This window comes from Sarcophilus harrisii, chromosome 3 (assembly GCF_902635505.1).
Source record: "Sarcophilus harrisii chromosome 3, mSarHar1.11, whole genome shotgun sequence".
Lineage (NCBI taxonomy): Eukaryota > Metazoa > Chordata > Mammalia > Dasyuromorphia > Dasyuridae > Sarcophilus > Sarcophilus harrisii.
In genome coordinates this window covers 363,873,564-364,096,024 of record NC_045428.1, presented here as the reverse complement: position 1 = coordinate 364,096,024, position 222,461 = coordinate 363,873,564, and the positions used below count along the sequence as shown (strand labels likewise).

Here is a 222,461-nt window from a genome sequence, read left to right as displayed (position 1 = left end):
CTAATTAACCTAAGAAATTTTCTATCTTACAGTTTAGAGAAGCAATTCTTAGGATGTCATGGATCTGGTCACTAGAGTAATTCAGATATTAATAGATAATTGGTTTTTTATGGGGGGATGGAGTTATTCTATCAATGTTCAACTATCAACTCATATATTTTAGGAACTATTCTCTTATCTTCTTTCAAGAGTTGAATGACTTAAGACTTTCCCTTATATGATCAGTGAATGTCCACTCTCTATTTTATATGCCTAAGTTTCCATGCTTTTCAAACAATGAACTCCTGATATTTGGATGAAACTCCCACTTCAAATAGCATTAATGATTCCATGCTGCCCACAGTAAAAAAATCCAGATTTCTTACCCTGGTATTTAAGGCCCTTCACAAACTGATTCCAAGCTATTTCCAAACTTTCCAAACTTATCACAAAATGAGAGACAAACTTATGTAAGTAAGTGTCCACTTGGGCCCAAACAGACCCATAGCTCCTATGGGTCTATAAACCCAAAGGGTTTATAATTATAATAAGTATTTTCCATGTCCCTTTTGTTTGTTATTCATAAATAGATGAGGAAGTTCTAGTCCTATGCCTTTTATTCCCAGCAACCAACAATATTCTCCAAAGATAACAAAGCACATCTATGGAAGCAGAGCAAATGCCAACAGATGCCATTAGGATTAAGAATACATTTTGTTTTGTTTTTAAAACCCTTTACAATCTGGCCCTGACCAACTTTTCCAGTTTTGTTACCCATGATTCTCCTTCCCACACTCTGAAGTCCATCCAGATTGCCATTCTTGATGTTCCTCACATGATGATCTCTGTGCTTTTGCACAAGCTGGCCTCCACGTCTAGAAGACTCCTCACCTCTTTCTTAAAATCCTTTCCTTCCTTCCTTCCAAAAATCAACCCAAGCACGACTTTCTGCATGATAATAATAATACAAGGTGTCCCCCAAATATTTGGGGACACTTTGTATTTGCACTCTCTGACCCCACAGGGTTGTTAGGAAGATCAAATGAGATGTTTGTAGAACACTGTATAAACTAAGACCAAGGAAATTCTGTGACTCGCTTGCAGTCATGCAGTCCTGGGATATCATAAAAGGGCAATGGATTTTTAAGTTTAAAATCCTGACTCCATCATCGAAACCTTTGCATTCTGTTATGGAAAATCAGGATAATACAGGTAGTACAATAGTGCCTGCCTCACAGATATGTTAGGAGGATCAAATAAATAAAGGAGGAAAAATATGAAAATGAGGGGGCTGCAACAGCTAAGGAAACTTGCAGTTCCATATCTATCTAATTGTACATATATCTATGCAGCTGTATACATGCATGATCACAGCATATGATTTAATGTTACAATATATGATTAATCTCATAGTTTGATTATATAGATATATATGAAGACAAAGATATATACATAGATGGGTATATTTGAAAATATGCATATATAATCATATAGTATATTCTATATGTGGTCATGCATATACATATATAATTATATTGCAAATGATTATATATGTGATTATATATGTATATAGGTAACATATATAATCGTATTACCATGTGTATAATTACATATGTAGTTATAAATAGGTACACATGTATAATTATATTGCTATTATATATATTATTGTTTTATATATATAGTTATACTCATACACATTGTATATGTATACAATAACCCTATATAAAAATGCATATATAAAGTTATACATATGCAGATATATATTTATAAATATATAGCTATGCAAGGACATGTAAAATATATATGTCTGAATATGAATATTTGCATATATGCATATTTTATATCTATATACACATAGTATTTCAAGGAACCTTACATAGAGATTAGTTGCCACGTAGAACTTTCCCCTTTCCCAAACCAAACTGCCCACTGCTTGTAATCCTAGCAGGCCTCAGAGGACTCTGTGGAATCAGTTTTGTGGTGAACCCTGTCCCACTACTTTTCTGCAAAGTCCCCTATCCTTTTTGCTTTTTTCAGGAACATTACCCCTTCCCTCCCCATTCCAATCTAGAGCTTTTGCTCTGTGTTAAATCTCATTCTCACACCAGTGCTGGGCTCCTCTACTTCTACTCTGTCTCCTGCAGGGCAGACTCAGCTGCTTACAGCAATGGTCATCAACTGTAGCTCTTCTGATAAGGGAGAAGACCACCAGATCATAGCATCTTCCTTGTTTTGCTACCCATCCTATCAATATATGCTAGGGTCCCTAGGTCCTCCAAAACTGCCAGGCCCTTCATGCACCTTTCAGCTGAACCTTCCTATTGGAGTTTTCTCTTTTACCTGGAAGGTAAGCTCCCCCAAGAGCAGGCAGTTTCTTACTTTTCCATTTCTTCAATGTTTGGCACATAATGAAAACTGAATAACTATTTTTTTTCATTAGTTCATTCATTATACTGGGAGGTACTTTGAACCCAGAACTTACATTACTAAATCAATTAATCTTTCCAATATGCCATTATTGCTTTTTCCCATTGATAGGTAAGTAATTAAGGGGTCACAACATCTAGCTAACCTGCTTATATAATTAATGCTTTCTACAATTTGAAAATACTTTGGATTACATTGATTTTGAATTTACCTAATGCATATTATAGTGGTAGAGTGGACAGAGTACTGGGCCTAAAGACTAATTTTTCTGTGTTTAGATCCAGACCCTGGGCAAGTCACTTAACCTTGTTTTCCTCAGTTTCTTCATTATAAATTGGAGAAGGAAATACAGTGGACCAATATTCTATTCACTGTGCCATTTAGCTGTCCCAAACATTTCATTTTTGCCTTAATATTCCCAAAGCCTAGCATAGAAGAGTCACTTAATAAATGCTGATTTAATTGAACTGAATTGACTTTTGAACACTTCTCACTCATAATAATACTCCGATTTTGCTCATTCAACATTACTTTTCATCCAGTTTCTCTATATTTCTATTTTGGTGAATCATTCGGCTTTCCCCAGGGCTTCTAGTTCCCTTTAACCAGTTTGAAAACAGTGGATCCTAACCTGAGGTTTTATAGGAAAGGAAGAAAATTTCAAGGCCAAATGAAAGAGTCATCTGATTTGGCAGCTTGGGAAGTGGGAGAAGCTATGGCGTCATTCATCTTCAAGACTGGGATTCGTTTGTGCTCTGACCCACTCTGTGAGAGACACCCTACCAATTTACAGGAAATTAAAAGCGCCAGACGCATTCGCACCAGGAGGGGCAGCGGGACCCACAGAGCTGAGTCAGTATATTATTCATGAGGCACCATTTGATTTTCTCTATTCCATACCCTGAACCACTGAGACAAAAGCAGCTACTAGGAAGTTGATCTGAAGTTATGTTGCATCTTATTTTAACAACTCCTAAAATGTCACAAAACCCCCAAATTCAGCTGTGGTGCTGTTGGCTGCCTCCCACACAGTACTCTTCATTATCCCCATGGTCTATAGGAATTCAGTGGCTCAGCCAACTGATTTCTGCTTAAAGAACAACTCAGGGGTGAGTCAGGTTTGGGGGAAGAGAGCCCTTCCCTCTAGGTCTTGGCAAGTGATTTCTTCAGCTTTGGTGACATCTGGTGAAGGATCTGAGTCTTTTTATGCCCCAGTGATGGGCAAAGGCCAAAAACAATGAAAATAAGGGTAGGATGGGGAGATTTAGATCTGAGAGGGACCCTAATAATAGGTAATATTTATAGAATGTTTTATGATTTACAAAGCACTTTATGTATATTATATCATTGAATATTCACAATCACCCTAGAAAATAGGTTCTATTATTGAACAAATGAGGAAACTGAGGCTGAGAGAGATTGAATGATTTCTCTTTAGTCTCACAAGAAGAGTAAGAGGCAAGTTTTGCACTCAAGTCCTCCTGACTCCTGTTGGTGAGTTCCTTCTAGAACCGCTATTTGGTGGTTGGCCAGTCATCATTCCCGTCCTTCTGCTTTTCTGGACTAAACACTGTGCCCCCAGACTCCACCACACTCCATTTCTCTTTTCCAACTCCCTTTTTGTGTTGTCTTTCCCTCAAAGGAAATAATTCTTTCTCTTTGCTGATGTTAGGGACCTCAGTTCTTTGCAAAGTGTATGGGACATTTGTTGTTCAATTGAAAACCCCATGGTTTGTTTGTTTGTTTGTTTTTTACAAAGATACTGGAGTGGTTTGCCATTTCCTTCTCCAGCCTATTTTACAAATGAGGAAACTGAGGCAAACAGGAGTGAGTAATTTATTTAGGGTCACACTGCTGAGTAAGAGTCTGAGGTTGGATGTGAACTTGGATTTTCTTAACTGCTCTATCTACTGCCTCCCTGCTGCCAAATAGAACACAGTCAGCTCCATGCTTATGACTTCACCTTGCCTCCTTGACTCCAAGGCCAGCATTCTGCAATGGGGCACCTAGATAACTGCCTGAACAGTCACGGGCCTTAGAGATCATTTACTCCTGAGCAGTTAGATGGGGCAGTGGATAGAGCGCTGGTCTTGAAATCAGGAGAACGTGAGTTCAAATTCAGGCTCAGATACTTCCTGTGTGACCCCACGAAAGTCACTTAGCCCCAATTGGCTTGGCAAAAAAAAATATCATTCATTAGGGACAGCTAGTTGGTGCAGTGGATACAGCACTAGTCCTGAAGTCAGGAGAACCTGGGTTCTAATCTGGTCTTAGACACTTAATACTTCCTGTGAGCCTAGGCAAGTCACTTAACCCCAACTATTTTATCAAAAAAGGAAAAAAAAGAAAAGAAAAGAAATTATTTAATCCAATCTGAATCTCCTTGAGGGGTAGGTGTTAAGCGATTTTGCCTGAAGTCACACTAAATGACACAGTTAAGATTCAATAGCAGGTTTCCTGACTCCATATATGATATTTTGTTGAGTTTTCCCTTTCCATCACACTATCATAAGCAACAAGTGAATCAGTAAGTCAGAAACATATACAACTTATGGCCCAGAACTTGACCTGGGTTCATTCTTGGAAGAAGATGGGAGGGATATCATTTTCCAGTGTACTATGGGACTTTCTCACAGATGACTCCTTTTTGGATCACTCACTCATTTTAGAATATAGTTTATATCGAGAGACTTACATGAACTGATGCTGAGTGAAATGAGCAGAACCAGGAGATCATTATACACAGCAACAAAAAGATTATATGATGATCAACTCTGATGGATGTGGCCCTCTTCAGCAATGAGATGATACATACCACTTTCAATTATTCATTGAAGAAGAGAGCTATCTACACCCAGAGAAAGAACTGTGGGAACTGAGTGTGGGCCACAACATAGCATTTCCACTCTTTGTGTTATTGTTTCTTGCATTTTATTCTGCTTCACTTTTTCTCTTGTGTGGCACAATAATGGATTTCTACCATGTTTAACATATATTGGACTACCTGTCATCTGGGGGGGGCCTTGGGGGAAGGGGGGAAAATTGGAACACAGAGTTTTGCAAGGGCTAATGTTGAAGAATTGTCCATGCGTGTGCTTTGAAAAATAAAAAGCTTTAATAGAAAAAGAATATATTTTATATCTAGAATTCTATAGAAAAGGGAGCTCTTAGCCCCCATGCAAAAATTCAATTAACAACATATCAAATAATATTTTCCCCCCAAAAAAAGAAAATATAAAACATGAAAGATTTGTACCCCATTTTCACAGAAACATATTTAGTCCTTCAGATTTATAGTTCTATCTTTCAGGCCATTAGAGAACTCAATCAGTTTCCCCTGGTTTAGTGTGGGCCAGAAGGACAAATTCTGAGTTTGTTCCTCTGCATATAGTATTCATTCATATCCCACACAATGCCAACAAAATCTCAAATGTACTGCACTCCTTCCAACAAAACTCCAACAAAGAAACCTCCTCCTTTAACTTGTTCTCTTAGGCTAGACTCCTCTTAGTCACAACCACTATATGGAGCATCCATCCATTATATTCAGAAATCTACTGTGTAGGGTTCTGTGGTAAAACTTGTGGTGATTGTTCTTGATTCTCAAAGAGAACCAAAATGACATTACTATGTGGGAATCAAGTTATGTGTGTCTGACTGTGGCTGACCAGAAGAGTTCAGAGTATTCTGCCACAGATGAGGGACAAATAGTCCTTATGAACATTTGGGGTACATCTCACCCCAGATGAGTATTTGTGCATCTCACATTCCTTTAGAGCCACTTTAGTTGGGTTTTACACACAAAGCTCTGCACCTTCTCTGATGAGGGCACGCCATCTGGGTGGTCCTGTGCCAGTGTCTCCCATGTCACACAATCAATTTTAAAGTTCTTAAGAGAGACCTTGAGAGTGTTTTTTCTGACCACCATGTGAGCACTTGCCCTGTACGAGTTCTCCCTAAAGTAGTCTTTTAGTCAAGTATGTGTTTAGCATTTGAACTATGTGGCCAGCCCAACAGAAATGTGCTCTGTGCAGTAAAGTTTGAGTTCTTGGCAGTTTAATTTGAGAAAGAACCTCAGTGTGAAGGAAGTGATATAGTCAGACCTATGTTTTAGAAATAGTTCTTTCATAGAAGATGGTCTGGAGTGGGGAAAGGCTTGAGGCAAGGAGGAAAATAAGGAGGCTATTGTGATATCCCAAGTGAGAGGTGATGAGGACTTGAATTAGGGTAGAACAGAGAGAGAACTGTTTTGAGGAATGTTAAGGTTGAGTTATGGTTAGATATATGGGTTGAGTGTGAGAAAGAGAGTAGAAATTTTAAACTATGAAATTAAGTGACTGAGAGGGTAAAGGTTCCTTCCATAGAAAGAGGAAAGTTGAAAAGAAGGTGACAAGAATGAGTTCTACTTTAGATATGTTGACTTGACAATGTCCATAGCCTTTGGGTAGCAACTATTCAAAAATTAATGATGTGTGACTAGGGCTCAGGACAAAGATTAGAGATGGATATATAGCTTTGGAAGTTGCCTCCTAAGAGATAATAATTGAACTTCTCCTTTACTGCTAATTATTTAAATTTAAGTGTGGGACTTTATATTTATCCCTAATGAATTACATCTGCTTAGATTCAATAATAACAATCGTTTACTAAGACTCTACTCTGTGCCAAGGCAACAGATATAAATAAAATGAATGACACAATCCCTACTTACAAAAAAAAAAAAAGTTCTAATGTAGAAGACAAGAAACACATATATAAGTATATGCAGAATATTAAAAGATAAGAATAAATACATATAAAGTAGTTAAATAGGAACCGTTAGGGGGCAAAGAGAATAGAGCATCAGTCCTGGAGTAGGAGTATCTAAATTCAAATTTGTCTTCACGCACTTACTAGTTGTATGACCTTGGGCTATATAACCTTGTAGAATCCTGATTGGCTCCAAAAAATAAAATAGTTAAATACAAAGTAGTTTGAAAGAAAGGGTACTGATGTTTGGAAAGATCAAGAAAGACTTCATAGAGAAGATGGTTCTTGAGCTGTCTTGAAGGAAAAGTCTATGAGGGAGAGGTATGGAAGAAGTGTATCCCAGATAAGGGGATGACTAAGACAAATGTGTGGAAATGGAATAAGAGGCACAATGTGTGAGAAACCAGGGAAAAATCAGACTGACTTGATCATAGACTAAAAGTTAGGGAGAAATGATCTTTAAAGCTAGAAAGGTGTTAGGGGCAAATTGTAGAAGATTTTAAAAGCTAAACCAAAGGATTTGTGTGTTATCCTAGAAGAAACAAGGAACTAGTTGACTGAGGAGGAGAGTGACATGGCCAGATCATTGTTTAAGTAAAAAGCATCCTAGCTGCTGTGTTAAACTTGAAGCAAGGGAAGACAATTAGGAGACTGTTAACAGTGATCTAGGAGAGAGGGGACTGAATTATGGGAGTAGAGAGAAGAAGTTGGCTACAGAAGGTCAGATGGAGATAGCAAAGACAAGATTTGACAACTGATTATGTATGTAGAATAAAGAAGAATGAAGACGAGAATAATGCCAAAATTGCTAAATTGGATAGAAAGAAAGAATAGTGAGTAACTGGAAAGAATAAGTCTAGAGGAGGGGAGGAAAGCTCATCAGTTGTAGATGGGCTGAATTTAGGCTATCTCCAGGGCATGCAGATTAAAATTTCTAATAAACACCAGAAGATTAAAGTTTGAAACTCAAGAGAGATACTGGGCTCCAATATATAGATTTGTAAATCATTTAATGCATAAACATGATAATTGAGGCAGCTAAATTGCATAGCAGATAGAATGAATACACTGGAAGATCTGTAATTCAAATCCTGCCACAGACATTATTTGTGTGACTGAACAAGTCACTTAACTTCTTTCCTCAGCTTCGGTACAGAATTATTTTACATAGATATACATATATGTGTGTGTTTATATACACATTTTCTATAAAATCTAGATAATAGCATCTACATTAGAGATGATATGAAAATCAAATGAGATAACATGAAAAGATTTTTTTTGAGTGGACAGATGAATAAATGTAACTAATAACAATTTTTGTAAAAAAATTTTTTTTTTATTTTTTAGTGATCTGCAACCTTTATATGAGCTAAAGCATAGCTCAAAACATTTATTTACTCAGGATGTCTCGGTAAGAAGGATGATGTTCAGAAGGAGGGAAATGGTTACTTCCATTGTAATTTCTTTTGTCAGTTCACATCTAGAATATTAATTCGGTTCTAGGCAATGAATTTACAAGTCATATTAATGAATTCTAAAGCACTAAGAGGAACTAGGTGCTGTAATGGATAGATGCCAGCCTGGAATCAGGAAAACCTGAGTTCAAATCTGACCTCAGACTCTTACTTACTGTGTGACTCATATAACCTTGTTTATCTCAGCTTCCTCAAAAGTAAAATAAATTGGAGGAAATGGCAAATCGTTCCGGTATCTTTGCCCGCAAAACTCAAAATAGAGTTAGACCCAAAGAGTTGGACCCAACTAAACAACAGCAACAACAAATTAAGTGTTTTATAAATGTTATGTACTGTTAAATTTACATGAGTGATAATGAGATTAACAAGAGAGAGTAAAGAGAGAAGAGAAGCTGTCCTCAAGTTAAAATTAATAATCTGAAATAAAAAGAAAACTGAAAACAAAATTACAGTCATCTATGATTTAATTAGCAAAGTTAGCATTTGCATATCAGACCAGGTCATCTGATTCCTCAAGAGTGATTTACAGAGCTGAGTTTTGTAATAGAAAAAAGAATTTAAAAAAATACAAAAATTTATTTTGAGCATAATTCAATTGGACAACACAGGTCACCTGACTAGTTAACTTCTCTCAGAATTTCTTAATCCTACCCCAGAGTCCTTACTTTGCCGGTGGTACCTTTTGTAACCAGAAAGTGTACTGAGAAGGAGGTTCTTGTAATCAATAGTTAGCAGTCACACACATCCCTATCTTCCTTAGGAACTACCATTACTGAAATAACTTAAGACACTAGTTCAAAGGGGGGAGGGGGGAGGGAAAGGAGCTTACTTACCCACTAAGATTAGAAAAAGGAACTTAACTTCTGACTGATCTTTTTCTAGCTGCCATAAAAGAGAATCCAACTTTTGGCCAACCCCCTTTCTATATAAACTAAAAGGGGGAAGTTAGCCTTTAAAAAGAGTAATCCTATGATCATTTTCTTATGTCTTATTCTAATTAATCTTCTATTAAATGATAAAATCTTCTCCATTTATCTATTCACTAAAATCTATAAGGTAACCTAGGCTTAAGTAACTATTTATGTTAGTCTGGTTTAGTTGTTAAGGTTAACTTTTCCTAAAGAAGGGAGTTTAATTCTATAATCAAAGTAATCAATACTAATTGATTTCCTTTTTATTAGAATAGAACCATGGGGTACATTCACAATTAGAATATATAATTTAAATAAATGAATCATCAAAGGAGGCTGAGAAGGAGCAGTCAAGACTCACAGTGTTGTCAGATGTCAAAATCTTTTCCATTTTAATTCTGCCATTCAACCTACATACTTTCTCCCTGCTTTTTGCCAAATGCACTTTAAATAAACATGTCTGCTAAGAATTGCTGGTAAAAAGGTAACCAGATTAGGGCTCAAGATAAAACTCTGAAGAATATCACTAGAGATTTTCCCTCTAGAACATGGCTCAATTAATCCATGGGCTTTGGTTTGACTTGACTAACAAATTTTGATTCCCTCCTAAAATTACAATCTTCCAACCAACCTTCAACTTGAATGACAAGAAATAATTCAATTCAATGAAACATTTATTAAATGTTTACTATGTGTCAGTCACTGATCTCAGGGAGCATGTTATCTAGTGGGAACTACAGAATTTAAACAGATCGGTAAGTGCAAGATAAATTGGCACTTTTACCCTGAGCCTGGGCTCTATGTGCCATAGAAAACAGGCATATGCAGATTACAATGCACTTTACCCAATGGGATGGAGAATCACTTTCATTGAATAGATTTCTCAGAGGGAACAATTAAGTAAATGGACAAGGTTTGCTTCTGCTTGACTACAATGAGAAGAAAAATTACCTAATTGGAAGGGAATAAATGTTTTTTTTAGTCAGAAGACATTGTGTCAAATGCCCTGCTAAAACCTAGGTACAGTATGTCTACAACATTTCCCTGACTTAGCACTTTAGTGACCTGACAAAAAAGAAAGGTAGGGTTAATCTGCTGTAGCCTGCCCTTGATGAAATCAAGCTGGCTTTTAGAGATTGCTGCACACTTCTTTAAATGCCCCAAAACCTTCTACAATGTTTCATCATATGTTTGGAATTTTGCTGGGAGCACAGCTCATCTGCTGAAGGAGAGTGGGATGAATATGAAGTTGAAGAAAGGAGATTTTGAACCGCTGCATCAAGGAGTATAATTGGGAATACATTAAAAATGGACAAAAGAATTACCATGAATAATTGAGGAAGGAAGGAAGGGAGAGAGGAAGGAAGGAAGGAACGAAGGAAGGAAGGAACGAAGGAACGAAAGGAAAGAGAGAGTCAGGGAGGGAGGGAGAGAAAGGGAGAGGAAGGGAGAAAGGAAAGGAGGGAAGGATGGAGAGAGAGAGTAAAAGAAGGAAGGAAGGAGGGAGGAAGGAAGGGAGAGGGGAAGGAAGGAGAGGAAGGAAGAAGGAAATAAGAGAAGGAGGGAAGGAGGAAGGGAAGAAGGGAAGGATAGAAGAAGAGAAGGAGAGAAAAAGGAAGGGAAGGAGGAAGGGAAAGAGGAAGGAAGGAGGATAGGAGATGAAGGAAGGAGGATAGGAGGTAAAAGTAGGAGGAGAGGGAGGGAGAAAGAAGGAGAGGAAGGAGGGATGGGGGAGGGGAGGAAGAAAGGAGGGAGAAAAGGAAGAAAAGCAGGAGGGAGGAAGGGAAGGGGAGAGAGAAGAGGGAAGGAGGGAGAGAGAGAAGAGGAAGGGAGGGAGAGAGGAAAGGAGGGAGACAAGAAGGAAGAAAAGGAAGAAAGGAAGAAGGAAGGAAGACAGGGAGGGAGGAAGGAGGGGAGGAAATCAAGAGAGAAGGAGAGGAGAAAGGAAAGAGGAATTGGGAAATGGAAGAAGGGAAAGAAGATGGGAAAGTGGGAAGGAAGGAAGGAAGGAAGGAAGGAAGGAAGGAAGGCAAGAGAGAGGAAAGAAGGAGGGAAGGAAGGCAAGAGGGAGGAAGGAGGAAAGAAGGGAGAGAAAAAAGGAAGGAGGGAAGAAAAGAAGATGGGAAGGAAGAGATGGAAGAAGGAGGAAAGAAGGGAGGGAAGAAAGGAAGGGCCAGAGGAAGGAAGGAGGGAGGGAAGAAAAGGAGAGAAGGAGAGATGAAGGTGAAGCCTATGGATTCCTCAGAACAATGTTGCATAGAATTACAAAGCAGACCAAAACTATTGAAATATAATTATAAAAATAGATTTTTAAACCCAAGTTTATGGACCCTTACTTCCTTAGAGTAGGTAAAACCCCACCTATCCCTTTTAATAACTAAACCTTGGTACCTTCTTCATGGTCAGTATTTGTAGTGGTCTGCCCTTTTATTTCTTTATTCTCCTCTTACCCCTCATACCAGCTTGAGATCCAATTATTAAATTTTCATTGTGAGTACTTACATTCAGAAATCAGCAATCAGGCCTTGATCGATTGTTTGGCTGATTTCTAGCCTTAGGAAAGTAATGTACAAAAATTTAATTATATAAATTAAAATTGGAAGTGTATCATGTGTGCACTTTTTAAATTTAGAGAATCAATTCACCAACACATTACTGTCTACATCCCACCAATGTCCTTCATCTCCTTTTTCTATGATGATGGAAGGATCTTCAGAGGTATTGATTTAAGATTCCTGTCCTAAACAAGCTCCAAGAGTTCTTGATTTAAATCTTTCCCTCTATCTTTGTCCCTCCCTCCTCTCCTTCCTTCCTTCCTTTCTCCCTTTCTCCCTCCTTCTTTTCCTCCCTCCTTCCCTTCCTTTCTCCCTTTCTCCCTCCTTCTTTTCCTCCCTCCCTCCCTTCCTTTCTCCTTTTCTCCCTCCTTCTTTTCCTCCCTCCCTCCCTCCCTTTCTTCCTTTTTTCCTCCCTTCCTCCCTCCCTCTCTCCCTTCCTTCCTTCCTTCTTTCCTTCATTTAACAAACATTCCTTAAGCATCACTGTCTGTGGAGGGAGAGTTGGTGTGAGATTTTTCTGCTGCAAATGAGAGCGCACTAGATGCAGTCTCTGAAGCTGAGATGCAACAAAGTATGGATCAATTTCTCTTCTGCTTGTGCTAATTAACAACCAGAAAACAGCTGCTCCCCCAGCCAGCCCCACACTAGCCATGCGTGGAACCATCAGTTTCCGCACATGAAGAAGTGTGGAACATTGACTAAGGTCATTTACCTCCGCAATATACCTTCTATGAATCTACCGTGAAGTTGACACACACGTTGGCAGAGCGAGCTCAGGACTGGGAGATTCCCGAGGAAAATGTAGCAGAGGAAAGGTGTGACACTGACTACCAGACTGCGGAGCCCTTGTGCCATCTCCTTTGTGCGCCTGAGAAATCCGAATAGAGTCGGGCGCCATACCAGGAGACTGGATGGCTTCCCCTTGAATTGCCTTGGGGAGAGTCAGAAGGTTCCTGGCAGGAAGGTCCCAGACGCTGAGGTCCTCCTCGAATTGAAGTGCCAAGCATTCATACCGGCTCGGAGGGGCTGGACATGTTCAAATGCCCATGTGCACTTGCACGAGAGTGCTCACTCAGGGCAGAGGCTCGCCTGGAGGGCTACAAGGGCACCCTCGAGGTCTCTCTGAAGGACTGGGAGACCTTGCAAGGCAGCACAGAATCCCCCAGGACGGTGTGCCCTCCACAGAAGGGGCTGTGCTCCATCAGCAAGCAGAATTGAAGGAGTTCAAAATAACGTGAGACAAGCAAATTTAGAGAACCCACTGGAAATGTGCACGCGGACTATTTTATACCTTAACTGTTCATTCCAGGTTGGTGTCAGTCTGATCAGCCACAGCCAGATTCTAACACAGTGATGTCATTTGGGTCCTTTTCGAGAATAAAGAACATCAACTAACGGTCTATATGCCAGACAGTGTTTAGAGGAAGGAAATACAAAGGGGAAAAAACAAAAAAAAACAAAAAAAAAAAACTAGTTCCTTCCTTCAAAGAGCTTATATTCCACTGGGGAGAAACATCACATACACAGAAAAAAGCAGTTATAGAAAATGTAATAAAACAATAAAATAAGTAGAATAAAGTATACATAGTAAAAATAAGATATATGCAAAGTAAAAACAAACTACTTTGAGGAGGGGAGCAGGGAAAGAAGGCAAAAGCAATAGCTCTCTGTTAAGTTGACAAGAACATTACAGGAACCTCAGAGCCCATTTAGTGCAACCCAAACCTGACCAAGAAGCCCCATTATGACATAGTAGACAAAGGTAACTTCAACTGCATTTTGCCAAGAACAAAGAGGTAGACCGGGTGTCTTGGGCAGAACATTGGTCAGAGAACCTGGAGACCTGAATTCTAGTGCTGCTCTGATATCGACTAATGATATTAACCATGGGTAACATATAGGATTTAGAGCTAGAGCCATCTTCTAGTCCACTCTCCTGGCTTCCTCTGTCAAGCTGTGGGATCTTCTGCAAGTCACCCAACTTTTTGATTTCTCTTTTCTAGAGCTGTTTCCTAATAGATCTGTTTCCTGATAGAGCCAACTACATAGCCTCTGAATTCTAGTTCTAGCTTGACAATATTCCTTATTTTGCAAATTAGGAAAATGAGGCCCAGAAAGATTGTCATTTATTTACCCCAAGTCACAAAGGTAGCTCTAATCATTGTTTCTGTGATTCCAAACTCCATAATCTTTCTACTACACCATAGCAGCCTCCAAATATCTGTGGCCTCAGTTTCCTTAGCATGTCAGTGGAAATAATGCTAAGAATTTAATTTTCAAGATCAGAGCTAATGGAAAATTTAATTTTTAAATACAGGACTCTTTGGAGAAGCATAAGGATGTAATCAAAAAAGGGATATCAGAAGGGACTTTATAAGGTTTGTCTGTTTACCTTCCTACATGGGAGGATGACACCTGTAACTCATTAGAACTTTCTCATTATTATGGCAGTTATATAGACAGAGAACACAGGTATGAGTTGAATATTATGGGATATCTTTTTTTTAAATGATGAAGTTAAGGGGTGAGAGAACAGTGTACTGGGAGAAAGGGAGAGAAGTACAAATTGTCATAAAAAGAGGCAAGGAAAAGCTTTTACAATGGAGGGGAAGAAAGGGAGGAGAAGATGAGTGAAACTTACTCATCAGAATTGGCTCAAAGAAGAAATTTTATATATATATATATGTATGTATGTATATATATACATATATATTTAATAGGATTATTTATTTATATATTATATAATTATATAATATAATATGTCATATATTATATTATATAAATATGTATATTTAATATATATTTAATAGATAGAAATCTATTTTATCCCACAGGAAAATAGGAGGGGAATGGGATATGGGAAGGGGCCAGAGGGTGATAAAAGTGAGGGCATATTGGGGAAGGAGTGGTCAGAACCAAAACACTTTTAAGGAGCAATAGGGTGAAAAGAGAGAGAGAGAGAATAAATAGGAGGAAATACAGTTAGCAATAGTAATTGTCATCAAAGCAAGTTTCTCTAATAATATCTCATTTCTCAAACATAGAGGGAACTGAGTCAAATGTATAAAAAATAATAGCCATGCCCCAAGTGATAAATGATCAGAAGATTTGAAATGTGCCCAGACGGTTATAAATTCATTGGTATCCTTTGACCCAACAACACCACTATTAGGCATGAATAGCAAAAATAAGTTGAGGAGGGGAAGGAAAATATGTACAAAAAATATTCATAGCAGCTTCTTCTCAGGGCAAAAAAAAAATGGAAATTGAGGGGATGTCCATCAATTTGAGAATAGCTCAATAAACTGTGATATGTATTTGTGAGAGAATATTATTGTTCTGAGCTAAGGAGAATGCTCTCAGGAAAAACCCAACACCTGGAAAGTCCTCCATGAAGTCAAGCAAATAAAATGTACTGTATACAAAGTAATAGCAATGTTCTGGAATGACCAGCTGTAAATGACTTTGTTATTCTCAGTAGTATAATCATCCAGGACTCTTCTGAAGGACTTATGATAAAAAATCCTATCTGTATCCAGAGAAGGAAATGATTGTATCTGAATACAGATTGAAACATTTTTTTCTTTCTCTCTCTCTTTTTTAACTTAATTTTTCTTGAAGTTTTTTTTTTTAATTTTCATTAGGGTTGGAGAGCTATGTTTTCTTTCACAACTTGACTTTTATGGAAATGTTTTGCATAATTTCACATGTGGTTTCTTAATTGTGAATGGAAATAAGGAAGAGAACCTAGAACTCTAGAATTTTAAAACAAATGTAAAAAAAAAGTTTTGTTTCAAATGTAACTGGGGAAAATATTAAATAAATAAACTTAAATTTTTAAAAGAATTTAATTTTCAAAAGAAAGAAACAAATTACATCGGATTTGAAATTAAAGGGACTAGGTTTGAACTCTCTACCATTCAAGGAAATTAGGGAAATTACTGAACATCTTTGGGATTTAGTTTCCTCATGTATAAAATGAGAGATTTAAACTAGATAGATCACCTCTAATTTTCCTTCCAGTTTCCTTCCAGCTCTTATGAGCTATAAAAAAGGAATATATTTTAACAACTAAATAATAATAACATACATATGATATTTTGACAAAGCACTTTCCTTACAAAAACTCTGTGGAATAGATCATACATGTATTTTCTTTTTACAGGAGAGGAATCTGGAGTTAAGAGGGAAGGGTAAAAATGATTTACCTAGAATAACAACAACAACAATGGTCATAACAATAGCTAACATTTATAAAGTCCTCTGTGATTTATAAAATGCTTTACACATGTGATAGAGATACTGCCCTATGAAGTACTGCCTTAAAGCACATATAAACATTCCCTGCTTAGTTCCACTTGACCATATGGTAACTTTGGTCTACTTCCAGCCATGTTAGTCTCAGACTTACAATAGAAGATGATGAAGAGTTTCCCCAATTAGTTTCTGACTAGAACTCAGTGGATATATCAAAGCTATAAGCTACCCTTCCATGGCCCTTCTTTCGGCTACATATGGACCATTTTACGTTTGATCCCAAAAACTGAGGGGGGAAGATGGTTTCTTTAAGTCCCCTGTATCCACTATCTGGCCCTGAATACTCTTTGTGAGGGTGGCTGAAGATTCCAAGAAAAAAGTGTCTAGACAATCTCATGAGTTTCTTGGTCTAGAGGACTGCGTAATGACTGAATCATCCCCTGGCAACAGCAGTCGACAGCAAGGGAACCTTTGACATTAGTGAGTTTGTCCACCATTAGGAAAGGGGCTATGTCCAATTCATTTTGTCAATATAATTACTCAAACAATGCAAAGCTGAGATGAAAGGTAAAGTACCTAATTAACAGTAATGTAAAACTGCTTCATGTTGTAGTGAGAATTACTGTCAGTCTCCCAACCAACTTTACCAGTAATTATAAGTTATTATTCAATTGTGTTTCAATTGTTATCGTAATATATGCCATGATTCTTTTTATACTTAGTGTAACATTTTGTAAGATGAATTACCTCTCCCATACTTATTTATATTATACATTAAGTTCTTCTTTTCCTACTAATCCTAAAGTTGATACAAAAGATAGCACTATCCCCAGGATTCCAGGTTGGGGGTTCAATGAGTCACTGAGTGAAAAAATGGGGATCCTAATTCCCCTAAACAGGAGCCACACTTTCCTAGAATATATCTATTCTAAAAACTGCATGTCTGAGTACAGAATATAGAATGAGCTCCTGGGAGCTTAGCCAAGTAATTGCTCTATTGATAGACATATATTATCTCATTTAATTCATAATCACTGAAGTTATTAAGTATTAGAGCCCTGACTTGACCTCCTGCCCCCAGTTCCAATTTCCTTTCCAATATACAATAATGAGAAGCTATCTACTATCTCTTCTATAATACCCTACAGGTGCTTTTCCATAGAAATAATTAAAGACAGTATAAATTACTTGTTTTTTTACTTCTCCATGTTGCTTTTGGCTTACAGCTCTGCTTTAGGGTGTGGTTTGAGTGTTATGTTCTTGATGCTATTTCCAGAAAAAATCCCATCCCTTTTAGATATCAGATAAAGCAAATTAGACCATTGCCTCTACAGGTCAGAATCTTTTGGAAGAACAGGAAATGTAAATTTCATGGTGAGGGGAGGGGGAAGGTATATGAGCAAACAGAAAATGTTATATCCAAACTTTAGCAACCCATCAGATTAGACCTCTCCAAAGAGAAGCTGGACAGTCATTGGCGAGATTATATAGCGCTTTGGCAAGACAGGGAACATAGGAATTGAGCCTGCTACACTCTCATAATTGACTTGGTCTTTGCTGGGCTTGGTCTGGGGAAGTTGTCCCTACCTGTTTTGCTTTAATGATGATGGATAAAGCACCTGGACTAGTTCCAGGAGATTCAAATCTAATTTCAGGCTTCATCACAGACTCATCATGGGACTGACTTAGCTTTTCTGAGGCTCTATCTCCCCATCTATAAGTAAAAGGATAGGAGAATAAGAAGATACTGAGCTGCATTGGAGAAGGAATGGAAGGTTGGTTTTTGGTGAGCTTCTCAGATCAATTACAATTGAAATGTTTTTAAGTCAAAATGCTTGTCCCACCCTAGTCTGATGCCGTCATATGTTATTTCCTGGTCAGGAAGAGTTAGTCAGATTCTCCTAAATATTTATTAAGCATTTAATATGTGTCGAGCTCTGTGGTAAGCACTTGGTCAGAAGATCTTGGTCAGGAAGAGATAATTGATATCCTAGACTTCTTCTTGATGGTTTTTCTTTAAAAACTCATGTTTTGCCAAATAAAGGGACTTCACTTTCCTGATTTGGGGAACTAGATGCAAATTTCAAGATTTCATCACCTACTAAAGCCCTGTGGAAGTTATTTCCTTTTTACAAATGAGAAAACGGAGATTTAAAGAGATAAATCAACTTAGCCAAAGTTACAGATCTAGTATGAGAAAATAAAATACAAACTACAATGCTTGACATTTTAGGTGCTTAATAATTGTTTATTCAATTGAATGAGGCTATAATAAGGACTTGAATACCCAGAAATCTCATTCACAAGCTACTCTTTTAACTGATTTCCTCCCTCTAACCCTATCCCCACTGTTAAAGAGCCTTCCTCTTTGCTTTATCAAACTGAACAGCATGATTTGTGACTATCATTTTCTAATCTGCTTATGAAGATTCTAGTAATTCCCACTGTAAATCAGAATGACAACTCTTTTTAAAACCAATCAAATATTCATTAAGAGAGAAGCTTGCTACATTTTCCTGATTGAACCTCTGATTTTGAAGTAAGGGAAGGAGATAAGATAGAGCCCTCTAAAGTAGAAGGAAGAAGAAATGATGGAGAGGAAGAGAAAGAAAAAGGAGAAGAAAGAAGGGAAGGGAAGTTAGGAGAGAAAAGAAAAGAAATTTTAGAGCAATTGGAATTATTTATTCAGGAGAAGAGATGACTAAGGATTTGAAAGCCAGTCATTCTGATCTCCAGAAAGAACAAGACCAGAAGCCCTTTTGATTATAATGGACCTTAAAGAGGTAATAAATTGAAAATCTGAAGCAGCAGGGTTGTCTCTCAGTGGAAAAGATATCCAGAGAAGGTTGGGCAATTTCCTTGTCTGGATCTTTTTATCATAGTAAAGATTAGCATCTTCCTGGGATGGTTTAAATATTGTAATGGGTTTAAAGTCATGAATAGGATTCAGGCCCATGAATCCTGTGAAAGAGGGTCACTTTTATTTATCTTCCTAATTTTCTGGCACCAAACACAATATTTTATGCACAGTGGATATTTAATAAACATTTGTTGACTTCTATAAACACCATTATATTTATTGCCTCCATTTTATGGATGAGAAAACTGAGACATAGAAAAATTAAATGGTTTGTTAGTAAGTAATAAAGTTGATATCATATCTTTTGACTCTAGAACCAGTCTCCTTTCCACTATACCATACTTTTTCCAGGTTTTTTCTGAGATGGTGATTCCCTTTAATTCTTGTCCCTTTAATTCCCTTTAAGTCTTGTCTCATCATTTCCTTGCTCCAAAACCTTCAGTCAGGTTCCTTGGAATTCATTAACAAGAGATAGAGTTAAGTTGAATACAAATTCTTTCCTGCTGTCCTAGCTTCTAAATCTGACCATGTTCTTCCTGGCAAATTCATTTGGAAAATAATTGTAAAAGTCCAGATGCACATGACACAGATGATACTCTCCAGAAGAGAAAAGGTTCAGAAAGATTGATGAGCAAGGCTCTCACCCCAGAAATCAGTTTGAGCCAGGGTTTTTTTTTCCAACATTAAAAAATGTGAATTATACAAATCCAAAAACTAAATCTAGTTCAGTCCTTATTTTAGTCTTTTGGACAGAGAATGAAAATCCCTATCAGATGCATGAACTGAATTAAATTGGGTAGACAAAGCTAAGGTTTAGGAGACAAAAACCAAGTCCATAATGGGCCAACTCTGTCTCTCTCTTCTCTTCTTCTTTTCTTCTTCTTCTTTTCTTCTCTTCTTTTTCTTCTTATTCTCTCTTCTTCTTCCTCCTTCCTTTTTCCTCTTCCTCTTCTTCTTCCTGTTCTTTCTCATCTCTCTCTTACACCCATTGTTCTTTTGTTTCCTTTCCTCTCCATTGTTGACCCCTGAGTTAAAACAAGGTTGATTCCATCACACTGAAAACCTAGGCACCCCCAGCCCACAACAGAATCTGCACATATAATTGAGATTTAGGAACATTCTTCAATGATCACATTACTTTATCCATTTAAATCCCACCAAAATAAAAATTTCCCCCATAGATTCCTCCGGAAAACTCATTCCCCCCAAGAAACCTATTGTGAGGATTTCTGACTACCACTCCTTCCCCAGACCATTAGAACTATTTTAGCATTTGTATATAACATTGCAGATATTGTAATATTCCCATTGTGGTGGGGGGGAAGGGGAGTAATTACAGTAAAGCCTTATTAGAGTTAGAGAATGGAAATATCTGGAGTTCCCACCATCTCCAAAAATTTATAAATTCACTCAAAGAATCACAGAAGGTTAGAGCCTAAAAAGATCTAAAATCATCAATCTTCCCCCTTCAACTCCCATTTTATAGATGAGAAAAATGAGACCCAGAAAAATGAAATGACTTGCTAGTAATAGTGCTGAGTCAATACCATGTTTTTGATCCCAAAATTAGCTTCCTTTCTACTATCCCATACTTCTTTCAGACATTTTTCTGAGATGGTAGTTTCCTTTAATCGTTACCAAACCCATCAATCACTTGTTCCAAAACCTTCAGTCAAAGCCAGGAAAAGACACTAGTGTGTTTTAGACAAAGTTGGCAGTTCTGTGGTAGATAATTTCTCCTTCCCAACTGTCAACTAGAGCCTTCATACATGTGACTTCACTTACTACAAAATAAGTGTCATTATATCTACTTCAAAACCTCATCACCTTTTATCTGACTTGGTTTTCTATCTGGTTTCCCTGCCTCCAGTCTCTCCCCTTCTACATGGCTATCAACATAATTTTCTTAAGGCTCATATCTTGAACTTGCAAAGCTTCTTCTAATGTAACCTGGAATTAAATTATTACTTTTGGCTTCCATGGAGAAACTTAACTAAGGTGAGTCAACTAGTGTCTTATCTCAGGACACCAACATGTAGAAGGTACAAAAGCTTATAACAATAATAAAATGTTTTAAATTGTCATATCTTTATACTAGCCACATAAGCATTACTTCAGAAGGGCATAAACAAATGAATTTAATAGTTGATAAGAATAACCAAAGTTCCCTATTACATATCATATCATATCATCATGATACTCATGACTTGTTTCTTAAAGCCAATTTATTTCAATTAGATAAATATTTAATGAGCACCTTATATGTGCAGGGCACTGTACTAGATCCCATGAAAACAAGGACACAAATAAACAATAGGTGCCACACTCAAGGAGCTCACATTCTATTATATTCACTGGATAAATACAAGATCACTTGAGAAAGGAGAGAGTGATAACAACTAGAGTGAGAAGGGAAATAGGAAGTAGTACATCAGAGCTGAGCCTTGAAAAAAGCTAAGGAGTCTAATATGGAGTGCATTCCAGTTTGGAGAACCACCTAGGAAAAGGCAGGAAATGAAATGTCAAATTCAGGGAACAGTCAATAAGACAGTTTGACTAGAATGTAGAGTATATAAGGAGTAGGCAGCTAGGTGGCACAATGGATAGTGCTGAATCTGAATTCAGGAAGACTCATGTTCATGATTTCTAACCTGGCTTCCAATTAGACTCTGTGTGTGTGTGTGTGTGTGTGTGTGTGTGTGTGTGTGTGTGAGAGAGAGAGAGAGAGAGAGAGAGAGAGAGAGAGAGAAAGAGAAAGAGAGAGACAGACAGACAGACAGACACCCTGGGCAAGTCATTTAACCCAGTTTGTCTCAGTTTCTTCATCTGAAAAATGAGCTGAGAGGGAAATGGTAAAACACTCTAGTATCTCTGCCAAGACATCCCCAAATGGGAACATGAAGAGTCAGTCATGACTGAAACGATTGAAAAACAACAGCAAAATTCAAGTAAAATTTTCAGAAAAGTAGGGTGGAATGCCTGGTTAAGAAGTTTGCATTTAATTTTAGAAATACAAGGCAACCATTGAATTTTTGAATAAGAGAGTAGCATGGCCAGATGTGTGATTTAAGGATCTATTTCTGGCAACAGTGAAGAAAATGAATTAGGAAGAGGAGAGATAGGAAGGAAGGAGACTAGTTAGATAAATAATCCAGGAGAGAAATGTTGAGGTCCTGAGCAGGGTGGCAGGAAATGAAAGTAAAGAGGTAGGATTAGGAAGAGGACCCATGATTTCTTTGATATAGGAAATTCCTTTTGCCAAAGCAGGTCAGTACCTTTTTTGAAATTTGTAGAATTAGAAAGTTAACCTAGAGGACTTGAGAGATTAAGTGACTTGGTCTGGGTCCCACAAATATTAAGTCAGAGACGGGACTTGAACCAAATTCTTCTTACTAGCTCTTAATTCAGCTCTCTACCCACTAGGCTAAACTACTTCTCAAGTAAAGAGAAGGGAAAGATGAACTCCATGTAATGGGACACTAAATGGTATCCATTAAGTGGTTGGCAGTGTGGGACAAGAGTTCAAAAGAGAAATTTGAATCAGAGGTATACATTTGGAATCAGTAACTATAATAAACTAGTGGTTAAAATCAGTTCCAATAGAGCAGTAATGAACCCGCTACCAGCTACACCCAGTTTAAGAACCCTGGAAGATGACTATGAACCACTACATAGAATTCCCAATCCTTATATTTTTGTCCGCCTGCATTTTTGATTTCCTTCACAGGCTAATAGTACACTCTTTCAAAGTCCAATTCTTTTTGTACAGCAAAGTAACTGTTTGGACATGTATACTTACATTGTATTTAATTTATACTTTAACATATTTAACATGTATTGGTCAACCTGCCATCTGGGGAAGGGGATGGGGGGAAGGAGGGGAAAAATTGGAACAAAAGGTTTGACAATTGTCAATACTGTAAAATTACCCATGCATATAACTTGTAAATAAAAAGCTATAATTAAAAAAAATAAACTAGTGGTTAAAAGCTCTAAGTTGATAAATAGGAGTGTTAGGTTCTCAAAGAGTAATTTTTTCTCTCTTAACTCTACCTTTTTTTTTGGGGGGGGGTGTACCATATTGTTGATTTAGGTCGTGATTAGCATGGATTTATCCAATCAGAATTTGCTCTAAACTCCCACCTCCCAGAACCACCACATCTTACCAGACTTTATTAGATTGTACAGGGACCTTGATATAATAGAATTGGTTCCCCACAGGAGCAGACTGGCAAATTTGGATACTGCACATTGTGTTTCCCTATTTACAGGGAATCAATAAAAGTAATAAACAATACATAATTAAACATCTACCATGTGGCCATGGGACCACAGCTTTTCATATACCCAGGCTACTTGCAAATAGTACATGGGTCATGCTAATCCCAGGAGGCCTAGAAAGGGCAGAGTTAAGTTTGTTTAGTATAGACTGGTGGTCTGGAATGTAGCAATGTCTAGAGCAGAAGATCTTAACCTAAGGTTTGCAAATTTCAGAGTTTTTTTAATCTTTTGATTACTGTATTTTAGTTAGTCAAGTATTTATTAACCATATATGTGCATAGATAGATAGATATACTGTGCTAAGCAACAGTAACATGAAGAAAGACAAGAGACAGTTTATGTGCACGAGGAGATCGCAAGCAAACAAGAATGTACCAACAAGTCTAATATAGGATAAATCAGAAATAATTAAGAAGCAAGGTGCTGGAATGAGAGTGATTGGGAAAGATTTCCTATAGCAGGTAGGATTTTAGGTAATCCTAGAAGGAAGCCATGAAAGTCAAAAAGTTTTTCTTTGAAGTCCTGTGTTTTATTTTGTATATTAAAAACATGATTTTGAGAAGGAACCCATCGACTTTACCAGGCAGCCAAAAGAGTCCATGAACCCCAAAAGATAAAGAAACACCATCCTAAAAGAAAATCTTCAGTGTGTTGAGGAGAGATCCCTTATGGAAGATTTGTGGGAGGACATGGGCAAGAATCCCACTGGATGAGAAGCTATGGATGGATTGTCAAGTACATTAATGGAAAGAATTGATGGGATTATAGATTCGCTGAAATATCCAAATTAGGAACTTTCAACCTTAGCCCCCATTTTTGCTTTTTCTTCCACCAGGCTTTTTTCCCCCTTATATTAGAGATCATCTAATCCATCCTCTTCATTCTATAGACAAAAGAAACTAAGACCCAGGGAAGCTACATGATTTAACCCCTCTGATTAATTTAGTTAACCTATGGTCACAAAGTTGAGTCATGACTGTCAGAACCCATATATTTTGATTCCTAGTCATTGGACCACAGCATACAACCTTTCCCTGTTTTATGTCTTGGTTATTGTCACATTTGGGTCTTTTTTTTGTCTTTTTCATTCCTGAGTAAGCTGTCAACATTTGAGTTTGGAGCTTTTCCAGGTTGGAGCCTTCAAGTCCCCCATCAGCAGAAGCCTGTGAGTTATAGTGAGAAATCTGCAAATCTGACACCTGCCACTTTCCATTGAGCTTTGGGTGGGAAATGTCCCCGGCCTTATCCATTTTTAATGTCAGAGTCAGCCTGGCGGAAGAGATCACCTCCAGGTAAAGTCATTCGGAACAAGAGCTGTGTCTACTCAGCCCATGTGTCTGAAGCTCCTGTACCAGGGCACAATGCCGTGTGAGAATTGAAATTTCCAGCGCTGATGAGATTTGAGCCTTCGGACCAAGGTCAGACTACTTCTACCCGACAAGCCAGGCACCCTCCCACGGTGCGCAGCAAGTAGGAAGTCCAAGCAGGACAGCAGAAGTACAACGATGAAAGGCAGAATTTCTAGGGAGTCTGGCCCCCTGCTGCTCCTTCACTCCATCCCTTATGTACCCTACACACACAAATGCTTTATATACTGCTGGGGTGAAGTCCCATGAGGGATTTTAGAGACAGAAAAAATATTATTCTTTACAAAATTCAGTTTAGTCACAGCTTCATTGCACCAGAGAGCTTTAATCATTATGCTGGTGACCTGTTTTTCTTCATCTTTACAAGGAATGTGGAATGAGAGGAAATGGATGCCATTTGGTCAACAACACTGAGTCCCCATTGTGTGCACAAGCTTATATTGGAAACTGTGGATAAATAAGGGAAGAGAGGATATAGTCTCTATAAAGCCTTTTTTGTGAAACATAGTTTAATAGAGGCAAGTGTGTGCTGGTAAATATTTAACTGTCTGGGGGAAGGGAGCAATATATATACTGACACATTTTAGACTTTAATTTGCATAATTAACATGTCTTGATTGCTTTCTTAAGCCTAGACAGTCAGCTAACTAAATGGTCAATCAGTCCTTGATTTGTTGCACCTATGGTTTCCTAGGTGTAAATCTTCCAGGATAGTCCTGACTAGAAAAGAAGAAATAGACTGAAATAAAAAACACTTGAGAATCTTGCCTGAAGACTGGATGGTGTAATGAGGAGGTAGAGGACCCTGTGACAAAGTAGGCAGTGTAGAGCAGCACAATTTAGTGGGGTTAGGTTTAGAGAAGTAAGACCTCAACCTTACTTACCAAGGACTATTACCTGTGTGACTGTGGGCCAGTCATTTGACTTCTCTGATAAAATAAGGGGATTGGCACAGATAATCATCAAGCTTCCTTCTAGCTCTATGTCTTTGGATAAATGCCCAGTGAAGAACACAGGATGTCTACATCTTTTCAAACTAATTATGAAAAATGGAACTATAGACATAAGTGTGAAAGAGGTTACTGGAATAAAAAGGATTTATAAGGGTATGTCTGATTGGAAAATAGATTGGAAAGAAATAATTTAAGGATCACCAATCTACCTGAATGTCATGAACAAGAAAAGAGCCTAGGCATAATATTTTTTAAAATTATTTTAAAAGTTAAATTGGAGTGATGTTGTAAATAGCTTTATATGCTAAGTAAAGAATTTTTTATTTGATCCTGGAAGAAATGGGGAGCCTATAGAGTTTATTGAGTAGAAGAGTGACATGATCAAAATGCAATCATGTACTTCAAGAATATCACTTTGTAAGTGGTCAAAGGATATGAATAATTTTCAGACAAAGAAATTAAAGCCATTTCTCGTCATATGAAAAGTGCTCTAAATCACTATTGATTAGAAAAATGCAAATTAAGACAATTCTGAGGTACTACTTCATATCTCTTAGATTGGCTAAAGTGACAGGAAAAGATAATGATAAATGTTGGAGAAATGAGGGAAAACTGAGACACTGATGTTTTATTGGGAGAACTATGAAATGAGCCAACCATTCTGGAGAACAATTTGGAACTATGCCCAAAGGGCTATAAAATTGTGCATACCCTTTGATCCAGTATTGTCTCTGTTGGGTCTGCATCCCAAAGATAACATTAAAAAAAAAAAAAGGAAAAGAACTCACATATGCAAAAATGTTTATAGCAGTCCTTTTTGTAGTGGAAAGGAACTGGAAAATGAGTGGATGTCTATCAGCTGAAGAATGGCTGAATAAGTTATGGTATATGAATGTAATGAAATAGCATTGTTCTATAAGAAATGATGAGCAGGCTAATTTCAGAAAAACTTGGACTTACAATAAACTGATGCTAAGTGAAGTAAGCAGAACCAAAAGAACATTGTACACAGTAACAACAAGATAATGAGATGATCAACTGTGATGCACTTGATTCTTTTCAATATTGAGGTGATTCAAGGCCATTCCAATAGATTTGGGATGGAAAGTGCCATCCACATACAGACTATACAGACTAAATGTGGATCAAAACATTGTATTTTCACTTTTTTTGTTTTGATGTTGTTTGGTTGGTTGGTTCCCGCCCCCCCCTTTCTTGTGTTTTTTCCTTTTGATCTGATTTTTTCTTACACAGCATGATGAATATGGAAATATGTTTAGAAGAATTGCTCGTTTAGCTTATTGCTTGATGTCTTGGAGAGGAAAAAGAGGGAAAAAAAGTGGAACTCAAGGTTTTTCAAAGGCAAATGTTGAAAACTATCTTTACATGTATTTGGAAAAATAAAATATTAAAAGGAAAAGAATATCACTTTGGCAGCTGTTTGGAGAATGAATTGGAGAGAGGAGAGATTTGAGACAAGGAAAACAATTAGGAAAATATTGTAATAGTTTAGGCAAGATGTGATAAGAATTGAAACTAGAGCAGTGGAGTTGCATAGTAAAAGAAGGAAATGGATTTGAGAGAGTAGTGTATAGGCAAAATATATAAAATTTGGCAATTTATTGCCCATGTAGAGTGAAGGAAATGAGAATGATTTTGAGATTGTGAATCTGTGTGACTGGAATGTTCATCGGTCAAACTATTGAGAGTATATAGAATGGTAAAATCCTCAGCAAAAATGAGGAAATGTGAAAAGGAGAGTTGGAGGGAGAGATGATAAAGTCAGATTTTTATATCTTAAGTTTGATATGCATGTGGGACATTTGGTTTGAAATGTCCAAAAATCACTTGGTAATGTAGAACTAGACCTCCCCAGATTAACATTTCCTGTTGTGACAAAATTCTTAGACTGGTAGAATGTCATAGCTATTGTAAAGGCAAAACAGCAGAACATTGGAGTATGAAGACGCAGATTCAAATTCCAACCCAGACACTTACTGAGAGTCTCTCCATTGGCTATTTCACAAGGTTATTGTGTAGAAATCTATTTTGAAAACCTTATATTACTATGTATTTGTGATTGCTATTTAAAGTTTAATGGCTCATTTGAAAAAGTTGCTAATGCTATGTTTGTAGATAAAATGGAAAGATATGAGCTAGATACTGGGGATTAGCCTATGGGAGCCAGCTCAAATGGGCCCTCAAAATTCAATTATTAATGGATTCAGAGTTCAAACTGAAGTAGTTTTTTTTTTGCTTTTTTTTCAACATGGCTAATATGCAAATATATTTTTCATGATTTCATATGTGTGATTGATATTATATTGCTTGCCTTCTCATATTGCTTGCCTTCTCAATGGGTGGGGACGACCTGAAGGGAAGGAAAGTATTTGGAACTCAATTCTTTATAAAATGCATGTTAAAAATAAATAATTGATAATATTGTAAAAACATTTTTTTAAAGTTCTTTTTTTTATAGTAACTTTTTATTGACAGAACCCATGCCAGGGTAATTTTTTTACAACATTATCCCTTGCACTCATTTCTGTTCCAATTTTTCCCCTCTCTCCCTCCACTCCCTCCCCTAGATGGCAAGCAGTCCTATATATGTTGAACATGTTGTAGTATATCCTAGATACAATGTATGTGTACAGATCCAAACAGTTTTCTTGTTGCACAGGGAGAATTGGATTCAGAAGGTAAAAATAACCCAGGAAGAAAAACAAAAATGCCAACAGTTTACATTCATTTCCCAGTGTTTTTTCTTTGGGTGTAGCTGCTTCTGTCCATCATTGATCAATTGAAACTGAGTTAGGTCTCTTTGTCAAAGAAATCTACTTCCATCAGAATACATCTTCATACAGTATCATTGTTGACGTATATAATGATCTCTTGGTTCTGCTCATTTCACTCAGCATCAGTTCATGTAAGTCTCTCCAAGCCTCTCTGTATTCATCCTGTATTCATTTCTTACAAAACAATAATATTCCATAACATTCATATGCCACAATTTACCCAACCATTCTCCAATTGATGGGCATCCATTCATTTTCCAGTTTCTAGCCACTACAAACAGGGCTGCCACAAACATTTTGGCACATACTGGTCCCTTTCCCTTCTTTAGTATCTCCTTGGGGTATAAGCCCAGTAGAAACACTGCTGGATCAAAGGGTATGTACAGCTTGATAACTTTTGGGGCATAATTCCAAACTGTTTTCCAGAATGGTTGGATTCGTTCACAACTCCACCAACAATGTATCAGTGTACCAGTTTTCCCGCATCCCCTCCAACAATCATCATTATTTTTTCCTGTCATCTTAGCCAATCTGACAGGTATGTAGTGGTATCTCAGAGTTGTCTTAATTTGCATTTCTCTGATTAATAATGATTTGGAACACTCTTTCATATGAGTGGTAATAGTTTCAATTTCATCATCTGAAAATTGTCTGTTCATATCCTTTGACCATTTGTCAATTGGAGAATGGCTTGCTTTCTTATATATTAGAGTCAGTTCTCTATATATTTTGGAAATGAGGCCTTTATCAGAACCTTTAATTGTGAAGATGTTTTCCCAGTTTGTTGCTTCCCTTCTAATCTTGTTTGCATTAGTTTTGGTTGTACAGAAGCTTTTTAATTTGATGTAATCAAAATTTTCTATTTTGTGATCAATAATGGTCTCTAGTTCGTCTTTAGTCACAAATTTCTTCCTCCTCCACAAGTCTGAAAGATAAACTATCCTATGTTCCTCCAATTTATTTATAGTCTCGTTCTTTATGTCTAAATCATGGACCCATTTTGATCTTATCTTGTAGTATACGGTGTTAAGTATGGGTCCATGTAAAAATATTTTTAAAAAGTTAAATGTGCAGCTTTGCTCCCAGCAATCAGGTCAAAGCAAGGATCAAGGACATTGGGAGGCAAATGCATATAAATTCTGATCTGAGTATTTCACTGGTAGTTTGGAAGTTGGAAATCAGCAAATGCTAGTTTTGAAAATGGTTAATCCTTGGTTCATAAAATTCATCTTTTACAATTCACTGTAAACTTGAAGAAGGGACTCCAAGTTTTTGTCCTTGACCCTATTCAGTTTAACATCTTCATCACTGCTTTAGATAAAGACTAGATGGCATGCTTGTCAAATAATATGAAACCTAAGAAGCACAGATGTCATTGGATGAGAGAATCTGGATTCCCCAAAAATCTTGACAAGGTAGAATAATGGGTCAATTAATAAGATGAAACTTAATAAGGGCTGATGTAAATTTTTACGCTTGGATTTTTTAAAAATCCCAACAATTTCTTAAATTCGAGATGGGGGAGATATGATAAATAGTAGTACCTTTCAAAAAGAACTTGGGGTTTAATGGATTCAAAATCAATTGACAGTATGAAAAGCCAAAGAATCTAATACTGTCAGAGACTTCATTAAGAATGAGGAAGATTGGGGCAGCTAATGGCACAGTAGATAAGAGTACTGGTACTGGAGTCAGGAAGTCCTGAGTTCAAACTTATCTCAGACATTTACTAACTCTTCAACCCTGAAGAGGTCATTTAACTCCAATTGCCTTAACAAAAATAAAAGAAAAACGAAGATTGCTATGAAATTGCAGTGTCTGACTTTGATCCCACTTAGAAGCTATTAGAATATACCATCCTTCCTTCTTTGTAGAGATGGGGGGAGTGGAACATTGCCTAGACTATCAGACCGAATATTAGATAGTTTTGTGAACTGTTTGGCTACTTGTTTGTTGTTTTAGTTGATATAACAGATGCCTTTCTGAGAAAGGGAAAAAAGAGATCTGGGAAAAGTGGATGACATAAAAATAAAGAAAATAATGATTAAAATGAGAAAGCTAATAGTTTCATTTTGCCCTGCCTTATACAGGCTCCATCTAACATATCTGAGGAAAGATAAAGACATATTAGAGACTGTATATAACAGGCAACCAGGATATTGAGAGAGTTGGGAGGAAGAGAATATACAATAGAAGAATCTAGTAAAGTAGAGGATATTTTACTTAGAAAAGAGAAGGCTTGGATAGGAGACATGATGGATATTATCAAGTATTCGAAGGGCTATTGTACAGAAGAGAGATTAGTCTATTTGTTTCCAGATATGATCAATGTCTGATCAATAGTGGGGGGAGGTTTGCAGGGAGAGAGATTTAGTTTTGAGGCAAAAAAAATTTCCTAATAGAGCTATCTAAAAATTATTAGAATGGGTTGCCTTAAGACTTAGGGAGGTCCCTGTCACTGGGTGTCTCCAAGCAAAGGCAGGAGGACCACTAGTTATGGAAAGTATTTTTGTTCATATACAAATTGGACTAAGTGGCCACTAAAATATCTTCCTACCAGTGAGATTCTGTGAGTGAAAGAAGATAGTCCAGCAAAGATGAGGTAACATTAACAAGGTTTTTCTTTTTTGGAGTTTCTGCTATGCTTTATGAAATAAATGGTTTGGACTCATGATATTCAAGGACTAAAGTTATGTGGCTCTGAGATTCTGTGCTCAGCAGTGCTACATGATCAGAAGGAGAATCAAAAGGTGTTGTAATGCAGTTGTTGGCTTGTACAATGAACAGAACAATGGGCTGGGAGTCAAGAAGACTCATCTTCTGGAGTTCAAATCCGTTTCAGATACTAGCTGGGTAACCCTGAGCAAGTCACTGTTTGCCTCAATTGTCATATCTATAAAATGAGCTGGAGAAGGAAATAATGAATCACTCTAGCATCTCTGCCAAGAAAACCCAAATGGGGTCATAGAGAGTGAGACATGACTGAATAGCAAAAACAGAATGGAGTGAGCATTAGTCAGAAGTCCAGTCCTGTGTTCAAAATTAACCTTTCCGTTATATGTAACTTGTGTGTCTTAGCCGAAATGTCTCTGGGCTTAATGTCCTAAATAACTTAATGTCTCTGGGCCTCAGTTTCCCCATCTGCAAAATGAGAAGGATGAACTGGATGATTTCCAAGGTCCCTTCAAGTCCTAAATCCTTTGAGTCTCTGAAATGTAATACCCCATTCCTGCCTTTGAGAACTTTACAGCCTAGCTCAAATGACAACTTGTCTACTTGAAACAATTTAAAAAGAGTAAATCATGTTGTACAAACTGGAAGTGAATCCAGATTGGTCTCTCTGGCACATCGTGAAGCTAATTGCCCACTAATTTACAAGTTGGATTAGTAGATATCTGAGTTTCTGAATCTATTATGACAAAAGGACTGCAATGGGTTTCAAAACAGAGCTGGGAAAATTTGAGATTAAGTTTTTCTCTTCTCTTCCTACATCCCTAGGAATTAGGATAAACCTGAGACACAATTACCTTTTTTTTCTGCCCAGTCATTTTCCCTTAAGAAATGGTCCATTGGAAGGAAGCAGAAGAATAAGATTTGCCTGTTCCCAGTGCTCTTAATGGACTCACTTCACAGACCCAGTGGTTTGGGTTTTTTTTATATAAACTGTCAGAAACTTTACAGTGAAATAATATTCCAGGGAGTTCTGAAATAGATGGAAATAAAAGCAAAAAGATGTTATTCTCTCCTAACTAGTGCCACCCATTGAGATTGCTCCTTATTTATTGATGGGTCGCTTGGAGGCCAACAGCCAGTCCTAGTACTAGCTTCATGAATATTTCTCTGAGCTTGATAAAGATGCTCTCTTTCTACTTCCCCACCAATACAGTAGAACTTCCAGAAAAATATCCTCATTTCAAAGGTTCTAATGGTTTAAAATATTTGTGAGCTCATATTTTATTTAAGTAGAAATTTGTGATTCTGTGACCAGTAGCTCAGCATGATTCTGATGATACTCTTTGAAGCAAAATTACCAATGTTAACAATCCACAAACTTGAATTCCTACCAAGTTGGGGATCAGTAGAGGCAACTGACCACTGTGCTGAGGTACACAGAACGTCTACTTGAGTTGGTTAGAAGAACTCATGGAGTATCTTTGGCCTTGAGTTTTTCAAAGTATCATCAGTGTGACTTGGGTTTGTGCAGTCTTGTCTGGTGTGGTAGTTGACTAGAAAACCCTAGATAATCTGTTAAATAAACCCTAAATAATCTCTTAAATGTTACTCCATAAAATCATAGCTCTAGAACTGAAATGAGCCTTATTTTAAAGATGAGTAATCTGAGGCCCAGGGAAGTTAAATGATTTTCCTGAAATCATAGAGGAAATGAGCATCAGAGACAAAATTTGAGCCCAGATTCCAGAATCAGTGCTCTTTCTGCTGTATTTTCATCAGTTTGATGCCATTAAATAATACTACAGAGTCACAGAATCTCAGAGTTGGAGTGGACCATTGCCACTATCTATATAGTATAACTGATGATTGACTAAGAATCCCTTCTACACTATTTCCCAGAAGTGGACATCCAGATTCTTCCTGAAGATTTCAATCTTCCTAGGATATTGGAGCAGATGACTCCTAAAGTCTCTTCCAACTTGAAGTCTATAATCTTATGGCTTCCCTTGACAGTCTAGTCCACTTTTTGACAACTCCAATTGTTAGGAAGTTTATTTTTCATTTCCTGACAAAATCTGCCTTTTGGCAACTTTCACTCTTTGCATCTAATTCTGCCTTCTGGGACCAAGAACAACTTGATCACCACTAACACAAGACAATTTCAGATGCTTGAAGACAGCTATCATGTTCTAAGTGTTTTCTTGTTTATTTTAAACATCCCTTGTTCCTCCAGTGATATTTATATGATACAGCAGGAAGGTCTTTCACTATCTTTGTCACCCTCTTTTGGACATGTTCTCACTTATTAATGTCCTTCTTAAAATATGGTATGAAGACTTAAGATGATCCTCTAGGTCTTTACTGAGTAGTAATTTGTACTACTCAGTAATTTGTACTTGTAATTTGTACTTATTTGTGTTTATTTGTGTTTATTTATTTGTATATATATGTATATTGTATTTATAGTAATTTGTATTTATTAATTATATAATAAATGCTTGTTTCCTCCTACTGCTCTTCTTTCCTTCTTTTTCCTTCCTTCATTCTTTCCTTTTTTCTTTTCTTTCCTGCCTTATCCCTCTATGTACTTGTAAAGTTGATTTTTAAATTCATATTTAGTACTTTATCTTTACTATTTTCATTTTATTCTATTCTATTCATTGGTTTAGCTTTCTGAGATTTATTGAATTTTTTTTTGGCTGAGACAATATTGGGGTTAAATGATTTGTGACACAACTGGGAAGTAATAAGTGTCTGAGGTCACATTTGAACTCGGGTCTTCCTGACTTCAGGAGTAATGCTCTATCCACTAACATCCACTATCCTAAGAAATTATCTTAAAAAAAAAAAAAGAAATATAGCCTGTATACTCCAAGATATCTTGTGGAATTAATCTAGGTGGTCTGTCAATACTATGGAATTATATGAGAAATTTATCATGCAATATACTAGTATATACATGCAATTTTGCTGGCATCTAGCAACAACTAAGTGCAAAATGCAGGTTGGTATCCCCTTAAAGGAGATGATGAAAAGGCTGTGGGAAAGCTGACATACTTTCCAGGTTATCAGCTAGAATGAAGTGTTCCTTCAAAGAATGGAAGAAATGCTGCATAGTGGGGAGAAAAAGAAAACAAATAAGAGTCAGAAAGGAATTCCAATTTATGTCAGGAAGTTGGACGGTAGAAGAATTTTACATAGAGCAAGAAGAGAAAAAGGGAAAAAAACATTGAATACATCGATTCAAGTAATAGACTTGTTCCTTAGAGCCTCTGAAAAAGATAACTTCTTCTACTCTAGGAATCATTGGTTCATATGCTTGGAAAAAGATGGAGCCTTAGAAATCATTTAATTCAGCCCTCTTATTTTACAGATGATGAAACTAAGAAAAAAGGGGAGGTGAGAGGATAGCAGCTGGGGTGTCTGAATTTTAGTGTGTTCCCATGGGTACCATCAGAAGGGAGGTCATTCAAAGGAAGAAGAGATGAGAAGTAGTGGATGAAGGGTACCAAGGTATCTTTTTGTTGCCCTCCCATAAATAAGAGAGATGTTTGCTGTCTTTCCAGGATATGTATCCAGGAAGACAAGGGAAGTTTCAGAGGAAGATGATGAAATGAAGAAGGTTCTTGAAATCAAGTCATAAAAGAATCAGTTAAAGGGACTGTGGTCGTTTAGCCTAGAAAAGAGAAGACTTAGAGGGAACACAATTGGGATCTCCAAGTGTTGAAAGTCTGTTATGAGAATGAAATGAGATATTTGTAGAGTACTTTTTAAAGTGCTTGGCATATAATTGGAATATAGATAAATGTTTGTTTCCTTCCTTCTTCATGCTCCTAAATTGCATGTCTTGTTGACCCAGGTAGAATACAGATTTCTTGCTCATTCCTGTATTAGTCTGAAACTTTCAATCTAATGTATGGATGTCCTATGATTTTCCATCTAACCTGTGACCCAGAGCACATCACCCCACTACTCAAAGATTCAGGATTCACAAAGCTTAGAACTAGACCTGGAGGCTTGATTCGAAAGGATTGGTTTCTTTCTTTTGTTCAGCTCTCTCCCAAAAAAATTCCTAAATATATAAATGATTTGACTTGTATCTTGATTTCTTTGCATGTGGATAACCAGGTCCTCAACTCCAACACAAGCACTCTGCTGTACTCTATGGCTCTACTCTATGGATATGGGAGAGCCTTTATTTCATATACCACAATAAATGAATAAGATAAAAAAGGACTCTGAAGTGTTAATAAATATAAAAACAGTAATGCAGTTAATAATCCATAAGACATCCCCTTAGAAAGGAAAAGCAAAGACCCTTTGGGGATGCTAAAAGTGTAAGTAGGTGGCCAGGAAGTGGGGATCCAGAAACTTTCCTCTTGGTCTCACCATAAGGTTCTTTTGCAAGGTACCATTTTCCCTTGAGTGAAGAGTAGGAGAGAAAAGGAGAAATCTCCTTTCCTTTAAGCTCTATTCTCATCCAGCAGTCCAAGAGAGAGATAAGAACAAAAAAAGGCTGAGCTCATTTGGGGCATGTTTTAGAAAAGATAGTTCTTCAGACAAGAATCCATTTCCCCTGACTCATTCATTAGGCAACTTGGAAGCAATATTAGTTAACATGGATGATTTAGAAAAGGACAAGGATATATGTGAAACTTCACGTAGGAAGGTACATACCCTTCAGATAAAGATCAATGCCCTGTAATCTCATCAAGTTGATTGAGGGCTTCCCTGCTCACTCACACACACAATGCCCTCCCATCCCTTTATATTAATCTACAAATTTGTCCATCTTACATGTCACGGGCTGCGATAGTCTAGAAAACTTCTTTTTTGTCACCTGGTCTTTCTGGCTGCTATCCCACCACCTTTCCTGCCTTCTTTCTCTGTTAACATCCTATATCTGGAGTTTTCCTTACTAAAATTTCTAGTTTCCCAGCTACCTGTCTACTGTGATAGCAGCGGTGAGAAATTGATCCAATGTTTCTGCTAGAAATTCTCTGCCTCTGTATAAGGCACATCCTTTCCGACATCTGGGAACAATCCTTCCATATATGACTGACTCTGACCTACAAATACTGAACTGGGGAGAAGCAGTGAGATCCTGGTATGACAAGTTGTCAAGTCTGAAGGATGGTTCTCATTGGATCATCAAATCCCTTCATCTTTTCTCTGAGTCTGAAAGTCACCTCACCATGGGCCTGGATCCCATTTGTGCTCCCCACTCCAGCTTTTCAAGGTATCTTTGTCCTGCTAGTGAATGAATTCTACCCTGAAATCACTACTCTTTCTTTCTCAAGCCTTTGGATGTCTCTTATTAAGGCAAAAGTCTTTTTCTTGCAAGTTAAAATGCTCTCATAAAAGAAGCCTGCTGTTTTGTGTTAACTATTAGCCAAATTCTTCTGAAGTCCCTTTAAGCAACAGCAAGGAATTGAAATATAGCTACAGAAGGCTTATATTGGCTCCCTGGTTAGACTTTAAGTTCTTTGAGGGCAGGGATTGTATTTTTTTTTCTCTTTCTGTATCCCAGTACTTAACAATCACACCTGATACATTGTAGGTACTTAATAAAATTTTTTATGGATTATAACTGGACCTGGCATAGTACCTTGTTCATAATAAAAGTGCATTGAATCGATAACATCAGCTCTCCTGCACCTAGTTTAATAAATTTTAAAACCTTTTTGTTCCAATCTACACTACAAAGCAGGATGATGTTTGTATTATTAATCTGACTCTACAGATGAAGACTCAGAAATCAAATGGTTGACCTAAGGACATATGACCAGTAAGTTCTAGACTTGAAGTAGATCTTCTTAGTCTGGGTCCAGTGATCCACTACAACTTGCTGCCAGAAGAAACAAATGAGCCAAAAGGTGGACCATCAGTGTCTGGGATCTACTGGTTTAGCTCCATTCCTAATTCACTCTCACATTGGGCATTTATTAGCCACCGGCTCAGGGAAAAGCTCAAGACTCAGGCGTGGGGTTCTATCCCATTGGGATCATCTCCCCTCCAGTCCCCATCCCCAAAAGCTCCATGTAACCTCATTCACACTACCTCATCATCGGCCAACAGCAGCCTCAAGGGACCTCCTGCTCCTGTGCCATTAGCAACCACACTTTTTTTTTGACACTAGTCATTTCCCAGCAAGTTTTCACTCCTGGAAAATGTCACCCACACTCTGACCCTATTTATAATAGCCCTTTGCACTTACGTAGCCTAGTAAATGCCAGGGTCTCCATTAATTAATTTATCAATAAAGAAATTTCACAGCAGCCTTAGAAGCAGCCCGGCCACTTGTTTCAAGCAGTTAACTGAAATGTGAGCATCACCAAGCATATTAGGACTCCAACATAGGAGACAAAGAGTCTCAGAAAACATAATTTGTGTTTTAAAATGAGGACATGACCACAGACATAAATGTGTGGATTGTAAATTCTTGGAAGGCGAGAATTATCATGTATTTTTCTTTCTCATCCAGTGCTTAGTAGACTTCCCTTCCTTTCCAATTCTCTTCCCAAAAGCTCTTCAGGAATTGTGGCATTGGTTCCTTAAAGAGTCTAATCCTGGCTGGTCCCTCAGTACATGTGTCTTGGACAGACATTGAAGATGGCCAATAAACCAAACCTAGAGAATTAAAATGGAATGGCAGAGCAGCTGGACTGCATTTTGGAAACTTCATCATGCTTTTAATGATCTCAAGTTTATCTCTAAAAGAAAGGAACATAGTATTAATAGCAATATTCTTCTGGTGGAGAGCTAGAAATCATGGAATACCCAAAGAACCAAAATTGCAATTCAACCAAAGGTCAATGGATAGATGCATCATTGGTATGAATAGCCTGAAATATAACAAAGAGGAAGAATTATGCAACACAATTTGTAAAACTTATTGTCAAGGAGATGCATACCTCCAGAAGAGGGGGTCAATTATGTAGAGGGACCAAGGGATAACAATGACATGGACTACTCATATACTCCTTTGGTATTCATATAACATGGAGAGATCCATAGGAAAGCTCCCAACATTTTGGCTAAACTTTTTGTGAACGATTTATAGAACGTAGAAAATAGTTGTCTATTGACGACTGAGACTGGAAATGCAAAGATAAAATCACAGATTCTTTGAACTTTCAAAGTGTGGATCTGATTTGTTAGTGATTTATGTCTCTACTTCAGTTTTTAGAACTCATTTCTAGATATTTTGTACTATACAATATTATCTGAATATACCTTAGATTTAATAATAAGAATATTGAAATATTTGTATAAATGAAAAACAATTTTAACCAATTAAAGAAAGAACTGGTGATCTCAGATGTGTGTGTGTGTGTATGTGTGTGTGTGTGTGTATGTGTGTGTGTGTGTGTATAATCCTGGACCATATCTTCCCATAGATTTTTCATGGATAATGCACACAATTTTTAAAAATTCTTCCTCCAGGCAAGAGAATCTTTATTTTTTGTGTGTGTTTTGGGGATCCTTTTGGCAGTCTGGTGAAGCCTATGGAATCCTTCTCAGAATAATTTTTTCAAATTAATAATAAGGAAAAATTCAAATACAATTAATAGTAGATGGAAATGATAACATTTAATTAGATTAATGAAAATAAAAATGTTTTCCTATTCAAGTTCATAGATTGACCCCCTAAATTCTAAACTCCTAAAATCCCTGGGGGGCTGAGGATCAAGACTATAAATTTTTGCTTTAGGTCTTTTAACAATCCACGGGGAAAATTACTCATATGTATAAAAACACTTATAACAAAGAACTAGAAACAAAGAGGGTACTTATTAATTGGGGAATGACTAAATAAATAAGTGTTTAAATGTAATGAAATATTATTGCACAATAAGAAATAACAAATGGGAGAATTAGAGAATTAGAGAAATCAGTGAATACTTTCAGAGTGATGCAGAGTAAAGTGAACAGAATCAAGAGAAACATTTATACAATAATATTTTTAAAAACAGCATTGAAAGTCAAGAACTGATCAATGCAATAACCACCTACAATTTCTGAGGTCTGATGATGAAGCATGCTACCTACCTTTTGACAGATAGGTGATGGATTTAAGGTGCAGAATGAGCCATCATTTTGGAACATAGAAAATGTGCAAATATGTTTTGCTTGACTGTACTTATTAATTACAAAAGATTTTTTAATCTCTTTTTTAAGTAGTGAATCAGATTTTGAGAGAAACAGGATTTTTAATAGTGATCTTTTCTTTTTTACATAATAATAGCTTTTTATTTTTCAAAATATATGCAAGGATAGTTTTCAACTTTGTGTTCTAAATTTTTCTCTTTCCCTTCCCCACATCCTCCTCTAGACAGCAAGTAATCCAATGTAGATTAAACATGTGCAATTCTTTTAAACATATTTCCAGTAGTGATATTTTCAAAAGACAAAAAGAAAAAAAAGGGGAAAGGTTTTTAAACACCCCAAAAAGAAACGCAGAAAACACAAACAAGTAGGACAGTTTTGAAAGCAACATGTTGAATTTATTATGTGCCTTTTAAAAAGCAAGTTGTGTGGACAAGAGATTTGTAGTTTCATATTTTAAAAAATAGTAATTGCCCACTGACCAGAATAACTTTTAAATTATTTATTTATTTTCTCTTATTTTTCCTTCATAATAGGCTCATTTTCTTTTTAAACATACATTTATTTCTTGGTTAATATCTTTTGTACTATTTCTTGAATAGAAGTCATTCCTGGTAATATGCTGCAACTCAAGTATGTCCACTAAATATCTTTCTCTTATCCTTTGGGATTACCTGCTAATTCTTCTGATATTGTTCTCCATGATTCTCAACCATATTGTGTTAACTTAAAACTGCAGGTGTTAAACATGGGTTTCTCTGTGGAAAAGAGCAGTTTGGAATCCTTGAAAATGTCACATAATTTCCCAAATGTAAGCCAGTCCCATTTCTTTCTCCTATTCAGTTGGATCCCAGTTCATTATCCATCTGTGCTGTCTGTCCATGACATCTACATTTAGGGATGAACTCAATGAGCTTCTATCTCATTCTATATTTTAGTCTGAATAATAAACACTTTTCACCAATTTGGTTCATTTTAATTTTTGAGGGCCTTCATTTTTCTCTCCAATATCATTGAGAAAGACATCACTGAATATTCTAAGACATAGTATAATTAGCACAACATTATTTATAAATGGGAGCATCTGAAGAACCTAATCATTGATCAATTAATCAATCAACTAACAAACATCCACAAATGCCTGCTATGTGCCAGACAGTAAATATCAAGATCTGGGGATACAAAGAAAGACAAAAACTCCCTGTTTTCTAGTGAAACAGAGACACAAGATGTAAGTAATTAGATAATTAGATATATACTAAATAGATAGAGGAAGACAATCTTAGAAGAGAAGGTTCTATCATCCAGAAGGAGCCAGGAAGGGTCTCCAAGAAGGTTGGTTTTGAGCAGAATTAGAAGAAAGTCAAGGAAACAAAAAGTAGAGTGGAAGCGGAAAGGGCATTCTAGGTATAGGGGACATTCAAATAAATACAGTGTTGTGTATGAGGAACAGCAAATAGTTGGATCAGAGTGTATAGACAGGATGTAAATGTAAAAATGTAAAAAGAATGGAAATGACTAATTTGGAAATGTTTTATAATCTATATCAGATTGATTGCTATCTCAAGGAACAGAGAGAAGAGGGGAGAATATTATTTGGATCCCAAAATTTTATAAAAGCCTAAATATTTTTAAAAAATTACATGTAGTTGGGAGGAAGCTTTTTTAAGTTGTTTTTTTTTTAAGAACTGGAAATGTAGGAAGGAACCAAGTTAAATGCCAAACAAAGGATTTTATATTTGGTGTCAGAAAGAAAAAGGATTTAAATCTGTGATTTAAGAAAATAATTTTGGCAGCTGAGTGCAGGATGGATTAAAATGAAGAGAGATATGAGAGGGGAGTCAATTTGAAGACTGTTGCACAGGTCTAGCTAAGTAATAATGCTAAACCAACTAGATCCATCTAAACTAACATGGTGACTTAAAATCTTTGTTCCATTTGAAACTGTCCAAGATATTTTGCAGGAAGTGTCAAACCTCTTCTACAAGTATATGTGAGCCCATTTGTACCTCACTTGATATTAATAATTAGAGGATCTACCAAATTGTGGCTCAAAATTGTGACTATCAAAGAATCTTGTACAAGACAAATAAATATATTCCTGGGACAGACCTTTTGGGAAGTCTTCAAATTTGCATTTTAAACTACCAAGTCAAACAGTTATATTTACAATCAATAAACAAACAAGGAGCTCTGTACTTTTCAGTCAATTATGTGACTATGAAGATGTGAATTTGATATTAACTCACCTTTCCATAATGCTTTAAACTTTCGAAGTATCTTCATAGAATTCCTCTGAAGGGGCCAATGTAAGTATTACTCTCCTGATTGAAGATGAAGGTCAGACAGAGGACATGATTTACTCAGTCACACAGTAATTGCTGGAGCTTGGATTTGAACACAGGTGTCTTTAGTATGAGAAATTAAGTGATGCAGTGGACAGTGTCAGACCTGGAGGTCAGGAAAATTCACCTTCATGAGCTCAAATCTGGTCTCAGACATTTTCTAGCTGTGTGACCCTGGGCAAATCACTTAACCCTGTTTGCCTTAGTTTCCTCATCTGTAAAATGATCTGGAGAGGGAAACTATTCCTATATATATGTCAAGAAAACCCCAAATGGAGTCAGAAAGAGTTAGACATGATTGAAAAGCCACAGAAAACGCATACATCTTAAAGATTTTAAAACTTAACAATTAATTAATTCTATTTAATTAATAGTAAAATAATATCTCTAATTCTAAAATAATTAAATATAAATAAAAATTATAATTTTATACTGTTCGGAGAATGGAGAAATCAACTATGGAATCCCCAACTTTAGAAAGGATGCAAAAGCAAAAAGAATTGTCAGTTCCCCTTAGAATTGTGTTATCTAAGTTCAAAGAGTTCAGTTATTTCATCCTTTCCTTACAAAGTCTGTTTCTAATCCTTTAGATTTATGTATTTACATATAGGGTGTAAAATGCACCATATAATATTAGACCCCTTTGATTTTTGTTTAGTTTTGTGGAACATCTTCTCTTTGTTTTTTTTCCCATATTTTATTTTAACAGATGGTTCTTTGGGAAGGAACAAGGTAATAAATCTAGTAGGAAATGTGAGTATTGTAAAAACAAAGAAAATCAATAAAAATATTTTGAAAAATAAATATTTCTAAAATGGCTGTAGGAAAAGCAGAGCATCCTGAAATCAATATATTGTAAATGCCAGAAGCTGTGTATCCAGAATTTTATGGGTGATGATGTTGATGATGATGATGATAACTCAAAAAATCACAAGTCCTTAATAATATTACATTTAATTTATATTGATATAGTTTTTCTTCTTACATGAGGTTTAACTAACGATGGGGATCAGTATACCTTTTTCCTGAGGTGCACTGATAAATGTTTAACAAGTGACTGAAAAAAGATACTTTTAAGTTTAATCTATTTCTTTTTCCCTTTTGTTCTGACTTTTCTTTCACAACATGACTGTCATGGAAGTATGTTTAAAATGATTGTACATATATAACCTACCTAATTAGATTTCTTACTGTTTTAGAGAGGGGGAGATAAGGAAGAGTGGGAGAAAAAAATTTGAATTAAAAATCTTACCAAAATGAATGTTGAAAACTATCTTTACATGTAATTGGAAAAACCAAAATGCTATTAAGTGAAAAAATAAATTTAATTTACTTTATTGACATTTTCTCTATCATTTCTTTAAATCTGGACAATCAACAAAATAACAAGTCAAGTTCTGAATTGTAGCATTTGCTAATTTCTGAATTGTAAATGCTCATACTGAAAATTTAACAATCACCTTTCTTCACTCCATTCATGCTGGTTTCAAAACATTCCTTGAGTGGTCATGAATTGATTGTACGGGTATTCAACATAGAACTGCCTTCACAAGTCTGTTTAAAATTTTAGAGAAAGTTCTTCTGGATAATGTGATTCTACACCCTTCTTTGATATGACCTTCACACTCATTTTAATGTTCAATGATCTTCTCTCTCAGAAAATGTCTACATGTCTAACTTCATAGGATATCAATACAGGGAATGACTTTAGAAAAAATTTAGGTCATACCTTTCATTTTAGAGATTTATTTTCACTGAATTAAAGCAAGAAGTCCAGAGGAATTTCACAGTTCCCTCAATCCCTCTTGATAAATCTCAAACCTTCAAACAACCAGATTGCTTGAAGAGACAACTTTTATTTGGAGAAAACTGAATCAAACTCTTCAATATTATCAGGCTAACACCCATTGACAAAAGTCAGACAGATTTGAGGCTGGAAAGTCAGACTGGGCCCCATACCAGTAGTTTTGACTGTGAGAAAAAATCAGAGGCCCCACTCCAAGTGCTATCTTGCAAGCATAAGGAGTGTGAAAATCCGCCAAGCCCTTCTATAGCAATCCCAATGATCTCATGTATTTTCATTTCCAGGAGGTGTTGAATATCACCCCCAAGGAAAGAATCTTGCTCAGCTCATTGGGTCAAACCTTGGGATCTCTTTTAACCCTTTAGAAGGTTGGTCCCATTTCATGCAGCTCCAAAATGACTCCAGTTCAAAGACCTGAAATGAATGCAGGCTTGGTAGTAGACTGGGGATATTTAATATAAAAATAGTCCCTTGTGAGTTCAGACCTGACTGTGGTTATCCACCTCTGCTCCCTTAAAATGATACTGAGCTGTCTATCTTCTCACTAATGTGATTACACTTGTGAAACTCTGTGGGGTATTTATAGGATTAAATATCAGCTTGCCATCTTGGTAATTGCAGTAAACAGCATATAATGGTGGTGGTTCTGCCCTCCTACATGAAGCCAGGAGAGAATTCCAGAAGGAAACTTGCCTTAACAAGGAAAACAAGGGAAGGGAGAAGAGAGAAGATGGAAAGTTTGAGTTGTAGACAGGAAGTTTCAGCATCTCTGACCCTTGGTTTCCTCATCTAAATGATTTCCAGAGCGGCTTTCAATTCTAAATCCTGTGATTTTTAAACTTCAAAAAGAGAAGTTTTTTTTTTTCTTTTTAAAGGGAGCTTTGTGAGTGGGTGATAATTTATTCTGGGTATGGTTCATCTGGGGAAAGCCTCAGAGACAGGAGGCAGAAGCCTACAAAAGTCAGCTTGACTGGGCCCAGCAGAGGATAAGGATGAACAGGTAAATGTGGACAAGTAGGATGGGGACAGGTGGAATGATTATTCTCTTCCCCGTCCTGCTTCTGTTTTAGATTTCAAAATCCTGCCTCTCTCTGTGTCTTGTCTTGGAACTTTTCTCAGCATCCGGGGATTCTTTACTCTGGAGTATTCCACCATTCTTTTTTATTTTAAAGCTCAGACCATAGAACCATAGTAGGGGTTCCATTGACTTACAAGGAAGTCTTTTTGGTGCCTCGGTAAATAACCTTCCTTTGAGCCAAGTCCAAAATTTCCCTCTGAATGCTAGACTCTCGAAGACAGTACTCCTGCGGCTCTGAAATAGGTAGCTCTACCTCCACAAACTTTGTTGTCTATTGTGTGGACGCTCCTCTACCTCTTCCTTTCGTATTAACATAATAACATAATTGCATCAGAGCATACAAGACACTTGAGATATAAGCACCAATTATCTCATTGAACTCTCTGAGAGAGGGGTATTGTGGTTTTTTGGTTTTTTGTTTGTGTGTTTCATGAGAACTGTGATTTTCTTAATATGTGGAAATAGTGGTTGAGGATTTTAATCAGCTTTTTCTCCATAACTTTCACTTTAAGAAATTGCCTGGATTGTGCCAAATTCCCTTGGAACTTAGTCTGCTTAAACTGGCATTACAATTATAATAAACTCTGCCCCAAGAAATTGCCTGGGTTACTGAGACTTAAAATGACTTTCTCAAGTTCAGTACATTAGAGATGGGATTTGAACTCAGATCTTCCTGGCCCCAGTGTGAATTCCTTATCTACCTACACTATTCTATAAACCACACTGTGATCTCTAGTTTACAGGAGAGGAACCTGGACAGGGATGGGGATGGAGGTGGAGATGAGGATGGGAGAAAGGTTCAGTTACTTATACCAGGTTACAGAGCTTGATCAGCTTGCATTTTCGTGTCTGTGCCCAGAATTCTACCCAGTACCCAATGTAGCCTCTTCCATGGGACTACATAGACATGCTCCCCCCGCCATCCTCCAGCTTCACTCACATGCACTTTGCATTTAAATTTTTCTCTGAATTACATGTAAAAAAAATGTTTAACATTCTCTTTTTCAAAGTTTGAATTCCTTTTGATAATCTCTCCCTCTCTCTCTCCCCTCCTCCCTCCTTGAGAAGGCAAGCAATTTGATTTAGATTATACATGTGCAGTCATGCAAAACATTTTCATAAAGACATGCACTTTGGCTGGTGTTAAGGACAAATGGTTTATGAAATTTACTTCTATATGAGTTTTTTCTAGAGTTTCTTCCCCTCCAGTTTTTGGCCTCCTTCTCTTTCCCTGCTCTGTGATTAAGTGGGGAGGGTGGAAAAGCAGCAGATTTTAATGAGGGGGCCCAGGTGCAAAAATGCTCTAAGATTCTGAGTTGATGGAGACCACCCAGGCTCAAAGCCTCTAAATTTCCACATGGTTCTTACTTACTACATCCCAGACTCCTCCTCCCACCATTAGCATATCTCTACTCCCAGGAGTCATCTCTACTCTAAGCAGGGATCATCATTTGTTTGGGATTAGAGCAAACTGCACAATGCAGAGAATATTTTGTCTAATGAGCCAAATGGCAGTCATTCTTTTTCCCACTCATCTCAAGGAGGAGCTAGCTATGTATCCCTCTTGATTCCTTTTGGAAGCAGTTTAAAAGAGACAAATGTATAATTGTCTATAGTTGATTTTTTAAGGGAGGGGGAAAGGGAAGAATTATGGAATAAAAGCATATCTCTGAACTTGTTCTACTGTAGAAGAGAGATTTGGATCAGGTTTCTTGATTGGGTATTCAGACCATGAAAAGGGAAATCTAGATAGGATATAGAATCTCCTTCTCTAGAAATTTTTTTTAAAAACCAACAAATTCTCATTAGCCTGAGATATTTTCATGCAGTTTTGACTGGTGACATGGGGTGAGAATAGAAAGTATTATTATAATTTAGTATTAATAGAAACCTTTCAGGTCATCTAGTTCAAACTATTCTCCAAGACCAGTGATTGATTTCTACAGCATCTCTGATCAGGGACTATCTAGATTCTGGTCATTATTTCTACTGAAGTGTTTCTTTTTCTCACAATGTGTTATTCAGTTTTGTCCAACTCTCGATGACCACATGACCATACAGCATATTGGGTCTTCTTGGCAAAGATACAGGAATGGTTGCCATTTCCTTTTTCAGCTCATTTTACAGATGAGGAAACTAAGGCAAACAGAGTTAAGTGACTCACCCAGAGTCCCACAGCTAGCAAATCTGAGGTCAGATTTTAATTCAGGTCTTTTTGACTCCAGACCCAGTACTCCATCCACTGAGTGACCCAGTCAAAATTTTAATTAGCTCTAATTGTTAAATGAACTTTGTTAAGGCCTGGGAATCAATGATTCTCAAGCAGCCAAGAAGGAGCCCACTGGCAACTGATAGCTTAAAGTTTACTGTGATCATCAGGAAAGGTTTAATGTAGGTGGATGAGGAAATTCAATCTAAGATACTTTCAGAAACTCAGAGGGATAAATTTGGCATCAGTAACCAAATAGGCTTCATAATTACACTTTAAAGAAATCTTGTGGGCTTCATTTGCTATAGTTCAGATCTCATTAGACCTACACATTCATTGAGATGACAGCCAAGCATACTAAATGTGTCCCTAGAGCCAGGGACAAGTTTGTCAGTGCGTGGGTCCCAGGAGCAACAGACAGAGAATGATGAAAAGACTCAATGTGCATTTGCATTGAGGAAAACCAGAAGCAACTTCCTAACTCTTCACTTTAAAAATCCTTCTATAAGCTCATTCATCTTTCTCCTGCTCCCTAAATGATTTGGACTAAACATCCCTGAAAATTATGCATGAGCCCTCTTGTCACATTATAATGTCACCCAACATGTATTCCAATTGGGTAAGAATTCCTGGGAGTGGGTAGGAAGAAGGAGAAGACTTAAAAAGGATTTAGGAGAATCTTACAAGGGTTGGAAAGACAAGGTTGTGATAGTTGATAATTACAGCCAAGAACGATACTGAGAAACAGCAAGAAATGGCAGTCCCATTTAGATCACACTAAGGACTTGGATGTAGTAGATTGTAAGAGCCAAGTTGGCATGGAAGAAATGATGGGGATGGCAAAGATCTAGAGAGCAATTCTGAAAAATATGGACCTTGGTGAGTTATTCAAAAGCTCAACCTCCCAACTTGTTAACATCTCCAGCTGCTGACTCAAGAATGAAAGGAAAGTAAGCAATCATGGAGGGCTACCAGACTGGTCTCTACCATCAGGGCTTTGGGTGAGAACTGATGATGTGTCTTTCTCCAAGTCCATCAGGAAAACAGAAGGATTGATCAGGAACTGTTTGGAACCAGATTCAGTTCTTTGTTATCCAGTGGAAAGAGAAGTGCATTTGGAGTTGGAGATTATTCAATATATAAGTGAGTCACCTATACCACTTCAAGCAAGTCACTTCTTTCTGGATTTAGGTTTCCTAATCTGTCAGATGAAGTTGATTTATAGATGGCTTCTTAAGTTCATTACAGTTCTAAATCTACAATCCATTTCCCAGGTGGCATGTGATATATGTGATGGATGATTTATTGTACCCCTATTCTTTCCAATCAGTTTGATGGGCTTCCGTAGTGGTGATGATTATAAATGCTTCATATTAGGCCTTGGAGCTGCAAACTGCAGATTGTAAGTTCACTAATTTAATCATAGGAAGGTAACTAGAAGCTCTCTACCCTTGCTTTTTCCTTATGACCAAGCCCAGCATCATGGAGGAGACTCAATTACATGGAAACACCCCCACACACACTATTTTGGGTGCTCCTCCATCCTTGTCATTCTTTCACTGCCCAACATGGAGAGATGACCATGAGCAAGTAACCAATGAGTGAGCTTTGTTGCTGGTCCTTTCCACCAGCCTGTCAGTCCATGGAGATGTTTTGACCCCATGAGCCCACTCCCCAGCTTTGGTAGGATTTCCTAGAAGGTCAAGATAGATTGTTAAGGTCTGCTCTCTAGCCTGTTTGTTGACCTATGGGATTCTTGTATCTTATGTAGACACCCCTGGAAGGGCAAGGGCAGGGTCTATCCACCAAGCAAACTGTACTTTGGGCCTGCTCCACCTGTATGTCTGGGTTTCAAGCACCATAAAACTAAAGCCCTGGAGGAAGGTCTGAGGTCCACTTCCTTAGAGGTCATGGATCCTTTTAAAAAGTGCCACAGGGTCAGAGTCCTGTCTCATGACTCTGCAGATTGCATAATTTTGAAAATCCCTAGAAGCAGCTAGATTCAGTGGATAGTCAGGAAGATTTAAATTCAAATCTGATACTTATTATCTGTGTGATTCTGGGTAAGTCATTTGACCTCAGTTTGTCTTACTCCACTGAAGAAGTAAATGAGAAATCACTCCAGTATCTTTGACAAGAAAACCCCATAGAAGTCATGAAGAGTTGGATACCTTTATTTTTTTAATTGAAGCTTTTTATTTTCAAAACATATGCAAGGATAATTTTTCAACATTAACCTTTGCAAAACTTTGTGTTCCAATTTTACCCCCTTTCCCTCCACCCCCTTCCCTAGATGGCAAGTAATCCAATATATGTTAAAGATGATAAAAATATATATAAATCAAATATATGTATACATATTTATACAATTATCTTGCTGCACAAGAAAAATCACATCAAAAAAAATAAGAAAACGAAATTCAAGCAAACAACAAGAAAAGAAATGAAAATGCTATGTTGTGATTCACACTTAGTTCCCATGGTCCTCTCTCTGCGTGTAGATGACTTTCATCATCACAAGATCATTGGAACTGGCCTGAATCATCTAATTGTTGAGAAGAGCCACGGAGTTGGGTACCTTTAAACAACTAAGCAATATAGTAGATAGAACCTAGAACTTGGGAATTTAAATCCTGGCTCAGACATGTAGTAGCTATATAGTCTCTTAATCCTCTGTCTGCCTCAGTTTCCTCATCTTTAAAATGGGGGTAATAATGGCACCTACTTCACAAGGTTGTTAGAAGGGCAAATGAGATAATATATGTAAAGCACTTTGTAAATTTAAAAGTTATCTATATAAATATCAGCAAGGATTATTATTTCAGTTAGTGATATAGCTAGCATTTATATAGTCAGCTTTAAGGTATACTAGGCATTTTACAAATAGTACCTCATTTAATCCCACAACAACCCTATGAGGTAAGTAGTTCTGTCATTCCCATTTTGCAGGTGAGGAAATAGAAGCAAGATTAAGTGGTTTACGAGGGTCATACAGTTAGTAAATAGCTGAGAGAAAATTTAAATGCAGATTTCTGAATCCAGGTCCAATGTTCTATCTATTGCACCACTTGTCTTCTGAATTTTATGTCATGTGAGTCAGTCTTGAATCATTTGATGGGGTCTCAGAGCTATGCATTTGCATAGATGCTGACCCAGAATAGTGGATTGAACCTGGAATATAGTGAGGAATCCTATCATACATGGGAATCTGTTGGGGAGGGAAGAGATGAATTCTGATTCATATTTGAGCCAGAATATATTTAAATCCACAGCTCTAAGACTCCCTATAACTCTGGGGTGCTTTGATACATCTCAGGTTGGCCTTGCTGTTTTAGGTCACTATCTTTTTCAGTACATATTTCCACATCTCCACCCAGTGACTTGGCCAAATGACATTTCAAGTCAGAATAAAAAAAAAAAATAGCTAATTTAAACAAAATGCAGGGTAAATGACAAAAAAAACTGAAATATTTTTATAAACTTTTCCCATTTAAACACTCTTCCCAACAAATAAAGAGAAAACCATATCAGTTTAAACTAAAGGCACAGGTATTCAAGATCAACCTCTTTAGTATTCCCAAATTAGACATTTTTTTTTTGGTTTCAGGGTTGCAGCTACTGAGAACTGACTTCTTGGGAACTGCAGATGTCTAAAGTAGGTCTCTCACAATACAAATTCTCTCTGTGTTACTGCCATTTCTGTGGCACCAGCTTGGCGTTCAGACCTCCATCTGTAACCTTAACCTGGTAAATACGGCTACCACTTATTCCTGTCTCTTGTGATTTTTGTTTAACAACTCTCATTTCTTTAACTTCCATCTAATTCTTTTGGCCTTTTTTGTTGTTGTTAAACTGACAACCTGGAAGTGCTCCCATCTACTCAGTGTACACATTCTGTGATATCACCAACACGGTAGAACTTAGAACTCATACAGAGACATCTGGAAGATTTAACCCAGAGAATTTTCCCTGTCTCAGCCTTAAGTATTTCTGGAATGTAGAGTCCATATGTTCATATGCCTCCACTATATTTTATAGATAATCCGCTCAATGTGCCAGAAGAGTTCCTCTTCTGTTTAGTATTATATGTGTGGGGTGTGTGTGTGTGTGTGTGTGTGTACGCGTGTGGTATATATAAAACAGAAAGATGACAGACTAAATACACAGAATAAAATACATAACTAATATAGGAATTTGTTTTACTTGACTATGCATATTTATTACAAGAGTTTTCTTTTTTTTTTTCCTCTTTCTTTTTTCAGGGTAGGGGAAATATATATATACTTTATAATTGAAAAAAAATTTAATTAAAAGAAGAAAATATTTCATGGAAGCCCTCTATTATCCCTACAATACCTTCTTATCCAGTCATATATATCTTTGATAATGTCACTTTTGTCATTTCTCACATTGAAATTATTAAGGGTAATGTGATTTCTGTCATATATCTTTCTGGTCATCTGCAATTCTGAATCTTTGGAGATTACAATGTTCCCTGACTTGTAGTCAGAGGTTATCAGTAGGAGATTTGAAAGATGGGCTTTTGCAATTATAAGCAGTTAGGAGTCACTGAAAACTCTATCCTAGCCATATCTCATTCTTTTCCAGTCCGCATTCAGAACATCCTTTCCTATGCCCTAGCTCTTTATTCTGAAGTCTTACTCTAATGCTGAATTCTCACATTTGGGATATCCTCTGTCTTTGCAGCCTTTCCTTCTGATTGAGTGTTTCTTCCCAGAATTTCTGTTTAGGGAGGACACCCAAACCATGTATATCTTATTCCTCTTCTACTAGGTGACATCTAGACAGCACAATGGGTAGAGCACCAGGCTTAGTATCAGGAAGACCGTAATTCGAATCCACCCTCAGACACTGAATGTGTGAGCCTGGATAAGTTACTTTGCCTCAGTTTCATTACCTGGAAAATGGACTGTGAGGATCAAGTGAAATAATATTTGTAAAAACTCCTTAGTACAATGCCTAGCACTTAGTAGGGGCTATAAAAATGCTTATTCCCTTTCCATCTGAGAGTTCCCTATATTAAAGAAATCAAAGATTCATTTCCTATTTCCCTATCATGTGTTACATTTATTTATATATTTATCATATCTTCTTACTAGTCTGTTACCTCCATCAAAGTAAATGTAATGTCTTATTTAAACTTTGTATCTCTTAGCACCTAGCACAATTCTCAGTACCCAGTGTGTACATAATAAGTGTTATGGAAAAAAGAATGGAAAAGAAAAGGAAAGATGAAGGAAGAAAGGACAGATGGAAGAAAGGGAGGGTAGAAGAGAAAGAGGGAAGGAAGAAGGAAAGAAAGAAGGAAGTAAAGGAGAGAAGTAGTAAATATTCAAATAAATCATAAACATGTGTAAGCTCCACTATTGTTATTATTCATGTTCAAATATCTCTTTTTAATTACCTATTTATACATGGCACAATACTTATTGGAAAATGAATTTTAGGAATGGAGATTGGTTCTTTTCATTGGTTGAATGAAATCAATCAATAAGCATTTATTAAATCAGGAATTGTGCTAAATGCTAAAACTTCCAGAGTCATGTTCTGTAGTGCAGTGGATGGAGCTCACAGCTGGGATCAGAAAGACCTAAGTTCAAAACCAGCCTCAGATACTTATTAGCTTTGTGTTCCTTGGGCCCTTTCTGCTTCAGTTTTTTCATCTATAAAATGGGAAATGATTAGCACTTACCTCCTAGGATTGTTATGAGGATGAAATGACATAATATTTGTAAAGTGCTTAGCACAATGCCTGGCATACAAGAAGCACTTAATGCTTCTTTCCTTCTATACTTCCTTCTTCCCTTCTTTTTTTTTCTGAAACAATTGGGGTTAAGTGACTTGTCCAGGGTCACACAGTCAAGAAGTGTTAAGTGTCTGAGACCAGATTTGAATTCAAGTCTTCCTGACTTCATGGCTGGTGCTCTATCCATTGCACCACCTAGCTGCCTCCTCCCTTCCTTTTTTTTCCTTCCTTCTTTCCTTTCTTCCTGTGTGTGGACTGCAGTATAGCTAATCCAGGGTTGATGCTGCATTAATATCAAGCACATGAATTTAAGGGCTATAGAAAAAGAAATGAAAAGATCAGAGGGAAGGTGTCATGTGCTTTTATGAACAGGTCAGTCAAATACCCATGGCAATAATGTATGGGAAAGCTTACCTAGAAAATCATAATGAAAGTGGCTGCATTAACACCAAACACTATAATAAAGTTGCAATCCATTTATTTCCACTATTCAACATTTCATAGCTATCCATATCTGGGAAAGCTTTCTCCTCTGTGACATTAAATGAAAAAATAAATGGAAAAAGTCAGTTCTGAATCATATGGGCAGTTCTGCAACACATGAAATATTTAAGCTTTGGTGCACCTGTCTGTGGCTACCCCTACCTAATCAGTGTCTATGTAGTACCTGCCCATTCATTTTTATTTCTGCCCTAATTTTTATATTGTATATATCTACCAGTCATAACACCTTCTCTGCTTTGATACTAGCAGACTCTGAGTGATGGAGCAGCAGATGGAGAATTGGAGAGATGCCAGGCTCTGAGAATAACAGCAAACCAACTTAGCTCTAGCTCCCTGCCTCCCCCATTCCTTGTCTCAGCCCATCAGAAGGTCAGGTCAGTTCTGGGCCAACCTAAGCAGAGCTAGAATTGAGGGTGCCTTCAAAGAAGATATTAAACAGTCCTGCAGAGGACACATTAATGCTCTAGACTTTTGGGTTACTATGACAGCCAGGAATGTCTAATCCAAACTGCGGGACCCTGAGAGGAATTTTGTAATTTAGTTTAGCGAATAAGTGGGTCCAAATGGTTCTGTCTTCATGTCTAACACCTGCCTTATTGGGAAAGATTTTTCATAAATCCATGAAAGGTTTGATAATATCATGATAAAGTCATGATTAGCCACTTTTAATCATGCTAAACTGTTCTTGGAAGAATTTAGGTTAGATAGAAAGAAGACAGGAAAACTAGAAAACTTAAGAGTGAATAATTAGGACTCAAGGATGCTGGGGCTGAAAAGCATCATCTAGTTCAGGGTTTTGCAACCTGGGGTCCCTGAATGTTGGTGTTTTTATTTTTAATTGTTAAAAGTTCAGGGGCAGCTAGGTGGTGCAGTAGATAGAGCACCAGTCCTGAAGTCAGGATGACCTGAGTTCAAATATGTTCTCAGATATTTAACACTTCCTAGCTGTGTGACACTGGGCAAGTCATTTAACCCCAATTGCCTCAGCAAAAAAAATAAATAAAATAAAAAATTGTTAAAAGTTCACAACAAAACTACAAATGACTTCTTTTGTAATCTTATATTATTTATTTTATGCATTTAAAAATGTTATTCTGAGGAAGAATTTCTTAGGCTTCTCCAAAATGCCTGAGTCCATGATGCAAAAAAAAAAATCCAATCTCACTTTACAAGTAAGGAAACTGAGGCTCAGAGAAGATCAGCATCTGGCCCTATATCACACAAGGGAATTTGTAGATTTCTCTTTCGAGAAAGAGTGAAAAAGATGGCATAGTTATAGGAAAAGTCCTGCCTGAAAGTGAGAGTAGGAGTTTGTTGCCAAGTGAATAGGTTTGACTAACATCAGGGATGGGGAGTCTGATCATTTCTGTAGTGGCCGTCTGGATGGTCTGCTCAGGTGGTTAGAGCAAAATACCAAAAGCACAGATGATAATAATATCTTACTTTTATATCGTTCTTTATAGTTACAAAGTATTTTACATGCATCATCTCTTTTGACTCTGCACTAAGTACTATAAGTATTATGTCTTTTTTGCTCAAACCCACAGAGGTAGTTACTTCTGAGGCTGAATTTGAACTCAAATCCTTCAGATTCCAGGTCCAGTGCTCTAACCACATCATCACAGAACTACCCATAAAAGTATTTTATAAATATTATCTCTTTGATTCTCACAACAACTCTGGGAAGTAAGTAATATTATTTTCATTTTACAGATGAGGAAATTAAAGCAGACAGAGCCAGGGCCACATGGTTAATAAATATCTAAGGTGGGGTTTGAATTCAGAGCTTCCTGATTTGAAGTCCAGTGCCTACCCACTATCCCACACTAGCTCTCTCAACTCCCTTTTTTGATAAGTGAGGAAATTATAGCCCAGACAGTCTCTTGCATAAGGGACACTAGAACTGGAGTAAGTGGAAGAAGCTGGGTTTGAATTCCAGACCTAACACTCTACACTATACCATGCTACAACAGCTTACAAATCAAATTCACTTACAAATCAACTCATTTCCCATGGCAGAAAATTATCTCTGCTCACCAACAATAGTGTTTACCTCTCATCAGCCAGCCATCTTTCCACTAGACTAGCCAAGAGGCTGAATGTCTTTCTGTAAACCCCTTATCTTTAGGGAAAACTACAACTCAAAACTCAGGTTCTAGCTAACAAGTCTATTACATTATCTTCATATGTGAATAAGAGAAGTTATTCTGACACTCAGATGTTTGGATGGGTACGTATGTATGTAAGAGTGGGGATGGGGTGAGCGTGTTCACATAACCCTCCACATCTATCTGAAATTTTATGGGTTGTGCCTTCTAAGAGGTGCAATAGTGGCCTGGGAATCACTGTTTGATTGTGCTAAGTCACTTCACTTTTCTGTGAACCTATTTTTGAAAAATCTCCAATTCCCCGCCCAGTCCAGAGGGACAAGTTAGATAGCATCTATAAAGAGCTTTTCAGAGGAAAGTGCTATATAAACAGAAGATGTAATTATATCTATTTTGTGGGCAGGGAATATAATTATACTACCTGGCCAGAGTAGGCTCTTTCAGGCTCTACCATTTTCCTCTCCCTTTATGTGTTCTTTTAAAAGTTGAAGTACATTGGAGTTTTCCCCAGGCTGAAGGGAGAAAAGTGGAGAGGATGGGTGGAGTTGGGTAAAGAAATAGAGATGAGTTGAAGCTAAGGCAGGAGTCCAAGAGGCTGTGCCCTGGGGATGCCCAGGGAGAAGTTCTGCATGAGTTCTGCTGAGGCTGGTCAACTGATTGGGCAGGGTCCCTGATGACTTCATCCTGGCATCGGGACTAGACTCTGGCCTCATATTTGATTGACTTAGTGACACTGAGCAATTCACTTAATCACCCTGGGCTTCCACTGCTCTCTCTCCAGCTCTGGAAGAGTATCTTTACCCTTAATCATACTGTTCCCATTGGTCCTGCCCCTGGCCCAAGTTTGGGACCAGTCAGGAACAGATGGCACTAATGAAAATTCTTTCCAGTGAGAGAAAGTGATATTATCATTATCTTTTTCTCTCTTTCTCTTTTTACACACGCACACACACACACACACACACACACACACTTATACACTATGGCATATATGATATACTAACATAATCAAGAGAACACTGAATTTGGAATCAGGACCTGGGTATGAATACTGGTTCTGCTACTTATTATCTGTGTGATCTTGGGCAAGTCACTTAATTAGAAGTGAATATTATGGCAGAAGCTGTTTATTTAAAATTATAAATGTAGTAATAGTCATGATGATGATGATAATAATAATGACAACTCCCAGATAATCTTCCTCAGTTTCCTTATCTGCAAAATGAGGGGTTTAATGACCTTTAAAATTTTAACTCATTTTAAAACTATGACACTATAACATTTGCACCTTACTCTTGAAGACTCACAAAATACTTTCCTCACAATAATCCTTTGAGGTAAGTAGTTCAAATATGATCCACATTTTTCAGGTGAAAAAACTGAGATTTAAAGTTTAAGTAGAGCCACAGCCAGAATCAAACCCAGGTTTCTGATATAGCAAGCCCAAAGCACTCTCCTCTATATTATATAGTCTATTTAGCCAACACAAGTGAGGGGTGAAGGAAGAATCCTATTATAAACAAATAGAAATTGGTGATCAGAGATATAGGTCTGGAATTGGAATGCCAGGTAGCCATCTGAAGGGTAAGCCCAAATGACTGTCAGAATTGCTGATCGTTGTTGCTGCATAAGCCTGAGGCAGTGTCCTTGTATTAAAACCAAAAGCAGAATTCAGTCCAAGAGGTCTAAAAGGAGCCAGAAGTATAAGAATCAATGATTTGATTAGTAGGTAAGCAATAGATTACTGAGTATAGAGTAGAAAAATCCAAGTTTGTCATAGTCACTAGTTTAAGAGTGTGCACATGCTCCAGCTTCCCCCGAACTGATTTAGTTTCCAAATCCCTGTGCCATGAACACTCATTCACTTCTATGGAATTTCTTCCACATACAGAGGAAGAAGGATAGGGGATGCTCAGATGCAGGGTAGTGAGAAGCTTCTCAAATGAATCTCAGAGGAAGGAGAAAGATGGACATTCCTGTTTCACTATACAAATACGAGAGTGCCCACAGGACATGGAGTGTTGCAAATTATCTAATCCCAATTCTCTTGGGAGCTGGACCTTCTGACTGCCCCAAAACATATCCCTTTTACTTGCCTCCTGAATTTTGATAATCAAATCAAACCTCTGATCCTGGATCCCCCAAATCTTCAACCACCCTTTCTCATTTGCCCCTTTGCCTAGCAATTCATATGTTTGGAAACTAACCTGCGGTTCTCTCTGACGCCAGTGACTCAGGCCTCTCCTCTTTCCTTCACCTTGCTTTGAAAAACTCCAGTCTGAGGCAAGAGGGAGCTCAATCCCAAACTTCTGACTCATTCCATTTAGGCCCAGAAATTGTTTTACAATCATCCTTTGAACTCAGAAGGCACAAAACAACATATTCTGTGATGTCAGAGAAGAGAAAAGTCTCCATTTATCCCAATCTTGTGTTCCATATTTCTTAAATCCTTTAGAGAGCCTACCTCACTCTGGGCTTATGACCATCACCCAATAAACACCTGGTGATGAACTGATTCTCCATTCCATCCAAAACCCAGGAAAAAAATAAGATTCCTGAAGCAGTTCAGACAAATCTCAATAGGAGTATCCAAGGACCCAACCCATAACCTCTGTCCTTCCTTCCTTTTCCTCCCAGAAAAGTATAAATCCATATTGATTCTTCCACATGGAATCCAAATGCCCATTGCTTTTTGGGAGAGTTTTCCTTAATCAGGCTGCTTCCAGAAACCTTGCTCCCCTATTGAGCAATCTTGGAAAGTAGTTGAGAACCCCGAAATGCCAACCCACAGAAAATATGCTTCCCACGGAATATCAGTGGCACCATGAGGATTGGACAGATGGCCCCTGTTGTGGTCCGTGTGGTGACCTAGTGTCCCTGAGCCCCAGTGCCAGAGAACAAGAGCCAGCTCCTTCTGTTGCCTTTTTGTAATTTGTCTTTTCCATCAGGCTGCATGCTTCCTTTTCTGATTCTTGACACCTGAGGGAGGGAGAGATCTTTATCACAGCAGGTCCTCCATCTGTGATGATCTGCCCTCCTCCCTCTCTGCTCAGTAGCCCTCAAGTGGTGGGCACCACAGCTGGCTGGAAGTAGAACTAATAGTGAGCTCCCATCTGGAGTGTTTATTTGTTTGGTTTTTTCTTTCCAGCTGAATGCGAATAAATGAAAAGTACAAGGGAACCCACACTGGCTAGGGAGAGCAAACAAGCTTTCCTCAGCTGGGAAGAGCTGATTTTGAGAGCACTTTCCAGTTCTTGACCACAGATTTCTGTTTCAATAGGGGAAAACATATGGTACCATCTGAAGGCTGGAAAACGTACCTGTCGTGATGAGGAAGAAGAGGTTGAAGATGCGATTTCTTTCCCTGATCCATTCTCAGGATGGGACTACTTCAGAGGAAGGATAGATATCACCCTGGTGGTCTGTGCGGTTGTGCGATATTTCCATAACACTGGAGGAAGGAGACCAAATATACTGATAGACAGATATGTTGGGAAAAGTCCAAGACTGAAGGGGCAGCGAGGTGGTGTAGTACATGGCTTACTGACCCTAGAATCAGAAAGAACTGAGTTCAAAAAATCCAATCTCAGATACTTGATTCGTATTAGCTGTGTGACCCTGATCAAGTCACCTAACCCCTATTGCCTTACCAAAAAAAAAACCAAAAAGAAAAGAAAGAGAAAGGAAGGCAGAAAGGAAGGCAGGAAGGCAGGCAGGAAGAAAGAAAGAAAGAAAAAAAGAAAAGGAAGGAAGGAAGGGAGGGAGGGAGGGAGGAAGAGAGGGAAGGAGGGAGGGAGGAAGAGAGGGAGGAAGAAAGGAAGGAAGGGAGGAAGGGAGGGAGGAAGGAAGGAAGGAAGGGAGGAAGGAAGGAAGGGAGGGAGGGAAAAAAAAAAAGGCAAGGCAAGGAAAGGAAAGGCCTAATTTGAGAGTCAGAACTCTTGGGTGTTAGGGCCAGTTCTACCACTGAGCAGCTCAGTGATTTAAGCCTCCATGTCTTCATTCCTCTCTGGGCTATACTCCTGATTCTCCTGGACTTTCTCTACAATGCTTCAGAATTCCCCTTCTCTGTTCTGTGCTCTCAAACCTCACATTAACCCTGAATTACTTCTCTTTTTTTTTCTCTCAATAGTATTTTATTTTTCCAAATATATGTAAAGATAGTTTTCAACATTCATTTTTGTAAGATTTTGGGTTCCAAATTTTTTCACCCTCCCTCCCTTACTTGCCCCCCAAGAAAACAAGCAATCTGATATAGATTATACATGTACAATACTTTTAAACATATTTCCATATTTTTCATGTTGTGCAAGAAAAATTAAACCAAAAGTGAAAAAAGCATCAAAAAAAGCAAACAAGCAATCAAACAAAAAAGGTGAAAATACTTTGATCCGCATTTAGTCTCCATAATTCCCTCTCTGGATATGGATGGTATTTTCCATCCCAAGTTTATTGGAATTGTCTTGGATCATTATATTGCTAAGAAGAGACAGATCTCTCATAGCTAATCATCATATAATCTTGCTGTTACTGTCTACAATGTTCTCCTGCTTCTACTCACTTCACTCAGCATCTGAACTATTTCTCAAATTTGAACAAAGCACCCATTTCTTCAGCTTCTTGCTCTGACTGGCTGATCCTATCCAAAACCTCCAATTTAATAAGGAGGATACTTAGGGGAGCCTCAGCCAGTCTTCATTTCTCTCCAGACTCTCCTGCTTCTCTCAGACTTTCTGTACCCATACTATTGCGCCATATACCTTCATTCCTCTCTGTCTCCCCCCACACATCTTTTTACAATTTTCTTTTCTGTACCATCTTCCTCTGTTAGAATGTAAGTTCCTTGAAGGCAGGGAATGTCTTTCTGTTTCCATTTATATCTGCCAATGCTTACCAACACTGCTGGCATATTTTAAGTGTTTGATAAATGCTTGTTGACCTGACTTCAAGCAACTCCATTTCTCTGGGTCCATTTCCTCCTTTGGAAAGTGTGTGGGATTGACCTCAATGACTTCTAAGTTCCTTTCCATATTTAACATGTCATTTTTCCAAAAGCTGCCTTCATTCTGTTCCCAATTCTGCTCTCCCCCCGCCCCATCTCTTCTTCCCCCTCCATCTCCAGAGATGACAGCACGGTGTCATTAATTGATGGAAGTTTTACCCTGGAGAGCTTCCTCAAGTAGCCTGAAACCACAGAAATTTGTTTTGCCTCTTGGGAGATAAGAGTAGTCTGAGTTTGTACAATCGTTCAGTGCTGAATTACCACCACCAGAGGGGCTATTGGGCATGCCCAGTGGCCTATGGTTTAAGTTTTTCAAAGAAAAGAGTAGCAAAAGGGACTTAAGCCCCCTTCCACTCTGCCATGAGTGCTGGCAAACATAAGGATATGCCCAGCCAGCTTTGCTGAGATTAGACAAATTGAGGACCTAAATAAATCAAGCAACTGACTCACAATAATTAGGACCAAAATCAACATATTATTTCTATTTCCTCGTTTTTTGTAGGAATTTAAGTCTTGGAGATAAATACAAATATGCTGGCTAAAGATAAATTCTGAATAAGAAGAGGTAGGGAATTCTGTTTATCCACTTATTTGTTTTTGATGCTCCAAATTTTTTCACTCTCTCTTTCTTACCTCCCCCCTCCCCAAGGTAACAAGTAAATTGATATAGATAATACATGTACAATACTTTTAAACATATTTCCGTATTTGTCATGTTGTGCAAGAAAAAATCAGACAAAAAGGGGGGAAAAAACAAGAAAAACAAACGAAGAAAGATGAAAATGCTATGCTTCAATCTACATTCCGTCTCCATAGTTCTTTCTCTGGATACAGATGACATTTTCCATCCCAAATTTATTGGAATTGTCTTAGATCACTGCATTGCTGAAAAGACTTACGTCTTTCATAGTTGATCATCACATAATCCTGCTGTTTCTGTGTACAATGTTCTCTTGACTCTTCTGATTCTTAGTTAAGTCATTTCCTCATTCTGAATCTTTTTTCTGCCATGAAAAGAAGCCATAGGGTTCCCAAAGAGGTGGTAAGTAAGAATTAATTCAATCCCAGACTCAATATGGCTGTTCTTCTGATGTTACCCTTTGTACAAGATAATACTCCAGGGCAGGACTCAGAAAACATGTCCTCTGATAGGAAATTTTAAAGGAAGGAAGTGGACTCCAGAGCCCGGAGATTTCCATTATATCATCAAGCTTAAATAAACCTTCTCTATTCTTCAAATTATGAGTTCTGTTTTTATTTTGGTTTGGGTTTTTTCTCTTCAATTTTCAACAAATATTGGTTGAGTATTTAAGTTGAGCAGAGCACAATACTGGAGGAGATTCAAATTTAGAGAGCTCAAGGAGCTATAAAATCCATAAATACTTTTTGACCAAGCAATACCACTAAGTCTGTATCCCAAAGAGATTGAAAAAAAAAAAGAAAAGAATGTATGTATACAAAAATATTTATAGCAACTCTTTTAGTGGTGAGAAAGTTTAGAAATTGAGGGAGTATCCATCAATTGAGGAATGGCTGAACAAGTTGTATATGCTGGTGATGAAATACTATTGTACTATAAAAAATGACAAGCAGGATGCTTCCAGAAAAACCTGGAAAGACTTACATGAACTGATGGGTAGTGAAATGGGCAGAACCAGGAGAACATTGTATACTATAACAGCAATATTGTGTATCATCAATGTATTGTAGCTGTGAATGACATAGCTATTATCAGTAATACAATGATCCAAGACAATTCTGAAGGACTTATGATGAAAAACGATATTCTTATCCAGAGAAAAAGCTGATGGAGTCTAAATTCGTATTGAAATAAACTTTTTCTTTACTTTCTTTATTTTTCTTTGGGGAGTGTTGTCTGTATTTTAGTTCATAATGTACCTAAAAAAGAAATAGGTTTTGCATGACTGCACATATATAACCTCTATCAAATTGCTTGCTTTCTCAATGAGGGAGGAGGAGAAAGAGGAAGAGAGAAACATTTTTAAATGAGTATTAAAAGTTATTTTTACATAAAATTTGGAAAGAATCAGATTTTATATTTTTTTAAGTAGCAGCCACTTCCTAGGGTTGTTGTGAAAATCAAATGAGATAATATTTGTAAATTACTTAGCAAAGTACTTGACATATAGTAGGCACTTCTAAAATACTCATTTCATTCCTTCCTTCCTTCTTTCCTTCATTCCCCTATGGAACTTACAGGCTGATAGGATAATAAAACATATGTGCAGATTACTATAATATGCCATAATACAAGATTTGAGAGCTGTAAAACATGTTATGTGAAGTCTAAATAATAAGGGGGTTTAATGACTAAGGGAATAAACAGTGTTCAAAAGGGAAATTGGACTTTAAAGAATGTGTAGCAATATGGTAGATGAAAAAGAAGCAAAGTGGGTATTCCAAGTAGAGGAAACCATGTGAGCAAAGGCAGGAAGCAAGAGAGTAAAAAGCCTGTTCAGGACATAGAAAGTGGCCCAGTTTGGCTGGAGTATAAAGTACTTCATAAATGAATGAATGAAGCATTCATTAAGTACTTTCTAAATGCAAAACACCGTGCTAATTGAAGAGGATACTAATAGACAAGTCAATAGAAAGGTCCCTAATCTCAAGAAGTTTACAAGCTATTAGGGGAGAGGGGGCAGGCAGAATATGCATGGAAGGTTTCAGCTATAAGTCAGATTGAATGGTCCCCTGGTGCCTTAAGTATAGCAACAAAGCAAATGATAATACTTCTTTAATGATTTTAACTGACAAAATCACATCAGTTTCCAATGTTGAGCCGTTTGACATTAGGCTGGAAGCAAAGACTCTTGGTTTCATGGTCCTGGACTGTCTCCATCAGAGTCAGAGGGAGTGACCAGGACGAATAAGTCCTGGCTTGACCTGTGTATGGTACATACTGCCTCCTGTCTATCCCAGGGTGCCTTCTGCTTTAGCTAGGCAGACTTGCCTGTCCTGCCAGTCGCAGTTGGTGGAGATGGCAGCTCCTCTGCGTGGAAGCCATCTCCTCAAGTAATGGTAAGGAGTCCTGGGAATGAAGGAGACCAGTATGACAATCATTATCCCTATTTTAAAGCTGAGGAAACTGAGACAGAAGTTAAGGCTGGAAATACAAACAATTGAGAGTAAGTAGGCTGGCACTAGAATGTGGTAACCTTCAAATTCTAAGAGAGATAACACAGTACAGTGGCAAGAGATTAAACTGCAAGTCGGGGGAGATCTGAGTTCAAATTTTACCTTAGGATTACTATCTCTGTGACCCCGGGCAAATGTCATCTGGATCTCATTTTTTTATCTGTAAAATGAAGGGTTGGATTCAATCATTTCTAAGGTTTCTTTCTGCAATAAATCTATGATATGATGATTCAGGTAAAAAAAATCTGATATTTACTCCATAAATACTAAGGAGCCGTTGAAGAATTTTGAACAATAAGTAACCAGACCAATCCCTGTTTAAGAGAAATTATCCTGACAGTGGTGTGAAGGATACAGGAGCAGTGTGTGCATTGCACTGGGAAATGAGGGCAGACATTGACCTAATCTGCCTCTGAACCTTGATGCAGACTGACAGGCTCAGAACTCCCTGGGTCCCAGCAGAGATCCAACTACCCTTTATCCCTTGTGCTGCAAAGTGGTGCCTTAGATTATCAGCCTGTTCCGCTCACACCCAGTGACTTAATTGAGTTAAGTGACTTATCAGAGGAGGGAACTATCCCTTCAAGGGGACAGCTGTCTTCTTGAAAGTGTTGACCATCACCCCTACAATGTTCCATGCCTTTGTGAAAGGCTTTCCCACACACTGGAGTAGAAGGAGTAGAAGAAAGAAGATTAAATAGAATAGAAGGAGCAGAAGGTAAGGAAGAGCAGAAGACAGAAGAAGAGGAACAAGAAAGGCAAAGGCAAAAAGGAGAGGGAAAAAAGGAACAAGCATTTACTAAGTATCTACTGGGTGAAAGACACTGTGCTAAGTGTTTTATAAAATTCATTTTATTTGATCCTCACAACAATTCTGGGGCTAGTTGCTATAATTATTCTTATTTTACAGTTGAGGAAATTGAGGCAGACAGGTTAATCAACTTGTCTAGATTCCCACATCTATTTAAGATTGGATTTGAACTCAGGTCCTCAACTCCAGAACCAGTGTTCTAACCACCAAGCCACCTAAGAGGAGAAAAAAATGAAGAAGAAAAAAAGGAAGAAGGGAACAAGGAGAAAGATAATCATTTGTCTCAAAGGTACTTAAGCATTATTTTATATTGTAGTGACTTGGTCTTTTTCGTAACTCCCCATAGAATGTAAGCTCCATGAAGGAGTTTAGTCTTATCTGAACTCTGTATTTCCTCCAGAGCTAACATGGTGTTCTGCACATAGAAGGTACCTAATAATTATTTGTTAAATTGATTTGAATGGAATTCTGTAGCAGCCACCAACACGCCAACACTTTGAAAGATGCAAAATAAAACGGAGGTCTGGCTGAGAACCTGAAAGCCAGATGGAGAATTTCCTGTCCAGCCATAAATATAATAAAGCCATGGTAAAGGAGCCAAGTTCTGAAACATCCTTTCAGAACAGAACCAAGCATATAAATACAGCTTTGTTTTTCATTTTAAAAAATAGAATCAAAATGGATGTTCCTTCAAACAGTTCTCATCTGGAGCAAATGGGAGGTAGGAAAGGAATGGTGAAACTGGACCACAGGAAGATTAAACAGAGTCACAAAAGTAAAAGTCATTCTATGAGAGAATTGGACCCATGACAGAGATCATCTCTGCCCACAGACCCACACACTTCCCACTGTGCTACCTTGCTTTTTTGTTTGCTGAGATTGATGGAAGGTTCTGGGTGACAAGGAAAAAGGGTTGTTCTAATTATCATCATATCTCTTACTACTCTTACTCTGTCTCCTTCTAAGCCTCCTCTTTTTCTGACAATCTAACAGCAGGCATTTCCTAAGGCCCAGTCTTCAGCGCTTTTTTTCTTTCTCTATGCTTTCTGATCTGTTTTCATGGTTTTGTTACTTCTGTATAAATCAGCATTAGGAATTTTTAATGATCACTTGAACTCTATACCTGTTGCTCCAATGGCTATCCATGATTGGGGGTCCCATAATCACTTTAAACTCAACATGTTCAAAATCAAACTCATCATCTTTCCCTTCATGATCCCTTCTGGGGGTTTTCTTGACAAAGATACTAAAATGGTTTGCCATTTCCTTCTCCAGCTCATTTTACAGATGAGGAAACTGAGGCAGAGTTAAGTGACTTACACAAAATCACATAGCTAGTCTGAAGTTGAATTTAAACCAGGTTCTCCTGACTCCAGACCCCACACTCTACCCTACTACACTATAAACCTGTCCCAATGACACTTCAGAAATCAGCAAATGCTACAATTCATTGATTTGTTGATTACCCAGAAAGTGGCAGAGAAAATGTTAATAATGCAGATTAAATGTAAAAAGTGCATCATTATAAGAGAATCAATGTTAAATATCTGCCATCAGATCTCTCTTATTCTGTCTAAATCTTACCCATATCCTAAAACCTAATTCAAACCCTGTCTCCTTCATAAAACCATCTCAAGGCTTCTTCAGTGAAGATTTTGTGGTTTTCAGTGGCTCACCGTGTTTTTATGTATTTATTTAAAACTTAAATACAAAATAAAAAAAACAACAAAATAGAAAAAAGACAGAATTCACAACATTTTTAAGGGTGAGGACATGGCCAAAAAAAATTGAAACATAAAAATATCCTTCAACATAAAAAAACTTTTCTTAGATCTTCCACATGATCATAAATGTACTATCCATTGATTAAGAAAATATCTGACAAAAACTACTATGAATTCAGGAATGCCTATAAATGAATGGATACGTTTACTACATCAGCACTATATACATCTGAAAAACAATCATGCATATACATGCAAGACATTATTTATTTTCACTAAATAAGATCTTGGATTATTTTTACTGACTCACCCTGCATATTTTGCTGAAGTGAAAAAGCTAGCCAGCCTTGGAGACTGGCAAATCTGGATATTGGCTAAGGGAGTTTAAGCAAATCATTTCTCCTCTCAAGACCTGAAGGCAAATCTCTAGAGTAGTGTTTCTTAGCTTTTATTTTCTTCTTTCTTTCTTTCCTCTTTCTTTCTTCTCTTTCTTTCTTTCTTTCTTCCTTCCTTCCTTCCTTCCTTCCTTCCTTCCTTCCTTCCTTCCTTCCTTTCTTTTTTTTTTTTGCATCTTGGACTCCTTTGGCAATGAAGCCAGTGTTCTCCTCAGAATAATATTTTTAAATGCATAAAATAAGACACATGAGATTTCAAAGGAAATCAATGAATGCAATATAAAGATGTTTTTGTTTCCCTTCTAAATTCATAGATTATCTGAAATCTATCCATGAACTCTCAAGGAATCCTGAGGTTAACAACCTTTGCTCTAGCATTTTTAAGTTGAAGAAATGTTGCTGATCTGCACTGGTCACCTGGAGTTCCCAAAATTAATGAAATCAAGCCTCAAACAAATAAATAAAATAATTAAAATGACAAAGTTTGGTGCATACATATATGGTTGAGTCCTTCAGGACAATCCTAAAGTTTCTCAGAGATCTTCCTTTTATTAAAGTTCTCTTTTTTAAAAAAATCACTAACTTCCAAATGGAGATAGCTAGATAGTGATGTAGAGTACCAGCCTGGAGTCAAGAGGATACATCTTTATAAGTTCAAATCTGGCCTTAGACACTTACTGTGTGACCGTGGGCAAGTCATTTGACCCTTTTTGCCTCAGTTCCCTCCTCTGTAAAATGAGCTGGAGAAGGAAATGGTAAATAATCCCAGTATCTTTGTCAAGAAAACTTCAAATGGGGTCACGAGAAGTCAAATTAAATGAAACAACTGAACAATAGCTTCCAAATGATTTCTCTTCCTTGACTTCCCCATAATAGAATTCATCCTTTAAACCATAAATACAAACAAGCAAAACATCAACATGTTGGTCATATCTAAAAATTATATGCCTAATTCTGTACCTAAAGTCTACCACCTCTCTGACAAGAAGTATAAAGCTTATTTTACCATCATTTCCTCAGTTCTCTGAAGTCACTTAATTACCAAGCACTTAAATACTTTCTATGTTTGTAATTGATCAGCACATGAACTGAACTGATAATACCTCATTGATAAGAATTCTAGAATTTTTCAAAGTTGTTTTGCTTTGACATTTTTAAAGTTCATCTTGTAAAGTATTCTGTTTCTGTTTGCTTCATTCTTTATCAGTTCCTGCAAGTCTTTCTCAGTTTTTCTGAATTCTTCATAGTCATCATTCCTCATGGCACAATAATATTCGATTACTTTCACATGTCACAAGTTGTTCAGTCATTAGCCAATTGAAAATTCACTTTTCTTCCAGTTTTTTGCTTTCATATCCACATTTGCAATTTCCTAAAAACAGATATCCACCCAAATGTTTCCCTAACACCTCAAATTCAATATATTCCAAATTTAGCTTATTTTTTTTTCTCTCTAAACCTGTACTTCCTCTGATCCAACTATCTTCATCTATGGGATCTCTGCTAAAATGTTCTTCCATATCAGAATATTTGATGCTATCATCTTTAGACTTTTTCCTTTTTTCTACTTTTCATATCCGATTAGTTACTAAAATCCTATCCATTCCAAGTCTTTAAGATTATCCCTTGAGGTTTTCCCATTACCACTGTCATACTGCCCTCGTATTGACCTTCATTACAGCCCATATGGACTGTGGCAATAGCTTCCTAACAAGTTTTTCCACTTCCACTTTTTTCTCCTCCATCCATCCTTTATACTGGCATAAAATTATCTTTTTTATATATTACATGCCTCAGTTCATAAATCACAAGTGGTTCTCTATTATGTATTGAATAATCTTTAAATGTCTTTGTCTGGCATTTAATTACCTCTATAATTAGGTTCTTCTCTAACTTTGCAGCCATATCTCATGTCCCATTCACACATTCTGTCCTCTAGTTTCCCACATTTCTCTAACTAAATATAGCATTTTTCATATCCCAAAGCTTTCTGCATTTTACACCTCCATACCTTGGCTCATGTTGTTTTCTATACCTGGAATGACCTTCCATCTCCCCCTTTTCTCCTTTAAGAAAATTTGTTTAGCTTTGTTTTAGTCTTTTATAATCTTTCCCCCAACCTATTTTCTGAGACAGGGGGAAATCATGTTCACCTACAACAAGGACTCCATGAACTGACTGGCCATCTTTCTTTTAGGGTCCCCAAAACAAGGTTAGAATTTTACTGTGATCTGTTTCATTCATCCTTTTCAGTTCTAGGCACAGGTGGTGGCATCCTCAGATCCTAGAATTGAACTGTGGTGACCCTGGATTCAGGATTCCAAGCCAGCAAGGAAGTTCTGAGAAGCTAGTGATCTAGGGACTTGAGAGCTTTGGAATTGGAATTTAGTGAGACTATGCTAGAAAGGAAGTGAGTTAAACTGTGAATCTAATCCCATTATCCTCCCCAAAGACTGAAGTAATGGAAATAGGAATTATATCTACCAGGTGTGTGAGGGAAGAGAATATTTGTATGTTTGTTCTTGTTGCCCCTTTGAAGTAAATATTCCTTTTTTATTAGCTAATCCCACTTTAAGTGGCTAAATGGAACTCAGGTCCAGTGGAACTCAGGCTAGAAACAGTAGCAGAGTCTACCAAAAAATACAAGAAGTTGAAATATAGCATATCTGGCTTTCAGGTCGTAGGGTTCTGTATAGTCACAGTTATATACTTAACATTCTTGATAAGGAAAGAGTCAATATGTTACCTAAATATCCTAAGTCTCTTAGCAATTAGTAGTGCTTTGCATACCAGAGGCACTTAACAAACATACGTTGAATCTTTGTAGCCGATGTTGAGATTTTTCCTTTCCCCCTTCATCTCTTCCCAAAATGAATCGTCAAAAGTATATTGGTAAAAAAAAAATAAAAATAATTTTTAAAAGTATTGGTTTCCAGAGGGGGAAAGGACACATTTTTAAGTTTAGTCTGAATTATTTTTTTTTAATTTAATAGCCTTTTATTTACAGGATATATGCATAGGTAACTTTACAGCATTAACAATTGCCAAACCTCTTGTTCCAATTTTTCACCTCTTACCCCCCACCCCCTCCCCCAGATGACAGGATGACCAGTAGATGTTAAATACATTAAAATATAAATTAGATACACAATAAGTATACATGACCAAAACGTTATTTTGCTGTACAAAAAGAATCAGTTAGTCTGCATTATTACTATTTTCTCCATTTTCTTAAGTCTAGACAATCAAAACAATAATAAATCAAGCCCTGTTTCTTAAGATGTAAATGCTCACAGTGAAAATTTAACTGTGGTTGTTAGATGCCTGATTTAAGGTCACTCCAACACTCCAACAACCTCTGTGACAGAAACTTGGAGAAAACCCAATTTTCCCCAATTACCCACCAAGACAAGGATTTTTAGCCTAAGATCCCCAAACTTGGTTTTGGTTTTGATTTAACTTTTTTCTGGTATTTTGTTAACTGTATTTCAATATAATTGGTTTCCTTTGTCATTCTATATATTTTACTTTACATGTTTAAAAAGATTATTCTGTCAAGGGCTCTACAGACTTCACCACTCTGCCAAAGAGATCCAAGACCCAAATTTGAATAATTCTACCCGGTAGCCAGTATAGTGCTAATGCTAATTAGGGAAATATGGGGAGAAAGTGTTGCTTTGACAAATGAGTTCTTCCTGAACAAGTGAGGAACATTCCTCTGAAGTGTGGAGGGATAAATAGATGTCAAGGTTGTATCATTTGTCTAAATATGAAATTGGAACCACAACACCCTTGAAATTTGAGCACAGGAGAGCCCTGTTTCCACAGCAAGCTCTGATGGAACCAAATAGGACAGGATCCTCAGTCCCTAGATTGTTACTTCATGACTCCAACTATAAATTAATAAGAACTGGCTTTCCAGTCAGTGAAAATTATGCATGCCCTCCCCACCCTGTGGTGGCAATAAGAGAAACAGATTTGTCTTCATGGAGAATGCTGGTTTTGCCTAAAAGCAGTTACCCCAAATCAACCTGGCCCAGATGAGAAAACTTGTTCAGCCAGGAACCAGTGTTTGGGTTTTACTGAACCAGAGAATTTTGGAATTGGAAAGGGCCTGAGATGATTTAGCAGAAGCCTTTTTATTTTACAGTTTAGAAAACTGGGGCTCAGAGAAAGGACATTTACTGTAACAACTTCATAGCACAGTGACGGGCCTGGAGCCAGGAAGACCTGACATTCTAGCAGTATATATCTGGGTAGCTCACTAAACTCTCTGTTTGCCTCAGTTTCTTCATCTGTTAAATGGAGATAATACCTCCCAGGGTGGTTGTGAGGATCATATGAGATAATAATGGTAAAGTGTTTAGCACAGTGCGGGGCACATAGTAAGTACTAGATAAATGTTAATTACTATTAGGAATTATTTCCCCACCCTAAAGAAAACTACAATTAAAAAAAAGACTACAATTAAGCAAGGACATATATGTGTGTGTGTGCATATATACACACACACAGATATCTATAAACATATATCTATATACACATATATACTCATATACATATAAGACCATATTACACTATACTTTGTTTCCTATGTGTTGCAAACAGTAAACATCTAATAAGTGCATATTGGATTGAATTGAATTGAAACCCCAATTTCCTGAATACTGCCAGTCCAGGCTTGGAACAGGCTACCATGATACCTCCCCAAGACAGTTACTGATTTGCTTGGAAACTTTATTTTAGGGTCCCTCAACTATAAAATGAGGATTAGATAAGACAATCTCTGAACTCTCTTTGAAATTCAAAATGCTGCCATTTCTAGTATACTATAAAATTCCATAACAATAAACAAATTCATTATGGACAATTTCTATTCACACAAATAATATCACCAAACAGAGAATGACAAAATAATGAAATTTTGAATTAGGCTGAATGCAGCTCATTTTTAATTTTTTAAAGTTTAAATGAATTCAGGTCTATGTATAATTAAATTATTTCTGTAATTCAAGTTGATTAAGCCTAAAGTACAAAATATAAGCATGCTCTGTCTTTTTTTTTTTTTTTAAATTTAATAGCCTTTTATTTACAGGATATATACATGGGTAACTTTACAGCATTAACAATTGCCAAACCCCTTGTTCCAATTTTCACCTCTTACCCCCACCCTCCCTAAATGGCAGGATGACCAGTAGATGTTAAATATATTAAAATATAACTTAGATACACAATAAGTATACATGACCAAAACATTATTTTGCTGTACAAAAAGAATCAGACTCTGAATTATTGTACAATTAGCTTGTGAAGGAAATCAAAGATGCAGGTGTGCATAAATATAGGGATTAGAATTCAATGTAATGGTTTTAGTCATCTCCCAGAGTTCTTTTTCTGGGTATAGCTAGTTCAGTTCATTACTGCTCCATTAGAAATGATTTGGTTGATCTCGTTGCTGAGGATGGCCTGATCCATCAGAACTGGTCATCATCTAGTATTGTTGTTGAAGTATATAATGATCTCCTGGTCCTGCTCATTTCACTCAGCATCAGTTCATGTAAGTCTCTCCAGGCCTTTCTGAAATCATCCTGTTGGTCATTTCTTACAGAACAGTAATATTCCATAATTTTCATATACCACAATTTATTCAGCCATTCTCCAACTGATGGACATCCATTCAGTTTCCAGTTTCTAGCCACTACAAAAAGGGCTGCCACAAACATTCGTGCACATACAGGTCCCTTTCCCTTCTTTATAATCTCTTTGGGATATAATCCCAGTAGTAACACTGCTGGATCAAAGGGTATGCACAGTTTGATAACTTTTTGAGCATAGTTCCAAACTACTCTCCAAAATGGTTGGATTCGTTCACAACTCCACCAACAATGAATCAATGTCCCAGTTTTCCACATCCCCTCCAACAATCATCATTATTTTTCCTGTCATCTTAGCCAATCTGACAGGTGTGTAGTGGTATCTTAGAGTTGTCTTAATTTGCATTTCTCTGATTAATAATGACTTGGAGCATCTTTTCATATGACTAGAAATAGTTTCAATTTCTTCATCTGAGAATTGTCTGTTCATATCCTTTGACCATTTTTCAAATAGAGAAGCATGCTCTGTCTTAGAAGTCTTATACAAGGCCAAATGATTGTATAAAGGGATTTTTTTGGTAGGATTTCAAAGAACACAGTAAGATTAATATTTGCCAAAACCCAGATTATCTCATCCTGAGTGGAGCTGAGTATGGTCACGTTTATTCTGGCTAGAAAGAAATGGTGACTGTACCGATGAGAATTACTACCTAGTGAACAATTTGGTTGCTCAAAACCTCCCCAAAATAACCATTTCCCAATTTAAATTATATTGCCACTCTGGCAGCTGTGGATTTATTCCCTATATGAAGTTGGAGAGTAAATAGTGGCAGCAACTGTGGGTAGAGCTATAACCAGGAATTCTTGAGCCCAAGGCAAGTACCACAAATCAGGCTCAGAGCAAGTGGCTAAAAGATTGAAGGCAAACTCCTTTAGCTGATGAGTTGTTTATTCTTTGCATCCACATCTACAATACCTTGTGGTACTTGGAATATAACAAATGCTTAATTAATTCCTGTTGATTGGCTTAAAGTCTGTTCTTAATTAGGAGAAGAGGTTATATACTCTGAGGTAAGAGAACAGAGAAATCCCTCTCCTCCAAGGATTCTGGTTCAAGACTGCTTCTGGGGAGACCTTGTAATACAGGGTGGGGTGGGGAGAGGGAGTGCTCACCCCGGAATGCCCTCCGATAGCTTTCTATTTTAGCTTTTCCTTTTAAAAAAAAAATTGTTTCTCATTTTAGCAATTATCCTTGCCAATTTCTAAATTATTTAACAATTGTTAAATAAACAATTAAAAATTGTTTCTATAATGCTCTGCCCCCTCTAACTTCAACACCCTATAAATTTGACAAACTTTCCCTCATTATGGCTCTGATTCCATTGGGCTGTCAGTGGCCCAGCAGAATAAAGGTTCAGCACAAAGTTTTGGAGAGAGTTTGAAGGGCGTGTTGCAACTGCACCTGGGTGTGAGTTTGGCTGGGTAAGTACTACAATTTACAGCTGATGGACTTACTTTTGGGCTGGTAGGAAATCTTTGGTTTAAAGAGATGCCTTTGGGAGCTATATCATCAAACTTTTTCCTAAACTCCCCTTCAAAAACATTCAAGATTTTCAAGGTAGGGGCTTAAGTCTGTTTATGGCATGACACAAAACAAAGATGAGATCACCTTCCAGGTCCCCCATAATCTCAGATTTTCTTCCATGAGGAAGTTCTAGAACTCAACTCCTAAAACTTTCTAATGGTTTCTAGATTTCATCATATCTATTCTCTAGACTGGGTCTCCTTCCCACTCAGTGTGTGGCAAAGGTATTTAATACTCTTCTTCCCCCAGCACAATCTCAGATCTTTCTTTAAGGCTTTAATTAACACCTCTATATAGAAAACTCCTAAATCTATATTTTTAAACCCAACCTCTCCCCTGGGATCTAATCTTCAAGTGCCAGCTCAATCAATTAATCAATAGGCATTTATTAAATTGCCTACTATTTACCAAGCACTGTTTTAGGCACTTGGGATACAAAAAGAAGCAAAAGATATTTCCTGCTCTTAAGGATTTTACAATCTAAAGGAATTAGATTGACTGTCACCTAACTTCTCAAGGACAGTGAAAATGTGACGTCAAAATTCAATGTCTAATGAAATACTCATGATCTTTGAAAACTGACCCCTCCTCCTAGTCTCTCAGTTCAGTTAGCCAAATCAGTTTTTAAAATGGCATTTTATTTTCCCCAATTCATATAAAAACAGCTTTTAACATTCATTGTTTATTTAGTTTTGAGTTCCAAATTCTATCTTCCCATCTTTATGAGACGATAAGCAATCTGATATGTTATACATGTGCAATCCTGTAAAACATTTTCATATTAACTATATTGTGCAAGAAGACTTGAACCAAAAAAAGAAAAGGAAAGGAAAATAAATTTTAAAAAAATATGCTTTAATCTGTATGCAGACAATACCTGTTCTTTCTCTAGATGTGGGTAGCATTTTTCATCATGAATCCTATGGGACTGTCTTAAACCATTGTTTGCTGAGAATAACCAAATCATAGTTCTTCATCATAAAATATTACTGTTACTACATATATACAACGTTCTCTTGGTTCTATTAACTTCACTTTGCATCATTTCATGTAAGATAAATATACACATACACAGAGATATTCTAATCTTCAAATTGTTACTATCTTAGAGAAAAGGGAGGAGAAAGAGGGAGGAAGAAGGAAATTTTGACATTCAAATTTTCTTTAAAAAATAAATGTAGGAAATTGTCTTTATATGTAATTGGAAAAAAATACTATTTGAAAGAAAAAAAAGTGTTCATTTTTTAATCTTCTCTCACCCTCATATCCAATTAGATATTTATAGTAAGAGATGATCCCTCCCCAATCTCTCATTCCTTGATTTCTATTTATATACCTCATTCTAATGAGTTTTAGAGTTACTTAGTGTATGTTTACATTCAGAGATATACACAATGCAAAAACACTGATCCTTAAGATCAATCTGTGTTATATATTTTGAGAGAGGGGTGAGATTTTTATACTACACAAAACATATTGCAAAAATCAAGGATTTTGTTGTTGACAGAAATGCATAATAAAAACAAAAATGATGTATCTTATTGCTTCACTTAAATTTATTTCTATGCCAATGAAAGATCTTGTTTCACCTTATAGCTCCTATCACACATAATTTCCATGGTGCTTTTAAGCAAAATCTCTGCTATGGGTTTTGAGAACACAGAATCCAAATAAGGAATTCAAAAGAATTTGCAAGTAATTAGTTTTATCCCAAGTCCGATAATTGCCTAAGATCAGGGACCGCAATTCAGCACCAGAAAAAGGAAGCAAAAAGAATGAATAAAATCTTGATCTATAGGATTCTGTCACTGTGGAGAGAAGAAGGTCCCCTTTGGGTTCGGTATGGTAAGCATGTCATTGAGAGGCTCCCTAGCCACTGTACTTTATTAGAAACAACAATCAGCAGATGGAACTGAAAAGCTAAATCCCAAATCATGTAGAAGAGAACAACTTGACAACAAGACCTGATGGGGAAATGGCAGAAAGTAGAGATGTGATGTTCAAGAGAAAGCAGCAGCCAACAACATGACAACATCCTTAAGAACTGCTCCAAGAACTGACAGAGGAAACACTTATACTATCCACACATGAGTCTGGATAGAATTAGCTTTATACAAATAAGGGAACCCTACCCATACAAGTCCCTAACATTCTGTGTCTTTGCTGAGGACATCCTGGCTGCATAAGCTTCTGGTATATATTCCCTGAATGCATGTCCTCGATCATATATGTTCTTTCATATGAATTGTTCCTATGGTAATCAGAGAAAATACATAATAAAGTAGCTTTTTCTTTTCACTTAGTTTGCTAAGATTATCTCCTTTGTTTTGAGAAAATGTATCTCTGGCTTGTAATAAAAGTAAATACGGCAGTGAAGGCTCATGAGATATAATTTTGAATGAGTATTAACCCACAATACATATAACCCGGAGTACCTTTCCTGGGGGCCCACAAATGAGAAGGAAGCATCCCCTTTACCTATGACTAGTACCTCACAGTACCAGCATGTAAAGAACCCTTAACTAATGTTTGTTGAATTAAATTGAATGGTGCCCAGACTTTGTAATGCAGGGTAACTTCTCCAAGTCCGTAGAAACATAAAGACGTGTTGCAATTTGAGGAATAAGATCACTTCAATTTCACCATTCCACTATTAAAAGAAAGAAGGAAATGTCCAAAAGCAAGTTAACCCCATCAACCCAAATACATTGGTTCAAAACTTAAGCTCCCACATATGTGTCCCATTAACTAGCTAAGCAATAAGCATTTATTAACTGTCTGCTCTATGTTGGATACAGATACAAATATAAAATGTCCAGATACACATTCCTGAGCCCCACATGCCCACATTTACACACAAATGCTGAGGGGCTTAAAGGATTTTTTAAAAATAAAAGTATTTATTTAAATTTGTACAAGTTAAATATATGCTGAGGCAGTGAAAGTGATAAGGATAACAAGAGATTTAATCAAATGCAGACTAGTCTATTCTATTTGTTATTCAATCTGATGATTTTAGTGAGATTTTCCCACTCACTGTTCTGCACCTGTGAATGTCACTTAATCATTCATTCAGTCAACAACTTGCTAAGCCTTATTAGTTTGGAAATAGGTTTATCATCTCCTGGGCTTTGGGGTCATTCTGCATGATGATCCTGGAGAAGGAGAGGACTGTGGGTAGATGGAATTTCAAAAGAAGAGCAGCACATTCAGCTGGGACAAATGAATTGGTAAAGCTACAATCTTAATTGACATTGAATTGATGTTCATTTTTTTAAAAACTTTGAGTTCTGTCCCCAAAAGGCTATAAAACTGAACCTTTAAATCTTTAAACCCAGCAATGTCATTCTGAGTTGAATACTAAAGAGATCCAAAAAGGGGGGGGAGAGAGAGACCTAGTTGTACAAAAATATTTACAGTAGAATTTTTGTGGTGGCAAAGAACTGAAAATTGAGAGGATGTCCATCAACTGGGGAATGGTTGAACAAAGTGTGGTATATGATTGTGACAGAGTACTATTGTGCTATAAGTCATGACAAGCAGGATCCTCTCATTAAAACCTGGAAAAATTTATATGGATTGATTCAAAATAAAGTGAACAGAAGGAGAACATTGTATAGTAACAGCAATAGTGTACAATGAACAAGTTTGACTTAGTGAATGATTTTGCTATTCTCAGCAATAGAATGATCAGAGATAATTCTGAAATATTGATGATGAAAAATGCTTTCCATCTCCAGAGAAAAAAATGATATTACTTTTCACTTTTTTGTAGGTTTTTTTTTTGAGGGGTTTGTATCTTGGTTCACAACATGACTAATATGGAAATGTCCTGGATGATTATACATGTATAACCTATATTAAACTGCTTACCATCTTAGAGATATGTAAGAGAGAAGGAAAGATAGAATTTGGGACACAATTTTTTTCGAATGTAAATTGTCTTTGTATGTAATTGTTTAGAATTGTCTTTACATGTGATTGGGAACAAAATAAAATATTATTAAATGTAAATTTTTTAAACTTTGAGTTCCAAATTTTCTTCCTCCCTTCTACCTTTTCCCCACCCCTTAAGAAGGCAAGCAATGTGATATCAATTATCTATGTGAAATTGTATAAAAAAATGTTTCCATATTAGCCAAGTTGCAAAATGAAACATACCAAATTGTGCCAGTTATTATTGTTTTATCTTTGGTTTGAGAGAATTAAGGACAAAGAATATCAAGAAGATTTCTGGTTCAATAATGAACGCTTAAACCCATCAAAATGATTTTTTACAATTTGTGAATAAAACTAACAACAATCCTAACTATATAAGACATATATAGATTCCTATATGAAGGATAGAAATACAATACCAATTAATAGCTATTCTAGGTCCAATGGGACCTTCCAAGCACTCAACAGGAATTTCAGATTTTTTTAAGAAAGTAGAATGGTGAGTGAAATCTATGATGTGATCATCCCTCTGTAAAAGGTATCTATTATTAATCACTCAGCCCTGACCCTGACCCTGACTGAGACCTAGAGTTTAATTGTGATGATTTGCCTGTGGGATGAGCACTCCATATTCCTCCTGGATCCTGTCTGAAGTCCAATCAGATCTCAGCACCAATAGCTCTAGGGGTCCATTCTGATTTTCTATATATGTCAGATTTGACTTCATAAAATATAAATCCTAAGATAGACCTTTCCTTAGGGGAAAAAAATTGGTTTTGAAGAGACTGATTTCCCCTTAGGTCTCACAGAGTATTTCTCTAAAGTATTTTTAATCATGGCATATTTTGGATTATTAGAAAAGGAAATGGCAAACCACTCCAGTAACTTTACCAAGAAAATCCCAAATGGAGTCACAAAGAGTTGCATGTGACTGAAACAACTCAACAATAAAAATTTGAATTATAGTTTTGTGTTTGCATGTTGTCCTTCTGAGCTTCATAAGGAGCATTTTTTTTAAAGTTTAGTATCTCTCTCAGTGTTCCATCTGTTAAGTTTGAGCTGAATGACTAAGTGCACCTATATGCATACCTACATTTCTCTTCCATAGTACACAAACCACCCACAGAGGTACAGAGACCTTGGAGAAATATTAAGATAATTAAGATGATATAGTTCTAGATTAAACTCAAATATGATTTGAGAAAACTTTCTTGAAAAGTAGTAGGTTAAAAAAAAAAGCTTAGGTAAATTTTGCTAATAATTACCAATCTCAAGTGAGTAAAACCAAGAAAACAGTGTACACAGCAACGACAAAATTATGTGACAATCAATTCTGATGGACGTGGCTCTTTTCAACAATGAGGTGATTCATGTCAATTCTGCATCCAGAAAGAGGAATGTGACTCACAACATAGTATTTTCACCTTTTTGTTGTTGTTTGCTTGCTTTTTTCCTTTATTTCTCAATTTTTTTCCTTCTTGACCTGATTTTTCTTGTGCAGCATGATAATTGTGGGAATATGTTTAGAAGAATTGTACATATTTAACCTATATTGGATTACTTGCTGTCTAGGGAAGGGGGTGGGGGTAAGGGAGGGAGAAAAAATTTGGAACACAATGTTTTGCAAGGGTGAATGTTGAATACTATTTTTGCATATATTTTGAAAATAAAAAGCTGTTATTTATTTAAAAAAAAAATTACCAATCTCAGTCCCAAACAAAAAAATGATGGAACTCTACCTCCTTTCTCTCATTTGAGAGGTGAGAGATTATGGGTGTACAATTCTTCATTATGCATAAAATACGATGATTGTATTACTACATTTCAGTTTGCTTAACTATTTTCATTTGTTACAATAGAGAATTCGATGAGTATATGAAGAAGTTGTATTGGGAATTAACTGTAGTTCAAAGAGTGCTGAGAAAAGGAGCAGGGTTGCCCCTATGGCATGGCTGATGGTCTCTGATTCCTCACTTCCAAAAGAGATGGTCAAGGTTAGGGGGCTAGGGAGAGCAATTAGGGGAAGGCAGCAGGCATGTGTGGGAAGATACCAATTGCATCAAAAAAGAGAACCTTGGGAGAAAGGTACCGAAATAACAGGAAGTTAGAGATAGTAACCCAGCATCAGGGAAAAGGTCAGAAGCAGCCAAAGTAATAATGGTTTGGAGGACCACTATAGAGAAAAGCCCACTGTTCTAGACATACTTTTGGCTTAGTTTGCTATCCATTGTGTTTATCCTATCAGGCAGAATGTTTTACTTTGTGAACTTGGACTACTTAGAGAGAGAACCTTATCCTGGCAGAACCTCCATTTGCCCCACTCACTCTGTTTTAGCTGCTGGCAGATGATGCCGTCCAAAGCTTTGAGCAATTAGCAGCTCTGCCCAGCTTGGGGGGTCCTTCCACTGTACCCCTAATTGGTCCAGTTCTTCTTGACTACTCCCTACTAACAAAGAACGGGGTTTTGGATGAAATGCTGCAGTCCTCGGCCATTTCTTCCCTTCCCCCACATTCACCTGTACTTCTGATAGGTGACCTGGAGCTGCAGGCATCTTGTTCCCTTCTCTTGAGAAATGCAGCTAAAACACCCATCTACCTACACACCTACCCACATCTGTCTGTAACAACACGGAGGCCTCCCCCATGAGTTTACAGTGTTGTCATTAGCAGATCTGGGAGAAAGGCCACCAGCAGTGAAGCAGTGAAGGGGGAGGCTTGGAGATCTTTCAGGAAGATTAAGTGGTGTTTACTCTGCAGCTTGAGCCACTGGCCTGAAAAATATCTCTATATTAGGTGGGTACAGTAAAGGAAAGCTCTTAGCCTGACTTCCAGGTTCCTTTCCAATTTAGAAGAACTGGCAACAGAACTGGATTTGGAGTCCAAAAACCTGAGCTCAGATTCTAGTTTTGATACTTGGGATCTCTGAGACATTGGGCAAATCACTTCTCTAGTAAGTTTTCTTTTTAAAATAGAATGGTCTAAATAATCCCCAAAGTGGCTTACAATTCCAAATTGTAGGGGTTTGTGATTTTCACAGGATGATCTGAGTAAACTCCTGCTTTAGCCAAAAACTTTCTATGTGGTCCAGAAGCCTGTTCCCTCTCAGGGCTTTCTGTTTTCCTCCTCTGTACCAATGTTTGTTGTTCAGTCAGTTTTCAGTCATACCCAACTCTTCATAACCCTATTTGGAGATTTCCTGGCAAAGATATTTGAGTGGTTTGCTATTTTCTTCTCCTGCTCATTTTACAGATGAGGAAAGTGAGGCAAGCTGATTCAACTAGAGTCACACAGGTGGTAAATGTCTAAAATCAGATTTGAACCTGTGAAGATGAGTCTTCCTAACTCCAGGCCTGGCACTCTATCCACTGTACCACCTAGCTGCCTCCATACAATGGGACAGCTCCATTTTATAATTATGAAGGACAATTGATAAATGAGTCTGAAACCATTAGGCACTAAGTCTAATGAAGAGGGAACAGCTAGGTCATGCAGTGGATAAAGTACCAGCTCTGAAGTCAGGAAGACCTGAATTCAAATTTGACCTCAGACACGTAACACTTAAGTGTTAAGTCACTTAACCTTAACCAAAAAAAAAAATAAAGGAAGAAATAAAGAAAAGAAAAAAATAAGACTAACAAAGAGATGATTCAATAGAGATAATTGATGTAACATGGCACAGCTGAAAGTGTGCAGTAATTGAAGTAAACAATCTGGGTTCAAATCACATGCTATGTAACTCGAGACAAGTGATTTAAGTTCTTTGGGTCTTAACTATAAAATGAGAGAGTTGGAGTGGATAGCAACTAAAATCCCCATCATTTCTTAACCTAAGAGACTATGAACAAATGACAGGTTATGTGAATGGCAGTGAGACTGTCGTTCTCAGATCTTCTGGTCCTGAGGGAATTAAGAGACTTTCTCAGCAGAAATTCCAATCAGTCAGTCAATAAACATTTATTAAGTGTCCATTATGTTTCAGGCATTAGGCTAAGCACTAAAGATGACTCCTATCTTTGAGAGCTCACAAATTACTAGGGTAGACAACATGCTAATAAGGTATAGACAGGATGAACAGGAAATAATCAACAGAGGGAAGACACTAAAATTAAGGCATCTGAAAAAGGCTTTTTGTAGAAAGTGGGATTTTAGGTGGAACTTGAAGAAAGCCAGGAAAGTCAGGTGGTGGAGATGAGATGACAGAGAATTCCAGGCATGGGGGACAGTCAGTAAAAATGCCTGGAGTCCAGAGATGGAGTGACTTTTTTGAGGAACATCAAAGAGTATGTGGGGAGGTGGGGATTGTATGTGTAAGGAAGGAGTAAGAAAACTGGAGAGAGGTGGATGGATGGGGGACAGCTTGACTAACTTCTGAATGACTCAGAAAAGAGGATTTCATATTTATATGGGTCAGGGGACCAGGCTCCCCCACTCCCAATGTAGGTCAGCAATGAGACTGAGTGGGGGCATTTCACCCTCCTGCCTTTTTGTCAGCTTCATATAATCACAGCACAGGGTGCCTCAGCGGGATTCCCCTGTTCCAGAGACACCCTCAAAGTTGGAGAGCAGAGGACAGTGCAGGTCCAGAGTTCCAGCAGAGCCACAGGAAGCATGTGCCAGAAATTGGCAGAGGGCAGAATGAGCAGGCTCGCCTAGCACCCCCCTGCCTCGAGCCTGACTCAGGCAGATTTCTCTTGCTCTCTTCCCAGAGCTGCAGGTCCAGCCTCCTCCAGCTGCCTCCATGCTGTAGTCCCCTGAATGACAGGCTTCTACTTCCCCAGCCTGGGGAGAGTAGATGGATGCCAGCAGGGCTGATCTCAACTCTCCCTTCATGCTGGCCTATCTGACCCTCCCTTCATCCTTCTGCTGGCCTCCTTTGGCTGGGGTCCTGCAGTCCATTTGGGGCCCTCCATTGTAAGGAGGGAGTTTCGTCTGCTTCTCCTCCTTTGCTCTCTGCAAAAGGTTAGCATTCTGTTCTGGGGAAAGAAGCAGTTTTGTTTGTTTGTTTTTGTTTTTAGCTAGAATACTCCTTAGTCCCACATAACCTGGCTTCTGGATGTCTGTACCACTCACTAGCAAGATAACTTAACATAACTTCCTTTCTTTTTCTTTTGTTCTTCTCTTCAAAACACTTTGCCATGTACTTTACAAAAGGATGGAGACAGGAATAGAGAAAGCCTAAAGAAAAGAGTCGTGGACAGGATGTGACAATTCACCATCAATGTCAAGACCATGGAAATAAATCAAACCATTTCTTTGAAATAACTGACCTATTCAATCATAGATAGGGTGGTAGATTTAGAGTCTGAAAGGCCAGCCAATCCAGTCCCTTTGTAGTATAGATTTATTATATATGTGTGTACATATATAATATTTATAATTGTTATAAATTAAATAAAATATTATTATATATTATAGATTGTATTATAGTTTCCTCAACTAAGGCACAGAAATGCTAAATGACTTGCCTAAGATCATAGAGCCACTAACTGAGGGGAGAATTTGAAAACACATCTTCCTGCCTCTAAAACTAAAATTCTATCCAGGACACCCTTCAGTCTCTCACTCCAAAAGGTCCATCCACCAGCTCTAATGTCGACTAAATCAGAGAAATAAGAAAGGAGAAAATATTGAATGTGGAGCCTGCCTCGTGGCCGTGTGACTTTGGAAAGACTAGGCGAGGGTCATCGGGCTTCTTATCCCGTTTTGCATGACCTCGGACACTCCTCGTCACCGCCCCGGGCCTCAGTTTCCATATCTGTAAAAGAAGTCTCTAGCATTCCTCTGCCCCCTCTCGGGCCCTGGCTCCGCAATGAGGGGAGACGAGCTTCTCCCCTCCTCCAAGTCTCCGATGTATACGAAGTTGCGTCTAGATTTCCCCGCTTTGCCCTGAAAACCCCCTCGCATTTTTCCTCGTAAAGAAAAGCCCCTTCTTGACTGCCAGCTCCGCAGCCAGGCCACCGATTGGTGTTCCCCGCTAATCCCAGATGATGATGGGGAGGGGCTGGCAGGAGGAGGCAGCCATGTGGTTACTGCTCAGTATGATTTTTTTTTCCTCCTTCATTCCTTTTTCTTTCCAAACAGGGAAAAGTGTTTCCATGCGGCTGGAGAGCTTCTCTTGTCACAATTTCTGCTCTGGGGAAGAGCATAATCCCTGATCTCTCTCCTCCCACTCCCACCCGAAAGGAGTAGGGTGCGCTCCAGGCCCCTCCCCAGGGGCTGTGGAGTCAGAAGGCAAAGGCAGAAGAAAAGTAGGCGAGGGGGAAGAGGAGGGAAGTTGGGTTCCTTTGCTGGCACATGGATGCAATTATACGGAGCGTTTGCCAGAGACGTTGCTTTCCATTCCATGCAGGTCTTCTCTGCCTGTCTGACGAGCCTGGGACTAGGGAAGCAACAGAGGGGCAAAGTGTCCGAGTCCTGGAAACGGAATGTCTTTCCTGTCCATCCTCGTTCTAGGTGAGTGTTTCGGGGACGCTGTGTCGGTAGTTTGGACGTCTCCGAAGAGAGGTATTGTCAGGAACTGCAGCAGCAGCAGCAGCAGTGGAACGAGGGGAGACTAACTTGCTAATTAAACCATTGCTCCTCAACCGTTTGGTGGAAGCAGGGCCGTTTCTTTCTGCCTCGGGACAATTGGGCAGCACATCTGGGCTGGAGAGGGTTGTAAATTCTGCATCGTAGGGCTGGAAACATCTGTTTCTTGAGGGGGGTCACATAAAAGCGTTTTTTCGTTCTTGCTGGTGGCAGCATTTTCAAGGTGCAACGTTGGCCTCGGCTGTAAGCCATCTGAAAGTTGGAACCCCCTTTGTGGTGCGTTTTGGGGGGGAATGTTTGGGGAGGAAAAGTAGGGAAATGAGCTTTGGCTTTGATCTAGGAATGTTCGCTCCAGGTCCCTAAGGTGGGGGAAGGGGCTTTTTTTGTTTCCAACAGGCGTCTCAAACAACTCGGATTAGAAACAGATGTGTTAAAGTGTAAGCGAGAAAGAGGGTGTAGTGAAGGAAATAGAGACTGAAAAGATAAAGAAAGAACAGAAAATGGGCCATAAAACGGAGCGGCAAGAAGGTAGAGACTCTGAAGTATGATAAAAAGAAGGTAGAAAAGAAGAGAGGGAAAAAAATGAGAAAGGGGGCAGAGAAAGAAGAAAAGATGGGGAACAGGAAAGGGAGAAAGAGGAGGATAACCAGAAAGAGAGTCTGAGAATAGATAAACTGAGAAAAGGTTAGGGGAAAAGGGGAAAGAAGGACAAAGGAAGAGGAACCAAGTAACACTGGGGGGAGAGAGGAAGGGTTGGTGTTTTGTTCTGGTTTGAGTGTGTATATGTTTTTTGCTTTTTTGTTTTGTTTTGGAGTGTGTGTGTGTGTGTGTGTGTGTGTGTATGTGTTTAAATGAAGAAAAGATTCCATTGAGGAAGGCAGAAACTCTCTTGGTCATCCATTTGGGTGTAACTAACTTTGGTCACAAGGAATATGTGAGCCCATTAAGCCTCAGTCAGATCTCTGCCTCCCTTCCACTCCCCAGATTGAGCTGACAGCAGACAGGTTTGCGAAAGAACACCAGTCAGGGATGTGTGTGGGCAAGAATAAGCAGGAAGAGGCTGGGATCGCCTGGGGTGGCAGCCAGAGAGGCAGGGTGGGAGCTCAGGGTCCCAGGAGAATCCATGGGGAGATCCACCCATGAGGAGGGGCTTCTGGCCATCACTGCTACTGGGTCAGAGAGGTCAGAGGCAACCTGGAAGGCAAATCCCCCAAGGGACATGAGTTGAGAAAATCGAAGATCCAGGAACTAGCTAGAGGTCAAAAAGGTTCAAGGATGAAGTGGGAAGAGCAATTCTCTAAGACAAAGGTAGAAGTTTGTGTCATATTTTTCAATGAACTTGAACTTGAGCCTCCTGGATACATGCATGTATACACATAGACACATATACTTGTGTGCATAACCAGAGATCCCCGAATTAAAATGACCATCTTTTATCATTCTCTCAGGTAATGCTGCTTACCTAGGACAATAGCTAAAGCATTTTAGATCTGGTGTTCTAAGCCTGTGAGGGAGAGGCTGGGATTTGCTATGGTAAGCTATTTGGCACATCTGGGTACTCCTTTCGTCAGTACACACCATCTTAACTATCTTTTAAGCCAGAAGATATTTAGCACATTTCAATTCCAAAGTCACATTATCCAAGAGATTTCTTATGCTCATTCTCCAAAGCCTGAATATGTGGGGCTGGAAAGAAATTTTGATAAGAACCAGTCTCTGCTTTCGTGGAGTTCATAGCCTACCAGAAGGGTATGACATGTACGTAAATGAGTATAACACAAAATAATATGGGATAAGGGAATGAGAGATGTGAGTAAAGTGCTAGATGAGATGGAGAGCATCATCACTAATAAGCAGAATTAGAGAAGACTTCATGGAGTAGGTGACATTTGATATAAACTGAAGAATAGATAGGTATTTAATAAGGAAAGGGAGGGAGAGCTACAGAAAAGAATATTTTAGGCATAGAAATGAGCAGGAACAAAGGTATAGAAATGGGAAAATGGGAGGCTTGCTGAGAATGGTGAGTAGATCTGGTATGCTAAAGTATAGATTGAATAAAGAAGAATCATTCAAGACAAGGATGGAAAGATTTAATAACCTGCTAGTATTTATGAAAATCAGCAAGAATATTCTAAGCAATGTGCATTAAATATGTGCATGAATAATTGCATTTGATAAAGCAATGTGTTGCAGTGAAAAGAGTTCTAGATTTGGAATCAGAAAAGTTGAAGTCACTTGACCTCTCTGGGTCTCACTTTCCTTATGAGTAAATTGAGGAGGCATAACTAGGTGACCCCCATGGTCTTTCCTTCCAATTCTAAAAACTATTAATACGCGTGACTGATTATTGGGGCTCATATTCCAACCATGGACAAGTCATTTCATCTCCGTAGGCATCGCTTTTTTATAACACAGTGGTATTGGACAAGATGTAACAAACAGAGTATTGGCTCTGGTGTCTAAAAACGTGATTCACAGGTGATTTTGAGACCTTGAGCAAGTCACAACTCAACTTCCTCATATGTAAAATCAGGAGATTAAAGAAAATGGTCTCTGAGCACTAGGTCTATAAGGGGGAAAGAAATAAGATTTATACAGAAAAACAAATGAAATATAATTCTAAAAAATTTGTACTGCACCTACTATGTGGTGCCAGCTGTTGTGCTAAGTATTTTCTAAGTATTATCTCATTTGATCCTCACAGCAACACAGGGAGGTAAATACTGTAATGTACTGTAAATAATGTAATTCTCATTTTACAATTTAGGTAACTAAGGTTAAGGTTCACAGATTTACTAAGTATTTGAGGCCAGATTTATGATTCCTCTAAAGTCTTTTCAAGTTCTAAATTCTATGACCCACTGAATGGACTTAACATCCTACCTGATGTTCATGCATTCATTCAACAAATATTCATTGAGTACCTATGATGTACAGCTGTTGTTAGTCATTATTTCAGTCATGTCCCACTCTTTGTAACTTCAATTGGGGATTTCCTGGCAAAGATATTAGAGTGGTTTGCCATTTCCTTCTCCAGCTCATGTTACAGATGAGTAAAGTGAGGCAAACAAGAGTAAGTGATTTGCCCTGGTTTACCCAGATACTAAGTGATTAAGGCTAAATTTGAAATCATGAACATGAGTCTTCCTGATTCCAAGCCCAGTTCTCTATCCACAGTGCCAACTAGCCACCCCTACAGCTAATAGGAGACCTGCATATTCTCTTGTCTTCTCTTATAGGGTTAAAGTAGCTTTTTTTTGGTGAGATAACCTGAGATGTTTGAGGTGGGATATTTTTGAAGAGCTATGCTTTCATTGATATGAATATTTCTCCCACAGTAACCGACTGAAACATGTCCACATTCCATGAGTTATTGTGGCTAAAAATTTCATTACCTGGTGATCAGTCTTCTGGAAAAGAATCCCTCTACTCTTGGCTAGGATGGTCCACAGATGATAGCACCTTAATCTATTGCTAGGTCTGTACTTAACACCCTTCCAGAGATGAGGATCTGCCTAGCCACAAGAAGCCTCAGGCAAAGGAACAACAACAACAAAAAAAAACTGTGAAGAATTCTTTTTCATCTAGGTTCTCCTCCACTATAATGTACACAAGATAAATGAAATTATGTAATAAAATAGCACATTTCTTTAGCACCTTTGGTTTTATGCAATTGGTCTCATAGTTTCCCTGTATAATTGGTGGTAAAAACTATTTTTATTCACATTTTTGTAGATGGGGAAGTTAAAATTCAATGATTGTCCCCAAAGTCACAGTAAACATTATAGTTAAAAGGTGAACCCAGATCTCATCTCCAGCACTTAAGACTGTAGCTTAATTAAAGTTTGGTTTTTTTGAGAACCTCACTTGAGGTTCTGCATTTTTTTTCTATATCACAACTGTAATGAAAATTATTGTACCAAGACTAGAGAGCACATTTGTCATACAAAATTATTTACTATAAAGAAGAGGAGAGAAGACAGAGACAGAGATAGACAAGAGACACAGACTCACAGAGAAAGAGACAGAAATAGAGATAAAGAGAGAGAGGGAGAGACATAGCTAGAGAGAGAAACTCGGAGAAAACTATTTCAGTGTAATTGTCTTCCTTTGTAATTGCATATATTTTGTTTTATGCATTTAAAATATTATCCTGAGAAATACATAGCTCTCATTAGACTGCCAAAGAGGTCCATCCACACCAAAAAGGCTGCACTTTCTGATCTAAGGAATATGATTTGTAACTCAGAAGATGCTTTAGAGACTGAGAGCTGTTTTCTCATTATCTCTAGTCTCAGAAGAATTGAATTCAGGTCCCAACTCTGACACTTAACTTGAATGATATTGAGGACAAATCAATTAATTAAGTGAGCAAGTCACTTAATCTCTCTCTATGGCTCAGATTCCCAATCTGTAAAATTATAACATCGGTCAGGTCTTATTTACCTTCCTGGAATCATAGATTGATGTCAGAAATGATGTCAGAGATCATCTTGTCCAATCCCCGTCATTTAATTAAGATTTCAAGCTTCAGTGACTTGTCAGGAGTCATTTAGAAGAATCAGAATTTGAATCCAGCTGTAAGACTAGTATTCTTTCACCCTTGTTGATGGTTTTATTGTGAGGAAAATCTTCTATGAACTTTAAATACACTATTTTGTCAAAAGATATGATTTCTGTGATGTGGGCTTTCTCTCTTTATGTACTGAAACAGAGCCTTTAGGAAACAGTGTGGTACTATGGAAAGTATACCGAGTTTAAATTACAGGACTTGGGTTTGAGTTCTGACTATCATTTTCTATCTGTGTGACTGAGCAAAAAACTACTTCAAGGGACCATAGTTTACTCATCTACAAAATAAGGAAGTTTCTCTGGATAATCTCTAAGACCTTCTAGTCTTAAATCTTTGATCCCTTCACCCCCCTTCTCATCTTTTGTGTCTCTTGTCCACTCTCTTCCATGAACCCTCCTGGGAAGGTCCAATCCATCAGCTGATCTGTGTCCTCATTACAGGCTTTCCATCAGTTATCATTCATTTCTGCTGCTGCATGATTGGCTGTACCTCATTTTCTAATCATACATTTCTTGGTTGATATCTTTAATGCCACTTGTTCTGAAAACCTAAAGTGCTATATGAGTGGAAATTGTAATTAATAATTATAGTATCATCATTATTTTTATTGTACTCAGCACAGTTATTCATGAAACTGAAATTCAAAAATACTACTTGAAAATAGTATTGAAAATGATAAAATGAACCATTAGGAAAGATATGCTCCTGGCATTATTAGAACTCCAGATATTCCTTATAAATAAGAAAACTGAAGCCCAGAAAGATGGTTTTACCTGCCCAAAGTAGAGCTAGCTAGTGGCACAAGGTCTATAATTTGCCAGATCCCCAGACCCAGCTCCTTTACCAATCCTGCCTGGCATGGTAGGTTCTTAATATAAAGAAGTCATTCTTGTCTCTCTCTCTGAGTGATTTTGTTCTGTAAGATCTCAATTGTTTCTGTGATCATTCAATTCCATGAAAAAAAATAGTCAAAAAACTAGGTACTGACTTTTCAAGCATGGGAGTTGTAACTTTCAAAGATAGCTGTTGTACCTGAAAGCTCATGAATTTCTAACAGTAAGTGAGGTGTGGAAGGTGGGATTGTTGAAGAAAGGAAATGAGTAACTGAGCCTGAGGATATATGTGTGTGTTAATGGAGTATATGTGATTTGGCTCACATGGACTTGCTCACACTTGGCAAAGCTATTCAACATTGTTGGGATGGTGAAGAACAAGTGAAAAAAATGCACAGAAGTAACATGTGATATACTGAGTTCCATCATTTATTTTCCAGGGCAGTGCCAATTTCAAGATTAAAAAAATATTTAAAAAATAGTTTATTGCTATCCTTTTAAATAGTATTTTATTTTCTCCCGAATTACATGTCAAAACAATTGTAGCATTCATTTTTACAAGACTTTGAGTTCCAAATTTTTCTCCTTCCCCCTCTTCCTATGATGGTACACAATTTGATATAGATTACACATGTGACATCATGTAAAATATATTTCCATATTAGTCACAGTTGTAAAAGAAAAATGAAAAAGAATAAAATAAGTGGAAAAATATGGTTTGATCTTCATTCAGAGTTTATCAGTTCTTTATCTAGATGTGATTAGCATTTTCTTTCATGAGTCCTTTGTATTTGTCTTGAATCATTGTGTTGCTGAGAAGAACTGAATCATTTATAGTTGATCATAACACTATGTTGCTGAGATTGTGTTCAATGTTCTTCTAGTTCACACAAATCTTTCTAGGTTTTTCTGACATCTGTCTGTTCATCATTTCTTATTGCATAATAGTATTCCATTATATTCATATATGACAGTTTATTCAGCTATTCCTCAATGGTGGGACATGCCATCAATTTCTAATATTTTGCCACTATGAAAAGGGCTGCTGTAAATATTTTTGCACATGTAAGTCCTTTTCCCTTCTTTATGGTCTCTTTGAAATATAGGCATCCTAGAGGTCTTGCTGGATCATGGGCATAGTTTCAAATTGCACTCCAAAATGGTTGGATCAGTTCACAACTCCACCAACATTATATTTGTGTCCCAATTTCCCCACATCCTCTCCAATATTTATCATTTTCATTTTTTGTCATATTAGCCACTCTGATAGTCTGAGATGGTACCTCAGAGTTGTTTTGATATGCTTTTCCCTAATCAAGTGATTTAGAGCACTTCTTTATATGCCTATAGTAGCTTTGATTAGAAAATTGCTTATTCATATCTTTTGACTTTTATCAATGGGGGAATGGCTTGTATTCGTATAAATTTGACTCCATTCTCCATATATTTGAGGAATGAAGCCTTTATCAGAAATACTTGCTATACAGATTGTTTCTCAGCTGTCTGCTTTCCTTCTAATCTTGGTTGCATTGGTTTTTGTTTTGTACAAAAGGGTTTTAATTTAATATAACCAAAATTATCTATTTTACATTTCATAATATTCTCTATCTCTTTTTTGATCATAAACTTGTAACTCACAAGTTTTCTTTTAAGAATTTAGATGCTATACCACTTGATGTGTATGTGGTTAGTACTGATACTAATTCACTTCCTATTTAGCAAGATATACTTTCTCCCTTATCTCTTAATTAGATCTACTTTTGCTTTTGCTCAAGATTGCTATCTCTGCTTTTTTAATTTAAGTTGAAGGATAATAGATTCTGCCCCATCCCCTTATCTTTACGCTGTGTGAGTCTGTCTGTTTCAAAGGTGTTTTTTTTAAACAATATATTACAGGATTCCAGTTTTTAATCCACTCTGCCATCTGCCTCCATTTTATGGGAAGAGTTCATTCCATTCACATTCACAATTATGATTGCTAACATATTTTCCCTCCATCCTATTTTTCCTCCTGTTTGTCCTCTCTCTTCCTTTTACCCTTTCCCTCCTCATCAGTGTTTTAGTTCTGTCTGCCCCTCCCCAATCTGCCCTCCCTTCTCTTAGTCCATCCCCCGTTAATCTCCTCCCCTCTTACTTCCCTGCTGAGTAAGATAAATTTCTGTATTCAACTGATTTTTATATAATTTACTCTTTGATCTAGTACTTACTGATGAGAGTAGGGTTGAATAATGCTCACTGTCTATCTTCCCATACTTCCCCCCTACTTTATCACCTCTTCATGTGAAATTATTTACCCCATTCTGCCTCTTCCTTCCTTCTGCACCCAATATACTCTTTCTCATTCCTTTGTTTTTTTTTTTTTTTTTTTCATCATTGCCTCCAATTTATCTTATAACTGTATCCTTTGTCTACATATATCCTTTCTAGTCGTACTATTAGTGGTACAATTTTTAAGAATTACAAATATTATCTTCTCATGTAGATATAAACAATTCAGCTCCATTGAATCCCTTGGGTTTCTTTTTCCTTTTTACCTTCATAGGCTTCTTTTAGGTCTTAAGATTGGAGATCATATATTTTGTCTAATTCTGATCTTCTACTAATGAATGCTTGAAATTCTTTTATTTCATTGGATGACCATTTTTTTCCCTTGAAGTATTATGCTAAATTTCACTGTGTAATTGATTCATGATTGCAGTCCTAATTCCTTTGCCTTTCAGAATATCATGTTCCACAATCCTCCATCCTTTAATATTGCAGCTGCTAAGTCCTGTGTAACCCTGATTGTGGCTCCCTGATATGAATTGTTTCTTTCTGTTCCCTTGCAGTACTTTTTCTTTGATTCTGTAATTTGGCTATAATGTTCCTTGGAGTTTTTCTTTTGGTATTTCTTTTCTGAGTGATAAATGGATTCTTTCCATACTTATTTTGCCCTCTGGTTCAAGAATATAAGGGCAGTTTTTCTTGATAATTTCTTTAAAGATGTATCCAGATCCTTCTTTTGATAATAATTTTTAGGTTGTCCAATGATTCTCAAATTGTCTTTCTTGAATCTATTTTCCAAATCACTTTTTTCCCCCAATAAGATATTTTATATATTTTTTTTCATTCTTTTGAATTTGCTTGATTGATTCTTGAGGTCTCATAGAATCATTAACCTCCACTTGCTCAATTCTAGCTTTTAAGGTGTTGTTTTCCTCAGCTACCTTTTGTACTTCCTTTTCTATTTGGTCAATTGTACTTTTTGAGGGTTTTTTAAGATATTGTTTTCTTTAGTGGATTTTTGTATCTCCTTTTCCATTTGGCCAATTCTACTTTTTAAGCAGTTGTTTTCTTTTTCCAAGCTGTTGACTTTTCATAATTGACTCTCCTTTCTTTTCTTAATTTTTCTTTTATCTCTCTTATATGATTTTTAAGCTGCTTTTTGAGTCTTTCCATGATCTGTTTCTGGGCTTGAGACCACTTCCCATTTTATTTTGGGGTCCTTCCCAGAGATAACATTGTTGTCTTCTTCTTAGTTGATGTCCTGATCTTCCCTGTCACCATAATTATTACCTATGGTTAGATAAAATTTTTTTGTTTTTTGCTCAAACTTTTTGATTTTTTTACTTTCTTCTAAATTTGAGCTCTGCTCCTGGGGTTAAAAAAAAAAAAAAAAAAAGGGAGCAATGTCTCAGACTTCCTGAGCCTGGGGCTGCACATCCTGGCTTCTTTACTGATACTTTGTGGTTGTGGTTGTGCCCTGAGGCCCATGGGGGATTCTTATGACTGGGGCTGTGGTAAGGGGCTTAAGGAGTGGTAGCTGGCAGTACTAGAGACTGCAGGGTCTGGCAGCTTACCTGGTGCTGAGCTGGAGTCCTAGTTATGGTGTCTGATGTGAGCTGAGGTGGATGTGGTGCTTCTGTGTTTCCTCAGAACTATACTGAAGTACATGACTATCTGGTCACTGGAGGCTGCCTGTTTGCGTAGAGATACACTAAAGCTCATGGCAGCCTGTTTCCCTAGCTTTGCTGCAGCATGTGAAGGGTCCTGGTGCTGGGGTTTGCCTGGTCACCACATTGGGGCTCGGGATTTCCCATTGCTTTGCTGAGGTATGGCTTGCTGCTGGCTTTCTGAGATGCTTCCAATCCCTGAACTGTGTTCCTCTTTTGCTTGAGTAAGAATCTTGGCAATCTTCCAAGGTTTTGGGGCTAAAACCTTTTCTTTTTGCTGGTTTTGCTGTTCCGAAATGTTTCAAGGTGGTATTTTATGGTTGTTTTGAGGGGAATATGGGAGAATTACAGTGATTTACTGCTTATTTTGTCATCTTCTATTGCTATCTTTTGTTTTAATACACCTTCTTTCATGAATATGATATGATAATTACTCTCCTCTACACTACCCATGAGACCTCTTTCATAATACAAAAATAATAATAAAAAAAGAAAGAGAAGGAAAAAAAAGATGAAATCAGTTAAGCAACAGTAACCAACACATCAGCTGAGTGTGACAACATAGGCAATGTTTCACACCCATAGTTAAAGAAGTCTATTTTTTTCACCTTTTCTTCAGGATAAGCTTAGTCATTAAAATTACATTTTTGTAGGTGAGTGGGGAAGGGATCCACATCAGTATATTATTTTCCTGGTTTTGCTTGCTTTACTCTGCATTTGTTTGTAGGTGTTACTTTAATTATCAAAACCTTGTATTGACTAAGAAATAGAATAGTAGATCAATACAGTAGATGCACAATTCACAGCAGCAAATAAACATAATATCTTTGTAACTGACAATAAAGACTTGAGACTTTGGGGAAAGAATTATTTGGTTAAAAAATTTGTTGGGAAAACTGGAAAGCAGTATGGTAGAAACTGGGCATAAATCAATATCATGAATCAATATTTTTACTAAAAATTTTTACTAAAATAAGGTCAAAAGGGATACATGACCTAAATATAAAGAGAGATTTTACAAGAAAATTAGAACATGGAACATATCTCTTATCTAATTTATAGACAGGCAAACAATTTATGAATAAACAAGAATTAGAAAGCAAAATGAGGTGTAAAATGGATATTTTCAATTGTATTAAATTTAAAAAGTTTTATACAAATGTGTTCCCATCTTTCTCTAAATATTTTAGTATTTCTTATGATATGTTAATAATATTCTATTTGTACAATTACTTCAATCTATTTAGTTATTTTTCTAATCAATAAGCATCTATTTTGTCTTCAATTCTTTGCTACCACAAAAGTGTTACTATAAATATTTTGGTATATAATGGACCTTTATTTCTTCCATTGACTTCCTTGAGATATATGCCTAGCAGTGAAATCTCTAAGTCAGAAAATATACTTTTAATAAGGCTTTGTGAAAGGAAAGCCTGTATCAGAATGATGCTCCTATTGTTGATGTGGACAATGTGGCTGCCATCAGTACTCTGGGATGTCCCCATCACTGTGTTCACTGTCCAGCAGAATTCAGTCCTGTATATAGCTGTTGTGTTATGGAGCCTCATTATTAACCCTGAGTTCAGGAAACTCAATTACCCTTGAGTACTGTAAATCTGATTTTGCCTAGAAGCAAGGTTAAAGGGAGTCAGTGCTGTGCCCTGGCTACACAGGGCACTCTGTTAGGTTTTAGCGTAGAAGGTTCTTTATACCCACAGAAAATTCTATGAATAGTTTGTATAGAGAAAGAACTGAAAGCCTTCATTTATTTAACATCATGGTTATTTAACAAAATAAATAAACATTTAACAGTCGATTAGTACACATTGTTAGTATTCAGTCATTTCATTCATGTCTGACTCTTCATGACCCCATTTGGGGTTTTCTTGGCAAAAATACTGGAGTGATTTGCTATTTCCTTCTCCAGCTCATTTTACAAATAAGGAAACTGAGGCAAACAAGATGAAGATCACATAATCCAATGCTCTGTCCACTGCACCATTTAGATGGTCAAGTAGCTACTACTTCCATTTTACAAAGTAAGAAACTGAAATTTAGAAATGTCAGGTCTAAGGAAGAGGAACTTGAGTGTTCTAGTAAGTTGAATAATGTAATAGGAAGAGCAGTGAATCTAATGCTGGGATATTTAAGTTGGAATATAATCTCCACTAACTGTGGGACCATAAGCCTCAATTTTTCACACATAAAATGCAGATAATAATGTTTGCACTAGCTATCTTATAAGGAGGCAGTGTGACTTATTGGATAGAGAACTGATAGGAAGAATTGCATTCAGATCTTGCCTGACACATACTGACTCCGCAAGGGCATTTAATGCTCAGTGTGCCAGTCTAGAAGATAGTAAGTTGCAGAGAAGGTACTGAAGAGCATTGGAAGAAATTCTTCAATAGAATCTTCTACTCTAATGAAATCACAGGTCTTATCCCCTCCCCATACCTTCTATTTCACAAAGACTGGTGTGAGGTAAGCATTTTACAAGTTTTTAAATGCTATAAACATGTATATTGTTGGGTTTTATTATCAGTGTGATTGTAGGAGTCAACATGGGATTTAGAAAGAACTAGATTCAAATTATTCTTTTAACATAGACTAGTTATGTTACCATGTGCGAAGTCATTTAGCCTCTTAGCACCCCCAAGAAACTCTCTAAGCAGGTTGCTGATCTTCATAATAAAATGTGTTTGGGTTAACTGAGTTACTACATAGGCTATTCATAGATGACCAATTTCCTGTCTCAAGATACTTCAGGATCTTGGTTCATCTTTCTGAAAAATATTTATCCTTCAATAATTCCAAAGGCCAGTTAGGCTCTCAAAATGTTATGGGGACATGAGTTTGAATAGCAGTTGTCATGGAAGAGATAGGTAGATGTGTTTGTAGAAGGTCCAGGAGATCCGGCTGCCTCTTGTCCTGACTCTTGGACTCGGTGCAGATGTTGATGTTTAGAGTAAATGGATGATATTAGCTTGGTACTTACCATTTGTGTCTTTCTCCAAAAACCATGCTAAAAGTGTGAAAAACAACTTCCTTTTCTCAGTTTTATGGAAGTTTATACTTTAGATAAATAAAGGTTTGTTGGATTTGGCACCGAGTAGACCCAAAAAAAGGAGGTGGTTGGAATTTTTTCTGCATTTGACTCCTATCTCCCCTCTCCTCCCACCATAAAATGAATGCAGTCACACTATTTTGTGTGTGTGTGTGTGTGTGTGTGTATACAGACGACATGAAGTCTGAAAACTGTTTGGTTTCGATGGGACAAAAGGGGGAGGTGGGAAGATGTTTTGTTTTGGTTTTGCTCACACTGGGAATAGAAAATGAATGGCTAGCTTCAGAATTGTTCCATAGTTGGTATAGAAAATTGGCAGTTTTCAAAAGTGGTGTAATAGTGAGGATGGGGTCATCTCAGGTCACTGAGAGATGGGGCAGACAGCAGACACTTGGAGAAGGAGGAGACAAGTTTAAAAAGCCTCCTGAGGCTAGAAAACTAACTCAGAATAGTTGCTGGAGCAGCCCAGCCCAGCCCCCACAGATCTTCCCCTGATCGGAAGTTCTGGAGCAGTTTAGTGCCACAAGGTCTCTCCAGATAGATTCTATAGTGTCGGGGACGCTGTTAGTTGCCTCCTGGGGGTTGGAGTGGGCTTTGTTCCCCCAGGTACATTTTAACCTCTTGCAGACAGAGAGGAAATAGAGACCGTCCTAAGTTAGAGAAGCCTGGGCTCCGTCTCCAGGTCTGACGACTTGAGGCTGTTGTGTTCTTGTTTGTCTTTCCTTTTCCAAGACCATAACATTAGAGAGACTTGGATGTCAAGTGAGTTGGATTTAAGTGAGAGAGAGCTAGGCAAATCACTCCCAAAGCTTGTTCCTCATCTATAAAATGGGAATAATATTGCTACAGTTGTCTCCCAGGGTTTTGTTAAGAAATCAAAATACCCATGAGAATAAAATACTTTGTAACCTTGAAGTACTGAACAAATGTCAGTAGCAGTCACTGCCATTTTTCTGTATTCTTTTTTCTTCCTGAGATCCTCACCACAAATGGGACCCGTAGAAAGTTCCTATGTGATTGTTGATCTCCAGAAAGGTCATGATTAAGCTCTCTGGGGGTCAGTGTCACTTCACCCAGTGATTTAGCCCAAGCTAGTCCCTGCCCTCTAGGGCTTATGGGCTTATTCCTCATTAATAACATAGTAGTGACGTGGCCCCCTCATTCTCCCCCTCTGGGAAATGGAGAGCAATCCTCCACACCCCACAAGGTGGCAACGATCACGTAAACATAGATTTAGCTCTGAAAGGGGACCCGGAGGGGATCCTGCCCTAAAGTCCTTACTGGGCAGAGGAGACTGAGTGCACCCCATCTGTAAAACACAGGAGGTTGCTCGGAGTCACACAGACTGTGCCTAGGAGAGATGGGATATGAGCTCAGTCCACTGACTCTAGTCAGTGTGCTTTCCACTGTACTACAGTTCTTTTCAAATGAGAATATATAAGGTTTGCTTAAGGATATCTAATGTCAGAGGGTCTCAGAATGTCAAAGCTGGAAAGACCCTTAGAGATTATATCTCCCTGATGTCTAGAGGATAGCAGATATTGAAGATATTGATCACTGGTTGATTGATCAGACAACCTTCTAATTTTACTTCAAAGTTGTATTGATACTTTTTGTTTTTATTGGACAATCATTTCTGTCTATATTCAGAAATATCACATACACCCCCATAGAATCCTTACTTGTAAGTAAGAAAAACAATTAAACAAAAGCAGTTGACACAGTGACCAAGACTGACAATGTATGCAGCATCCTGCCCCAGAAAGTCTCCACCTTTCTGCCCAGAGAAAGGAGATATTTGTCATTATCTATTCTCTGGGACTCAGATTATCCATTACAAGTACTGCAGATTTGGCTTCCATTTAGGGTGCTTTTCATTTACATTATTAAAATGCACAAAAACACATACATATATAAATAATAAACAATGAAAATCTTGGCTGACCGATGGAGAACTACACACACACACACACACACACACACACACACACACACTAGAAATAGTTGTTACCTTGTTTCACTTGGATCTAACTCTTCATGATGCCATTTGATGTTTTCTTCTAGTAAAGGTACTGGAGAGGTTTGCCGCCTCTTTTGCAGTTCATTTTAGATATGAGGATGAAACAGGATGAAATAACTTGCTCAGTGTCATATAACTAACTAGTAAGTGTATGAGGTCATATTTGAACTCGGGTCAGTCTGACTCCATGATTGGTGCCCTACCCACTTTGACAGCTAGCTGCCACATATACTTATAAATATATAACATATATAGTATATTTATATAGAGAGGCTGTTATATACATATATTCTATATTCTAAAAGTGCTTATTTCAATATATCAATTTTATTATTATAATATTATGCATATATAATATTAATAGATAGAAAGATGATATATAATATGTAGATATGTATTTTTTTTTAGTCAGCCAAGGAGAATTTATTAAGGGCTTACTCCATGTCAGGCATTTGTTGTTACTATTCAGTTGTGTTCAAGTCTCCATGACCCCAGTTGGAGTTTTCTTGGCTGAGATGCAGAGAGGTATTTCCTTCTGCAGCTTATTTTTACAGATGAGGAACAAAGGCAAATAGGGTTAAGTGACTTGCTTAAGGTCACATAGCTAGTAAGTGTATGAGGCTAGATTTGAACCCCAAATCTAACACACTATCAGATACTCTAACCACTACACCACCTAGCTGTTGGGCATTACATTTAGTCAAAAGGATACAAAAAAGGAGCCAAAAATGGCCCCTGTCCTTAGAAAACTAACATTCTCAGGAAGGAGATAACATTCAAACCACTGTATAAACAGAAATTCTACAGAATCTCAAAAAGAAAGCACAAGAGATGGGGAGGTGGATGAGGGGATGGGAAGGAGATAAATTGGAGAAAATCTCCTGGTATTTGAAGTGAAGAAAGCCAGGAAAGCTGGGAAACAGAGATGAGGAGGGAGGGCATTTTAGGTTTGGAGGACGGATTTGGGAAAGGTCAAGGAACTGAATTCTCATGTACAAGGGACAGAGAATGCCTGGGTCTCTGAGTCACAGAGTGCAAGGAAGGAAGGAAGGTATAAGGTGAATGGAAACATAGGAAGAGAATAAGTTGTGAATAAGGACTTTAAATGAGTTCCCAAAAACCCACCTTGCCTTCGGGGGTGGGGGTGGAGGGGTGGGAAGGGCAGAGACAAAATTTAGAATTCAATTTAAAAAAGAAAAAAGGTTTATAAATAAATAATTTTTAAAAATAAATTCCCCCCAAAGAGCATTTTAGGGTTTGATATAGGCAGTAATAGGAGACACTGGAATTTACTAAATAAGAGAGTGACACAGACCAACCTGGGCTTTGATAAAATGACAAAAGGAATGGTGGATTGGGGTGGGAAGACAGATCAGAACGCCATTTTAATTGTTCAGCTGTGAGAGGATGAGAGCCTACTGCAGGTAGAGGCTCTGTGGGCAGAGCAGAAAGGACCTGTAAGAGAGATGTTATAAAGGGAGAAATGACAATACTTAGCAACAGATTAATGTTGGAGGGAATGTATGAGAGATATCAAGGATGATGCTCAAGGCTGGGAAGATAGAAGTGCCTTCAATAGAAACTGGGAAATCTGGAAGACAAGAAGGTTTGAAGGAAAGTTCTGTTTTGGTCTCCAGTTGTGTTTGCTTCACTCTGAATCAAGTCAGAGGAGTCTTTACCTTTCTTGTTCTGTAAAAAAAGAAGCTGAATCCCAGAGTAGCCAGGTGTTGATATTATCATTTAGGTAGAAGGAAAAATAATAAGCCAGGCAGAATGGCTATCCTGAACCAAAACCACATATTGAACTGAGACAGCTCTAGACATGCCTTTATTCCTGTTTATGACCAAAAAAAATTTTTTTTCAGGTCCCTGGAAGGCAAACTACTTGGTGACTTCATTGTTTAAATTTAGTTTTTGAGTTTGTGGGGATCGTTAAGACTGGAAGCAATAGCCCTTATAACCCAGGCTCTGTCACTTCTCATTATTTCCAGTGACAGTTTCAATTATTTCCAATCATCATTCCAGGCATAGGAGGGAGAACAAGGCAGATGCTCCAGCATAGGGCCTGCCTCTGTGGACCAGTCACTATAAATAATACTGCTTTATGTTTTTATGACAACACATTGGGGTTTTCAAAGCTTTCTATATACATGACTTCATGTGGTCTTCACAAAAAACCTCTGAGGAAAGGTGGGCAAGGTGGGTTTCATTGTTCTCATTTTACAAATGAAAAAATACAGGTTCAGGGAGGTTAATGATTTTCCCCAATTATCCAGCCTCAGTAAAGATGAGACTAAACTTCAACTCAGTCCAGTGGTCTTTCCATTAGGCTGTTCTGCCTTTCCACTTTAGTCTGCCTGTTGAGATGAACCAGTTATCCGACTCCCCAACAGTTATTCAGAGAGGAATCTAGAAATAGGGAGGACACTCCCCAAAGTAGACAGGGAAAGTAATATTAAGTCACGAGGGAGCATTTTTAGGGCACTACTACTACCCAGTTTCTAGAAAGAGATCAAACATTGCCCCCAAAGGGTTCCCATCCTGCCAGGAACATCATTTGACTAACTGGGCCTTTGATACCCAGCTCTTTCTCTCTCTGCAAGAAAGTAGCACTGAAGCTCAATACAGGTAGGCAACTGCTACTCAATGTGCTCATTGTCAAGCTGTTTGCATCTCATTTACACTTGTTCAAGGTTTTTAAAGTGTACCAAGGACACCTGCAGGTTTTTGGTTTCTTTTTTCAAAAGTGGTTCTCATCATCAGAAATAAATGTGTGGGGACCTAAGAAGTTTTAAAATAATTTTTAATAGAGATTAGCTAGTGAGGTAATCCTTTACATAGTCAGAAATTGTTTAGACCTTTCTGATTTACTTCATGAGTACTGCCTAATGAGGAAAAAAAATTTTTTGCTAAAATAAAAATAAAATACTCGTGGGCAACACATGAGGTTAGACTTGAAGCCCTATGCTTTACAATACTTGTTGGCTTACATGTCAAATTGGACTGGCTTAACTGGAAAAAATGATAGGCCAGACTCTTCCTATCTGCAGCCAATCCCAACTGCAGCCCCAGAGGCAGGAGTAGAAAGCCTTACCCACATGGAAGAGATCAGTATGCTCTATAAAGAGTGACCCAGTTAGCTTGTTCCCATTGCACAGATTCTGATGTGTGGTATTGTGAAGGGTGTAAAGGGGTATTTTCTAAATCATGCATATTTCTGGACATTTACTTGTTCTCTAACAAACCCACACTGGGCTTTTTGGGGAATGGAAAACCTCAAAGTGAGAAGCAAAATGCCTGCAAATTTCTCACCAGTCTGAAGGGTAAAGGCTGTGATTTTTTTCCCACTCCCTTTCACATGGGCCAAGGCAGGTGTCCCAGATTTCAAAGGACCTAGAATTCTTATCTTGATTGGCTTATTGGCCCTCAGATTCTAGTTTTGACTCTGAACTGGTCTGTATCTGATACTCCCCAGGGTAGTCTGAACCCAGAGCTATCATCCCCTCATTCTCCTGTGCCTTCAGAGAAGTGGGTTCAAAGATCATCATGAATTCATAGACTCAAGGAATAGAATGGCAGAGCTGGAAAGGGCCAAAGAGACACATTCATTAAATTCTAACTTTTAACAGAGAAAAAAAAATCTGGAGGCCCAAAGTGACTTCTCTGGGATGACCTTCCTGCCTCCCACATTATGTCCCCAGGGCTCTCAGTCTCCAAAGCTCCAGGCATCTTCCCTTTCAGTCCAGTGACTTCATCTTGACCTTCACGGTCAGATTTCTTTCCCTCTGGGACAAACCAGCATCTTCTCGGGATAGAGCCAAGAAGAATCATAAAAGAGATAAAATATGTTTTTCTATCTTTGCTCTTACCTTCTTTTTCAGCACTTCTCCCTAACCAGGACCACCCTGCCTCTATCTTCTTTCTGTGGAGCATGAAGCATAATAGAATCTGTATTAGTATTAGAATCAAGAGTTGTGGGTTCTAATTTCATCTCTGCCATTTACTAGCTGTCCAGCTATCAGCAAATCATTTCATTTCTTTGGATTTCAGTTTCCCTATCTGTAAAATGAAGCTTATATCTCAGAGAACTGTTGCAAGACTGATGAAAGAATGAGTACGAAAGGGTTTTGTAAAGGCCACATCAATATAATATAGCAATAATCTTGAAGAGTGTATTCTCAGGTGATGGCCTATGTGCTGGATTTCAATGAATGTTCCTTGTTATTTATATGACCAATCTGTCCTATAATATTAGTTAGCTTTTGAAACCCAAAAGTATAATAAAAACATGGTGGAATGGGAAGAGCAGTGAACTGGTAATGAAGATTTAGGTTCTAATCTCAACACTGTCATTTAGTAGCTGTTATCTTAGGCAAGTCATTCAATTTTTCTGGACCTCATTTCCCTCCTTGGTAAAATGAAGGTATTAGAATAGATCTCTAAGATCCTTTGATATTCCTGATCTCATGGTACCACATATAAGTAATTCGAGATCATTTTAAAAGGGAGAAAGGAGTTAAGATCAGTTTTTTACACTCAACAAATCCTAGAGATATAGTATCTGGATTCCAAACTGTAAGGTATGATCTCAGCTTAAGCAAGAAAAAAGAAACCTAGAGTTCACTTCTAGGACATCTAGATAGTACAGTGCACAGAGCACAGGGTTTACAATCAGGAAGTCTCATCTTCATGAGTTCAAATCTGGCCTCAGACACTTACTAGCTATGGAACTCTAGGGAAATCACTTAACCATGTTTGCCTCAGTTTCCACATCTGTAAAATGAGTTGTAGAAGGAAATAAGTCACTCCAGGATCTTTGCCAAGAAAACCTCAAATAGGGTCACAAACAGTAGGATAAAATTAAAACTATCTAACAATAATAATTAGTTGACCATTTCAGAGTTCAGTTTCACAAACTGAACCCTCCAGCCATGTTAGATTTTACTGCTTTAAAAGTTTAAGGAGAAAACTAAATCTCAAGTCCCTCCTTATTGTTGTGCATTGTTTGGGTGCCTTTACTATGGTAAAGAGCATTCAAAGCACCTAGGACTTGCCCTCTTGAAGTTGCCTTTCTAAGTCCCCATGTAGCAACCCTGCTAACGTAGAAAGTCCAGGTCTCCTTTGGTCTTGAGGTCTGTTGCCTGATTTTCGGGTATTTCCTGTGACTTCGTGAGTGGATGAGCTTAGAGCATTGTGAGTTGTGGGGGAAGGGAAGTGATAACCAGTGTCAGGTACAGCTATTTCATCTAACTGATCTGAAAAGAGTACATAAGCAAGACTGATGAAAGGTTAGAGAGAGAGTGAAGAGATTAAAAGAAAAAGCACAAAAGGAATTTATAGAAATAATAGTAACTGACATTTATAAACAACCTTATTGCCCTTTGAAAGCAATGCTGCACTTTCAATCATCATACCAACTGTGTCAGTAGGTGATAACTATATTATCCCTTTGCAAAGAACACTTTAAAATGCTATAAATCATTTGTTGAGTCATTTTTCAATCATGTCCAACTCTTTGTGTCACCAATTGGGGTTTTTTTTGTCAAAGTTACTGGAGAGGTTTGCCATTTCCTTCTCCATTTTATAGATAAGAAAACTGAGACAAAAAGGGTTAAGTGACTTGCCCAGTTAGTGTATATCTGAGGCCAAATTTGACCTCAGGCAAATGATTCTTCCTGACTCCAGGCCCATCACTCTATTTACCATGCCTTCTACCTGCACATATGTCTATCCACACACACACATATTATATATAATTACTAATAATTATTATTGTATTATTTATTGTTTTATTTATTAATATTTATTAATTTATGTGTTATTGTTTATTTTGTTGTTATTAATTCAAAGGGATGGAACCCAAGACTCAGAGAGATTTATCTGTGGTCATATAGCTGTTAAGTATTGGAGTCAAAATTTAAACTCAATCCTATGCTGATTCAGACCTACATGATAAGCATTAAAGGTTAAAGCTTCAGGACCTCAACTAAAGCAGAAGAGAAATAAGAGACATTCATCTATAAAGAATGAGAGACTAGAGGGTATTTTGATAATGTATAAGCCCTGAAGAGATAATGTGATAGGGCTCCTGCTTAATTCATTGAATCTATTTTCTATTTCCTGCCATTTTTGTCAAATAATCATCTTTTATAGAGGCAATATGCCAGTTCAATAATTTTTTAACCTTTTTGTCTAAAGAACCTCTTTACATCCTTTTTAAAAAAATTTACAAGGTAATTGGAGTTAAGTAAATTACCTAGATTTATACAGGAAGTAAGTGTTAAATGTCTGAGGCTGGATTTGAACTTGTATCCTCCCAACTTCAGGGCCAGTGCTCTACATACTAAACCATCTACATGCTCTGAAACATCTTTATGCTTAAAAAAAAAATTTTTTTTTTTGCTTTTTTTTTTAAAGAGACAAGGTTAAGTGACTTGTCTGAGCATATAGCTAATATGTGTTGTATCTGAGACTGGATTTGAACTCAACCCTTTTTATACTCTTAACAATTATTGAGGACCCAAAGACCTTTTTATTTGTCTATCAATATTCACCATATTAGAAATTAAGTCATCTTAGAGCAATGAAAATCGTTTTGACCTCAGAGATTACCTGAGAAGGCCTTAGAGGATCTCAGGGGATCCCGGCATCCTACTTGAGAACTGCTAGTCTAGTCAATCTTAGCCTGCCTTGGAGTCAGGAAGGCCTGGATCCAGACTGTCTACTTACTACTCTGGGCAAGTTGAAGGTCACAGGCTTAGCGCTGTAAGGGAACTTTAAGATCATCTATTCTAATTTTATTTTACTGCTGAGAGGTTCAGGATCACACATACAGTAACTGGCAAACACATTCAAACTCAAATCAGCATCGTAGAATCATAGACTGGCAGCTTTAAGGAACCTCAGAAACCCAAGCCCCCATTTTACAAATAAGAAAACTGAGGCTCAGAAGATATTAAGCAACTTCCAAAGTCACACAGATTGTAATTGTCAGTCAAGTTCAAACTCAAAGCTGATGCTAACTTCAGGGTTCCTCCCCTCCACACTTTTGCCCTAGCCTCTATGGGTCTCATGTACCCTCAGACTTCTGTGTTGGAGGATGGATGAGATCCCAGATACTTTTCTATCAGTATTCACCTTCTCTGCAAGCTTTATGGTTTCATTGACAATATTAGCCTTTGCTCTTTAACTGGAGAAAGTCCCTGATAGCTAACTGATTTGTGCATAAACACTATGAAATTGTGTCCCAGATCTTTTCAAACTGAAGATGACTCCAGACTGCAGTCAACAGTCCCAAGAGGGCCCACAGACTTGACCTTGAAACACAATGACTACTAATGCATAAAGGGTTAAACCTCTGGTATTGCTCCCGGAAATGCTAAGTACCCACAAGTCCTCCCCAAGGAAGCTGACAAGGGTGTTTGGAATTTGGCTTCTAATACAGCATGTGTCACAGACTTGCTCCAAGGTCTCAGTTACATCACCTTAACCCAACCTTGCAGACATTGAACCACGATTTACCAGTCTGTCCTTTCCCAAAGAGATTCCACTATTTGAGATGCTAATAAAATTAATACAAACTGCCTTCCAGGGAGGAAGCTTGTGGCTCATAGATTTAAAGGTGAAAGGCGTCTTAGAGGTCATGTAGTCCAGTCCCCTTATTTCAGAAACGAGGAACTTGGAGCTAGAAAGGTTAAGTGCCTTCTCTCCAACTCTAGGGTCAGTGCTCATTCTATTACAACACGCCAGTTTATTCATGAAAAGGATCAGCTGTACAGGGGAAGGAGGAAGCTAGGTGACTCAGTGCACAGAGTGCTAAATTTGGAGTCAGGAAGAGATGAGTTCAAAATTGAACTAGCCTTCTCTATTTGCTTTATAATCCACTAGAAAAGGAAATAACGAAACATCAATATCTTTGATAAGAAAACCCTGCAAATAGTTTATAAACCAGCATCATAAAAGTGTCAAACACAACTGAATATCAACAACATAGAGAGGAAAAATCATTGACTTCGGAGCCAGAGGGCCTGAATTCAAATCCCACTTTGGACATTATTAACTGAGATGAGTTATCATCTCAACTTCTCTGATTCTCAGTTTACTTATCTGTAAAATGAAAATTATAATAGCTCTGATACTTACTACACGAAATGTTATGAGAAGTAAATAAATTTAAAGCATTTTGCAAACCCAAAAGTTATATAACTGTCATTCCCCGGCCAGATCCCTGTTTATTCTTGAATGACAATGAATTCACATTAGCTATCCCCCCATTCTTTTAAAAGACTTCAGGATTTCTTTCCTTTCGTCCGTTTGTGGTTATACTATAGGGCTGTGAAATTCTAAGATAAAAAAAGCACTGAGAAAGAAAAGAAATTTCATCTTTCTGGAACCACAGAGAGCAGCAATCTTGGCTTGCCAGAACAAAGCCACAGTTCCGCTACATTCACAGACTTCCCACCCCTAATAGATGGCTGGCAGCAAGGCTCTGAGAGGTCCTTGTCTGATATATTGGAGTGATGAAGCTGGAGGAGAGGAAGGCACGGGAAGAAAAAAGTTTAAATGACAGGATTAGAGGAATTTCAGCATCTGCAGGGGGCCTTATTAAATTCATTCTGCTACTTGGGAATGAACTGCCTCTCCAGGTAAGAAGAGGTCTTTCTGACAGAGGATTTACAAATGCTTTCTGTTCATAAATTCATTTCCTAGCATCTCAAAACTTAGGACCTAATTAGTTCTACAAAGAATGGGGAAAAAAGGCTGGTAAACTTCACATGAAGGTGTGAAATGCATTCAGTTCATTCAGAGCATCCTGTGCCTAGCAAGGAGTTTACATGCCATTAAGAAATTTTAAAAAAATCTATAAGGCAAATGTTGCCTTCAGTTCAGTTCATGAATTACATATTAAACTTGACAATAAGCAAGGCACTGTGATAGGCCAAATAATGCAAACATGAGTAAGGTACAGCAATAATATTGTACATAAGATTGAAGAAATAATATTGTAATAAGGTACAGCAATAGTTATTTCTGAATGTGTCATATCCTACAATATAAGTTCCAGGAAGGCAGAAATTTGTCTTGCCTTTGGCTATCCTCCAACTGCATTCAATGCCATTGGGACTTCATTAATAAGTTGGGGGTGGGGGCAGCATAGTAGATAGATCATTGGCCCTGAAATCAGGAGGACCTCAATGCAAATCCAGCCTCAGACATGAACTAGCCGTATGATTGAGCAAGTCACTTAACCCTGGTTGCCTGTCCACCCATCCAACCCAGCCCACCCCCTCAAAAATGAGTTCCCAGCATAGGAGGAATGGAACACACTTGAAACAATTAAAAAACCATAAAAAACAATTTTTCCAAGTGATTTGTATGTGGGAGGGCTGGGTTGGGCTGGACTGGGGGGACAGTGTTGCCCAGTACTGTGGAAGGAGAGATACCCTTATGATTGAAAAAGTTCATCAAGATCCAAGACTTTGATTAGGCTAATTAATGATTTTCTTTACTCTAGAGTTCTAAGTTGCCAGATACTGTTAAATCTGCAAGTTCATTGTTAATCTCTGCACAGGCCCAAATGACTTCTGTTCAGCCTTTTCTAGGTGATTTGTCTAATGCTGGTTGATTCCTGTTCCCTAGGGGATATGGCCAAAGATGACCCACAATCTCTTTCACCTTAGGTACCCACCTAGACTGCTATAGCCACCAACAGCAGAACAAGTCTCTTTGAGGTTTCACTCAGCATAGAGATGTTGTAACCTACATGACTCCAAAAATAGTTTGTAAGTGTATGTCCCCTGTGTACCAAGGAAACTTCTGTCAACTCAAATTAAGTGATTTTCAAAGCACTTACCTCATAATTGATTGATTGATTGAAGTTTCTGGCTGGATTCCCTGTTCTGTGCTCCTTTTACCACAATGAAATCCCATCTTACTCAGGAGTTAAATTCTTTTTAACATGTAATTAAAACCTAAAAATATAAATAAAATGTATTTTAAAATAAAGTCAACATGTAAAGGCAAAAAAAAGTCACAACTGCTTTTGAAAATGCCTTAAAAGTATAATAGAATTATAGAAAGTAATGTATAATAGAATTTTTTAGGAGTTGTTACTAGAAAATGATTATGTTTTCTTTATTTTAAAAATAAATTTGATTGCTATCTTTTGTTTCTACATCAACTTCATTTCCAGACATATATCTTGACCTTCCTCCATCTGTTACTACAAAGAATAAAAAACCAAAAGAAGGGAAGGAACAGCTTAGCAAAATGAAAGCAACACACAAATTAAGTCTGACAATATATATAATGATCTGCACCCATGGCAACCCACCTCCACAGAGAAGAAATTGAAGCACCTTTTCCCCTATCATCTTGGGCCAAATTTGATTATTATAAGTCCAATTATTATAATCACCCAGAATTGTTTCATTTTTTGTTATTGTTGTTTTCATTTATATTTTTGTAATCATTATAGTTTTTCTGGTTCTGCTGATTTAATTTCACGTGAATTCACAGAATTCATGTTCTGTGTAAGTAGTGCAATAGAGTAGTGAGCATGGGAACCAGGAAGACTTAAGTATAAATTCAACCTTTAACAATTACTGTGAACTTCATCAAGTCATTTAAACCTCTGATAGCCTCAGTTTCCTCAGCTGAAAAATGAGGATAATAATAGCACCAACTTCCAGAGTTTTGTGAGGATCAAATGAAATAATATTTGTAAAGTACTTAACACAGTTCCTGGCATGTAATGCCAGGATTATATAAATGTTTGGGTTTTTTTTTTCCTTTCTCTCCCTTATGCGTGTCTATATTCTTCATAGTGGTCATTTCTTAAGGGTCATAATATTCTATTACATTACTATATCACAATTTGTTTAGCCATTCCCCAGTTAAAAAATATCTAATTTGTTTCCAGTCTTTTGCTATCAAAAACATGCTACTATAATTGCTTTTGTACATATGGGATCTGTCTTTCTATCTTTGACCTCCTTGAGGTCTCTATTTAATGATGAGATCTCTAGTTCAAAGGGTATAGATTCTCTAGAGCCTTTCTTAGTCTCATATGAAATTTCTTTACAAAATGGTTGGAGGTAGTCCCAATTCCACCAGCTATATATTAGTATGACTGTTTTTACAGAAATTTTCCAATAATAACTACTGCATTCCCATATTTTTTCATCTTTTCCAATGTGTTAGATGTGCCATGAAACCTCGAGTGATTTTAAATTTTTTTTGTATTTTTGCATTTTTCTTATTATTAGTGACCTACAATAATCTGTCATATGGTTGTTAATAATTTTCAAGAGTTTTGAGAAGTGTTTGTTCATATCCATTCTGGAATGACTCTTGGTTTTATATATTTTTATTAAATAAATACTTTCCTCCATACTTTGAATATCAGGCCCTTATCAGACATATTTGATTCAAAGATTTTTTTCTCCCACTGACAGCTAATTGCACTGATTTTATTCATGTAAATACTTCAATTTTATGTAACAATTCTAGATGACAAAATTAGAAAACAAAAATTTATATAATAAAAATAACCAAAAACTGTATCTTTTGTAATGCTTCCATCCATAGTTTGGTTAAAAATCCTCTTAGCTAGGTTGTCTTTAAAAGAAGACAATCTACAGAGAGCATATGGATGTGGGATGGTAACTATAAAAACAATTGATTGTAAATGTAATTTTTCATATCACCCCACTAAGTTGAAGAGGAGAAGCCTGGACTTCCCTGCAAAAGGAAGAAAACAAAAATAGATAAAACCTTAATTGGAAAGAAAATTGATGATCAGGGAGAAAGTGCCCCTACTTTCACACAAGTGTAATTTTATCAAAGAGTGATCATCACATTATCATATAACTGTTTCTTCTTCCTGCGTAATTGTGAGTCAAAAGATGAAGCCCCCTAATTGACCAGGAATTCTGGTCTGTTCAAACTGGTTGTCCTCATTAGCTCTACCAGACTAAACAGATGGAATAGGCTCCCTCTGGGTATGAAGAAGATTTCTGTAATCTTAGACCATCTAAGAGAACAGCATCTCCACATCCTTCACCTCATGTTCTCAGAAGGGAATGAAACTTCACTGAGTAAAATGATGGAAAGATCACCCACACTGTTTAAATTGTTCTTTTTTTAAAAAAAAATAAATGGCATATAGTTTGACTTTTGTAAATTAAATGTTAGGACAATGAACTCCATAGTGTGTGTATACATGTATGGATGGATATATATGCATATAAACATATACCTATACCTATATATGCACATATATATTGTTGCTCCCTAAGTCGCACAGAAATTCCAGTGCTGTAGTCCCTCCAGGCCGGCCTTTCTCCAAGAAAGCAAGTTTACTCTGATTGTAACAAGGAATTTCTTCTGCAAGGGTTTTGACATTCTGTCACCAGACAAATGTTCTGTTGCCTACCCTGAAATGTAGTCACCATGCCCCCGACCATCACCTTCACTACCATTGCTGTTCCCTGTGGGCCATGCCTTCATTTTAACCTCACAAAATCCCCCTGCTTGAATGAAGCGTTCTATTCCATATCTTTCTTTTTTTTTTTTTTTTTTTGTTTTTGTTTTTGGTTTGGTTTGGTTTTTGCTGTTTCGATGTTTTGTTCTTTTTTTTTTTCTCCTAACATCTTAATTAGATATATTTTTTTGCAACTGTCTCATTGCTTCTCTTTTTTTTTTGGTTTTATTTCATTTTTTTTTTAATTTAATAACCTTTTATTTACAGGTTATATGTATGGGTAACTTTACAGCATTAACAATTGCCAAACCTCTTGTTCCAATTTCTCACCTCTTACCCCCCACCTCCTCCCCCAGATGGCAGGATGACCAGTAGATGTTAAATATATTAAAATATAAATTAGATACACAATAAGTATACATGACCAAACTGTTATTTTGCTGTACAAAAAGAATCAGACTCTGAAATATTGTACAATTAGCTTGTGAAGGAAATAAAAAATGCAGGTGGGTATAAATATAAGGAGTGGGAATTCAATGTAATGGTTTTTAGTCATCTCCCAGAGTTCTTTCTCTGGGCGTAGCTGGTTCAGTTCATTACTGCTCCATTGGAAATGATTTGGTTGATCTCATTGCTGAGGATGGCCAGGTCCATCAGAACTGGTCGTCATATAGTATTGTTGTTGAAGTATATAATGATCTCCTGGTCCTGCTCATTTCACTCAGCATCAGTTCGTGTAAGTCTCTCCAGGCCTTTCTGAAATCATCCTGTTGGTCATTTCTTACAGAACAATAATATTCCATAATATTCACATACCACAATTTATTCAGCCATTCTCCAACTGAGGGGCATCCACTCAGTTTCCAGTTTCTAGCCACTACAAAGAGGGCTGTCACAAACATTCGTGCACATACAGGTCCCTTTCCCTTCTTTATGATCTCTTTGGGATATAAGCCCAGTAGTAACACTGCTGTATTCCATATCTTTCAAGGTAGCCTGTTTCATTGCTGAACATTTTAAATAATTACTGTAAGCACTCACAAACCAGAACTGGTCTTGCATTAACCTCTAAACATTGATTCTATTTCTGTCCATGCAAGCTACACAAAACAAGCCTCTAACATTTCTCCAATGTGATAGCTCTTCAAATATTTGAAAATAATTTTAATGTCTTTCTTTAGTTTTCTCCTTTCCCAGTTAAACAACCATGGCAATACAGTGGAAAATTGACTTGTATGGAAAAAAGGAGTCCAACAGACCTGGTATTAAACTTCGCCCCTGGCACTCACTAGCTACATGATCCTAGACATGTAGCTATGTCCAGTCAGCTTTTTGATCTGTAAAATGAAGATAATAATAACTACAGTTCCTCCCTCATATGGGGATGGTGGTTATAGGAATCAAATGAGATAATGTATGTAATGTACTTTGTCCCAAAAGTCTTAGTGTCATTTTCAGCCTTAATAGCTTAAAATTGTAGTAAGTCTATTGAGATAACTTATATAAATAATTATTCATATTAATGACTAATAGTGAGGCAATTCGGTGAGATGAATAATCAAGAAGAATTCAGCTTAAGTCCCATTTGCCAAATATCAGTTCTGTAGCCATGGACAGGTAGGTGACACAGTGCACAGAGCTTCAGCCCTGGAGTTAGGAAGATCTGAGTTCAAATGCAGCTTCAGACACTTACTTCGCTGTGTGACCCTGGGAAAGGCATTCAGTGTCTTCATCTGTAAAATAATCCGGAGAAGGAAATAGCAAACCACTCCAATATCTTTCCAAGAAAACCCCAGAGGAGCTCACAAATATAACTGAACAACGACAAATCACAAACTAGTCACTTAATTTCTCATTATCCTTTGTAAGCCATCTAGCATTTATTAGCACCCACTATATGTCAAGGACTGTATTGTGAAATAAAAAGAATCTCCAAAACACCCCCAAAAAAACAGTCCCTGGAGGGAGACAATATGCAAATAAGTTATGTACATATGGGAGATTAAAGGTAATCTAAAGATGGAAGGTACCAAGGTAAAGAAGGACTATTTAAAACTGAGTTACAGAGAGTTTTTGATCCAGACCAGTGTCTGTGTCTGTATGTGGCCCCGGGTTTGGGTCCCAGCTCTCCCAATTTCCTGGCTGTGTAAAATGGTAAAATCACTCACTTCCCTTTGTCGATTTCTTTATCTGCAAAATAAGACCAATTACATTTTAAATATCTACTTCACTGAGCTATTAAAAGAATAAAGGAAACACTGGGGCAGCACATATAAGCAAGAGCATTATATAAATATACAGCAGTAAAGATTTAGGTTAAGTACAGAGAAACTGAATATGCCAAGTGGCAACATTTTCTTAATTTTTAATCTTTTATTTTTAAAATAATTATTTAAAACTTGTTATTTATTTTTTAATTTTGAGATCCAAATTTTCTCCTTTCCTGCTTCTCCTCCCTACTCTTTGAGAAGGCAAGTTTATATAGATTATAAGTGTGCAATCAATAGTTGCAAGAAATTTTAAAAGATGACTATGTAATCAAGAGAGGTTTTGGAATTTCCTTTTCTGGAGATTTTTGAGAAATGAACAGATACTGTTTTTCTAATGAGGGCAAAGGGCTTTCTTGGCTAGAGGCAGGATCAGTTTAAAGAATCTGAGATTTCTAATCAGAGGACCTAGATTAGAATCCTAGCTCTGTCACTTCCTATCTATAACTATAATCTATAATCTTCAAAGCTCAGTTTCTTCATCTACAAATGGAGGAGTAAATGACCTCTGTCATACTTTCCATACTATGATTCTCTGAGCCCTCCTCCCTCCCAGGAGGGAGTCTGGGGAGGCCAGTCCTGCTCTGTTGGAAGCACTTCATTTTCCTACACAGCACGGTAGATTTTTATCATGCTGGGCACGAAGCATTAACATATTCCATCCCGATGATGTTTTTCACACTGTTATAAATAGTCAAGGGGAAATGTCTAATGTCTATTTTATATGGGCTGTAAGTACCCAGAAAAAATCAGGCATGGGAGGCAGGGTCTCCTGAGATAAACCAGTCAATGCTGGCTAATGAGTCTTAGATATTAATGCTTTCTAGCTTTGGTTAATGAGTCAAAAGAGGAAAAAGAAATGGGAAGCAATAGGAAAAAAGAATTCAGCAAGATGAGATCACCTGTTCATCCAGGCTAGAGAATACAACGATCCAAGTCACTTCTAAATTCATTTCAATTCAACAAGTATATATTAATTAGTAGAAATGGGCATCTAGGTTGCACAGTGGATACAGGATAGGACCTGGAGTCAGGAAGACTCATCTTTCTAAATTCAAATTCTGCCGCCAGTTCTTTCTAGCTGTACAAACCTGATTGGGAGAGGGGCGGAGAAAGAAAGAAAAGAAATACATGTTTACATATAGATATATGGATAGATATATAGATATAATGGAGACAAAATGGAGACAAAAATAAGTGTGGAAGAGAAGTCTAAGCAAAGATGATGCAAAATTAAAAGAATGAGAAATAATTTTCACTTGGTGGAGTCTGGGAAGGCTTCAGGTAGGAGGTGACACCTAAGTTGAATCTTAAAATGAGAAATGAGAATGGGGAGGGAAAATCAGATCGTGGAAGGCCTGGAATGCCAGGATCAGAAAGTTATACTTTATTTGGTGGACTGTGAACCTGTGAAATATTTTTGGGCAAATGGGTACCATAAGATAAGGAATAACATGAGCAGAGCAGTTCATTAGACAAATGACATGGTCAAAGATGTGAAAGAGAGAATGAATAGATTTCCCTCCCTCCTTGGAAAAGGAATGCTTCCACATCTGCTACAAGGCAAATCCTCCTTCAGAAACTTAAATTTTTTTAATATTGAAAGAGCCAAATAGTTATGTTTTTATCTAAAGAATACATCAGACCCAAAGTAATGACCTAAGTTCAGAGAAGTTATGCTGAAATATGCTGGTGATAGAGGGGAAATAGATTCAGAATGTAAAAGGACACAGGGTGTCCCAAAAGTCTCAGTGCTATATTAAGCTTCATAATTGCACTGAGACTTTTGGGACATTTGGTATTTTTCCAGTCAGTCCTGGAATTTTTTTTTTAAAAAAACAGGTCAGCCAATTCTTCTTGAGTCTGCATTGATTGCTGCCTAGAGATGGAGGGCTTGGAGGGAGGGAGAAGTAGTCAATCTCTCCGGAGTCTTTCTAATCTCATGTGTCTCAGATTCTATAAACTTTAACCGAATGGAGGGAAGGTATCCTCATGCAGAGTAATAGGCCTCCAGTTTAGAAGCATCCTCCTCTGGAGCTCTCCTTCTTCTTGGCTACTTCCCTCTGAAAGTATCACTTTCTTCATCTGAAAATGAAGAAGTTGGACTAGATAATTTCAAAGATCCTTCCTGTGATTCTGGCGGTCTATCCCAGATAGCAGCTGTGGGATGCAAAGGCTTCCAATTTCCATCACTAAATTCAGTTGCCCAATTGGCAACTCTAACTCTGTATTTATTACATTATCAAATACATCTTTATCCAACCAAAGCTGAAAAGCTACAGACTGCATTTCCACCCAGAGGAGGGGGAACAATAACAAACAATTGTGCAATATAGAGATTCTTTCTCCCTGCGCCCAAACTTTTGAAATCTTAATATCCCATCATCTTATTTCACAACCAACACAATCCAAACACATCTTTCTCCTCAAAGTGTCAGGAAGTGGCAAGTGAGAGGATCTAATATTTTTCTTTTCCATACTTAGAATAAACATCTCAAGGAGACCTGTTGTTGGCCCCACGTGTGAAATATAATACTTTGAGAGATATTTTCATAATATCCAGATGTAAAAAAGGATCACATTTAGGACAGAATGTGGTGTAGTCCAGATGGTCCTTGCTCTGCTCACGTCTCCTTGATTAGTCATCTTGTTTCCTAGATTGAGAAAGAGGAAAGAATTGCAGCTTTTGAGTTCAGTATGTCAGAGCTGGAAAGGAGTTACCAGAAATCACTAAAGCAATACACCATTTATACATAAAGAAAGCAAGGTCCAGCAAAGTGGAATCATCTGCTCCAGAGACAATAAGGATTTTCCCACCAGAAACAGATACTGAATAGGGCAATGATATATATATATATATATATATCTGGTCCCCAATTAGGACTGAATACTGAAATACATTAATATATACTATCGCTGTATGGTAATATATGTTGATGGGATATAAACTATATTATGTAAAAAGGCACAGAGAGATCTACACATAAATATTTACATTTCAATTCAATATTTATTAAGAGCCTATTAAGAGCTTGACACTATGCCAAGCACTAGAAATACAAAAAAAGGCAAATCTAGTCCTCCACCTCAAGGAACTTATATTTTAATGGGAAAGAGCAAAATGCTGACAAATATACCAAGAAAACTATACATGGAGGTGACATGGTGGGTGAAAAGCTGGGCCTGAAGTCAGATAGATTTATCTTTCTAAGCTCAAATCTAACCTCAGACATTCAATAGCTAGGTGACCATGCACAAGTCATTAGTCTGTTTGCCTCATTTGTAAAAATAAAATGGCAAACCACTCCAGTATGTTTGCCAAGAAAACCCCAAAGAGTTTAACGCGACTGAAAATGACAAACCAACAAACCATATACAGGATAAATAGGATATAATTAACAGAAAGAAGATAATGGAATTAAGAGGGGCTGGGGAACTCTTCCTATAAGACCTGGGATTTTTAACTGTGACAAAAGTAGCCAGGGAGATCAGTAATTGGAGTAGAGAAGGACTGTCACCTGTGAACATATGTGTACACACAAGTATACGAAGTCTTTGGATCTGCAAGTTACTGACTTTTCTGTCTTTTATCATCTTTCCCATCCAAGTCATAGCTCAACTTATTTCTACCAATATTAAGCATCTATTATGATCATAGAATCATAGATCTGGGGCTGAAAGAAATCTTAGAGGCCATTGAATCTAAGACCCTTATTTTACAGGTGAGGAAATTGAGGTATAGAAAAATAAGTGATTTTGACCCCAGAGTCACAGGGTGGTAAGCAAAAGAAATGAGATCTGAACCCAGGTCTTCATATTCTAAAATCAGTGCTCTTTCCTCTGTACCATATTTTCATGACTTAGAGGCCAATAAAACACAGGTAATAAAACAACCCAGTCCCTGCCCTCAAAGAATTTAAAATCTAGTCAAGGAGATGAAACATATACAAATACCTTTAATCAAAAATAGAAAATTAAAAGTTTTCAATTAGAAATTTAGAACATGACTGAATGTATATGAAATATCAAATAATTTAACAAGAGAGATTCAAGGAGGGAGGCAGTGGTGTATTGGTAAACATTTAACAATTGACTCTCCAAAATAAATAAATGAATGAATAAATAAATAAATGGATGGATGGATGAATGAATAAATAAATATAGATAGATAAATAATTAAATGAATGAATGAATGAATTGATAGATAGATAGATAAATGAAAGGATACACAAAAGACAGCTGGGTGGCACAGTGGATGGAGTGCTGGGCCTGAAATCAGAAAGACTATTCTTCCTGAATCTAGCCTCAACTCTAGCCTCCAACACTTACCAGCTGTGTGACCTGGGCAATTTGACCCATCTGCCTCAGTTTCATTTGTAAAATGAGCTAGAGAAAGAAATGGCAAACCACTTTATTATCTCTATCAAAAACAAAACAAAACAAAACAAAACTCCAAGTGGAGTTTGTGTCAGAAATGACAAAATAAAAATGCACAAAATATTTTTAAGTTTAATTTGTATTTTTAGTATTTTCTCTAACACTTGCTTAAGTCTAGAAATCAATAAAACAATAAATTATTTTTATCCTTTGCTGATTTCTGAGATATAAATAAATGCTCACATTGAAAATTTAACAAACTATAGGGAGGAGCCAACTAAACCACTAAAGGGAGGGGTCACTTCTGTCTGGAGATGATGGCAGCTCAACTGTGCCTTGAAGGAATAAAGGGTGGAGACATGAAAAGACAATGTATTTTAGGCATGAAGAATAAAATGGAAGGAAGTTCATTTAATCACTTCATTTTACTGGAAACTGAGGACCAGAAAAATCAAACAGCTGGCCCAAATATAATGAAGCTTGGAGAAATTAGCACTGTCAGTCTCCTTTTAAGCAGGAACATCTTTTATCTCTTTTCATATCCCCAGTGTTTAGCACTGGGGGGGATGTCTGAAGTCACATTTGATTTCAGGTCTTCCTGATTCCTGGCCTGGCTCCCATCCACTGAGCCATCCAGCTATTTCTTATATAGTAGATGCATAATTAAGTGACAATGAGGACATCAGCCTCTTTTTAAAGCTTGCCTGTAGGCAAGAGATACAAGCCCGGAGAACCCAGGCCCCTGAGCTGATGCTCCTAAACTACTCCATAAACAGAGTGTATTGATAGGAGATTGAAGCAAGAGAACCAGGTAAGATTTGTTGTAGCAAAGTAGCCCTGCTTTCAAGAATATTAATTATCTGGATGGTTTTTCCAGATTGCCTAATGTTTTTGTTGCTAGGTATTATATATTTCATTTATAGTTTAAATGTCAATATTGATTTGATTCGGTTCTGCTGCCAATAGGTCCCACCTGCCTCTCTTGCTCTCCTGACTAATCAATAATATATGTCTGTGCCATACAAAGTACAGCTTATTCTGTATTCTGTATTCTCCCTAATTTCATAATGTGGCTACACAACAGCCTTGGAGCTGGAGAAAAGGTCGAATCTTTTTGTAGTAAAAAAGAACTGAAAACCAAAGGGATGTTCGGTTGGTTGGTGGTTGTCCTTTGTTCTTGAAAAGGAACAAAATGACATCACTATGTTAAAGTCGAATTACAGTATGTCCATCAACTGGGGAATGACAGAACAAATTATAGTATGTGAATGTAATGGAATGCTATTTTGTCATAATGATGAAATGGATAGTTTCAGTGAAACCTGGTAAGACTTGCATAAACTGATGAGTAAAGTAAGCAGAACCAGGAGAATAATTTATTCAAAAACAATACTATTAGAGAAAAAATTATGGAAGACTTAAGAACTCTGAACAATGTAATGAACAACCATAATTTTAGAGGAATGATGAGACATGCTACCTACTCCCTGCCAGAAAGGTGACAGCCTCAGGGTATCAGGGTACAGAGTGACATAGAGTGTTTGAATATGGTCAATACAGAAATTTGCTTTGACTTGACTATGCATATTTGTATACAAGTTCTTTGTTTTTCTTTTTTTCCTCCAATGGTAATATAGTTGGAAGAAGAAAAAAAATCAATTTTTTTGTTCTTTGAAAAAAATAAAATGTAATTTTAAAAAAAAGCAGCCAATAAGCACTTAATTATGCATCTACTATATAAGAAATAGCTGGATGGCTCAGTGGATGGGAGCCAGGCCAGGAATCAGGAAGACCTGAAATCAAATGTGACTTCAGACATCTATCTACTACCTCTGTGTCCCTGGACAAGTCACTTAACCCTGATTGCCTTAATCCACTAGAGAAGGAAATGACAAACCACTCCAGAATCTTCTCCACAAAAACCCTATAGACATTACATTCTAGGGAGTTTTAGATATGACCAAATAACCAAAAAACAAGTGTGGACACTGTGTTAAGTCCTAGGAATACAAAGACAAAAAATAGATCCTGTTTTCAAGGAGCTCACAGTCTAATAGTCTAATGGAAACTGGTGTCCTCATTAGGACTATTGGCAACAATTGCTGGCTTCCTATATTGACCTGTCGTGCGGTGTACAAAAGCTGTGACCTACTTCACAACTTCTGAGATGATTCCCCCATTTTTCTCCCCCATCTCCAACCCTGTCCCCAACCACAAAATAAATTAGTAAGAAGCCTGACCCCTGGGTTTCAGGGGCCTTTCTCCTAAATGCTGAAGCAGTTTCTTAGAAGCTCTTCATGTTGAGATGGCAGTTTGTCTCTTTCTGAATTTGGCTAGCATTCTTTCCCCACTTCATGCAGCCACCCCTCAGCTAGTAGTCCACTGTTGGCCTGATTACATGCATAAAAGTACTGCATAATTTAAAAGAATTAATGCCTTTCCTCAAAATATGTGACTTATAAGTAGCAGGGAATCTGGGAGAAGAAAGACCAATCACTATATTCCAATAGCCATCCCCCATGAAGAGTTTACTGAAGCATTTAGTAATCCAGACCACCCAAGAAAGAAAAGTTACTCAAACCACTATAGACCATGGGAGATATTAAGAAAGCAGCCCCACAGTCATGTTATGCATGGTTTGTATAATGTCTGAGGTCAGCACTTAGCTCATCCAGCCATGCAATTTTAAGCAAATCCCAACCCTATTTTCCTTTCCCTAACACCAGCCTAACATGGAATTATTTTTCAAAGGCAAAGGAAAACGGATTCTTCTCTACCTAGAAACCAAGAAGCTATAAGAAGATATAGAGGAAATGCTGGACTTACCCATTTTAAGGTAATTTAGATTACAGGGCTTCTTAAATTTTCATCTGAGAAACTTTTTGGTGATCCCGGGTATATAGGTATATAAAATTGGGGATACAAATTAAATATTTACTGATAAGAAATCATAATTTCATGACACCCACATTCGATTATAAGACCCCGTATGAGGTTGCAAACCATAATTTAAGAAGCTGGAATTTGAAGAAGAATACTCCTAAAGACACATTCCTCAATACCTCAGCTAGCTAAGTAGTAAATGGAGTCAAGACTGCCTCAGATCCTGCCTCAGATACTTATTAGCTGTGTGACCCTAGTGAACATGTCGGTGACATAATCGGTACTGAGTCTAACACATGTCCAGTGTAAAGGGAATTCTGTCTGGGAAAGGGCCAGCTTAAAGAGTGTATTCTAAGAACCGGCACCAGGGAAAGGTGATGAGAAGACAATCACATCCAGGATATAGGACCAAGTTCAGAGTCCCAGTAGGAAGAATACAAGGAGCTAAAAACCAGGATCAGTTGAAATGTCAAATAGAAAAGTGTCACTTGAACTCAATAATATTGGGCAATTTGGCAGAATAGTTTACCTGCCATTCAAAACACTCCATGATGTTTTTAATGCAAAAATATCACCCCATTCACTAATCCAGGTACATTCTACTCAAAAGTGTTGTTCATCTTTAGTTCTCAAAGAGGAACAATGACATCAGGAGAGCAACATTTTGACTTTCAAGTGAATTGTGTAAGGCAGGGTTGTGCAAAGTCTTCTGAGTCCAGTAGCAGACATAGGTCAGGATTGACTGGATGGCCCTTGCCTATTCAAAAAGGCCTGTAATGAGTTTTATGGGAGATTGGGGAGAGGACTGTGGTAGAAGGAAGGGACACATTTCTGTGCTTGTAGTCAGTTATTGTCTAATGGAAGAGATCAAGTGAACACAAGGGAAAAAAAAGACATAAAACATATCCCCCAAAAGACATATAGAACTGAAAATTACTGCCCATTGAATCATTCGTTCACTTATTCAGCAAGTTATCTATTAAGTGCTTCATATATACAAGGCACAGTGTATAGAAGGTGAGTAGAACACTGCCCAAGAGTCTATTTCTTTGCCCAATCAGGGAAGGAAATTAATGTAGGAAGAAGAAAGAATGTTGATACATTTTCAACAACCTTTTAGGAAAAACAAACTATCAATCTTTTCTTGCTTCCCTTAGTAATTTATTACCTTTTTCTATTTACAGAATAAGCCTATTGTTTCCTAAACTGGTTAGTCTGTCAGTTACTCTTCGCTGAATTTCATGGAGCTGAGCTGGATGCTATCAGACTGGCAAGCCCCTATTGAGGAGAGTAGCCAAGTGCTCTTTTCCCTCCAAACCATTCCCTGGTCCCTGAATGAATCAGCTTAGGTCTAAAACCTAAACCTCAGGTAGCTGTCCCTTGGAAACAGTTATTATGGGAAACTTTTCCAGACTTCTGGGATCTCAGGAGCCCTTGCAACTTTGTATTGCCCTTGTATTAGCCATACTTGGATAAGCCAAGTATGGCTAACAGACTTGGTCTGGGTGTCTGACACTCTCCACTAGAGCTGGTAGCAAGGTCCCTAGTCTTGCAGTCCAAACATGGGCTGCTCTGCATTTGTTTAAATAAAGCCAACTTAAATGCAAGTTTTGTCAAGCTCCTTCTCCTGGCAATCCGGCAGCTTCCACCTGATGACTATTTATGGTCAATGGCTCTGAAGAAGGGTGGTAGCCACAGTGGGAGGATGGGGAATTGTGAGGGGAAGGGAGAATTTAACCACAGGGAGCTTCCCACACCCCCACAGACCTGAACTGTGGAGAGCCTGGGCTCAGCAGCCCTCCCCACAGCACAGCCCTACCCACCAGGATCAGTCAAGAGGCCAATCTCTCTTCCACTGATGACATAGGAGGAGCAAGAGGTGACAAGATGTGCTCTTGGGGAGTAACTAAGGTGGTGAAGAAGATGTCACCTTCCTAGGAACAAGGGCAGTGAGAATCAGGAGTCCACAGAGAAAAGTACAGATCTACTGAAGGGAGAGGTTATTGAGAATGACGAAAGGGGAGCAGCAATGGATTAATTTGGGGAAATGGCATGGAGTTCTTTTTGTTTGTTTGTTTATTTGTTTTTTGTTTTTTTTTTTAAACAGAGTTTTTGAGGGAGGAAAGAAGTAAGCATTCTGTAAGGCATGCCTAATGCTTTGAAAGTTATTCAGTTTGTTCAGCATTCATTCAGCAAACAATTAAATAAGAGAAAAAATTAAGTAAATATTAAATAAGTAAATTTTAAAATTAAGTAAATAAGTAAATTTTAAAAATAAGGAAATAAGGAAATTTTAAAAATTAAGTAAATACAAGAGACAGGAGATTTCTCTCCTGTCTTCAGGAGTCAGGAAGGTTTAGATTTAAGTTTAATTTACATACATACTATTGGCTGTGTATGACTTAAACTCTTAGTGCTCCAGGTAACTCTCTTCTAAATTACACAAGTTATCTATCTACAGTGGTGGAGAAGACTTCCACACCAGAACTTCTCTATGTTATCAAAATCACAGGTCTCAATTTTTGTTGTCATCATTAGAGTACTGTCCTAGAGAGAGATGAGGGAATTAATCATAAATCTGTAATTTCACTAGTACAGAGAACTTTTATGGGTGAGAAAACTATGAATGCAAGTCATTTTTAATCTTAAAGAGTTGCTTAGACTCTGAATAATTTGGTCGGAGTCACACAGCTAATATGTGTCCAAAATAGGACTTTAAACCTGACTTTCCATCCACTATAACAGTCTGCCTCTGAGATTAATAGAATAATTAAATAAGACTTTGTCCTTGCCCTCCCAGAATTGGCATTCTAGTAGGCAGATGGGATTTACACAGTCCTGTCTTAGAAGAAAGCAGAACAGTCCCATTTAATGGGTGTTTCTCATGAAACCAGCTCATCTATATCACTTTGTGGCAATAATCCAAGGTTGTAGCAGCCCCACTGCAATGGTTTAAAATCAAAACTATGATTTCTTTGACTTGCTCAATAGTATGGGAATTTTTTATTTTTACTTTGTTATAAGATTAGAACCGCCAAAAGACAGCTAGATAATACAGTGGGTACAGAATTAGGTTTGCAGTCAAGAAGATTCATCTTCATTAATTCAAATCTCAGACACTTCCTAGTTGTGTGACTAAGCAAATCACTTAACTCTGCCTCAGCCGCTTCATCTGTAAATGAGCTGGAGTAGGAAATGGCAAAAAAAAAAAAAAAAAATGGCCAAAAAAACCCATGTGGGATCATGAGGGGTCAAATATGACTAAAATAACTGAACAAGATAGTTCAGTTAATCATATTTAAAATTATTCTTATGAAATAGTCATATCCCCATTTTATACAGCAAAATCTTAAATGTGCAATTAAGCAATTTATTTTAAGTGACTTATTTTATAATATTTTAAAATTTAAGGCAAAGATCGGAGTTGACCTGAGGGACACTTGCCCTCCTCTCTGGCTTTTTTGTCTCCTCAAATCTTTCTTACCTTATTAGGAACACTCTTTAGGCCCCCTGAATAAATAAAGAACAGCTGACCTTCACTATTCTGTTCCCCCTCCTCCACCATTGCCTCACACCTCTATTTTTTGGAGCATGATGCCCCACACAGCAAATCAGAGTAGAAGTTTAAATCCAAATCTCCTTACTCAGATTCAAATTCTCAGAATTGTAGAGCATAAGTGTTAAACACATAACCCACAGCACTCCCAAGTAGGGCTTGACCTATATTAAAAAGAGGTTCCTATCTAATTTTAAGTGTTAACATATTAATTTTAAAAAAGAAATATACAAATGTAAGTAAAATATAAACCTATAAAAATATAAAGTAAGGTTTTTCCAAGGGAATCCTTGGAACAGAACGGGCACCCTGACATAGTTTAGTAGAACTGGATTCTATTCTGAGTTTGATTCCACTGCTACAGAACTTCAGTGACTAGTCCAAGAGTTCTCAACCAGTCTGATGAAACCTAAGACCCTTTGTCAGAATAATTGAAGGATATGCTAAATTTCACTTAGAAGTTAATGACAATTAGATGTCATATTTTAAAATCCAAATTCTTAGGGCCTTCATCTCTTCTCTATACTTACTCCAAATCTGTTAGATGGTCCATGGTATCCAGATTAAGAACCCCTAACATGTAAAGAACTTTACAAAATATGCAAGAGTATAGGTTGCAAGCTGTTATTATTAATAATGATAAATACAAATTGGTAATCTTTGTTTGATGATAGTTAAAGAGCAAACTGCTTTTCCTCCCCTATACACTATCCAGTTTCTCTTTCTTAACACTAAGGAAATCCAATTCTGCTTCCTCTGGCTCCCTCTAATCAGTAAATATTAGAGGAAATCAACTTATTGTCAAATCCCTGTTTTGTCATTTATAAGATCTGTACCTTGGACATTTCGTTTCTCTGTGCTTCTATTTCCACATCTGTAGAATGGATATAATAGCATTCATATTACCAATCTTATTGAGAGAATCAAATGAAAGAATGTATGTAAAAATTCTATAAAATAAACTTTCAGTATAAATATGGGCTGCTACTATTATCAAGTTCATTTTAAGACTTTTAAGACATTGATCCTTAAAAAAAAATAAGAAGAAAAAGAAGCCAGGGTTTGGAGTCTGGAGTTCTCCTGGGCTTGAATATATATTTGAAATTAGTAAAACAAAATACTTAATTACCCTGAGCCTGAGTTTCCTTAGCTATAGGAGAACATCTGTAAAATTCACCTTTCAGGTAGGCTGTATGGGGGCAACTAGATGGCATAGTAGATAGAGCACTAGTGAAAGAGAAGAAGGAGGAAGAGGAAAAGGAAGAGGAGAAAGGAGGAAGAGGAAAAGGAAGAGGAGAAAGAGAAGAAAGAGGAGGAGGAGGAGAAGAAGAGGTGGAGGAGGAGGAGGAGGAGGAGGTTGGAAAAAACACTGGCTATGGAGTAGGACCTAGGTTCAAACCGCATCTCTGATGTTCACCACTCATGTAAATTCAGACAAGTCATCTAATCTCTCTAGACCTCAGCTTCCTCATCTATATAATGAATGAATTGGACTAAATAAATTGTCTTTAAGATGTCTTCTTCTTCCAGAACTATGAGCCTGTAATCTGTGAAATGAGATAATGTTATGATTGGAAGTGGAGCTGAGGAGAGGAAATAGTCAATGCAGTCAGTGTGATGGAAATAAGCTGGATGGGGGATCAGGCCACTATGACCATCTTAGAATATCAATAAATAGAACAGTTTTTCAAACCTAAATGATCACAGATTATTCTACACAGGCAATCTCCAGGGTCATCTGTTTCTATAACTCTTCCCCTTGAATAAACAGTTCTATTATAAATGATCTAGAACACAGAAAATCGTTTAAAAAAAAATGTCAGGAAGCTCAACAAACTATGTTTCTAAGAAATGTCCTTCCCCAGAATTCCTGCTATGGGCTTATTTTTCTGCCTCTTGACTCTTGGCAGAAAGTGAAATACATTATGGTCTGGCTGGCTAATTTAAATAATTACTTATTAACACAGTCTTCCCCTAAGGATCTCAAAGCCCTTGCTTTTCTGCAAATTACCATAGGCTTCACACCTAACAAAAATAAGGGAGGAATCCTTAGGAAAAAAAAATCTTAAAATTCTTAAATTAAAATTAGGAATGACTCCTTTTTTTTTTTTTTTTTTTTAATGCCGTAATGGGCTCAGAAAATTTGTGATAAAGTCATCCTTTCTTTTTCAGGATGGGGAATACCTTGTAAAGGTAAAAAAAAATATATCCTGGTAGAAATGGGGCAATCACAGAAAGAAAAGCCGACTTAATGTAACCCTAAAAACACTAGATTTTGAGCTGGAGGACCTGGGTCCCTATTCCAGGTCAGATCTAGGAAAGATCACCTGTCCCCTCTAAGCCTCTATTATCTAGTCTAATCTGTGAAATGAGGGGTCATCTCCTAAAATGCAGGGTCACATAACTAGTAAGTCTTGGAGACCAGATTTGAACTCAGGAAATTGAGTCTTCCTTTTTCCAGGCCCAGCACTTTATCAGTTGTGCCATATAGCTGCCTTAAGGCGTGATCAGAACAGCAGAATAGGAGCCAGTTCCCTGACCTGTTCTATCTCATTACCTCATACTTTAAGGAAGTAGGAGCTTTAAAAAAATAGTAGGAATAGGGTCAGAGAAGGAGTAAAAAGATGGGATATGTTCCAGAACAGTGGTATCAAATTCAAATACAAAAGATGTTCACTAAACAGTACATCAGAATCTCTTCAAGTCATATATTGACTTAGAAAGCTACGTATTAACATTTATTTTTATTTTTATTTTGCAAAATATTTCCCAATTTTATTTTAATCTTATTGGGGCTGCACTCAAGAGTACTGCTGGTCATAATGCAGTCTACCTTTGTTCCAACAGACTGGAAAACTAAAATGTCAGCATTTGTAGAAATATGAATCCTGAAACTCTATGGATTCAATCATCAAAGCCCTCCAGCAGTCATCCTGATCTTCAAAAATGCTGGAACATTTTAATGTCAATTACATTGAATGTCACTGCCCCATATCCACTTAGCCAATGATGTTTCATGGCAAGAATTCAGTTTCCTGGAGAAAATCTTTACTTGGGGAAAAAAAAAAAAAAAAAGAATTTCCAATAAGTAAGCATCTCTGGCTAGCTACCCCTGAGGGGAATTTGCATTGGCAAGTAGCTAACAGATTTCTTTCAAGTCATCTCCCATTGTGTCCTTACACATATATCTTGACTCCTTCCCTCCAGTCTCAGAAGATGAGATGGCCCAGCTTTTTGACAAGGCTCACCCCTCTACTTCTGGCCATAATCCTTTTTCTTGACTCCAGAGACCTAATATATATCCAATTTTTGTCTTGCCTTCTCATTTCTCTTCCCCTTCACTCCCAAATTTCTTCCTCATCCCTCAAACTCCTCAGAATCCCAGTCCAGTTTCCAGCTCTCCACTGAATTTATTCTTCCCAAGGTCACTAATGATTTCCTTAATTACCAAGTTCAATGGATTTTCTGAGTCATAGGCCCATGGATATAAAGCATCAGGAATTAAAGGTCATCTAGTCTAATCCTCTTGTTTTCTAGATGAGGAAACTGAGACCCAAGGTGGTTAAGTGATTTATTTGCCCCAAGTCACACTGCAAATTTAGAGTTTTCACTTTTTTGTTACAGTGGCCACTGTGGACCATCCCCTCCTTCTCTTTTTATTCTGTCCTTTCCCAATTTACATGAAATTGTTCTTTCCTGATTCTCCTGCCCCAGTGACAACTCAGACTTGACCTCCTTAGTGGAATCATCTCCTCCCTCCCACCAACTCCATATAGCAGTTGGCCAAGTGCAACCCCTCACCCTGTGATGGTACCTGAAGGTTACCCTGTGGTGACCAGGATCTATTACTTTTAGGTCAAAGGATAATTGAGTTCAAACTGAAAGGTAACTCACAGAATCTCCAGACCACAAACTCTTAATCTAGGACCATGAACTTGCTTTTTTAAAAAATATTTTGATAACTGTGTTTTAATAGAATTGGTTTCCTCTGTAAAAACATGATTCTGACAAGGGGTTTATAAATTTCTTCAGACTAGAGAATCCATGTTGGGTTTGGGACTTGTCCAGGATCACACAGCTAATAAGTGTTAAAGCTGGATTTGAACTTGGGTCCTCCTAACCCTAGGGCCAGTGGTTTATCTGCTGTACCATCTAGCTTCCCCAGAATCTATCCCCTAATACAACTTTCTCATTTTACACATAAAAAGAGAACAGAATAAGCATTTGAATAGCTTTTACAATGTGTCAGACACTTTACAAATGTTGTATCATTTCATTTAATCTTCACAACAACCCTGGGAGATAGGGACTATTATTAATCCCATTTTATAGTTGAAGAAACTGAGGCAGACAGAATTTAAGTGACTTGCCCAGAGTTCTACTACTAGTAAATGTCTGAAATTGAATATGAACTCAATTCCTGACTTGAAGATCCAATGTCCATCCATTGCTCTAAGACCAAGATCATAGAAATACTATCTGAGATGGAATTTTAAGCAAAGCCTTCCCTCCTCAAGCCTGGTACGCTATCCACTGAGCCATACTCCCTCTTGGTGCCTTTGTTGCTCCATTCATAAAATGGAGGTTTGAAAATATCTGAATAGGGAACTGGACCAAATTAAATTTTGAGATTCCTATCTAGTTCTGAAGTGAACATACAATCTGCAAAGTGTGTAGCTGCTTCCCTGGTGAGAAATTTAAGGACTGAGTTCCTCCTCTCAAGTGAAATTCCAGGAGCCAACTTTCATTTCTTTATATTAAGATGTAGTGTTTTGATAAAGTGAAAGTACCAGGAGGAGGGACAAATTGTTAAATTCTATCATTATTTCCAGATTTCTTTTCTGGGGATAGATTTGGATAGAATAAAGGGAGAGAAAAATGGGCCCCGTAAGCAGAAAATAAAAACTATTAAATAACAATGGCTAGTACTTTAAAGTGTACCTAAACATTGTGGAAATATTGTTTGATTTTCACCTCTTGGCCAAGAGGTAGGTACTATTACAGATGAGTAAACTGAGGCAAACAGAAGCTAAGTGACTTGCCCAGGCTCACACTAGTAAGTGTGTGGAGATAGGATTAGAACTCATAGTTGCCTCTCATGGCTCCAAAGAGGGACTATCTGCCCTCTGTGGAATCCAGTGGGTCCCGTCTAGAAGCAATCTCCTTTAAGCTCAAAATGGAGACAAATCCTTCCCCACTTTTGACCACCATTTAAACCTGGAGTGTAGACATACAATGTCATGGAAAATGCATTGGATATGGATTCCAAACACTCCTCCCACCCCCACCCCCACCCCCATGTTCAAATTCTCTCACTACTTTTATGGTCTTGACCAGTTACCTTTTCCCCTTTGGGCTTTCTTTTCTTTATCCATAAAATGAGAGTTGAACTAAATCATGATGTAAAACATATGAACTTGAATGCCTCAAAGACTGCTTATTGGCTTAGAAAACTAAAAATTGACTATACATGTTATGTTATATTCTTATTTATTTTGTTAAACATCTCCCAATTATGTTTTAATCTGGTTCTGCTCTCAAGTTTTTCAGATAGCTTACAGACCATAAGTTTGACCTTTTTGAACTAAATGATGTCTTAAGGTCGCTTAATAAAGTTCTGTCTTTACTGCAAACCTGTGAGGAGATTTGGGATCTCACCAATGTAAGTGCTCCTTAGACCTATCTATGATTTGTGATCTGGATAACTATTATCCATGTCCTCCCCAAAATTCATCATTGAAATGTTTTTCACTTGGTACAAATCAATTTTTTATAACAAGCTCCAACCTACCAAATGGGTCACCTGTAATTTTAATTCTTTGATAATTCTAATATTCCATGATTCATTGTATGGACTGCAAAAATTCCAATATTTAATAAAATACGACTTAGAACAGGTATCATTTTATGAGGGAGACAGTTGGTCCCTAAGCAATTGGATCCAAGACCTTCTTCTCAGCCAAGAAAGAACCCTGATGCTCAAGGACTAAAGGATTTTATAGGCCTTGGGGAGTCCCAAGAAGTTTTCCTAGTCCTTGAAAGTTTCTTTCAGAAATGTAGAACTCCTATGACTGTCTAATCTTCAGAATCAGAAGAGCTCCCACAGTTGGCTAAGGGCAATATCCATCAATCACATCTACTTTGTCATCAGAGTTTTGCTAAGTCTGCAATCTAGCCTGCGATCTTAGTAAGGGCTTTCCATAGGCCATAAAACACTAGTATTTGCCCGATAGTATACTAGGAAACAAAGAAAGTTGCTGTTACAAAGAAAAAGTCACTTGGGAATAGATGGGAGTGATTCATTGTGGTGAGTGGGTTGCTAACACAACCAGTTCTTACACAAGTTAAATAAGTCCCTATTTAATAATAGACCTCACTACTACACCATACTTCTATCTTAAAAATCAATCACAAGTAATATAATCCTCAATACATAATAGATTAATTTATCGTAGTCTCTTAATTCTTATTCTTACAGCAATTACTACTCTCAAACTTAAATTTAACTCTATTCTAATCAAATCAAATACCCATTAAATCACAACAAATTGAGTAAAGGCTGATGAAATTTAATGGAAATATTCATTTTTCCGTAATAGCCATATAGCATTAGGAAGAGAACATAGATGCTAAAAAGATGGGCTTATATGACAAGGAACAATTTGAGATCATCAAAAGCCTCACTAAATCAACTGACTATGAAGTTGCAAATTATACTTTTATTGATACATTTTCTTTATTGTTTTGATTCTTTCTTAAGTAGATGACTAGGCTTATATTTTTTGAGGGGCCATGGATCAGATAAAGACCAGGTAGTCTTCTGCAAGTCTATGTCCTCCATAACACCTAGAAAATCTCATCATAAAGGGATCCTTCTATTTGGACTTTGTGCAGGCAATCCACTAGATGTGCAGTATAGGGGTTATTTTGATTTTGCAAATGAGGAAAGACTTAGTGAGATCAGGATGACAATAGCAAATTCAAAATTGGAATTTACATTTAGGTCTCCTATCTCTAAGTTTTATCCTGCTTCCACTATACCATTTGCCAAATCTTCTATGTAATTTATATATATTTCACCTACAGGCAGGAAGATATAGGAGATCACTTCTAAAGGTCTCAGATAATTAAGAGTTTCCCAGATGAAAACAAGAAAATAGCTTTGATTCAGTTGCAAGCTGTAGTCAATTTTTCCAAAGGTCTTTGCTATACCAATGCATCAACAGAAGGAGAGGAGAAAAATTCAATAAGCTTAGAATTGCCTTCTAGGTGGAGACTAATAGCCATTATTCTGGCCCCTTGGCTGAGTGCTATTAGTGCAGCAGCTGACCTTTACAAGGTGCTCCTGGAAAGCACTGATGACCTTTTCCCATCTCATTAGCTGGTTTATTCTCTCAGCTTTGAATCTAGTCCTATAGGGACTCCCTGAATGATGACTTTCCCCAACTCCCTCCCTCCCTCCTTTACTAGCCGCCTTCTTCCTTAATAAGTGAATCAATTTTGGAATTTTTATTGAGTGTCTCCTATGTAGAAGGTACTATGCTAAGGGCTAGAATTATAAGTCACACTCCCTCCCTCAAGGAATTTATGGTATAGATTGGGAAATGGGAGCAGGAGGAAAGAAACAGAATTTATGCAGAGCTATAATACAGTAATTACCTTAACACAGAAATATAGAACTTTAAAATTTAAGATAAAGGCCAAATAAATAGAAGTAATCATAATAATTATTGGGACCCATGATTTCATGGATGGAGGGAAATCCCAGTGAGTAAATTCTTCTGACAAGTATTCTGAAATATATGTTCTTAGAGAGTTTCAAGGAACCTTAAGGGACTTCAGTGATATATCCAGGGTCACATAGCCTGTATGTGTCAGAAGTGAGACATAAACCAGAGTCTGCTTGACTCTGAGGTTAGTTCTCTGTTCACTCCACCATGTTGCCTCTCAGATGGTAATGACAGTAATAACTAAAATGCATATAGTACTTTAAACATATCATTTCTTTAAGTCTTATGAGAGTCAGGTCTCATGCCATATACTCCCTTTCAAGACTAAGTTAATCAATCCTAGCTTTTAACTCCAATAGGTCATTTTCTGTATTTGATTCATTGCCCCAACTTGGAGTTTACTCTAGAAAAATTTCCAAATATAACTTGTATCTAAATTCCCTAAATGTGGGGAAAACAGTCTCAGCTCCCATAAAGCAAAGCATGTAGGGTTAGACAGCCTTTATTTCACCCCACAAAAAAACGCAGAAGATGGAACGATCTCCCAGGAGCCCACAAACAGATATAGCTTACAAAGCATTCAAATAATACATAAACTTTCCTAGGAGGAAAGTTGACATTGAGATTGCTACTTGGGCAACACTTGGACATTTTGGTGAGTCTCTTTATCCTACAGGGGAAGATTCAAAGGACCAATCTGTGGCACAGGCTCCCCCTAGAAGGTAAATATGTTTTGGGGGCCACTAGAGAGGTAACTTCCTTTCCCATCAGACTTTTACCATCTGAATAACAAAATCCAAGGAGAGTGCTCAGGAACTCTATTAGTGATCCTCTTTCCCCAAAAAGCATACTCCTTAGGAAAGCTTTACCTTCTTAAATTTTTTTCACTTGATGTGATCCCCAGGTTTGTTGGTATATAAAATAACTATACAAAATCAAACATTTACTGAAAATAAATCGTAATTTTGTGACCCCCACATTCAGTTACAAAACCCCCATATGAAGTCATGAATTCCAGTTTAAGAAGCTGGGGTCTAGAAGGCCAGATCTCTGAATTATCAAAATGTGTTCAAATTCGGGGGGACTGGGGAGAGGGACATTATTGCCCCAGATCAGCCCCCTTTACAATGAACAACTCCGGAAAGTACAAAGCACCCAGAATTCTCAGGCAGTCTCACAACCAAACATCAAGCAGACCCTGCTTGACTTCAGAGAACAGCCAGGATCAGTGTCAGTCAGTTAGCATTTATTTAGCCCCTATTATATACCAGGCACTGTGGTAAATGCTGGCAATAGGGACTGGCTGAGGACAGCCCCTGTTTTTTAAGGATCTCACAGTCTTATGGAGAGTCAAATGACAACAATTTTATACAAAGAAGATATAGACAGACCTTGGGGAAGACTGAGAAAGGTTTCTTGTAAAAGGTGCAAGATACTTACCTGTGTTCCTTCTTGTGTGAAGTATCTGAGGGTGAGAGTGTCTCTCAGTGTGTCCGGGTCACATGCTTGAAATCACTTTAAGGAAAATCTACTTCAGGACCAGATCACCTAACCAATTGTGGTTGCTGGATCTAAATGTCAGGATTACTGGGCAGCTAGGTGGTGCAGTGGATAGAGCCCTGAAGTCAGGAGGACCTGAGTTCAAATCTGGCCTCAGACACTTAACCCTTCCTAGCTGTGTGACCCTGGACAAGTCACTTAACCCCAAATGCCTCAGAAAAATAAATAAATGTATATATGTATACTTACTAGCTTTTAAAGTTCTATATTTCTATGTTAAGGTAATTATTGTATATGTATATATTATATATGTATAGAGGGAGATATTATATCATACCCTCTCCCCCGGACTCATCCTTCCTGTAGTGAAATATGCATAGTTATGGAAGGCCATGACCGGGCAATATTTAAAAAATAAAAATGAAGCAATCTTTACTATGAACCTTGCCACTGACCATATGGCTCTATTCTCGCTACAGTGGAGAATGTTATACTTCTGGAAAACAGGAAGAGTTAAGTTGAAATTCTGCCTCATACATTTAGCAGTGTGAGCCTAAATACTTAATTTCTCTCAGCTTCAATTTCTTTGCCTGTAAAATGAAGCTAACAGCAGCATCTACCTCATGGGGTAGTCATAAGGATCAGATGAATTAATGTAAGTAAACCACTTATATAAATCTAAGAAAAACTATATAAACATTAAATAGTGATTGATAATGATGATGATGATAATTATCATCATCATCATCATCATCATCATCAACTGGTATATAGAGAGCCTGAATGTCACTGCCTTCCAGATTCAAGCAGAATAGGTTTAATACCTCTCTCCATTAACAGGCTTTCAAATACTGGATGACAATAATCATATGCCTGGCCCTTTGCCTCAGTGAGCTGATTCTAGTCTTAGGCCTTTCTTTCTCCTTATCCCTCTTTTAATATTTTAATAATACTAATGTTGATTAAAAATGCAATGAAATCTGGCACTTTACAGCTAACTCTGCTGACATTAATCCACAAAGTAAAGGATAGTTCTATATACAATAGCTCTCTAATTATTCATTGCTAATGAAAGTGGTAATTTGGAAAGCATTCAGAGAAGGGTGACTGGAAAAGCCTCAAGATCATACTATAGCAGAATAGAAAGACTATGGAGGGAAGATGTTTAGCCTGTTGATGAGAACATTTGGAGATTTGCAACAATTGTCTTTCTATTTAAGGAGTAATCCTAGAGAAAAGAGATTGCATCTGTACTGCAGGCTTCTTGAGGATTTATTTTAATTGATATTAATAATTTATTGTTGTTTGGGTCAGCTGTGGAGAAGTAAATTTGAGTTTCACTTCTAACAAACAGAGCTGCCCAAGGGTGAACCAGACTGCCTTGTTGAGGTGCTGAGCTCCCTATTCCCAGTTTTTCTAGAAGAAGCTGGATGATCTCTAATTGAGAGGGAATTTCTGTCCTAGGTATAAATTGTGTGAGTTGGTCACTGATTCTTAGCTCCAAGTACAAAAGAAGGCACAAAGCTTTCAGAGGTTTGCTGAAGTTCTACATTTTCTTTCTACTCCAAAGGTGGCTATAATAACATGGAATATCAGTACTATTACTTGAAGTTAAGGAAGGCTGGGCCCTTCTGGAAAAGGCAGAGCATTCCTTGGCACAAAGTCCCAGGTATATACAGAGGAAGGTGTCCACTGTCCATGATGTTGTCCTTATCCTCTTGGTTAAGTTCTATGGGGAGATGGTCAGTGGTTGGAAATGGAGAATCAGACCAATTTCTCCAAGATGAATTGTACTATGTCCCATATAGCAAGTAGAGCAAACAGACTGAATATACTCCCAAAGGTTTGGGTCCTTCAAGACTCCCTCTAAAAATTGCAAAAAGTCCATACTATTTCCACCTAGAATACTCACGTCACTGAGAAATGTACACAGAGTTATCCGGGTCTGGTGACCAGATATAGGTCACGGCTTAAGAATGGTCCGTGTGGTCAGGGCTGGCCAAATTGAATATAATAGCTAAATTTGGTCTTGGATTACATTCCATTTTCCCTGTCTGGATGCTTCTTCTTCCTCCTGGTCATTCTATTTCTTTTTCCTTTTCAAAACTTGTTCTCCAGCTGAGAGGATCTGATAAACTAATTTACACTAAGATACTATTAGCTAATAGCAACTTACTAGTTACATGGTGGCTGAGACAATGTACTAGGTAGTGCAATGACAGAGTGGCTAGATGGAGTCAGGAAGACCTGAGTTCAAATTAGTCTCATACCTTTGCTAATTGTATGACCATAGACAAATCATTTAATTTCAGTTTCAGTTTCTTCATCTGTAAACAGGGGATAATATAGTATTTATCTTACAAGGTTATTGTGAGGGTAAAATGAGAAAACATAGGTAAAGTCCTTTGCAAACATTAAAATGCTATGACAAAGCTAGCTGTTATTCATAGAATCCATGTTTCTATTTCCATTTAATAGGGAGAAATCACTTATGATAGAATTTCAGGTGGGGTTTTTGTATGTTTTTGTTTTGGTAGTTTGTTTTTTGGGGGAGGGCACATTTTGGAAGGCACCCACTGACTCTATCTCTCCTTGTTGGATTGAGAGAAATCAAACCTTCCCTCTCCATGTACCACTCTTCCCACTCCCTGGTCCCTCTTATATTTATAAAAAGCCGCATTGGGGCTAATGTAGGAGAAAGTCAGTTGCATTTGGAATCCTAAGATTTCATTTACTATATAGTCTTGGGCTAGTTACTTTATCTCACGGGGTCTCAATTTCCTCATCTGTAAGTCAAGGTAGACTTACACAATCTATCTTATAAGGTGGTTGGCAAGTGAAAAAAATACTTTATGCCTCTGAAAGATCCTAAAGTTGTGAAGAACAGCATTGGGCTTGGGAAGTCAGCTGTCCTCCTGGTTTTCCCACACTAGGGAGGTCTGTAAATGTGAGCTGAGAAAAGGGAGAAAATATGCCAAGTGACCCAGTAGCTGCTGCTTTTCTAATCTGTTAGCAGGGCTGTCACTGCTGTCCCATTCAATATGACACGTTGGCTGAGCAGGGATTCACTCAATACATTAAAATCATTAAGAGCTGATGTCTTGGGGCATATGAATGTTAGCTGGAGACCAGAAGTTAAGTAAAAAAGAAACATCTCCCATTCATAGATTTTCCTTTGGTGCAGTCCCTGAAGCCAGGTCACTTGGGGAATCAGTGGCTTTCTGCCATGGACCCCCCAAAGCTGCTCTCCCACCCAGATTCTTTCCTTCTCTTTCTCTGTGACTGACACCAGCCTAACCCTGACCATTCCTGATAGTTCTCCAGAGTAATAGGTGTGTCTGTGAACTCTCCCACCCTTAATGGAGGCCAGAGTTCAAAAGCTTTACTAAGCAGTGAAAGGAAAGAATAAAATATAGCCAAGCTAGGCTAACCCAAGCACAGAGGAATGTTTGATCTGAGAAGAGAGCAGACCTCCCTCCACATCCAGTCTTCCTTCAGCTTCTCCCCATAAGCACCTAACCCTTCTTAATCCTATATGGGCCATAGATTGTTTGAGGTAAGTCTCAATTTGATTTAGGATTCCCTAAATTCCCACCTCCATTCTCATGATAAAATAGGGGAAGAAAGGGTTAAATGAAAAGACCCATTCTGTATCTAAATTCTACAAGATTTAAGGTACCTGAGGGTAGGAACCATTCCATTTTTTTAAAGACTTTGTACCCACTATAACTATTTTTAACAATAATATATAAGACAAAAGAGACACACTTTTTAAATTAAATTGAAATTAATTCTAGGGAGAGAGACTGTCCATTGCAAGAAAAAGTAATGATCTTAGAGTCAGCAGAGACCCAAGTTCATCATTCATCAAATGCTTGTTTTTTTTCCCCATGTAGTAAGTCATTACAAGAACCTCTTTCATTTATTGTTGTTTGCCCTTCAGACAGCCATAAGAGACAGGAAGGCAATGCTGTGACTTGCAAGTAAGTTGGATTTGTGGGAGGTCTCCTGCCTCAATTTCCCCTCCAAAGCCATCCAGGCCCTGGGCCTGGACATAGATCAAGATGCCTGGAGGATGGCCCTGTATGCAACAGGAGACCCCAGCCCTTCCAAGCTAAGGTTAGGTAGCAACTGAGTCTCCTTTAGCCTAGGAAAATAGAGATAACAGTTACAGCTACGTGAGCCATAGGGCACAGGGGCTAGGCCTGGAGTCCAGACTTGAATCATGAGTTCAAATCTGCCCTCAGATATTTACTCTGTGTGACCCTAGACAAGTCACTTAAGCCTGTTTGCCTCAGTTTCCCCATCTGTAAAATGAACTGGAGAAGGAAATGGCAACACTCCAGTACCCTTGAGAAGAAATCCCCAAATGGGGTTACAAAAGGGCGGACACAACCGAAAACAACTGCAGAACCACAACAATAATGAATGTCACTGAATGGTACAGGGTGGTACAGGGCAAAGCTCTTAGCAAACCTTCCATCACAACATAGATGCTGGCTATTAATAGTGTAGAGATCAGCTTGACTGGACTAGAAAGCCCAGGCTGGATATTGGTGAGAGAGCAAATTGGATAGGTGGAGATAGGTAGGCTGCGGAAAGACTTGAATTACAAATGAAGTATTTTAAATGGAGAAGTTGCATGGGGAAAACAGGGTTCAGGGTGGAAGGAACCTTGAAGATCATCTAGGCCAACCCTTCCATTTTACAAATAAGGAAACTGAGGCCTGTAGAGTGAAGTAGCTCGCCAAAGGCCAGGGGAGCAGCACATGCCCCAGGCCATTTCGTAACATGGGGCGTCAGTAATCAGCAATAGATTACTGGGGAGAAAGATTCTAGAATGGAATACTTATGTGCCTCGTTCACTTAATAAGGATTTTGATGGCAATAAGAACGGAGTAGAGAGAACAAACTTGAGAGATACATTTGTGAAAGAATTGATGCGACTTAAGGGCTTCAACAGTTGGGAAGGTCAAGTATCTATAGTGGATGAGTGGAGGGAGGTAGGGAAAGCAAGCAATATGCCCACCCTTCATAAACCCACGAAAATCTCCTCTTTCTTACAAATTCATACAATCTATCCAATTCTCGAAGTACTTATTAAATATATTTTAGGTCCAGAGCACTGTGATGGAGATGGTGATGGAGATATAAAAACAAATATAGAAAATGGAGCTGCATTCAAAGCTTACATCCTACTGGAAGGCTGACATGTAAATAGTTCTATACGTGTACACTATTAAGGGAGAGTACACCAATAACTAGGGTAATCAGGAAAGGCCTCCTATAGGAGGTAAGGTAGATAAATTAATCTCCGAAGGAAATTAAGGATTCTTGAAAATGTCATTGAGAAGGCAGTATGTTTCATTTATAGCAAAGAAGCTAGAGCTCCCACAGGTTTTGTGAGACCCATTTGTCATGGGGGCCTTGGTATGTGTTTTGATGGGAAGCAAAACATACATCATTTCTCTCAATAGGGGAAAGAGAAATTTGGGATCAGAGGCCACTTGGCTCTTTTCAGAGAAAGAGGATGTTGGGATACAAGTATCAGAGAGGAAATACTCAGGAGAACATATAGAGAATATGATAGAGAATGAAGAAGCTCTCTCATTAGGAGCAAGATAATTCAGTTCAACCATGAGAGTCCTAGAGTTCACCCAAGGGGTAGTTCACTGAAGTCTCCAGAGTAACAAGCTAGGGATAGAGACAGGATAGAGAGAGTGTGGATTCCTTCCATGTCCTCTCAGAGTTTTTTCCTTCATCAGTCAGAAGGGGATTTCTTGAAACCAGAAGCCTAGAGCACCTGAAGTAACTCAATGTTTGAAGAAGACGAAGTTTGACCAGTCTCAAAGGAATTAGCCCTAAAGAGTCCTGAAAAGGCACTCAAAAGGAAACTCTCTCTAGGAGAGTCTTAAAAGGGACTGGTGAAAGCTGGAGCTCATTCATCTCTCAATAACTCACGTTTCCCCCTTCCCAACAGAGCAAGGAAGTCATCTTTACCAGGAAGGAAAGAGTTCCCCATCAAGGAGTTTGGGGACAAAGGCACACAGCTTGGGCAAAAGTATGATAGATGAAATGTCAAATTCATGTTCATCAGAAAACTCAAATCTTTCAATCTTATGACACAAATGATAACCAAAAAAAAATTTTTGGTTCATTCTTTGCCATCTAATAAAGTTCTGAAGTTTACTCTAACTTTGAAGAAAAATGTTCCTTGGCTAAAAGAGCCAATAGCTTTCCCCCTAATTATTAGTAGAAATTTTGATCAGACTTTGAAAATCATCTCATTGTGTAGGTAGGTGATATTCTATACAGCAGGTAGAGGCTTACTTGGTTCAGTACCAGGATGTGCCCAAATAATATGGACCCCAGATTCCAAATATCAGCCATGACTGTGAATTAAACAGCTCAGAAATTTCATAGAAGCTATCCCCAGAAAAATCTCTGCATGTGTAAATAGAAGGTTAATAAAACTATTAAAAACAGTCAGATGGAATTGGTCACTGTCTACTTTTGATCACCTGAGCTAACAGTATGAACAGGATTTCATCAGGTAGGGAGCCTTCTTTCTTTAGGAAAGCAAGGGCATTTCAGCGGAAGGGAACTGTAAGAGAAAAGTTTGGAAATCAGGAAAGGGTGAAGTATGTTCTGGGAGTGGATGAGAAAATAGACTATGTAAAGGAAAAAGTATGAGATAACAGTAGAAAGGAAAACTGGGGCCAAATTATACAGAGCCTTGACTGAGATATGAGATAATTTGGCCTACATTTGGTAGATGACAGGCAATCTTTCAGTGGAAGCTGGAAGCCAACTGGTCAGAAGTATAGGAGAGGCAATTAATGCTTTAAGTAGAGCCTGAATTAGATATTTTTGAGGTTTCTTTCAAATCTAAGAGCCTATGATTTAAAAAAAAAAAAAAAAAAAAAAGTCTAAAACATCAGATAATCTAAAAATAAATTAGATTTGGTTAGGGAATATAGTGTGTCATTTTTCTTTTCAGCCTTCCTAATTATGCTTTCCTAAGTCAATTAAATTAACTCCCATTTCTTGAATACATTTTGGGTGCTATGTGATTATGCAGTAATAAGACTGACCCCATAAGTCATAAAGAAAATCAATTTCATGTCTTTACTGTCTCATTCCATATGTATCCTATCTTTTTTAGTTTAATGCATGAAACTAGGAAGAGCACAATAATAAAGAAAAATGTTTTACATTAACAAAGAAATATGTTTTACATGACTGTACATATATCATCTGTATCAAATTGCTTGCCTTCTCAATGAGGGGGAGGGGAAGGAGGATATGGAATCCAAAATCGTAAAAAAAAAAATAATAATAATAATAATAATAAAGATTAAAAATTGTTTTTACAAGTAAATAAAAAATATTAATTTATTATATAGCTGGGAAGAAAAGTGAGTATTACCATTAATTTATATGTCTACTGAGATGACTAATCATTTTTTTGTTTTAAAGTCAGATGTTCTAACTTTACTAAAGTCATTAATACCCATGTTAAATGGGCATTTGTTTGAATTTAGTTCAATAAAACGTTCATTGAGCCCTACATACTGTCAGAATGAGGGAAGAACAGGCAAAACATCAGATTACACAAATCAGTTGTCATGGGGATGGTCCCTAAATGATGTAGCTGGGTTGGTCCATGGCTCAAATTTCAGGATTGCTCATGTCAAAATGATGGCATTTTTTGAACTGTATAAAGTAGGCAAAGAATTTAAAGAAGATCTGCCTGCAGTCATTCAGGGCAGGAAGTAATACTTCTCACAATAATAAAATATAGCATTTACATAGTGTATAATCTGTATAGCACTTTCCAAATATCATCTCACTTTATCCTCACAAAAACTGAAGGTGGCTTTTATTATTGTCCCTATGTTACAGAAGAGGAAACTGAGGCAGACAGGGGTTGAGTGATGCTACTGTGATGTGAATGTTATTATTCTATGCCATCAAGACAGAGGACTAGAACTAACAGAGCAGTAAGACTGCCTGTAGTTAAAGAATAGACTCACCCCATGTCTAGCTACACCCCAAGGAAACCATTTCATCTATCAGGGAGCCACAATGCAGTAGGAGCTAAAAACACCAATACAAGAAATCATTCTGGGATGGAGAACCCAGGTCTCAAGAGTATAAAATAACTAGGAAGCTCATCACTGTATCTGTTCTAACACAGAACTCTGCCCTGGAGTGACTGGCCTTTCCCCGTCAAGGTGTCCTTATTTGCAAAAAGGCTTTGGGTTGTGATCTGGGGAGATGATTCTGGTCTATTAAACCCAATTTGGCATTAAGCACCCATCTTGCCCTAGAGGATGGAGAGACACAAAGATAGTTAACATATGGTCCCTCCCCTCAAGAAGTGTAAAATCTAGTAAGGAGGTACAACCAAGACTATAGGACATATGTGTGAATAACTCTAACACAAAATAATATATTCTAAGTGCATTCGAGATGCCCAAGTAAAGTATTAGGTAAGGTATCAGAAAACATCTTGGAGGAGTTGCTACTATTACTGTTGTTGATAATAGTAGCTGTCATTTATATAACACTTCAGGGATTACTAAGTGCTTTATATGTTATCTCATTTGATCTTTACAACAACAATAAGGTAGCTGCTATTATTATTCTAATTTTGCAGTTGAGAAAAATGAGGAGGTATTAAGTGATTTACCCCGAGTCTTTCCCCTAGTACTTGCATCAAGAAGGATTTGAACTCAGATCTTGATGACTTCTGGTCCAGAATTAGTTCACTTTCCTATGCGCAGTTCAACTGCACCTTCAGTTTGGGGAGAGATGTCAAATGGTTTAGACAAAGGATAGGTAGGATTTTGAGTATTAAAATTCTATTGTCCAGGAGAGTTAGGAAGCTCTCAAAAATGAAATTTTGAAGATATAAAAAAACAATTCCAAGAGAATAAGGAAAGGTATTTAAAGAGAGTTATGTAGATGTAGAGAATTGATAGATTTGGAATAAAATTCCAAATAGATGCAGAGAGGAACCCACAAATCAATTTAGGTTTAAAAAAACAGAAAAGAAAAATAAAAGTAAATAATGGAAGATGAATTTTTAAAAAGCATGTCTGAAGAGTGTCAAAATGAGATGTAGGTGTTTGAAGAATGCAAAAGAGAGAAAAGAGGGAGACAGAGAGAAGGAAAGAGAAAGAGAAGAGAAAGAAATGGAAGAATTCAGAAATACAGAGAGGGACAGAGACTAAGAGGTATTATCTATTTTGGGGGGAAAACAAAAGACCAAATCAGGGCTAGGAGTGTGGCTGAATGGAAAAGATGATAACATGATTTAGAGCACCTCAACTCTTATTAGTCTTTTTTTCTCCTTAAAATTTGCATAAGAAAGGATAGCACAAGACTGGTTAATCTTATTTCACATTCCTGATGTAAGAGAGCACCTACTTGCCCTTTGATGAGGCCAATTTATATGGCCCATATGAATTATGGTTTAGTGAGATTGGAAGATAGACTTGCTGAATCATGATTTGAAAATTTTTGGAGAGGTACTACAGAAATGGAGAAGCGTAAATGTCCTGAGAAATGGGAGGCTGTAAACCACTGGCTACTAAACTTGACTCTTGATTCCTGGGAAAAAATCTAGAATTTGTTATGTAAAGCAATAGTTAGCTAACATCTAGAAAAGAAAACAGTGATCCCAAAGAGCCAAGATGCCTTCATTATGATCAGGTCATAAAAACAGCAAAATAATTTTGAAAGTCACATAATAAATTTGGAAAAGCAAACTGAATACATAATGTAGGTTTACATTTCATATATCATTCTCTTTTTCTTTCTTATAGAGAAATGCTCATTTTATATGGTGTTGGGTACATTTGGAATTTTAAAAATAAAATCCCCCCCTCAAAAAAAACTAAATCATACAAAGAAGACATCATGACAGTTACAGCAGTACTTTTTATAGTTGCCAAGAAATGCAAATTGAGGAAATGGTTGAACAAACTAGATCATATAAATATAAGGGAATATTATTGTGCTGCAAGAAATGATATAAATGAAGATGTCAGAGAAAGAGCAGGGTTTGCTTGGATTGATAGAGTGAAATTAATGCTAGAAGAATAACATGTACAGTAACTACGACTAGGTAAATGGAAAAATCATTATAATTGAATGAAATTCCAAGTAACTGAAAAACTAATAATGGTCCCAGGGAACAGATAATGAAGCTTCATCATCTTATCTAGAAGCAATCCAAGCTCTTCTCTTATCCTTTGTTTTTCCCCAATACTGATAAAAAACAAAGCATGACAGCTTGCACTGTCTTTCTCCCTCCCCTGGGCAAGCCATTGCATATACTGCCAGATATAATCAATGTGTCAGTTATCTTTTCCTTAATTGTTTGTCTTCATTACCAGAGAGGCTTCAATTCTGGACTTAGGTGGGAAAGGGGAATAAGCATTTATATAGCACCGACTAGGTTCCAGGCACGGTTCTTAATGCTTTTTACAAATATCGTTCCATTTGATCCTCACAACAGCCTTACAATCTTTCACAATTTAGGAAGCAGGAAGAGCAGATGACTTTCCCAGGGTCACACAGCAAAAAGTGTCTGAGGCCAAATCCAAACTGGCTTCTTCCTGCTCGCAGGCAGAGCACTATAACCACATAACAAGATGTATTTTAAAAACAAACAGGGCATGGCAAGCTGGCTGTCTCCTCCTTTTTTATAAGTAACGTCCTCTCGCTATTGTGGGTGTCAGAAGATGTCCAGGACAATAACCCAGGAGTCAGAGTTGTGTGCCCCCGATCTCTTTAACATTCTTGACCTGTACCTGATCATCCTTAGCAAGGAGATGAACCAAATCATTTCTAATGGAGCAGTAATGAACTGAACCAGCTACGCCCAGAGAAAGAACTCTGGGAGATGACTAAAAACCATTACATTGAATTCCCAATCCTTATATTTATGCCCACCTGCATTTTTGATTTCCTTCACAAGCTAATTGTACAATAATTCAGAGCCTGATTCTTTTTGTACAGCAAAATAATGTTTTGGTCATGTATACTTATTGTCTTCTAAGTTATATTTTAATATATTTAACATCTACTGGTCATCCTGCCATCTAGGGCAGGGGGTGGGGTAAGAGGTGAAAAATTGGAACAAGAGGTTTGGCAATTGTTAATGCTGTAAAGTTACCCGTGCATATAACCTGTAAATAAAAGGCTATTAAATTTTAAAAAAAATTTTTAAGGATATGAAAATAAAAGGCACTAATAAAACTGCTTCAAAACAAAAAAAAAATTAAAAAATTAAAAAAACAAAAAACACTCTTGACCTGTGATCCCTTCTCACAGGGAAGCTAAGGCTGGTGGGATCTGAGCTCACAAGTTTGGTGGCGCTAAAACCTATAGGTGTCTATGAGCTTACGGCTCATCATCTAATAGATCTTACCTGTCCTGCAAATGCCCTCCATGTCGCCTGAGAACCGGCGACAGCTCTAAAGTCAGGAGCACCCGAGCTCAAACTCCTGCCTCTGCGTGATTCTCTACCTCAGTTTCCTCAACTGCAAAAAGGGGGTGAATTGCCCTACTTGGCAAGGCGGTTTTGAAAGCGAAGCGATTTTAGATTTGCCGAGTACCGGCCCTCAGCAGGGGCCGCTTGTCTCCTTCCGACGGGAAGCCGTCCGCAGTGAGGCAGCGACGGCGGGGAGCCTGGGCCGGGGCGGCTCGGACTGCCAAGTTTTGCTATGATGTTCCACACTGGGGACATTTTCCCCGCTCTCCCCCGCCCTTACCTGAGAGGAACAAATAAACGCTTTCACTAAGCCTCAAAAAGCAAGAGCCGGGCCCCGTCTGCCGGCGGCCTAGGGGCCCGGGAGAGCCGCGGCGCGCGCCGCCTCTGGGGGCGGGGGGGGGGGGGGGGGCGCTGTCGGAAGCCAGCGGGAGCACATGTGGTTTCCATCAGCGGCCCGGCGGCGCGGGGAGCCCGCCTGACCTCCTCCGTTTGCAGAAGGGCGAGCCGGGGTCTGCCGAGGCTGGGCAGCCGCTTTGGGCCGGGCCTCGCCCTCCCGGCCGCATTCCGGAAATCCCCGGGCCGCCTCGGGAGGCTGCCGGGGCCGGCGCGGGAGCTCTCGGGGCAGAGTAGCCCGAAGACCTCTGGGGGAGCGCGGTCCAAGACAAACACGGAGCGGATGCGCCGAGCGCAGCCGCGGGGAACTGCTTATCCCGCGGAGAGCAGCCGCCCCCCCCCTCCCCCTCCCCCCCGGGAGCGCCGGCATCCTCCCGCGGGCTTCTAACAGAAGGGCCCCCCTCTGCCGCCCCCGCGCGGACGAACGCTCCCGGGGGAAATGGGGCTCTCAAGGGCCCAGTTTCACCACACCCCCTCCAACAACGCCGTCCCCTACTTCTCCATCCCCGCTCCCGAGACCGATTCGCCTTTAGGGCAGGCTCCGCGTCCCGCTAAACTTCCTTTGTACCTCCTGCATTGGTTTGGTTTTTGAGGCGATCAAGCTTAACCCTGCCCCGGTTCCCCCTGCCAGCGAAGCGTCTGAGGGGGGATTCGAACTCCTCTCCTCAAGAGCCCTCTATCCTAGTGCCGCAGCCCTCTGTCTACTGGTTTGAATTAATCTGGGAGGGGAAGGCCCGGAGTATTTGGACAAGTGAAAAAGGAGATTTTTTTTTTTTAAGGGAACACTGAACTTCCCACTGCATCCGGGGCCATCTCCAGCCGGCCTGGTGGCGTCTGGCCGCTGCACCAGACGGCTCCGGAGGGGAAAGTGAGGAGGTGACGTCCCAGGCCTCCCTCACTTAAATCCAACTCACCGACGTCATGACGTCACCTCCCTGTGAATCATCGTCAACCACAACAACGCTATACGCGTAGCGGGTGACTGAGAAATGCTGACCGGACTCGCCTTCGTTCATTACATGTGGTGAATGGTCCTGTTTGGACTGGGGCCCAAACCCTTCCTGTTCTGCCCATTCTTCTGTAGGGCCCCTAAAGTTGGCAGGAAGCTTAGGGAGAAGAGGAGAGGTGTAGACTGCAATGAAGCAGCATGCCTCAAGGAAAAAAATAAGCCTCTCCTGGGCATGGTAGCACCGAGGAGACTCCCCTAGGTGCCATCCAAAAGTTCAAAGCTGTGGCAGAGCTAAAGTTAATTGTCTGGTACCAATAGGGCGTGCTGGAACGAGAGCTGGTTGTTAAATGTCAAGCAGTAACGTCTCAGAAATCAGCAAATGCTACAAGTCAGGGCTTGAATTTACAGCTTTGCTGTTTGTCTAGACTTAGGAAATTAATAATAGTGCAGATCAAACTTAAAAATTTTTTGGTTGGAGCCGTTTGTTAAACACATACCAGTGCACTCAAGGGAGTGCAGGCCCACCAAGTTGCTAAAGGAGTGGAGATTTGGTTCAGGTTCCAAACTGAGTAGGTCTATGCTCCAGTGCTGACCAGGAGTAGCATTATATCAAAGCCTGGGCAAGACAAGGAATCCTGGTTCTGAAAAACAAAAACCTTTGGCTGGATTTTTGATGTCCCATTAAAGAGAGAAAAAGCACAAATATATCAAAATCCAACAATTGAATTTCTCATGATGTAGCATTATTATTGTTTTTATATTATTATAGTTTTTTAATTTGTAGTGGAATAGAAAAGGTATTGGTGACAGATCCTGGACTATGTTTTTTATGTGTGTAGGTGTATACATACTATATATGATATATATACATATCCCTTATATACATTTATTTGCATACATATGAATTAGATACTAAAGCCATCATTCTACCTATTTTATAGATGAGGAACAACCTGAGACTCAAATTATCTAGCTAGTAAGTGGGGAAGTCAGATTTACCACGAGATCTCTTTTTGACTCCAAGTCCTAAATTCTTTCCCTTTTCTTTTCCCATCCTATCTCTCTGAATTTATTTTCTTATCTATTAAATAAGGGAGAGCAGAGAATAAGCATTTATCTGGTGCCTACTATGTGTAGGTCTTAAGGGAAGAGAATAAGCATTTAGACAGCACCTACTATGTGCCAGGCATTATACTAAGCATTTACCAATATTATGTCATTTGATCATCCCAACAATCCTGAAAAGAAGGTGCTATTATGATTCCCATTTTACAAGTGAGGAAACTGAGGCAAACATCAATTAAGTGACTTGCTCAAGATTTCCCCCTAAACACCCCCCACACACACACACACAGACACACATAGGTTTTGAATTAAAAGTCTGGGTTTTTAACTATTGTCTCAACTCAAATCTCTTGCTGTCTCCATGTTGCTATTGTTGTTCACCCATTTCAGTCATGCCCAACTCTTTGTGACCTCATTTGGAGTTTTCTTGGCAGAGATACTAGAGTGCTTTGCCATTTCCTTCTCCAGTTTGTTTTATAGGTGAGGAAACTGAGGCAAACAGGGTTAGGTGACTTGCCCAGGGTCACACAGTTAGGAAGCATCTGAAATAAAATCAGAACTCAGTTCTTTTTGACTCCAAACCTGAGACTCCACTGCACCACTGAGCTGTTTCCATGATACTATCCTGCCTCCAAAACCCATCTTCTACAGTGGTTCTGTCCTGATGTACTGCCTTTCCAATTCCCCTATTATTAATCCTGTAAATCAATCAATCAATAAACATTTATTAAGCACTAAACACATCAGTCAATGTGCTAAGGCCTGGAAATACTCCCAAGGAGCTAATAATCTAATGAGAAAGATAGTGCACACACAAAGACAGTGCACAGTGCACATATAACAAAACAAGCTACAATAGGACAACTAGGAAATAATCAACAGAGGAAACAATAGGACAACTAGGAAATAATCAACAGAGGAAAGACACTAACTAGAATTAAAAGGACTTGGGGAAGGCTTCTTGTAGAAAGTAGAATTTTAATTGGGACTTAAAAGAAGCCAGGGATAGATAGATTTAAGTGTAGAGATTGATAGAAATATACACATGTATATTGGTGTCCACAACACAGGCTGGCCCAGTGCACACTACATGTAGCAGATACTTGAAAGAAACATGTCTGTTGAGTTAATAAATAAATAAATGATGTAAAGAAGAGAAAAATAAAACAAATATACTACATGATGAGATGAGTTCTCCAACACTTAATACTTAAGTATTACTTGGTAGTACTTACAATGGAGGGAATTCAAGTTGCAAAGGATAGAAGAGGTTTTTTTCAAGTCTGAAATTCTCTGATTCTAAGATTTTCTATAAATCTTCTCAAATATCTCAACTCTCCTTGATTTCTTTCCCTTGAACTCAGTCAACAAAATCAGGTTATCACTACATTGTAAAAAGTATGTTAAGCAATGAAGATAGAGTGGAGAGGGAAAAAAGACCAATTCCGGTATATACAAGATATAGATCTATAGATGTATCTATATCTATCTATATGTAGCTATCTCTATTTGTATATATACACAAGTATAGGTACATACACATATATATATACATACATATATGTATATTTATGGTAATATATATCTATGTTTATGTCTAGCTATCTATATGTATACACATGTGTAAGATAAAAAAAAGGGGAAAAAACATTTCAGACATGGCCAGTCAAGTAGTACAAAGGTGTAAAGACCAGAAATGGAGTTTCATTATTTTAGGGATCGAAATTTGGCCAGTGAAGCTGGATCAGAGTTATGGGAGAGGAGGAAAGAGCAAAAAGACTGGAAAAGAAGAAAAGGTCCTGCTTATGAAGCGCTTTAAATGTCGGAGTTCTTGATTGTTGCGTACAGACAATTCTTAGTGTAAATGGCTTGTTGAACAGACTTGTACATAAAGCGATTTTTACCTAATGCAAATTTGCCTGTGATTGTGGGAAAGGGAGGGAGAGATGTAGGAAAGTGGCTGACATGTAATGCCAAAGAAACTGAGCAAGACTGAGATTATTAGAGACCAATTCAATGGTTTATTAAATGGAGAGAAATACTGGGATCCATGTTGATCCCAGGGCTAGAGGAGACTATCATCTCAAAGAATCTAGCCCTGAGTATTGGGGCAGGGAGCCTTTTATGGAGTAACAACAATGGAGGGACCTAGGTGGGGATAACCTAATAGAAGGAGGTTACTGATATTCTAATGACATTAAGGAATGTCTATAAAACCTTTATTAAGAGGGGAGGGCCATAACCTTAGGCAGAATTACGAAACAGGACAATTGGAGGAACTGGTGACCCCATTAAAAGGGAACTTTGGCATAACAGACATAGGGTTGAAGGGCACAGAGAAAGAAGAGCTGGAGGAGGAACACTGGGGGCAGTAACCAGCCCGATGGCACTGACCAGCGAACCAAAGACGTGGGCTAGGGCTCAGGAAGACACATGGGACAGGGCCCAAAGGCTGGGGCCTTTGGGGACAGGCAGATAGACACCAAGGCGGACATGTGGGTGTGGGCAGGGTGGGCAGAAGGCTTCTCTCTCAGTGCTGGACATCAAGCCAAGCCCTTGATTCAGCAGTCTCTCTGTACAGCTATTTTTTCTGTTTTTGCTTGGAGGTTAGCTTATTTTTTGCTTTCAGTTTTTGTTTTTTGGTGGGGGCTGGGTCAGGAGGAGAGAAAAAGACAAAAGTTAACATAGGGGTTTTTTGGGGGAATGAAGATTTCTTTCAGAATTCTTTACATAAAGCTGAATTTGCATAATGTGAACTTGCTTTAAAAAGTGAAAACTGTCTGTATTCTAGAAAGATAGTAAGGGGATAGAGTGGGGAATTCCTTGATCAGGGGGATGGCAGGAACAGACCTACAATTTAGGAAAATCACCTTAGCATTAGAGTGGAGCGTGGGAGGGATTTGAAGCAGGGATACCCGACAGAAGTCTATTGTAACAGTCTAGCCCAGAGGTGATATAGTAGGATTGGGATGATGGTAGTAGAGAGAAGGGGACCTATATAAGCAATGCTGTGAAGGTAGAACCCACAAGATCTGGCAACAGATTGGATTTGTGAGGTGGATGAGAGTGCGAAGATGAAGGGGACACCAGGATTGTGGGTGCTGGATGACTGGAAGGATGGGGACACCTTGACAGTAATAAGGAATTTGAAAATGGGGAAGATAATGCATTCTGTTTGAATGTTTGGTACATTTTGAATTCTGAGATGCTTTGTGCAAAATGTGCAAAAGGCCTTTGGAGATATTTAACTGTGTATCAGTTGCAGAATCATCTGCAAAAAGTAACATTTACACCTATAGTATGTGAAGAGATCTCCAAGTAGGCAGGATGGAGTAAAAAAAAGAAGGCCAAGGACAGTTAGAAGGAACAACAAGGTTAGCGGTCTGAAGAGGAATCACACAGCTAGGAAAAGAACTAGGGGAAGGAAAGGTTGATCAATAGTGTCAAGTGCTTCAGAGAAATCAAGAAGAATGAGGACGAGAAAAGGCCATGATTTGGCATGTAAGAGATCACTGGCAAATGGAGAGAGCAGTTGAAATGATGTCAATAGTCTTCTGGAGGTTTCAAAGAAGTGTTGGAATTGAAGATAGGTAACTTTCTCAAGGAATTTTGCAACAGAAGGGAGGAGAGATAAAGAATAGTTACCAGGAAAAGTAGAATCAAGTGAGGTTTTATTGTTGTTGTTGTTATTTTAAGGGTAGGGGAGATATCCTGAAATAAATATGGATACATGTTTCTAGGCAAGGGGAAGTAATTAGGAAGAAATTGAAAATAAGTAAAATTGGAGAAGGGGAAATTTGCTTGCAAAGGCTGGACGGGAAAGGACCAAGGGAAAAGGACTTTGCCTTAGCAAGAACCGAATCTTAATCTAAAACCGAAAGGAAGAAGGAGACACTGGGGGAAGATGTCTGAATAATGTGAGAGAGGAGGATGGAAAAAATGGAGAACTCTCAACAAATGGTCTTTAATTTTTTTCCCACTGATGTACAGGATAAGATCGTCAACTGATAGGAATGGGAAAGAAGATAGTATGGGAGGCTTGAGAAAGAACAAGATTTGGAATAGCTGAAGAGTGGGATAATAAAATGATTATGGAGAAACAAATTGTTTGCCTTGCTACAGTGAGGACCCTCTTAAGATTAGATAAATTGGTAGCCAACCTAGTCACTTTTCATGATTTTTTCCATTTGTATTCATCAATGTGTTAAGCTGTTGGACAACTAGGTGGAGCAATATCTTGAGTTCATGGACTAGAGTCAAGAAGATTCATCTTCTTCAGATACTTCCTACCCGTGTGACTATGTGATAAGTTTAAGTCACTTATCCCTGTTTTTCTCAGTTTCCTCATCTATAAAACGAGTTGGAGAAGGAAATGGCAAACCACTCCTGTATCTTTGCCAAGAAAACCCCAAATGGGATCACAGAGAATTAGACACCACTGAACAACAGAGATTTTGCAATGTATCCCTCCCTCTTCCTTCTTCCAGGAATCTCTCCCTTATAACAAAGAATTTAAAAATAAGAGAGGGGAAGTTTAGCAAAACTATCCAACATATTGAAAAAATCTGACATGATATGTAGTGTTATGCACTCATAGTCCCCACCTCAGCAATGAAGAGAGACTTCTCATATTTCTTTTTTAAGACCAAGAGTCAACAATCATTTCTTAAAGGCCTACTATTCTTGAATCTGTTTACAAAAGTCTCTATAAGAGGCACATAAAGGTTAAATATCTTGACTCAAGGTCATAAAACTCGTGTTACTTGATAGATAAATTTAAGGAAATTGCCAGAGATATTAAGCAAATTAAACTATTTGCTCAAGGTCACAGAAGTAATAAATGTCAGAAGGGAGACCTGCCTCTAACATTTTTATAAATAACAACCAAATACTTAGAATTTTTTAGTAGAAATAGACCTATGAAATGATCTAGTCTAACATAGTCTTCTTTTAAAATGAGAAAATTGAGACCCCAAGAGGTCTAGTGATTTTTTAAATGTCTCATAACTAGTTAGTGGCACAATTGGGATTAAAACACAGGTCTTCTGTGTTTTAAGCACAGGTATAGTGGTTTTTTCTCTACTCTGCCTAGTCAAAAGAATTAGTTCAGCCTGCTTTGGGAAGGGCTTCCCCTCCCTGTGTCCCATATGGATGCACAAAAAGATTGCTACTAATATCCACTGAAAGTAAACTTGGACCTCTTAGGTATCAAGTTCACCTTCTTAGAAGGGTCACAGTTGCAGGCCAATATGAAATGCCTAAAGAACCCAACTTTAGTGCTGGGAGACCACAGTGTTGGTCTGGTCAAGGTTTATAACAATCACAGAACAAATAACAGATTTAAGCAAATATTGTCACTGGAAGACCCCAGGCCTCTGGTGGAGTTTCAAAGTTACAAACAGAAGGGAAGGATCATGGGATCTACATTATACTAGGGATGAAGGCCTCCAACCTGAGACTGTCATTAGGAGTTTAATGAAAACTTGTTTTGTTCTTAATCTGTTCCAAAGAAGACTAAAGATCTTTGTTTGACCTGCCCAGGGGAACTCAGCAAACCTTGAATCTTGGACTTCTTCATTGTTATTTTTTCTTTATAGGCTTCAGAGGTCAAAAGTGGCCAAATACTTAGGAGAGACCTGCCTTCACACTCAGCAGTGGTCCTTCCCTTTCAAAGGACCATTCTTTGTTGAAATGTTTTTTTCTTTTTTAAGGGGTCAGAATTTAAGGGTGTTGCAACAGATGTTCCTTTTGTTTAGGCTTTGGGGCAGCAAATATAAACATCTGGTTCATAAGGACAAGCAATTCCATTTCCCAAAAGAAATGCACTGCCAGAGCAGAAAGCCACACAGAGGGAGCCGAGACAAGAGGTTAATTCAACAAAAGTTTTAACAGAAAAAGCAAAGGATGGAGGCAGGACAAGTGGGAAAATAGAAACCCACAGCTCTTAGAGAATATGAGTTTGAATCCCATGGGTAATGTTGAGTATGTAACAGCCTCCTGGATCTCACCTGCAAAATGAGATGTTTGAATTAGATGACCTCTAAGGTCCCATCCAATTCCAGATCAATGATCCTGTGATCCAGAGAAAGGCAACCTATTGGAGTAGAATAAACACAGAAAGTAGAGCAAAAGACACTTGCATTTGAATCTGGTCTCTGACACATTCACTTACTATGTGATAAGATCTAAGTCACTTGCCAGCCCTGGGCCTCAGTATTCTCAAATATAAAATGGTTATAATCCTATCTATACGTAAACCTGTCTATAGACTATTACACATTACTTCATTCAACAAACATTTTTCTAAAGGGGAGAGGGGAGGGTAGGGTGGAATCTAAGACACAGGAAAAGCGATTTAGCTTTGTCAAGGAAAGACCATTTCTTAAAAAAAACAAAACAAAAAAAAAAAACTGAAATTATGGTGTTTTTTTTTTAACTCATCTGACTCATCTGACCCAGAAATTCCCCTTTCCCTCAAAACCTTCTCCTTTAACAAATAAATGCAGTTAAGAAAAAAACAAATCAATACATTGGCTGTGACTAAAAATATGTGTCTCTTTACACACACTTATAGTCCACCACCTCTCTGCTAAGAGGAAAGAAAATATGAATCAAGATCATTTCTCTTTCTGAAACAGGATGGAAATGAGAGAGATGGTTTTTTCTAGTGAGGTAGGTGATAGAATGAGGTTTTCTTGACAAAAAATTGGAGTGGTTTGCCATTCCAGCTCATTTTATAGATGAAGAAACTGAGGCAAGTAGAGTTAAGTAGATTTGAGAGCAGTGGGGAAGGAGCAGTGGTTGTTATGGGGAAGGCAAGGAGAAGTCTACGAGAGATGAATGGAAGGCTTGTCTTTGATCAAGTTTATCTGAATTTAAATGTTCATATTACTCCAGTGTCCCACTACATATACCCCAGAGAGTTGGCAGTCTTTTTCTTAGCAGGAAGTATATACTTTTTACATTTAAAATTCCTTCCCAGTTCTACTTCTCTGCTGAAGCTCATAAAAGATTTAAGTTTAGAAAGCAACCTAGCATTCAGAATTAGATAAAACCTATAAATAGATATGTTAATAAAATAGGTTAGTGTCTAATCCTGTTCTCTAAGGAGAAATCCACACATTTTTCCTCCTATGTATTACTCCTGACTAGTATGTCTACATGTGTGTGTGTATATATGAAAGTGTCACTCTAGAGCTTTGCATGGAAGCACATACATATTTTTGTATAAAGGTGGACCTCCACTGAACTGATTTAAAATATATTTCAGATGTACCATCAAAAATATTTGGCTAATGAAGACATATAGGGAATTGGGGGAGAAGGTAGAGGAAAGGTAAGAATTAAAGTTGGTTTTGTATATTATAATTTCTTTCTTGGACTTTGAGGAAGCTGATGTTTTGAAAGACGGATTAAAAGTATACTCCATCAGAAAAACTTGCAACAATGGTCTTTGGTTACTAAAATAATGGATATTTATTTTCATGAGTAATCTTCCTCTCAGTGACCTGACTCTTCCATTGTTCCCATTTATTACAAAGGTCTTTGAAAATGAAAGAAAAATAAAATTTACCCGACTGACAGAAGCCATAGCCAATAACCACAAATAAATGCAAAGCACTTCTTAAAATTAAAACCATAATGGATTCCATGGTTAATGGATCATATCTACTTAGACATGTGATGTAGGCCCTCTCTGAGTAACTTCTGCCCCCTTGTGGTTTAAACAATTTCAGTGGATGAATACCATTGCATAAAATGGAATTTCTCAATTTTTTTTTAATCAAATAGCTCCCTTGGCATAAGCTCAAGCTGTCTACAACAAAACAAAGTGATTTGCCATTCTCCAGAAGTATATTGTTTAATAGAATGAGATAAGACAAACTGAAAGCATCATGATTTGTACATAGAAAGTGGTAGCTCTATAAGTGATTTTGAATCTTAGAGTTAAAAGAACCGTGGAAATCACCCAGTCTAACTTCCCGTGTATTGCAGAACTCCCCACATCCCTAGCAAATTGCTGTCCACCCATGTTTGAAGAGATTACTTCACTACTTCAGCAGGCAGTTTATTCCTGCCTCTCCTAATTGGTGCTAAATTCTTTCTGTTATTAAGCCAAAATTTGCCTGATTTTTATGTTTTGGATTCACAGAAGACTTCGGGTGTTATGTAGATACTCTAAAGGTGCTAACCTAATGAGAACTGAGGGTATACAATAGGGAGGATTTATAAAAAGAGATAACGAATAGACCCTCCCTCCTTTTCTTACAATGGGGCACTCTGAAGACAATGTTGCAGGTGTTGTCAGACATGAGCTATGTGAGCATGGACTCTGGAAGACCTGGCTTCAAATGTGATCTCAATAGCTGTGTGAGCCAGAGAAAATCACTTAATCTCTGTGCTGCTTCATTCTTCTTAATCTATAAAATGGGAATGATAATAATAATAATAATACCTATCTGATAGTTAGTTATTATATGGTTAAAATGAAATATTTTTAAAGTGCTTTGCAAACCTTAAAGTATTCCATCAATCCTAGCAATTATTAGTATAATTGTTATTAAATTATAAGGAAAGAATTATTGGATAATAAGGGGTAGAGAAGTCCATTGAGAGATTATATCTATAAAATACTAAAATGTAAAAACAAAATGTATCATAACTTTTAAAAAGACATAGGTAAGAAATGAGGGTAGAGAACAGAGCCCCTAATAGAGAGAGTGCTCACACTACAAATCTGACAAAGCGATGTCCTAGTTACACTCTCTGTAACAATAAGTCTATTTCTTCCTCTATTATAACACTTCAAATAAGTGATGATAGCTAAGGTGTCTCCTCTTAGCCCTTTACCCCCCGCTTCCCAAGATAGCTTGTCTCTAGTCCCTTCAATTTTCCTTAGAAGACATGACTCCTAGAACCTTCATCATCTTGACCACCCTCCCCTTGATAAATTCTGATTTATCATTGTCCTTGAAAAATGTTGATTATGCAGAACTACACAGACTTCAGATGCAGTCTGACCAGAACAGAATATGGTACAATAAAACTGTTTTTACTCTCATGATCTGGGGCAGTGCTTCTATTAGAAATCCCTATAACTCTTTGCTTTCTCCACTCTCCAGCCCTCCACCCGCTACAGCTAGTTTTATTAGGTTTTGGAATGAATTGCATGACTTTGGAAACATCTGGTTCATCCTTCCAATAACCTTTTGCTAGGGATTATTGTATATATGATCCTATTCAACACCAGTGGGAAAAGTCAGTTAATAAATTGTGTGGCAGAAACTGTGCTAAGTGTCGTGGATTCCAAAAGAAGGAAAAGATGGTCCCTTCCCTTACAGAGCTCATAGTCTAATGGGGGAAACAGCATACAAACAACTATGGGCAAACATGGTATAGACTGGATATATAGGAGATAATCAAGAGAAGAAGGCATTAGAATTAAGAGGGGGTGGGAACAAAAAGTCAAGAATGTCAAGAGAATTAATGAAAAAAAAAATACAAAGGAAGGTGGCCTAGTTATGCCAGATTTCAAACTATATATATATATATATATATATATATATATATCAGTAATCATCAAAATTATCTGATACTGGCTAAAAAACAAAGTGGTAACTCAGAGGAATAGATTAGGTACACAAGACAGTCATAAATGACTTATAGTAATTTTATGTGTGATAAACCCAAAGACTCCACGCATTGGGATAAGAACTCACTATCTGACAAAAACTGCTGGCAAAACTGGAAAACAATAGGACATAAAATAGGTATCGACCAATATCTCACACCATATACCAAGAGAAAATGAAAATGGGTATATAATTTAGACATAAAGGAAATTAGGAAAGTAAGGAATAGCACACCTGTCAAATCTATGAAGAAGGGAAGAATTCATAACCAAAGAGATAGAGAGCATTACAAAATGAAAATAATTTTGCTTATACTAAATTAAAAGGCTTTTGCAAAAACAAAACCAATGTAACTGATTAAAAGGAAAGCAGGCCTCCCTGACTACATATCCATCCTTGTAGGCCACCTGTTTGGTTGCTACCATAGCCAGACTTTATCTAACAACACTTGCATCATTTTGTCTTCAGAGTGCCCTATTTTTGTAAGAAAGGGAAAGAGTTATATTCTTTATCTCTTTTCATAGATTGAGGATCCACCAGATACACCTGGTTCTCTTTAGGTTAATGCTTTTAGGTTATCTATATAACACCGGGAAAGCCAGCAAGTGAAAATGAAGGTGAAGGATAAACCGCCAGAAAAAATACCCAGAGCTGAGAGACTGAGCAGCTTGTGAACAGCCAAAGACCCGTGTTTTGGGTCTTTTTGTTGTTTCTGTATGACCAAAATGGCATTATTATGTTAAAGTCCCGTTATAGTGTGTCTGGCTGGGGCCCATCAGACCTCTGTGGGCTCATGATGCTCTACCCCAGGTCAGGCCCAAATAGTCCCTGTGAACATTTGGGCTGGACTCTCTAACTTTGCCCATTTCATGTTTCCTTTGGGCCAGTTCAATTCTGTTCATAGAGCTCCATATCTTCTCTGATGGGGGCCCGCCATGCTGTGTCTCCCATGTCAAAACTGATTCTAAGTTCTTAGATACACCCTGAGTGTGAATTCTCCATAAAATAATCTTTTTGGCAAGTGCACATTTGGCATTTGAACAACGTGCCCAGCCCAACTGAGGTGTGTTCTCTGCAGCAGAGCCGGAATGCTAATTCAAAAAAGGCCCTCAGTGTCTAGTGGATGACCTTCAGAATCTTCCTAAGACAATTTAAATGGAGCGACTCCGTTTCCTGCCATGGTGCTGATGTAATGTCGGGTTTCACAGAGGTATAACGAGGAGGTCAGCACAACGTCTCTGTGCACCTTCAGTCTGGTAGTCAGTCTAACACTCCCACACTTTCCTTTGGGGCCTCCCCAACTCTGAGCTAGCTCTGGGGGAAGACTAGAAAGACAGCAGAGGGAAAATGTTCTCAAGGTCTCTGAAGGCCTGGAGGCAGTAGGGAGCAATGGCATTTAGTGAGTAGGAGGGTGATATGATTGGCCCTGTGCCTTAGAAAAATCACTTTCGTGGCTGAAGGTGGGGTGGATTCAAGTGGGGAGAGTTGAGGCAGGTAGACCCCCAGAAGTTATTACAATAATCCAGGCCTGAGGTGACGAAATCTACATTGTGTTCAAGGAGAAAAGGGGTGTGTATGGATGTTTGGAAGTGAGGAAGGTTTAGGGGGAAGTTTTGGCCAGATGGAGTTTAAAAGGTCTAGTGAATATGCAGGAATAAGAGCACAATTGATTATCACAGCGCACTGATAATCTTAAACTCAAGTTTTAAGAAACATCAACATAGAGTTGGTAATTAAATCAAGCCATGGGAACTGATGAGATCACCAAGGCAAATAATAGAGAGAGAAAAGAACCCATGCAGAAGCGTAAGGTATGCCTAGGGGGGTTAGACGACATGTTCTGGATAAGGATCCAGCTAAGGAGACTAAGAACAGTCAGATAGATGGGAGAAGATCGAGGTTAGAGGAGTGCCCCCCAAACCAAGAGAGAGTACCAAGGAGGAAAAAAGGATCTTGAGAAAAGGCCATCAGATCGGGTAACTAAGAACATCAGTAATTTTAGAGAGAGCAATTTCAGAGGAATGATAAAATTGAAAATAAGGGATTAAGAAAAGAGAAATAAGGGGAGGCACCTTTTATAGGCAACTTTCTCAAAGAGTTTAGCCACAAAGTGCATTAGATATATAGGAGAGAATTAGTGTGAATATAAGGAGTAAGTGAGAATTTTTTTGCAAGGGATTGGGGAGACGGAGACATTTGTAGGCAGTAGGGAAGGAGCCAGTAAACAGGGAAGAGTTGAAAATAAATGAGAGAAAAAAAAGGAAAGAAATGAGAGAGCAATGGAGTGATGATAATCATCTGTCATAGTTTTAGTAGACAATTCCAAAGAACTCGTGATTAAAAAAAAAAAAAAAATGCTCTCTACTTCCAGAGAGAGAACAGATGAACTTTGAGTACTAATTGAAGTATAATTTTTTAAATTAATTTTTCTTGCTTTTTAAAAAAAATGATTAAGATAAAAATATACTTTGCCCGATTTTACAAGTGTAATTGATATATTGCTTGCCTTCTCAGTGGGTGGGGAAGTGGTAAGAAGAAGGGAGAGAATTTAGAATTCAACATTTAAAAGAATATAAAAAATACAATTTTCAATTATCACATAATTGTATTGAGGTTCAAAAGAGACCCCAAAAGGTTGGGTTTGCAGACCAGTGTCAAGAATGATCTCAAAAGAGTTTGTAAGCTTAGGGGGCAGCCAGGTGGTGCAATGGATAGAGCACCAGCCCTGAAGTCAGGAGGTTCAAATATGCCCTCAGATACTTAACACTTCCTAGCAGTATGACCCAGGGGAAGTCACTTAATCCCAATTACCTCAACCAAAAAAGAAAAAAAGAAAAGAAAAGAAAAAGAATTTGCCAGCTTGAACCCATCTCCAAGTCAAGGGACAAAAATTATTATAATTGTAACTTCAAACAGACTATGTTCCAAAAGGATTTAGCAAGGAACCAGGAGTAAGAAGATCAATTTATAGGAAAAGACAGAAAACTGGTCCTTCATGTCACTGATATGCTAATTTTAGAAGTAGAACTGAACTGAGGAGTTGTCTGGTTTGCATCTCAGTATTGAATTTTATGGTTTAGAGGTGGGGTTGAGGAGTGATCTGGTATGCACCTACCTCACCATTTGTTTCAGAAACCCTGTCATCACTGAGCCACAGATTGTTATCTGGCAGTCTGCTAAATTTGTAGGACTATAGTATTCCTAAAGCTAGAAGATCATTGACAGATTGTTAGAACAATAGCACTCCTAAGGTCTGGGGGCTTTAGGATTACTGCTATATTTCTTCTAGAAGTTGCACTCTCTCAACTGGAAAAAATTAAATATAAAAATTTTCACTTAGAACAAAAGAAAAAATAAGTGAGAGAGTGGGGATGACAGAGAAGCACTGTCTTTGAGAAGGCAAGATGGAATGGGATCACAGAGGGATTAGCCTTAGGAATAAATGTGAGAGAGGGGTGAAGGAGAAATGAGGAGTAAAAGGCAAATGAATGGTGTGAGATGAGAAAGGAGAAAGTAGGGAGCTCATAATTAAAGGCCTCAATTTTTTTTTTTTTTTTGTAAATTATGAGGCAGGGTTCTCATCTTGGAGAGTGGGGGAAGGAAGAGCCATAAGAGGTTTAGGGAAGGATGAAAAGGTTTGGAAGATTCACTTTGGCAAGTGGGATAAGTCAATAAGAAAGGTCTAGTAGATTGTAGCATAGTAGAATTGCCTTGCAGCAGTGAAGGCCCAGGTGAGGTTGTGTGATTTTCTCTATCTTCATTCAGTAGCACAAGTGTAGGAGCAAAGGTAGTAAATCATGGGAGTAATGCAAGACTGAGGGCTTAGCAGAGTACAGTCACTCAAATGGTAAGAGGGCTAGGGACTCAAGAGAGATGGAGAGTGTAGAGTTGACAAGAAAAGGGGAAAGTGTCTAAAAGAACCAGTACAAGCCACAGAGAGCTCACTGATTCCGGTTTTCCAAGGTCAGGTACAAATGATAAAAGCAAGAACCAGGTACTGAAGATGAAGATGAGTACAAAAGATGAGAGTGGTTTCATTTTTTTTTTTTAAATGCCCAGAAGCTTTTTGGCTCAAAAATAATAAAAATGGACTTTTTCAGCCACCTTGAAGGCTAGACAAAGAATTTGGAATAAATAAGAATGATGGGGATGGAAAGATGAGAATTAATGTCTGGGACAAGACAGAACCATTCAACAATAGTAATATTTCTGCTCTGTAATTCTCTGCTTTAGAGAATGATTAAGAAAAAAGAAGAAATATATAAACAGGAAATTGAAGTCTATGGTCAGTAAGGAAATTATTAAAAAGAGCATAAAAATGTCTTCAAAGAGTTCAGGTCACCATGCCTGTCCTAACTATATCCTGAAATGCAAAAAGAAGTCATGGTTTGAATGATTAAGCCCCTGTCAGGGATCTCTAACCAGCTCTGGCAGATAGGAAAGGCATCACTGGACTGGAGATGGGTATATATTGTCACTTTTTTTGAAAAGGGGTAAGAGAAAAAAAGTAGGCTGATGAGCTTAATAAGATTTTTAGGAAGATATCCTGTATCAAATTTCTTACTGTCCTAGGTAGAAAGAGAGAAAAATTTGGAACTTAAAAATCATATCTTTAAAAATGAATGCTAAATTACATTTACATGTGATTAGAAAAAATAAAATACCATTTAAAAAAAGAAAAAGAAAAATAGGGAATAGAGGAAATCCTATTGCTATGCCACAGTTCTCTTTTAATGTCCTGACCCAGTTTCTCTAATTGTCCTATTCAGTTACTCTGCCTCAGGTTATAACCATTCCCTGTTTTTGTTTTTTTTTTTTTTAATTAATTTATTTATTTATTTTTTATTTAATAGCCTTTTATTTACAGGATATATACATGGGTAACTTTACAGCATTAACAATTATCAAACCTCTTGTTCCAATTTTTCACCTCTTACCCCCCCACCCCCTCCCCTAAATGGCAGGATGACCAGTAGATGTTAAATATATTAAAATATAACTTAGATACACAATAAGTATACATGACCAAAACGTTATTTTGCTGTACAAAAAGAATCAGACTCTGAAATATTGTACAATTAGCTTGTGAAGGAAATCAAAAATGCAGGTGTGCATAAATATAGGGATTGGGAATTCAATGTAATGGTTTTTAGTCATCTCCCAGAGTTCTTTTTCTGGGTATAGCTAGTTCAGTTCATTACTGCTCCATTAGAAATGATTTGGTTGATCTCGTTGCTGAGGATGGCCTGGTCCATCAGAACTGGTCATCATATAGTATTGTTGTTGAAGTATATAATGATCTCCTGGTCCTGCTCATTTCACTCAGCATCAGTTCGTGTAAGTCTCTCCAGGCCTTTCTGAAATCATCCTGTTGGTCATTTCTTACAGAACAGTAATATTCCATAATTTTCATATACCACAATTTATTCAGCCATTCTCCAACTGATGGACATCCATTCAGTTTCCAGTTTCTAGTCACTACAAAAAGGGCTGCCACAAACATTCGTGCACATACAGGTCCCTTTCCCTTCTTTATAATCTCTTTGGGATATAATCCCAGTAGTAACACTGCTGGATCAAAGGGTATGCACAGTTTGATAACTTTTTGAGCATAGTTCCAAACTACTCTCCAAAATGATAACCATTCCCTGTTAATGTTTGATAAGATAAAGGTCTTAAATCTTAGACCTTAGGCTATAATCATTCCCTCCTAATGTTTGATGGGATAAAGGTCTTCATCCATTTTAGACATCATTGGAATATCAGGAGCCTCTCCAGTACCTCCCATTATGTCATTCTAAGTGCCTCCCCCATTAGGTCATTGTTCTTGTTACCCTATAAAAGAATCTTGTGTCTGACATTCACTGCTGGATTCTTTGAGATGATAGTCTCGTTCAGCCCTGGGACCAAACATGGATCCATTTGGTCCCAGTAAATCTCTCCATTAAATAAATTATTAAATTGTTCTCTAATCTCTATCTTGCTCAGTTTCTCAAGCATTACACCATAAAAGCAAAAACTAAAACTTCCTATTTGGAAGCCTTTCAAAGGCCTATTTATAGATATAGAGCTAGAAGTGACCCTGAAGGCCATCAAGTCCAGCTCCCTCATTTTATAGATGACAAAAATGAAATTCAGGGAGGTGAAGGGATTTTATTCAGGGTCCCACCACTAGTAGATATATCAGGCAGGATTTGAACTTGGGTCTTTCTGACTACAACTGTAGTTCTCCTTGAGAACAGAGAAAATTTTTATTTTTATCTTTGTATTCCCAATAAGTAGGATAGTGCCTTGGTCATAGAAACTTAATGAACTGTTAATAAATTGTTGCAAAGAAATTGGAATTCCCATTTTTGTTTCTGCCTGCCACTGCACCCAGTAGGGTGCTTACAACCACCCAGTAGGGTTCCTTCCAACCTCAAATCTCTGATCTTGTGATCCTTAATTTTCATAGCATTTTGCCAGGACTCCTCTTTCACAAGTCACCTGCCAATTTGTGCATGGACATGACTTATCATCCCACCAGATTTTATCAGAGGCAGATTAGATCTGGGGCAGAATCTAGATCAAATTATTTCATTGTCTAGTCCACTAATAATTTACTATAATTACTAGCAATTTAGTCATTATTTAGTAATCATTTGTTAAATTAAGAGAGAGAGGAAGGGGTTTTAGTTGTATAAGAAAGTCAGTAAGGGATGGTCGAAAGTTCATGGAACCTCATTTCAGAACTGGATTGGAATTTCTGTTCTAATACCTAATCATGAAGTAAACTTGAAAGAATCAACTAGCCTCTTCTTCATCTTTAGAAAAGAAACTGAAGCTTTCATACCATTTACCTGGAAGGTTTGGTAAGAGCATTAGATGAAAGTACATATACAAGTTTTCTGTAACCATAAACGCTGTACATGTGTTAACCATCATTATGACATTATTACGTGCTGAGTGTCTGTTTTGCTACATGCATACCTCACATTCAGAAACCATTTAATGAGCAGGCAGAGTAGGTACATTTCAAAAGAATATGATATGAAGGAACTTTCCCTTTCATCTCCCAGACTAAAAATATTTTTAGGTTGCTTGTTGGGATATCTGGAAATCTTTCGTTTGGTTCATTTCTTTGAGAGTGGAAAGATTTTAATCTTCAAAGAACCTCCTTTTAAAATTCAGGAGTGAGACTTTTTTTGGGTCCAGGCCTGTGATTTCATTTGTATGGGGAAGTCTCTTTTTGGAACTCCCTCCAAGGTTACAGAATTAACAACTCTGACCTCTCAAAGGCTGTCAAGGTTGGGTTTGGAAGCCAGCAGAGAAATAAGACACTGCGTAGAAAGAGAATACAAAAACGGGAGGATGGGAGATAGAGCAACTTCTATATTTTAGATGAGTTGAGATAGTTGTTCAGTCCTGTCTGACTCTTTGTGACCCCAGGCACTACACTATCCACGGGGTTTTCTTGACAGAGATACTAGAGTGTCACTTTGTTCTCCAGCTCACTTTACAGATGAGGAAACTGAGGCAGGTAGGGTTAAGTGACTTGCCCAGGGTCACGCAGCTAGGAAGTGTCTGAGGCCAGATTTGAGCTCAGAAAGATAAGTCTCTCTGCCTCCAGAGCCTGTGTTTTACTAAACTGAGCCATCTATCTGCTTCCTGGCTTCTAGCTAAAGCAGGCAATGTTTGTTCCTCCCACTCCCCCAAAGAGAAACAACAAAGCAAAATCCTGACCTTCCTCTATTGCCCTTGTCTTCTGGTCTCTCTCACTAGCTGTGTTATTTGGGGGAAATTACTTTGTTCCTCGAAGACTCGGTTTACTTACTTAGTGGAAATAATACTGATTCTAGACCCAGAGGATCTGGATTAAAATTCTGGCTCTATCAACTTCTCAGTTTCTATATTTGTGAAGTGTAAAATGAATCCTTCAGATAAAGAATCTATAGTAAGGAGAGTGGTTAGAGTAGGAAAAAAGCATTTTTTCTTTTTTTCCCAATTAATCATATTTTTTTTTTCTAATTACATGTAAAGATAGCTTTCAACATTCAATTTTGTAAGATTTTGAGTCCCAAATTTCTCCCCTTCCTTTTCTTCTTTCCCTTCTTCCCCAAGAAAGCAAGCAGTTCTACATAAGCTATAATGTACAATAATCTTAAACATATTTCCATATTATTCATGTTGCAAAAGCATCTCTTCCTTCTTTGAAGTGACCCAGTGCATGGTTCTTGTCCAGAAGGTCACAGCATTTTGCCAGAACTCCTCTTTCACAAATCATCTGCCAATTTGTGTGTGGACATGACTTATCATGTCCATTTTTTTTTCATGAACTGTCCCCTGTCTTTCTGAGGAGGCTATGAGGCAAACCTAAGCTCAAAAGTAGTATTGTGAGCATTACTGATGCTGTGAACTTGTGTGGAAATTAATAATAAAATTATTATAATATGTAAAATGTGTAAATTATATTAAAATAATATTAATTATAAAAGTGTTTGTAAAAATTAATCTGTTTAATTGGTTTAGGCTGGGCTCATGGACCCTGGGCCATCAGACAGGACTCTGAAATCTGTAGAAGGGGTGAAAGTGGTATTGAGGCTTTAGGAAAAGGAAGATTGGGTGGGGGAAAAAAATACATATTTGATGAATATCCTGAATTTCCTAAACATACAATACCAAGGCCTTTCTCCTCCCCCACCCATTTTTTTTGTTGGTGATGGTGATTGCGGCTGTGAATAATTGAGCCTATGATTCCCTCTAGTGGCCTAGAGGTACATTTCCACATTCGTTTCATTCACTGTTTAGGGAGCAGGTAATGTTACAACCTATATCATCAGACTGCTTGCCATCTTGGGGAAGGATAAGAGAAAAATTCGAAACTCAAAATCTTATAAAAATGAATATTGAAAACTATCTCTACATGTCATTGGAAAAATAAAATACTATTTGTTTACATAAAAAATAAGGACAAGTAGTGCATGTTCAGGAATAGAAATAAGGGAAATTTTCCACTTTGTAAGATTTGGTGAACAGGGCCTTGATTTCCTTATGTGAAAATGGGCATGACAGGATCATACATTACAGCTGGAAAGGACCTCAGAGGACATCTAGCCCAACTCCTTTCATGTTACAGATGAAGAAACTCAGAATGACCCAGATGTGATCTTAAATAGTTCTGTGGTATTTTGAATTGACAAGAAAGAGATTCATTTAGATTTTTTTTGTTTAATTTTAAGCAATTTTATTATTATTTGAAGAAACAAAGGAACAGAACTCAGTTTGGTAGATCATGTGCTGACATTTTATTATATTAATTGACGGATGCTAAATACTGTGTATTGAATACCCAGAAGTATATATATCCTAATGGTGTATCCTTGAACGAGATATAGTAAAGGGAGGAAATATGACCCCTTACTTTAGTTAACTTTATATTTTAAATGGATGAGTATAATCAAACATTGAGAAATTTAAGCAACCACGTTAAAAGGCATGGGCAACTCAGCTTTTGACTCTGTGGATCCTATCCTTGTCTGGAAGTAAAAGATCCAGGAAACTGGAGAGAAAGAAAATCCATGCTGTTTCAAACATGAGCTACACAAGAAAAAGAACAAAAGTCACTGATACAGAGGGAGCTAAGGAATTGTGTACATAAATACAAATAAAATGAAAATTTTGAACCTTGGGGGAGCCATGTTCAAACTTTGCCTGGGACACACAAACAGCTATCTATGTTCACACCTTGAAAAAAAAAATCATCATCTGACAGTGGAAAGAAGGAAGACTAATGGTTGAGGTTTATGTTTCTTGTGCAAAAGGAGAAATAAAGCAAGATGTTTTCCAGATAACCATTTGTCTGATGGCTATGGGGTATAGGGTCATAGGAAACTTACAGTTATCTAGTCCAGTCCCTTCATTTTAAATGGGAAAACTTGGGACCAATAAGGGTAAATGAATTGCCCATAGTCACACAGAGAATCAGATATAAGAGAACCTTCTGGTTTTGTTGTAGTTTTCCAGGAATAGTGAAACAATATGTAATAAAATTGGATTGGTACCTACTTGGTGGGTAGGTTGAGGTTCTTGGGTTTCTCTTACCCAGATGCTTGTTCTTACCTTGAAGACACCTTTCCATCCTAGTTCCAAGGGATTTTGTTTTGTTTTAGTTTTTAGTTTTTTGGTTTTTTTCCAGGAGAGAAAATTCAGGAACCAGAAGTTATAGTGAATGACCTAATGGAGCTTTCACTCCAGTTGAGTTGATAGCCCCAACAGATACATATATTTATTTTCAGGCATTCAGGTTTAGTACTGTGTTCAAACCCTGAAAAAAATAATGCATAAAACAAAATGAATAAAATTGATTTGATTCCCAGTCAATTCAACAAAATTATTAAGTATCAGGATAAGGATGAAAAGAAAAATTAAATAAAAGGAGGAAAAAGGAAAAGAGAAAGAGAAGAAAAGAAACAGTTTCTGCCCTCAAGGAGTTTATATTCGAATGGTACGTGTATGTGTTTATATATAAAAATATATGCACATAAATTATATTTATATATAACTTTATACATAATTATATAAACTCTATATACATACTTTGCATTTGTTTGTTTATAAGGAGTTTATATTGTACTGGAATGTATATCTCTATGTGTGTATGTATATATTTACATTTATACATATATGTGGAATCCCAAGCTTCTTGTAGAGAAGTAAATGAGAAGGCATATACAAATTAAGTTCCAGATGGAAAGGGTGTGAAGAACAGGGAATATCAAGAAAGGTTTAGAGTAAAAAGGTACTGAGCTGGGTTTTCAGGGAAGCTAGAGATAAAAAGAGTATGTACTCAAAAAGTAAAAGATCACATCTACAAAGATATGGAGATGAGAGACATGAAATTGTGAGGTTCAGAAATGGTGAGGGGTCACCATTTAATAAAAAAAAGCTGGAGAGATCTCTAGAACCAAAGTTTGTTATACATTCTCGAGAGAAGGGACAATGGAAGGGAGGAAGCCCTGTCAGAGGCAGGGTCAACACTTTTAATCTCTAACGAAAATACCCCCTCCCACCACTGACCCTCATCCTTATTGGCTGAGGATCTTACATTCTAAATGTAGGAACTACCCAAGAAACTGTACTTGACCAATAAGTACATAATTGCCCATATTTGACTGAAATAGGGAGACGCTGATGTCATGGGAGGATAGCAGGAAGAGGACTTGGGTATGCCCTTGACTCAATCCTCAAAGTCCTTCAGGCCTACTCAAACTCTGAAGTAGATGAAGTCTTACTCGATTTTCATAACTGTCTCGAAAGATCTCACCTCATCTCGTTCAAAATGAAATGGAATGTCATGTATAGGGAACATCAAACAGGTTCATTAACTTAGAACAGACACTTATAAAAGGGAAAAATATAAGACTGGAAAGTATAGTAGTAGTTTTACCCTATTAAGCTGTCTTTTTATAGAAACTTTCTGTGTCTCAGTTTCATTTGTACAATAAGATGTCTGCATGAATTTTGATTTCAAAGTTTCTTCTAGCTTTAATAGTCTATAACTGGGGCAGCTAGGTGGCACAGGGGATAGAGCATCAGCCCTGAAGTCAGGAGGACCTGGATTCAAATGTGACACTTAACACTGCCTGGCTGTGTGATCCTGGGCAAGTCATTTAACCCCAACTGCCTCAGCAAAAACAACAACAAAAAGTCTTTGACTATGTGATGTTAGGACCATTTGCCCCAGGATTTCCTGGTGTGCTGTCCCAGTTGGGACGATTTAACAGCTTGTAGAGGGTCTGCAAGTCCTCTGAGAATAAAGCCAGCAGAAAGACAAAGTGTCCATTGAAGTCACTCTGAGGACATGCCCACGGAGCATGTGTGGGGATGAGGCAGTGCCCTGCATGGACCTGGGTCCCCTGGAAAGGATTTGCATGGCCCTGCGTCCCAGGGATGGGTTTATAGCAAAGACTACTGCCCCTTGAGCCAGGGAGAGCTGCTGTTCTGTGGAGGGACAGGAGCAGGAGAATCGCTTCCTTTCTCCCCTAAGGCAGTCTCTTTGTTGGAACGTGGTCACACCAGTTTTTCCTTGAATTAGTAAGGGACTAGAGATTTTTCCCCCCTGTCAGCAGCTATGACTACTGCATGTGACAGCCAGAGTGTGTGCTTGCCTAGGAGAGCCTGACACTAGAACCTGAGGAACTCTGGGAAGTCTGTTCATCTGCTAAATGACCCTCCAACATTTCATGTTGCCATGGTAATAAAAATGGTGAGAATGATTGGGGGTGGAGGGTTTATACACAGAAAGAAGCAAATTGTCAGGCAGAGACAAGGGTTGAAAACAGCTTCTGGAATCAAATTAATCTACTCTGGTAGATGATAATGATGTTTTATATATGTATAGTACTTTATATTTTTCTTCCAGGTGGTTTCACATCTATTATTGCCTTTGATTCTTATGATAGTGATGTAAGAAAAAAAAAAATGAGGGAGGGATGGAGGGACAGAGGAAGGAACAAAGGAAAGAAGGGATGGAGGGAGGAAGGAAGGAAAGAAGGAAAAATGGAAGAATCTTATTTCCATTTTAGAGATGAGGAAACAGACTCAAAGAAGCTAAATAACTTGTTAAATAGACAGCATTTATTAGAATTTGTACCCGGAAATCCTAAGTTCATTTCTAAGATTCACAAAACAACCTTAGAGTTCCAGAATTAAAAGGGATTTTCTGAGAGATCTCTACGTGTCTCCATCTTCCAAAGTGATACACAAATCCATTCTTATCAAGTAGTCATCCAACCATTCCACTTGAAAAACCTGGAATACTGCTCTCCTGTCTTTGTTGTGTTACTCTCCATTTTCCATCACTGACAAAATCTCTCTCTTTCAGTTTCCTGTTATTTTGGAACATGGGGGACTCACATGGAAATCAAAAAAGTAGCTGAGGAGAAGGTCACTTTGCCTTGCCATCATCAGCTGGGGCTCCCAGAAAGAGACACCTTGGATATCGAGTGGCTGCTAACAGAACCTGATGGGAATCAAAAAGTGGTAAGCTTGCATATGCTGAAAGATGACATTACCAACGGGAGTCATCATCAGCCTGAATGCCCTCCCTTTCCCTTCTTTAGACTCTGTCATGGTAACAGACTTTGGTGGCACTTAGGGGTGCTTAGCATAGGACAGAGAGATTAATTCTGCCATTGTTCTGGCTCCTTGGGAACTTAATAAGATGGGCAAATGATGCAGAGGGGTCCAGAGAATATTAGATGTAAAACTACTACATAAGTAGACTGAAGGGGCAGAACAACTGGGAGGATGATGAGGAACGAGCTAATTTGGGGGGGATTTTTGTATTGGAGCAGCTAGGGTGTACAGTGGATAGGGTGCTGAATTTGGAGCCAGAAAGACCTGAGTTTGAATCCAGTCTCAGACATTGAACATGTGAACTTGGGCAAGCCACTTACATTCTCTCAGTTTTATCTTTAAAATGGGGATAATAGTAATATCACCTGCCTCACAGGTTATTGTGGGAATCAATGAGAGAAGCTGTAAAAACATTTTGCAAACTTTAAAATGCCATATAAATATTAGCTATTGCTATTGGAGGTGTTAAGGACTATGGTGACCCATTAATTTTGTTATCAGTTTAGAGCTGTAAAAAAATATACTTTGTAGAATGTCAGAGCTCAAGAGTTCTCAGGGGCCATCTAGACCAAGATTCCCCCCATTACAGTCTCCAATATGTGGTTGTCCACCTTTCTCTTGAATACTATTACTGGACTAGGAACCTGCTACCTCCTGAACCAGCTCATTCTACTTCTTGAATAGAAGTTCTTTCCTTGACGGTAATCTGCCATTATTACAATTCCCATTCATTGTACTGATCTGCCTTCTGGTGTGAAACAGAAAAAGTCTAATCTTTCTTCCTTGTGATAGCCCTTCAAATAATCTAAGATCACTACCATGTCTCTGGACCCCAAAGCCTTCTTTCTTCAACCTAAAGATCCCCAATTCCTTATTGAGTTACAGTAAGCACTTGAAACTCACTTGATACCAGATGTCTGTGATTCTGAGTTAATCCTTTTATCACCAGAGTCCTGCTTCCCACAATGTATCCTTTTCTGGAACTTTTTTCCCCAAACATCATGGGGAGCCTAACCAGGAAACATTTTTTTAAATTACATTTTATTTTTTCAATCAGCAAAAATCCATTTTTTCTTCTTTTCATCAATTCCATCCCCTTCCCACATTGAGAAGTAAAGAAAGCAAAATTTTATAATTATGTGTGTGTACATATATACAATTTCACTGCAAAAGTTAAAGTCATTTGGATTGTAGAGACAAATGATTCTAGAGTCTGGGAAGGAATTTTTCCCTCCCCGGAGGCAGTTGGAGTTAAGTGACTTGTCCAGGGTCACACAGCCAGAAAGTGTTTAGTGTCTGAGACCAGATTTGACCTTAGATCCTTCTGACTTCAGGGCTGGTGCTCTTTCCACTGCACCAACTAGCTGCCCCCGGGAAGCAACTTTTGATCTAAAATAGATCCGGCCAATGTGGAATTTTGATTCCCAAGCCCATCCCCACTTCTCTATTCATTCTTTTCAAATAGCTTTCCATCATTATCACCTGGAGGAACATTACAGTCTATCTACATTAGCACAGATTTCTACTGTTCTACTTCCATCTGTGTTCCATCTGTCCTTATGCAAACCCTAACAGATACAAATTGTCCCACGATGTCACTAAAAAAAAAAGTGAGGGGAGCTAAAAATGTCTAAAATGGCAGTGGCTGGGCATGAAGTCAAGGAAGATTCCGCTTCCTGTTTCCAAATATGATCTCAGTTACTTCGGCAAGTCACTTAGCCCTTTTTTGCCTCAGATCCTCATTTGTAAAGCCACTTCAGTATTTTTACCAAGAAAATCCCAGATGGAGTCAGCAAGAGTGGGAACAACAGAACAAGCTCTATGGCAGTTAGGTGGTTCAATGACTAGAGCACTGGGCCTGGAATCAGCAAAATGAGTTCAAATGTGACTTCAAACACTTCCTGGCTGTGAGCAAGCCATTTAACCTCTTTCTTAATCCATTAAAGATGATAAACCAAATACCAAGAAAAAAGTTGAACTGAAGGAACAACAAAAATATCTCTATAGAAAATTCTATCGGGGACCTCACAGGAGGGAGTCAACAGTTGCTGTTTTTTTTTTTTTAATTACATAATTGTAATTAATAATTATTATTTTTCATCATTCACCAAATTTCCTTTACAATGGCTTGGGGTTTTGTTCATTGTTCTTCCAAATAAGGTTGGTTAGCATTATTTCCTCATTTCTTAGAATTAGAATTTTTTTCTGACAAAGAGTTTCAGTATCTTCCTATTGCCTACAAAATGAAATATAGGCTCCTGATCTGGCATTCAAGGCTCTCCACATTTTACTCTAGCCTACCTTTCCAGACTTACCTTACACATATTCTATGTCCCAATAAAACTGCCCTCTTTTTGTCCACTATTCTAAAATTACCTTTCCTCCCTCCATCACTTTACTCCTGTTAACCACCAAGACTAGTATAGATTCCCACCATTCCCAGTTCCATCTCTAATAGTAAATGAAAGATACTTTGTAAAATCAAGTCAGGCCAAGAAATTATGTATTAAGTACTAAATTATTAATTAGGCACGGTGCTAAGTGCTAGGAATACAAATACAAGCAAAAGTCATTACCTTCATTCTAATTATTCTAGGTATTTCTAGACGGTAAATAAGGAGCTTACATTCTAATGGGGAAGGCAGTTTATAAAATTTGGAAGCTGAAAATCAGGGAAAGTATCTGGGAAAATATGGTAGGAAAAGTCCAGAGTAAGGAGTGGAGGCTGGAGAAGAGTAATGACCTGTCTAAAGTAAAGGTAAACTCAAGATTCTCCAAAACCAAACTCGGGGACTCCCTACCTCCTCCAAGAAGCTAGCTATCTCATCCCTATCTCTAGTAAAATCGTGCTGCATCAGTCTGAATCACCCCATAGTTTCCACTCTGACTAATCTTCCCCTGGCGCCTTTGATCCCATCCCAAGTTTTTTATATTTCCTGTTAGTCAGCAGCAGCCACAATTCATTTGGTCCCTGCCTCTTTATCTTAAATCTCATTGCCCAGGAGGATGCTGCAGGGGAGAGGCTGAGACACAATGGCCTGTCCCTTTTGGGAAACCTGTACTTGGCAGGACTGCCTTGTGCCAGGCCGCAGCCTCAGACACTTCACTCCTGTTGCCTGTGGAAATTCCTCAAATGTAAAACGAGCCGGAGAAGGAAATGGCAAACCACTCCAATGTCCTAGAAAACGCCAGGAGTGTCGCAGAGTCCAATGGGACAGAAAATAACAGCGATCAGGAGCATCTTGCTCTTATTAGGACAAGTTGTCTGAAAAAGCAGTGGGCAGTTTGAAACCGTAGCCCAGTCATGTGCAATGCGTGTGCCTGTGTGCCATCATAAATCTCTATTTTGTTTCCTTTTCCTGAGCTCTCCTGATCCATTAGGACAAAGTCCTAACCAAGATTTTTTTTTCCAACACCTCCCATTCCTTTACTCTACCCCTCATTATAGGTGAAAGTGAGTTCTCCCTCAATTATTAATCTCAGGCACTTTGTCAAGCCCTCTTTTTTGTGCTTACCTCAATTTTTTTTATATCTTAGTTGTATTTCCATGTCTGTCCTCTTTTCAGTTGTAAATTTCTAAAGAATTAAAATATTATTTTATATAAAAGCTTTTTTTTTTTTTTTAAATCCTCCATACCTAGAACAGTGGCTTTACACACAGCGTATGGTTAATAAATATCTGATGAATTAAGATATGTGGCTGTGGAGCTCAATCTTCAGATAGAGGTTGAAATCACAAAATTACCTAATTAAAAGGAATCTGAGGGAACATCTTTTCCAACTTAATTGTCAAGTCTGTATAAAAATCAGATTAACAAGTAATCAATAAATAAAGTAAGGGGGCAGCTAGTGCAATAGATAGAGCACAGGTCCTGGAGTCAAGAGGACCTGAATTCAAATTCACCTCAGACACTTGACTCTTACAGGCTAAATGACTTAACCCCCATTACTTCACCACAAGAAAAAAAAAAAAAAGGACATTTTCTGGGTCAAAGAATTGTAATTTTTATTAAATAATAGCTTTTTATTTTCAAAATATATGCAAAGACAGTTTTCAACATTCACCCTCGCAAACCCTTGTGTTCCAAATTTTTCTCCATCCAATATATGTTAAAAATGTACAAAAGAATTGAAATTCTGAATAAAGTACTGTCTTACTCAAGGAAGTTCACTAAGGGGAGTTACAAACAAGTTATATAAACACACAAAGGGGGCAGCTAGAGAGATGAAACCAGAGTTCACAAGGTATTTATTGGAAAAAATTACAGGATTGGTTTAGATTGCTTCTAGCCAAAAGAGGCTACTGCAGACCAAACCCCCAAGCAGGAGTCACCTGTAGGCTTTATCAGAAGAGCCAAACTGCAGAAATATTCTTGGGAATATCTTTATCCTGGAACAGGTCCAATTAGAGACTGCTGGTCACAGCAGAGATTCCCAGGGGGTTACCCCAGGGTTAAGGGGATTATTAGAAATTGCTAGTCAGAACAAGGTAGGGATCAGGGAGTTTCCTAGGGATTCACATTATAGAAGGGAAAAGGATCAGACAGGGGAAACTAAGTGATATAACTACAGTACAAGGAAACCAAAAGAGAACTGTTTCAGAAAATAAAAAGTCTCTCAATAAAATAAATCAGGCTATGTTTATTTCCTAAGAATACAAAGAAAAGTTAAAAAATAGTCCCTGCCTTTATGAAGCTTACATTTTAATGAGGAAGTCAACATGTAGATAACTTGGTACATATAATATAAATACAGCGTAAATGGAAGGTAATCTAGGAGCAGAGAGCCTTACACAGGCAGGCCAAGAAGGAGATGGAGAAAGGGAGTGGGAAAAATCATGTGCCAGGAAGTAGGATATTTGAACCAAGACTTGAGGTGAGCCAGAGAAAGGAAAAAGCAGAGGTGGGCATTCCCAATATGGGCAGCTGAGAGTGTGAAGGCACAGGAAACCAATTTAATGAAGAACTTTACACACCAAATGGCGTACTTGATAGTCTATTCTGGAGTTTATATTTTAAGTTGTAATTTATTGAGCATATGCAAAACAAAATAAATAAATGGAGTCATAGAGAGTCAAACATGTCAGAAGACTCAAAGAAAAGCAACAAAAATCTGTACTGGGATGTGTGTGTGAGAGAGACATAGTTGAGACTAATACTTTGGAAAAATCACTGGCACCTGAGTGGTGAATGGATTGGAGTAAGAAGACACTTGATCCCAAAAGACCAACTGAGACTAGGGAGATGGCCTTGTGAGTAGAGACATGGGAACTTAAATGAGAAATGTCATCACCAACGAGATTTGGCAACAGAGTGGTAGCTCTAGGGTAAGGATGAGAATGGGAGTGAGGGATTGGGGAGACACTGAGGTGGATGCTAGTAACCCAAGTGAGTTTTGTTTTGCAGGGGTTAAGTTTCAGGTGCCTCTGGGATATCCTGTTATAGTTATCCAAAAGATGTCTTTTGGTGATTCAAGACTGACTCAGGAGAATAGCTGAACCTGTAGAAGTTGATGGTATTACTTTGTGGGCTTGTATCTAAGGGAAAAACTGCTAGTGAGGCAGTGGACAAAGAGAACAAACACTGGGCTTGGAATTGGGAAGACTCATTTTCATTTCACTTACTATGTGACTCTGGGCAAGTCCTTGAACCTTGTTTACCTCAGTTTCCTCACCTGAAAAATGGTCTGGAGAAAGAAATGGCAGACCAGTCCAGTATCTTTGCCAAGAACACCTAAAATAGAGCCATGAAGAGTTGGTTGCAACTGAGCAATATGAGGAAACAAGAAGAATTTCCAGGATTTGGAGCCTATTGGCCAGCTATGGTTAATGGGGAATAGAGGTCTGACAGGTCAAGAGAAGACCAGGAAAGAGCAGCATCGTGACAGTTTAGAGAAAATTAACTATCCAGCAGGAGGATACAGAGAAGTGATCCATAACATTGAATGCTGTAGAGAGAGCAACAAGGAAAAACCCATCTGACATTCTTCCAATTCTGTAACTTTGTATAGGACTCTCTGGCTGCTTGAAATATCTTCCCTCCTCATTTCTACCCCTTAAACTTTCTTCTTAGCTTCCTCCAAAACTTAGCCCAAAGATCACCTCCTTAACCCAGGCTGATCTTCCCATTCCCCCAACAAATAAACCTCTCCCCCCAAAAATTTACATTATATTTGTACAGATCCACATTATTATTATTGAAGACAAAGACAAGTTTTGTTTTCTCTCTGAATCTCCATCACTTAGCATAGGACCTAGAACTTTGTGAGGAGGGGGAGCAGAGCCTGTGCCTTCTTTTGATATAGAATTCCTATACCAGATTTAGGAAATTCCTTCTACACATACTTATCAATACTGGTCATAATCAGAGAATTGCTTATGGGCACTAAGGTGAAGGGGCTTGTCTAGCTTCCCAGAGCTGATCATTGAATTAATTCTATCCACTACACCACCCTGCCTCTTGTGATGCTGAAAAAAACTGAGCAAGACAGAGATTAGAGACCAATTCAATAATTTATTAAATGGAGAGAAATACTGGGATCAATGCATCCATGTTGATCCCAGGGCTAGACGAGACTTTCATCTCAAAGAGTATTGGGGCAGGGAGAGCTTTTTATGGAATAACAAGAACAATGATATAATGGAGGTACTAGGTGGAGATAACCTAATAAGAGAGAGGTTACTGATATTCTAATGACATCTGAAATGGATAAACCTTTATCTTGTCAAACATTAAGGAATGTCTATAAAACCTTTATCTCAAACATTAAGAGGGGATAGTTATAACCTAAGGCAGAAAAACGAAATAGGACAATTGGAGAAACTGGTCACCCCATTAAAAGGGAACTTTAGCATAACACTCTCAGTTTGGCTGAGAAAGCTTAGCAAACAGAAAGTGCTTGATATCTATTCACTGAATGAATGAGGATAGATAATTCTATAAAGACTTTTGGCTGTGAAGGGGGAAAGAGAAAAAGGATGATCACTTGATTAGGTATGGGGATTTCAATTTAATTAAATAACCATTTACCATGAACAGTGAGTTCACTGTGCTAGACACTGAGAAAATAAAGTCTTTTGGGATAGTGAGACTAGAAAATAGCCCTTGTGTGTTGAAGAGAAGTATTTTGTGAGACAGAGAACAAGTGGAGAATGATGAGGTCCTGGGTTTCTAGGTGGGGTCAGCACCGAAAGCCTGAAGTATTATTTCCTAAAACAACAGGGAAGGGCACTGGTGGGGATTAGTTTAACCATATAGTCCCGCCCTCTGTGAAGGTTATGGGTAGTCCCACTTTTCCGTGACAAGTCAGAAAGCCAAATTATGTCAAACCCCTGAGGTTAAATTTCTCTTATAAATCTGTCCACGGCCCACGCCATCTATGCAGAACCCCTTTGGATCAGTCCCACACACCCTTCTGCCTCATGGTGTCTTTCTGCTTGTTAGAGCTTCTCCGTTTAGGCTGTTAAAACACTACAGATTTAGCCTGCCAGTCAATGGTACACTCCCATCTCATGGAGCATTTCCTTTCTTCTGGTTAATTGTGAATTCCACTAGGGAACTTGTCTTCTCCATTGTTAATTGTTAAAACCACTTTCCTTGCCAACTCTATTTCATATCTACCATTAACCACTCCCAGTGCCTAGTGTATCTCTTCTTTTTGTCTGTAAAGTGTTCTCCTAGATAAATCTATCTTTTGCAAAAGAGAATGGCTATTGTGAATTCTTCACATGACTGAACCCCAACATTTGGTGTCTACATCCATTTCATCCTTTAGTGTTAAACCCCAAACATAGCATTTAGAACCAGGAATTGCTACCCTAAACATATCAGAGATGGAAGAAAGGAGGTGTGATTAATGAAAAGCATTAAGCACATCATTTGACACAAAATTTTTGTTTTTAACTATAATTTACAGTCATTTTTCCTAGATGTGCCAATGTACTTTAAATACAAATGATTACAAACCTATAATTTTAGTTTGAAGCACAAATCTTTCATCCTCCTATCTCTATTTCTGTCTTTTGGATTAAAAAAATACACTGCATCAATTGACACAGCTTGGTCCTTCAAGGTATTCTTAAATCTTGGCCCTTCCAGTGTTTAATGGAGCCTGAAAACGGCTGGAAGGGTGGAAGTGAAAAGATTAGTCTTTACAGGGAGGAAGGACTTTTCCTCTGCCTTAGGAAGGTGGTAAGTGAAGAAGAAAGAGCTTTTAAGGCTGATGAGAAAATTAGAAACAGGATACAATTTAATAGCTCTTTCATATTTGCAAAGCACTTTCTTCCTTACCGAGAGAAAAAAGGGGTTAGGAAAGGTTGGAGCTCCCACTCAAACCTTTGTCTTCTACCTCCATCTTTAATGCTTTTGGCCCTAGGCTAAAATTCACTCTTGTGCTGCTGGAAGATGGGAAGAAGGGGGAGGGGAAAGGGAATATAGGAATGCTTCTTTCTCTGAGGAGTAAGGCAGAGGGAGAGGGGGAAAGGGGGGAGGGGAGAAGAAGATGGTTACCAGGAGTTTTGAAGGGCAGGAGTAGGATGTTAAGGAAGATCACTTAGGAAGACAGATTTTTGTTTTTAGGCTCAAGATCAATAAAGAGAATACTGTTACAATAAAGAGAAAACTTTGAGTCTTTGGGAGTACATTAAAGGTTTAGAATAAAAGATCTGAGACTAACAAATAGATTAAAGAATTACTGAGCCATTGAAGACTCGTCTAAAGTTAAAGATCAGAAGTAAAGCTCTAATTGGCCAGTTCTCTTGTTTCCTCCATCCCACTAAAAGAAGATTAAAGTGACCTGGGACTGAGGACTAGCCAGGACCAAACTACAAAAAGTGAAAGGAATCAAGTATTCTAGGGTGTTACTGGGAGTATCAGTGAATTGACTAACCTTCAGGTTGGATTGGGTAGGAAGGCAGAGGCTAAAAATTGAGAAACCTGCAAGGAAAACCAGATTATCCTCCATGGAATTCCCTTGTACTTGGTCTCATCATCATGCTTGTGACATGGAAATACTCTAGTCTTACTCCCACAGTAGTAGTAACCCTCTTCCTTATCATTATAGCTCTCTCTGCATCCTAAACTGCCTCTAACCCTTTCTCCAATTTCCCAGATTGAATTCAGGCACCTAAATATTTGAGACTTCAGTGTATGAGGGGGAGTAGTAGAAAATAAGATTTAAAGTCAGATTATAGGAAACTCTAAAATGTCAAGCTAAGGAGTTTCTAGTTTTTCCTATAGGAAACATTGTTCAGCTGTTTTTCAGCCATGTGCAACTCTTTCTCTTCATGATCCCATTGGAGGTTTTCTTGGCAAAGATACAGGAATGGTTGGCTATTTCCTTCTCCAACTCACTTTACAGAAGAGGGAATGGAGGCAAAAAGGGTTAAATTGTAATGCCGAAGAAACTGAGCAAGATAGAGATTAGAGAATATTTAATAATTTATTAAATGGAGAGATTTACTGGGACCAGTGGATCCATGTTTGGCCCCAGGGCTGAATGAGACCATCATCTCCAAGAATCCAACAAACAATCAGAGTTCTCAATGACATAGATACACGTGGCTCACATTCAGGGGGTGGACAGAGGCAGGGGCGGATCAGGTGCTGAGAGCGGGAATGGGATTCTGATAGGGTGGGGTGAGCCATCAGAGATGGGATGACATAATCAGGGGGAAGCACCCCGCCCCCCCCCCCCCCCCACTAGGGGAGAGGCATCTTGATAAGATAGTATTTGATATTCTAATAGCTTGGGATGGGGAGAGGCATTCTATCAAGTATTCTGGTAAAGAGAGAGGGGAGGTTTTGCAGAACTGAGAAATAGGGAAACCGAGGCAGGACTGGGTCAGGATAATTAGGGAAACTGAGTCAGAATAATAAAAAAGAACTGTGGCATAGCAAAATGACTTGCCTGGGGTTATACAACTAATAAGTGTCAGAAGCCAAATTTGAATTTAGGAGAATGAGTCTTCCTGACTCCAGATCTAACAGTCTATCCACTGAGCTGATTACCCCTGATAGGAAATGGGGAACCGTTTAGAGCTTTTGAGCAACAATAAAGATGATGGCAGTGACCTGGTGTCTTCCTCATGAAGTGTTCTGAAGACGGGTTTCAGAGAGTACATCAAAGAAGTGAGAGTGGAGCCCCAGGACTATAAGGAAGCCTCCAAAAGACTAGTAAAATAGCCAAGGTCTGAATGAGAGCAGTGGCAGGATGGGAGAAGAGCAGAGATATATCATAAACATCAAATTCAGAAGAATATGGTAGGCATAGAATCCAACTGATTGGATATGGGGAAGGAATTGAAAATCACTTCAGAGCTTTGAGCTTGGATGACTGCCTTACTTCAAGTCCCAACTGACTTATTTTCTACAAGAAGCCTTTCCTAATCCTTCCCTTCACCTCTGAGATTATCTTCAAGACTGTTTGCATATTGTTGATCTCACCAGATTATGAGATAATTGAGCTCCTTTTTATTTCCAGCATTTAGTACATAGTGCTTAGGCTGGCACATAGTAAGAACTCAATAAATGCTTGTTGATTAGCATAATAGGTGCTTAATAAGTGCCTGTGAACTGAATGCTGGCATCATCAACTGAAACAGAGAAATGAGGACAAGCGAAGGTGATAAATTTCTGTGCATATGAAGCTGGAGATGAAGATGAGACAAGGTGAAAGTCTTTCAGGGAGCGGGCAATTTAGGCTGGAATAGTGGCATTAGGGGTCATAGTTTAGAGAGATAAATGAAGCCATTGTGAAGAAATGGCTTTAAGGGAGAGAATATAGGGAGATAAAACTCTGGGATTAGAGAACTAGAGATTTAGAGTTTGAAAGGATCTCAGCGGATTTTGTAGTAATCCAACACATTTCTCATTTTAATAATGAGAAAACTAAGACCTTCAATAAGTTAAAAAACCTTTGTGAAGATCATACAAGTCTTGAATGGAATTCAAATGCAGTGTTCTCCTAATCTGTGTTTTTGCCTCCATAATCCTTTGCCCAACCTTAAAAAAAAAAAAAAATGTTATTTGTTCTTTCCTTAAGTCTCCAGAAGAGTTTTTAATGCCTCTTTTGATGGCTATTTCAATCTTTCTACTCTTCCATGACTTTCTATATCAGAACAATTTAGATTAGGCTAAATTTAGGTTATTTTCTTTAGGTTAAATTAAATTCTTACTGCTGTATAATTTAGTCTTGCTAATTCCAGTGCCCTGACTAAAGAAAGTGTCCTTTCTCCTTTAAGTAACTCAGTGAAGTAGTAAAATTTTTATTTTCTCTATGTTATAGATAAAGAAACTGAGGTTCAGAGAATTTAAATTTTCAAAGGTCACAGAACTACTAAGTGGCAGACCTGGGACTCAAGCCCAAATATTACAACTTTTTTTTGCATCCAGTTTCACAAGTATATACCTTATAGTCTCTCTTTTTTTTTTCTTGAGACTATCAAGGTTAGTGACTTGCCCAGGGTCACACAGATAGTGTCTGAGGTCATATTTGAACTCAGGCCCTCCTGATCCCAGAGCTGGTATCCTACCCACTAAGCCATGTAGCTGTGCCACATAACTTATATTTTAAGAGACTTAACTGGGTAACTGAGATATTAAATGACTTGCTTCTGGTCACACAAGGAGCATGTGCCAGAAGCAGGGCTTTCTAGACCCTTTCTGATGATCTACTTCTTGTAACTAATAAGATAATTCCTAATTAGTGAGGTCAAAGTTAAAGTGTGTTGCATACATTATTTCTTTAGATTCTCACAAGTCCATGAGGTAGGTACAACAGATAGCTGCAGAATTTCAGAGAGGTTAAGAGAGTTGGCTGGAGAGCTGTTAAATGTCAGAAGAGAAATAACTGAGGTTTCTCCAATGCTTTCCCCTCCAATAGTGACTTTCTACTACACTGTACTCACTCCCTTACAAGAGAAAAGCAGCCCTCAGGGGAAGGGATGAGGATGTAAGAGCTAAGGAGGAACAGCAGCAGTTATTCAGAAAGGAGGGAGCCAGGAGACATCATTGCCCCATATGCCCAGCGTGACTGTGACTGCACAGGACTCTCCTCCCTATGCACCATGTACCATGGCCTCGGTCCCTGAACATGCCCATCCACATTCCAGCTCTGTCTCCCATTTCCCCCTGGCAGAACCCCTGTTTTCTTCAGGGTTCAGGGCAAGGATCATCTCCCCCACGAGTACTATCCTGATCCCAACAAAGTTGCTAGTGTCTCCCTCCAGACCTGGACATCTCTTTGTCTATATTTTTCATTAAATTATCTGTTTATGCTGTTTTTCTCCAATAGAATCTAAGCAACTAGAGAATAGGGGCTATTTGGTTTGCATCTCCAGCATCTAATACCAGTGCCTGGTACTGAATAAGTGATTAATAAGTGCTTATTGAGTGTTAAAGAGATTATAGCTAATAACAATATAATAACAATAATGACAATGATAACAACATATTTATAATATTCTTTTAGATTCATACAGACTGTGCCTTCCTCACAACAACTCTGAGATTAACAGGTAAAGAAACTGTTAACAGAAGAAATACCCTATCTATGAGTGCACAGCTAGTTGAGGTACAATTTAAATCCCACCTAAGTCTAATTCATTGCAGCCTAAAGGTCAAGGATAACATAGAGTGTGAAAGACCATAGTGTTTGGCAATTCAGAGGTTACTGACACCTTGGGGAGAGAAATTTCAGTCAAGTAGGGGTGTTGAGCATGTGAAGGGGATGAAGAAATGGGAACAATGAAAACAAATTACTATTTCTATAAGTTTAGTCATGAAGGAAAGATAAAAGCTTTCAGAGGATGACAAGGTTGAGAGTTTGGGATTTTTTTTAATTAACTGGTATAAGGTAAGACGACTAAACATAATAGAAATGGTAAGTGTATTGCTTACTTATAATACATTTTGGAGATACCTATAGCAACCTTGAAAATTTCCATTTTCTTGAATTATCCATGCAAAATTCCCACTTCTTGGCATAGATGACCAAAAGTTAACTATACTCCATCTCTTGCTTTCTGGGCTAGTAAAAGTGATAACAGATGGGAAACTGGAGATTGGATGAGTTATTGATTTTGATACCTGACCTGGGTCTGGGTTTTTGTCATTATCATTACTTTTTCCACTGAAGCATATCTCCTTCTAATGCAATTCTTCTTTTTCCCATATCCATCCAACTTAATGGAAGATTTCCTCTGGTGTTATTGTTGTTGTCTTCTTGAGGGTACCAGTATAGAACTCTATCTGCTTGTTTGTATTCCTGCTACGACTTTGTCTTCCAGTTATACATGTCAAAAATTACATAGAAACTAGATTTAGTTTCTCCCTTCTGTTCTGCCATTTGAACAACAGACTTCTTTGGTAGAATGAGAGACGAGCCATCAGGCAACTGTCTCATTCTGTTTGGGAGAGATACTGAGTAATCAATCTAACAGGGTCTTGGCAGAGATGGAGACTAAAAAAAGTCACTGGTATACAAAGAAACTTGCATCCTGGTGGCTGGGCCATGTCTGGCCATGGAGGTCCTGACTTGGGGAACAAAGGCATGGGTTGAAGTGAAAGAGAAACTATGTGGGGAACAACCCCAGGTAGAGGAGGCCCTGTATCCCTTTGGTTGCTATCTATAGGTACAGATGTCAGTGCCCTTCACGGTGTGAGGAGGTTGAAGACCACACTACTTAACCATGCCGTATCCGTTCTACAGGTGATCACCTACTCCAGCCGTCAGGTCTATAACAATTTGACCGAGGAGCAGAAGGGGCGTGTAGCCTTTGCTTCCAACTTCCTGGCAGGAGATGCCTCCCTGCAGATTGAGCCCCTAAAGCCTAGTGATGAGGGCCAGTACACCTGCAAAGTGAAGAATTCAGGGCGCTACCAGTGGAACCGTGTCAACTTGAAAGTCCTGGGTAAGCCATGGGTACTAGGGCACTCCCCTATCTCCCATAATTTTGTAGACTTACAATATATGCATGCACTCTACTGACCTAGCATTTCTTGGACACTTCCATTTTATGGCAATATTGAGAAATTTACTTTCTTTCAAGCTGGGATTTACTTCAGAGGTCCTCTATGGCTATCTCTAGATAGCCAAGTAGAACCACATTAAATCTTCCTCTGAAGACGCGTGCTTATTTATTTATTTTTTTTTACACCATTAGTGAAAGAAAATTAATTCATCCTCTTTGGCAACATATTCCACTATTTAAGAATCTTCTAGAGAATAAATGTAAAAAAACAAAACAAAACAAAACAAAACAAAAAACCCTAGATCTTTTTCAAATAAAATGTCTATCTAGGTCTCCTTCCTTGACTTTATGTTTGGGAAGATTATTTTAAACTCGAGTATAAAATTTTTATTTTTGTCCTAATTAAATTTCATCTTGTCTCAATGTTCTAGATAGATTTTTTTTATCTTAATTCTGTCATCCAGTCTATTACTTATCCATTCCATTCTCTAAACTCCCCTCTCCAAGTTTTGTGACATTTCTAAACTAGATAAGCCTGTTAGTTATGTTTTTATCCCAGGTCAGGCATCAAAATTTTAAACAGTGCAGGGCCAAGAACAGCTCTCTGGATCATCCTACTTGAGACCTCCTTCCAAAATGAACTAAAATCATTATTAATCACTCTTTGTGTCTTATCATTCTACCAATTAAAAAAATCACAATATTACTTACTCTTATCTAACTCAAATGTTTCCATGTTGTCTACACATACAGCAAGAAATTCTATCAAATGCTTTGCCAGAATCTTCTTAAACTATATCTTTGTCATTTCTTAATCAATCAGTCTAGGTACACTATCAAAAAATTAAGTGAGGTTCATTGGGCATATCTGTTCCTGATGACTGTTTGTAATCATTGCTTTCTTTTCTAGTTATTTAGTAATATTCTCAAATTTTCTCAAGAATTGAATTTAGTCTTACTGGCTGATAGGTTATAGACTCTAACCAATCTCTTCCTTTTTTGAAACTTAAGAATCCAGGACATATTCTTCTTCAGTTCTATAGCACCGCTCAGGTGGTCCACAGTCATTTGAAAAACAGTAATATTGACTTAGAAATCTTATCTGCTGTTCATTCAGTACCCTAGAATGTAGTTCCTCTAGTCCTAGTACCTTGAACTTAGTGAGGAAACTAGAGAGGTTCTTTTGTTTCCTTAGTTTCTTCAAGTTTAAACTTCTAATCAGATATTTTTATTGTCCTTTCCATCCCAAAGATCTTTTTCCTTGGCAGAGGAAACAAATAAATCAAGTTGCTTTCTCGTTGTCATCCCTTATCTTTATCTAGTCCCATAAAATATTCTTTAATCTTCCACTTTTGCTCAGTTTAGTTTTCAAAACCCTTTTTCCTTTTTAATCTTAGCTTTCTTCATTCACTCTGAGCTGTTATTATTTTACTGTGCCATTGTCAGTCATTTTTCAGTTGTGTCCCACCCACTCTTCATAATCCCAATTTGGGATTTTGTTTGACAAAGAAACAGGAGTGGTTTGCTATTTCCTTCTCCAACTGAAGCCAAAAGGGATTAAGTGATTTGCCCCAGTCACAGAGCTAGTAAGTATCTGAGAATGTATTTAAACTCAGATCTTCCTGACTCCAGACCCCTTGCTGGATTCATTGAGCTACCTAGTTGGACTACTGGACAATTGGAATCTTACAACAGGCAAGGGAACATAGGGAGTCTGAGAAAGAGGCAGACTAAAGGGGAATTCACAGTTTTTTTAGAGGCGTAGGAGCAGGGCAAACATATTATTAAAATCAAAGACCAATCACTTGGTTAGAGCTTCCTGGGTTTCTGTCTTTAAGGATCTGAAGTGCTAGAACAATCTTAACAAATAATCTTAACAAATCAATTCTTAGGGCAAGCAAATCACTTGTCAAAATCTCCTGGCTATGTTCAGGTGACTATTCAACCCCTGATGCAGACTAAAACACCTCCCAGTTTTACCACCCTGGGTGATTTTCCCTAATTTTCAACAAATCCTCCAGAGAGGGACATCCAAACATAACCAAGACCTTCTTATTCTTCTTTTAATATTTCTTGGAATATCACTATAGGTATGATCTAATTTCTCTGGTGACATACCGCCATTGGATCACTGGACAAGAATCCCACATTTAACTGTACCAACAGTTAAATAAATATTTGTAAATGATCTAAAAAATGTGGTTCTTAGAATCCCATCTGCTATTGTCACTATCATTATGGAAATGGATAGAGTCCTACAGGATGAAGGGCCTATTTTTACCTACAGTTAACAAATTATCCTCTCTTTCCCCCCATTCCCCTTCCAAAATACATACTATACAAATGTATCCTGGTAGTTATGGGGCCCATTCCCCAAACCATCATTACCATATAACACATTAGCTCTCTCCTCAATAAAGAATGAGAGCTGCATCCATAGGATGAAATTGTACTGGGAGAAAAAAATAGATCAAGTTCAATTGATGGACTATTGATTTATATTACTCTATTCCCTTTCTTTATAAAAACAATAATAGCTAGCATGTATAAAGTAAGGTGCTTTTGCAAATATCTCATTTCATCCCTGGGAGGTGGGTGCTATTATTATCTCCATTTTACAGATGAGGAAGTTTCAGAATTTTAACTCAAATCTTCCTGACTTCAGGTCTAGTGTTCTGTATACTGTACCACCTAACTGCCACATAAAGGAATCTGAAAGTTGCTTTCAAAGTTAAAATGATATTTTTTTCAAGTGATCTAGTGATCTAATATATTTAAGAACTTATCTGAAGACATCCCAGCAGATGAATGATATCTTCTTTCCTAAATTTTTAGATTTCTTAAGGTTTTCAATGTAAAATGTTAACTCACAAACTCATATGCCTCCTTTGCTTAAGAAAAATTTCCTGTGGATCAAAGCATATTCACCTTTTTGTTGTTGTTTGCTTTTTTCCTTTTCTTTATTGTGTTTTTTTCCCCCTTTGGATCTGATTTTTTTTTTTAATGCAGCATGATGAATATGGAAATATGTTTAAAAGAATTGTATATGTTTAAGCTGTATTGAGTTATTGCTGTTTTGGGGGGGGAGGGAGAAAAATTTGGAACACAAGGTTTTTCAAAGGTAAATGAAAACTATCTTTGCATATATTTGGAAAAATAAAATATTATTTTTTAAAAAGAGTAAAAAGAAAGATTCCAAATTGCAAATTTAAAATATATTTCATTATTTTTTCCATGGTAAGACTAGTTCCAAACTTGAGTTAACCCTTTTCAACAGCACTACAAGGAACTGAAGAGGTTAAAGGAGGGGAAGATAAGCCAAATTGATTGGGGGATTGAGGAGAGATTCTCAAAAGAAGTCAGTTATTAAATAGCATACCTAGAAACTTTGCAGTCTGATAACATGGTATTCATTTCCTTTCCATGCACATAAGAGGATTTTTTTATTTGTTTTCTATTTTTTCTCTTTCTTAATCAAGTTAGTAGAAGATAGGTACTTGGAAGAATAAGAATTATCTTTTATGTTTAAAATCCCTATAAAAGACCGATTAAGTCATTTTTAACTTAACTCCTTCTTAAAATGTTAATCCCCAAAATTTTAAGATGTTCCCCATTCTCTTCCCCATTCCCCTTACAGAGAAGGCAACTGATCCATTGGGAGAAATAACTAGTCCAAGGTCACAGAACAAGATAATGTCTGAATAATGCACCTCCCACTTAAGCATTTTGAGTTTAATAAATTACTTTATTCACCTAGTGGGGAGAAAAAAGCTAAAAGTCCAGCAGAGTCATTTATCTGATTAAAAATTTATCTTGGCTAAAGCTCTCTAGCTCTGCAGAAAGCTATTTGGCAGTTTAGTGTTTTGTTTTTCTGAGGGGATGACAGTGCTTACTGATTGAGGTCTGAATGGAGAAGGGAAATCCCTTTTAATTTCTGTGGAGTAGCACACAGATTGTGTACCCTTCTCTGAGTTTTAAGAATTAAAATTTCAAACACTCATGAAAAACTGATTTCTCCTTTAATATCTAGACAAGAATCCCACATTAAAAGTACCAACAGTTAAATAAATTTTTATAGATGGTCTCTAAAAATGTGATTCTTAGAGGGGCATTTGGACTGGAATAAAGCTTTGAAAAGGAAAAGCTTATTTAAAAGGTCAACATTGATCTATCTATTCTTTTAAGTGGGGGCCAATGAATTGTAGATTTTTAAAAGCATGGCTTAATAATTCTGATGACAGTACTTTTCAAAGGTATGCTCTACTGCTATATGCAGAAAATGTAGAAATTGCTTAGTCAGAACTGGTTTTATCAGAATTCTCATCTTGTCTGTAGCCCCAAGGCATTTTGTCAAATCATCTACCTTTTAACGAATAGAAATATTATTTAAGCAGTGGAGTTGGAAAGACTCCTCTTCCTGAGTTCAAATTTGACTTCAGACACCTACTAGCTGTGTGATCCTGAGCAAGTCACTTAACCCTGTTTGCCCCAGTTTCTTCATCTGTAAAAAAGTGCTGAAGAAAAAAATGGCAAACCACTCCAGTATTTTTGCCAAGAAAACCCCAGATGGGATCATCAGAGTTAGACTATCCTGAACAGTAAAAAGTAGCTAGCTGCCCTATTTTTTGGCAGAATGAGCCATTTAATTAGTTAATAGATATCTGGATGAATGAAGTCTTTAGTGACTTCCACATCATTGCTCTTGTGCCAGGATGGTGATCTGTTTTCCAATCTTCATCTATTGTTTCCATATGTGTAAGTGATATATTGTTTACTTATTCCAATGACAAATATGAATATTTACCGCTTCAATTATCTATGCCAAAATTCTCTCTCCTAAAGTTCTGGTTTAATTTACACCAGCATATCCTTTCAAATAAGCGTTTACCTTTCAAAGCTTTGTTCTAGTCAAAGTTCCTCTCTGGCCAAGTGTGAGTGATAACCTATAAGATCAAATCTGCCTCTTTTATTGTAAGAAATTCCGGTTCCTCTTGCTTGTCACCTATATTTTGTACCTCTGTGTGTATCTGTATTAATGTATTGACCAGACAGACAGACATCTGACTCCTTGTGTTTTATTATTGGCCACTTTCTTGAATTTCTGCTTTCTTTTACCAAGCATCTCTGTTGCTAGTATTCTCATTGTAATAGGCAGTTTTCTCCTCTTCACAGTCCTTTTTCCTTTTGCTTTTTATTTTAAGGCATTTTTGATTGGATTTGCAAGATAACAGATAAATATATTTTTGCTTGTCTCACATGAGGTTACTTCATCCCAGACCAAGATTTCATCATTTCTTTATTTCAAATTGTCATCCAAAAATCACAACTAGCCTATACATGGGATTAAATCTTAACATTATGAGATTATTTCCTAGAAGAGCAGGGATTGTCTTTTGCCTCTTTCAGTATCTTCAATATTTAGTGCCATTCCTGACCCAGGATTGCTGTTCAGTTATTTTTAGCTGTGTCTGATTCTTATGACCCTATTGGGTTCTCCTGGCCAAGATTCTGGAGTAATTTGCCATTTCCTTCTGCAGCTTGTTTTACAAAATAGGAAACTGAGGCAAAGAGGTAAAGTGACTTGCCCAGGGTCACAGGGCGAGAATCAGAGGTCGGACATGGGCTCCAGAATAGTCTTCCTAACTCCTGTCTAGGCAGCTCACTGCACCACCTGGCTACCCCAAAGCAATGTTAGCAGTGCCCTGTAACTAGATGAGCTAACTGACTTTATAAAGAAAACTAGTTTTATCTAAAACTGCTCATTTTCTGCTGTTGAACCTACAGCTTAATAACATCCTGTTATTAAGTGCCTGGCAACATCTCGTCTAAAATTGTTTCTGGGCTTTGAGAAGAGAAAGCTGGGAAGGGCTGTTTCTGAGGCAATATCTACTAGGAAATAGGGGAACGTGGCGCCTGGAGAGGGGAGGAGAGGGAAGGCCACGAGTAGGAGTCCTGTAGCAGGTTGTTTCCTACCAGACTGATGGGAATCATCCCAGTCTTGCCCTTTGGGATCCCTGAAATTAACTGAATATGGTTGTTTATGATGCCAGTGAAACCATCTAAACCCAAATGTGAGCTCGAGGGCGTGCTGACGGAGGGAGGGGACCTGACCTTGCAGTGTGAGTCATCTTCGGGCACAAAGCCCATCGTGTACCACTGGCAGCGCGTCAAGGAGAAGGAGGGGGAGGACGAGCACCTGCCCCCCAAATCACGGATCGGTGAGTCACCTGTCCGCTTTCTCTTCAGGCCGGCACATGAGTTAGGTTGGGAAGTCAAACATACTGAATTCTAAATCTCTACCAGCAATTTCCTCTATGACTTGAGTAAGTTGCCAGAAGTCAGTCACTCCACATATAAAACAGACATCTGGTAGCTAATCCCTCTCTTCTTCATGAAAGTGGTATGTGATATTCAGAGGAATTATGATACAGTGGAAAGAGCCCTGGACTTATTGCTAGAAGATCTGGGTTCAAATCCCAGTTTTGCTATGACTTATTTGTATGGTGTTGGGTTGGTCATATAACCCCTCTAATAATTATCTGTAAAATAATAATAATATTTACCATTTATGTAGAATTTTAAAGTTTGCCAAGCTCTTCATGTATGTTACCTACAACTCTGTGAGGTAGGTGCTATTGTTAACCCCATTTATTTTGGATGAAGAAACTGTTACAAAAGGGGTGTTGTGATGTGCCTTGGGCCACAAAGCTATTAACTGTTTTGGGCAAGATTTGAACTCTAGTTTTCCTTCCTCCAAGACCGGATTCTATCCATTTTCCTACTTAGCTGTCTTAGGAATAGAGAAACGATGATAATAACTCTTGTACTGCCTTTTTGGTTATGAAGAACCTTGCAAATAATAAAGCTCTGTAAATTTGAATTATTTTTATTGAAAGGAAAGAGCAATCTAAGTCATTCTTATTTTATTTGCTATTCTCTAGAAACCTACCATCCCTTGCTAATTTTAGAAAAGTATCTAAAATGAAAATGCCCACCGATTTCTCCCTCTTAGTTAATAGTGAATTATGTTGGTCAATCAATTTGTATTGATAAATTATTTATATACCCACAGTGCAAATTAGATAGCCATGAATCTGCCTAGGAAGAATTTACAATCTGTCTTTCTGTTTTATGTTTAAGATTATGAAAATCCTGGGCGTGTTTTGCTGCAGAATCTCACTTTATCTTCTTCTGGACTGTATCAATGCACAGCGGGCAATGAGGCTGGGAAGGAAAGCTGTGTGGTTCGAGTGACAGTGCAGTGTGAGTATGGGAGGGCAGCAGAAGCACCATGAGTAAGTATGGGAGGGTAGCAGCAGAAGGAGGAAGTCTTGCTCTCTTGAGACTTCCTGCACAGAGTACTGTGTTTCAGGGACAGAAATTCTGAGCATGAACAAGGTCAAGATCACAGTTCTATTTCCCAGAATGATTTCATAATTTGCCAGGTGACTTGGGAAGATTTATTCTATCCAAGTTTAGGAGGATACTTGCAAACAAGAGTGAAGAGTTTAGCAATCCATTAAATGTATGTAGGTAGTAGCCTACCCTTTCCCAGGAGGATCACAGGGAGCCAAAGAAAATTAACATTTTTTTTTGATAGGCCTATACCACTAGTCATTCAAAACAAGAATAAAAGAAGTTTTTTTTGTTTTTTTTTAAATACATAAAGAAATTCCTATTTATTGCTGGGGGAGGGAGTTGATAGGAAAGGAAGGAAGTAGAAGGAAGTGGGGGAAAAAATCTTATTTGAAAAAAAAGCTAAAATTAAAACATACACATAAATAGAATGTCCCTAAAGATACAGTTCTAAATGTGGCTTTTTAACAATTTGCTCTGATCAGTTTGTCAGCTTCAGAATTTCAAAGAGGAAGTCTGCATTCTATCATGCAGCAGGCTAACAAGGTCTGCTTAGTGTAGTAAGCAGTTTCTTTGTCTTATGCTCAGATCATCTTCCAGTGTGAGCCTCATAAAGAGCAATTGATTGCTGATATATATATTTTTAAGATATCAGAAGATATATGATGGCCCCATGGGCATAAGGGTCTACAGACGAGCTACTACAGATGAGTCTTGAGAAAAACTATTTGAGTACATATGGGAAACTGATTCTCCTAATAAAAACTGCAGGCATTTCAGAGGTAGGGAAATGGTTCAGGGAGCTTCCAAACCCCACCTACTTAATAAATACAAATCTGCCACAGCCTCTTTAAGTCTCTGTTCTCACATCTATAAAATGGGAAGAATGAATCCCAACCTATCTACCCCTGTGATAGATGAAAGGTGAAATGAGGAAACAAACATTCAATCTTACAAGCACATTGATTTATTCAGCAATGCGTGGCATGCCTCCCCAAAAAGGGCCTTAACCTTCTTATCTTAGGCCTGTATTTAGAATTCAGAGAGAAATTTTTATACATTAAAACAATCAAATAGGAATAACTAATTAAAAGGAAACAATACAACATCAGACAATCTGATTTCTAACTAGAAGAAAGATTGGGGATATTTCAAGTTGGAAGAGGGATACTGAACAGTGTGCAATTTTCTGAAATTAGGAAAAGAGGTGAATCATTCCTCCCAAGTGTTTGTATGCAAGGGAACATGGAAATAACTGATTGCTCAGCATGGGGACAATTTTTAGATAAAATATATGGGTTGCTTGAGATGTACAAATTTAAGAAAACTTCTTGCTTCAGTCTTTGCATCTGGCTAAGTTTTTGGTCATCATAACCTAGGACATTAGTTAAGAATCTCTAAACAGCAGGTAGAAGTGGTCTAGTTTTCCAGCCATACAGGGCTAGGTTCAAACAATACAATAAGATTTTCTCCCAATTCCCACAATTGAGCAAGCTTTTCTTACAAGACAGAATTTGAAATAGGCCTAAAAAATAAAAGGGAATTGAGCTAGCTCCAGAACTGAGTCATAAAATGAAGTCAGTGTGGTTCACCCAATTTCCACCAACACCTGCCATTCTAATCCCCTCAATTTCTTCAGCCCCATCCACCCCCAAGTTGTGAATAAAGTACTTCATAAACTAAAGAATACAACATAAACATGAACCATTTGTTATTATTATCATTTTTATTGTTTGGCTAGATGTAGGAATTTAGAGATTCTGAGTATAAATTGGGAAAGAAAAATATCAAGTAGTTGAGTGATTTCCTAGCCCTCCCTGAATCCTACTTCTAAGTTCTTGTGTCTAAATCTCACCCCAAGTCAAAACTAAAAATTTCATTTTAATTCATTTTTATTATGGGGGAAGGAGAAGAAAGAGAACAAGAAAGGAAAAGGGTAGAAGCAAAAAGTTACTCATTTGCCATCTTTAGAATAGTTGTTCCAAATCTCAGCTTTTTTAATGACTTAATTGCAAAAATATAGAAAATGATGGTGCCCCACCACAGATAAGTATGGTGGTAGTTGTTTTATATTCTAGAGGGAAGCACTACATAACCCATTCTGAGGGTGGTATTTTCTAAGTGTCTGGTTTTTTCAGCTCATGTCCAGTTCTGATTCTGCTTTCTGAGGATACAGATGTACAAAGCATTGGCATGGTTGCGGGTGCAGTGACAGGTATAGTGGCTGGAGCCCTGCTGATTTTCCTCTTGATATGGTTGCTCATCCGAAGGAAAGACAAGAATAGATATGAAGAAGAAGAGAGACCCAATGAAATCAGGTAAAAAAAAAAAATCCCCTAACCTGTTTTAGGATCTTTTATTTCATTTTCTGTTTAAAAAAGAAGAAAGAAAAAGAAAAAAGGGAGAGAGAGAAATAGAGAGACAGGGAGGGAGGGTGAGAAGAAGGAAGAAGGGAAGAAAGAAAAAAGAAAGAAAGACTTCCCAATCACCTATACTTATTACCTTGGGATTATTCTTGACTCTTTTCACTGCCTTAATTCCTATACATCCAATCATTTGCCCTAATTGATTCTCATTCCCTAACATGTCCTGTTTTTAGTATTCATTTTTCCACAAACCTGGTTCAGGCCCTCACTTGCTAATTGGTATCCCTGCTTCTATACTTTCTTCACTCTGATCCTTCATTCACATAACTGCCAAAATATTTTTTTTCTAAGACACACATCTAACCCTGGCTATTCAAGAACCTTTGAGGGCCTTCAAAGATTCAATAAAATTTCTCAATCTTCAACAATCTATATTGTTGAATATATATACCTTGAATAACTTCCTCTCATACATTTTGCATTCTAGCCAAATTAGATTACTAGCTGTTCCCCAAACTATCTTGTACCACTATGCATTGACAAAGCCATCCTCCATACCTTTAATACTCTTGTGAGAATTTTTATTAAGACTTGGCTCACATGCTACTTCTGCGATAACTGCCCATTCAAATCACCTTCACAACTCTACATGTTATTTTTCCACCAGCACCCAACCCCAAAAGAGCATAAATTCCTGCTTTGTTTTTTATTTCCCAGCACCCAATGCATTGCGCAGGGTAAGTGCTTAACAAATGTTTGTTGAATTCACTTGAATTCTGGATCAAACTTTGTGGTTATCAGCAATATGACGGCAAGCACTCCCAATTTCCTCTTAAATGCCTCTTAGCCATGCATCGGAGATTCCTCAAATTGAGTGTTCTTTTAGTTAGGGTAGTCTAGCCCAGGGACATAATGCTCAGTAAAGCGCTTTTCTGGGTTGTTCCTAAGACAGTAAAAAACCTATAATTCTTTTTTTTTTATTTTTTTTAATTTTTATTTAATAGCCTTTTATTTACAGGTTATATGCATGGGTAACTTTACAGCATTAACAATTGCCAAACCTCTTGTTCCAATTTTTCACCTCTTACCCCCCCCACCCCCTCCCCTAAATGGCAGGATGACCATTAGATGTTAAATATATTAAAATATAACTTAGATACACAATAAGTATACATGACCAAAACATTATTTTGCTGTACAAAAAGAATCAGACTCTGAATTATTGTACAATTAGCTTGTGAAGGAAATCAAAAATGCATGTGTGCATAAATATAGGGATTGGGAATTCAATGTAATGGTTTTTAGTCATCTCCCAGAGTTCTTTCTCTGGGCGTAGCTGGTTCAGTTCATTACTGCTCCACTGGAAATGATTTGGTTGATCTCGTTGCTGAGGATGGCCAGGTCCATCAGAACTGGTCATCATCTAGTATTGTTGAAAAACCTATAATTCTTTTAGTAAAATAGTATTGTTGTAATACAGCTAAACAGGGAGCATGATCTAACAGAATCAGCACTGGACAAGAAACCATCGCTAGGTTCTAATGTTCTTTCTGTCAACGACTAGATGTGTGACTTTGGACAGATTAAACTCTTTGAATCTCAGTTTCTTCATCTATAAAATGATGATACCCTGACAAGTAATAGAAGTGCCGTTAGAACTGAACGGGATTAACCGAGGTGGGAACCCACTGAAAGGGCCACAAAGAGCAGCAATTGTAAGATGCTCCAGGACTGAGATGCTCACTCCACTTTATAGGTCTGATTTATTTCATATTAAGGATTCTCATATACGCTCAAAGTTGGAGAGTATTTCAGAAATAATTTAGTCTTATATTTACTTATACTATAAACCCAAAGAAGTCTAGCCCACATGTGTTAGAATGCTTTTGTTCATACTGAGTTAAAGTCTGTGTTCCTTTAGCTCCTACCCCATCGGATTCTCTTTGCCCTGTGGGCAAACAACATAAGTTTTAATCACTTTTCCTTGTATAATTTTCTCTCTTTGTTCAAAGAGAACTCAGCGGTGCACACGAAAGAACTACCCAGCCCCATTTAAGGGTCCAGGGAGATGTTGCTGTGCCGCAGCGACCATGACTCTGGATTACCTTTCTCAGACTCTTTCTATTTTCCTATTCGTTTCCCATTAGACTTTTGGTCTCTTTCCGTTTTCCCAGCACGTACACGCAAACAAACACCGCCGCCTTCCGCGTAAGGCGCTGACAGAGAGCGTCCCTTCCAAGCTCGCCAGCACTTTTTCTCTTACTTTTACACGGTGCCCCCCACGCCCGAGCGACCTTTTTAGGGCCGAGCCCCCACATCCCTCAGCGGGAAGCAGCCGCTGGGCACAACTTGCTGGTCCATCCTTTCTCGCGCGGTCCCCGCGCGCAGGCCCCCAGACTTTCCCACCTTCCGCCTCTGCTGACCTGTCAAATAGGCCTTCCCTGCCCCCTTCCCCTATGAACTGAACGGCCGCGGCTGCCCCGCGCTCCGCAGCCGAGTGTAGCATCTCCGTTTGGCCACCACCTCTCCCACGGGGTGGTCTCTCCCTCCTCGCTCCTTGCCCTGAGTCAGACCGGGCACGGGCGCGAGCAGGCTCCCCCCCCCCCCCCCCGACCAGACGTTGCCCCTCTAGTCTCGGATCACGGCCGTTCTCTCCCCGTCACTCCGCCTCGTGGCGCCCCTCTAAACCCCCACCGTCTGCAAGGGCCCCCCTGACCGGCCCTGGGCGCGCGGCTCCCCGCTGCTGCTGCTGCGTACGTGCTACACACCGCGCTCTTTGCGCGCGCCCTTGGGAAGCGGGGCTGCCCCCCGAGGGCTAACCCCCTCTCCTTTCCGTCCGCAGAGAAGACGCCGAGGCCCCCAAAGCGCGCCTGGTGAAGCCCGGCTCCTCCTCCTCCGGCTCCCGCAGCTCGCGCTCGGGCTCCTCCTCCACCCGCTCCACAGCCAACAGTGCCTCCCGAAGCCAGAGGACGCTGTCCAGCGAGGCTGCCGCCGCGCAGCCGGGGGCAGCCGCCCACCCCTACAGCTTGGTGGGCGCCGAAGCCAGAGGCCCCGAGCCAAAGAAAGCCCCCCACGCCACTCTGTCCAAAGCGGGGGCCGGCCCCGGCGCGGTCCCCGGCCAGAACCGGGCCTTCCAGACTGTCTGAGCGGGACGGGCCCCCCCCCCCCCCCCCCCCCCCCCCCCCCCCAGCCCCCCGGGGAGGCGGGGAGGCCGCCCCTGCCCCGGACCGCGCTGCGAGTACTTTGCCTTCCCTGGACACCACCTAAGGATGAGATGTGGACCGAGGCCTCCCCCGAGAGGCGTTTCCTCGGGCTTTAAGACTGGAACGGGCGGCGTCTCCGTATCTCGTAGCCAGGAACCTGGGGAGGGAGGAGCATGCTAGAGCCTGTTTGGCACCACTACTCTGACTTTACCGTTTCCAATAAGAAATAGGGTTTCGCTCATAATGTCCTATGCACCTGTACAGACACCTGTTGAGTTACTAGGTTTATGCAACTATCCAAGCAGGATCCGCCGAGATGTGGGTTACTCGGGTAGCCTTAGAGTTGCCTCACCTGCCCAGTCTAGTTGGTTCACTACTTCTGAGAGCACTGAAACACAGAGCCCTGACTCGCGTCCTGCTTTTACTTCACTTGTGGGGAGGCTTGGCCCCCAGTTGTAAAGGGGGAATGGAAGAGGTCCGAGAAAAACATGAAGCAAAGGAGTCTTCCATATTTCATATGCTTGGAATCCTCCTACTTAACGGCAAAATTCTGTAAGCAAATAAACTAAAAACTTCTCCAGGGATGAGCTAAAGATAGAGTGTTTTGTTCAGGGGATTTCTGAGAAATATCAAGATTATAATTATAAGGCCATCTTAGCTTTTCTTTCTTTCCTGTCTACCAGGATTTTTGCTTTGGGGATCTATCTATATAGGAAGAGAATGTTCATTATGTGTTTTAAAAAAGTTCTAAGAAAGTGGTCTTCAAGAGAGGAGACATTCTTTCTTAGTGGATAACTCACATTTATAGTGCCATTTACAGTTTGGAACATACTAACTCTGACTTCTGCCATCCAATGAACAGTGCAATTATTCTTATCCCAGTATTTCTGATAAATAAACTAAGATTCAAAGGGACCTGATGAATTAACCTATAGCCACCCACTACCTGGACCCAATTCATCCAGCTTTTTGTTCAGTCAGTGCCCACTTCACATGCTGCCTCTTCACACCATGCTGCCTCTGAATGTTATGGACTTCCCCTGAAAATACCCTTTTCTCTTTCTGAGACCGCAAGCAACCCACATTTCAATACTGAATGAATAGAAAGAGGGTTGTCCTTCTGACATTTGTTTCTCAGGAGTGCTAAAAAGACTCTTAAGGAGTTCTGCCTCCACTTGAGGAATTCTGCCTCTTATTCCATAATAGGTATGGCTCTAGTAATCTTGGGGATTCTTAGGGTTTGAAAGATACTGCAAACCAGGGCTTGACAAGGCTTCTGATGGTAAATGTTAACTATTCCCTTTTCTTGGGAGGGTGGAAAGGAAAGGAGAAGTAAGCTTTTATTAAGCATTGGGGGATACAAACACAAGCAAAAAGGACAATTTCTGCCCATGGAGAGCTTCTGTTCTAAGGAGGACACAGACTACAATTTAAGAGGGAGGAGGAAGTGCCAAAATGTATCTGGCCACTGAAGGGAAACGGCCTGGAAGGTGGAGCAGATGGTGGTAAGATAGGTTTGGCCAATAAGAGAATTCTTTTCCAAGTCTTAGACCATTAGCAGAGATTTCTGTGCTTCTCCACCTCTCATGCTAGAGGTAATACAAAACCAAAGTTGGAAAATGATTTTGTGGTAGGAGGGCTAGCTGGCCAAGTCCTGGTCAGGCTTGATTTTCTGTCACTTAGCTCACAGGTTAAATCTTTGGCAGCTAACTGTGTATCAGTTGGCATCTTAATGGGGGAGGGACAGAATCCAATAGGAATAGAGAATAAAAGTTGGGGGTAAGGATGGGATAGGGGCCTGCCAAATCAATTTTTTTTTTTATTATTTTATAGTTTTATCTATGTTGTTTCAAAAATCATCTCTTCTACTTTATGGCATGATGACTCTTCCTTTAAACAGATCTAATTTCCTTTTCCAGAGCTGGTGACACTATACACCCCACCCTCCTCCTGCCCTGCCCCAACACACATATACAGTCCACTCAAATTTCACTGTCTACTGAGGTGTCCTTGGGAATAAATGGAGTAGAACACAAGGGCAGAGTCTTAGGAGAGAAAAGGTAAAGCTCAAGATGGAATATGTTTTCTCAAATGAAGGTTTGGGAATTGTAAATATTCTAGTGGAGACAATAATTTAATTGGCAAGTATTTAGCAAGGTCACTATTCCATCAAGCTGTTAACTATTCCACAGTTAAACTCATGGTTCATCACACAATATTATATTCATTTATAATACCCTTGTTGGTTCTATACAAAACTAAGCAAAAAAATAAAAAAATAAAAAAATGGAGAGGTTGGGACAAGGCATTATTCTATGGAATCTGTTTTGGAACCTGTGTAGCAATATCTTCAACTGAATTAAGATTACATTGGAATTCATAGCCTTTCCAAATTTCTATGGAGGTCTCGCTTGTATTTTCAATAATTTGCTATTTTGAATTTTGATTGGTGTCCCAGATTTCCAAAATATCTCAGTGTCCTGCCTAACCCTTCATCAATAGAAATTTGTCCTCTTTGGATGAAGAGAAACAAGTTTGGCTCTTTTGAAGAGGCTGGTTATAAGAAGACTAAAACTACTGTCTAATGTTCAATTGTTTTGGAACTCTTTTCATCGTGGAAATGTACAACAGATTCATAGTACAGATTGTTTCCCTGGAGATAAGAATTAGGAAGGAAGCTGCTGGGATATTTATTTAGAGAACCTTTTCCTGATAGCTCTGGAGGTCTGAAAATAAAGGCAGAACTGTTGCTATTTCAACCTGTATTCAATTAATCACTGATTCTTTAATAAGGGACTAAAAAAGGGACCAAAAAAAACTCAAAAGTTGGAAGAAACTTTGTGCATGAACAACCTTTTGGTTTGCAAAAAGAGGATGCAAATGGAATGTTGGTGTTTAGAAAGGAACCATTTTAATAAAAATATGTAAACCAAACAATTTTACATATTAATGTATTTAAGACAATGTTACACTGTACATAAACTTTTGAAGTAGAGTCGCTTTATGTATTTTTTTCCCCAATTATGTTGCTAAACTGAATTTATTCTTCTCTTACCTGATAAGAATTTAGTGTGGCTGGACCATATTTGAGCAACATGAAAGTCAAATATTTATTTGATTCTTTTGAATCAACAGTTTAAAAAAGGGGGGGTGCAATAGGGTAATCTACAATTCACATAAATTGTATTGGAAAAGTGTTTCTCAGCTCTGTTGCTCAAATAAAGAACAGAAGGACTGAAATAGACCAAATATGATCAATTTAAGGTCAGCTAGATGTGGACAGAAGTTCAAGCCTGCAGACAAGAAGACTATCTTCCTAAGTTCAAATTTGGCCTCAGATACACTTACTGGTTATGTGACCCTGGGCAAGTCACTTAACCCTGTTGGTGTCAGCTTCTCATCTGCAAAATGAGCTAGAGAAAGAAATAGCAAACCACTCCACCATCTTTACACTAAAAATGCCAAATGGAATTTACCAAAACAAAAAACAATGTAAGGTAGCACAGCACAAAATAGCATTTCAGATGTGGGAAGGCAGGTGAAAGTCTAGCCTTAACCAACTTTTCAAGTGTCTTCAAATCTCAAGAACTTAATACCATTTATTAACAATATAAAATTGGAAGTCTGAGTTTCCAGAGTAATGGCCTCTGCTTCAAGAGCAAAGGCCAGGGATACTACTAATAAAATACATCAATTCTTTAAATTTGTATAGCATGAAAAGATTGGTTTCTACAACCCACCATTTGGTGGGGAGAAAGTAAATAGAAAAGGAAAAAAATAGAAAAAGGAAAACATTTCCTCTGTTTGCTAGAAGAAACACAGTTTCAAGCCTTTCCATATGGCCTGAAAATTAACAACATTCAATTATTCATTCAAAAAAACATTAAGGCTTTACTGTGTGCATAATGCTGTGCCAGCTGTTAAGGGAGATACAAAACTTGCATAGAAGATGGTCCCTGTCTTGTAATGGCACAACTCATAAACAAAAAAATCACAGACTTAAATATGGAAGAGATGTTGGAGGTAGGTTATCTAGTCTAACCCTTTCATTTTACAGGTAAGAAAACTGAGGCTCAGAGAATTTAATTTATCCAATATTACAGTCACTATGGCATATCTACAATGTAAACGCAGATCTTCTGACAAAATCTAGCACTAGATGACTGATAAAGATACTTGATGGTAAGTAAATTAAAGAAGTGCCAAACAAAAGATTCTGGGGAGGGAGGAACAATTCATAGGTTGCATTTGAGATAGGATTTAAAGAATATCTAGGAAATAAACTGGGAAAAGGGGCTGGATTTTGCTGGTTTAAAGAATAGAATAAACAATGGCTAGAATTAGGAAAGACCAGTGTGTGGGCTGAGCACAGAGAGTAATATGATTGCTAGAGGTAAAAAAGGGCAAGGAGTGAAAGGTATATAAGGTAAAGTTGGAAAAGCAGGGTAGTAAGGGAGACCAAGGAAGTACATTTCAACTTTATGTTATGTACTACAGCATGCAGTGAAAACCCTGCAACAAAATGGTGAGTGACATGAAGACATCATAGGGAAGCTGAGTCTGGGGTCTACTGAAGAATGCAAACTGGAGGCAACAGTAAAGAGGTTATTGCTGTAGTCTAGCCAGCAGGGTCTGTAGTTGGGGTATGGCAATGAGAAAAGAGAGTGGACAGATGTGAGGATAGGTAGGGCTTGGGAAAGTGTTTGATAGAAAAGTTCTACATAGAATCTGAGACAGAAATAGAGAAGTCAGGAGAAGATTTAGGGGGGACATAATGGGTTTGAGGGATTGTTGAGAAATCCAGATAAACTTAATAGGATCATAAAACCAGAAGGTACCTCAATGGTTACATGGTCCCAGAGCCAGAAACAATAAAGTAGCAGGGGGCTTGCCCAAAATGTCATAGGAGAGCTGCTGCTTAGCTATCACTCACAGTCATTTGTCTGGTACACTTTCATCAGATGGTCCTCTCAGGCCTGCCTTCCCCAAGTGTCAACTGCCCCTGAAATGTCACTAAAACATCTAGTATGAGCAATAAGATCAGAAGTGCTAAGCCCTGTTTTCTTCTGCTCTCCTGTAACCCTCCTGTATTATTTATTTGTTGAATTCATAAGTGATGCTAAATTATCCCCTATATTTTCCTTTTATTCATTCTGTTTTCTGGTGCTCACTGAAACTAGTCCCCATCACAGCATTCTCTCCAAAGCCCTAGATGAGTGACCTTACTTCTTGCTCCCTCCTGCCACTTTCTACTTTAGCTCCTTTAGAATTTGCTCCATTTTGTCCAAATGCTTGCTACTTGCTATCCATGGCCCTCCAGGTCACTCCTCCACAGTTGCTTCCATATCTGGCTCACAGCCTCTCTCTACTTCATTCTCTCCTTCCTTTGAACATCATGGTCTCTGATTGCCTCAGCTTCCTTTGCCTCCAACCTATCTCTATCACCACACTCTTCCCACACCACCCAACCAAGCCTTTACTCAAAGTGAAAGAAGAAATCTCCAAAGATTATAAGGATATATCATTATATATCATTATTAAAAACAGCAATTTCCCTTCACTATTTTCTGATTCAAATGCCAAAGAAAACCACTTTGTTGTCTACAGATTTCTTGCCAATTATTTAGGCTGATTTGTCTCTCTGCTGCTCTCTATTTCACTGCTCTTTTCCACCTCTACTTGAATGTGAGAAAAGTAAATTAAAAGAACAGAAACTGACATCCATAAAATTCCAAATTGAGCAGCTCTACCCAAATCAATCCTTTAATATTTGTGGAATCTCTTTAATGTCCAGACAAGACATCATAGAGGAGATTGAAACCATCAGCTAAAATGAGAAGTTTTGGATTAAATGAGAATTTTCATAATGTATAATGGCCTCCAGCAGAGATTAGCATGACTATAGTTAGAAAGTTAAACTTATGTTACATATTTCCTTGGGGCTTCCTCACATAATGAAATGAATCACTTTTATTTTCCGAATGGTAATAACTTTCTTTACTGGATTATAGAAGCATAGCTTTACAACTAGAAGAGACTTTAAGGTCCATCTAATCTAATTCCCTCATTGTATAGATAAGGAAATTGGAGCTCAGAGAAATTAAATAATTCGTTCAAGGTCACATCTGGAGTGAAGAGCAGAACTGGGGTTTGAACTCTTATTCTGTGACTCTAATTCCAGGCTTTTCTGACTACACCATAGACTCCCAAACATTTTTATTTCTTTCCTACCAAACAACCATTTTACAAAATGCCTATTATGTACCAGGCACCGTGTAAGGGTTCCACTTTGCAAAGTTCTGTCTTTAAGGAGTTTGATTTCAATAGAAGGAAATGCCAAGTACATTTCTAAGTATATAGACAATAGAATTCAGTGGTCCTCAAAGTGTAGTCCAAAAAATTGTTGGGGTCTCTGAAACCCTTTCAGAGGGTCTACAAATTCAAAATTATTTTTTATTTCTAATATAGTAAATAAGTATAAATATAACCCATGTGAACAAAACTCTCTGAACAGATCCTTGATAGTTTTTTTTTTTTTTTTAACAACATGAAGATACTGAGAACAAAAGTTTGAGAACCACTGCACTAGATCAATGAATGAAAAGGCACTTAGTAAGAGCTTATTAAGGCCAAACACAAACTGAAAAATCAAGTCAATTCCAATACAACATAAAAAGGAAATTTCACTTGCAGGGCAGAAGAAAGGGTGCAGAAGTCCTAACAGTACACCATAGGACTGATAACAAAACTCAGAACTCTTTAGGTTACATATAAAGAGAAAACAGTGCCAGAGAGAAGAGAACAAGCATTATTGAGTGTCTTCAACCTGCTGGGCATTTTATAATACTTCACTAGAACCTTAGGAGATGTGCCATTGTTATCCCCATTTATTTTATTTTTTTACATTTGAAGGAACTGAGAAGATTAAATTACTTGCCCAGTCACACAGCTAATATTTCACGCTAGATTTAAATTTAAAGGTCTTCTTGACATCTGGCCCACCACTCTATCCAGTGAGCTATCCAGGACATTGCAGGGCATAGAAAAGGCATAGAAAATGAAAAGGGCTCCTCAGAAGAAATCTTGTCCAAGCTCTTTGAGTAGTGAAGTAGCTTGAATTAAGATAGATGGCAAGATGATTGGGTGCTCTTGTATAATATACACTTCCTGCAGCCTGGATGCTCCATGACTCTGAAATAGCGAGTGGGGAAAGGGAAAAATCAGAGTGGTTGAAGGGCAGGCTGTTTCCATAATATCAGTGCTTTCCACCAAGCTAACCTGGATGGGTTTTATATTTTAAAACAAACAAACAAAAACTAAGGGAGAAAGAGGAGGTCCCTAATAGTTGGGAAGAACCATAAAAGCTTTAAATGAGAGTGGCATTTGAACTGTGTTTAAAGTAAAAGAGGAAATGCACATTCAAGATAGTTTATGCATGTGAATCACACTTGAGAAATGGAAGGAAAGGGAAGTTCGGTGGGACTGTGGAACTCATGAAAAGGAATAATGTACACTAACTTAAAAACATCTTGGTATCATGGAAATAAAAAGTCAGAAGACCTGGGTCTTCCCAGCTTCACTTTCTTCTGCTACATGTTGACAATAATATTTTCACTCATAGGGTTTCTTTGTGGACTAAAGTAGGGTAACCCATTTTTATACTGTACAGAAATAACTGTGCTCAATAATTACATTTTGAGTCTAATAAAGGCCATGAAACATTGAAGATATAATTTGGAAGGTGTGTGATAGTATCTGTGATCCTAAAGAGATTGATAACAGACCAGGCTCCATACAAACATCAATCATTTGTTAACTTTCAAATTTAGAATTTGTGTAAGGGGGAGGGATAAGGAGGTAATAAGAAAAAGGAAAGACAAAGGGCTCTTCCTTGTATCTTCAGGGCCTAATTTATAGATCAATTGACAAGTAATTTCCATTAGCCACAAAAAAATGATTGCAACATAATTTGTCTTGCAGGATTTTGAAAGCTTCCTTGGTATAAAATCAGAACATAACCACACCCTTTACTGACTCAAATGTTCCCATTGACTAGTTTCCTTTACTTTCAGAAATGTTCTAGTCTTCATTTTGAATTGCTGAAAGTTTATCCTTACTTTCTTAAATTAAATAGGGCTAAACGGTAATTGTTCCCATCCAGAATCATTTCTAGAGTAAAAGATTTTTCAGCTAGCACTCCTACTCCCCTCTCCCACCACCATACAAATACTGATCGGATAGTCCTTAAAATGAAGCCCAAATTTCTTTTAATACTTACTCTGTCCACAGGCCTACCTCACTCTCCCTCATATTTTATTCAGTTGCCTTTTAGAGATTTCTTTTTCCACTTAGAGCTGCCCTTGAGGTCCGACCTAATTTCATCAATAAAAAACAAACAAACAAGGGAAGGATCGGTGGTATAGCTTTTGTTTAGCCTCGATCAGATTTATGGACTATGAATTACTGCACTTAATATGGACAGAATCAAAATTCTGTCAGCAGCTATAAGCAACGAGGAAGCTGACATCAGTTTTGCGTCCTTCAGTTATTGCAATTCTGCTTAGGAAGGACCTGCCCTTACAGACCTTGCCCTGTTCTCAAATCATTTGAGGACTCGGGGAAAGGTTGCCTCACTCGCTGCTTGCTCACCTTTGCTACACTTCGTTTTGAAACCCGGAATATTTTCACTCCAAAGAAACAAAGGGAGGTTCCCATGTTAGAAATGGTGACCTGATGGCAACCTGAGATCTCCTTTGGTGGTGGAAAAGGAAAGCCTACTGTTCTGGAACCTTGGACAAGTCATCTTTTTGGGGGTCTCATTTTATTTTGTAAAAGGAAAGGGTCACATTAGATCCCAAGTTTAAAAATCTATGATCTTTTAAAAAAATAATAATTTTTTATAAAATAATAAATTTTTTAATTTAAAAAAAATCTTTTAATAAAAGATGTGAGAAGAGTAATTTATATTATGCTGGGAGATGAAAATTCATCTGCCGTATAAAGATGCTGACTTAGGCTAGGGGATAACTTGGGCTTAGTATCACCTCCTAAACAGATGAAACGGAGACGCAGATATTTAGGTTTTTATCTAAACGCCAACCCTTTTCTCCCCCTCCCCCTCCCTAGTTCCGCTTCCCGCATCCCGGACCTGCATTTTTCTTCATTTTTAGGTTCTAGGTAATAGAAGGAACGGGGGAAACAATGAAAGAAAAGAGGATGCAGAGCAGAAGCAAAGACAGCCCTTCGGAGCTTGGGGGGGGGGGGGGGTTCAGCTCGCTTTCCTCCTGCAGAAAGCGACCGTCATGACGCCGTATTTTCAGGCAGCCCTTTCTAGTTTGTAAAGCATTTCCACGCTGCGCACTGGATGAGGTGGGCACTGAGGGCTCCGAGGTTCATTCCTCAGTCACAAAACGAGGGGGGTGGCGGATTTTTAAGACCACGAGGAGCAGAGCGGGACCTGTTATTGAAAAGCCCCGATAATTTCCCAGCCGCCCCTACACGGAGGAAACCATCCAGGGATTCTCCCAGGGCGGGCGGTGGTGCAAAGGAGTCGGTTCGAGAAAGATCCCGACTCCCTGAAACCATTAGATTTATGGAGGCGTTTTCTAAGCGCCAGGAGGTTGCTCTCCTTCCCATCCCCCACGCGTCTCCTCTAAGGCAAGGATGGGGGCGGGGTGGATGACCTCTAAGCTCCTTTCCTGCTGACATTCTGGGCCTGGGGACTCTGGGCTTGGGCGCAGTCGGGGTTTCGTGCCTAGGACGCCGCAAGACGCCCACTGTGGCTCGGGGGAGGGTGTGCGTGAAAGGGCTTAGTAAGGGGTCCCAGATCCGGCCTTCCTCCACCTCGTGTAAGGGGGGGAGGGGGGAATGATCAGTACTGCGTACTCCCCCATTTCCCCAGGCCGGTGCCCCGGCAACGCCCGCGCCCACACCCCAGCAAAGGACAACCCGGCATGCCTAGAGGTCTGGGAAGGCGCAACCCGGCCTCACGGCGAGGAAGAGGAGGACAAATTAAGCGGCCACCATTTTGTTCCCCCTTCACTTCCGCCTCTCCCAAGAAAGGCTTCCCCTCCCCCCGCGGCCCCGTCTGGGCCCCGGGGCTAGTCCGCCCTCGCGAGCAGCACCCCCAGAACTCGCCCCCTCCCGGGGCGCGACTGGTGGTCTTCTCGGTTGCCTTCCTAACTCTTTTTCTCCTTTTGTATCCCCGAGCGCATGCTCGGATTCCTAGAGAAAGGCTAGGCACCATTTTCCCTCCCCGCCCGCAACTACGGAGGGCTCCCGCGCGCGGGTTCCCATTAGCTCCGCCTCTCCCTCCCATTCTCTCCCCCGCCCTTCCTTTGCCGGACCGCGGGGGCGAGAATGAAAGTTCGAGAACGCGGAGGGATTTCACGTCACGGCTACGAGGGGCGGGATGAGGCGGGAAAGGGAGAGGCCTGAGGAGGAGGAGCAACTCCTTTCATTGGTCCGCAGCCGGTGGCGGCGTCACTATTGGACAAGAGCTCCAAGATGGGCAGCTGGGATGGGCGGGTCCTTTCTGGAAGGTTCGGCGACGGGGTATAAAAGGCTGGGGGGCAGGCGGAAGCCGGTCTACTCAGCGCAGCAGCAGCCCTTCCTTCTCCACAGCGGTCATCTACGACCCCCGGCTCCCCAGGTAAGGCCTAAGGGAACGCTTCTGGGCTTGCTCTTAATTGTAGGATGCGTTACCATTTTCTCATTTTGCAATCGCTACTAAACGAACCTAATTGCTCGGGGCGTTTTACGGGGTTTTTATTGCAGCGCATATCCTACCAGGAAAACTGGCTGGGTTTTTTCGTATGTGGCTACACAGTGGGGGAGCGGCCCATTGCGGAAATGAACCGTAATTGCCGTTTTCTTAAAATTAAAGGAAAAAAAAAAGATTTTCTCCATGGTATTGCAAAGCAAAATCCGCAATGCCGAACGCGGGCGGGGTTGAGAGGAGAGCACGGGAAACAGAAAAAGGGCGGGGGGGGGGCAACCACACGCAAAGGATTGCAGAGGACTCGCGGGTGGGGGAGGGGGAGCGGGAGCGAAGGGACGCGCAGGGCCTTCTGGGGCTTAGTATTGTTACTGAGGCTTTGCGGGTGTCACGGGGTCAAGGTGGGGACGTCCTGACGAGATTTTCCGTTTGGACCGCGTGGCTAGAGTTAAGGAGCTGAGGCAGGGTGCATGCTGGGTAATGTAGTCCGGGCGTACCACGTGGCTTTTCTCCGCCGTGCCTTGTCGGCTTACATCAGAAATCCTCTCAATAAAAGGGAGTAGGCAACTTGGCTAAAAACTAGCGGTTGGGCGTTTGGGAGAAGCCACCAAAAATAGCTGGGACCATTTTATCCTTTTTTTAAAAAGGGGGAAGGTGGGGCGGAGCCCCGCCGCCTCTTCCTGGCCCAGGCCACGTGCGCAGCCAAAATGCTATTGCGGGGTGAAGTTGCTCTGGCTGGCGTGTGGGATAAGCAGCATTTATTATGGAATTTCCAGCCAACGTTTTCCTTACTTGGGGACAGCCTCGCAGTTGATAGAAAGGCTATCTCCGATTTCCTCTTACAGGTCATGAGATTGCTAATGCTTTACTAATGTTTTGAAATCTATTTCGTTGCAGCAACCATGTCGAAGGGACCCGCAGTTGGCATTGATCTTGGCACCACTTACTCCTGTGTGGGGGTCTTCCAACATGGGAAAGTGGAGATCATCGCCAATGACCAAGGAAACAGGACCACCCCCAGCTACGTCGCCTTCACCGACACAGAACGTTTAATCGGTGATGCTGCAAAGAATCAAGTTGCAATGAACCCCACCAACACAGTTTTTGGTAAGAAGTTAAAACCACAGTACTATAATATATTTTTGAATAACAGAATTGGAACCTAGTAGTAGAAAAAAATGTTGCAAGAGTTACTTTTAGAAGATTCCAAACCCTAGAGTCTACTTTGTTTGATTGTTTGAGTTCCCTTGCAGTTCCTGGGCAAAAACTCAAATCATTTGCAAGGAAAGATTTCTGGTTTTTTTGGAGGGGGGGAAGCTGGAAATAGAATAGAATTTGGTGATCAAAAAATAAGGGGAAATAAAATGTAGGTCACTATTTAAAATAGCTATGGTCTAGATTTTAGCATTTACTTAAAACAATGAAGTATATAAAAAATCAACTTCTCTTTCAGATGCCAAACGTCTGATTGGTCGAAGATTTGATGATGCAGTTGTACAGTCAGACATGAAGCATTGGCCTTTTACGGTGGTGAATGACGCAGGCAGGCCTAAGGTCCAAGTGGAGTACAAAGGGGAGACCAAAAGTTTCTATCCTGAAGAAGTATCTTCTATGGTCTTAACCAAAATGAAAGAAATTGCTGAAGCTTACCTTGGGAAGGTAAGGATATATTAAGTTGCTTATGAGTTGACACAAATTTAGTCTAGTAGATGTTTTTTCAGCTAGGGTCTCAAGGTTTTCTAGGTCAATTACACTCTTGTGCCTAATACCTATTCAGACTGGCTTGCTATGATGATATTGGTACCAAAACCATTCGTAGTTTCCACCAGAAGTTGCTAATGATGGCAAGAACCTTCCTTGGATGTCTGAGCGAGCTTTTTATCATTTAGCTTAAATTATTTGTGTTAGTGTCTGGGTAGTATCTTAACACAGGTATTGCAAAGCAAACTTTGAGAATGCTAATACAAAATTTCACATGAAATTGAAGTTTGAGGATGAGGGATTAAGAGCAATACATGCAATATGAAGTTAGCATATTAGGTGATTCAGTAGCAAACCACTCAGGGTTTGCTGTAAAGGTTACTATGCTTTTTCTCAGTAATGGTTTAGAGGATCTTGCATATAAATACCTTACTAAACTTGGATTTTATTTGCCATAGACTGTCACAAATGCTGTGGTCACAGTACCAGCCTATTTCAACGATTCCCAACGTCAGGCCACAAAAGATGCTGGAACCATCGCTGGTCTCAATGTGCTCCGAATCATCAATGAGCCAACTGCTGCTGCTATTGCTTATGGCTTGGACAAAAAGGTAAGGGTGAATTGAATATTAAAATGAATTTTATTGATATCATACCTCCCCAATTTCTTCTCTTCCCCTTCATACCTAATAGTCTTTTCATTGGATTAACAGGTTGGTGCCGAAAGAAATGTGTTGATCTTTGACCTTGGAGGTGGTACTTTTGATGTTTCCATCCTTACCATTGAAGACGGCATTTTTGAAGTCAAGTCCACAGCTGGGGATACCCACTTGGGTGGGGAGGACTTTGACAACCGCATGGTCAACCATTTCATTGCCGAGTTCAAGCGAAAGCACAAGAAGGACATCAGTGAGAACAAGAGGGCCGTTCGCCGTCTGCGCACCGCTTGTGAACGTGCAAAGCGTACCCTCTCTTCCAGCACCCAGGCCAGTATTGAAATTGACTCCCTCTATGAAGGTATCGACTTCTATACATCAATCACCCGAGCCCGGTTCGAAGAGCTGAACGCTGATCTCTTCCGTGGCACACTGGATCCTGTGGAGAAGGCCTTAAGAGATGCCAAGCTAGATAAATCACAAATTCATGACATCGTCCTGGTGGGTGGTTCCACTCGCATCCCCAAAATCCAGAAGCTTCTGCAAGATTTCTTCAATGGCAAGGAGCTCAACAAGAGCATCAATCCTGATGAGGCTGTTGCTTATGGTGCAGGTAATTTACCTTACAAATGTTAGGCTTCCACCTAAGAGATAACTATATAATTAGCATGTTTGCTGTGATGAATGTTCCAAAACCATTCGTAGTTTCCACCGGAAGCTTGCTAATGATGGCCAAGTACCTTCCTTGGATGTCTGAGCGAACAGGCCTCAGAATGTTTAATAACCTTGTCTTGATTTCATTTTTTTTAATCAAGCATTTTTCTCCCCCACAGCTGTCCAGGCTGCCATTTTGTCTGGAGACAAATCTGAAAATGTGCAGGACTTGCTGCTGTTGGATGTGACTCCTCTTTCCCTTGGAATTGAAACTGCTGGAGGAGTTATGACTGTTCTCATCAAACGTAATACCACCATCCCCACCAAGCAGACACAGACCTTTACCACCTATTCTGACAACCAGCCTGGTGTGCTTATTCAGGTATGTGCAGATTTCTGTCACTTGTCTTTGGCAGGCAGTCCTATAATTACACAGGGTGTATGGAATAGGACAGTAAACTAATTATCATTCTTTTTTAAAGGTTTATGAAGGTGAGAGAGCAATGACAAAGGATAACAACCTGCTTGGCAAGTTTGAGCTCACAGGAATCCCCCCAGCACCCAGAGGTGTTCCTCAGATTGAAGTAACATTTGACATCGATGCAAATGGCATCCTAAATGTTTCTGCTGTGGATAAGAGCACAGGCAAGGAGAATAAGATCACCATCACAAATGACAAAGGTGAGTTTCTTCATTTCCCTTCAACTTTAGTGGGGAAAAGGGGGGTATAATGCTGACCAAACAAGGGGATGCCCAATTTTGTAGCATCTCCTAAGGCAATAGTGTATGGCCAGAATAAAGCAAAGTGGCTGCTGTGATGAAAGTGATAGCAAAACCATTCGTAGTTTCCACTAGAAGTTGAAAAACAAATGTTGGCTAAAGTTCCTTCCTTGGCTGTCTGAGCGACTACTGCTGCTTTTCTTGGCCTCAATCTGATTTTTAAGTGGTGAAATACGGTAGTGAAAAGTATTTCAAGAGGTGAAGAAATAATGCAAAAATACTCTTTTGTTTCTAGGTCGTCTGAGCAAAGAAGACATTGAACGTATGGTCCAGGAGGCTGAAAAATACAAGGCTGAAGATGAGAAGCAGAGAGACAAGGTTTCTTCTAAGAATTCTCTTGAATCTTATGCCTTCAACATGAAGGCTACTGTGGAAGATGAAAAGCTGCAGGGCAAAATTGGTGATGAAGATAAACAAAAGATTCTTGACAAATGTAATGAAATAATCAACTGGCTGGATAAGAACCAGGTATGTACTAAAAATCTTTGAATGCTTTTATATCCCCCAAAATCAGAAGTTGTAAATCATTGTTTTTTAACGTGTAAGCTAAACTATACTAATAGTAAAATGCATATCCTTAGTATTATAAATTTCTTTAAAAGGAGCTATCAAGGCCAGAAAGTAAGACAACAGGGGCTTTCCAATTTTGTCACAGTTCGATAGCTGTTTAAGTGGCCGCTATGATGATAGTTTACCCAAACCATTCGTAGTTTCCACCAGAAGTCTCATGACTTATGTTGGCTAAAATCCTTCCTTGGATGTCTGAGCGACCATGTTGTAAATGGTGTTTGGTGTAAATAATCTGTCTTTTACAAGTTTGAATGTTAACCACCTGAACTTTTTCTTTCAGACTGCTGAAAAGGAAGAATTTGAGCATCAGCAGAAAGAATTGGAGAAGGTCTGCAACCCCATCATCACTAAGCTGTATCAGAGTGCAGGTGGTATGCCTGGAGGCATGCCTGGTGGGTTCCCAGGAGGTGGAGCAGCCCCATCTGGAGGGGCTTCTTCTGGACCCACCATTGAAGAGGTTGACTAAGTGCACCAGAAGAAAAAGCATTCCACACAGCTTTCCAAAAATTGAAGGACTCAAATTTGTAGCCAAGGCAGTAGCAGTCTAAAAAGTAACATTTAAGCTACTGTGTAAATCTGGGCATTCTGAATACTTGAATGTGTGCAGAGGGAGAAGTTAAACAACATTGCACTTTATCAGTACTGTAATAAACAAGTGGAAATGCAATTCTTGTCCTGGAGAATAAAATCTATTTAATTGGCACCATACAGATGGCTCTTGATTTCTTGGAAAATTTTTGATTGTTACCAGATACTTAATGGGAGAGAGAAGTGTAGAAATCAGTGGGGATGAGAGGGGTAGGGGTTGAGACCCTGCTGTTCAGTTTGTACCAGAGCTTATAAATTTTAGCCTATGCTATACAAATCTATAAAGAATTTGAGCCAGGCATGCCATGAGTCATTTTAGCATACCCCTCTTCCCCCCCCCCCCCCCCCCCCCCCCCCCCCCCCCCCCCCCCCCCCCCCCGCAAGTCAAAAAACAAAGGAAGATGGCAAGGCTACTCTAAAATGGAGATGGTGGTCAAATTTGGTTAAATTAAAACTTAAAAGCAAAGTAGTTGTACCTGGGTCTCTTAACTCCATTAAAGCAAAGTCCCTAACCTGTACTGGGATACACTTAAGGTTCTGGTTTTAAGGACTGAAATTCAAGATTTTGGGGAAGCTTGGAAGGATTGGCACTCTGGGAATGAAGCCCTCTTCTCTTGTCCCCCACTCACTGCTTGCCTTACCTTTTAGTTTTGATTTTGACCAGTGATGGTAATCTTTAGAACTTTTATCCTTTAGATGGAAACTTGGAATAACTTCCCAGGAGGAAATGTTGGCTATGTAGTGAGGTTGCATGGGGGGGACACCTAGGTTGCATTTCAGTTAGCAAGTCCAAAACTTTGTGGCCTTTGTCTACACTTATTTTTAGTACAAGGGGAAAAGGACAGGCCTTTGTGAACTGTTTTCAAGAATTGGTTCGATAGTATACCAGCCATAACATATTGTGTCCCTAAGTCACACTTGACTGTGAGATTGTATTTACTCACATTAAAAGGTGGGTTATAAGAAATATTTTTAATCAGTATGTATGTTGTGTTTCTGGTTTTATTTACCTAATTCGTAAAATGGGCCCTGGAGCAGTCATTTAGCAGTCACTGGAGTAGTCTTTACTGCAACTGGCAGTTGGTCACAAGGCCCCCTGATGACCTAGTCGGAATATTTTTCATCTAAATCGGGGTTTAGCCTTTTCTATTATGGAATCTATGGATCCCTTGGAATATTTTTACATAACTGAAAGAAATTTATTGAAAATTTAAAAGTTAATAGTAAATTGTTTTCTCCTTGTGTACTATAGCTAATTCCTCCGCTATACTTTGGCAATAGAACTTGATTTGGCATGCCATCTAGTGGCCATTTTGCAACATTATCAGTCCACAGAGGCAGGAAAGGTGATTCAGATTTCACAGCAACTTAAGGTGTGATTGCATGTTGCATTGTGATTTGTGGATCCCCTTAGTTTTATCAGTAGAGAAAAGTTCAATATAACCCATAGCTAGTCGTTTGCAATACAATAGACCCCTAGGTTAATGGATGGTTTACAATTCATCCCTTTGCATGATTTGTTTTAAAGTGCATCCCAACTCCTGAGAATGCTGTGAAGTGAAGCAAGGAAAGCCAACCCTAAATCATTAAAAATCTGTTTAATCCCTAATCTAGTAATCATGCTAATATATAAAGTATACTTGCACAGGCACAGTGGAAAAACAAGTAATGGAATTGGAAGCAGGACACAGGTTGGGGTACTGGTTCTGCCCCTTACTACCAGTGTGACCATGGGCAAGACTTTTCTTAGTAGTCTCTTTCCTTATCTTTAAAATGGGTGCACTTAAAATCTTGTGATTCTAGAAGTGAAGGGAAGAGTAGTAAACCAGAAGTAATCTCTGACTGTTCCTGTTCTATAAATGCTTCCAATCTAAAAGGATGAGTAACATGCCCCCCAAAACTTTGGTAATTAAAAAAATACTGCTTTGGAAAGTACACATTTATATTGTACAAAACCAGCTCAGAAAATCTGGCTGGAGACCTGTCACTTCTTCAAAGGATCTTTGGGTTTATCTGTAACAGCCCATTTGTAAATTTCCATTTTTGTTTTTTAAAAAAACCTTCCTTTGTCCCTATTTACATGTAAAAACACTTTGAACGCTGATTTTTTTGTTTGTTTGTTTTATTGAGGCAATTGAGGTTGACTTGCCCAGAATCACAATTATAAAGTTATCACATGTCTAAGGCCAGATTTGAATTCTGATCCTCCCAACTCCAGGGCCAGTCCTAGATATCTAAGTCATTCCATTACAATCACATACCACAATCTAACTACGCTGAATATTGATTTTTTTTTTTAAACCTTTGAGAGAATAATTTCCAGCCTTTAAAAAAAAATTTTTTTAAAGATAATTCCTATAAGATTTTGAGCTCTAAATTTTCTTTTCTCCTTCCCCTTTCTCTCCCCCTTCCTAAGACAGCAAGCAACTTGAGATAGGTTATACATGTACAATACTTTTAAACTTATTTCCATATTAGTCATGTTGTGAAAGAAAAATAACAAAGAGGAAAAAACAAAAGAAAAAGCAAAAATTTTTAAAAAGGTGAAAATAGTATGCTTCCATCTTCATTCAGTCTTTATTTCTCTCTCTAGATGCAAATGGCATTTTCTATACCAAGTCTACTGGAATTTGATAATTGATTTTTTTTTTTTAATTTTGAGTTCCACAGAAGGTTTTGCAAGGGTCAATGCTGAAAAATTACCCATGCATATATCTTGTAAATAAAAAGTTATAATAAAAAAATTTTTTTGAGTTCTAGATTCCCTCTTCCCTTCTCCCAGACAGTAAGTAATTTGTTTTGGTTATATATGTGCAATCATGCAAAACATTTCCATGTTGTGAAAAAAGACAGAAAAAACCCCACAGAAATCCATCAAAAAATAAAGTGAAAAGTTGTATGCTTTGATCTGCATCCAGACTTCAATTCTTTCTCTGGAGGTGGATATCATTTTTTATCACGAATCCTTTAGAGTTGTCTTGCATCATCGTATTGCTGAAAATACCTAAGTCATTCACAACTGATCATTGTGCACAATGATTGCTGTTACTATATATAATGTTTTCTTGGTGCTGCTCAATTAATTTTGCATCAGTTTATGTAAATCCAAGTTTTTCTGAAATCATCCCACTGGTCATTTCTTATAGCACAATAATATTCCAATACAATCACATACCACAATTTATTCAGTCATTCTCCAATTGATGGGCATCCTTACAATTTCCAATTTACCACCACAGAACTGCTATAAGTGTTATAAATGTATAAATGTACAAATAAGTTTTTTCCTCTTTCCTTCCTTTCCCTCCCTCCTTCCCTTCCCCCTCCCTTTCTCTCTCTCTTTTTCTCCCTCCTTCCCTCCCTTAATTTTTTGGGGATACAGACCTAGTAGTGGTGTTGCTGCATATGCAGTTTTATAGTTCTTTGGGAACAGTTTCAAATTACTCTACAAAATGGTTGTATCAGTTCAGTGGAGGTTTTCCACTCCCCTCCAACATTTGTCATTTTCCTTTAGTTGAGAGTTGCTTTAATTCACATTTCTATAATCAATAGTGGTTTAGATCATTTAAGAAAAATATGGCAAATAGCTAAATTTCCTTTTTCACCCAAAACTGTGATTCTTGCCTTTTAAAATGAAGTCTGCATGCATTTATTAAGCATCTATTATGTGCTGATCCGTCAAACATTTATTAAGGGCTTACTAATGTAACCTCAAGGAGCTTGCAATCCAATGTGGAGGGGGAAGCAACAACATGCAAACATATATATATATAAAGTGATCTATAAACAGGGTAAATAGCAAATAATTAAAAGAGGGAAATCCTTGGAATTAAGAGGGGTTAGGGAAGGCTTTCTGTAGAAGAACATTCAGAAGGAAAGTCTCTGGATTGGAAAAATACTGCTCGCGTTTAACTAGGCAAAATCCTTATAACTGCTTTAATTCCATCTTCATTGGTCATATATTCACCCTTTTCATTTTTAATACTAGTGATTTGGTTTTCTCTCTCTTTAAAAATAAAATTAACCAATTTTTAATTTCATTTTTCTTTCATAAAACCAACTCCTACTTTTATTGAATTTTTAAAATTCTCACTTTTATTAATCTCACTTTTAATTTTTAGACTTTCCAATGTAGTGTCTTATTGGGGATTTTAAATTTATTCTTTTTCTAATTTTTAAAAATTATATATCCAATTCATTAGTCTACTCTTTATTTTATTGATGTAAACATTGATATATACATTTTCCTCAAATCATGTTTTCGCTGTATTCCATTGGCTTTGATATGTTGTCTCAGTATTGTCATTCTCTTTAATGAAATTATTCAATATTGTCATTCTCTTTAATGAAATTATTTGTTTTTGTGATTTATTCTTTAACTCACAATCCCACTACTTGGTCTATTTCCAAAGATGACTAAGGGAACAGGAAAAGAAGCTATATGTACTAAAATGTTTGTAGCGGCTCTCTTTGTAGTAGCAAAGAACTGGAAACTGCTGGGATGACCGTCGGCTAAGGAATAACTGAACAAATTGTATATGATTGTGATGGAATACTACTGTGCTATAAAAAATGATGAGCTCGATCATCTTAGAAAAACATGCAAAGATTTGCACAAAATAATATAAAGCAAAATAAGCAGAATCAAGAGAACCTTGTATACAGTAATAGCAATATTATCTTACCTAAATTTCCTCAAATGCATTTTTTTTGGGATGAATTATTTGGGGTTAAGTGACACACAGCTAGGAAGTATTAAGTGTCTGAGGCTTACTCCAGGATTGATGCTCTGTCCACTGCTCTATCTTGGCTAGAGGGTATGATCTGGAGGAGGAGTCAGCAAAAGAGGCTGAGAAAGATTGGTCAGATTGAGAAAAGGAAACTAGGAGAGAGTGGTCTGACATCCTAGAGAGAAGGAAGTGTGATCAGCAGGGACAAGAGATCAAAAAGAACAGTGATCAAGAAAAAAAACAAAAAACAAACAGACACTGGAGTGGGCAACTAGGAGATCACTAGCAATTTTGGGGAGGGTAATTTTAGTGGAATGATGCCACTGAAAGTGGGAGTGTGAAAGATTAAGAACACAGCCAGAGCAACATCAAAGACTAATTTCAAGGGACTCAACAAGGACAAACTGTTTTATCTGTGGAGATGTAAATGAGTGGTTTAAGATGAACATCAGTAATTGAATAGTTCAAAAGAAGGATTGGGGAAGAGCTGAATATGATGACTAAAAAGCAAAACTGTCTAGGAAAAGGTAAAAAAACAATGATTATGCTGTATGAATGAGGTGCAGAGGAAGAACTGACATGGGCGTGAGAAGGGGAGAAGGGCGAGAAGGGCGAGAAGGGCTCATAGTTCTGAAAACCTGCTCACCTAAGGAACAATACATACGCACACATACATACACACATATATACCATGAAGGGTAGAGCACCCTCCAAAGTCTATGAAGAAATAAGGGGAGAGAGAATAGAGTGAGGTGGGGTATGGAAGGGTATATAGATTTATGGGAGTGGAGCAAAATGTGGAAATTTATAGGAATGGGATAAAGTGGGAAGAGAAGAAAAGGGAGGGATCCAAGGGTGGGGGGAGATTAAGTAAAAGCAAGGCAAGTTAAGGAGCAATAATTAAAGCACAGGGTCACCTGGGATAGGAGATAAGAGAGATACACAAACACAGTAACAAGGATCAGCAGTAGAACTTATTAGGAAAAAAAAAAGCAGGGCTAGTAATCATTGAATTCAAAGTCAAACTTTAAAATTCAATCAAGAGAGAAATCTACATTGTATTTCAGCCATATTAAGACTAAATTAGATGCATATTTACATATGTGTAAATGTATATATATATGAATTATGTATGTGCATACACACACACACACATCTGGGCTTAACTGTTGCCTGAGAGAGGAATGAGGGGGGAATGAAAGGGGAAAAAAAAGAATAAAGTAAAAAATGCACAGCAGAGAACAACAGAATAATTTATAAGGATGCAAAGAAAAAAACGATAGGCAGTCATCAATATAATGTCTTCTATTATTATATATGCTTTCTTGAAATGAAATTTATTATTACATATTTTGAGTACTCCCAGTTATTCTTCTGGGTACATGACAATTTTTTTTCTTTTTCGTTTTTCTGTCTTTTTTTCAATTTTGTATTTAGTTTTAAATAAATAAATTTTATTTTTTTTAAGGAAGAAGTGGAGGCACCAGTAATAGATAATTTCTTGGAGGACTTTAGCTACAAAGACCAGAAGAGATATAGGATGATAGTTGGCAGGGATATAAAGGCAAAAAAATAGTCCTAAATTCCAAGTTTACAAACTAGTGGAATTTCTCAATTTGAGATCATTGTGGAGAGCTGTTCTTTCCACCTAAATTCATTTGACTGGAAGTCAGTAAATCTAGAAACAAGGCCAAAAGATAAAACTTATCATCAGCTCATGGGCAGTCACCATATGGCTAAGCAACTCCACAGAAGAGAAGGAAATATAGAGTCTAACATAACTTTAGGACACGTTGACAAAAAGAGACTGCTCAGCCACTTTGCGTGTTTGGGAGGCTGAGTAATAGACAGGATGCTCAGGGATATTTTGAGGGGAGAGTGTGTTAACTTTGGGGTAGCCTTGATGGTATCCTGAGATCAGGTGTGTTCCAGTGGGGGTGCTTCTTTGTAATTATTCTCATTTGATTATCTTGGGTGGGATTCTGTGGTTAATCTCATCAAAATGTCTGTGACTGGAGATGAGTGAGATGCAGTCAGATGGAGAATCTATCTTTTTTATACAACCCTTCAGACTACATTTCTTTGACCTTTAAAGCTACTATTTCTGAGAACATCTCCCTCCTCCCCAGCATACAAATTTTGTACATTTTCTTCTCAAAACCCAGGGAAGCCAGGAGATATAGAGATAGTGTTGCACATATGGCAGACAGTGAGAATGCCTGAAACAGGGAAATTGAGTCCCTCTTGCAAGACTTATGTCACAAGATCTTAGGTTAGATGATGGTGTGAAAGGTGTAAAAAGCCCAGAAAGGTAGGAAAGGGCTTTCAGTGCCAAAGAGGGTTTTATATTTGGTTGTGTAGGTCAGAGGGAACCTTTGTAGATAAGTGATTGTAGGAGTTGGGGATGGTCAGATCTGAACTTTAGGAAGATTCATTTGATAGCTGAGTAAAAATACAGGAGAAATGTTAAAAATGTAGAATTATAATAACAATATAGCTAGAATTCATCCAACAGCACTTTAAGGTTTACAAAATATTTTACTTATATTATTTGATCATCTAAGAACCCTGAGTCAGGTGCTATTATTATGTCCCTCTTTACAGAAGAGGAAACAGTCTGAGAGAGCTTAAGTGATTTTAGGGTCACAGAGTACTTTCACAGTCTTCCCAATCACAAGTCTAGCATTTTATACCCTGTGCAATTTTATTACAAGTAACCCCCCCCAACTTAAAGATCATAATATTATGATTACTTCTTTGCATTAAAAATGGATAAATACAAAAGGACTGGCCTATTTCTTTTTTTATTAATGAACACAGGGAAAATAGAGCACTTAAAAAAACAAATGAATTTTTATTGTGAAAATATAGGAAGATCATAAGTATAAACTCCCTCACCTCCCCCCATCAAATTTCCTCATACTAATAAAAAAAAATTCATTAAAAAATATATTTTATTTTCCCAATTATCTGCAAAGATAGTTAACATTCATTTTTAATGAGACTTTGAGTTTTACATTTTTTTCCTCCCTTCATCCCCCTTCCCCAAGATAACAAGCAATCTGATATAGAGTATGTATGTAGCACTTTTTATGATTCTATGGTTTAAAGTTAGAGGGGATAGTAGTGATCATCCAGTTCAACTCTCTAGTTGGAACAAAGAAAATGAGGCTTCTTGCAGGTCACAGGCAATAACCAGTGGTGGGGATCAGGTCTTAAACTCAGCACTTTTTTTTTTTCTCATTCCAAATCCAATGTTCTTTCTATGGCACCATACTGTCTCCTTGTGTCAATTATATATCTCCATTTTCATCAAAGGTTGTGCCTAATGAGGACTCATGGATACAAATATGGTAGAAAGAGCCCTGGAAATTTGATAGCCAAATTCTGGAACTCCCAGGTCAAGGAGAAAATACTGCAAGCATCAAGAAAGAAACAATTCAAGAATAGTGGAACCATAGCCAGGGTGACACAAGATTTAGCAGCTTCTACGTTAAAGGACCAGAGGGCTTGGAATATGACATTCTGGTGAGCAGTGGAGCTAGGATTGCAACCAGGAATCACCCCCCAGCAAAACTGTATAATTGAGTATAATTTCGAGTATAATCCTTCAGAGGAAAAGGTGGTCATTCAATGAAATAGAAGATTTTCACATATTTGTGTTGAAAAAAACAGAATTGAATGGAAAATTTGATTTTCAGATATAGGACTCTGGAAAAGCATAAGAAGGTAATCAGGAAAGTAATATGAGGGACTTAATAAGGTTTATCTATTTACATTTCTACATGGGGGGATGATACTTGTAACTCATTAGAATGTTTTCATTATTATGACAGTTAGGAGTATATATAGATAGGAAGCACAGGTGTAAAGTGAATATGATGGGATAATATCTTTTTTTAAAAAATTATGAAATTAAGGGGTAAGAGAAGAATGTACTGGGAAAAAGGGAAAAGGAGAAATAGAATGGTGCAAATTATCTGCCATAAAAAAAGAGTCAAGAAAAAGCTTTTACAGTGGAGAGGAGGAGGGAGAGGAGAGAGCAAGTGAGTGAACCTTACTCTCATCAGAATTGGCTCAAATAGGAAATAACACACATACTTAATAGGGATATAGAAATTTTATCCTGCAGGAAAACAGGAGGGAAATGGGATATAGGAAGGGGGGAAGAGTGATAAAAGAGAAGGTGTAGTGGGAGAGCAAAATGCTTTTGAGGAGGGACAGGATGAAAGGAGAGAGAAAAAATGGGGGGGGGGAATACAATTAACAATAGTAATTGTAAAAATAAAAATTCAAAGCAAGTTTCTCTGATGGAATATTATTGTTTTCTGGGAAATGATGATCAGGAGGCTCTCAGTAAAAAACAGAAAACAAAAACTTGGAAAGTCCTCCATTAACAAAGTGAAATATACTGCATACAAAGTAATAGCAATGTTCTGGGATGACCAGCTGTAAATGATTTTGTTTTTCTCAATAGTACAATCATCCACAACTATTTTGGAGGATTTATGATAGAAAATTTTATCTATTCCCAGAAAAGGAACTAATTGTGTCTGAATACAGATGGAAGCATTCTTTATTTCTCTCTCTCTTTGTTTTTAAATTTTTCTTGAGGATTTTTATTTTCATTAGGGTAGGAGATCTATATTTTCTTTCACAATTTGACTTTTATGGAAATGTTTTATATAACTTCACATATGGTTTCTTAATTGTGGGTGGGGATAAGGGAGAGAACCTAGAATTCAAAAATCTTAAAAACAAATGTAAAAAAATTGTTTAGAATGTAACTGGGGAAAATATATATATATTTTTTGAAGAGCCCTGGTATAGGGGTTAAGAAAATCTTCATTCATCTCTTCACTAGGCCACTCACTCAATTTCTATATGAAGTAAATCACCTCAGCTTGCAGAGCTTGAGCTCCTTATCTATAAAATGAAGGGTGCAAGATTAGATTAATGTGGTTTCCAGTTTGGGAATAGAGATTATTTCATTCTTTTTGTTTTTTTCTCCCCAGTGCCTGGCACAGAGTTTACCTTTCTGAATGCTTGATGATAATATGAGTTTTGATCTATTGATGGGAAAAAAAATTCCTGGCCCAGAAAAAGTGGTTTAATCTAGATCATACAGCAAGCTGATTTGATGGATCTGAACCTGGTATTTTTCTATCTCCCCTCTCCTTCCCTTCCCTCCTCTGAAACCCCAGGGTTCTTTCTATTACACTAAATAATGGTGGAGTTGATGGGGTGGTTAGATAGAGTTTGTAAAAGGCCTTTGTCACTCAATTAAATTAACATGGCTTTGAGTTGGTACAGGTGCCCTTTGTCCACCAGATGGCACCATCTAT

General features: G+C 38.2%; 2 protein-coding genes and 3 non-coding genes across 5 annotated transcripts; all 5 read left to right on the top strand.

The window, feature by feature from the left end:
* The first annotated feature begins 83,422 nt into the window (after positions 1 to 83,422).
* Positions 83,423 to 196,708, top strand: CLMP (CXADR like membrane protein). The gene is made up of 8 exons (XM_031960185.1): positions 83,423 to 83,660; positions 83,762 to 83,865; positions 169,573 to 169,730; positions 183,534 to 183,735; positions 189,846 to 190,013; positions 190,936 to 191,058; positions 193,328 to 193,469; positions 196,360 to 196,708. The coding sequence occupies exons 2-8, from the start codon at positions 83,838 to 83,840 to the stop codon at positions 196,661 to 196,663; spliced, it is 1,125 nt and encodes a 374-aa protein (XP_031816045.1). The 5' UTR covers positions 83,423 to 83,660; positions 83,762 to 83,837; the 3' UTR covers positions 196,664 to 196,708.
* A 10,547-nt stretch (positions 196,709 to 207,255) lies between these two features.
* On the top strand, positions 207,256 to 212,507 carry HSPA8 (heat shock protein family A (Hsp70) member 8). Its single transcript, XM_031960184.1, has 9 exons — positions 207,256 to 207,371; positions 208,335 to 208,544; positions 208,891 to 209,096; positions 209,597 to 209,749; positions 209,852 to 210,407; positions 210,628 to 210,830; positions 210,931 to 211,129; positions 211,464 to 211,696; positions 212,079 to 212,507. The coding sequence occupies exons 2-9, from the start codon at positions 208,340 to 208,342 to the stop codon at positions 212,262 to 212,264; spliced, it is 1,941 nt and encodes a 646-aa protein (XP_031816044.1). The 5' UTR covers positions 207,256 to 207,371; positions 208,335 to 208,339; the 3' UTR covers positions 212,265 to 212,507.
* LOC111719779 lies at positions 209,221 to 209,310 on the top strand. Its single transcript, XR_002769761.1, has one exon. It is a non-coding gene; the product is annotated as a small nucleolar RNA SNORD14 (small nucleolar RNA).
* LOC111719780 lies at positions 210,467 to 210,555 on the top strand. The gene has a single exon (XR_002769762.1). It is a non-coding gene; the product is annotated as a small nucleolar RNA SNORD14 (small nucleolar RNA).
* On the top strand, positions 211,904 to 211,998 carry LOC111719586. Its single transcript, XR_002769670.1, has one exon. It is a non-coding gene; the product is annotated as a small nucleolar RNA SNORD14 (small nucleolar RNA).
* Positions 212,508 to 222,461: the final 9,954 nt, after the last annotated feature.

What these genes read in the sequence shown, in the direction of transcription:
- HSPA8 (XM_031960184.1), top strand. Translation starts at nt 208,340, where the DNA reads ATGTCGAAGGGACCCGCAGTTGGCATTGATCTTGGCACCACTTACTCC. An exon ending in GGCTGTTGCTTATGGTGCAG is followed by an intron (nt 210,408 to 210,627) that starts GTAATTTACCTT and finishes TCTCCCCCACAG; the next exon opens with CTGTCCAGGCTGCCATTTTG. An exon ending in CACCATCACAAATGACAAAG is followed by an intron (nt 211,130 to 211,463) that starts GTGAGTTTCTTC and finishes TTTTGTTTCTAG; the next exon opens with GTCGTCTGAGCAAAGAAGAC.
- CLMP (XM_031960185.1), top strand. Translation starts at nt 83,838, where the DNA reads ATGTCTTTCCTGTCCATCCTCGTTCTAG. An exon ending in CCTGTCCATCCTCGTTCTAG is followed by an intron (nt 83,866 to 169,572) that starts GTGAGTGTTTCG and finishes TCTCTCTTTCAG; the next exon opens with TTTCCTGTTATTTTGGAACA. An exon ending in CTGATGGGAATCAAAAAGTG is followed by an intron (nt 169,731 to 183,533) that starts GTAAGCTTGCAT and finishes TCCGTTCTACAG; the next exon opens with GTGATCACCTACTCCAGCCG.